This window comes from Podarcis liolepis (assembly GCF_965112155.1).
Source record: "Podarcis liolepis genome assembly, chromosome: 10".
NCBI classification, from domain to species: domain Eukaryota; kingdom Metazoa; phylum Chordata; class Lepidosauria; order Squamata; family Lacertidae; genus Podarcis; species Podarcis liolepis.
The window spans coordinates 61,750,953-62,039,310 of NC_139562.1; the positions used below are offsets into that span (position 1 = coordinate 61,750,953).

Here is a 288,358-nt window from a genome sequence, read left to right on the forward strand (position 1 = left end):
CCAAGTCTTTATATGGTACACCCCAGCACATCCCAGAGCTCTTGTACCAGCAGGGCCAGGGAAACTGAATTCATTGGGGCAGAAGGTAGGGAGAATCTAATATCAAGTCTCTCTCTCCAATATCTCTCCCTCTACCCTCAGAGACAGAGCTCCAATGAGTTGTATTTGCCTAACTTTACTCAGAGAGTCTCCTGAAGGTTATGACTGAATACCCAGTTCCATTTATTTCCATGGGTACCATCTGTGTCAAACTTAGGTGAATACAACCCAATGTCCTCCCAGCGATCATAGGATTGCATCCATCGAGTTCTAGGTACGGTGGTACCTCAGAAGTCAAACGGAATCCGTTCTGGAAGTCCGTTCGACTTCCAAAATGTTCAGAAAACAAAGCACGGCTTCTGATTGGCTGCAGGAAGCTCTTGCAGCCAATCAGAAGCCGCAGAAGCCCCGTCGGATGTTTGGCTTCCAAAAATAGTTCGCAAAATGGAACAGTCACTTCCAGGTTTGTGACATTCGGGAGCCAAAATGTTCAGGAGCTAAGCTATTCAAAAACCAAGGTACAACTGTTTTTTTTAATATACAACATCATCACTAACAGTTGATGAACTGAACCACACAGCAAGCACACAAAAATAAAATTAAAAGACTTCCATTGCTCTTCCCACTAGTCTTTCTTGATATAAAAATAAAATGTACCTCTGTATCATTTGGACGTTTGCCCATTTTAGCTAGATTATACACACACACACACACACACACACACACATATATATATATATATATATATATATATATATATATATATATATAATAGGTAGGGTAAGTTTTATATCAGAGTATTAATCTTTTTGTCCTTTGGAGATTTCATTGTTACACATTTAGAATCTTCATTATATCATCCTAATGAGAGGTATAACTCTAATTCACAAGAACCACTTCTGGCAATAAAATCTCCCTTTCAGCTATGAAAGGCAGCTGGTCGCAACTCAGAAGCAATCTTACACAAATGTTTGCCTACATTCAGCTTCACTAAAAATACAATTTCCTACACAGTATTATTATTTCAATATTCTACATATTGATCGTGCAGTGATAGTCCTTCATTTCATTTTATCACATTATTTTGTGTTTTCTAACCATTTACTCTCCTTTTATTACAACGCTTCTGTTTTCTTCTCTGGTGGTATTAAGACTTTAAAAGAGGGAGAGAGAGAAAGAGAGCGATCTTAAGGTTTTCCCTCTTCATCTTTTCCTCTATAAGCTGACATACTCAAGTTCGCTTCAGTGCATTGTCTGCCTAGCCTAATCTTCTATTCTAAACATGCATTTCAAGTATTTATTTTTGACTTTCCTTTTCAATTGCAGCCAACCACGAGTACGCTCCATTGTTCTGCTTGCTAATTTTTAATCCCAATACACATTAACCTCTCGCTGTTCAGTTGTCAACCATTTCCTTGTGGGTTCTCCCCCACATTTTATTTTTAAAAAGATGTTTCCCATGATTTTTATAGTAATGTCTTTAGCACGGACAAACACTTGTTGTGTGGCTCTGTATCAGCGACGTATTAAATGCGAGCTAGCCTACCTGCATAATGAAGCAAAAATGTGGAGAGTCTGAATGCAAAACAGTCAGGTTGCTGTTCTTTGCTCTTATCTCTCACTGGATTGTTGATTTTATTTTGATTATATATTTTGTGGTTTTATATATTTTTTAAAAAAAATAATTTAAATTTTATTAACATATAAAACACATACATATACATTTACACAATACACATACACAACACACTACCTTATTTTCATAACATAAAACATACCTACATTATATAATACCTACATATACTGTACGTAAAAGGGACGCGGGTGGCGCTGTGGGTTAAACCACAGAGCCTAGGACTTGCCGATCAGAAGGTCGGCGGTTCGAATCCCTGCAATGGGGTGAGCTCCTGTTACTCAGTCCCTGCTCCTGCCAACCTAGCAGCTCGAAAGCAAAGTGCAAGTAGATAAATAGGTACTGCTCTGGCGGGAAGGTAAACTGTGTTTCTGTGCGCTGCTCTGGTTCGCCAGAAGCGGCTTAGTCATGCTGGCCACATGACCCGGAAGCTGTACGCCGGCTCCCTCGGCCAATAAAGCGAGTTGAGCGCCGCAACCCCAGAGTTGGCCACGACTGGACCTAATGGTCAGGGGTCCCTTTACCTTTTTATACTGCACATATCAACATACCTACACACCTACCCCACACGGACACCCACCAAGTGACTTGAGTTCCAGCCCTTCTTGTTACGCTACTTTATTTTTCCAACTAGCTTATACACATTTCATTATTTCTTTAATCTCTTCTTCTATCTTGACTTTACTCTCCTTTCACTCTAATCATTTTCTGGATTCACTCAATATCTGTCAGAAATTCTACTTTTTCCACATTAATTTTGATGTATTCCTTAAAGATAGCCCACTCCTTATTCGCTTTTTGTACCATATCTCCTCTTATCCTCCCTGTTAGTTCGGCAATATGGAAGTATTCCATCATTTTAGATAACCAGTCTGTTTTAGTTGGGACGCTGCTACTTTTCTAATTTTTGGCAATCCGTAACCTTGCCGCCGTAGTTGCATACATAAATATTGGTCTGTCTGTTCTTTTTATTTCCTCTGACATAATACCTAGGAAAAAGGATTCTGGGTTTTTTTCAAATGAAAATCTAAACATCTTTTTCAGTTCGTTATAGATATTTTCCCAGAATCCCACTATCTCTTTGCACTCCCATCACATATGTAGAAAGGTTCCTGCCCCATTGTTGCATCTCCAACAGACATCACTACAGTTTTTATACATTTTTGCCAGTCTGACCAGGGTCAGGTGCCATCTGTATTGCATTTTCATTACATTCTCTCTTTTTTGGTTTGATTCTATGAACTGCCCTGAGACCTCGGGGTTTCTGGACCATACCTTAAGGACCACCATCAGAGTTGTCCAAAGTGCCTGGAGCTGGCACAATATTGTCTGCATGGAAACATGGAGCAACCCGTGGCAGGTAGTGTCAGGAATGAGCCAGCTCCCAGTGAAGATTTACAGCCAACTGCAGAAAGCAGCCAGGAACAGGGAGGCTCAGATGTTAGTCAGGCAGGGGAGAGCCAGCAGCTGCAGACTTCGGCTCTTTCTGACCTTGACAGGCAGGATGATAAGGCAGTAGCTGAGAGCAGGCTAGAACACAGCCCAAGCTCACAGGAAGCACAAATAGACATGAATAGACTCAGCCTCTCAACACAGGAAGAGGTTGGAGCTGATCCACTAAGTCCGAAGAGTCAGTGAATGGGAGGGCTGCTAGATAGGAAGCAAAACAAGAGACATAAGCGTCGTAAGTTCAATATATTCTGTCGACACCGGAAGGAGTCTTCAGTAATGGTGCCGGAGGCTTTTTCAGAGCTGTCTGGAGCGAACTGTTTGTTTTTGCAATAAATGCTCCTTTTAATTACCTACGCTTACTGTGTTATCAAGCTGGAAACCTGGACTCCTGACATGTAGTCATAGCAAGTCATAGAATCATAGAGTTGGAAGGGAGCATGAGGATCACCTAGTCCAACACCCTACAATACAGGAATATTTGGGTCCAATGTGGGGCTCAAACCAATGACCCTGAGATTAAGAGTCTTATGCTCTGACAACTGAGTAGAGCTGATCAGCATCTAAAATACAGCACGGAATAAGGCTGCCCATGAAATGGATATTTTTTTTACACCTATGTTTTTTGCAGGCAAATCTTGGACAAGATGGAGATTTTCCATGAGATGCTGACCGTCGCCTGATGAATTTTGAGATGTCTTTCTGAAATACAGCAGCCTTCAAATGCCTGCGCAGTTTTTAAGCTGTCCTTAATTTAAGAGCTAGACTAAACCAATTATCGCGAACATCAAACAGTGTGCAGGAATCTATTCATTAAGCACTTTTCTTTTCCTTCTTTTGTAAAGTGACTCCTGGCTTTATTAGCATAGAGTCTCACTTTAATTGGGTACTAATGATGGTGCCTTTGCACAGGAATAGTCACTGCTGCTATCTTGGGGGCAAGTAAACATCTAAATAGGGCTAGAATCTCAGGTTAACGGACTCATTATTAAAAGGATAAACAATTACAGTGTCAGGGACTCCCTTAAATCAGCCTTGGGAGCTTAACATTTCCAAATATATCAGAACAAAGCCAGTGCAATTAACATACCCTTACATATTATTATTTTTCAAATGAAATACCACTGCTTTGCTATGACTTTCTCACAATGACCTCTAAAATCCATGTTGCAAATTTCACAGGGATGCATTATTTATTTCCAACGACACTCAGCTTCATTTTTATCTTTTTTACACTGTCCTAAGAAACACCTCAAGTGAATGCAATCCACTTTTAAGTGCTTGACGCTGACAGACCAGCGGCCTTCCATGAAGGTTGCTCAAACAAGCTTCTCAACATATTTAATTAAGACACAAGACACCTCTGGGTGCCAATTTTCGCAGTGACTTCCATAATCACTTAACAATGATTAAGAGTGCCGCTGCATCTTTATTTGAATACGAGAAGATTCTGAGTAGCGGAGAGAAAAAGACTGACATCTTTATTTCTCCATCTTGAGATCATAAACACCTTTATTTCTCAATCTTGAAGTCTATCCCAGGGACTTTCCCTGTTTTACTCAGAAGACTTGTTTCCATGTTTGCAAATTCAAGAATATTCTCCAGTCATTGCTATCCCCTTGATATGATAAAGGAACAATCCCAAGCTCAGTGACAGAGTACTGTTACAAGCTTTGGTTGCTTCCTCCTCTCTCTGCTGAGCAATAACAACAACAACAACAACAACAACAACAACAACAACAACAACAACAACACCGGGCAACAATTTTTTACTTTTTCAATGTTGTCTAGATTTCTACAACTGATTTAGGGTATTTTTGCACTGCTGAATCAGGAAATGGCATCCGTTTCTCTCCATCAGGTCAGGTTTTTCTGTTATGGTGATTTGAAAAAAATCAGATCTTGTGACAAAATCGATTACATTTTTCTGGCATTATCAGCTGATTTTTGTCAACACATATCATCCTAAATATGTTTTTAAGAGAAAAAATGTTTTTCCAAAAACATATATTGATTACCTGATAGAAACATTGATCACTGTAAACTGAATGGTGGGCATTGATAAAGGTAAGTACACGTAAATTGCATGTTGCTTCACCATTTTTCAAACTTCAGGGCTTGAACTTCCGTTTCTTGGACCTCCTGGAATGCTTAGCGGCAGGGAGGTCTCTCTTCAGAGTCCAACAGTAGTCAGACATCATGACTGCATCCCAGCGACCCTGATACCTGGTCTCCATCTCTTTCATGTCCTGATGGAATCTCTCCCCCTGCCCATCACTCATTGAACCCAGGTTCTCAGGAAACCGGTCCATATGTGAAAATAGGTAGTGCATCTTGACGCTCATGTTGCAGCCCAGGTTTCTGAAAGCAGTCAGCATGTTGTTGACAAGTTCCGCGTTTCTGGCCTTATTGTTGCCAAGAAGGTTCTTCACTACCAGAACAAATGCCTTCCACGCTTCCAGTTCCACTTCGTTCATTGAGTTTCCGAACTCTGGATCTCTGATGAGCTGACAGATCTGAGGACCGTCAAAGATGCCAGCTTTCAACTTCTCCATGGTCAATCCTGGAAAAGCCTGGCACAAGTAAGTGAAGCAGTCACCATTCTTGTCCAGAGCCTTGGTGAACTGCTTGATTAAGCCAAGCTTGATGTGCAGCGGTGGGAAGAGTATTCTGTCTCTGTCCACCAGAGGGTCGTTGATGACGTTCTTTTTTCTGCAAGGCACCAATTCCTCCTGCACAGGCCAGTCCTTCTTCATGTAATGCTGAGCACAGTCCCTACTATCCCACATGCACAGAAAACATGGGTACTTGGTGAAGCCAGACTGTTGTCCCAACAAAAAGTTCACCATCTTCAGGTCAACACAAATAAACCACTTATGCTGATCATAACCAATTTTCTCCAGCACATATTTCACCGCTTCATAGTTCTCCTTCAGTGTACTCGAGTGAGCCAGGGGTATAGAGGCAAACTGGTTGCAGTTGTGTAGCAGAACACATTTCAGTGATGGCTTGCTGCTGTCAATGAACAGTCTCCAGTCTTTGGGTTCGTACTGTGGCACTCCAAGCTTGAGCAGAAGCTGCGCAATATCTGCACAGTACACCAAGTCCTCTTCCGAGAAAAAATAGTTACTCTTGATGCCTGTTGCGGAAGAAGCTGATGCGAGCATTGTCAGAGAGGAGGTTTTTCTCCTTCAATCTGGATGCCAACAGTTCGGCAGAGTGCATTGACAAGCTGAGGTCACGAACTAGATCATTCAACTCCTTTTGGGAAAATGGATGTGGAGCATCATCTTCAAGAACCTGTTCTTCTTCTTTGTGTCCTTCAACACTGGAGGCATCTTCGTCACTAATGTCAGGAAGTTCTCCAAAGACAGGCACTGGAATTTTATCACAATGAGCTACAGGATGACGTGCTGATTGAAGATCAGGATACTTGAGGCTGCTCTGGTTCTTTCTGTTGACCCCAGTCACATCAACAGCGCAGAAGTAGCAATCAGTGACATGGTTTGTCAGCTCCCTCCAAACCATGGGAATTCCAAAGTTCAGACTCCTCTTGCCATTGGTCCACCCACGTAGAGTCTTGGTGCATGCCTTGCACACCATATGTGGCGCCCAAGCTTTATCCTGGTCACCAAGTTTAATACCAAAATAACTTTATGCTTTGCCGCACCAATTTATGGAAGATTTTGAGGTTTTATGACTTCAAACTGATCCCTTTTCGACAGAATCACCCAGAACTATCGGACCTGAATACTTCTTGTCATTAAAATAATCATTTCCTATCAAAACAATTATTCGACATGGCATTTTACCCCCACCAACTTCTTCTAAAATGCTCCACACAAGCATACATGTGAACAAAAACGTAAAAAAACGGCATGTGGCCATAGCTCAAAAACCTGACCTGATTGAGCAAAACCAATGTGATTTTTGGATTCAGCGCATCAGATTCGTCCTAAATCATCTGAAAAAACGCAGACAACAAATTTGTTGTTGACCAGTGTAATTTATTATTTATACCCCACCTGTCTGGCTGGGTTTCCCCAGCCACTCTGGGCAGCTTCCAACAGAATATTAAAAACACAATAGAGCATCAAACATTAAAAACTTCCCTAAACAGGGCCACCTTCAGATGTCTTCTAAAAGTGAGATAGTTGCTTATTGCCTTGACATCTGATGGGAGGGCGTTCCACAGGGCGGGCACCACTACCAAGAAGGCCCTCTGCCTGGTTCCCTGTAACCTCACCTCTCGCAGCGAGGGAACCACCAGAAGGCCCTCGACGCTGGACCTCAGTGTCCGGGCAGAACGATGGAGGTGGAGACGCTCCTTCAGGTATACTGGGCCGAGGCCATTTAGGGCTTTCAAGGTCAGCACCAACACTTTGAAACGTACTGGGAGCCAGTGTAGGTCTTTCAAGACCGGTGTTATATGGTCTCGGCGGCTGCTCCCAGTCACTAGTATAGCTGCCGCATTCTGGATTAGTTGTAGTTTCTGGGTCACCTTCAAAGGTAGCCCCATGTAGAGCGCATTGCAATGCAGGAATCTCAAGCATTCCAGTTAATTGCAGTCTCCCAGTCACCTTCAAAGGTAGCCCCATGTAAAGCGTGTTGCAGTAGTCCAAGCGGGAGATAACTAGAGAATGCACCACTCTGGCGAGACAGTCTGCAGGCAGGTAGGGTCTCAGCCTACGTACCAGATGGAGCTGGTAAACAGCTGCCCTGGACACAGAATTAACCTGCGCCTCCATGGACAGTTGTGAGTCCAAAATGACTCCCAGGCTGCGCACCTGGTCCTTCAGGGGCACAGTTACCCCATTCAGGACCAGAGAGTCCTCCACACCAGCCTTCCCCCTGTCTCCCAAGAACAGTACTTCTGTCTTGTCAGTGGCAAAAGCCCGTGGGGTTCCAGATCTGTGGTCCTTTAGAGAACTGAGACACAGCATTAAATGGGTCTTACGCCTGATCCAGCAGGACTCAGATGCTGATATGCTTGTTGGCGCAGAACAACATTTCGCTCAAGAGAAAGGTTGAAAGTCTTCCTCCACTTTGCTTTGCTCTGGAGTTATGGTTGAGACATACATGCTGGTACTAGGAGAAAAGGGGCAACCACAACGAGACCTATGCGGCACAGTTTTCACCCCCAAAAATTCACACTAACTCCTCTGTGTTTCCAGTTATTAGAATTCAGCACTGTCCCCAATGCCTTCATTTGATCTCCACTGCCTTTCTGAAACAGATACAGTGGTACCTTGGGTTAAGTACTTAATTCGTTCCAGAGGTCCGTTCTTAACCTGAAACTGTTCTTAACCTGAAATTGTTCTTAACCTGAAGCACCACTTTAGCTAATGGGGCCTCCTGCTGCTGCTATGCCACCAGAGCACGATTTCTGTTCTCATTCTGAAGCAAAGTTCTTAACGCGAGGTAATATTTCTGGGTTAGCGGAGTCTGTAACCTGAAGCATATGTAACCCGAAGCGTATGTAACCCGAGGTACCACTGTATCTGGTTGTAGGACAGATGTTAGGAATCGCATCATGTTTTCCACTGGGCTGACTTTTTGTGTATAGGAATAGGAAAGGTGTGTCGGGTGAAGCAAATTGGACTGAGATGAGCTTCAGCTCAAATGTCATACGGCATTAGTTTCGACCAACGCTGGTAGAATTAAGCCACTTTCGGAGACCTTTTTGATTACAGTGGTACCTCGGGTTACATACACTTCAGGTTACATACGCTTCACCTTACAGACTCAGAAATAATACCTCAGGTTAAGAACTTTGCTTCAGGATGAGAACAGAAAACATGCTCCGGCGGCGTGGCAGCAGCAGGAGGCCCCATTTGCTAAAGTGGTGCTTCAGGTTAAGAACAGTTTACGGTTAAGAACAGACCTCCGGAACGAATTAAGTTCTTAACCCGAGGTACCACTGTACTGCAAATTTACCGTTTGGCTGTTTTCGCATGCTTAAAAAAATTATCTTTATATATCCTAGCCTGTGATGCCCTGAAGCATCACACTTGAGCAAATGCAATCCCTGTAAGTATATCTGTTAACACAAAATAGATCCTTAATACTTTAGCACAGCAGGGCTTGTCTACCTGCACAAATCACTTAATAAATCCCGCTGAGCAAATTAATGGGGTGCAGCATTCTGTCCTACCGTGAACCCAACCCATGCAATGTAGCAAGAGCCCTGCTGGATTGTTTCAAAAGCCTAGCTATCCCAACACCTCATTTCCATTCGGTGGCCAACCGGATGCCTCTGCGAAGCCCACAAGCAGATAACCCTCTCCTGATGTTGCTGTTCAATTACCGGGGGGGGGGGGGGGGTCTTTAAAGTTATATTACAAATATTATGCCTGAATGTATCCTTTCAACTTGGCAGCTCAGGGAAGTTACCTAGCATTAAAAATAATATGAAATCATCTCCTTTCCCAGTTTCCTCCATTCCAAAGCTATTTTCCCCTTGAAAAGGGACTCCAGGAACTTCCCAGAGGTGACAATTGCTGGGCTCATTGTCAGCCAAAGAAAGCCAAATCTCATCACCTGACTCGCCTCAGGCTCCAGACATGCAAAGGAACTTCTATTGTACTTTTGGGTGGTGGGTACTTAAGACATATTTGTCTATGCTAATCTTATACCTGAGTCTTGCCCTGCCATGTCTGCTTATGCTAATCTTGTATCAAGGACTTGTCTGGACATGTTTGCCAAGGTTAACCCCCTCCCCTTTTTGTGACATGTCAGTGATGTAGCGGTGATGTAGCAATGACGTTGTATGAACTGTATTCTGGGATATGGTGGGAAAGTTTTAAAAATATTTGTCACCTCATCCTGGGGGTTCAAATTTGCTCTTTGAACCTATTGCACAATAAACTTTGGTCTACAGCTATTTGCTCCGGTTGGCTGGAATCCTTCCTCTATTCCGCAGGGACCCGTGGGCTCTGCCCGACGAGCTGGGTGACTGAGCAGCCTCGCACCTAGATTTTTCCGTAACAAGAGGCAGATTCTTGATGCCAGCAAAGCTCAGATGCTGACAGGAGGAGAAGAAGCAGGCATAAGGAGAGGACAGTTAGCAGTGGAAGGCAGAGAAGAGGGGGAGAGCAGCTGTGATCTGAGCTCTGAACAAACAGGAGGAGAAAAACAGGGGCAGAGGGACAGGCAGCTGTGTGAGAGCGACAATATGAGTCAGACGTTGGAATGCAGGAAGCATTCTCTCCCAAATCTCGTAGGATCTCAAAAGTTGCTGAGACGTCACATGTTGGAAATGTAAGGAAAAAGAAGGGACTTTTTATCACATGTGGTGGGATTGTAGTGAAATTTAAAAAATCTGGGAAATGATATACAATGAATTGAAGAAAATGTTCGAACTAACATTTGTAAAAAAAGCCTGAAGCATTTTTATTAGGGATTGTAGGAAAAGACCAGCCAAGGAAATTGAAAAACATATTCATGTATGCGAAAATGGCGGCAAAAGTCTTAATAGCACAAGGATGGAAGAATGAAGAAATCACGAGAAAAGAGCAGTGGCAAGGGAAATTGATGGACTATGTGGAACTGGCAAAACTGACGCATAAATTACGCCACAAGGACAACTGTGATTTTAAAGAAGAATGGGAACCCTTTACAAAGTACTTAAAGAAACAACAAAATGAACTGATCTCCTTGGCACGACAGAACACCATGACAGAAACCAGAGCCCATGGAAACACCGTTTACCTTCCTGCCGGAGCAGTACCTATTTATCTACTTACACTGGTTTGCTTTCGAACTGCTAGGTTGGCAGGAGCTGGGACAGAGCAACGGGAGGTCACCCCATCACATGGATTCGAACCGCCGACCTTTTGATCAGCAAGCCCAAGAGGCTCAGTGGTTTAGACCACAGTGCCACCCATGTCCCTTTTACCTTTACCTTTTGTTTGAGAACCCATACATCAAGCCCCAGCCTCTTCAAAATATGCAATGTGTTACCAAAATGATGTTACTAACTCCTCTCAAGAAACACTGAAGTTGTTTTCAGCGATAGGCTTTACAGTCATGCAAAATGCATAGAATTAATCACTTCCGGAGGAGCTTGTGCATTTGACACTATATTGTGGGAAAGTTGGAATATTCACTGACAAACAGGAAACAAAGAGGTTGTGCAAAGTGTACAACATTTTGCATTTGGCAGCTGTTAAATCCCACCAACTTTGACTAACTACCCACACAACAGTCTGCAAATTTGACCTGCGGGCAATAGTTATATTCTGAGTTTTGAGAAAACAGTTTTGGGCCATTTCTTATGTGAATTTGCAATTCTAAATATATTACATGTGCTTCATAATCCTAAAATTGCATCCCAGTACACACAGGGTTGAATCTATCGCTGCAGTTTTATGAATGGATCAGATTCACATTTATTACGTAAGATTTTCCCTCCCCTCCCCCCACCCGTGCACCCTCAAAATCTGCTCCAGAGTGTTGAGGGAGCTTTCCAGAGAAGATTGGGGGGGGGTCACAGGAGCAGCCCTATAGACAACTTTGTTTGGTTTGGCTGCCACATTTCTAGGTGGGACACACCTCTTCCATACAGACTTTATTATACGCTTGTGAAACATGGAACACTTATAAACGCCATCGCCAACTCCTTGAAAGATTGCATCAACAGTGTCTCTGAAAGTTTTTTGTATATCACCTGGGAAGACAGGTGAACTAATGCCAGTGTACTGGAAGAAGCAAAGATCACCAGTGTCGAAGCAATGATTCTTCAACTTGAACTTCGTTGGACTGGTCAAGTTGTGCGGATGCCTGATTATTGTCTTTCAAAGCAACTACTCTGTTACAAACTTAAAAATGGAAAGCGTAATGCTGGTGGTCAACAAAAAGAGGATAAGATGGAGATAGCAATGCAGTCATACCTCAGGTTATGAACACTGTGGGTTGTGTGTTTTCGGGTTGTGGACCATGCCGAACCTGGAAGTACTGGAAAGGGTTACTTCTGGGATTCGGCGCTCGCACATGTGCGGAAATGCAAAATGACATCACGTGCATGTGTAGACGCGCCGAATCACGTCACGCGCGTGTGCAGACATGGTGCTTCAGGCTGCGAACGCTGTGGGTTGCGAACGTGCCTCCCGCATGGATCAAGTTCACAACCCAAGGTATGACTGTATTTGAAGAAGCAAAGATCACCAGTGTCAAACAATGATTCTTCCACATAAGCTTGGTTGGACTGGTCATGATGTTCGGATGCCTGATTACCTTCTTCCAAAGCAACTACTCTATTCCCAACTTAAAAATGGAAAGCGTAATGCCAGTGGACAACCACAAAGGTTTAAAGGCTCTCTCAAGGCAATTTTTAAAAAATGTCATATAAACACCAAAAATTGGGAAACACTGGCCTGCGAGAGCTCCAATTGGAGAACAACCTTTGCCAAAGGTGTCACGGACTTTGAAGAAGCACGAACTCAGGACGAAAGGGAGAAACATGCTAAGAGGAAGGCACGCTTCACAAACCGTCGCCATGATCAACTCCCACTCGGAAACCCATGTCCCCACTGTGGAAGGACATGTGGATCCAGAATTGACCTCCACGTTTGGAGGGCACACCGTTAAGACCATATTCATGGAAGGCAATCTTACTCAGCTACGAGTGATCGCCAAAGAAGGAGAAATGTGTGCTAACTAACACAATGTGTTATGTACAGGTCAAGTTAGCAGGAATTAATTATGTGGCATATTTGTTGTTGTTTGTTTCATTAGAAAAAACAGGTGTTAATGAAACATTGAACAAGGTGCAAAACAACCTGTTATGTTATGCTATGTTATGACTATGACATTAAAAACTAGTGCGGATCCTGATTTCTCAAAAAAAGAAAAAAAAGAGCATTTATCACAACACCAATACAAAAAAAAAGAAAAAGATTTAGAAACAGGGTAAGAGCATATTACAATGCAACATTTCAATTTACGGAGAATGATGCTGAGAACAAAATGCATAGCTTCTTTGTTGAAGTCAGTGAGATTGTGTCCTTAATGTTGTACAATATTTACTGGATAATAGACTTCCTTTAGTAATGCTTGATAAACAGGCAAGAAAGCATCCTGAAAGGGGGGCTCACAATATAGCTTTTCAGCAAAAAGCACCTAATTCTGCTCTGCTCATCATAACAACTGCAGAATAAACAAACTTAACTCTTAACTGCAGTCAAACGAACAGGCTTCTTTACTGCTGGCTGGGTAGAGAACATAACTGAAACGGAAAAGCAGAGCAAAGGAAAGGATATCCCAAAATTCAGATCACAAATCACAGTTCTGCTGCCCTTGCCTTCCTGCTCAGGGAAATCTGATGGTTCCATGTGCTTTCTGATGTCATAAGTGACTGCCTAAGATGAATGTATTTACAGTGGTACCTCTGGTTAAGAACTTAATTCATTCCAGAGGTCCGTTCTTAACCTGAAACTGTTCTTAACCTGAGGTACCACTTTAGGTAATGGGGCCTCCCATTGCCTCCGCAGCACAATTTCTGTTCTCATCCTGAGGTAAAGTTCTTAACCCGAGATACTACTTCTGGGTGAGAGGAGTCTGCAACATGAAGTGTTTGTAACCCGAAGTGTTTGTAACCCGAGGTACCAATGTATTCAAAAAATAGATGTGAAGCCATCACCAGGACAATGGACCGTGGGTCTTGTTCAGTCTACCCTTCCTTCAGTATCTGATATCTCTGGGGCCCTCTAGAGTAGAGTTACAATACAATGCAAATACCTTTATTGGCATTACAAGTTAAAACATATCAAATCACTGGCATAAATTTAAAAGGGACAGGAGTGAGGCTGTTGAGGGTCACAAGGCACTCAATTGTTCTGTTTCACCTTGTCTATTACCTAGCGGTTCTCAACCTTTGGGTCCCCAGATGTTGTTGGACTACAACTCCCATCATCCCTGAGCTCTGGCCTTACTAGCTAGGGCTGATGGGAGTTGTAGTTCAACAACATCTGGGGACCCACAGGTTGAGAAAGCCTGCCCTAGAGGGATGATTCATTAAGAACCCTTTCGGGTAAAATGGAGATTAAAAAGGAAGCCACTGAGGCAGTAACGTCCGTCTCCCTATCTGCTAGGAGGAACCTCATTTGGCTTTCTCTCGGAGCCATGGATCGCAAGTCCAACAACTTGCTCAGCATCTGTAATTTGCGGAGTCTGCTGTGCAAAGGGCAGTCCAAAAGAATATGATCCAGTGAATCTGGTACCCCCTGGTTATAGGCACACAGGTGGTCCTGATAAGGAATTTGTGAGTATCTACCTGTGGTCACTGCGGAGGGGAAAGCATTTAGTCTTGCGAGCATAAAAGCTCTTCGTTGGGAAGGAAGTAGACTAGAGTTTGTTGGCGGGTGTGTTCTGCAATAAGTAATTGATGCACTTATAGTGTGTTGGTGGTAGATTTATGTTGTTGTCGTTTAGTCATGTCCGACTCTTCGTGACCCCATGGACCAGAGCATGCCAGGCACTTCTGTCTTCCACTGCCTCCCACAGTTTGGTCAAACTCATGCTGGTGGCTTCGAGAACACTATCCAACCATCTCGTCCTCTGTCGTCCCCTTCTCCTTGTGCCCTCCATCTTTCCCAACATCACGGTCTTTTCCAGGGAGTCTTCTCTTCTCATGAGGTGGCCAAAGTATTGGAGTCTCAGCTTCAGGATCTGTCCTTCCAGTGAGCACTCAGGGCTGATTTCCTTCAGAATGGATAGGTTTGATCTTCTTGCAGTCCATGGGACTCTCAAGATTCTCCTCCAACACCATAATTCAAAAGCATCCATTCTTCGGTGATCAGCCTTCTTTATGGTCCAGCTCTCACTTCCATACATCACTACTGGGAAAACCATAGCTTTAACTATATGGACCTTTGTTGGCAAGGTGATGTCTCTGCTTTTTACAGATTTATAAGTAAAAAAAAAAAAGGTAAAGGACCAGAGCATATTTCTGCATTGCAAGGTTTTGGAATAGATGATCCATGGGGTCTCTTACAACTCTATAATTCTAACCCCACTCAATGAAATACAACTCCCATTAAGGTAAAGGTAAAGGTAAAGGACCCCTGGATGGTTAAGTCCAGTCAAAGGCGACTATGGGGTTGCGGCGCTCATCTTGCTTTCAGGCCAAGGGAGCCGGTGTTTGTCCACAGACAGCTTTCCGGGTCATGTGGCCAGTATGACTAAACCACTTCTGGTGCAACTGAACACCGTGAGGGAAACCAGAGCACACAGAAATGCCATTTACCTTCGTGCCACCACAGTACCTATTTATCTGGCATGCTTTCAAACTGCAAGGTTGGCAGGAGCTGGGACAGAGCAACAGGAGCTCACTCCATCGCAGGGATTCAAACCACCGACCTTCTGATCTGCAAGCCCAAGAGGCTCAGTGCTTTAGACCACAGTGCTACCCGTGTCCCTGGTAGATTTAACCATGGACTTTCGACACAGTACCCATGTTACTAGTTGTTCTGCGATGCTTTCCTGAATATTAAAGCATTACTGCCATCTAGAGGTACACTTGTTCACCATAGCAAAGCAACAGTGGAGCAAAGGCAACAAGAAACCCAGGACATTTGCTGCATGAAAAATTGCAGGATCTCTGCAGGGAGCTGTGGAAGGGACATGCGCTGAGTGGAAATGAAACAGAACCTCTGCAGGCATGAACAGTATTGATAGCAGGATTGTGCTCAACCACCCTGATGTCATCGTGAACACAAATAATCATAAATGCGTGATAAAAAGAACATGTGCAATCCAAGTAGATAGCTCTGTTGGTTAGGGAATAGTATTGATAATGCCTTTGATGAAGGCTGTTCTCCAGTTGGAGTGCTTGCAAGCCAGTGTTTCCCAGTTGTTTGGTGTTTATACTACATTTTTTTTAAGATTTGCCTTGAGAGAGTCTTTAAACCTCTTTTGTTGACCACCAGCATTACGCTTTCCATTTTGAAGTTGGGAATAGAGTAGTTGCTTTGGAAGACAATAATCAGGCATCTGCAGAACATGACCAATCCAACAATGTTGACGTTGAAGAATCATTGCTTTGACACTGGTGATCTTTGCTTCTTCCAGTACACTGGCATTAGTTTGCCTGTCTTCCCAAATGATGTGTAAAAATTTCCGGAGACACCGTTGATGGAATATTTTGCTTGAACTCAGGACAAAAGGAAGAAACGTGCTAAGAGGAAGGCATGCTTGGCAAACCCTCACCTTGATCAACTCCCACCTGCAAACCTCTGTCCCCACTGTGGAAGGATGTGTGGATCCAGAATTGGCCTCCACAGTCACTTATGGACTCACTGTTAAGGCTGTGTTCATGGAAGACAATCTTACTCGGCTAAGATTGCCAAACGACCACAGCACCACCCGCGTCGCTTAAGGCTAGAAGTTAAGTAACATATAATTCACCCTTATGAAGATGAAGATTCCCTAGATAATGCTGGGGATCATTTCCAAAAGGATGTCTGTGTTGGTATTTTACAACAAAACCAACACAGACAGTTTTGTTGGCACCTTAACGGATCACAAATAAACGATGACACGAGCTGACAGCAAAAGCTATGTATGAATATGTGTCTGAGTGTGAGCTCCAAGATTTCATTTCTTTTAATGAGGAAGCACTTGAGATTTAAATTGTCTTCATAATATTTGCATACTGGAAGCAGCCACACTCTTTGAATAGGTAGCATCATTGCTAATCCTGCACCAGGCACCAGGAGATTGGTTCAAGGATGCTTCAAGTTCACAGCTCTTCCTACCTCTTTCAAAATTCTTTTTTTTTCTTTTTCCTTTTAGTTTTCATATTAATATTTCTGTTTTGAGGTTTCCATATTGAGTTTTTGGTTATTGAACATTTCAGCATGCAAACAGTGTTCCAAAACGGATTACGTTCGAAAATCGAGGTTCCGCTGTAAAAGATTAAACATTTTTTAAAATAAAATAAATAAACTTCCCTATACAAGATTGCCTTTAGACAGCTCAGGGGTTGGATAGCTCCAATACCCTCTGACATTTCTCCAGTGAAAATAGGGACATCCTAAGAAAAGTAGGAACCCGGGTGGCACTGTGGGTTAAACCACAGAGCCTAGGACTTGCCAATCAGAAGGTCAGCAGTTCGAATCCCCGTGACAGGGTGAGCTCCTGTTGCTCGGTCCCTGCTCCTGCCAACCTAGCAGTTCGAAAGCACGTCAACGTGCAAGTAGATAAATAGGTACCGCTCTGGCGGGAAGGTAAACGGCGTTTCCGTGCGCTGCTCTGGTTCACCAGAAGCGGCTTAGTCATGCTGGCCACATGACCTGGAAGCGGTACGCCAGCTCCCTCGGCCAATAAAGCAAGATGAGCACTGCAACCCCAGAGTCGGTTACGACTGGACCTAATGGTCAGGGATCCCTTTACCTTTACCTTTAAGGAAAAGTGGGACATTCCAGGATCAAATCAGAAACCGGGACAGCTTCTAAAAATCAGGGAGTGTCCCTTGGAAAAAAGGGACACTTAAAGGGTTCACATTATATGTTTCCATTATGCCTGAAACTAGTGATATCCTCATATTTATTCACCATCCTTGCAGGAGGTGATGTTCAGTGTATGGGTTGAAAGCTCAGAAGACCAGCACTTTGCTGAAGTTAAGAAGGTCCAGATCTGGTAGGTGCTTGGATGGGAGACGCCCTCACATATGCCATCTTGAGTTCCATGATGGAAGGAAACTGGGATATAAATGCAAGAAAATTAATAAAATTATTGATAAAATTATTGATAAAATTATTGATAAAATTATTGATAAAATTATTGATAAAATTATTGATAAAATTATTGATAAAATTATTAATAAAATTAATAAAGATGTCCTTAGAGGAACGGAAAGAAGGTCCCAGCTGAGAGAGAATCTTTGTTGTTGTTGTTTAGTCGTTTAGTCGTGTCCAAATCTTCGTGACCCCATGGACCAGAGCACGCCAGGCACTTCTGTCTTCCACTGCCTCCCACAGTTTGGTCAAACTCATGCTGGTAGCTTCGAGAACACTGTCCAACCATCTCGTCCTCTGTCGTCCCCTTCTCCTTGTGCCCTCCATCTTGCCCAACATCAGGGTCTTTTCCAGGGAGTCTTCTCTTCTCATGAGGTGGCCAAAGTATTGGAGCCTCAGCTTCAGGATCTGTCCTTCCAGTGAGCACTCAGGGCTGATTTCCTTCAGAATGGATAGGTTTGATCTTCTTGCAGTCCATGGGACTCTCAAGAGTCTCCTCCAGCACCAGAATTCAAAAGCATCCATTCTTTGGCAATCAGCCTTATTTGTGGTCCAGCACTCACTTCCATACATCACTACTGGGAAAACCATAGGTTTAACTATACGGACCTTTGTAGAGAGATTCTACTTAGATATAAATTCTAGTAAATCTTCTGTTTCACAATTTAAAATATTCATTTTACATCCTTAAGATATCAGTGACTTCCCTTCTTCTCTTTCCATGGTTCATTTTACATATCATAAATCCCTGGCATATTTTACAAAAGCTATACCATTTTGTATTTCGTTATTGCAGCCATCAAAATTTGTTTACACTGTTGAATTTATCTTAATGCTGCCAGCATTTTCAGCTGTATACATTTATTTACCATATATTCAATAAACATTTTCCAATAAACATACAGTGGTGCCCCGCAAGACGAATGCCTCGCAAGACGAAAAACCCGCTAGACGAAAGGGTTTTCCGTTTTTCAATGCGCTTCGCAAGACGAATTTCCCTATGGGCTTGCTTCGCAAGACGAAAACGTCTTGCGAGTCTTGCGATTTTTTCCGCTCCCCCCCTTTTTCTAAGCCGCTAAGCCGCTAATAGCCTTTTAGCCGCTAAGCCGCTAAGCCTTTAATAGCCGCTAAACCGCTAATAGCGCTAATCCGCTAAGCCGCTAATAGGGTTGCTTCGCAAGACGAAAAAATCGCTAGACGAAGAGACTCGCGGAACGGATTATTTTCGTCTTGCGAGGCACCACTGTATGTTCTTCTTGTTCTCTTATTCTATATGTTAAGTGTGCAAGTTGTGCAAATTCTGTCAACTTCAGTTGCCATTCTTCTTTGGTTGGGACCTCACTCGTTTTCCATTTTGGGGCTAACAAAACACGGGCCACTGTAGTGGCATACATAAATAACCTTTTTTTGACATCTGGGAATTTCATTCTGAATTATCCCCAACAGAAAGGACTCTGGTTTGGGGGGGGGGGGAGTACACTGAAAGAGATTCTATCCCAACAACTGAGATTGTGCTTGCTACAATCTAAAGTCAAATATCTGACAAATTTCAGTCTCCACATAAACAGCCATCAGACGTCTCAAATAAATGGACTGCTGTGGTTCTGTCAATCTGATGCTGCCATCTAGTGGACGTTCTTCATGCCATTCGTGAAATGATTTTATTCCTATGGCTTCGTGATAAAGAGACAAATCCTATACTACAATTTGTGTGTTGCGCTTGATTCAATTTAGGAATACGGGAGGCAGACTCACTTCCTTAATGAAGCCTTAAGAAAGGTGTAAGGATGCTAGGAACTCCCCAAACATCAGAGAAATCATAATACTTTACACCTTAACCCCCCACCCCACCCCAAAATTAATAAAGACTCTAATAAATATTTTACAGCTGCGATCATTCCCAGTCACAAGGAGCATTTTTATAGCTTAATTTAATTTAATGGTTTGTAAATTTACACATAAAAATTTAATTAAATCTTTTCAGTACGAACTTGATTGGAGAAAGGGGGTGCTGTCTCAATAGACAACAACCCACTAATTCAGAGCAATAATTCTGGGGTGCTCCCCCCCCCCCCAGAATGTACAGTTATTTGAAAGGCTGTAATGTGTTTTATTTTACGAAGAAGTTTATTTGGAAATCAAGTTAATGGGGATCGCCCGCTAGCAAGTTCTCCTCTGCAAGCCCCCATTGAAACCCATAACTCCTATTTTCCCAGGAAGCGCATCTAGCAGACCTTTTCGGCCAATGATGTTCCCAGTCTTGAAAACTGGAGGTTGATTTCCAAAAAGCAACTGGGACAGTCTCTCCTTGAGATTGAATCCCAAATGCACTGTGGTTCTTCTGCAGCAGTGTGCGGCATTCAGCATGTGCTCAGAAGCAACATTTACATCTTTATTAACTTTTTCCAGCCCAGAATCGGAGGTGTGTGTCTTCTGGGACGCATTCTCGGATGAGTGAAGTGACCCGAGCCTTGCTTTTGCCCCAGAAAAATCACTTTTGATGGGGGGCAACAGCGCTAGAGATCACAGCACCCAAAATGGCCACCAAGGTTCCACATGAAAAAGCGGGGTGTCCCTTTTTACCCCAAGGCAGTTGGAAGGCATGTTACTAGTTGCAAGGGCTTGAGATGGAAAAAGAGGGTCTGAAAGTTAGAGAGGGTCTAGCGCAGGCATCAGCAACCTTTTTCAGCCATGGGCCAGTCCGCTGTCCCTCAGACCAATGTGGGGGCCAGACTATATTTTTCTGGGGGGAAATGAACGAATTCCTATGCCCCACAAATAACCCAGAGATGCATTTTAAATACAATGGTACCTCAGGTTAAGTACTTAATTCGTTCCGGAGGTCCGTTCTTAACCTGAAACTGTTCTTAACCTGAAGCACCACTTTAGCTAATGGGGCCTCCTGCTGCTGCCGTGCCGCTGGAGCACGATTTCTGTTCTCATCCTGAAGCAAAGTTCTTAACCTGAAGCACTATTTCTGGCTTAGCGGAGTCTGTAACCTGAAGCGAATGTAACCTGAAGCGTATGTAACCCAAGGTACCACTGTATCTGAGTTTTTAACACTGCAGGCATCCCTTTGCCGGCCAGATGTTTTGGACGGCATCTCCCATCGGCCGTGCTTGCTGGGGCAAATGGGAGCCATGGCATCTATAGGGTACCAGGCTGGCAAAGGCCTTCATTAGCATGGCACCTACGCAACCTCGCCTTCCTCCCTTTGCCACGGCGTTTCAAAAACTGCTCTGAAAGCTTCTCCTTCCTTTGGTCTGATCTCTGGGGCTTGGCTCCCTTCTCCGGCAATCAGATCTTCGCCAGAGAAGGGCACATCTGGAGGAAGCAGGTTCATTATGCAGACAGCTGCCTGAGCCGTACTCCCCGCTCTGTCATCAACTATCAAGAAGTCTATTTTATCTGCAAGATAAAAAGGCAGGAGTATTGTTTCATGTTTCCTCGGTCTCCACCGCCTGGGCAGCTCCTTCCTTGTACAATTAAGAACACAGCTTTCGAAGGAGGCCTTGAGGATCGCAAAGCACTCGAAGAAAGGGACCCTTAATCGCTATCGACATTATTAGCGCGGGTTACAGGAAAGGGGACACAAACGTCACGGTTTGAAAGCTCTTCCACCCTGAAAGGCGCCAGATCTGTGAGCAAAACAACAGCTGTCCCACAGTACAAAAGAGCATCTACTGCAGCAAACAGGATGTGGTAACCTGGAAGAATAAGGCACCAGAATGCAAAGAGAAGGGAGGTAGGGTTTTATTTCCTCTTTGTGGCCATCAACAGAAATGAATGGAGAATTTTTAGGGTGAACCCTCTTGTCTACACAGACTTAGGCACTGTTGCATCATACATTTTTTATTTTTATTTTTTAAAATATTTTTTTTACCAACAACCAAAACAGTGAAACCTCCCAGGCAACTGATACATTGGATATACATAACCAATACAGTGGTACCCCAGGTTACATACGCTTCAGGTTACATATGCTTCAGGTTACAGACTCTGCTAACCCAGAAATAGTGCTTCAGGTTAATAAGAACTTTGCTTCAGGATGAGAACAGAAATCGGGCTCCGGCAGCGCGGCAGCAGCAGGAGGCCCCATTAGCTAAAGTGGTGCTTCAGGTTAAGAATGGTTTCAGGTTAAGTATGGATCTCCGGAACGAATTAAGTACTTAACCTGAGGTACCACTGTAATAACATATTCAAATCAACCATATGTACAATTCTATATACATTAACACTCCTCCCTCCACAAGGTTTATTTAACTTTTAACATTTTAATTGCCTCAAATTGTTCAAACCTACCCAAATAATTCAATATCTTCTCAAACCAATCCTCCTCTTTCTCACTGACTGTTGCATCATACATTTAAAGCATATTTTGTCCTCCCTCAGGGTGCCATATTGCCCTGAGGCAGCTTGCTGCAGACCCTGCAAGTGTCCCTATTTTCCAGGGACAGTCCCAGATTTACAGAAGCCGCCCCAGTTTCTGATTTGATCCCACAATGTCCTGCTTTTCACTAGAACATTCCTGAGAAATGTTGGAGGGTCTGGAGTTATGCAACCCCCAAGCCAAGGAGATAAGTAACTAGAGAACATTTAGAAGACATCTGAAGGCAGCCCTTTATAGGGAAGTTTTTAAATGTTTAATGTTTTATTATGTTTTTATATATGTTGGAAGCCACCCAGAGTGGCTGGCACAATTCAGTCAGAATATAATCATCATCATCATCCCTATTTTTATTGGAGCAGTGTTGGAGGGTATGGCACTGGTGACTCAATTCACACATCTAGCGTGACAAAAATAATTTGCCTCGTCTTAGTCTTCAAACAATAGCATGGAACATATTGAAATGTAAGTCAGCAGTTTCACGCTACATTTCCTTTCTTCAGGTATGGCCATTTTAAGGTCACTTACAGAGTATCCTGGGTAGTTGAAGAGTTTTCCCACTCGTCTTTAGATATAGCCATTTCCAATGTTAGATTTGTGTCCATTTATTATTTTTCACGGAAACGGGCCGTTTGCTGCCTGCAACATTCCTAAGGCAACATTCATGAGTTCCTATCAATCCTCATTTCTTTCCTAGAATGCTATCTGTTTGTTTGTTTGTTTGCTTGCTTGTTTGCTTGTTTCTCACAGTTGTCATTGCCAATTGACAACTTGCTGCCGCCATCTTTCATTTGCTCATTCAGTCATGCATTCATTATAGAGAGCCATCAGTGTACAGGGAGCTTTAGATAAGAACCTAAGCAAAATAAGAAATTAAAAAAAATGACAGGTTCCTGTCCTCAGGAATGTGCTAGGGAAATGACAGGTAATTTCTCCAGAAAGACTTGGAGATGGTTGAATGAGATGACTCATCCTCATTTGCCCTACTCCAGCCAACAAATATAGAAAATCCAGTTTGGGGCCATAGGTTTCACACCCTTTACCAAGAAAAATCAGAGCGACCTGAATCCATTGCTAAGGTATTGAAATAATTTAGAGAGAGCATCACTAAAAAGACGCAAAGCCCATAAAAAATGCAAGGTGGAAAACTTTATTATTTAGATTTCGCCTTGTTGATATATTACTTGGTATCTTCTGATCCTGTCGTGAAAATTCCTGGAGAAAGTCAATCTTGACTGACTGTGTTAAGTTGTGGGTGAACATATCAGACGACACAGTGATTCTTCAAACAGCTCTTGTTTATTCACAGGCCAGAACAGAACTGAACTGAAGGGCTCAGCCAGCCTGCTTATACAGAGCTCCAGTACAACGTAAGTGTAACAACTTTCTGTAACTATCCAATCACTGAACGTCACTTTCGATCCCTTATTTGCATATGTGGACCTGAGTAAAAACTATCCCCCAGCGGGCCCAGAGTGAGAACTTCAGTACATAACAGACTGGCAGAATGCTCCAAGTAGTTTGTCACCAAAGGTTTGTCATTAGCTTATTTGTCTGTGTCCTGAATTCCAGTCCAAAGTAAGCCGATTAGTTTGAAACCTGCACCTAGGCTGGGCAAAGTGTACGCAGGGGGAGATACCATACCCTCCAACATTTCTCCGATGAAAACAGTGAGGTCCCGTTCCAAAATTGATAATTTTACTATTTATACCCCACACATCTTACTGGGTTGTCCCAGCCACTCTGGGTGGCTTCCAACATGAATTAAAACATAATAAAACATTAAACATTAAAAAAACTTCCCTATGCAGTGGTACCTCTGGTTGTGAACAGGATCCGTTCCGTAGGCCGTTCACAACATGAAAAGAGCGCAACCCACAGCGGCCTGTCTGTGATTCGCGGCTTCTGCGCATGCACATGACGTCATTCTGCATGTCTGCGCATGCGCGAGCGGCAAAACCCGGAAGTAACCCTTTCCAGTACTTCCAGGTCGCCACGGGACGTAACATGAAAGAACGTAACATGAAGCAGACGTAACATGAGGTATGACTGTACAGGGTTGCCTTTAGACGGCTTGGGGGTCACATAACTCCATACCTTCCAACATTTCTCCAATGAAAATAGAGACATCCTATGGAAAAGTGGGACATTCTGGAATCAAATAAGAAACCAGGATGGCTTCTCTAAATCAGGGACATCTCTGGAAAATAGGGGCACTTGGAGGGTCTTCAGTGCTGCCTGTGCCCCGATATTTTGTGAGGGTGCCACATTTCAAACGTCTCCCTGTTGTTGTTTTTTACACCGCTAAACTTCAAAAACACAGATAAAACTCAGCTTGTTCATTCACTCTGTCCTAGCCTCCCCCCTCACCTGCCAGAGGTGCACACACAATAAAATCCACAATACCTGCCAAGTCCATAGTCATTTCTACGGGCAATGCTAAATGGGCAGTTTTTGTTTTGGCACTGCCTGCTGTTTGTTAAAATAAATCTAAAAAGACATGAAGATCACACAGACCTAGTCCCGCAAGTGCGCTTAGACATATGCATAGCCAGGTGGTTAATGTTGCCTCCTGGCCAAAAACAAGACCTCAAGGATTTTCTCTTTAACTCCAGACAGGTGGCCCTGCTCATTGTTGAGATCCATAGTGTCTGTTTACCAAAAATACTGACATGCATTTCAGATGAAATGATGGACTTTTTGGCATGCAAGGTAACCAGTCTCGGACTGAAGGCAGTCTCGTTTGCGTTTTAAAAAATGAAGGAGCGTTTAATAAGAATCTGGATGGAAGGTCCTGAAGACTAAAAAAAACTCATGCGGTTCCATAATTTCTCCCACAAGAAATTCCGGTGGTGGTGGGATCTACACACATATAGAAAACGCTGCGAAAATGCTTTTCTAAAAAACATTTTGAAAAACACATTGGATTTGGCGTGGCTCACTCTCGCTATTTAGTGTCTCCTGTGTACATTGCATTAAAAAAGTTTTATTTGCAGCTGTATAACTTGAGTTCCCTGTATGCTTTTACCACAGTGATGTGTGTATTACCAAAATGCTTGTTTATAAAGCTATTGTACTGCCAACCTTATTGTATGCTTGTGAAACATGGACCACTTATAAACACCATCTCCAACTCCTTGAATGATTCCATCAACGGTGTCTTCAAAAAATTTTACATGTCACTTGGGAAGACAGGTGAACTAATGCCAGGGTACTGGAAGAAGCAAAGATCACCAGTGTCAAAGCAATGATTCTTCAACATCAACTTTGTTGGACTGGTCATGTTGTGCGGATGCCTGATGATCATCTTCCAAAGCTACTACTCTATTCCGAACTTAAAAAAAGGAAAGTGTCATGCTGGTGGTCAACAAGAGGTTTAAAGACTCAAGGCAAATCTTTTAAAAAATGTAGCATAAATACCGACAACTGGGAAACACTGGCCTGCGAGCACTCCAATTGGAGAACAGCCTTTACCAAAGGTGTCATGGGCTTTGAAGACACTCAAACTCAGGGACTTCCGGAGGCGGCGCGCTCAGCAATGGCGGTCCTCTTCAGCTGCTGAAGAGGGGCTCCGCGGAAAAGGGTCGTGCGCTGCGGCACAGCGACGACCCATCCAGATAAACCACGGGTAGAGTGAGCTCGTGGCCGTGGGGTTCGGCGGGCACCAGAAGCGACCTCGGATACGCAGAAGAGACCCCGTAAGGGGTATCGGAACGTGGAGGGGGTAGCGGTGCTGTGAATCCATCGCTCTTTCCGCGGAAGTGAAGCCGCGCGGCTGCTGCTGACTAGCGCTGACCTTTCTTCCTTCAACAATTGGATCAAAACAACTTACTCGTGAGTAAGAAATTTAAAGCTTTAAATCAGAACTAAATTGGTGAAATTCGGCTGAAAGCGGGAGACGTTAAAAAGGAAGTCAGTCTTCCGGCTCTGCCTAAAGTATCAAGCAAAGACTCTTCTAAAACGGAAGCATGAAAGGAGTTTAAAAGAAATTGGAATCTACTTGGCAAACTTGATTTAGACTGCTTTGACTTTAAAAGAAGTTATAACAGCTTCGTATTTGGACTAAAACTGTAGTCTCTCCTCTTCCCTCTCTGTGGATTACAAAGTTTCGAAACCCGGCTCCCGACCTGCCTGGATATAAGTTGTATCGGACTGCGGTAACTGTATACAAATTACAAAACTAGATCGGGCTATTTTGTATCTGGAAAAGAAAAGGGAACTGTTGCATGCACCTTTGCTAAGAACTATTTTTCTCTGCAGTTAAAATTGAATGCAAGATCCCCCTGTTTTGGATGCTATTTGATCCTTATTTTTTCTCTTTCTCCTCCTTTGTGGGAATTTAATGGCGGAATCTTTCTATTCCTCTCCTCCAAGTCTGCTTTTGGGAGCTCCCTCTACTGGATTATAGAACTAACAGTCTCAGAACTGCCGATTTCCCTGGCCCTTTGTTTTTTTTTTTTTTTCTGGATGTTTACTCTCTCAGGACTGTTTCCCATGGGATTTACAGTTTGACCTTGAATCCGGGACAGCTGTGGAATGAGTGGCGCATCAAAAACAAGGGCTGGAAGGAAAGCAAAACATTCCGAACTTGTGCAAACAACTCTGCCTGGACAGTTACGCAGATCGTCTGTCCCAATTGTGACAGGTCTGCAAGAAGGACAATTTACACAACCATCTTTTGGGGAGATGGCTGCTGGAGGGATAGACCCTGTCTCTAAAGAAATATTGGATCAACTGGCAGCATTGAATAAGAAAGCTGACGAACAGGCAGCTAGACTTGATGAACAATCTGTTAAATTTGACCAGGTGACAGCTTCCATTAATAAATTGACAGACCAGGTTACTAAAAACACACAGGCAATAAGTGGCATTGAAAAAGTCACAACAGAAAACCGGAAATTAGTTGAAGAAGTTAATACTAAAGCAGAGGAAAATAAAAAGAGGATAGAGGAATTAAGAGGGGAGGTGAGGCCACTCAGTAGACAGGTAACGGAACAGCAAGCGTACCTGTCCCTGGCAGAATTGAAAAACAGGGAAAATAATCTTAGATTGAGAAATATCCCAGAATCTGAGAAGGAGGACTTGATTGGCTTTTTGACAACAGAAATCTCCAAATTTTGGGGATTGACAGAAGAAAAGGACTTTAAAATAGTCACCGCCTTCAGACTAGGAAGAGTGGTTAAGAAGGATAAATCAAGAGACTGCTTGATCATTTTGAGATCTAAGCAAGAAAAAGACAACATACTCGGCCTACATTTCAAAAACCCATTGGTGATTCAGGGGAAGACGGCAGAAATCTTCAGAGATATACCAAAACAGCTTTTGGATTTAAGAATTACATATAAGGAGTTAGCAAGCCTACTGAGAAACAACAAAATCCCTTATAGGTGGGAATTCCCTCAAGGACTATCTTTTACCCTGAAAGAGAGGAAGATAAGAATCAGAACAGCAGAGGAGCAAGAAAAGTTTCTAAACGACCACGGGGAGGATCTTCGGAAAGGAGTAGCAGGACCCTGGCCACCTCCTTCGTTTGGCTTCAATCCGGTTCCACCTCCAGGTGAAGAAGATAAAAAAGAGCCCCCTGCTGACAAATAAATTGACCCAGGATGTCTCTGCAGCTTCTTAGTTGGAATATTAATGGTGCAAATTCTCCTGAAAGGAGGAAGAAGATTTTTCATATATTAAGAAAAGAACAATTGGATGTTATCTGCCTTCAAGAAACACATGTGACCAGGCTCCACAGGAGAGTACTAATTAATAAGAGATTAGGCCAAGAGTTTATTTCATCAGACAAGGTGAAAAAAAGAGGAGTAGTGATCTATGCAAAGGAGAGCCTGTCACCAAAATTGGTTTTTAAAGATGAACAAGGAAGAATTTTGGCGATCGAAATACAATCACAAGGAGAAAAATTTCTGATAGTTGGAATATATGCACCAAATGATGGGACGTCGGAATTTTTCAAGAGGCTGCATGAGACAATGCTGGACTATATTGACTATACAAATATCATTTTGATGGGAGACATGAACGGGGTAGTCTCTACCCATATGGATAAGTCACAAAACCAAAATCTGAATAAGGATGGCAGACTGCCAAAGACTTTTTTTGAACTCACAGACAACATGGATTTGATAGACATCTGGAGAACAAAGAACCCTCTAGGTATGGAGGGAACTTTCTTTTCTGAGGCCCACCTATCATGGACAAGAATAGACCAAATTTGGATATCAAGAGGACTGGCACCCAAGACAAAAAAGGCTGAGATCTGCCCTAAAACCTGCTCCGACCATAATGCTTTAAAAATGGACTTGAGACTTACACCAGCTGGATCCTTCAGATGGAGAATGAATGACCATCTGCTCAGAGATCAGGAGATTGTGAAGAAGGCCCAAAAAACGTTGAAGGACTATTTTGAAATAAATTTGAACACCTCAGTGGAAAAGAAAACAGTCTGGGACGCGAGCAAAGCCGTCATGAGAGGGTTTCTGATACAACAGAACACTATTAAGAAGAAACTCTGGAATGGTAAAAAGGACAAGATTTTGGATAAAATAAGAGATGGAGAAAAAAGACTGAGACTAAACCCAAAATCAAAAGAAGTCTTAAGAGAAATAAAATTTTACCAAGTACAATATACAAAATTGATAAATCAAGAAATTGAATGGAAAATTAAACAGATGAAGCAAAGATCATTTGAATCGGCAAATAAATGTGGGAAGCTGCTGGCATGGCAGCTGAAGAAGAGGCAAAAATTGAACTTTGTTACCAATCTGGAGGTTGAAGGAGAATGTATTCAGAAACCAGAAGAAATTAGAAAGTGTTTCTAGAGATATTTCAAAAAGCTATATACTCAAGGACCACAAGCAGAGATGGAAATAAATAACTTTTTAAAGAGCTATGGCCTGCAAAAGTTAACACAAGACACACGAACAGCCCTGAACTGTAGAATAACACAACAGGAAATTGAAAGAGCCATTCAGAACATGCAAATAGGCAAATCCCCAGGCCCAGACGGGCTTACCTCCAAATACTATAAGACACTGATGGATTATTTGATACAGCCATTAATGGAGGTCTGCAACCAGATTATGGAAGGGAAGGGGGCACCAGAATCGTGGAAAGAAGCATTCATCACCCTGATACCAAAATTGGAATCTGAAAAGACCCAACTTAAAAATTATCGTCCCATCTCACTCTTAAACGTGGATTATAAAATTTTTGCTGACATTTTAGCAAATAGACTGAAAAAAGTTTTGAATGAAGTAATTCACAAGGACCAAGCAGGCTTTCTCCCTGGTAGGCATTTGTCTGACAACACCAGGAACATTATAGATGTTTTGGAGTTACTACAGACAAATATGAATACGAAAGCAGTTTTGATCTTTATAGATGCGGAGAAGGCCTTTGATAATATATCTTGGAAATTTATGAAGAAAAACCTGGAAGGGATGGGAGTGGGAGGGGCGTTTCAAAACGGTATTGAAGCAATCTATTCAGAACAGAAGGCCAAATTGATAGTAAACAGCGTGGTGACAGAGGAGTTCAAAATTGAAAAAGGGACACGACAGGGGTGTCCCTTATCACCCTTGTTATTTATCTCTGTCCTGGAGGTGTTGCTGAACTTGATTAGGAGGGATCAGCTGGTGGAAGGAATACAGGTCGGAGAAAAGCAATACAAACTTAAGGCTTTTGCAGACGATTTGGTTTTGACATTACAGGAGCCAGAAACCAGTACAAAAAGAGCTCTAGAATTAATTTCTGAGTTTGGTCGGGTGGCGGGATTTAAGTTGAACAAACAAAAAACTAAGGTTTTAGCAAAAAACCTGACATCGTTAGAAATAGATGGGTTTCAGAAGGAAACAGAACTAAATGTGGTTACAAAAGTGAAATACCTGGGGGTTAACCTGACTGGGAGAAATCTGAATTTGTTTAAGGATAATTATGAAAAATGCTGGTCAGAAATTAAAAAGGATTTGGAAGTTTGGTCAAGATTGAAACTTACCTTGTCAGGAAGAATTGCTGCAGTTAAAATGAATGTTTTGCCAAGAATGCTGTTTTTGTTTCAAACCCTTCAGATTGTGGACAGGGTGGAATGTTTTGGAAAGTGGCAGAGAGACATTACGAAGTTTGTCTGGCAGGGCAAAAAGCCCCGAATAAAATTTAAGATTTTAACAGATGCAAAAGAAAGAGGGGGGTTTGCCCTGCCGGATTTAAGACTGTATTATGAAGCTGCGTCTCTCTGCTGGATGAAAGATTGGTTCCTGTTAGAAAACACTGATGTCCTAGATCTGGAAGGGTTTAGTAATGCTTTTGGGTGGCACGCATATCTTTGGTATGACAAGGCAAAGTCTCATAAACTGTTTAAAAACCATATTGTCAGGAAAGCTCTACTTATTGTCTGGACTAAATACAAGGACTTATTTGAAAGTAAGACCCCGAGGTGGTTATCACCGGTTGAGGCTAAGGCTATAAAACTACGTAACATGGAGAGTGGCTGGTTGAAATATTGCGAGATAATTGAAAGAGATGGTGATAACTGGAGGTTGCAGAGTTTTGAAAAATTGAAAGGAAAGGTGCGAGACTGGTTTCACTATGCCCAAATCTTAGAGACTTTTAAAAAAGATAAAAGAATTGGTTTCCAGGTGGAAAAATCAAAATTAGAAACAGAATTACTTGAACCTAAGACGAAAGTGCTTTCAAGAATGTATAATCTGCTGCTTAAGTGGAATACCCAAGATGAGATAGTCAAATCAGCAATGATAAAATGGGCACAGGACATAGGGTACAACATTATGTCTGAAGACTGGGAAAGGTTGTGGACCACCAGTATGAAATTTACGGCATGTAGTGCCTTAAAGGAAAACATTATGAAAATGGTATACAGGTGGTACATGACCCCAGTCAAACTTGCAAAGATATATCATCTGTCTGACAATAAATGTTGGAAATGTAAGGAGGTTGAAGGAACTTTCTTCCACCTCTGGTGGACATGCCCGAGGGTGAAGGCTTTTTGGGAAATGATTTATAACGAATTGAAAAAGGTGTTGAAATACACCTTTCACAAGAAACCAGAGGCCTTCCTCCTGGGCATTGTGGGCCAGAGAGTGCCAAAGAAAGATAGAACTTTCTTTTTATATGCAACCACAGCAGCAAGAATCCTTATAGCTAAATACTGGAAGGCACAGGAGTTACCCACGCTGGAAGAATGGCATTCGCAGCTGATCGACTACATGGAACTGGCTGAAATGACGGGCAGAATTCGAGACCTGGGAGAAGAGGCAGTGGAAGAGGACTGGAAAAAATTTAAGGACTATTTACAAAAACACTATAAGTTATATGAATGTTGATAATTTGCCAAGTACTTTGGAAAAATATGCCTCAGTATTGAAATTGGTAAATGAGAGAATTTAAGTTTAAGATTTAGAAATGTATAAATTATGGATAATATAACTAAATGAAAACACAAAAACAACTGAAATAAGGTTTTAATTTGCTGTTTATTTTATTGTAAAGAAAGCAGGGGATGGGGGATGTGGGGAAGTCTGGTTGATTATGAAAATTGATTTGGAAAAGTGAATCTTTTTTCTTTCTTTTTTTTCTTCTTTCTTTTTTCTTTTTACAATCCCTTTTTTATTCTGTAAAAACTGCTTTTGTAGTGTTAATGATGTTGTATTTTTACCCTGGAAAAAAGCAAATAAAAAAACTATTATAAAAAAAAAAAAAAAAGAAGACACTCAAACTCAGGACGAAAGGGAGAAATGTGCTAAGAGGAAGGCACGCTTGGCAAACCCTCATTGTGATCAACTCCCACCCGGAAACCTATGTCCCCACTGTGGAAGGACGTGTGGATCAGAACTGGCCTCCACATTTGCTTATGGACACGTCGTTAAGACCATATTCATGGAAGACAATCTTACTCGGCAACAAGTTTGCCAATGAAGAATATGCTTTCACCACAATGATATGTGTGCTTTTGTGTGTAGAGACTGGTGGGTGATACCTGACTAAGTCATACACAGAGTACACCCATTGAAAGCAATGGACTTATGTGACTGGAGCCTGAACTCACTCTGTATTCCAGGGATGGCCAACCCTGTAGGGGTTGTTGGACTACAGAATCAATTATGCCTGTCCATGGACCATGCCGCCTGGGGCTGATGGGAGTTGTAGTCCGATGATATCCTGAGGGTGACACATCGACTACCCCTGCAGCATTTGATGTGTGGTCAGTCCATATCTCAGAGAGGAGTGGAGGTTCAAGGGACAGCTCTTACTCAGGTGTGGTTCCCTCAGGAAGGAACAAAACTGGGAACTGCCCTTTGTTATGGGTTCTGAGAATTGCTGGAAGACTCCTATTCCCCTCACAAAGCTACAATTCCCAGCCAGTCCCACTTCCCAGTGACTCCTAACAACTCTCATCTCATCTCTATTTTATGGCCATGGGGGCCAGCATTTGTTCACAGACAGCTTTCCGGGTCATCTGGCCAGCATGACTAAACCACTTCTGGTGCAATGGGACATCGTGATAGAAACCAGAGTGCACGGAAACACTGTTTACCTTCCCGCCACAACGGTACCTATTTATCTACTTGCACTGGTGTGCTTTCTAACTGCTAGGTTGGCAGGAGTTGGGACAGAGCCACGGGAGCTTACCCCGTCCTGGGGGTTAAAACCACCAATCTTCTGATCAGCAAGCCAAAGAGGCTCAGCGGTTTAGACCACAGCGGCACCACTGCACACCCAGCCCTGCCCTGCACAGTGGATGGGGAGGCAGATAACTGTACCAGCGTAGAGTTGGCATGATCAGGCCCGATGTTGTCAAATGACAGCAACTGGGCCAGCTGAAGATCCAATGGATCTTGGGACCAGCTCAATCCCACCCCTGGACAGAACCACTTCCCCTCCTCCCTGCTCCCAATTGAGTGGCCATAAGGAATTGCTTCACACCAGTTGAATGATCTCTCATGCTGCTGGAGAGAGATGTCTGTCCAATTCAACCAGCAGACCATCACAGAAGGTGCTTGAATTGCTCTCTTAAAGTTACAAGTAAACGGACCCCTGACCATTAGGTCCAGTCATGGCTGACTCTGGGGTTGCGGCACTGATCTCGCTTTATTGGTCGAGGGAGCCGGTGTACAGCTTCCGGGTCATGTGGCCAGCATGACTAAGCCGCTTCTGGCGAACCAGAGCAGCACATGGAAACGCCGTTTACCTTCCCACCAGAGTGGTACCTATTTATCTACTTGCACTTTGACGTGCTTTCGAACTGCTAGGTTGGCAGGAGCTGGGACCGAGCAACGGGAGCTCACCCCGCTGTGGGGATTCAAACCGCCAACCTTCTGATCAGCAAGTCCTAGGCTCTGTGGTTTAACCCACAGCACCACCCTCTGGATTGCTCTCTTAACATGCTTTAATTACTACTTTGGCAGCAGGAAGAAGAAAACACTTTTTAAAAAAGCTATTATTCACGGTAGGCAGGCAGAACATATCAGATCTACTCACGGCGGTTAAATGAACTGCCTATTTTGAAGAAAACCAGTCTGAAAAGCTGATGGCAAAATCACATTGCCGGCACAACTGACAGAAACGATGGCTTTTACTATCCTATCCAGGTATTGTCTCATGTTTATGAACCATTTATAAGAAATATTTTCAAAAAAAAGCACATTAATAGAAAAATAACAGAAAAAGCCATCATTGATAAGTGGGGAAATGATCTTAAACTTTCGTGCTCCAGTCCTCAAGAGGCAGCTGAACCCTGGTGCTAAGCACAAAAAGTGGAAAGAGATTAAAATTGATGGGAAAGCTGCCATTGTAAATGGAAATTCTGACTCTCTCCTGTAGGGATTTTTAAATAATAATAATAATAATAATAATAATAATAATAATAATAATAATAATAACAACAACAACAACAACAACAATTTATTCATTCATTCCCCAGCCACTCTGAGCAGCTTCCAAAAAAAATTATTAAAATACTGTAATACATCAAACATTAAAAGCTTCCCTAAACAGGTCTGCCTTCAGATGTCTTCTAAAAGTCTGGTAGTTGTTGTTCTCTTTGACATCTGGTGGGAGGGTGTTCCACTGCAGGTGCCACTACCGAGAAGGCCCTCTGCCTGGCTCCCTGTAACTTGGCTTCTCGCAGCGAGGGAACCGCCAGAAGGCCCTCGGTGCTGGACCTCAGTGTCCGGGTAGAACGATGCGGGTGGAGACGCTTATTATTATCATTATTATTATTGTTATTATTATTATTATTCATTGTCTTAGCATCCAAGTTGGTCTTTTCCTGTGCGCAGAATGTGTATGTTTATTGTGTTAAAAGTTTACTAAGCAGACTGTAAAAATGATCCACTGCCAAACCCCTTGTTTCATCATGTTAAAAAGTAGTAAAGCTCTCTTATTTCCCCCCAACCATTTTTTTCTTTTTCATTTTTGAGCTTCTGCTGTTTTAGACCAAGGGATTAATCAAGCGACAGCATTAAATTAGCATAATGGTCTTTAAGGGGTTTTAGCACTTCACATTGATGGATTACGTGTTCATTTAGTGCAAATACCCAGATGCCTAAGGAGAATTATGACAGGTTTATTTTCTTGCAGGGGGAAAAAAACTCCCCCTTTTTAACAGGAGCTCAACTGTCCAGTGCAAAGTGTGTTGTTGGCTTTTTTTAAAAAAAGGATATCCAATGTTAAGAACTACCTTTTACTGTGGCAGAATGCCATTAAATGGATGTAAAACCTTGAAGTTAAAAGGCTTAGATTTATCTTGAAAGCATTACAGTAGGTGAATATTTTGCTTTAGAAAGCAGAATTCCTGGGAGACCCCAGTTCTGTAGTGCTAGCCTTCCTTTCGGTGGGGAGAAAGGAGGGCGAGTCCCGGCTACAAGATAATAGCTAGGGACCAAGAATCATGTAGAATTGTCTGTATCCCCATTTAACATTCAAATCCATTGTCCAAGCGCATCTCTGATCTTTTGCCTTATGTCGTAAAGCAGATTGTGTGTGTCTGGCTGTGTATGCACATGAACTAAACATACAGGTGTTAAAATTTTCAAGCTGCTAGATCTCAGCAAGTAGGATGTTCCTTACACTTCTAGTCTAGCCCCCTCGCCCTCTGGTTTATCAAGCATGGAATTCTCACCCCTATCAAATTAAATAACAAGCAATGTTTGGATAGCCTGTTTTCTTTTTTAAAAAATAGTTTTTATTAAATTTTCTATTTTACCATTTAGAGTATTCATTTATACAACCTTAAAATATTAATGTCTTCCTTTCTTCTCTTTCCATAGTTCTTTTTACATAGTGTAAATCCCTGCATATTTTATATAAACTAAACCATTCAGTAATCCATTATTGCTTCCATCAAAACTTAAGACATGTTGGATTTATCTTAATGCTGCCCACGTTTTCAAGTGTACACAATTCCCCCCCATATATTCAATAAACATTTTCCAATCTTCTTTACACGTATGTTCTTCTTGTTCTCTTATTCTATACGCTAGATCCGCAAGCTGTGTATATTCCATGTTTAAGCTGCCATTCTTTTTTGGTTGGGACCTCACTCGTTTTCCATTTTTGGGCTAACAAAACACGGGCCTCCATAATGGCATACATAAATAACCTTTTTTGACACCTGGGAATTTCATTCTGAATTATCCCCAACAAAAAGGACTCTGGGTTTTTTTGGGGAAAGGTGCTTTTAAACATTTTTTCCAATTCATTACACATTATTTCCCAATACAGTGGTACCTCGGGTTACATACGCTTCAGGTTACATACACTTCTGGTTACATACTCCGCTAACCCAGAAATATTACCTCAGGTTAAGAACTTTGCTTCAGGATGAGAACAGAAATTGTGCTCCGGCGGCGTGGCAGCAGCGGGAGGCCTGATAAGCTAAAGTGGTGCTTCAGGTTAAGAACAGTTTCAGGTTAATAACGGACCTCCGGAACGAATTAAGTACTTAACCCGAGGTACCACTTTACTCTTTTACCCTTTTTCAGGTCCACCACATATGAAAGAACATATCCTTGACCTCATTGTATCTCCAGCACTTCTCTGATTCAGTCTTAGTAGTATAAGTTTGAATGGGTAGCTTGTTCTCACTGAGGCAATGGAGTCTTGTACTTCTAGTTGTGGACACGATCCATTCCGGGGTGCCGTTCGCACCCTGAAAAGTCTGCAACTAGAGTGGTGCTTCTGAGCAAGAGAGTGCTTCTGCGCATGCACGAAGCATGCAGAATGCTTCTGCACATGCGGCGCAACCCAGAAGTATACACTTCCGGGTTTGCCATGTCCACAACCGGAAAAGCCTCAACGTGAAGCAAATGCAACAAGAGGTATAACTGTATTCTCTCAGCTATGATCCCAAAATTTCCATCTGTATGACCCTTCAGAGCAGGCATCCCCAAACTCAGCCCTCCATATGTTTTGGGACTACAATTCCCATCACCCCTGACCACTGGACCTGTTAGCTAGGGATGATGGGAGTTGTAGTCCCAAAAACATATGGAGGGCTGAGTTTGGGGATGCCTGCTTCAGATGGTTCTTGGACTCCAACTTCCCTCAATCCCAGCCAATCTGCCTAATGGAGTTGAAGTCCTCACCTAGAATTGCAACCCTATTTTCACCCCGACACTGTGGCCACCCTCAGCTGCATGGCCTTTCAACTAATCCCCTCCATATTGATGTGCTCGCAGATGCATAATTATGAGATATCTCAAGGTTTGGTGCCACGTTGGGAGCCTCAAAGAGGTTCCCTCCTTTAGACAAACGCCCTCCAATGAGTGGAGAGCAGAACTACTGTGCTCCTCCCTGCCTGTGAGCCCTCTTCAGGTACATGAGGATCTCCTTAGTTTCTTGAGATTTTTATGAACCAAGACAAGGTGCATCTCATATGAAGCCTTTGCGCTGCATTTATACCAGGGGTCAGCAAACTTTTTCAGCAGGGGGCTGGTCCACTCTCCCTCAGTTCTTGTATGGGGCCAGACTATATTTTGGAAAAAATAATAATAATGAACGAATTTCTATGCCCCACAAATAACCCAGGGATGCATTTTAAATAAAAGCACACATTCTACTCATGTAAAAACATCAGGCAGTCCCCACAAATAACCCAGAGATGCATTTTAAATAAAAGGACACATTCTACTCATGTAAAAACACCCTGATTTCTGGACCATCCATGGGCCGGATTTAGAAGGCGATTGGGCTGGATCTGGCCCCCAGGCCTTAGTTTGCATACCCATGATTTATACCTTGCCTTTCTCCAATGGAGCTTACAGAGCTCATGTCCACAGGACTTCCCAGTAAGCCTTAACCTTACTGCAAGACCACCACATATGATGAAAGGAACCTTCTTTCTCTTTACATTTCCAACACTTATTTGATTTGGATTTATACATTTTTGCCAGTTTACTCAGTGTTCAGAGAAAGCACCCTAACTTTCTAGCAGGTCTTGTAGAAGTTTAAGCTCAAAGCACACATTCACTTGCTCGCTTCCTTTCCGAGAAAACAAGAACCGAGTCACGCAGGCCAGAAGTCACTGCACTGTACAACTTCTCTTTCCTGACAGGTCAAAGGGATCAACTCTTACCTTTGTGACCCATGTTTCTGTTCCTTAAGCCACATTCCATCATCTCCAGCACTTTCAACAAACTCTCAAATGTTCCAGTTTTATTGGAACTCCTGCAAATGGCAACCCAAAAATTATACAAGGTACTTACAGATCTAGAAGATGCACAATGAAGAAACTATTGATGTGATGATACCGTATTTTTTGCTCTATAAGACTCACCTTTTCCCTCCTAAAAAGTAAGGGGAAATGTGTGTGCGTCTTATGGAGCGAATGCAGGCTGCGCAGCTATCACAGAAGCCAGGACAGCAAGAGGGATTGCTGCTTTCACTGCGCAGCGATCCCTCTTGCTCTTCTGGCTTCTGAGATTCAGAAATTTTTTTTTCTTGTTTTCCTCCTCCAAAAACCAGGTGTGCCTTATGGTCTGGTGCGTCCTATAGAGCGAAAAATATGATGAATTTCCAATGCAGACCTCTTTTGGATATGTGACCTGCCCTATGCCTACTGCAGTTTATAGCATGATTAATGAAAAATCAACTGTGCAAAAGCACAGGAGCTATTTTTTCAATCAGCCCCAAATGTACATCCTTTTGTCCAGCGGTGACATCAGAGTTTACGTAGTTTTGGAGTCCTCACATTTAAGCTACCGCAACTTCAATTTTCTTTGGGCTGCTCAGACATTACGTTAAGTGCCCCTGCAGAGTTCTTCTTGTAACACAAACACAGATAAGTTAAACCTTCGAGATCCTAGAAGTGTTCCTTAGCGATCACAAATATTGCTGCATATGAGATCTGTGAGCGGTTAGGTGGCTCAAAATGCAACTCGGTGCAAAACCGGATCCTTTGTATTGCATTTGTAGTGATTTCCGTTATGAGAAAGTGGTTAGGCGATTCTGGCTCTTATGTAGACATTCTAAGGGGCCAAATGCATGACAAAAGTATCACTTGAGAAAGGAAGTTTATTTCAAGCTTCTAAGGGGGTATTACAAACCATAGATAATAAAAAACATTAGAAACTATTCCAAAATTGGTTGTAGCTTTAAAATAAAAATCCAAGCAGGTTTTACAATGAAGAACGCTATTCAATGAATATTTTTAAAAAGACTTTAAAAGTATTGGCTTTGCCATCTTTGCTAACCCATTTTAAAAAAGAAGAAGCTGGGCATAAATATTTCGTGCATTCATATGCATTATTTGGTGTTGCATATTATATATCTCGGTACAGCATTTAAGTTATCACTGAAGAGTCCACCGCAGTGCACTTATAAATAGTGTAGTCATTATAAATCACATTGAAAACATACTTGCCATTTCCATTGTTACAAATTCAGTATTCCAGTGAACATAGAAATAAAGTAGCTACAACAATCAATAGTTTTACTTTATTTTTTAATATAAAAGTTATTACTCGAAACCCACCCTATCATTTTCCTTCCCTAAATGTAATGCTTTAATTCTTCGAAATAAAAATAAAGTACTAATTCTATATACATCACATGTACCATACAAAAATGTATCCAAAGTTTCTATTGCTACCAAAGTGTTCTAAAATTAAAAGTTACATAAATCCCCTTTGAAAGAAAGATTACAAGTTACAAAAAAAGGTCAAATGACACACAACCCATCAAGTTATTTTGTACAACCATTTCCAAGACAGCTTTTTCTCCCAAAGCAAATTGTCTTATGTGCCTATATAAAAATGTATATCAATATACTTTCTCATTTATTTCTCTTTATAAAGCAAAGTAATGCATTTTCTACAATAAATATAACACAGGGAGGCACATAAAATCCAGGGGAGATAGATGAGATATGGTTTGCAAGAAATAATGTACTCACAGGCTTTAAGCCGGTTGTGTGAAAACACAAATAATTTCTAAAGTGATATTTTGGGCAACAATGGAGTGTTTTTGGTGATTTTTCAAGTGATGTACATAGCATAATTTTTTTTTACTTCTGTTGTCTTTCTCACAAAGTACCCTCCAAAATAATGTAATTTCTTCTCTTAAAATACACATTTGCTGTTGTAAATTTACATCTTAACTATGTGGTACTTTGTGCAAAGATTAATTGATTTATGCAAAATCAAACATTCAGAGGTCTTGTTAAAAAGCTACAGATCACATACAAGTTTCATAAGCAGCACCATATCATAATATATGATTTAGCCAAATCTATCTGATGTTATTTACTTCAAGAAACACCTAGCACCTTAAGCTGGAAGGCGGTGCTGAAGTTTTTTTTTAATTAAAAAAAAATGCGGAAAGAAATGGAAATGACAATCTATCCCTTTCCCAGCCAAAATAAAAGAAATAAAAAGGTACATCTAAAATCAGAATAAGTTAAGAGTTGAATATACATATATGTACATTTTATGAACACTATGAACAAGATATTTTAGTGGAAAAATCCTCCAAACAGCAACACAATGATAAAAAAAATCTTTAAATCAATATGGCAATGGTGATTCAGAGGATCTGCTGCAGAACTCTGCCACTGGATCAATGATTACGAAGTTGTATCTTCAATACATTCTTGTAGACGAAGAAGTTAATTTGTAGATCTCTATACAGGGTGGTTTTTTGTGTGCCTTGGCTGCACCTATGTTAGTCAATATCACTGAAGTCACTGACTGGTTCTCCGTGGACTCTACTGAGATGGTTCATAGCACGGTCAAAAGCAACCCTTACGGCTTTGCGAATACTTGAGTTCCGACCTTCCATCATTTTTAACTTGTCTATTGTTTCATCAATCCCAAGCGGAATCATTTTGGATTTGGGAAGCCATTGCCTGGAAGAGGATAAGTCAACATCTCAGATACTTATCACCATTTTGGAAAATTAAAAAATACCCTGGTTCTCGTGCAATTTTTGTTTTGTTTTAAGTCCTCCTTCCCACTCGAAACAATGCTCACAGCAGTTTACAACAGACAATTAAAACCAACTTCTATTAAAAACTGCAAGGATAACTGTTGGAAATAGAAGAAACCTACACTTCCAGATTAATTGGAATAATGAAAAGCTAAAAAGGCATGGTGAAACAAAAATGTTTGAGTCCAATGTTTAAAACCATACATTACCACCAGCCCCAAGTGGTCTTCAAACAGGGAAGTAAATCAAAATTTCATACAAATCTCATGATGGAAAAATTCTCTAAGGAAGTGATTTTAAAACTGTGGTCCATGGAAAAGATGTGCAGCAGTCAAGAACATCGGTATTAGGCCTGCACTTTATTTTTCAGACAACCAAGGCCATTTCAATGAGGACTATATTATCAAGCCGGCTAACAAGATTACTTTTTAAAAACACAGCACTGGTATGAGATGGCACTTTCATCATTTCGCAGCCGAAGGTCTAAATACACAATCAGGATGGATATTGAACAGGATCAGAGGCTAACAATGACAAACATTACACCAGAGTCTGCAGAGGATAAATTCATATGCAACGTTAAGCCAAGGTATGGCTTCATGTGAATGATAGAGGCAGCTTTGCTACTCCTGCCACAGGGTTAATAATAATAATAATAATAATAATAATAATAATAATAATAATTTATACCGGGCCCATCTGGCTGGGTTTCCCCAGCCACTCTGGGCGGCTCCCAACAGGATATTAAAAACACAATAAAACATCAAACATTAAAAACTTCCCTAGATAGGGCCACCTTCAGATGTCATCTAAAAGTCAATTGTTTATTTCCTTGACATCTGGTGGGAGGGTGTTCCACACAGCAGGCGCCACTACCCTGTAACCTCACTTCTTGCAGTGAGGGAACCACCAGAAAGCCCTCAGAACTGGACCTCAGTGTCCAGGCTGAACGATGGGGGTGGAGACGCTCCTTCAGGTATACTGGACCAAGGCTGTTTAGGGCTTTAAAGGTCAGCACCAACACTTTGAATTGTGCTCGGAAACGTACTGGGAGGCAATATAGATTTTTCAAGACCGGTGTTATACGGTCTTGGTGGCCACTCCCAGTCACCAGTCTAGCTGCCGCATTCTGGATTGGTTGCAGTTTCCAGGTCACCTTTAAAGGTAGTCCCACGTAGGCCGCATTGCAGTAGTCTAAGCGGGAGATAACTAGAGCATGCACCACTCTGGCAAGACAGTTTGTGGGCAGGTAGGGTCTCAGCCTGCGTACCAGATGTAGTGTTACATCTGAGCCCGAGCTTGTGGTTTATCTGCCCCAGATATGCAATGACTGGTAAAGCAATGAAATGAACCTTGGCCACAGGACATGCTTAGCTCGGAGGGACAAAAGCCCAGATAACTATGGCTTTAACTCACAGCAGGACCAGAGCAAAACAGTTGCAATTTTCACTCCATGCACTCAGTGCGTACTTGTTCAAACATGGCTTGGCTTTGTGGTATGTGCAAATAAGGCCCTTGATTACAACTGGACGTCACAATAAATCACTAGTTCATCATGGCAGGAACACAATAAATCACTAGTTCATCATGGCAGGAACGTGCCTGCACAAATCTTGTGCTTGCACGCTCCAAATTTTCCACTGGCGCTGCTATTGAGTAGTTCTGAAGCTTTCAATTCAGTTTCTGGTTCACTGTAGCTGATCATTACATCTGAACCTGAAAAAACCATGGTTACTCTTAAGTATGGTTTAAAACAAGCCAACTTCAAACCATGAATCATGTTGGTGGCTCGTTTAAAATAAAGTTCAAGTTAAGCTTCACTTTTGCGCTGGAAGAGGGAAAGGGGAAGCCTTTAAGCCCAAGGCTAGCACAGCCTTATTCCTTTCAAAATAAACTATGGTTTATCATGATGTCTAAACACAGTTACTATAGGAGGGATCAGGTTTTTCAGAAGCTGGAGCTTTTATGCTTCCTAAAATTATTTGGATCACGCAAGTAACGTTTTCTTCTCCTGCAAAATTCCATTTCTGAGCAAATAAGGAGCTGTGGAACCCAATTTATCACAGCTGCCCTTACAGTTAGAATATACAGGACTTTTTCATTTGAGAAAGAAGTTACATACCAGCTCCTTTTATTGTCAAAAAATAAAACCAAGAAAAGCTTCTCATCCGATTTGGTCTGCATTTGTTCTCCAATTTTCAACACATCGAGGGGTGGCACTGGTATTGTAACACCATTGTGATGACCAGCAACACGAGGCATTTTAGGGTCAATTATCTATAAAATGGAGGGGAAAGAATAATTTAGTAACTGTTCTTAAAGATTTTATTGTATATTAGGCAGCCATCTACTAACATAAATCTCAAACCAATGTACACATCATTAAACTCAATTCACAGGAGTCACACTCTTAATAATGTGGTAACTTCCCATTCGGTTCCCACATGATCAAGCCCCAGGCTGCTACAGCAAGGATAACTAACTTGTGGTCCTCCAGAGGTAGCTGAATTCCAACTCCTGTCAATTCCAGCCAGCCTAATCAACAATCAGGGATGATGCAAGTTTGAATCCAGCTATCTCTGAAGGGCCACAGGCGAGCCAGCCCTGTTCTACAGTAACCTCTTTGAAATAACCAACTATTTACCCATTAAGTACACTTTGGTATCCAATGCTTAAGACTTTAGTTTGTTAGACATTATGGTTATTTATTAAATTCATATACCACCCATTGACCGAAGATCACAGGCCGGTTCATAGCATAACACTACAGAATGGAAACACAAAATACATACAACCACCATCACCAATAACTCCCTCTCATAAACACAACTGAAATTGCAGATTGTTTAATTACTCAAAGGCCTGGTTATAGAGGAACATTTTTGCCTGGAGCCTAAAGATATGTAGCGAAGGCACCAGGAGAGCCTCTCTGGAGAGAGCATTCCACAGAGAGCCATGGCAGAAAAGGCCCATTTTCGTGTTGCCACCCTCTAGACCTCTTGTGGAGGAAGCACATGAAGAAGGACCTTGGATGATGATTTGAAGGCCTGGTTCAGACCTTCAGGTAAAAGATAAAAAGGTAAAGGACCCCTGGTCCAGTCAAAGGTGACTATGGGGTGTGGCGCTCCTCTTTCTTTTCAGGCCAAGGGAGCGGGCGTTTGTCCAAAGACAGCTTTCTGGGTCATGCAGTCAGCATGACTAAACTGCTTCTGGCACAACGGAACACCATGACGGAAACCAGAGCGCACAGAAACGCCGTTTACCTTCCCGCCACAGTGGTACCTCTATTTATCTACTTGCACTGGTGTGCTTTTGAACTGCTAGGTTGGCAGAAGCTTGGACAGAGCCACGGGAGCTCACCCCTTTGTGCGGATTCGAACCACCAACCTTCTGATCGGCAAGCCCAAGAGGCTCAGTGGTTTGGACCACAGAGCAGTACTGAGCCATTTAAGGCTTTATAGGTCCAAACCAGCACTTTGAATTGGGCCTGGCAACTAACTGAGCAATGTGGCCGCCATTTTCTACACCAGCTGAAGTTTCCAAACCACCTTCAGAAGCAGCCACATGTACAATGCATTGTAGTAATCTACACTGGAGATTGCCAAAGCACAGGCAGCAAAAGCGAAGCTATCCCTGTCCAGATAGGGGCACAGCTGGGCCACCAGTCAAAGCTGAGGGAAGGAACTCTGCACCACCGAGGCCACCTGAGCCTCAAGTGACAGCATTGGATCCAGGAGTACCCCCAAGCTATGTAACCACTCCTTCAGAGGGAATGTGACCCCGTCAAGAGCAGGCAACTTCCCATTCATTCACTCTAGGGAACCACCCACTAACAGTGGCTTAGTCTTATCTGGATTGAGCTCCAGTTTGTTGGCTCTCATCCAGGCAAGACACTGGTCCAGCACTTCAACTGCCTCACCTGCAGATGCAAAGGAGAAGTAGAGCTGTGTGCCATCAGCATACTGCTGACAACATAATCCCAAAGTGTGGAGAGCCCAACTCGGTGGTTTCATGTTGATACTAAACAGCCTGGGGGATAAAACTGAACCCACACTGACGACTCCACAGAGCTGAAGAGCACTCCCCAAGCATCACTCTCTTGGAAATGGCTAAGGAAGACCAAGCAATATTGCCCACCCCTAACTCGGACAGCCGCTCCAGAAGGATACCGTGATTGATGGTATCAAAAGCTGCTGTGAAGTCAAGGAGAAATAACTGGAACACATTTCCCCACTCTCCTAACAGAGGTCATCATAAAAGGAGACCAAAACAATTTCTGCACCAAAACCAGGCATAAACTCTTATTGAAATGGATCTATTAAGATTTCCAGTATCAATTTATTCCAACTTGGTACAGAAAACCACGTTTGCTGCTTGTTGTTGTTGTTTAAGAACACATTGGAGAGTTGACATCTCCAAACATGGATATGAAGGGACATATATATATATATATATATATATATATATATATATATATGTTGGAATAAATTAATGGGAAACTAATTAATGGGTATTACTTCCAAAATTGGGCTAACATAACACTTACATGGAAACTGACTCTGAAAGCATCAGAATATGGCAACTACCACTTGCCATTTCATGAACTCAGATGCACCCATAATAAATTGTGCAACTGGAATAAAAAAAGGTATGTTACTTCTAGTCACCTCTAATATAAATGACAAATAACTCACCAGTGCTGGATAGGAAGGATACCCACTGCATTTGGCCCACACAACTTTTAGAGGCTCAAGGACAGAATTGGAAGCATCTGTTGAAATCCACATGCTGCTGTGCCCAACTTCTAAAGGGGAAAAGAGAGAGAGAGTAAATCAATAACAGCTACAGTTGATGCAATGGTTGACACACTGAAAAGGTAAACTTTGTGTGTGCCCTTTGAGTACGGCATTAGCATGAAGCAGCTCCTATGTTTGGGCAGTTGTAACCAGCTGTTAATCTTTGCTCTTCTACTTGCTCAAGTCTTTGGTGTGGTGAAAACCAGTCCATACCACATAGGTTTCGGAACAAACCATTCCATGCAGAAAAGCGGCTACGTTGTCAACATCAAGGTTGGAGGTGGCTCAATATATTGTTACACATTGTTCATTGGCTGACTGGGAGAACAGAGTAACATACTGACCAGTTTAACCAGTTAATATTATGCATGTGAAAGCCACAGATACGTTGAGCTAAGAGAATTTGTTGGCTGTGGCCTTTTAAGACTCTCGAGTGATCATTTCCACAAACTGAAACTGGCAGTCCTGTGATTCTGTTCTCCTGTTCTTTAGTGTAGATTTGAAGAAGAAAAAATCAAACAGTAAGTCAACTAACTTTTAGTCACAGTAGACCCACTGAAATTAAGGTTGAGCCATGAACTTCAATGGGTCGACTCTGAGTAAAGGTTAGTTGAATAATGATGATGCTTTTGACTAGGCAACTCCTATAGCTTGTTCACAAGAATCAGCATTCCTGCAAAGGATAGTAATTAGTTTTACATGGCATGGAAACAAGTAGGACTGAAATAATTGATCACATTAGTTATAAGGCCACAGTCATGGTCCCACGTTAAGCCAGTTGACTCACATTCTGGAACTATAATAAGGAATCTGGAAGTGGTGATTCAAGTTCTATGGCTTGATTGGGAACTTGAAAGGGTAGAAGAGTTAGGTCCATACTGAATTTGAGGTAGAAATGCTATAAAATGACTTGTTTTGAACGAGAAAAATGTTTGATGAGCGACTAGCACTTTTGAACCATTTTCTTTCCTTCCCAAAGGCATTGATGGTTTGGTTTTATTTATGTACGGCATTTATTCCCCAACCCTTTTGCCAAAAAGACTCTTAAGAGCAGCTTACAAAAAAAATTATAATTAGATGGTCCTTGCCCTCAGACTTGCAATTAAGAAAAAGGAGAGTGGGAGTGGGTGGACTTTTTGGAAAGATTTTTGTTTTTACTGCATCTTTTGCAAAACTTTTTATTGCAATAGATCAAGGGGAATGTCTAACTCGTGCCATTACCCAGGAGTTGCCTTTAAAAAAAAAAGCAACAACACATTTTCTGGTCCAAAGTTTGCCTAAGCTCCCATGAATGAGGAAATTTATGCACGTGCTCAGTATGAACCAGCATTGCCCAGCAAGTTTGAAAGGCAGCCCATTTTACGAGTCAGAGAAGTTTGCAAGTAAAAAAGGTCCTTCCGCCAGCCTGCCATTCTGTGCACACAGCAAACCCAATGTTCAAGAGAAAATCAATACGAAGCGTGAGTGAAATTTGGTCAAATTATACCCTACCTCAGTTACATTCTGTATGCCAGATTCCAAAAGAATAGTTTATAAAGTGAACCAATGTAGGGTAAGGGTTCGTTTGGTGGATAAGGAATCCTCATCAGCCATGAGGGCTAAGGTACCACAGGGTTTTTTGCGAGGATGAAATGGAAGAGGCAGAACTATGTACACTACCTCAAGCTCCTTGGAGGAAGCATAGAAAATTATTTCAAGTTTATACGAAGGAACCTTGGTTCTCGAACGTCTTGGTATTCGAACATTTCTGCTCCCAAACGCTAAAACCCCAGAAGTGTTCCAGCTTTAAAATGTTTTTCGGAAGCCAAATGTCCGATGCGGCTTTCAGCTATTGTTTCCGGGGTGCCAGTGCCAATCAGAAGCCGTGCCTTGGCTTTTGAACATTTCGGAAGTCGAAAGGACTTCCAGAACAGATTATGTTCAAGAACCAAGGTACCACTGTAATTTTAAATTACCAATACACAGTTCCGCTTTCCACTGCTGTAACTAGAAATGGATGCAGATGTGTGTTGTGTTTTAATCGTATCAAATGACTAGACTTCTCGACAACTCAGTTTCCCACAGGCTCTTCAGGAGCATCTCAGCTAAGTCTAACAGACTTGAGGCACTTACAGACTGAACTCCAGAAAAGCTGAAATATGGTTCAGGTATAATGATGGTATAAGTTTATGCCCAGGATCTCGTTCCACACAGTGTTGTGAATTATACATACAGTTTCTGAGCAGGTAATTTATTAAGAGGCCCCAGCACTCAAATACAGTACCATACTTATAAACAGAAGTTTAAAACCGACAATGGCCATTTTGTGGCGGAAGGCAAACACTGGTTGTGTGTGTCTCTGTGTGTGTGTCAACTCTTCCTCCTCCCCTCTTAAACAGTCCCTTCCAACTCTTATCATTTGTGCCAGTTGTGTAGTTGTAACATGGAAGGGTAACTTCAGTTGCATGTTAGCTTCAGCTGCATAGACCCCACATGTCTATTCCAGTGAACAGACAAATCTGGGAGTTAGGCTGATCCCTCTGCAATGGAAAGCCTTTGAGGGGAGAGGTTATTACCCCTCAAATGCTATCTATACCAGGTCGCTCAACCTTTGCTACTGTGTCCTTTCTTCTAGCAGATCAAGATAATCGGGCGACAGCAAAAACTGCAAAAAATTTAGCAGGGGCAATTAGAATAAGATCTGTTATTTGATCATTGATGTAAACCTCCAGAATGTATTTTGTATAGTTAAGTTTTTACCTCTATCTTCAGTACACTGTATTTTATTTTATTGCTACGGCTAGTGGCTGATGCAAATAAAGGTTCTTCTGATTCTGAACTGCAAGCCATTCTGCTCCAAGGTGGCGGCGAAGCTTGAACTAACCACAGCATGGATCCCGTACCATACTGCCTCAATAATGTGTCTTGTTCTCAGCTGCGATTTCCTGGCATTTTGGAGCAGAGTCAACATGGAAAGCCCTGAACACAACATGCAAACTAAGAGTTCTTTGTTAATTGAATTTATTTGTTTAGTGACACCAGTGTGTTAAGGCAATATATAGAACAGGGAAAATATAGTGCTCAAAGGGATTACAGTTTATATTAGATGGACAAAAGAAGTAACGAGGACGTGAACAAGAGACAACAGCTGAGGGAAAGCAGATGAGGTGAAGCGAGGCTGGTGCAGGAAAGGCAATGCTAACAAGGCCTCGAGGTGAAGATGTGCTAAAGGGAATGGTTAAATAGTCATAAGGGACCAACTGCTATAATCACAAAGAGCAGAACACAAGACAAGACAAGGGAAGAGGAGTTTAAAGGTGTAACGGGTGTTCAAAGCAGATCAATTTTAACGATGAATTTAGAAAAGGGTGCATAGGAGGGAAATATGGGTGGGAGAAGGTTTGTGTTTGTTATGTTCAACCTCAAAATGTCTGAGGCAGAGGAAATAAGAGATCGATTAGAAGGAGGCGCATCGGGGGCAAGTTGGAAAACCTAACGGGTATTGTCAAGAGGTAGATACAATAGGCAAAGTCTCACATTCATCTGGCCACAGAATAGGATGTCCTGGGAAGGCATCACCCTTCATTTCTAGAGAGCAGGCAGGAAGAAACGCCAGATATTTTTTATGAATACATAGCGTAAATATATCAGTTACCAGCCGCAATTCTTGCTGCTTTTGCGTAGTTTCCATTTTCAATGCATGATATCAACTCACTTCGGTCTTCTAACGTGTGTCTTCGTATAAGCGCTGGTTTGCCTTTCCCACATTTTGGCAGGCTAAAACTAGAAACATTTGAAGTGTCAGAAAACGTAACAACAACAACAACAACAACAACAACAACAATAGCTTGCAGAAACATGTGGATCGTTATACTTCTTTACAAGGTTTCATGGACATTTATATGCCAGAAGTCTCTCACCCCAGTAACTAATATTACTGTTGGGCTGCCCACTTCTGAAATCCAGTGAAGATTCTTGCTTGAGGAAGGGAAATGGGGATTTTTACCACTCCCCTCACTTTTCCAGAGGGTCCTGCAACCCTCCAGAGAATATTTTCAAGAGGCACAGGGCAAATGACAAACCGGAGTACCTCTGCTTATGGGAAGTCTAGATCCAAATAATTATATTTTGAACATACTTTAACTTTGGGCTAGTAGCACATTTTTTTACCTTGAATTACACAACAGGCTGTTACTTGAGGATATACTAGACTCTGATGCACAACGGCGACGAGGTTCAACTTTTCTCCCTGGAGTGTCATTTAACTCCGACTCTTTACTGCCATCTCCAAAACCATTCGAAAGACCTGGCAGGTTAACAAAAGAAAAATACACATAATGTGGAAGTGGATTGCATTTTCATACATGTTTCAATATATACTTATGTGCATGTTTTAGTACCCCTGTTAATAGAGCTGTAACATGTGCAAGAGGAATGAGATTAAACGTTAAATAGTTAAGTGAAACATGCAGAATGTGTAGACATCAGTGAAGACAGAGGAGGTAAAATCAAGAGACTGATACTTGTTGCAAGATATATCAAATTGTGCCGCTCCTAAAGCAATGCATGCAGAACGAAGTCTATGCAAACATACAAAAGACAGGTCTACATTTTCATTAAATATCTAAAAATTAAAAGAATGTGAGTTAATACAGTACTTAAAGCACCTGAGTTGCAAGTGACAGCAAACTCATTCTATTCCTCAAATCGTCAGAAGAAAAGGGAACATGGCTTTCTCCAACCTCCCAGCAGCGTAAGGACCAGTCTGGTATCAAATAGGCGACTGCTAACTTTCAATAGAGCCCTAGAAAATGCTAACACTGTCTGCACATATTCAGTTTAGGATTCAGAACCTATGTACAGAAGCCTAATACAGCACTAGTCTAAAAGTCCACAACCCAAACAGCTTATCTGCCAACTTTGAAATTTGATCTTCTCTTATTTTAGAAACAGGAATGGTAGTGTCTCATATCGTAATAATAAATAAAACTGAAAGATGCTTCAATTGACCATGAATGAAAATTGTACGTAAGATTCAACAGACGCATAAAATACGTTGAAGACACGTAGGTGACTCGCAACTTACGTACATTTTTTACACTGCTGAAAACTGATTGGTTGACATCCCATAAATTAAGAGCATGGAGGCAGAGAGCTTTTTGTGCAGGGTTTTCCCGGGGCAAAAAGAGCTTTTAAGCTCTCTGCCTGGCTCTGGGAGCCTCTTGCGAGAATTCAGAAGACGCCTGTGAGCCCAGTAAGCAAGTCTGAGAGCTTAAAAGCTCTCTGCCTTGATGGGGGGGTGGGGGGATGAGATCTGTTTGGCACACCAGCTGCAGAGGGTAAGATGGCTTGTATGGAGGCACAGTTCCGCCAGAACACAGCAATGCTAAAATTAAGTTTCCTTGGAGTGTTTTAAATAACATGCTTCCAATCTTTCATTTTTCAAAAAAAGAAACCTGGTCTAAGAAATAACTTTTCCTAAAACTGGTACCGTGTGATGAACAAGTCAGACACTAGTTGATCCAACAAGATATGAACCTGTGTCAATACAAGCTGAAGACAACCAACTGCAATACAGAATGCAGGCAAATTGTCATTACAATTTCCCTATACCCACATACGCTCCTTCTTGTCGTTCAGTTAGTCACTCTGCATTTTTACACCAGAATATACCGGGTACAGAGAAATCAAAATGAGAAGCAGTCAACAATAGCTTGTGTCGTATCAGCTTTGAAGGTTTCATGAAGCTTCCTTGTTTCATAATTGTTTTATATACTCATTTTACAAAGTGGTGGTGCATAGGCAAAGATTACTCCATTACTGACATTGTGCACAAATCTTACTGAAAAACTACTGTTAGAAAGAGCAGTTATAGGGCTGAAGCCCCACGCAGGTAAGATCTTCACCCTCCTCCAAAACAGGACAACATGAATTGGGGAGAGGAATGCTAAATATAAGCTAGATGTAAATGCAATAATATTTGCAAAGTGAATATTTTCAAGTAGTATGTACACACAGCAGGGCTTGAAAGGGCCAGCATCAATATTTCTAAGAGACCAGAGGATCAAATGCTTAGAATTGAAACTAGTGTAATACTGCGTGCTGATCTGTTTCATGAGCCAAACAGCAAAATATTTCAGGCAAACTGGAAAGACAATTTAAAACTTTTGTACACATACTTCTATATGAGCAGTTCAAGCACAGTTCAAATACCATATCCAACCAAAGTCTATTCCTTATATCCCCACACTATTCAACAACTAAAGTGCTAATAAATTGCAGAAATATGTGTAAAACATACAGGGCTGGTTCAAGAATGACACGAAAATGTAGTCTAGCATTACAAAAATGAGCTGCAGCATGTCTTGCAGCTGTAAGCTAAACTACAGTTAATATTATTTTTTTTAAAAAAAGCTTCCAGACTTCTCTTAGCCACTCTAGTAGAGAAAGGCAAGGAGGAAGCACTCCAAGGTTTGTTTGTGTAATGCTAAACCACAATTCACCATTAAATCCAAACACAGCCATAGAAGTATACAAAAACATAAATGATAATTTAGCAAGAACAGGGTGGAATCTACACATATATAAAAATGCTGTGAAAATGCTTTTTCTTAAAAAAATATATATATTGAATTTGCCATAGCTCACCATTGTCATCTAGTGCCACATTTGTATATTTCACTTTACAACACACACAAAACGTTTTATTTGCAGCAGTACAGCTGAGTCCCAGGTGTTGCCAGAAACAGATAGAGTTGCATAAAACATTTTGGCTTGGCCTAACACAAACAATTTACCAAAAATAGAGCGTAACAAGGAAGAAGCACTTGGTAGCTGGATACTTATCAATATCTCAAGCAATTTTAGAGACTCCGTTGGAGCAATGGTAAAATAGCTGAATCTGTTTTCATTTTCTTCTGCATTTGAGATGCTCTGTCAGATCCACCCTGAGGTTTTCTGGAACCTTTAGTACTCCACAGGAAGTTTACAGACTTTTACAATGATCTTTCTGTGTTTCTAAGTTTTCATTAGTTGTCCAAGCAACGTTTTCCTAAGAACACACCATTCTTTGCTACAGCTATTTTGAGTACATTCAGAAGAAAAGCCATGTTAGTCTGTTTCAACAAGGAAGAGTGTGGCATTCTAGATATTAACAGCCTATGAAATTTCATTGTTTATAGTCCATTTCAGATCCTTCGCACTTCTGAGGAACAGGCTCTTGCCTACACCAGCTCATGCTGCAAGAAGCTATTTAAGGGACAACAGAACACTTTCCAAGTAGTAAAGAACTCTTTGACTACTATTGATAAAGATCTATGTAATAACATGTACTTAAGATTTTCATACTGTGGAAAGAAAACCTTCCTCACAAAAAATATTATTTTTAATAGCTGAAGAGAGAAAGAGCATAGGGCTTGCCGATCAGAAGGTCGGCAGTTCAAATCTCTGCGATGGGGTGAGCTCCCGTTGCTCGGTCCCAGCTCCTGCCCACCTAGCAGTTCGAAAGCACGCAGTGCAAGTAAATAGGTACCTTCCAGCGGGAAGGTACACAATGTTTCCCGTGCGCTGCTCTGGTTCGCCAGAAGCAGCTTAGTCATGCTGGCCGCATGACCCGGAAGTTGTACTCCGGCTCCCTTGGCCAGTAAAGTGAGATGAGCGCCGCAACCCCAGAGTCGTCCGTGGCTGGACCTAATGGTCAGTGGTCCCTTTATCTTTTACTTGAGTGTAAGTTGAAGCAGATATGCAACTGTCACAGTAGAAGCTACAACTACAACTACTCCTTGCTGTAACACTGCTGTAACACAACTAACCATTTCATGGAAACACAGGATACACAAAACAATTTAAAAAATCTATTTCATTATTTTGGAACTGAAGTTATACCCAATCTGTAAATATGGAGTCAAACTTATTGTGTCAAGAGTGTTTAAAATTTATGTAAAAAAGAATCAGACCCGTGTCTACCAGATAAGAATTCTCGACTGGACTCTGAAAAAAGTCAATGCAGTAGAAAGCAATCAGTTATGAAGAAATAGAAGAAAAAGGGAAGGATTTTTTTTTTTAAAAAAATGAGGAATACTGAAAGTTTGGAAAGTAAACATAAGATACTGCATTTAGGAATTCAAAATCCCTTTGGCTTAGGAAGTTACAAAACCCTTGCCTAATTCCCTCTCTGTATAATGCAGGATTGGGTTTTCTGATCTAGGCGGTAATTGAGGGTGTCGGCTGGCAAGTATTTTTAATAATCAATGAATGGCACCACTATATAGACCCTTTTTGCTGCCGAGTGCTAGTGCAAAATCATGTTCAATTCCTATAGAGCCCTGTATTTTCTGCAACAAAATAAAGATGGAGAGAAATGTAGTTATTATATTTGGTGAATGTATTATGGAGTCTATATCCTGGCCAAGGGAAGATTAGATTGGTTTGCAGAGGAATGGCGATGGAAAGGAACATTCTTAACCAATCAACCCACAAGGAGCACGTTTGAGGTAAGACGTCTGGGGATTGGTAAAACTGCGACCAATTTATGTCACATAAGATTGCAACATACAACTTCATAACTTACGGAGATGGGGAAATATACTGAATGAAGAGCATAGGTTCATATATATCAAAGACTTCCTCCAACAGGGTTCAAGATATTGATTTTGTTTTAAGGATGGCTGGTGTCTCCAACATGATCCAAAATAATTACTTGAAATGTAATTGTCTTTCTGCGTTCCAAAATGATCATTACATTGAATTCCAGTCCGTGTTCAGGATAATAGAAAATAATTAGGATCCAAATAGATAAATACTCAGCATATTAGTTAATATGAGAACCTGGAAGACAGTGAAAAAGCCATTTAGTCTCACTGAAAGGGAAAAGAGCTTTAATTAAATAAGCCCTCCTCCCAGCAGTATCCAGAGCAAGATTAGCAAAAACTATGCAAACTATCAATGTCTTCTACTAGTCATATTTCATGTAATATCTGAAAGTGGAAGACTGAAATATTCTCCACTTTGAATCAACTGCTCATTACTGAAAGATGTAGCAGCAGAGAGCTTAGGGGCATTTTTCATAAGAGATGCCATGAACAGGGGCTGCATTTTTGCAGAAATTCATTCCAATGAAAGAAGATGACAGATTAATTTATCCACCTATTTCTATATTTGGAGCATCAGTACCTCTAAAGATGCTTCAACAGTGCAGTAAGACATTAGCAGATGAAGCCCAAGGAAGTATCTGGCACATGTGAATTTAGAAGGTGTGTTGTGAGTTAGCAGAAGCATGTGCTAAGGGTCACAAGATGCTACTGAACTGGTTATCAGCACACAGAATTTTTTAAAAAGGGAATCGTAGGCTTAGGGTGAAGGAACTACTAAATTGTTTATTCCAAATTTTGCTTTTACCATGTACAATAGTTAAGTAGTTCAAAGAAAACAATATACGTTGCAGCTAATTGCTGGATCCTAAGATTTCTATGCAGCATTTTAGAAATGTTTCCAGCTACTGTCAATTGCTCCACAAATAAGAAAACAGACTAGAAGGCATCAAGTTCCACAATTTCAGAAATAAACTGAGTTATTCTTTCCAAAACACTCTCACAGTATTTCCTTAATAATTACATTACACACACAATTAAATAATGGATTTTACTTTTCCACATCAGAGATATAGCTATAGAATTGTCCTGCTTACATTTTCAGTAAAGTACTGGAAACATTATCATTTCAATATTTCTAACAAAAACCAGGTAAGATACTCTAGTATAGTTGATAGTCTATTAGTTTTTTTCTGCCAATTTTATACTTAAGTTAAACTTGAGTTTTGATCAACAGTCATAAGAACACTTAGAAAGAGCTTTTTTTCTGCTAACAGATATCAAAGATTGCATGAACACTAGGGATCTAGAAAGACAGCTTTACGGAAGTTTTCTTAATAAGGCCAGCAGCAAGTCATTTGCATCCACAATATACATTAGAAGAGTCTTGTAAGATGATTATTTGAAATAGTGTTGACACTCTGAAACAGCTTTATTCGACAAAAAAATACTGCACTGTGCCATCCTTCTACTCAAAGCACAACAGTATTTACAAAAGGTCTATTTAAGTGCAAAGAAGAAACATTTGCCAATTAACTAATACTACCTGAATATTTTATGGGTTTACGAAGCTGGTTTAAAAAGTTCTATATAAGAGAGATGGGACAGAAACACACACAAATAATAAAAAAAGCTGTATAGCATTTTCTTATTCTTTCCCTCAGAAGGGAATATTCAGTTGATACCATCAGGGAAAAACTTATTTCTGGGTTAGGATTATAAACTGACCCTGCTTTCTAGATTTTGCAACTATTTAAAATAGGTGATATAAAACATTTGCCAGGAAACATATATTAAACATTTACCTATACAGTGGTACCTCGGGTTACATACGCTTCAGGTTACAGACTCCGCTAAACCAGAAATAGTACCTCGGGTTAAGAACTTTGCTTCAGGATGAGAATAGAAATCGTGCTCTGGCAGCGCAGCAGCAGCAGCAGGAGGCCCCATTAGCTAAAGTGGTCTTCAGGTTAAGAACGGACCTCCGGAACGAATTAAGTACTTAACCAGAGGTACCACTGTACAGTCATACCTCGGGTTACAGATGCTTCGGGTTGCAGACTGCGCTGAACCTGGAAGTACCGGAACGGGTTACTTCCAGGTTATGGCGCTTGCGCATGCACAAAGTGCCAAATCGCAACCCGCATGTGTGCAGACGCGGCATTGCGGGTTGCGAATGTGCTTCCCGCATGGATCACATTCGCAACCCGAGCGATTTTTTTTAATTAAAAAAAATCAACAGTAAAAATTGGAGTTCTGAAAAGCGGGGGACACCAACACTTCTCTCCCCCTGCTGCTTCTCAACTTTAGGGGCACTTTTGCTCTTTCATGGGTAGTAGTGAGGCGGGCGGCGGGGAGGAGAGAAAAGAAACAGCACTATGTGTCCTCACGTGCTCATTGTGAAACTGGAACGGCACAATTGGAACTTCTCAGGAAAGCGTGAGGAGGCTGGGCCGAGAAGAGGAAGGAAGAGAGAAACTCACCGTTCCAATGGTAGGAAGGAAAGGGCATGATTCCTCGGATGGTGTCCTTGCAACCCAAGTTCCAGGCAACTGATCAACAAGGGATCAAAAGAGATCAACAAGGCCACTCACCAGGAAGCGGCAAGAGCCTCTAGAGAACACGACACCGATCGCTACTCTCAAGTCTAATTTCCATTGCAGTTTTTGAGCAGGTAAGAAATAGCAGAAGTTCCTACCAAGTAAATGGTGACACTTCCACTATTTCTTACTGCCGGCCCCCTTACCTCCACACAAATGCCTACCCACCCAGGCATTCTGTGAATGCCAGATGACGCAGGAGAGGGGATTGGTAGCAATTACATATGATAGCTGGCCAGTAAGCCAAGGAATGTTTGTGAACCACTGGTTGACGGTCTTGTGCGCTTCTGGACCTTTGCTATAACTTCAGTAAAAAAAAAAAAAACCTGTTCAGTAGGAAGATTCTGGACAGATATGGAGAAAGTGGAGGGGGGGCCCTCCGCTATGAGTTCATAATGAGCTGCAAGAAACAAACTAGCAAGTGGCATACTCTTGCATTAGAGGTTCCGTAGGCGTGTAGAGGCATAATGAAACACAAAGGCACAGGTAAACTTTGTTCAGATGGCATTCTAGACACGAGGAAAAATGAGTTCCACTTGTAAAAATATTGACTTTAAAGCTAAATCAAGCAGCTACTAGATCAGGCTTCCTCAATGTTGGCCCTCCAGATGTTTTTGGACTACAACTCCCATGATCCCTAGCTAGCAGGACCAGTGGTCAGGGATGCTGGGAATTGTAGTCTCAAAAAAATATCTGGAGGGCCGAGGTTGAGGAAGCCTGTACTAGATGCTACTATTTGCTAAAACAAGTCAGGCTAAGAACATGCTTCTGGTGGATATTCAGGTAAATGGGGTTTGTATCTATGTATATGTGTGTGTGTATAAATGAAAAAATGACTAAATAAACAAACACACATGGAAACATACAGAGGCACTAACTACAAATGACATTTCTCTCTCTCCACCAAATGCTAGTCAACACAGTTTGATTTGACATTTCTAGAAACTGCAATGAGAAATGGTGGGGGTGGAAACTCAAATATAGACTTTGTGGGTAAAAACAGTGCATTCTATAGTGTGTGATAGTTGGGGAAGCCCATTAAACAGTTGTTCCTGTGACACATTCCCCATCGAGATGCAGAACACAACTGTATGCATCCAGAAGTAGTTAGCTGCACATAAGTTGCACTGAGTTCAATGGGATCTAAGTTCCATTTCCTTCAACAGGACCCAAGTAAGACTAACTTGCTCTGGATTTAAACCCATATTTGATACTGCAGTATTCTCCGAACAATTAATACTTGAAAATGTATGCCAACCGCAGCCTCTTCAACTGAACTCCTGGCCACAGAAAAGAAAAACATGGAAGCAGAACAGTAGAAAGGAAAGCAATCTCGTTGGCTAATTTAAAGAGATAATTAGCTGAAGTCAACAAGTTTACTGAATATGCTTCTTGAAGGGTAACATCCCGAAAATCTGGTTTGCTACTGTTACTGGTTTGCTCAACAGAACAACTCTTTGCTGTGAATCAGGTCTGATGGCTTGAACCACTAAAGCGAACACTGTTCACCAAGCTACTTTCTGCTTTTGCCGTTTCACGCAAAGGGAAAAGTGTAAATCACCACTATTTTCTACACTGCAAACAAATAAACCTGCTTAACACAACAAGTACATGAAAGATGAATGTCAGACTATTATGCTTAAAACAAGAAGCTGCTCAAATGCTTGAAAAGTTGACATTAACAGCAGCACGTCATAATCAAGTGTGGTTTGTGTATTTTGTATCACCAAACTGATCCTTTTAAAATGATACACTTTTTCAATGACACAATGCAGATATAACATTCCCTCTTGTCTGACCACGGTTAAGAGACTGGCTGTATGTTACGGACTCAAAATCTCCTTTCCTGCTCCCACACAATCTTCATCACAGGAAGAAAGGAGATGGACAGGAAAACCTTATGGTTTGTCACGCCAGGCTGGCACAGCAAACAGGTCCAGATCCGCAACTTACCACCAGCAAGGCCACCTCTGCCTTCCCAGACACCCCTTTAGGGGGGGCTTTATACTAGATACCACCAGCAACAGCTTCCATATAACCACCATTCAGGCAGGTGAATAAAGGAGAGCTCCACGGGGGCTCCGCTTCCTGCCAGCAAAGCCCAGGCACAGTTGAGTAGGGGGGAAACCACTTCTTCATCCAAGCCCTGGCCGGAGTGGCAGAGTAGGGATTTGCTTTGCTTTGTAGGAACCTATCACTCAAAAATAATAATAATTCATAACACTAATAAAACTTTTTTCCAGATTAATCTCATTCATAACTTTGAGGATTTTCTCTGAAACACACACACACACACACACACACACACACACACACACACACACAGTGTAATATAGGATTGGATCCAAAGGGCACTCCCAGTGCTAGAGCACCAAAGGAAAACCATGACGCTTAATCCCGGCAAGCAACGTACACGGCTGCTTGGATCCAACGCATAAAACTTAGGGGGGAACTACATTTTATACTCAATAGAGGGCTGCTTCTGGGAATGGCACAAAAGAACTGGTCCAACCCTTTTTGGGTTTGAATGTAAATCCTAAAGTTGACCTTTAACAGAATCCATGTATATTCTTCTCATGATTAGACACAAAGGTAGCCATATAAAAGATAGCTAACTAGGCTGCAAGCATTCAGATTCATTAGTGGAGAAGGTTTGAAGAAAGATCTAACATTCAATTTAATTTAAAAGAAGAGCAGATCACAGCAGTAAAGGAAAAGAAAAAAACAACCATCCCTGAATATGAAGTTAGACAACATGGATAAAACAAATTAATCAGATGTCAGAAGGTATCAGGCTTCTACAAATATAAAGTTGTACATTGATATTGTCAATTTAATGTGGGCTTTTAAAAAAAAGGATTCAATAATTATTTATCCATGTTATCTTTAAAAAGAATATGGAAGCAAATGTTTACCTGTATCCAAACGCTTTACAGGGGACTCATCATCCACCTCAGAATCTCCACAAGCACTCCTTGATCTTTTCCTGGGCTGCAGTAGTGTCTCCAACCTTGGAAGGACTACAGACAAAAAGGTTTTGGTCCCTAGCTGTGGAGAAGTTGGCTGGGTTTCAGTGTTCTTTGCAGACTTTGGGGGGCTTACACTTTTCGATTTGCAGAAGAGAACAGAAGTACGTCTGTTTACATCAGTTGATGACTCAGCTACAGCAGAAACGGTCGACTCACTGAGATTACTGTCAAGTAAGTGTTCTGGAGTGTGTCCATTTATTTCTTTCTGAATGGAAGTACTATACAATTCATTGTCAAATTTTACTCTTTTGTAAAGTTTATTCTGCTCTGGATTGAGTTCTACAGGTTTGAGGGTTGGTGGCTCTGAATTAGTCTCCGAGTTTGAAGAAAGAGGTAATGCATCTGATGGTTCAAGTTTAGGGGGAGATTTATCTCCTGAAAAAATTAATAAAGTTGGGTTTTTGAAAACTGATAGTTATAAGAGCTACTACATAAAACTTAGTATCAAATATGTAGCCCGCAATAATTATTGTTGTTTGATACAAAGTATAACACATAAACTTTAAACCAACTGTCCTAGTTAGTGCCTGGATTTAGGGGAATAGGGTAAGTGTGGAAAAGATTGGCTCTAATCTTCAATGTATTTATTTCATAGCGAGTCCCACTGGAGCCAAAGGACTCACTCTTGCATTGTGGATTGAATCTTAAGAATTCCAATTTGTGCCAAAGTTTTAAGCCTCTAAAATACTATTAGCTTTCAAATTGCATAGCGTTTCATGACGTAAGCTGTTTATAAAAGTACTTCAAATACAGTAAGCTGAGTAATATAGCCACCTTACCTGTTTAAACTTTTTCAGTTAGTTTGTTTTTTTAAAAAACACTTTTGGAGCCTGAAACTGTTGAGAATTAACAGGGGGCTTTGAAAGCTTTGCTAAATTAATGTATTATTAAGAATTGCAAAACAGCTTAGAATTACGGTTACCAGTTTCAAATCAGTAAAACTCTTAATGGCAAAACCCATTAATAGCATAGGTTGGCTCCAGCCTTAAGTCATGCTTAGAATGAACCCAACCCTAAGGATGACATTCTGTAGTGTACCTGACTGATCCGTGGACTGCTTACATGACACTGAATTTCACCCACTGACTATTTGGAGGATATATTTTTTTAAAAAACCATTCCTTTTACCAATTCATCTCCCCCCCCCCCCCACTATTTAGTTTAGCATCGTTCTGACATTCTTTACAGGAATTATTTACCTGGGAGAATGCCTGCTCTTTGGGTCAATAAAGTCTATCACCTTTGTTTTCAAGCACAAGAGCTTCTCTCACTTAACAATCCATACACATTATCTACAAACTCCATGCAGAATGAAAGAGGACATAGAGAAAACAGCTATTTCTACCGAAATATTTTGTCAGTATCTTACACCAACAGTACTGAGCGGATGCTTTTGTGACTTTGAGGATACTTAACGCTTCCCACAGGTTTCTCCTCTCGTGCAATTTGCTTCTACACACAATGAAAATACTAAGCAGCTCCCCATTTAAACTTGCTCTGGATTTTAACCTTTTTCCATATTTTTGACTTAAAAAAGGATTCAGCCTACATTCTTTATTCACATCTCAACCTTTTAATTTTTCTGTTTTTCCCCTTTTTTGCAGTTCACCTATAAAACCTGCATGGCCATGACTGTGAAGACAGTAGACATAGCAAACATGTGCACCTGAGCTATAAACAACCGCCTTATCGGGTGTATTGGGAGCAATTTCCAATGCGACAGCAGGGAAAGAAACTAGCCGCTAATGAAAATATGAAGGCCCACTGCAACAAATGCAACTTTCTATGTACCGTATTTTTCGCACCATAGGACGCAGTTTTTCCGTCTTAAAAACTAAGGGTGAAAGTCTGTGCGTCCTATGGAGCGAATGCAGGGGAGGAGGCAAGCAGGAAAAGCCCCCAAGAGCCACACACAAGCTTTGTGCGGCTCTTGCGGGCTTTTCCCCAGGAGGGAGAAGGGACTGACGCGGCCAGTCAGTCCCTTCTCCCTCCTCTAGAAAAGCCTTGCGCAATCTCTCCAGTCGTGGGAGGCTGCGCACGGCTAAAGAGGAAGCCCGGGCAGCGAGCACGATCCATCCTGCTCGCTGCCCGGGCTTCCTCTTTAGCCGTGCGCGCCTCTCCAGCCGCGGGAGGCTGCACAAGGCTAAAGAAGCCAACTTTTTAAAAATCTCTTTATCTCTACCTCTTTTTTCGTCCTTTCTCCACCCCCTTATTTTCCTCTGGATCAGTGTTTTTATCTAGATTAATGTTTTAGTTTGGAGGGGGTGATTATTATAAAAAAGGAAACTTTGCAGCTTTTATTTTAGTATACAATAAAAACAGATTAAACAAAACACAAGAGAAGGAACTAGCATAGAAGAAGAGAAAAGGGAAAGAGGGAGAATACAAAGCCATTTACCAGAGGTAGATCTTAACCCTTGCCTCACCTGGGAGCTTCTCTGGGCAGGAATTCCCTCGGCTTAAGTGGGGTGAGGGAAGAGTGGCAGGTAGGGGGGTACCTACCTAGACAGTGAAGCCACATGTCTCTCCAATGAAAATTGGGAGTGGGCATTGTGTGAAGTGGCTGTGGATCTCCTGCCGCTGAAGTGTAGGACTGTATAGAGTTGGGAGGGCCACCCGAGGGTCATCTAGCCCAGCCCCCTCACAATGTAGGAATCACAGCTAAAGAACGCCAGGCAGATGGTCCCCCAACCGCTGCTTAAAAGCCTCCAGTGGTGGAGACCCCCAACACCTTCCGAGGTCACAGAATTGCAGAGTTGGAAGGGAACCCCAGGAGTCATCTAGTCCAGCCCCGGTGGACAGCGGACACGATCCATCCCGTTGTGCAAGGCTAAAGATGCTGCTCAAGGCTAAAGAGGAAGCGCACAGCCTGTCCATTGCTCTTTGGGGCTGGGGGGGGGATAATATTTTTTTCCTTGATTTCCCCCTCTAAAAACTAGGTGCGTCCTGTGGTCCGGTGCGTCCAATAGAGCGAAAAATACGGTAATGTAAAAACTGGATAATCGCTTGGAAACAGATAGGTGCAACAGTAAGCTTCTTTAGGCACATTAGATTATTCTCACCTCTTCAATCTACTCTTATTTTTTCCATTCCTATATGCTCCCGTTTAAACTGGATTATAGTGATTTCTAGTTTATCTGGAAAACAACTTATTTTACCACTGCAAGAAACTGAGCAAGGATGCACAAATATGGATTTTCTGAAATCTCTTAATCCCTGTGCAATCCTGCCAGCATCACTCTGATATTATACATGTTTACTCAAAAGCAATTATTTGTAATTCATTCATTGTAGGATTAAGGTACTCTTGGAATCTGGGCAGGGAACATAAGAGAAAAAAACCCACCTCTGATTATATACTAACCAAATTAAGTTTCGATTCCTACATTTGTATTTAGAACCTACAAAAGTATACAGAAGTGCAGGGCTTTTGATAACACTAAGTAATTTCTTATCCCCTTTCACTCAAGGATTGTGGCAATTTCTATCAACTTTCTATCAACTTTTTATTAATACTTGCTTAAATTAACAGATCTTACCTTCTTCGCCTTCTTGTTCTAATACTGCATTTTCTTCTTCAAAACTTCCAATACCTGATTCAATCTGAGAGGGCTGATGCTGTTGCTGGCTTATCTTGATGCGAATCAAGTTAATTTCTTTCTTTAAAAGCTTTGCTCGCTTACTCCTAGAACCACTGGATTTCATTGCACAGGTGAGATCAAGTTTTTCTAGTAACTCTTTCAGCTGTTCTTCCAAAGACATGTGCACTCGGTTAGCAGGATTCAGTAACCTATCCACTGAAGTTAAAAACATAGGCATTTGAACAATGTTTTCCACCCTATAGCATTAAGAGCACAGCTAAAACAGTGTAACACGGGTGCAGCAGAAACACTTGATAAATTGTAGGATTCTGTTCTCCCACTGCAGCTGGTATTGTCCCAACAGCAGTTTTCACTAAAATCATTAAAACATCCCTAGGAAATCTCTTGTGCAGTGGACGTTCCACATGCAAAGCAGATGTTCCAAAGTACAGTCGTACCTTGGTTCTAGAACAGATTCTGGAAGTCTGTTCAACTTCGAAAACCAAGGGGCGGCTTCCGATTGGCTGCAGGAGCTTCCTGCACTCAACTGGAAGCCGCAGAAGCAGCAGTTGGATGTTTGGGTTCCAAAGAATGTTCGCAAACCGGAACACTCGCTTCCTGGTTTGCGGCGTTCGGGTGCCAAAACGTACGAGTACCAAGGCGTTCAACAACCAAGGTGCGACTGTACTAACTTTGCATGCCAAAGGACCCAGGTGTAATCACTGGCATCTCCACTTGAAAGGACCCTCAATAGCAGGGCTGGGCAAAACCTATGCCTGAAACCTGAGAGCTACAGCTAATCACAATGAACAATACTGAGAAAAATGAGCCAATGGTATGATTCAAGATGGCAGTGTCAAATATTCAATGCTTAGACTGTCCTGGCAGTTCCATAAGCTCTACTGATGATCTCATTCACTTTCCACATCCAGCCCCTCTGCAACATGAACTGAACATGAATTTTATGTTCTGAAGGGCACAAAAATGCCTTTATGAGTTATTGTATCAAACCTACTAATGTATTTGGCCATCCAATCTGAAACAAATTCTATGTGTAAGCCTGTATGCAGCATTTCCCTCCCTGTGAATTTCTCCACAGATTTAGCAACTCAAATTTACCTTGCACAGGTCATGAAACAGCACTGATACATTTGCTTTCTGCTATTCTTCCACTCTGCATTCCAGGGATTTGTAAAGACTTCTGCACTGGGAGTATGTGTTTTTGAATTGCTATAAAAACTCTCTTTGCCATCCCCGAAATCTCATATGAATGTATGAGAAGTGCTTTTTCTCAAATCTCACGGCATAATAACAAATGGATTACTATTGCACTGCTGCTAGTTTACATACATGCTTTTGAAGGAAGAAAGCCTACCACAGGTTTAATTAACCCTCTCGACATATACATTAAAAATTGCTTCTGTATGTGCAGAAGCTGAAATCAAGATTCCTTTCTTTTCCTAGGAGGCCAGAATGATAATTATGATACAGGCAGGAATATAAATCATATCGAGGTAGGAGTGAGTAGATGGGAAAATTATGCAAATTAATGGTAGAAACAGGAAGCTGTGGCAAAGGCAAATAGTACATGTTCTAGAAATTCACTATAAACTGGAAGACAAACATAAGAGGCACTGTCAGTTAATCTGTGGAAGGAATCCAGAATGAAATGAGGAAAATCCATTCACCCCTAGTTTAACCTCCCATGTTAAAATATTTTGCCTTTTTTCTACTCTAAATTATTTTTTATTTTGCTTTATTATGCTCTTCTAAGTTTTTTTTTTTTACTGTCCAACACTTTTTTCCTATTGCAACACCTACATTCCAGAAGCAGAGTCCACAAAACATGCAAATAAACAATAGGATTTCAGTATTTACTTTCCTAAGAGCAGTCCTCCTGCTTCACATCACAAAATGATCTTTAATCGCGGAGATGCAAATAATTTGTGATAGGGCTGTCTACATTACAGCAGTCCCCACGATGCCACAAGTGCAGGAAACCCTTGCCATATCCCTAAAGCGCCTCACTTTGGTACCAATTGCATATACTGCTAAGCCATGAAGCTTCATTTATCGAACCACACTGCATACGCTGCCTAACTTCACTCCTTTGTTCCTGGGAATGAAGCGGCTAACCAAATCACAAAGGTCCTAGCTTTTGTGTTTCGAACCTGAGATCATGTTGTTGTTGTTTTAATGGCTAAGCCAACAACCATCATTTAAAGCTGGCTATAAATTGTGGCTTGTACTTAACATTACATGCTGGGTTTGGATATAACATCAAACTTTCCACTTCATAGATTCTTTCCACTTGTGAAAGAAGAGGAGTGACATAGGAATGCTTGGGTTGCACACAGCTCATGCACAGTAGATTTTAATAAACCACATTTCGGGGCTTAGTGCTATAGGCAAAGATGAGCTTTGTGTGAGAAACACACCTTGTTTAAAAGGCTTCAAGAATTCTGAACAAGAATTGACCCACTCAATAACCTGAAAATATTATATCAGCGTTCATTCTGATGCGTCCTTACCATCTTCCCAGGTAAAAGGTGGAGGAGATTCAAGTTTAGGCCGTTCAGGTAAGTGCATTCCAGTTTCGTTATTATACCCAATTGCCTCCGCATCTCTTCTAGCTTGTCGCAGAACAATACCTCCTTGATCTCTTAACCGCACAGCAGCTCTATAGAATATTGTATCTTTTGCATTGTATTTCATACAGTTTTCAATGATAAGGTTAAAATCTTCTTCAAACTCGTTGAGATTTTTATAAGCTTGGGCATCCAACCGTTTTCTCATAGTAGAAAAATCCATGGGATGTTTAATATGATCCAAATAATCTGGAACCTGCAAGTATATTTTTTAAGAAAATATATATATATATTCTTTGCTCTTTGATTGAAGCAGAAATATAAATATTAACAGAAAGCAAAAATTACTTAATTTCTTCCTAAAAATATTAACTCAGTGAAATACATAGAAATGTATAAATGTGTACGTTTGTGACCTTGATAATTTGAAGCTTTGTACTTTCCAAACTTCTGTTCCCTTAATCTACTTTTAAAGGCAGCCTTTATTTTAAAGTGACCTGGGCGCAGACAAATTAATTTTAATATTTAAGCTAGAAAATAATCTAAAGTACTCTTCTGAGATTTGTATGATTAAATGCTATCACCTGCTTTAAGAATCAAATATTAGGGCTGGATTGAACTAAACAGTTGCACTAGCAGGAGCAGAAATCCTTGCACCAACAGATACTGGATTCCTCCTTTAATGTTTAATTTTAACAAAATAATTATTTTTATATTTATGCTTTCACAAAGTCTAGAAAATGAAGGTATTAACATTTTATTGTTTGCAAATTAAAGCATTTTATCCTTCATGTGCAAGTCTGGTGATACCAGGTTCCACATCCTGCAGTGTATTTCCATGCTGATGGCAGAGGGGGACTTTTCTCCTCTGGCAACTCCCTCAATCTCTATGCTGAGTGCAGAGGAGAAATGGAGTGATCTGTCCATCCTCAGCCAGGTTACTCACTCACCTGCATGAAATTCCATAGTCAAAATAAAAAATTCCTTCCAGTAGCACCTTAAAGACCAACTAAGTTAGTTCTTGGTATGAGCTTTCGTGTGCATGCACACTTCTTCAGATACACACTTCCATTTCATGCGGCTCAATGTGGTGCCTTCCATGGTTCCAGTAGTAGATAGGTAGCCGTGTTGGTCTGCCATAGTCAAAATAAAAAATTCCTTCCAGTAGCACCTTAAAGACCAACTAAGTTAGTTCTTGGTATGAGCTTTCGTGTGCATGCACACTTCTTCAGATACACATGCACACGAAAGCTCATACCAAGAACTAACTTAGTTGGTCTTTAAGGTGCTACTGGAAGGAATTTTTTATTTTGACTATGGCAGACCAACACGGCTACCTATCTACTAATGAAATTCCATGACACCTATGACTACCAAGCTAGCGCTTCAATACAAAACTGATCAACTGTATCAGAAATATTAAAGTTTCACCTCTTTAAGATTCACTGGTTGAGCAAATATGCGAGCAGAATCCTTTTCCTGTAGTTGGTCTAGAACTGACCGTAGTAGTACAGTAAATGGAGTTAGCTGAAGTTCCATGGCAACCTGTTCCACTTTGATCTATGCAATGGAAGACAAACAGAGCCCATTTCATTCATGGATACGATTGCAGACTGCAAGTGTGAAAAATTGAATTTATCAATCCTAAGCAACTGTATACAGAAATAAATTCCAACATGTTTAATGGTGCTTACTCACAAAGTAAGTGTACACAGGACTGCAGCTTAAATGTGATGTATGTTCAATGTGCAATAACACAGGAAAAAATTTATTTGCCTATATCTGGCAATGTTTACAGCTTAATTACAAAACCCCGTGTGCTTTTGGCAATACAACTAACATAGAGCCATGGGTAACATTAAAGAGTATACCAATGAAAACACGACACATAATCATGGTGCTCTTTCAAAGTCTGGAGCCTTCCCAGTTACCCCACGCTACCAAGGTGCTCTAAGGCTGTTCCACGTTGCCTTGAAACATGCACAAAGAATACCTACAGAGAAAGTAAGGGATCTTGAGACTAAGTCCTATTAGGAAAGGTTGAAGGAGCTGGGTATATTTAGCTTGGAGAAGAGACTTTAAAAAAATGGCACGATAGCCGTAGTCAAATATTTGAAGATGGCCATTACATAAGTAACAGCAAATTTGTCTTTTGTTGCTCTAATAGGCAGGACCCAAAAACAATGGGTTCAAATTACAAAGCGGGGGGGACGGGGGACGGGACAGAATTAATCTAAACATTAGGAAACAACTTTCTGACAATGCAAACTGCTTGACAGTAGAACAAAGAGTCTTGGCAGGTAGACTCTCATTCATTAAAGTGTTTCAACGCTGGATGGCCAGCCATCTGGGATGCAGCGCTAGGTTTGCTAGGCAATCTTTGGGGTACCTTCCAATTCTATGAGCAAGCACAGTACAAATGCATGAGATCTCTGATCCCCAAAGCTCTAAGATTGGGAAGAGGGTAGGATTCATGCACATTCACTTTGTGGGCGTCCAAAGTGTTTCAGAAATGGAGCATGACACGCTTAAAAAAACCCTGGAGATTAGAATTTGAAAAAGGGGTTCTTCCTGACATTTCACTGTGCTTCGGAGATGTCCTCCACATAGTGTGATGTCAGATACAAGGGGATCCCACCCCTCACTCATTATGAGAAGAGCAGGTTTCTGGTAACCATAAATTCTGGCGGCTACCAAGGCCACCCAAGATTTGTGGGTCCCCGAGTATGTATCCTTTGAATCAATCCTGACTCGGCAACGTTTCCCTTCAAAATCCTAATAAAAGAAATTACTCATATACCTGTTCTCTTTTTAACTTTTCTCGTTTTCGTATAAGTTCTATCAGCAGCCGTGCTCTCTCCAGATCATGACGGAGCCTTTGCCAGTACTTCAACTTCTCCTTTAAGGCTTGTGTTTCTTCATCATCTTCCCTCTTACGAAAGAAAAGTAGTAGTTTCTATGTTATTCTGCTCTTAACTCTACAGCTAACAGTGGCTTCTAGCAAGCATTTCAAGAATAATTTTGAGTCCAGCTAGCCTGTGAAGTTACTTACAATTCCAGGTATACTATTTTTCTCTGATAGAACAAAGATAGGAATTAAAATCTCATCTTCATTTTCACTTAATACACAATTATACTGTTCCTAGCTACCTATGCCATATATTATCAACTCAAATCACATGAGCAGTTTAATTATGCTGGAAATTACGGAAGATACATACCTGTTGTGTGTTTCTTTGTGACTGCAAACTAGACTGCAGTCTTCTCAATAAAGGGACACCATTTCTGGACAACCTTTTAAGTAACCAGTAACTATGTACTCTTTCAACAAATTGCTTCTTTCGCTGAATAGCCACCTGATTCATAATTTTATTTAATCTAAAGCATAGGGGGGAAACAAACATATTAATTTTTGTAACTCAGCGCTGCATATTTTGATTAAGAAAGAAAATGGAATACTTCTGAATCGGAAATGTTGTTTTGAAATGATACCAACATTTACATGGGCTGGTGTAAAAAGAACTTCAGGAAAGCCAGGTGTCCCCCCCCCCCTTTATTTTGGATGACACACCTATGTTACATCGCAAACTTGTTTTGGAATTCCCCTAGATTTCAAAAGTTTTACCATGTACTGGGGGTAAGGGACTGCTCTCCAAGAAACACTAACTGAAAATTCTTTTAGGTACTTAGAGATAGTCACACTTTTAGTACCAGGGTATTATAAACAGTTACATAAATCTTACAAACCTGAAATAGCTAGAATGTTATTTTCACCTGTTATTTCCTTGTGGAATGTTTCACAATAAAGACCAAAAAAGAAAAGAAAGAGCCTGAACTACATACATACCCTAAGACATACCTTTGACAAATCAATACATATTCATTGAATTCCTTTCTTTGATTAAATTATTTAACAGTTTTGCTACTGAAGTTATGTAGTGAAGCCTGGGAAGCAAGTTTACAAGACTTATAGTACCACATGTCCAAACACATACCTGTTAAGTCACATTTGACTGTGTAATACTAAAAAAAGAATCAACTCTCTTTCAATTAACCTGGTTGCCTAGAGATAATTCTCAACTGATATAAGATCCAGGCAAGTTGCCATTTACAAGTTTGATGATGTATCAGACTGCTATATTTCTATTACTATGCCAGCTGTGTTTGCTTCATCTAAGTACCAACAGGTGCATCTTATTTCCACTAGTTTTTTCTTCTTCATGGCATGCCAATCTGGATAATAGGGGATTGCATTAGGAATGTTGAGACAGAAATAACCTTCTAGTAATTAGCCAAAATATTTTTTTGGGAAAACAAATTTACAGATGAGTGCTAAAACTGTTATTAGAAACAATTCTCCTTACACTTCTGCATGTAACTTCACTAATTTTATTCAAGGGATATATGAAGGTATTAGAACCGCATATAGCATCCAAAGAACTGCACATGCACATATACAAAGTGGTTTTTTTGGCCACCCATCCTAATGTAACCCTCACTCTCTCTCTCCAAGTGCCTATTCCACTGCTCCTGAAGGTTGGGAACCATCAAGAGTAAATTTAAATTCAGAATTAGGAGCTATAAATCAAAAGCAAGATTGGCAACCCTCCCAACCTCCCTGAATACAATCAGACTTGGATCTGGGCCATAGGTCTGTATATGTAATTATTTCATAGGCAGTAGTACACTATTAAAAGCACAGGGGAAAGGGAAATATTTAACACTTCCTACCATCAGATAAAATACCGAGATTAGATCAAATAGTCTGCCCGGTAGTTTTCTGGGTTGAGGCAAATATGTCCCAAGATATTACACCTGTTAGGGTTGCCTTTAAGAATCAATTTCTCAAAATAAACAAAGTCAATATATGAAATAGTAGAAGTATGCAACACCCAACCTTCCATTTCCAGTGTGGGTATCACATCACACACAGTAAGTACCCTGGGCTCCTCTGGGGACGAAGGCAGGATATACAGTGGTGCCCCGCAAGACGAATGCCTCGCAAGACGAAAAACTCGCTAGACGAAAGAGTTTTCCATTTTTTGAGTCGTTCCGCAAGACGAATTTCCCTATGGGCTTGCTTCGCAAGATGAAACGTCTTGCGAGTTCTTGCGAGTTTGTTTCCTTTTTCTTAAAGCCGCTAAGCCGTTAATAGCCGCTAAGCGCCGCTAATAGCCGTGCTTCGCAAGACGAAAAAACCGCAAGACGAAGAGACTCGCGGAATGGATTAATTTCGTCTTGCGAGGCACAATTGTAATTTTAAAATATAAAGAAGCAATATGTAGACAATAAGGTTACTTTCTAAAATTAATGAGTTCCATGAAATTATTTAAATATATACATGATGTTTTGTGTTTAACCCCTCTGAATGTTTAGAGGTTGACACCATCATACAAACAGGAAGTCACTCTTGAATAGCCCCCCGATTCACAAACCCAACTCCACTAACATAGCATAGCTGGAAAAAAACAGGGAACCCCAGAAAATAAAATAAATTCTAACTGCTAATTGAGGATGTAGGACAGGGGTAGGCAACCCCTTTTTCAGGGCTGCATTTCAGTGGTGGACAGAAACAGAGATGATGATGATGGGTAGAACTAGAAACATTGACTAGATCAATGTGAGAATCAAGACCATTCTGTTCAAGTCTACTCAGAAGAAAGTCTCATGGGACTGTGAAAGGGTTGCTCTCAAATAAGCATACAGGGGATTTTTTGTGTTCTTTTTAGAACAACAGATTAATAGCTGTTGTTTTGGAAAGCAAGTAAAAGTAATTCTTTCGATGGGTCACACAAACAGCAAAAGCCTATCCATTTGTTCTCAGACATCCATTTCCTCAAGCCATACAAGCAGGGGAATTTATTTTCTTTAGAGAAACAAACATAAATTTAAATTAAGCGAAATACTGCCACTTGCAGTTGCTCCGAAGCTACATAAGGAGGGGAAGAACACTTTGAAAAACAAAGAAGAGTAAGTAGGAAATGTATGAGCAGAGAAGAAATGTTGATGGGATGGGGCAGCTTCAAGAAACACTGAAGGCTGAATAAAATGAGGTCAAAGGCTACAGACCGTCCACCTGTGATCTAGGCAAATAATTTAAAGGTTTCCTGTTCAATTTACTGTATTTTTCGCCCTATAGGACGCACTTTTCCCCCTTCAAAAATGAAGGGGGAATGTGTGTGCGTCCTATGGGGCGAATACAGGCTTCACGCAGCTCTCCACAAGCTGTGGGAGCCTGCGCCGGAGAGTTGCCTGCATGCTGAAGCCTGGGCGCGCTGAGCTCAGCACGCCCAGACTTCACGCAGCTCTCCGCAAGGCGTGGGAGCCCGGCGCTGGGCTCCCGCGGCTTGTGGAGAGTTGCCTGCATGCTGAAGCCTGGGCGCGCTGAGCTCAGCACGCCCAGACTTCACGCAGCTCTCCGCAAGGCGTGGGAGCCCGGCGCTGGGCTCCCGCGGCTTGTGGAGTTGCCTGCATGCTGAAGCCTGGGTGCGCTGAGCTCAGCGCGCCCAGGCTTCGCGCAGTTCTGCACAAAGCGCGGGAGCCCGGTGCTGGGCTCCCGCGGCTTGCGGAGAGTTGCCTGTTCTGGGGGCTGGGGTCGGGGGGAAGCTTGGGCTTCCCCCACCCCAGCCCCGCACCTGGGTGAAAAATAATTCCCCCCCTTTATTCCCCCCCCAAAAAAACTAGGTGCGCCTTATGGGGCGGTGCGTCCTATAGAGCGAAAAATACGGTAAGTGAACTCAAACCACAGCAATGATGACTCTGAAAGCTATCCTCACTCTTCTACAAAAACATTAAGTTACTGAGTAAGAAGATTAAAAAAATTCTATTAACTTGTTTGTCAAATAGTGCCATAAAGTATTGCAGGTTTCATTCCCTATCAATAAGCTGACAACTAAAAGAAAATTAAAATAAAGCAAATTTATCTTTAACGTACCATTAAGGTAAATAAAGCATTGACTTTTAATGTTTTTCTTACCTCTGAGGAGGGATACACGGAGCAGATACTGCAGGCATAACTGTACAGGGTTCAGCCGGTGTCTTCTTTGACTTTTTAGCCTTTTTTCTGACCTTTGATGTGGACCTTGTTTTGGCAGAGCCCTCTTTTCTATAGAGGCCATTTTTCATTTCAGCTTCTCCATAAATGTTCAGAGGTCTCCGAATGGAACCTGGTGGTGTATGTACATCACAATATGCAGTCTTTTTTACTGAGAATGTCGTGCCACTACCAGTTAATTCTTTCACTGGTTCCATTTTCATATACAAACCAGCTTTTTGAGCACACGTAACATGGAATGCTGTGTAGCAGTTTGCTTTGTGGCACTGAATACAGGCACCAACACCTTTCTGTTTACAGAGGTAGCATGTTAACTTCCATCGGGCAGGGGGAATGTTCTTAACTCCATCTATTGGCTCAATAAAAACTGTATTGGCAAATCCAACTTCCGGAATCCAAAGAGCACAAACAACATGTCCCCATCGATCATCATCTGTCTTTTTAAAGGCACCTCCTTTGTTTGGACACAGTACACAGTCTACAGGCCGTGAACGGGACTGTAGACACTGTCTGCAGAGCCACTGGCCCTCAGGTATATATGGCACCCCATAACACTCCTGATGCACTGCTAAGTTACACATATCACAAAAAAGAATTACATTGCTGTTCTGACACTCTCCATCCATGCAAATACAACAAACTGCATCTTCATCAATTAAAGACTGATGCTCACCCTGTTTTTGAGTCTCACAATAAGATTCTTTCTCAAAACGGTCCATAAGAAATTCAAACATGTTTTGCGATACAACCGAGAATCCATCACTCTTTCGCTTTTCATTGATTATTTCTAGCCACGCATAATCTTCTTCATCCATATCATACTCCACTTCATTATCAAGTTCTTCCGAAGACTTTTCAATAAATTTATAGTACGATGGAGGCCTCCGGGGTGCAGAAGGTGGACTGTACTCAACAATATGCACTTTGGGTTCTGGAAGAGTACTTGCTGTAGACGGGATGCCATGCGCACTCGGAGACGTTTCATTTTTCTTTTTAACTTTGTTGTTTCTATGCCTCTTTGTTCTCAGAAAGATTGGTGGCCTTTCGCTATTTTCTTTATTGCTGTTGCATTCACTTAATTCTTGGGCTGTAAGATCATCTTCTAATATAATTTCCAGGGGTTCAAAGATACTGATCCTGTGCAATCGCCCTTCAATTTCTATTTCTACCATCCTTTGAGCCTGGGCATAGGTCAAAGTTTCTCTAGTAGGGGAGTGTTTAATACTGCATGGAGAAGAAGAGTGTCTTGCTGAAGATACTCGATGACATCTTCCTTTCCTCCTCATTTGGTACTGATTACCTAAAATTAGAAGCATGATTGTAAGATGAAATTGTATATTTTAATATGAAAACAGGAAAGACAAACGGAGAAACATTTTTTTTACCTACTAGGTGGTTTCTATGATAAAAATTAAATGTAGTATCTTGAAGGCATTTAAAAACTATGAAACAAAATACTTTCATAAGACCACAGTAAGAACTCCACACATTTTTGTAATTTAAGAAAACTCTTAACAATTCATTTTATAAAACATCCCTGCAGTTAAACAGATGTGTGTGCTGTCATTAAGTCAGCCTTCCCCACCCTTAGCTACCCAGATGTTGTTGTACTACAACTCCCATCATCCCTGACTACTGGCCACAATGGCTAGAAGTGATGAAGATTGTAGTTTAACAGTATCTGAAGAAACAGAGGTATAGTGTGATCTAGTAGCATGATATATTTACTGGTTTGCTGGTCACTGGAATTCAAAATGAGTTGGATCCAGAGAACTGTCAGAGAAAATCTGCTTGTACAATAGGGCTTTCCTGACTACTACAACCACCCCGAAGCTGCTCCTGAGGGTTGAGAGCCCTTGTCTAATGACTTGGGATGAGAAACAGGGAGTTGCAGCAGGGCAGGTATATTCAGAATAATTCGGCAAGGTTTCAGAAGCATTTTTCTACTCACACAAGACACAAACAAGCCCATTTCTTAACAATAAATAGTAGTTTTTCCACTTATTATTATTATTCCATTTATGTGTTGCATTTTTTGCCTCGGGCAGGAAGTCATTTCTTAAAAACACATAAAACGTTAAAACCAGAAATGAAAAGAAAAACGTTAAAATATCCCATCCACTCTAAAAGGCTATATACTGTTAAAAGTCAAAGGCCTGGTTGAAGAGGAATGTTTTCACCTGAAACCTGAAGCTATTTAGTGATGGCAACATAAAAGCCTCCCTGGTGACAGCATTGCTTAAATCCTATGCACGCTTACTTGGGAGTAAGGGACATTGAAGTCGATGTAAATATTGCGCTGATAAAAATGCATGCATAACACATTTTGCCTGATATTAAATAAAAGGGGGAAAAGACTAACAGCATGTAATATGCAGTACATTCATTAGTAACTTGAACAGATGATCGGTGAGCCTGTCTACAGTCCAGTTCACATGTCATTTTAAAACATAGTTTAAAATAAACTATGGTATAAAGCAAGCACGTCCAACAGGTAGATCATGATCTACTGGTAGATCACTGAATGTCTGTGGTAGATCACAGGTAGATCACTGTCTCCCCCCAAAGAAACTCAACAAGTTTGACTGCCCTAAAAAAGCTCATCATTTTTGCCCTGCTCCCCCCCAAAAACGGGCCTTCCCCCTTCCTAAAAAAAAAAGCTCATAAACTTTGACCTGAACCCCTCAAAAAGGGGTAGATCACTGCCAGTTTTTAACTCTGTGAGTAGATCGCAGTCTCTTGGGAATTGGCCTGGTATTAAGTGATCAAACAATGTGTTGGAGCATGTTGATTGAAATACTGTGCTTTGTTTTTGCCTTCAGCACTCTGGAGAAGAAATTGGAGGGTGGCTTCAAGTTACTTACAAACCAGTGGTTGTCATTTGCCCGAACTCGCAAACACACCACACAGTGTAAGCCAAAAACAAATATTTGCATACTGCTCATTAAGGCTGCCCTTTCAACACCGTGATATATCACCAGCTAAACAATGCAATGTAGCAATATATCACAATGTCTGAAATAAGTATGGAGCTATGTAGAGGCATTGGATGGCTTCACGGTTTTTCCTACATTGTGATTTTTGCACAGCACACAAACACACACATCACAGTTTGTAAAATATTGCAAGGTAAAAAATTATGAAACTGGTATCACAATATGGACTTCAAACAGGTTTTGGACGATATATATCGCCCAGCCCTAACACACATCATGATTCATGATATATTGCCCGGTTAAAAATTATGAAACCAGTATCATTACATGGACTTCAAAACTGTTTTGGATGATATATCGCCCAGCCATACTGCTCATGGCTTGTGTGGGAGCAGGGAACAAACCATTACTTCTGGTTCATGCATAATGGAAAGCTAGCTTCTGGTTTGCTTTCCTGCAGCTAAGGACTGGCAGAAGCAAAGGGAGAACAAAGCACTTGTGCTTTCAGAAGTGTGCAGAATGTGAACCAGTCCTTCAAGCAATAGCAAGCTTTGAATGCAGATTTGTTTATTGGAGAGATTAATGATTCATTGGGCATGCCACTTCCTACTTTCACTATATATATTTGAAATAGTGAGCCACTCCTTAATTCACGTTCAAACAACTATCCATCAGTCACAGGTGTAACACAGCATAGCATAAACTAAAACAAGTACACTTCACTGACACCAGAGTCCTATGCACAGGCAGAAAAAAACCTTCTGCTTGTACGGATTGGGGCTGCCAATCTTTGCAGCATTTCACAGCATGAAGAATCCTGAAGGGTCCTGTGACTTCCAAAAGCAAGGAGGCAGAATGGAGAAAAGTGTGTGTGTGTGTGTGTGTGTGTGTGTGTGTATGTGTGTGTTTGAATGACAGAGTGAGAGATAGTACACTTGCAATGAAAGGAGCTAGGAAGCTCCAATGCATTTGCAGAATACTGTGCATAGCCTTTTGGATCAAACACTTTAACATTATTTGGAAAGTTTATTTTGCACTTATTTGTTTTATTTAGATGGATTATCCTGAAGACAGATATTGAATTACCGTATTTTTCGCTCTTTAGGACGCACTTTTTCCCCTTCAAAAATGAAGGGGAAATGTGTGTGCGTCCTATGACGCGAATGCAGGCTTTTGCTGAAGCCTGGAGAGCAAGAGGGGTCGGTGCGCACCGACCCCTCTCGCTCTCCAGGCTTCAGGAAGCTATCCGCAAGCCTTCGGAGTGCGGTGGGAGTTCCCGCCGGGCTCTGAAGGCTTATGGATAGCAGCCTGAAGCCCGGGGAGCACAGTGCCAACTCCCACTGCGCTCCCTGGGCTTCAGGCAGCTATCTGCAAACCTTCGGAGCACTTCTTGGCTTCTGCCAAAGCCGCACGCAGCCTCTCCCGGCTGGAGAGGTTGTGCGTGGCTAAGGAGGAATGGATGGATCCATCCAGGATGGATCCCGCTGGCTGTCTTGGCTTCTTTGCTCTTTGGGGCTAGGGGGGAATTTTTTTTTCTTTATTCCCCCCCCCCTAAAAACTAGGTGCACCCTATGGTCCAGTGCACCCTATGGAGCGAAAAATGCGGTATACCAGAGCTTGAAATTTTGGTGCAAGGAACGGAATGGTACCAGTAAAATACAGCCTGTAAATGAAGGCATCTAAGGCTATCATTGGAGAGGTGATAGCTATACAATACAATGTTCCATCAGGTAATCCCTGGGGCCTCCCACCACCACCAGCGCAAAAGAAAGAAAATAAAAATCCACCACCTTGTTTCTAATACAGGATGTCTTGAAATATTTTTTAAATGGACCTCTGCAAAAATGGCTCAAAGAAATGTGAAGTGAGCATCAGATGCTGATTTCTATGAAGGATTTGTTACAGCAACTAACTGACAGATGTCAACAAATACTTAACACTTTTTTATTCTCCTTAGCTCCACAGTATTGAGGATTGCATTCTACTCTTCTATCAAGCAAAATGAGCCTCTAATTATGAAAAAAGGACTTGCACAAGGTCTTTCATGCAGTGGTTCCTCACAGACTCCTTCTGACAGCAACCCACAGAACTCTGCAAAGCCAAGTAACATGGGATTGCACATGGAGGGCTACAGTGAGAAAGGAGTCTCTCCCCACACCAACTGTGATTTTAGGGGTAAGGAAACAACTCTGTTGCACAAGTACCCTAATTTTTCTCATGGTCTGGATCTAAGCCAGCACGTGAAATCCACAGAATTAAATCCATAGTTGAATTTGTAGATATTTTTGTTCAACTACAATATATACATAATTCATGTTTGTGACCTCTATTACTTTCAACAAAGATTGTTTTCATAATGTTCTTATTTTTCTTATGTGGAATAGGAACCATTTTACCTGATGTTATAGGATTTCACTTGTGTTTATGGTTGTGTAGCTTTTAATACATACTGTCTGGAAATTATACAGAGGATGGTATATTTTGTGTACGTATCTCTTTTACTTGCCTCTGAGAAAGGACAGTTTTCATAATGAAATATAGCAACACTTTCAGGTTCTGGGTTAAAGCAGACACTGATACAATTTGTAGTTATGAACCAGCAAATGTTGTGATGCAGTGTAAATGAGCCCATAAAAAAATCATTTGGAGAAAACTTGGAGGAACATAATTATGACTGATATGCTTGGGAAGAAGTGGGACATTGGTTCCTTCCCCTTTAGTGAATTGCTTGACTTGCTCATCAGCAGAAAAATGATATTTGAATGGCTCTGTCTTGTAATAGGGTCAGAAATTTGCTGGGAAATGCTGATGTTTAATACAGTACAGTACACAAATGCAAGTACGAGGCAGCACCTGTGAGGGATCCAATGTGCTTCTAATGGGGAACAGGGCAAGAGAGAAAAAGAAGAGTTATGTTGTAAAAATTCACATGCCAAAATGTGAAAGAAAGGAAATACAGTGAGTTGATTTCAAAAACGAAAGGAACAAAATCACACCTTGGCCATTTCTGTGAACTTTCCTGTTTACAAACAGTGTAGGCAAATTTTATTGTTCTGTATACAGCAATTATTTTTCATTCAATAAATAAACTCTGTCAAACTATCTGTTGAACAAGTATTCAGTTAAGGCAGATTTTCCAGATGTTTTGATTACAACTCCCATCAGACCCAGCCAGCATGGCCAACGGTCCAAACTATCTGGAGGACAAAAGGTTGGAGAAGACTGTCTCACAGCATCAGATTCTCTCCCCAAGGCACCAACCTTCACTGCCACAGGATCAATTTTACTCTTTCTATCAGGAACAAAGCAAGACTATGACTACTAGACAATAAAACAAAGTATTATCTGGATAGCCTCAGTGCTATTTTCCAGACTAAACTACAGCACAGTCAACAATGAATTAGCTGCTTTGAACATGGACCACAGTAAGTGGTCAACTTGTTTTAATCAGTAAAAAACTGTGGCTAGCCTTGATCATTTTGAGCCATACAACCATTCAACGTTACTAAGGAAAGCTTTGCTCCCCGAGGATTAGAATAATTTCATGCAGTTAGTAAAAGCATATTAAATTAAATATAATTTTTTCAACCATTATCTAAGTTCACTCAATTCCTCTGAGAGGTTTGATAAAAAGCTAATTATTTCATTTCAGTAAGTGCACAAGAGGGTGTGCATCAAGTGCGCTGAAGGGCCTATGCCACCTACACAAGATCACATATGCCTACTCCAGACTGTATTTAATTTTAATTGCCCACATCACCGATAGCTCATGTGCATTCACGTATTCACCTTAAAAAGCATGGGAAGTAAAAATCCTTTGTATGTACACGTACACAGAATCCCCCAAATGAACAGGGCAATGGTCCTGTATTTCCATGTCCTCCAGCTCAGTATATGAAAACTCAGTGAACTAGGCTGTTATGGGAAATATTGGTCTGTGTACAACTCTCATATCCACAATATAGTCAAGGAAAATGAGTTTGTGGTTTGGGAAGCACTCATCTGCGAGTGGGGTGTAGCAGGACAGAAATACTATAGGTATCCCTTGCCTTTGCTGATGCTACAACCACAACAGGAAGGTCCACGCACCCAGATGACAAGTATGCAAATGGAGTTAAAGTTGTAAAGGGTTACTAGTATTTGGTAATCTTGAGCAAAGCACCCTATCTCCCTTCCTCCCACTGTTCCCCCATGGACTACAAAGCTAGAACAGACACTTAAAGGAATGAATGCCTAAAAAAAAACTTGCTCAGACATTTTATGGACACAGGCCCCAAGTCCTGCACGCCTTCACATGCAGAATGATTCTTAGGTCACAATCTTTTTTGTGTTATTACCCAATAACTGGTTGTGTTTGTGGTTTATTTGAGCTTAGACTGTCGTAATTTCTAAAGCTTCTTATACAGCCTTATAGAAAGAACTGAAGCACAAAACAAAATAGTATTTATAAAGTTATCACTAAAAAACTTAGCTTTGATATATTACTTTAGAAAACTGTGCAGACTGCAAAACATGTTATCAGAAAGCAATTCAACAGGCAACAGCTGCTTTTTTAAAAAAGTAGTAATAGAAGACTACTGGATAGTAATCATGATTTTCTCTTCCAGTAACCGCAGCTGTTAGTAAGAAAAGAATAGGGTAGCTGTGCAATGATATCTGAAGACATAAAACAAGCAACACTCAACAAATGTCTGCACTGGGGAAACATTTTACACATATTCATGGATGATGCATGGCACCAACTCTATTTGAAACATTTGTGTCAATGCCCTCCCTTCAAATGACAGTTCTCCCACTTCCCCATGTTACAGAGGATGAATATTCCTTATTTTCAAATTGTGTTGACATTTTCCCCACAATAAGCACTTTTGGGAAGTGCAAATATTCCCACTAAATCTTTAATCACAAATACTGAGGGGTAAGAAAGAGGAGCAGAAGCTACATGAACTTTGTGAAATTGCAGTGTTTTAATAGCTAGTTCATCAAGTGAACACCCAAATGCAAGAGGCATCTATACAAACCTTCACCAAAATTGGCACTCTTATGAAACAGCCACTCAGACCTGTTCTGGTAGCTTGCAACTCATCTCCCACCTCCCCCGCTTTTTTTTTACTGATTCCAGACTGAACTGCATCAAATCCAATGTCACATTTCAATTTTTGTAACAGAAAGAGGGCTATGTTTGTGTGTGTACACAATGGGGAGCATTTCTAAGCTTTTTATAGAGAGCTATTGCGACATAATCCTATGGCTTTCCATTTCAATGGGATTTACCCATTACATTGAATCAGAATGAATCCTTGGAGAGCCAACTGACTTAACAACGTTGTGAGGTAGGCCACTACTCTCATTTTATAATTGGTGAACTGATGAGAAAGACAGAAATGGATCTCGCATCCAGACATTTTTAGATCCAAGCAAACTTTTTAAATACCCAAGCTGTGTTTACAGTACTATTTGACAGCCATAATTCATTTCAAAATCTCAAACATCATATAAATGAAAACTGAACTAAAACTGGAAGAAATTATCATGCCAAACTACAACTGTTTCCCCATGGATTTTAAAAAGGAAAACCATGGGAAAAGGAAGAACCATGCAAGTTATTCTGAGAGCGTATTCCTCTATCATAAACTAGATAAAATCTAGTTCAGAGATAATGAATTCCGCGTCTAGAAGAATGACAGAAAGAAATGCTTACCGTATGTGCAAACAACTATCTCAATGCAGCCCTGTTTAGAGAAGTTTTAAATGTTTGATATTTTACTGTGTTTTTAATATTCTGTTGGGAGCTGCCCAGAGTGGCTGGGGAAACCCAGATAGATGGGTGGGGTATAAATCATCATCATCAACAACATTTCTCGAAGTTCAGCAACAGCCAAAGCGTCTTAAAAGTGACATTTTATCACCAGACCACACAGCCAAAATAAAGCCTTCCTCAAGAAGCATACCGTCTGCGAGGCTTGCTTCTACTATAGTACTATAGTCAGGGTTTACCCTATCTGCAGTTCCCTTGGGAACGCAAAATAATAAATCACACGTCCATTTGCGGAGCGTCTTACATCATCTCTTGTTACAGAAAGGAAGACGAAAGCCTCCTCCAACTGCATGCCGACGAGTTAAAAGGCCCTGGTCCCTGGGAGGTAACGCTCCTCTTACAAACTGCGGAACCCGGTGCGCTGAATCCGGCCGGGCCAGCTCCCAGCTGGGAGTTACAACAGAAAGGCGAGGGGGAAGGTGGGGAAAGTCGCGCTTCGCCCCGAAAACGAAAGCGAACTCCCCAGGAAGTAACCCTTTCCTCCCCGACGGGAACGAGGCGAAACAGGAAGACTCGATCGGTTTTGCGGGAGGCGCGAGCCACCCTCCCTCTTCCCAATCCAACCCCCGCTCCTCGGTTTCGCGGAATGGTTGCGCCCTGCACGAGATTCCCGTACAACCCCCCCCGCCGCCGCCCACCCCCTTCCCCGAACGTCGCCTTCCCCCCCCGCCCGGCCGCGACATCAACAACAGCGGGCGCCCCTCCCGCTGGCGCGCCGATGGTTCCTTCCCCTCCCCCACCGCCCCTCCCCTCTCGCCGAGTGGTTCCTCCCACGCCAGGCCCGGCGCCTTATCCTTTGCGAGGCCCTACCTCTCCCCGCCGGGCCCGCCTCGCTTTTCCTGTCCCCACCCGGGACAATGCTCGGGCCGCAAACATGGCGCCCGCCCGCCCGTGAGGTGGGTGGTGGCGCGCGGGGGTGGGGAGTCGCCGTTTGACGGGCCGCGGGCGCTCACCTGAGGGAGCTGGCCGACCCCTCCCTTGGCTGCGAGACTCCGGGGCTAATGGCGGCCTCCCTCAGCTTGCTAACGCCGAGCGGCTGTGAGGAGACTGAGGGAGGGGCCTCGTCGTCCGCGCTGTCCCGGCCGCCTTGGGGCTCCCGGTAGCGGCGGCGGCGGCGGTTGCTGTCTCCGGCTGCCGCGACGCATTCGGGGGCGGAGGGCCGGCTGCGGGTTGGTCGCCGAGGCTCCCGTGGCCGAGAACCTTCCCCTCCTCCTCCTCCTCCCCCCTTCGGCACAAACAATGCGGCGGCTTCACCACAGCGCTCGCGCCGGCGGGGGAGGGGAGGGAGGGAGGCGGGGGAGGAGCAGCAGCAGCAGCGGGACGCGAGGGCGCCAGGCACCTCCCAGCCCCGCGGACGACGACGACGCGCGTTCTGGGGGCGGGGCCACGGAGGCTCCGCCCGCCGCCGTCTTCGTCATCCGCCCGCCGCCAACCAATCCTCGCGAGGTGGGCGGGGCCGCGCGTCGGGTTTGTTAAGAGCGCAGGCTGCTGCCGCGTTCAGGGATGGACGAGGCGGATGGGAAGGGAGCACGCGGCCCTTTCTTGGGCGGTCTTCCGCGGCGTGGCGTTTTCTCCTTGCGGGGCCAGGAGCGAGGAGAAGTTGTCGTAGGATCGGCTGGGTAGTTCTGGGGAGTCCTGACGCGTCAGGTTCTTTGCCGCTCGAGATCGCACTGTATTTGGGAAGATTAAACGGACCCAGCCCCTTTAGATCTTCATCTTCTTTGATGCAGAGGGCTTTAAAGCCAGGATTCGGCCCCCAATTAGGGGCCCGCCTTCACTGACGTCGTTTTGGCACCCCCGTGAAAGCCCACCTTTCCAAGTTTTCATGGATGAAATAATGGAATACTGAATGGTTATAGGGCAGGCATGTCCCACTCCCAAGAGACTGTGATCTACTCCTAGTATTAAAAAACTGGCAGTGATCTACCCATTATCATTGGAGGGAGGAGGAGCGAGCCTGGGATGGATGGCTTGCCCAGAATTTCTTTAGGAGGGAAGTGCCCAGAGTTGTTGACCTTTTTTGGGGGGGGGATTGCACAGAGTTTTTTAGCTTTCCCCCCATAACTTTTTGTACATGATAAGGATCCAGCGATCTACCAGGATCAGCTGGGGATCTACCGGTAGATCGTGATCTACTGCTTGGACATCCCTGGTATAGGTTTTTTTATATATATAAAATATGCAGGGATTTGTGATATGTGAAATGAACCATGGAAAGAGAAGAAGGGAAGTCATTGATATCTTAAGGACATAACTCTCTGACTTTTAGAAGACATCTGAAGGCAGTCCTGTAGCTTGTAGATCATAGTGAAAGTACATAAAACTATTATATTTCATTGGATGGTAAAAAAAAATGCTTTTAATTATATGATTAATAATAATGATATACTATTTATTCTCTACCCATCTGGCTGGGTTTCCCCAGCCACTCTGGGCGGCTTCCAACAGAATATTAAAAAGTTAAGTAAAAAAAATAGTTTACTATATTGAGTCTGTCAATGGAGGGGGGACATTTTTAATGGTATGCATTGCCACATGTTCTGTTAGTAACATAAACATTTGTATTCTTTGTTACTGAGGATATTTTCTGTTTCCACAGGCAACATCTCTATAGTATTAGGATTTAATACTGATACATTGTTATTGGAATGTTGCCCTTTGGCTCCTTAGAAGTTGGACTCCCAATTTCCATCAGTCTCGACCAATATTGTCAAGGATGGTTAGCGCTGTAGTGCAATAATACTCTGCAGGGCTCAAGGTTCCTGTATCCCTATACTGCAAGCTTTATGGCAATAGTATGTGAGCACCCCTGTTTATCTGCCATGTGACAAGTATCTGCATGGAACCAGGTCTCAAACTGAATTAAGTAATGCTCAGGACTGTCACACAATAAAAGAATAAAAGTGGGAGAAGTAAAACTTTGGAACCCACAGTAAGATGCAATTCCAACATGTGATGCAAACACCCATATCAATCAACAATCTTAAATAAGAGTTTGGAAACAAATGGCTTGAAGTTAGTTTGTAGCAAAGATGCCCAACATATTCATATGGCGATAATACAAAAAAAAGAAGAAGAAGCTGCTGAATTCTGTCTATATTATGTTAATTTTAGGGAATGGCCAGCTGTCCTTGTTCTCAAGGGATTCTTGCAAAAATACTAAACTTATTTCATTCCCTTATCTGTAATTACAGCATTCTAGTACTTTTAGTTATACTTTTTAAGAATTATTTCTGTATAAAGGGTAACATTCATTGAAAGATAACCAAGTATTCAAAATACAGCTCACACTACATATTTCAGGCCTACATGACATAATGCATTACAACAGCCTTTAATTACAAGCCTTTTTTTGTAAGTCCTCAGCTAGTGATAAAATTATTTAAGTTAAATAAATGATTCAAATCTGTCATTCCCGTTGTTTTTTTTTAATCTTCCTCTGACCTTCTCAAGTTCCTCCATTTCACTGCATTTTAAGCCAGTTTCCTTCTGCTGGAGAACTAAAAACAAAGTGTTCCTATTATCAGCTTTATTAGCAACTTCAAGCTACATCCACACACTTCTTTACTATGAGCAAAGTATGTTGCTGAATGCTGTACTTAAATCAACTCTCCTTTTAATTTTTCATTGAAAGGGTTAGACATAACTTCATTCAGATACAGCAGGGGGAAATCAAGTGTAGGACCAGTGCTCCCCTCCCCAAGGGGATACTCAAGGGTACTCAGTATGGCACCTTTTTGTTGTTAAAAATGTGCTACCTACTGTAACAACATTGTGAGTACGGGAACCTACTTCTCTAGAAAAAAAGCACTGTGCAAAACTAAAACGTAAAGGTAAAATCTAAAGCAAACAGTAGAGTCTTCAATAAGGCCAGCTACCATTTAACAAAATAGTGAGCACATTTTAAAGTTAAGAACTGTTAATTTAAGACACACACACACACACAGATGAAAAATAAAAAAGATACAGGGCATTACAAAAGCCCCAATGTTTCATATCTCAAACTATGTTTTTTCTTGATTCAGGTAGGTAGCCGTGTTGGTCTGACACAGTCGAAATATATATATAAAAAAAAGAAATTGTCCAGTAGCACCTTAGAGACCAACTACCGTATTTTTTGCACCATAACACTCACTTTTTTCCTCCTAAAAAGTAAGGGGAAATGTCTGTGCGTGTTATGGAGGGAATGCCTACGGGTGGCATGCCTACAGATTTTCCTCCTCTAAAAACTATGTGCGTGTTATGGTCTGGTGCGTGTTATAGAGCAAAAAATACGGTAAGTTTGTTCTTGGTATAATCTTTCGTGTGCATGCACACTTCTTAAGATACCTGAAGAAGTGTGCATGCACATGAAAGCTTATACCACACAAAAGCTTATACCAAGAAAAAACTTAGTTGGTGTCTGGGTTGCTACTGGACAATTTTTTAACCCCCCCCCCCCCGTTTTTTCTTCATACTCCCCATTTTGTGTGTGTTTAATAACTAGCCATTTTTGTGTGTTTAAGTTCTAGTTTTGCCTTATTTATCCTTTGGGAGAGAAAGGGAATTTTTTCCCCTCCCTTGACACAGAAAGGCTTACTATTAACAGTTTGAAAAACTCTGCAATACAAATGATGGAAAATAGAGTAGAGCCTAGCCACATCAGTTAAGACTCATTTCATAATGTGCTTGTTTAATTTGTTAGTTCAGGTGGTGGGCTTTACCTAGTTACAGAAAATCACTGTAAAACCAAATTGAATATATATACAGAAGCTGTTGTATGAGTCATCTTGCCTAGTGTTCCCATCACAGCTTTATCTTCCTAATTTACAAAAGTTTATTACAATTTCTTTCAGAAACAACACCCAATTTCCACAGACTATCTGGACCTAATTAATCAACATCTTTTAAGACTTGAGACAGACAAAACTGCGCCACACATACAACTCTGTATCCTAAAGAGATCTTTCTCACACAAAAGAGCTGTGTGATGTTTTCTCTTGGTGTACGTCCAAAGTCATACAACAGGTCTAGCAACTAAGGTAAATTTCTGTTATGTAAGATTTTAAAAGTACAACAGCAGGGAAAAGTTTGGATTGAGAGTGGTGGTACTGGTAAACCTCTTACGAAATCTTTTGCATGCTAAACAGACAAATGTTGAGTCAACAAAACCCATAATCTGTTAATTGCATGGGTGAATCCAGTCTGATGGTGTGTGTATTTAGCCAGCATAGAAATGTCTCTTCAGGATGCTAAATATAAACAGGTATTGGTTAGTGTCAGAACATGTGGTCTTGCCTGCGAGACAAAGTCTCAGATTTAACTGGTATCTCTAGCTAAAAGTTTTCAGCTATTAAAACTAGAAAAAACCGCTCTGCTGAAAAGCTGCTATCTGTCAATAAGTGCTATGCTAAATGGATCAATCTAATTTGCTTTAAGGGTACACTTTCCCCACCACCACCATTGACAGTTTAATTTTCAAAATTAAACTCTTATCCCCTTACACAAAGAAAACATAATGCTATAAGGGTACTCTTATGCTCATACAATAAATTCTGGAACAATACCGGTCTTTGTGCAAATCTTAGCAAATTCTACTGTACATGTCTCCACACACATTCACAGGCTGAAGTCACACATGCAGACTAATATCCAGGAGTAAGCAAGTACAGGCATACATGTGCATAGGACTGTAGTCTTATATGGAAGATCTGTGTAAGTGAATCACCTTTATGTGATTAATTGTAATATTTAAGATCCAAAGAGTTTCATTTCATTCTGGGTGGAAAGTATAAATTATGTATTAAACTTGTTATACCTCCATGTCAGCTCACAGAACAAGCATTGTCAAGGAAAGGGCACACCTAATATTTATGGTGCTGAGATGCGCCTTTAATAATTGGATAGCAGCAAGAGTTTGGGCAGATGTAGGCTGCAAGGTTATAGCACCACAGGGCTTGAAATATCTGTGTCTGCAAGAACATCTTTCCATGAATTCAAGATGCCCCACCTTCTATTGCATCCAGTCCTCCTTCACCACTTCTGCCTTATACAGCTCTAACAGTGCCATAACACCTCAACTTACAGTGCAATAATATGAATGTCTACTCAAAAGTGAACCCAGCAAACAGCCTTTACAGAGTTTTATTTAGTTCCTTCCAGGAAAGTGTGCACAGGGCTGAAAGCGTTCACAACATGCACCAAGTGACCAAGAAGCACAACCTACACCTTTTCAGCCCCACAACTGCCATTCAGCTGTCATGAGTCACAGACTCTGAATAAAAGCGAGAAAAGAAATCAAGCCGATGGATTCCCTCAGGAAATTTCCCTTTTTTGGAGTTAACAACGTTAGCATAACAAGTTAACCTAAACGGCTGTAGGAAGGGCTCAGCAGACGACTTCGGGGCGGGGGAACGGACTGTTCAAAAGAAGAAATCCTGGCGCTCATGTACCTTCCAAGACTCCGATATGTACGCAGCTGTCAAGGCTGCAATCGTATGCAAAAATTACTCGGGCAGCGAGATCTACGGTGCTGGTCGAAAGTTTCAAGTTATAAAATAAAATAAACCCCACCCTTCCGCCTTCGTACATAAAAGAGCTTAATGCGCTGGGAGTTTCTCGCAGCACAGGAGATCCGAATTACCACTGGGGGAAAGCGAGCGACAGAGGCCAGCAGCAAAGCGTGAGGAAACCTAGCCAGATGTGCAGGGTATAAATAATTACTATTAATATTATTATTATTATATACCCTCTGAGTCGAGCGGCATTAACTCTCGGGTGAAAACATGCCTACCGGGAGCCCTGGCCGCCGGCGAAGCGCTTCTTTTCCGCCCCACCCCGTCTGCCTCTCTCAGGCGGGGGAGCGCAGAACTCGCACTCAGGCTCCTTCGGTTGGCCTCCTCACCCTCACGGCAGAGAGAGAGGAAAACCACCACCACCCCAGGCAACATCTACAACTGGACCAGGATACATTAGTCTATTATTATTATTATTATTATTATTATTATTATTATTATTATTATTATTATTATTATTATTATTATTATTACCCCACTCTGGACGGCTACACGATAAAGCATCAAACATTAAAAACTTCCGATCTCACTGTGCCCCCCCACAACATCCACAGTTGGCGGCCATTTTATCCGCCTTGGCGAGGCGCGCGTCGCTCTCCCGATGACGCGCCACGTCGCGCGCGACGACGACGCTCCCCTCCGGCTTCGCCCGCCTCCCCTTTCCCTCCCCCACCGGCCCCGCGCCGCGCGTGGCACATGCGCAGTGCGCGGCGTGGTCGGCCGAGCCGGGTGTATGTGTGTGTGGAGGGAGGGAAGGAAGGAGGGGAGTCGGCGTCGCGGCGGCAGCGGGCGAGGCGAGACAAAGCGGCCGGGGAGGCGGGCCCGCGTCGAGTCGCTCCGCGCGGGAGAAAGACGAGGTGAGCGAAGGGAAGGGTCCGGCGCTCCGTGTGTATCTAGGTAGACATAGATATATATATGTGTGTGTGTGAGAGAGGGGAAGCGAAGCGCCTGTCTCCTCAGCCTCCCCACCCCCAACCCCTCGCGGACTCCTTTCGGCCGGCGAGAGACGCCTCCTGGCCCGTCGGAATCCTTCCGCTGGGACCAGGCCCACCACCTCAGGAGAGAGACACGGCGCGAGGGGGGGGCGCCTTTCAGAGGCCGACACCCCCCTCCCAAATAAGCGTGCGCCGGCCTTATTGTCTGTGAGGAGAGCCTGAGGGGAAGAGAGAGAGAAACTCCATTCACACACTTAATTCATTCCTGGGCCTTGAGGAACAACCCCCACCTCCCAGCAGCAACGCCTTATGCCCTCCCACTCTCTCCCCCCCCTCCAGTGCCGGATGAGGAAGGGCTTCTCTCTCCCCCCCCCCCCCAGAAGGTGCTGGGCCGCCGCGCGTCCCTTCCTGGAGCGTGGCTTTGTCTGCCCCTCGGTTCGGTTCCTCTCTCAAACCTTCCCCCCCCCCCCAAGCAACCACCACCACCCGCTTTGAGTTCTCCTTCCCCTGGGAAACGCCCGTGGAGTATGTCACCCCCCCCACCCCAAATTTTATCAGTTTGATCCGTAGGGGTCTTCGGCCTCCCCAAGATAAAATATTTCAGACAGACAGATACACACCCACACCCAAGTTGATGAGCATTGCCATTCAAATGGATCCATAGGGGTCTTCGGTTTCCCCACAAAAAAATACTTCAGACACACACCCACATCCAAGTTGATGGGCATTGCCATTCAAATGCCATTCAGATTGATCCATGGAATCAATTCATTTTTTTATGCTTTTCAGGTTTACACATTTCACTAATTTTACTGTCATTTTAACATTTCAAAGCTTGGCTTCCCTCCCCCTCTTTCTGATGTTGCTTAAATTTATTTTTAATGTCTTCTGCATATACAAATGAACTTAATTTGCTCATTTGTTCATCTACTTTAAATATATACTCTTAAAATGCTGCAGGCTATTGCAATTATCCTGCCAGATCCATGGGATCAATTACATGGGCTGGGGCTTACCTGGCTGCCCCCCTCCCCCTATATTTTATTCAAGTTGGCACACACACACTGAACCAATGCAATAGTCCTCTTTGCTGCTATGTTTTTTTTCCTTTTGGGGGGTGTCCCAGACCACACTTCATGGGTGGTCCCAGAGTGCTCTTCCTCCACCCTCCACTTACTAGAAGAGGAGAAGGTGGGCTGACAACACACCTTTTCTGACAGCAAGCTTTGCTCCCCTCCCCCTTGCCCACTTTGCAAGCAGTTTCTCACCCACCCCCCAAGTGACAAATGAGGGACCCTTGTGCAGAGTCTAGCAGCAAAAGGTGCTAAGCTCTATTCGGCTAATCCTCTTAACTTCCCAGGCAGAGGGGGAGGCACTTCCAGGGATTGTTTCTACCATAGGGATGGGAAATTTAAGGCCACTTCCAGCTCTCCAGCAAATATATGTGCATCTGTGCAGTTATCACAGACCTAGAGCATTCAGCCTGTGGGGTTGTGGTTTGAGACTGGTTTCTTAAGGTCTAAGCACTTCTTCACAAGTGTTGGTTGAGGGACCCTGTAATTTATTAAATGCAGAGTAATCAGAGTGTTAATAGCCATTCTGACCTTACAATTCAATCCATGGCATCTCCAGTTACAAGTATCTCAGATATCAGGGTTGGGAGAGACCTCTGCTTTAGATCTTGGAGAGTGGCTGCTTGTCAGCATAGGCAGGATCAATGAACTGAATTAGGGATCAGTGATCTGGCAGCATTACACAACTTTTTAATGCATGCACATGCACACTAAGGGACAATTCAACCCCCACTTCAGCCCTCACATGGAGGTTGTCATAGGCCACTTCCCAATGGCAGCTCCACGGTTTAAACTTTTATTATATGTCATCCCAAATGCGTGAGGTTTCTTCATACAACATCTTGCATCCTATACAACCAACTAACAATTGCCTGGAGTTGTGTATGTTTCAGCCAGATCGTGGACTACGGAACTTTTAAAATATTTGTTTGCTGTTTGGAGAGTCGTAACAGGAAAGTGGTTTTTGCAGCCTTCATCTTTCATTTAAACTTGCCCTAGGAGAAATTGAGTAGGTGAGGGAATCTTATTGATCCAGCTTGTGTTAAAAAACAACAACAGCACTGCTGGAAGAAAAAATTCTTTGCTTACTAATTTCTTTCTTACTAAACTTGTTGGTCTTAGGGATTCAAAACAAAAATCTGTAACAATAGCAGTTGTGTTTGGTTTGATTTTCATCTACTGGCAGAGTTTAGCCTCGTAATAAGCCTCCCAGACTTGAGTCTATGGTCTAGAAGTCAGGTTCAACTTGTTTCCTGATCAAGCTGTGGAACTGCTTAATGATTTGGCTTGATAAATAGAGACTAGTATAAACTGTCCCTCAAACTGAATTATTTACTGTGGTGGGAGGACCTTGGTATTTTGAACTACAAACTATTTTCTATTTTAATCATAAATTAAAATAAATGAGGAATAAACTGATTGTTCTCATTTTCCTTTCTTATATGCTAGATCCTTTGCACTTTTGCACAGGGTGCAAAGTTTGATGTGCTTTGTATAATGTGTGTGAAGCATTAAAGGCTCGTTTCTTTCCATCTCATAAGTGATACTTAAATGCCTGTGTTTCTGATGTCTGTATTATGCAGATATCATGCTTTTGAATGCATATCTAATGTGCAAGTATAACAGCTCTTTTAAGTGATTTAGAAAGATGTCCAGTGCTATTTGTTAAGGAAAAAAGTATAATGGCTCATATACTGGGACCTACAGCTGTTGGATTCCAACTCCCATCAGTCCCAGCCAGCATCAGTGATTGGCCAGGGAGATGGAAGCTGTAGTCCAACAACATCTGGTGGCTCCTTCCTCTAATATCATAAGCAGAACCATAGAAGTCTGAAAAGCTGTCTTATGTAGGCAACCTAAGGCCCGGGGGCCGGATTTGGCCCAATCGCCTTCTAAATCCGGCCCACAGACCATCTGGGAATTGGCGTGTTTTTACATGAGTAGAATGTGTGCTTTTATTTAAAACGCATCTCTGGGTTATTTGTGGGGCATAGGAATGTGTTCATTCCCCCCCCCCAATATAGTCTGCCCCCCCACAAGGTCTGAGGGACAGTCGACCGGCCCCCTGCTGAAAAGGTTTGCTGACCCCTGTAGTAGGAGCTGCAATTGAAATATGGCTTCCTTGCGAGTAGTCTTGGTGAGAAGCTGGAATTCTGTCCTGTGGCTCATCAATGTATATGCATCCTGTGTGAATGCTTTCTTGAATTTTTTAGCTTTTGTAATTCATGAAATATAAAAATACAAGTAGAAAAATAATTATTATATTCTTTACTTTCATTTAAGAGTACATAGAATTGTAGCCTAAATTTGAAACGTGAAACTAGTTAATTGTAACTAAATCAAGTCCCACTTTTAGCATCCCCCCCCCCCAGAAGTAAATCTCATTTTGTTCAGTGGAGCTTCCTTGCAAATAACTGAAAAGAATTGTAATCTTAGCTTGACTGGTAGAGCATAAGAGAACCTTAATTTCAGGGTTGTGGGTTCGAACCCCACATTGTGGGAAAGATTCCTGCTTTGCAGGGGGATAAACTAGATGACCCATTTGCCCCTTCCAGCTCTACAGTTCTATGATTCTGTGACTCCAGCTGGATGGAGTCCATGTTAGCAATTTCAGAATAATTACCACTACTGCCTCTGGTTTTCTATTCGGAATAATCAAAACAGACCTCTTTTCCACCCTGAGTAACAGCATACTAGGGTGCTGAGGAGTAACCATCCAGATTAGAGTTGCATATAGTTAGCAATTTGTTAACATTTTCGAAATAGGAACTCCAGCGGATTATCCATGTACTTAGGTCAGCCTTGTATGTAACAACTTGTCTTGTAGCCCTAGATGACCAGGAATTCAGTGCAAACAAGTTCATGTGGGCTGACAGGAGGAACGGATCCCTTCATCCATCCCCTTTTCACCTTCCTCCTAAACCAACATGGAAATGCAGCTGGCTGGAGAGGACAGCTGGATCATTGTCCTTTTTTTCACCAGTTCCCTTGGCAGAAGGCTTTTTTTGCTAATCGGCTAAGAGGCTAGTGTTTCCATATTGGTTGCTGCTTTGTAGCCAGCATACAAACACAGGTTAGTTATTTAATATTTATTAATTAATTTACAGGGTAGTAGCACAATCCTGTGCATGTCTAGTCAGAAATAAGTCACTTTGAGTTCAATAGGCCTTACTTCTAGGTAAACTTATATAGGATTGCACCCTAACATTTGTGTACTAATTTGCAAGGCTGACACATGTTGATAGAAAAAGTCACAGTTGTATACAACTAAAAGCCCCTTCATCCATTGCCTCATGGACTTATACTAAAACCCTGGGTGATGTTATATCTGTGGTGGGCTTAGACACTCTCCTTTAATTTACAGAGACCACAGGCTGAAAAAAGTGTTGATTAAAAAATAATAATTTTGCATTGTTATATTTTACACCTATTTTAGCACCATCATCTCATCTACTCAAATTTCATTATTTTAATCTTCCAGTAGTTTCTAGATTTTGCCTGTTAAAAGAATAATATTTATTTAGATCCCTGTAATTTTTGCAGAACGGGATAGTGTAGGCCACTACTGCTTCTTTGGTGATTACTCACAGCTGGGTAAGATTGTCTTCCATAAACACGGTTTTACCAATGAGTCCTTAAATGACTGTAGAGGTCAATTCTGGATCCACACGTCCTTCCACAGTGGGGACATAGGTTTCCGGGTGGGAGTTAGTCACGGTGAGGGTTTGCCAAGCGTGCCTTCCTCTTAGCACATTTCTCCCTTGCGTCCTGAGTTTGAGTGTTCTCAAAGTCCACGACACCTTTGGTAAAGGCTGTTCTGCAGTTGGAGCGCTCGCAGGCCAGTGTTTCCCAGTTGTCGGTGTTTGTACTGCATTTTTAAAGATTTGCCTTGAGAGAGTCTTTGAACCACACCCAAAGTAGTTATATGGGTTGCTTTTCAGATAGGCTTTGGATATACTTGTGCTTGAAATTTGGAAGTGCAATATTTGTTGAAAACAAAAATATCCTGACCAGTTTAGAAACTATGAACTATGGGATGACATATAGCCCCCAGGATATATGCTCTTTTCCTGTCCATCTTTACAATCAATCAATCAATCAATCAATCAATCAATCAATGCATGCTGGAACAGTCTCTGGTTTCCAGTTGTGTACCTGTTTCCATTCTGGATCTATGCAGCTTCATGCTTCATTGTGTTAATTTATAAATGGTCTTTTAAATTGAATATTGTCACAAAACAGGACAGTTGTTGTGTGCTGTTCTAGGATCTTGCTCCCATACTATATTTGTTTGATATCCAACATTAGTCATATTTGGAGTAATCTCATTTGAATCAATACATTTCAAGTAACTTGACATGGCAGTGGTGAAGGCTGCGTATTAAAAGTTACAAAAATAAGATGTGAGTAAGGTTTGATGCATTAGAAGTGACTATATGCAGAAAAGTGGGTATCTTTTATACACTTAGGTCAAAAACAAAGGGCATGGATTTAGGTCTCTCTTTTTTTCTTTCTCCCTCTGTCCTTCCCCTCCAGATCTGGAGATTGTCTCTGAAATGAAGCCAGGGGAAGACAATAGGCCAAATAGGTGAGTGCCCTGTCAACCATATTTATTTTCATTGACTTGCTACATTTTCCACGTGAAATTATTATTGTTTTTAAAAAATGTATCCAGCCTTCCCATATGTGCAGCTCTCAAAGCGGATATTGCTGATAAAAACAAGTAGTAATACATCACTAGAAATAAAACTTCTAACAGCATCATTCAAATACAAAAGCAGCAAAACCAGAAACAAATCCCAATAAGAGAACCAATCTGCCTATCAGCACAGAGGACAAAGGCATGTGGAAATAAGTGTCTAGTCTGGTTTCTAAAGACAGAGAGGAAGAACAGTGGCTGGATATTCTGAGGCGAAGAATTTCATAAACCAGGTGTCATCACTGTGGGTGCTTTTCTTATGTATCCACCTGCTTGTTCTTCAAGAAATAGTGGGAAATAGAGCAGGGGCTCTAAATAATGTGAGTGGGTTCATAGGGGATAGATGGTCTTAAAATATCCAGTGCCTAAAGTATTTTTTAAAAATCAACACCAGCATTTTAAAATGGACTTGAGCAGATTAACATCAAGAGAAGAATGATGTAATCAAAGCATTGAGTTGCTAGCAGGCTGCTTTAAATCCTTTTGTCAAATTTTCCATGAAAGTTAATTATCTGAATAAGTTACAATGGAAGTGAAGCTGCTGTGCTACTAATAATTCAGCATGGTTCTTAAAGAATTTTTGGTGTGCCAGTGTTGCAGTGATACTTTGACGTCCAACTATATTAGGTAGTTTCTAAATGCTTCACCATTTCAGTTGGAGCTTCTTTCTTAACTTGAAGGTAAATAAATTGCTCAGTTTTTGAATTCAAATACAGTGGTGCCTTGCAAGACGAAAATAATCCCACGAGTCTCTTCATCTAGCGGTTTTTTCGTCTTGCGAAGCAACCCTATTAGCGGATTAGCGCTATTAGCGGTTTAGCGGCTATTAAAGGCTTAGCGGCTAAGAGGCTATTAGCGGCTTAGAAAAAGGGGGGGAGCGAAAAAAATCACAAGACGTTTTCGTCTTGCGAAGCAAGCCCATAGGGAAATTCGTCTTGCGAAGCGCATCGAAAAACGGAAAACCCTTTCTTCTAGCGGGTTTTTCGTCTGAGTGATGCATAGTTCAGACGCTGCAATCAACCATGGCTTGTTGTGAAGAGAGTGCAGTACAATAGACCTCTGTGTTCCTTTCTTCCTTTACCTGTACCAGGGGGGTGGGGAATTTTAATACTTCAGGTGCAGTTTGCAAAACAAACCACATTTTAATGTTTTGTTCAATGATGGGAAATTAGTTTGTGCTCAGATGAAACTGGAAGTTTCAAAGTTTTGAACCTCATTCAATGCACATGAAGGAAGAGGTTTGTCATTAGGTCTTAATTGGATCATACTATCATTACTAAGAGAATGATGCCTGGATTTAAAAAAAAATCATTAAAAAAACTCAAAAGTAGTTAATGCAGAATAATGAGGAAAATATAAAATGAGTGTTATTTGTCTTTGTACAGGGTTTCAGAGAATGTGGACATCTTTCTTCAATAAATCAAAGAAACTGAAAAATTCAAGTTTGTCTATCCACATGGGCTTAATGAGAAGGATGAAACCTACAAGGTAGGTGAAAAATTACAAAATGCACCAAACATTTTCAGATTACTACAAATTACTACAAATTTGGGAGGTAAATTGAAACTTTTGTTTCAAATAAAAAGGGATGCATTTAGGAAATTGCAATTTAGAGATTTTTATTGGTTTTATCTTAGCCTCTTGCTTGTTGAGGGGAAAGAATTCTGCAGTTTCCTCCTTTAGTAGTGAGTACCTGCCTGCTCTGAGCCACCACTCTTTACCCTCCATGCACGCTAAATTCTATGGGAGTCAGCATTATGAGAAAGTAGATGAAATGAAATATAAGAAGCTAGGGATTTTGGCTTAAATGTAACATGATTTACATTTAAATCATGCCAGACTGCTAGAAAGCAGACTGACTTAGCAAAAAATCTTGAAGGTGGAGACTGCTCAGTTGCAGTGTAAACCATGACATGGGTAGTCTAGCATTTTCATGTGTTCCTGTCTCTAAATTGTCCTCTAGGGTAATTATGGATAGCTCTGCTGATTTCACTTTTCTCAATAAGTAAAATGTAGACTTTACAAATATCATTGTTTGAAGTGGTTGAGAGTGGAATTGAACAACTCCTGGATTTATCACAACAATTAAGTATTGGAACCTTCTTTAAAGAAGATGCATATTTTACCAACTCTGCTATTCAGAACTTAAAACTACGTATGAAGAGAAGGGGAATATTAAGGGGAAACAACCCTCTTAATTAAATATGTTAATTCTTAGCTGATATCTCAATGAAAACAAACTTAAAAGAGGGAAGATTTGATAGGAACATATCTGTCTTGCCAATTTAGCCTCAAAGACAAATGGTGAATGTTTTGTGGCTAATAAAAACCTCATTAAATGTTGTTATTAAGTATTTTTATTATAAGATCTAACACCTACTCATTTCAGTTAATATTGAAATTAACAGTTGAGTCAGCATGAATGTCATTCCTTTTTGATAGTTGCTATGGACTAGTAGCAATGGAATACACTCCCATGAGTGATAGTTTTGGCATGGAAATTAGACTGTTTTCATATTAAATGGATAGAAATTCTGGAATCTTTGAGAGATTCAGTTAAAAAAACCCCACAGAGTAGACCATAGTCCAAAGACATATCCTACAGCTTTAAGGTTAAGCTTGTGGAACTAGACTAAAATACAGTACGTGAAACGCCCCCCCCCCTTTCCTGTGGTGCTTATCCTCTTTTGTTTCCTGTCTGTTTGCCTTATTTTATTAGAATAAACCAAGTTGCTATGTTAGTGCCCATGTCTCTGCTTAGATAGAGAGAATCCTGAGTATTATAGCAGGGAAACTGTAAACTAGATGGCCAATGTAGTCTTAGCACCAAATTAACATGCCGTGTCCATTCGCACACATGCCTCCCTCAAGAACTTACTAAAGGGGAAGCAAGAGTTAGGGCTGTTTCTATCACCTTAAATTATGGAGTGAGAGCAATGGCGGAAGTAATGAAAGTGGGAATGGTAGCATAACTTAGCAGCCAGCTTTCTGTGACTTAGACTGATCAATTTTTAACTGTACAAAGGCCTGTACAAAGACAAATTTACTGAATCTAAAATGATCTGGGCCTGAATGGGAGAATGCTTGGAAATCCTCGTATTCTTCCTTGTGCCCTACTGAAGAAGGGGAAGATATATGTAACAAATAATAAATAAATTTTGGATGGGAGAGAAGAAGGAAATAGATGGATTATCTGTACAGCAACCGCAAAGTGACTCCACCTATTTCTCCATTCCTTCCCACACAGACAAAAAAATAATAAAAAATAAGATAACAGTGTAAGTAACAAAACATACAACAATCGCCTGGTGCAATTCCCTTTGTTCAGCTGACATGTAGATTTTTCAAAGAGTTTATCTGACATCTGTATGTCATAAGCCTATTCACTCATCATGGTTTTGAGTTATGTGTTAAATAAGAGTTCTTGCTTATTTTTTCTACAACATTTAAGCTTAGATAGTTTTAAGTAGAGACTGTTAATTGGGTGACAGACAAATAATGGCTGAGACCAAAAAAAACTTTGACTAAGGTGTTTTTCACCTTTCTTTCTCAAAGTTTCCATATATAATGTATGCCAAAATGCTTTTGAACAGGACTGTAGCTTGTGAAATGTTAAAAGAGTGTTCACCAAAAAGGCAGGGTTGATAACGGTTCATATCTGACATGATTAAGCTCTTGGATTCATCTGAACTAGTTGTTTGGGTTCTGGCTGTTACATATACTTTCATTTATTTTCAGATATACTCTGCATACAGAGATTTTGTGGAATTAAGTTTCTTCTGAAATGTGTGTGTGCTCTTTTCTCTTAATTTATTAGAGCAGTGATGTTTAATGGCAAAACGAGGAGGTAAATAAGTAATCATTCATTTTAAGCATATGAAGTAAGCTCAGTTGAATTGATGCAGTTACGCATTTTCTTTTTTTTCCTAGATGATGTGAGCGGATTGAAATTTGAAAAGAATATATGATTTTTAGAGGAAGAAACTCAACATGATTCTAATGATCCTCTCATTAGGTTTTTTCCCATAACATGAAGCATTTTGCAGCATCGCTCATCAAAAATAATACATGACCTGGAAATCTCATGATCCCGGGGGAGAAATGAGATTATGTGCATTAAACCACATGCTCTTTCATAAGTTTGTGTAATAAACATTTCTTATCAAACTACAAATACAAATTTATGTTCCACATCCTTCCTTTTGTATGACTTAAGAGATACAATTTAAACCCAATTCTAAGAATTCACTAAGTTATGAAGAAGCAGCAGAAATAACTGAGGTCAATCATGGATACAAATAGGTCAGATTCTCCACAAATTGATGATAATTTTATGATGGATAAAATCAACAGTTTAAAAGTGGAACCAGAAGATGATAGTAATTTTGCTTTAGAAACAATAGATATAAAAACTGAGCAAGAGGACTTGAGACAGACAGATAGCAGTGATGAACAAGACGATAGAGAAAAGAATTTCATCCATAACAATTCTGGCAAATATATCTCTGCAGAAAATGAAGATGATTATGGATCTCTCTTTTCCCAGTACAGCAGCACCCTTTATGATGTAGCAATGGAAGCTGTCACACAGAGCCTTCTTTCAAGCAGAAATATAAGTTCCCGAAAAAAGTCTCCTGCTTGGAACCATTTCTTCATATCTCCTAGAGACAGCACTAAAGCAATATGTATGTACTGTATGAAAGAATTTAGCAGGGGCAAAAATGAAAAAGACCTAAGTACAAGTTGTCTCATGAGGCATGTGAGGAGAGCTCATCCCACTGTGCTCATTCAGGAAAATGGAAATATGGCATCTATCTCTTCCTTTTCTTCACCTACATTATTAATCCCGCCACAGCCTGCCGATGTTGGAGATTTAACTAGTGTGCTTGCCCCCATAAAATTAGTTAAGAAAACCGTTTCCAAGATTCCATCCCCAGATCAAATAACTGAGGAGTCTGTTCCCGTAGTTTCTACTGAAGAGATGCCTTCAGACATGTTACATCCTGAAAAGAGCAATAAAGAAGGCAGTGGTGGATTGTGTCAACCCTTTCCCAACAACCAATGTGAAGAAACGGTGGAAAATGTAGCAGAGAAAACGGTCCAGGTTCCTAAGAGTACATCTGGGTCCAGAAGAAGGTCTGCCGTCTGGAAACATTTCTATTTGTCTCCTTTAGATAATTCAAAAGCTGTTTGCATCCACTGTATGAATGAATTCAGTAGAGGAAAGAATGGGAAAGATCTTGGAACAAGTTGCTTAATACGACACATGTGGAGAGCCCATCGTTCTATTGTTCTACAAGAGAATGGAGGTGGTTCAAGCATACCTCCTCTGTACTCTGCTTCTCCAACTTTGTTGCAACCCATACTGCCTTCAGATGGCGATCCAAACTCTGGGTCATCTCCTGCAAAAGTAGCTAAGGAACCAACATCTATATGCTCTTCTCCGGACAGAATGGCAGAAGAAAACAATTCTTCTCTTCCTTTGGGGGATACACTTATGGAGGACTCCTCGTTGTTGTCGTCATCTGAAGATATAGGTGAAGCTTCTTTAGTTTCTTCCCCTGAAAAAAGCCCTTTGATATTTGAACACGGCTCTGTTTTTCATCAGAATAAACGAATGATGCGAAAGCTGAAGTCTGAGGTATGGCATCATTTTTCTTTGTCTCCAGGCGACAGTCTGAAAGTTGTGTGTAGACACTGCAATTGCATTATAAATCGCGGGAAAAAGGGTGATGTAGGCACAAGTTGTTTGACGAGACATTTATACAGACGTCACCCTGAAGTCGTCGGGATCCAGAAGAGCTTTATAGATGTGAGTTTAGCAAATTCTCCTTATGCTACCTTGGCTTCTGCAGAATGCTCATCGTCAAAATTGACTGACTTACCCACAATGGTTTCTAATGAGAGACAAGTCATATTTCCTGTCAGTAGCAAAAAGACCTCAAAACTGTGGAATCATTTTTCAATTTGTTCTGCTGATTCAACTAAAGTAATATGTATGCACTGTGGACGTACAATAAGTCGAGGGAAAAAGCCAACCAATCTAGGTACAAGTTGCCTTTTAAGACATTTACAACGGTTTCATAACAATGTCCTCAAACCAGATGCCTCCGAGCCAGTATTGTCCTCTTCTGCAAATAGTCACGTGCCACTGAGCACAGATCTGTTGGGGTCGTCATCTTTCGATGAAACCAATGACAAGTTTTCTGACACTCACCCTGTTGCCAAAAAAATCACCAGTCTTGTAGCAGAAATGATTGCACTTGACCTTCAGCCATATTCTTTTGTAGACAATATTGGCTTTAATCGATTGCTTGAATTCTTGCAGCCTCAGTATTCATTGCCTTCGCCATCTTATTTTTCTCGTACTGCAATTCCTGATATGTATGATAGCGTAAAAGAAATAATCGTTTCACATCTGAAAGAAGCTGAAAGCGGAGTAGTCCATTTTACATCGGGAATATGGATGAGCAACCAAACTCGAGAATATCTTACCCTTACTGCTCACTGGGTAACGTTTGAGTCTAGGGTTCGACCACAGTGTGAAGATTACCATTGCTCCGCTCTTTTAAATGTATCGCAGATTGATTGTGACTACAACGGCATCAGCATTCAGAAGCAGCTAGAATATTGGTGGGAAGCTTGGATCGCATCGATTGGGCTTCAGGTTGGGATTACTGTTACAGATAATCAGACTATTGGAAAGACTTTAAATGAAGGGGAGCATTCAAGTGTGCAGTGCTTTGGTCACACGGTTAACCTCATAGTAACCGAAGCTATTAAAAGCCAGAGAATGGTTCAGAACCTGCTTAGTATTGCAAGAAAGATCTGTGAACGGGTTCATCGGTCAGCAAAAGCAAGGGAGAAACTGGCAGATCTGCAGAAGGAGTATCACTTGCCGCAGCACCAGCTGATCCAAGACGTTCCATCAAAGTGGAACACGTCCTTCCATATGCTTGAACGCCTAATTGAACAGAAAAGAGCAATTGATGAAATGTCCGTAGAGTGCAGCTTCAGGGAGTTAATAAGCTGTGATCAGTGGAAAGTAATGCAGTCTGTCTGTCACGCACTTAAACCATTTGAAGTGGCAAGCCGAGAGATGAGTACACACATGTCCACTCTAAGTCAAGTAATTCCAATGATTCATATACTCAACCGGAAAATTGAGCTGCTGTTTGAAGAAACGATGGGCATCGATACCATGCTAAAGTCCTTAAAGGAAGCTATGGTGAGTAGACTGTCCTCCACACTTCATGATCCACGGTATATTTTTGCTACACTTTTGGACCCTCGTTATAAAGCTTCCTTATTCACCGAAGAGGAGGCGGAGCAGTATAAACAGGACTTAATCAGGGAGCTGGAAATACTAAACGCTACCTCAGATGATGAGAAATCTGTTTCCAATGGCTGTGGTACAGGTTCATCATCTAAAAACTCTTACGGGGACAATAATCTTTGGTCACTTATGGAAGACATGAAAAAAGCAAAAGCTCCAAAAGAAAAGGCCAAGTTGCCAGAAGAGATGGTGCTTTTGTACTTGGAGGAAGAAGTACTTGAGCATAACTGTGATCCTCTAACTTACTGGAACTTTAAGAAATCATCTTGGCCAGTACTGTCGAAGTTAGCAGTTCGATTCCTCGGTTGTCCTCCAAGCATTGTCCCATCCGAGAGATTGTTCAGTACATCCAATGAAAACGTCAGCTTTAGTCAGTCAAGGCTAGCAATGGAACACTTTGAGAAACTTATATTTTTGAAAGTAAATCTTCCTTTGATATACTTCCAGTATTGAACAAGCTGCCAGTCTAAAAAAAATGTTGCTCACTGGGTAATTACTGTATTTGTAACTTGGATTGTTAAATTGCTCCAGAAGGGGCCATGTATGACATCTTAATCAGTGACTGTAGTTCCAAATTCTAGTTTTATTTTTAAGCTTTCTATATGTCTACATGTGCCTTATTAATAGTCCTTCAGGCCAGATATTGTATATATGTGTTTTTTTAAGTTCACTTTAGAATTTAGACATGTCTTGTCCTGATAATACAAAATTATGTTGGTTTTAATTGAGAATTGTAAATGAAGTTTTAAAACAGTTTGAATAGAATGGCAAAGAAAAAGATGTAAACAGTTCTATTATGTAGTTTTTTATTCAATTATGTAAAAACCATAAACCAGGTACTGTATATTAGTTGAAATTTGCTTTAATTACACAAAACATTTTGTAGCTGTCAGAAGAAAGCTGTACATAAAGGTGGAATTGAAGCCATCTTTCTATTTAGCAGGTTTTAACTGCAGGCCTAATGTACTTAAAGGGTAATGATGATATTCAAGTGTGATGTATGTGTACTAAGGGTGGCTATTGAATTAGTATTTGACTAAATTAAATTTAGAGGTATTACGGAACATCAGTTATACAGTAATCTATAATCTTGCCATTCAGTGGTCCCTATTCAGGTTTTTTTTTACACTGTAACTGAATTAGAGCTTGAGTATTTATAAGGTCTTTGGGATGTTTATTTTCAATTTTTTCCAATTAATGTTTGTTATTTAATACTGTTTATTGAAAGGTAAAATATAAAGAGTAGGTATTATGCTAAAGCCTTTAAAAATTGAGTGCAAGAAGACATCCGATACTTCTTGGTGTAAAAATTAAGTCTTGGTTTCCCATGTAATTGAAATGTGCATGACATCCTCTTGCATTCCTGTTAAAACAATATGATTCTCTATGAATATAACCCTTACAGTTTGGTGCCCTGCCTAGAACATTATATAGTAGATCTGACCCATAATTGACAGTGTCCATCAGGCAAATAAAATATTGTAGAACCCTTTAAACCTCGAACTGAGGTAAGAATAGCCAGCATTTTAATTGTAAACAGTATGGTCTCAACTTTTTTTTTAATATTAAGATTTGTCTCCCCATTTTTTGTGCATTGATGAAATTCTTTAGGGGAAATGAATTGACTATGACCTTTAGAAAAGATGTAGTTTTGTTAAAATACTGTACCTCTGCCTAATTTTTGCATTTACTATGTTTTAGTGTATTTATAAATGGTGAACTCAGTTTCTGAAATTAAACCTCTTATTTGCAATTTTTAGAGTGAGTTGAATTACCCTATTTTCTCTTTAGAGTGCAGTGAGGATTTCTGGAAAAGTACTTTTCTGGAGGATTTCTGGAAAAGTACTTTTAAGAATATGCAGAAGTATAGCAAGTGCACGGGGTTACATTAAATAAGAATTGGGGAGGGCACGTCTGCAATCTTTCAGTCAAAATTTTCTTACTTTCTTGTATTTATTTATTTTTTGTCTCAGTTGGATTCCATTACTTAAACTACCAGTTGCAGAAAATGATGTATGTGACCTAGCAGTTGCATTAAGAACATACAGTGATAAGTACTGGTTAGAGATGTCAGTCTGCAATCACACATTAGAACACAATGCTGAAGTGCTGCTTTACTTAAAAAACAAAGCCAAAACATTTTGCCTTACAATATTCTGTTTATTCCATTCTATTCTAAATGCACAATATTTAGAAACACTATATACACTAGAATAGAATCAATTTATGGGGGGGATTAAGAAAATGCATTGAAAACACTACTAACAGATGCAGGACAACACCTAAGGCAGATGAGGGTTTCATTTTCATACAGGTCTAAATTATGGCTGGTTTTGCCTAACCACAGGTTGTTTAAATGTATGAGCCCAGCCCAGCAACCATGGTTTGTTTTCTCCCAACAAATTTGTTATTATAATATGTTCAAGATCTTACCTGCCCTTCACTTCAAGGTCCCAGGGTGATTTACAACAACATGAAAATACTAGATTGTAAATTGTTTTACTTGATTTTTAATCAAAAGAATACAATGGGTCCTAAAAATAACACTCTCTGTATTCAAAGGCCAGGGCAAAGAGGTGTTTTCTTCAGCATATGATAAGGTACCAGATACATGACTCTTGGAAGAGGGAATTTCACAATGAATATCCTCTTCTGGGCTGCCACAGAAATACCTTCCCCCAGATTGCCATCCCCAAACTTGAGTATGGTGGAACCACAAAGAGGGGCTTATGTTAACACCATAGGGTCTGTAGGGAAGGAGGTACTCTTTTAACGTGAAGCCATGGTTTGTTTTTGGCTTAGCTTATGGACCATGGCTTGTTTTAATGATGGTTTGGCATTATGTCTGAATCCTGTAACCTTCCTTGACTTGTTTGTTTGAGCGTTCCACCCCAGACATCCACCAAGCTCCAAAGACATGAGCAGCTAGAAAACCAACCAAGATTTGGAGAAACAAGCCAACACTTCTTTGATCTGTGGCTTGTTGAATAAACCATGGCTAACCATGGCTTTCAGGGGGTAAAATTATTGCAGCCGTAGGGAAAAAGTCAAACTGCCGGTGACCCAACATCAACTTGAAGTGAGCTCAATGGCTTGCACATTTCTGCTGGTATTTCTGACTCTGAATGCTTAGCATATGGTATTGGGAAGGCTGCTGTTTTAACAACAAAAATTGAGAACACTGCAGTCTTGATCCTGGCCTTCATGCTTGAATAATGTGATTCATAAAACGAGTTGTTTACGCACGTATACAGTATTACCTATTCTATTCTGTCATAATTATTGAGGTATAACCTCTGTATTTAAAGTACCGTTTATTGAAAATTAGAGTGGGGTACAGGAATGCACATTGGGAAGTAATCAGTGGTGGACCCACATTTAACCAGTGACATGTTTTATTTGGATTTGAGCTAACCAAATTGCAAAAAACCTTTCCCCCTAGGCTCTGATGTTGGGCAGATACCTTTCAACTGACTTCTTAAGAAAAGGGTGTTTTGAGTTGCTGGGGCAAATAGGGGTGATAGGGGATGAACTGCTGGACTTTACTGGCAAATGGAAGACATAGCAGATACCTGGGGCCAAATGGGATCCGTCCAAAAGTTAATTAAGATCCAAGGGGGGATCCAGGATATCAGGATAGCTTAACATCTGTTATGGGTGGATTATGGGGTTTTCAGGAGCAGTCGGGAACACTGACTCTCAAAATTGGGACAAAGATGGCAGTATTAGCAGCCAGGGCTTTAACCATATTGATGTTCCTACATGGAGACATGTCGGATAGCATCAGATGCATCCATTGAGAGAAGGCAAGTGATATTTACAGAAGCCTCTACCATTTTCCATTGGGATTCAGCCCTGGGAATCATTTAACATTCCTAACTTTGGAGGGGGGGGGGGAGTACCTGTCCGTACATCTCATCGACTCAACCAATATTTGAAGGCAAGCCAAATCTATGTGGCCATTAAGCTCTTATCCAGGGGTCAAAAAACACATGAGACGTAACCAGCTGTGTTCTTAGATAAATAAGATAAACTATTCATAGTATCAAATTGTAAATTTCAACAGGAGTAACTTACAAGTTCAACAAACGAACAAAGCAGAAGACCCAGTGGATCAGATCATTCTATAGTCAGTTCATGCATAAGGTCCATCAGTGTAATGGTGTCCATTCCACCTGTCTGTTCATAAAGTCCAAACCATCCACATGAAAGGTTGTTACAGTTCCACAAAATCCTTTCACAAAGTCTGAGACAAGGATTTCCGGAATATTGGCCTTGTTTCACCGTCCTGGGCTTCATCAGTAGTTAAAGCTCATATGTGCTATTACGGGACAGTGGATCTTATGGCATAGTAGTAGCTGCATAGTTACGTCTCATGTGTTTACTGAGTATGCGTTATGTGACCATAGGTTTGTTGTTGCTTATCCAGGGGTCAGCAACCTAAGGCCCATGGACCAGAAGCGGCCCATGGAAGTTGTTTGACCGGCCCATGAGTCACCCCTGAACCGCGTTACCCACTCGCTGCGCTTGTACTCGCTTCCGTGGCGCCGGAAATCACATCTGCGCAGCCGCCGGAAATCGTGGGCACGCACATGACTGATCTGACCCAGGCAAAATAAACCTTGCCGACCCCTGCTCTTGCCTGTCGTCACAACTAGTGACTGCACATACTTGGAGCAGCAGGTATTCCCCAAATTGTGTGAAATACCATGGGAACCGGCACTCGTGGAAGAAGTAGGCTCTCCCCCCCGCGGGGGGGGGGGATTTGTTTAAAAGGCGTTATTCCAATTGGTGTTTAAAAGGAGTTAATTCAATAGGTGTGTCTTATTAGCAAGGTCTGGTACAGTCAGCAAGACTACAATACCTGATATTCATGTTACAGTCCTGGCTGAAACAGCATTATGATAGCACATAATGCTGCTTCCATGTGGGTTACTACCTCACCTGCCCTTAGTGAAACCAGCTGCTGCTGAATACCTGAATAAATCACACACCAAGGAAGAACTATTGCACTCTTCTCTTTGACGCAGAATAAAATTGATCACATGTGTGGCAGAGGGAGAAGGGAACTGCAGGACAGTAGGTGAACTGGTTTTGCAGGTTGGCATTTGATGCACTGAGATAAATTTTCACCCTGCTCATGCTGTGCTAAGGCTACGCCCAAAATTATGAACCCGGGTGCTCAACTCTCTTTGAATGAAAATAAAGTCCGTATGCATAATTTTAAGAAGCATCTTAAAGAATGCTTAAAGAATACAGAAATGCCTTTTCCTCAAAGGGGCAGCTCAGTGTCCCTGCCAGCTGGTTTCAGGCTATTGGCACAATTGTTAAGTTGACTCTAAACCCATTTCTTTCCACGAGGTGCTGTATTGTGGTCACACTGAAAATGTGCTGCAATCGCTAATCTGCCTCGGTTGAAAATTCCCACTGTATTTCTCTACCACTTGAAAAGCACCACATTTTTTTAAATTAAAACAAGCAAGGAAATGTTGGCTTTATTTAAAGGTGGCTTCGCCGCGACGACGGATTAATGAGGCTTTGCATTTCACAGCCGGAATTCCCAAAATGAGTTGCAATGATTAAAACATGCACAAAAAAATTATCCCCAGCTTAGTTGGGGGTGTCAATAACGCCAAGATTGCAGGTTCGATCTCTGTATTGGGTCAGACCGGATGATCCTCAGGGTCCCTTCCAATTCTTATGATTTGTTGCTTCTGTGAAATGTGGTATGGTATTTTACTCCTAATTTACGTTTGGATAGCTCTCATTAGCACCTTGAAGGTGTTAGCTTGATTTTTTTCCTTTTTTGAGGGGGTCGTCCATTGTGATATATTAATTAAACTATCGGCTGCTTGCAAAAAGACTAGGGAGCTATTTCAGAAATGTTACCGGTAACAGGATACAGGGAATGTTAAAACTCCTGTATTTGGGCCCAGCACATATGGCTGTTGTGTTTGAATTGTGCCTTTGCACCTTCAGTAGATACAAGCATCAATCAGAGTCACATCACCATAGCTGTCAACTTACAGATTTGAAAATAAGGGACCAGCAGCCTTGAAAATAAGGGACTAGCAGCCAAAATAAGGGATTTTGGTCAACCACTTAAAAGGGACCAGGTAATTTTGGAGAGCAGCGCCGGTTTTTAGCCATTCGTTTCCAGAGGTTGCTGCTCAAGACACCAACCGATGAAACACTGCAATTAAATAACTACAAGCAGCAACCACTTTTCGCGCAAAACGAAGTACAAGCTACGAAGATGCAGCTGCGGTTCTGTATCTTTTCTCTCATGCTCCATCTGCAGCTCTCGGTTCCATCAGGCGGGGCGGGAGGAAGGGGGGGGGGAATAGCGCCTGAAGTAAACCTGCAGATCAGACCATCTATGCTAGTCTACCACTACAAATCTATGGGAGAAGCACTTGCGGTCCTTCCCTTGTAGCTCTTGGAACACCTGCCCGTGCCTCCTCCTCTCTGAACTGCTTTCTCTATGGTTGCCCTCGCTGTCCTCTCAAGGCTCCTCAGCAATTCATAGGCCATGCCAGGCTGCCCATCTCATCCGGGTCCTTCAGCGGCACAGCCGCAGTACGGCCTAGCGGGAGCGGCGGCGATGGGCAGAGGGGAGGCCCCAGGCAGAGACGCTCAGTTCGGCGGCCGCGAGGAGGATGGAGGCGGAGGGGCCCGAGTCTCCCACCAGTCCCGGCGGGGAGGGGCTCCCGGGGGCCGAGGCTGGTGAGAGGAGGCTGGAGGAGGGCGGGCTGGGCAGCCAAGCAACACAGTTGGAGCCTCCCTCCTCCCTGGCCGGCAGGGAGGGAGGGAGGGAGAGGAGCTGCTTCCTTTGAAACCCAGGAAATTTAAGGGACATCCATCAATAAGGGACAGCAGTGGGACATGGCGCTGGGATAAGGGAATGTCCCTCCAAATAAGGGACGCTTGCCAGCTATGCACATCACAGATTTTATTATACAAGCTTTGGCCTCTGCATGTTGGATTTCTTGCATGCAGAGGCTATTCAAATGTGACACCTAGACGTGTCCACCCAGAAAAACAGGCACTATGGGGCAATCCTGCTTTCCCACACCGTGTAGCCAATCCGATTGTCGGAGCAAGCCCAGAACAAATTTAAATTTTAGATGCCATAGTCCCTAACAACAAAGGTGTTTACCTAGCAGTCGGTTGCAGAAGGTGGGGGACGGACACACGCAGTTTTTTACCTTTCACATTTAGGTAAACGCAGGAGAAATAACATAAGAACACAACACATCTGTCAGATGTTTCAAAGTGTGCATTACATCTTTGTGGGACACACAATAAACAACCGTCTGCACGATTTTTTATTTTTTATTTTGGTATCAGGTTTTAGTTGTGTGGAAATACATATAGAATGTGCCATATATGTTGACATATAAATGCACGTCTATGCGATCCTCTCGCAAGAAAGGGGAGCAGGGGGGAAGGTTTCTCTCAATCTTCCACAGCCACTGCCTTCCAGTTTGCAACTGGCGCAACAGCACTTCTCTGACAAACGTACGTGGCGCTTGTTTGCAAAATTACATCCCGGCCGACGTGGGAAACTTTTCCAACAATACCAATTTGGATTTCAAGTTCAAAGAAACAGGAGGCAGCGCAGTAAAATTCAATCTGATCCCAATGGTCCCATGGATGTGCGCCAGCACTCTGTGAGTCTTCTCGTAATGTGACAAGTGAACAGGGTTCATCTCCATAAGTAGATGTGTGTAAGAAAACATGAGTGGGTCACCTGGCATGAGGTCCTCCCGTTTGTCATACCTGTTAAGGAAACAAGCAATAAGAAACTGCTATTAGTTTGTTTTCTTTTCTTTTCAAAAGATCATTGCTCCAGTCTTGAAATAAGCAAGGCATAGTAGTGGGAACATTCTTCTTCTTCTTCTTCTTCTTCTTCTTATTATTATTATTATTATTACAGTGGTACCTCGGGTTACATACGCTTCAGGTTACATACGCTTCAGGTTACAGACTCCGCTAACCCAGAAATAGTACCTCGGGTTAGGAACTTTGCTTCAGGATGAGAACAGAAATCGTGCTCCGGTGCCGCCACAGCAGCAGGAGGCCCCATTAGCTAAAGTGGTACCTCAGGTTAAGAACAGTTTCAGGTTAAGAAGAGACCTTGGGAACAAATTAAGTACTTAACCCGAGGTACCACTGTATTATTTTATATTTATTTACATTTTAAACATTCTTTTTTAATTGTAATTTTATTTTAATGAAGTAATAAAAAGGTAAAGGGACCCCTGACCATTAGGTCCAGTCGTGGCCGACTCTGGGGTTGTGGCGCTCATCTCGCTTTATTGTACAGCTTCCGGGTTATGGGGCCAGCATGACTAAGCCGCTACTGGCGAACCAGAGCAGCGCACGGAAACGCTGTTTACCTTCCCACCGGAGCGGTACCTATTTATCTACTTGCACTTTGATGTGCTTTCGAACTGCTAGGTTGGCAGGAGCCGGGACCGAGCAACGGGAGCTCAACCACCGACCTTCTGATCGTCAAGTCCTAGGCTCTGTGGTTTAACCCACAGTGCCACCAGTGTCCCAACGAAGTAATAATCATAAGTAAATAAGAATTAAGAAAATGCACCCCACCACCGAGACCATTCCATTGTAACTCCCCAACCTCCCAAAATTTCAACAACTTTTGCGATGGTTTTTTCCCCTTTCCATTTTAACAGTACGCATTGTACAAACACCCTCCATATCTCCTCAGAATCATTTCTCCTGCATATTCCCCGTCTTACCTTAATGGCACACATTAATTTATCATAAATTGTTGGTACTAAAGGGTTAAGAGGTAACAAGTCGCTCTAATCACTGAGCAGCTGGAAATCATTAAGCATCCAGGAATGTGAGTTAGTTTGTATAAATAGTCAGTTCACCCGTGTGTTTTCTCTCCCCCCCCCCCCCCGACCTGACTCGCAGACTCAGTTTGTGGCCATGGGCATGTTTGCTAATATGAGTTAAGTTTAGAGTAAAGTTTTCTTTATGCCGGAGATAAAAGCATGTGTGCTTTATGGCCAGGGTTTTTCTTTTGTAAATAAAGTTTTTTTTCTGAGTTCCAGAGTGCTTGCTCCAGGATTCTTCATTGAAAGATACTGACTCTCCTGCCTTCTTCAACCGCTGCACGAAATTCTCTGCTGAGATAAGATTTATGGCGTTGGAAGCACACTGGACGTTTACTTAACATTAAACTAATTAAAGTTTAATGGACATCAGTTGTTATATCCCACACCTTTTTATGCCATTCTTCCATTTTATATTCTGCTTGCCCCTTCCACTTCCTAGCTATCATAATTCGTGCAGCTGTCAATAAATTTGTGAGCAAGTCCTTCATAGGAAGCCAGAAGAAGGACACTCTTTCCCACTTCCTCTTTCAGCTCTATGTGCTTTTCAAAGCTCAGGTTAATTCTACTGGATCCGACCTCCGCGGCCCATGGCGCTCACTCAAAAAGCCTGCAGGCACAAAAAAGGTTGCTGACCCAGGGTAACAACTATTCCTGCACTATTCCTGCACTATACCCAACTTTAGTAAAGGTAAAGGGACCCCTGACCATTAGGTTGGCAGGAGCAGGGACCGAGAAATGGGAACTCACCCCATCAACCTTTTGATTGGCAAGCCCTAGGCTCTGTGGTTTAACCCACAGCGCCACCCGCGTCCCCTATACCCAACTTTAAAACCAACAATAAAAATTGTGCGTGCCACACAGCTTGTGACGCTGGACTCGTGTAATTCACATCAGTCTCTGCTGTCATGGTGAGGAATAATAATGCTAGGCAACAACATCAGGAGGGCAGCGTTCAAAATTTGCCAGGCGCATTTTGCACCTGGATATTGGCCTCTTGCAACCAAGTGAAGATGCCCAGGCACCAGGATGGCACATGACGTCTCCACCATCTGGAGGTTCCTGCCTGGGGGATCCTTGGATCTTGCCTGTTTTCGGCACCGCGTCCCGTAGAATTCTACCCATGATATTTCATCTGCACCATCAGAATGAAGCAGCCCTGGTGGTAGGAGTCCTCAACTTCCACCTCCCTGAGATGCTCCAGAAGGACTCTATGGTCCACAGTACCAACAGCTGCCAAGAGATCCAACTGAATGAGCAGAGTGGTTCTCCCCCCCATCTCCTTCCTGAGAAATATCCTCCACCCAAGGCAGTTTGAGTGCCATGACCAGGCCTGAAGCCAGGCCGGAATGGATCCCAGTAATCGGTTTCCTCCAAGCATGCATGAAGAAAACCAATGGGTGATGCCAAGAGTGGCAGGGAGTGCAGTTAATAGCGCGCATGAGTGTCTTGTGATGTCTGTGCCGGCGGATCTGGGCCGGTTTTGCCAGCCTCTGCTCCTCGGCCTGCAAAGGCTCATGAGTTGCTTCTAGAGCTTTCACAATGCTCTGCGGAATTTAAGCGGGGGAAATGGTTGAGACTGTTCCAGCGTGGAAGGATTTGGGTTGTGGTGGGGCTCCAGAGCCACATTTTCTCTCTTTCACTCTCTCTTGCATATAACTTTTATTAAATTTTCTGTTTTACTCATTTTTACATCCTTAAAATATAAATGACTTCCTTTCTTCTCTTTCCACGGTTCATTTTGCATATCATAAATCCTTGCATATTTTACAGAAAGTATACCATTCAGCATTCCATTATAACATCCATCAAAACTTATTAACACTGTTGAATTTATCTTAATGCCGCCAGCGTTTTCGGCTGTACACAGTTATTCCCCATGTATTCAATAAACGTTTTCCAATCTTCTCTAAACATATGATCTTCCTCTTCTCATATTCTATATGTTAGGTCAACAAGCTGCGCATATTCCATCAGTTTAAGTTGCCACTCTGGTTGGGACCTCGCTCGTTTTCCATTTGGGGGCAAAGAAAACACAGGCTGCAGTAGTGGCATACATAAATAACCTTTTTTGACACCTGGGAAATTCAGTCTGAATTATCCCCAACAGAAAGGACTCTGGATTTTTGGGGGGAAAGTACTTTTAAACATTTTTTTCCAATTCATTATAGATCATTTACCCTTTTACAAGTCCACCAAATATGAAAGAACATTCTCTCCACCTCTTTGCATCTCCAACACCTATCTGATTCAGTCTTTATACATCTTAGCAAGCCTGTTGTTGTTGTTTAGTCATTTAGTCGTGTCCAACTCTTTGTGACCCCATGGACCACAGCACGCCAGGCCCTCCTGTCCTCCACTGCCTCCCGCAGTTTGGTCAAACTCATGCTGGTAGCTTCGAGAACACTATACAACCATCTCGTCCTCTGTCGTCCCCTTCTCCTTGTGCCCTCCATCTTTCCCAACATCAGGGTCTTTTCCAGGGAGTCTTCTCTTCTCATGAGGTGGCCAAAGTATTGGAGTCTCAGCTTCATGATCTGTCCTTCCAGTGAGCACTCAGGTCTGATTTCCTTCAGAATGGAGAGGTTTGATCTTCTTGCAGTCCATGGGACTCTCAAGAGTCTCTTCCAGCACCGTAATTCAAAAGCATCAATTCTTCCTTAGCAAGCCTACTTGGAGTTAAATACCCTCTGTAAATCATTTTCAAGTAGTTCTCCTTAAAAGAATAACAGCATGTTATTCGAGAGCCACATTCTCATAAGGACAACCTTCACACGCACAACTCCCCATCCTTTTCCGGGCAAGAGAGAGGCATCATCGTTCAAGGTCACATTCCAGTCCCTCAAAAATGACTACAGAAGGGGGCAGAGCACAGTCTGAGAGACAGAGTAGCCTAGGCAGTTTGCCCAGGAGAAGATAGGTCTGCGAACCACATTCAACTCCTGGGCCATAAATAGAACAGTGTGGAATGAAACAAGGGAGGTTATCTATGATGTTCTAGGGAGCAAGGAAGATTTTTTTTAAAAAAATGCCAAACTTGGGCAATTTTTAAAAAACTAGGCTGTTTTGCCTATCCCATCGCCCTACTGTTTTGTAATTGAATAGCACAGATACTTCTTTGCACTATCATTTCATTAAAAAAAATAAAGGTGTTGCAGAAAGGAGAGGTGCAACATTAGACCTGCAGACGCTGAAATCTGTCACTATCTACCCTGAAGAGTATCTAGCATAGATGTCATGAATACAGTGGTACCTTGGGTTACAGTCGCTTCAGGTTACATACACTTCAGGTTACAGACTCCGCTAACCCAGAAATAGTACCTCAGGTTAAGAACTTTGCTTCAGGATGAGAACAGAAATCATGCTCCGGCGGCGGCGCAGCAGCAGCAGCAGGAGGCCCCATTAGCTAAAGTGGTGCTTCAGGTTAAGAACAGTTTCAGGTTAAGAACGGACCTCCAGAACAAATTAAGTTCTTAACCCAAGGTACCACCTGTACCCAAATCAATTGTGTAGGACAAAGTGGGCATAGGTTGGAATGGCACACTGAAACACGACTGGAATGGCTGCCAACCAGGAGAAGAAGGTGCTACACCACGGCGAGCCTGTGATAGGGGGCATCAAGCCTTTTCTGTGGGGTTAAAGCAGCAACAGGGCACAGCTGCCCAACTTGTAGCGATGGCAGAATGCCTGTGCGCATCGAATAAATGCAGCCCTGCCCACTATTCCGATTGCAAAAAGCTGCACGTCTTATTCACCTCCCCAAATCCTAAACAACATGTACTTCCCTTTGCTATTAACAATGCCCCCAGAGAGAGGCATTAAAATTGATATAAGTTTCTTTGGGGATGCTTCAGGCGATTTAGCCGCATTTTCCAGACAGAATGGAGAACATGATGTGCACATAAAATACTGGTCCAGTAAACATCTCATTAAGTCTACCTCATTTGCAAACTGTGTCTACGGCCAAGATGTAAAGAGCGTTTGATGTCTTTATTCTTTAAAAAAAATTAAAAACTGGAACCTGCCTTTAATGCTAAATCAGACTTGAGGTTTGTGAATAACAAATAGAACCGCATCCCTTCCATCAGTCTCAGTCTATCCCGAAGCATCTGAGATTAGGACAATGATTTCAAGTTCAGCGGATGCGATTCCTACGCAGTATTGAGCCTGCCTTATTTTAGACACAATGCCTTATGGTCAATGGAGGCCACAACTTTATACACGCCAAACTTGGAGTCTAAACCACTGAGCCTCTTGGGCTTGTCGATCAGAAGGTCGGAGGTTCGAATCCCTGTGGCAGGGTGAGTTCCCGTTGCTCTGTCCCAGCTCCTGCCAACCTAGCAGTTCGAAAGCACGCCAGTGCAAGTAGATAAATAGGTACCGCTCCAGTGGGAAAGTAAACGGCATTTCCATGCACTCTGGTTTCCATCATGGTGTTCCATTACGCCTGAAGCGGTTTAGTCATGCTGGCCACATGACCTAGAAAGCTGGACTTAACCGTCCACCCCCCCCCCCCATTTCATCTTCACAATAACCCAGTGAGGTGATAAAAGGAAAAGGACCCCTGGACGGTTAAGTCAAGTCAAAGGCAACTATAGGGTTGCGGTGCTCAGCTCACTTTCAGGCCAAGGGAGCCGGCGTTTGTTCACAGACAGCTTTCCAGGTCATGTGGCCAGCATGACTAAACCGCTTCTGACACCGTGATGGAAGCCAGAGCACACAGAAACGCCATTTACCTTCCCGCTGCAGTGGTACCTGTTTATCTACTTGCACCAGCATGCTTTTGAACTGATAGGTCGGCAGGAGCTGGGACAGAGCAATGAGAGCTCACCCCGTTGTCCGGATTCGAACCGCCGACCTTCTGATCGGCAAGCCCAAGGGGCTCAGTGGTTTAGACCACAGTGCCACCCGCGTCCCAGGTTAGGCTAAGAGATGGCGACTGGCCTAAGGTCACCCAGAGAGCTTCACTGTCTGATTGGGGATTTGAACCCTGCTCCCCAAGGTCCTAGTCCGACGCTCTAACCGTTACGCCACCCTGGCTCTTCTCACGAACTGCACAGAAGGCGACGCAAACTTCTGTAGCAGACCACGACGACTCTTCCTTGCTAGCAATGACAAATTGTTCTGATTGTTCCCTTACTTTTTCACTCTCATGCATCAGCTCTGCAACACTTGCTTGGCTTCCTCTGGCATTGTGGAAGGGTAGGCTGCACACAGACACCTGGGGAGCTAAGGGAATAGCCAGGCTGGCTGGCTCCAGTTAATCGCACCCATTAAAGTCTTCAGCCCTGTGTTAGCAGCGCAGCCTATCTGAACTACAGGATCTGCAGCCCAAAATATCTAAGAGGCACCAGGTTGGCCAAGGTCCGGCAGAAAAGAACAACAACAGGGCAGTCTGCTCCTCAGAATAATCTCCCTCCATCCCTAAGTATGAAGAACAAGTCTTGTGCAAAACAGTGCAGACTTTTTTGTTTGAGGAACCTGGCCCGTCGCTGGGCAGATGCTCCCGCCCTCATAAATTGGGTTGCAGTTGCCAGCTGCACGTAATCTAAGCTAGCTGCTAATTGAAACAGTAAGTATGGGATGCTTGCAGGAGCAAACCAAACACCTGGCTGGCTCCTCGAGTAATACTTTGCCCCCGGCTACTGAAGAAGCTGTCATTAAGGCGCAAGCTCTGCCAAACACTATTATTCAGCCCCGTCCTTTCATCCTGGTTTTGCCCAGATGATAGAGAGCATGCCTTGCGTTAGCATGTCTGTCAAGCTGATGCGCCGTCAGTCACCGGAGGAAGACAATCAGCTGCCAGCCATTTTTCTTGAGGCAGATTTTTGAGGCACGGCGATGAAAAGGCAGCTCAGGTGTCCTATATGAGTCACTGAGTTTATGTAGGTGCTCAGAGCTGAAACACGGGCTCCTGCCGAAGGGCCGAGGCTTCTCACACACATCTTAATCGTGCTGACATCCGTTTAACTGAATTTAGGCAGTTCTGAAGGCGAAGCGCTCCCCAGTTTGGGAAAAAGATTTGCCTAGATTTCCATTAATGGGAAATGGGAAGATTCCTTTGTGAACTCTGGCGATATAGTAAGCCCACAACTTTACTCAATTTGCAGATTGCGTCAAAAGCCAAAACTGCATCTAGAATAGAATCCTAGTTCTTATTCGTATTAAGAAGAATAAGAAATCAAGAGAACATTTTCATTATTATTTTTTTTACGAAAGAATGGAAACGGTTTATTGAATAGTTACCGATAAATTATAAACAGATAAAAACATTGGCAGGATTATGGTAATAACCTGCAGTTTTATAAGAGTATATATTTAAAGAAGATGAATAAAAGAGTAAATTCAGTTAATTTGGATATGCAGAAGATATGAAAAAAATTTGAAGGAAGTGGAGAAAGAGGCGGAAGGAAGTCAAGTTTTGAAATGTCAAAATGATTGTAAAATTAGTGAAATATATAAAATTAGTGAAATGTATACATTTGAAAAGCATAAATAAATAAGTAACTAGTTTAATATTAATGATAAAATAATAGAATCCTAGAACTGTAGGGTTGGAAGGGATCCCAGGGGTCATCTAGTCCAACCCCCTGAAATGCAGGAATATTAGTTGTTGTGCAACACTTTATCTAAATTATACAATTCGGCATTTGAATGACTGGTATTAATAATTGTATTATAAATTGGTATTGTTGTAATGAGGCTATTACTGGACTGTAATGGAAAACCAATAAAAATGATTATTATAAAATATATATATATATCTTACTTCCAACGTGAATTGACTTCTAAAAACCGAGACACCCCGGTCTGTGCTGCAGCTGCATCGATATGGACAGAAACATCTGAGGAGAGAACAAAACAGTGCTTCTGAATAAACAGGAGCTCAATACAGAAACACTTGAAGGGAAGGAGTAAAACTTAATCAACACTGGGGTAGGGAGAATTTACATGCTTTTTAGTACAACCCCGTGTGTTGTCCGCCAGCTGGAGCCTGGTGTAAAATAATGGACATATACTTGGAATTACACTGGCTCCCAGTACGTTTCTGAGCACAATTCAAAGTGTTGGTGCTGACCTTTAAAGCCCTAAATGGCCTTGGCCCAGTATACCTGAAGGAGTATCTCCTCCCCCATCGTTCAGCCTGGACACGGAGGTCCAGCTCCAAGGGCCTTCTGGCAGTTCCCTCACTGCGAGAAGTGAGGTTACAGGGAACCAGGCAGAGGGCCTTCTCAGTGGTGGCATCCGCCCTGTGGAACGCCCTCCCAGCATATGTCAATGAGAAAAACAACTACCAGACTTTTAGAAGACATCTGAAGGCAGCCCTGTTTAGGGAAGCTTTTAATGTTTAATGGACATCTGTATTTTAATAGTTTGTTGAAAGCCACCCAGAGTGGATGGGCGGGGTATAAATTATTATTATTATTATTATTATTATTATTATTATTATTATTATTATTATTATTTAGAACATGGTACCTCTGATCACAAGCCCAGCAAAATAATTACTTTCCAGTACCAGAATCAAACTCAGAGTCCCTCCCTGCAGAAATCCATTTCCGATTTCCTCTCTCCTCCAAGCTTTCTTTATCTCGTCAACCTATTTTATGTTATTTTGTGTGTGTGGGGGGGGACTTTATTGTCGCTGCTGCTGTTAAGCTGGCGGTGACCACCGTGCTGCCCCCCCCAAATGTTGTTGGACCCTAACTCCCATCATCTCTAACCATTGGCTGTGCTGTCTGGGACAGATGGACCAGCGGTATCTAGAGAGCACCACACTGGATGAGCAACTGAGCGCCAGGATTTTTTGCTGACCTGCTACAAAGATCTGCCCCTCAATCTACCTGCCGTCCAGGGAATTTAAACCAGTGAATTCATAGGTGGCTACTTAACCTTTCCTTAGCCACTGGCCACATTTTAAGCACTATGATGTCATCCTCCTCACTATGATGTCATTCCCCTCCCAGAGCTGCAGTCCTCATGAGTTCCTAGTGAAGAGGGACATTTTAAAACCATTTTTGGGAACCGTAGCTCCAGGAGGGCAACAGTGGTCTCCTAACAGCTCTCGGCACCTTTAACAAATGACAGCTCCCAGAATTCTTTGGGGGAAGCTGTGACCTCAAAGTGGTATCTGGGCCTGGGCAATGCATCGATACAACCAAGGGCCGGTTTGAGGACCAGAGTGCAATGGCGTCTTTGCCCGGCGGTGTATCGCAGGTGAAACTGCTGCCTTTCCCAAGTCAGGAGAGGTGCCGCCGTTCACCCACGATATGCCACCAGACTTAGGCACCATCATGCTCTGCTCTTCAAACTGAGAGAAGGAGAAGAAGAAGAGGAGGAGGAGGAGTTTGGATTTGATATCCCGCTTTATCACTACCCGAAGGAGTCTCAAAGCGGCTAACATTCTCCTTTCCCTTCCTCCCCCATAACAAACACTCTGTGAAGTGAGTGGGGCTGAGAAACTTCAAAGAAGTGTGAGTAGCCCAAGGTCACCCAGCAGCTGAATGTGGAGGAGCGGAGACGCGAACCCGGTTCACCAGATTACGAGACTAACACTCTTAACCACTACACCACACTGGCCGCAAGGTGCCAGAGTCGATGGAGCTCATTTTTCCCTCGGTGTGCCAGGTGTTGGGACGGACTCACTCTGATGTGTGCAGAGGAACAGGCCACCTCAGGCCGGGCCCCATGAGGCACTGGGGTGACTTTGCTGTCACTCCTGCTGAGGGATCAGAGGTTGTCTCACTGCATTGTGTCAGGCTTCGGGGAATCAGCTTCCTCCCCCATGGCCGATCAAATGAAAGGGAATTCTAACTAGTTAGCTTCTTTAATAAACACAAGGAAGAACAAAAGAAAGCATCTAACCAGAATGGCGGTGCTCCCAATTAAGGTCACGCCCCGCTCCGTCCCAATTAATGTACATCACTCCTATCTCTTGTAATCTGAGCTTGGAGCCTTTGTGTTTTCTTTTGTGACGCTTTCTGAGCTCTCCGGGACTTTGGGGAAGGGGAGTGGGTGTTGCCCAGAGACTGTGAATCTGTTAACTCTCTCTCTCCTACTGTTTCTTCTGCTAGCTCTTCCCCATCCAGTATTTCCTAGCTTCTGCCTTCTGAACTATGCCCCTCTGCAAACCACTCTTCCAATTCCAATAAGCCGCCCAGAGTGGTTGGGGAAACCAAGCCAGATGGGCAGAGTATTATTATTATTATTATTATTATTATTATTATTATTATTATTATTATACTGTCCTCCTGCTCCTGAGAAGATTCAGGATCAGGATTAGGAGGAGGGGACCTTCCTCAACACGGTCCCTGACACATTGCCTTGCAGAACCAGACCCGACACAGCTCGTTTCTCCATCAGCTTTTCAACATCACGATGTATCACCGTATCACAACATTTGGCTGGCGATACATTGCAGTGTTGAAAACCTGGCGCCGCCCATCAGTGGCATTGCAGTGTTTTGGACGTATGCGGTGAACATAGGACGGTCGCTTCTCCATTCCGAGCTGCCTCCTCAAAGCAGCTTCCCGAAGCCGAGCGACGCATCTACAAATGCATAAACGATGCCCCCCACGGACTGTCACGGGACCCGAGCCCAAAAGTCTCTTCCTTAAGTTTCATCTCGGCTTCACGCACCTGATGTTGGAGACACTAACTGGTGGAGTTTCTGCATGGCGACTCCTCCAGGATAATTGAAGTGGGAAACATACAGCGATACTCCCGAGTAGACAGCATTAGCTAGAAGGTGTACTGCAACAAAGAGAGATGCCAACTTATACAACCAAGACTTCTTGTAGTTGTTTAGACTGCAAAGGAGAAAAGGAGGCGAGACTTAGCGGCTGATCTTGTCTTTGTGTATTATATCCAACTCAAACACAGTCGTAACTTGGAAGTCGAACGCCTTGGCTCCCAAACAAATGATTGAAATCCAGAAGTGAGTATTCTGGTTTGCGAACGTTCTTTGAAACTCGGACATCCGACGGGGCTTCCGATTGGCTGCAGGACCTTCCTGCAGCCAATCAGAAGCCAGGCATTGGTTTCCGAATGTTTTGGAAGTCAAACGGACTTCCGGAATGGATTCCGTTCGACTTCCAAGGTATGACTGTACAGGGTGAAAAAAACCCACATTAGGGGTGCTGATCTTGTCTTCCCGTAATATATCCAACTCAAATATTGGGGGGACGGGGACGACACATACGTTGGGGTGGCTGATCTTGTCTTCCTGTAATATATCCAACTCAAATACAGGAAAAAACCCCACACGTTGTGGTGGCTCAGTGAGTAAATAGAGAGAGAGAGGATATGAATGGCTTCTAGGCCAACATAAATCCACACATTTTTCTTCCTTCAGGTCAATTTTACCTTGTTAGGTGAGCCTTGATGGAAGGAGGCAACTCAAAGTGATTCTAAAACTGGCAAGTAATGCATTACCAATAAAACAAAGGACGAAAGGATTAAAAAAATTAAAATCTTAACTTACATTCGTGAGCAGCCTTTGGCAGCCACAGTATTGAAGATTGGGAAAGTGTATATAATAAACCGCAGTTCTTTGTGTGGGAGAAAGGAATACAGAAAAATAAAGCCAAGTGTGGGTAGAAGTAATATTCGAGTCCTCCTCTCTCCTGCACCTAGAGGTATGAATAGGATACTGCAACCCAGGGCACGAGGCATGGCTGAATAAAAATACCACAGGAAAGGAGAAGTCTACAAAAAAAGAGTTAAGGATTTTAATTTTCTTTTAAACTGCCTTTTGGAATGTTTCCAGTGAAGAAGCGTGCTACGTACTCAAAGGCCCTGAATAAAGACAAAGGTTCTATTTTAGTGGAATACAGAAACATTACGTACAGTGGTACCTCGGGTTACATACACTTCAGGTTACATACGCTTCAGGTTACAGACTCTGCTAACCCAGAAATAGTGCTTCAGGTTAAGAACTTTGCTTCAGGCTGAGAACAGAAATCGTGTTCCGGCAGCGCGGCAGCAGCAGGAGGCCCCATTAGCTAAAGTGGTGCTTCAGGTTAAGAACAGTTTCAGGTTAAGTACGGACCTCTGGAACGAATTAAATACTTAACTCGAGGTACCACTGTATTTACATGGGCTTTCCAAAGGAGACACGTGTTTGAGAGAGTAGGAGCATGTGGATAAATGCACATACCAACTACAATGGTGACTTGGTTCTGAAACACCAAAAACCTGGAAGTAAGTGTTCCGGTTTTGGAATGTTTTTCGGAAGCTGAACGTCCAATGCAGCTGTTGGCTATTGTTTCCGCGGCGCCTGCACCAATCAGAAGCTGCACCTTGGTTTTCAAACATTTCGGAAGTCAAACGGACTTCCGGAACGGATTAAGTCTGGTGCTTTTGTTTTTGCTATTTATTTTGCGTTTTTGTGGCTTTTTCGGTTCATTTGTTTTTGTGACTGTGTGGAATCCCAGTTCAGCAACTGATTGATTGATTGATTGTGTGGTTGCAGAAATGAATAAAAGCTGACTATCATCAGTGCAGGTAAGAAAAGAAATTAAATTTAATTTTTATCATCTACAATACTGCCTTATTTATTTTATAGCACAGTATAATGATTATTGCTTTCATTTTATGGATCAATGGTCTCGTTGGATAGTAAAAGTCATGTTAAATTGCTGTTTTAGGGGTTGTTATTAAAAGTCTGGAACGGATTAATCCATTTTGTATTACTTTCTATGGGAAAGTGCACCTTGGAACGGACGTCTGGAATGGACTGAGTTTGGGAACCAAAGCACCACTGTGTTCCCATATGGCACAGCTTTGTGAAAGGGCAAAGTTTACATAGAATCGTAAAGGGACCCCAGGGGCCATCTAGTCCAATCCCCTACAACGCAGGGATCTTTTGCCCAACATGGGCCTCGAAACTCACAATTGAAAGTCTCAATCAGTCAAGCCAAATAGATAAAATAAGAGGATATGATGTTACGTAAAGCGTGTTCTCCTTCATGGAGAGCACGTGTTGCGGTGGGGGCCGCCAGGACACTCCAAAGTTGGGGGGCGGGCTAATTGACCATTGGCCACTGATACGATTGGGGCTTCCCTTGTTGTTGGGAAGAAGTTAATGTTGCCATTTGTTGATTGACAGCCAGAAATGCTAAAACTATTTGCAGGAGGCTAGGGTTTCCTCTTTTCACCCGTGCATCAGATTGCCTGTCCCCCCCTCCCTATATTTAGGGTTGTTCGCTTTGACCTTGCTATGCCTGTCATGGGGTCGTCTGCTCTTGGGGCAGGGGCCCGGAAGGAATTTTGTCCATCTGGCTGATTGGCTGGGGCCATTTGGTTTTTGCCTACTGCGTAGCAAATTGTCACAACTTGTAAGGTTGCGGTTAGGCATTGGTTTATGGTTTGGTTGGTTGAGGGGCATGGATTGGCTGTGCCTGCCCCTCTAATGCTGCTGCTGCAAGGGATTCCGTTAAAGGAATCAGGGGCTAACTATTGCTTGTCCACCCTGTCAAGGGGGCTCGGGCCATTGCAAGAGCTCCTGGTCGCATTTGGTGAGGGCTGAGGGCAGGTTCCCTGCGCCGACGCTACCCCAAGTATATTCCCCTTTTCTGACTTTCGCAGGCGTGCGGAATGTCAGACTGTCCCTGTTAAGTCGTGGGTTGACATAGCAGTCGGCACAGCGATTTCTTCAAGTAGCTCTTTATTCTGGTAAGCTGGAATAGAACTGACTGCAACAGCTCAGCCGGCCTGTATTTATAGGCAGCCGGCTGTCAACATTGTAACCACAACAGCCCAGAGTTCCCGCCTAAAATAACTGCCGCGGACCTGAGTGAAAACTATCTACAGACCTGAGTGAAAACTATATACAGTATCCCCCTGTTGGCCCAGGGTGAAACTACACTACATAACACCCCTCCCCACCGAGATAAGGCGTTAGTTACAATCGTAATGGTTTCCTTATATACAGCACTATGCGTAATGGTTCCATTAAGCACAAAAGCATATCGGTTACATTTCCCATACTTAGACCAACAGTGATACCTGTCCAACAACATAGTCCTTTAAATAAGTTGGGCGCTTGGAAACTCTGCCAGACCGCCGGGGACTGGTAGCCAAGTCCGGAGGGCCACACAGTTCTCGCTGAGGCTGTGGTGCGACCCTAGGTGGCGTTGGAACCAACTCCCCTGGATCCGCTGCTGTGGGTGGAGCCTCCGCAAGTGGAGTGGTCTGAGTCTGTTCTGCAACGGCTTGGTTCGGCTCCACGCTGGCAGTTTGCGAGGGAGGTGTAGGTGGGGCCTCGCCATCTGTACGTGCCTCTTCTGGAGCCGCAAGCGCAGTTGGGGGCACCTCGGTAGTGTCCAAGTCCCCAACCCTGCGCCTAAGCTGGTCTATGTGCCGTCGCCACAAGCGTCCGTCTTCGAGTGCCACCTGGTACGAGCGAGGTCCAGTGACTCCCACTACTGTGGCTGGCACCCAAGGGATGTCCCCCACATAGTTCCGGGCAAAGACCTGGTTTCCTGGGACAAATGACCGTGGTGCGTTGGCACAGCCTGGGGGTTCAGCCACGGCAAAGTCTGGGTGTAGCCGGTCGAGCGGTGACCTGAGGCGGCGGCCCATAAGCAGTTCAGCAGGACTCCTCCCTGTGGCCGCATGAGGGGTGATGTGTTGCACGAACAAGTATTCGGCGACCCGCTCATGCCAGTCTCCCCGGTCCAGGCGCGCCAGTGCCTCTTTTGTCGAGCGCACCATTCTTTCTGCTTGCCCGTTGCTGGATGGATGAAAGGGTGCCGTTAGGGCATGGCGGATGCCCAGTCCCAAAAGATACCGCTCAAACGTGCCTGACGTGAACTGCGGTCCGTTGTCAGAGACAAGGACATCAGGACACCCATGCGTCGCAAACAGGCCTCGCAGCACCCGGATGACAGCTTCGGTAGTGGTGGAGGGCATCAGGGCGACCTCCAGCCATTTGGAATAGGCGTCCACCACTACCATAAAGGTCCGGCCGTGAAAGGGGCCAGCCAGATCGATGTGCACCCTCGACCAGGGTGTCTTTGGCGTCTCCCAGGTGTGTCCCTTAGCTGCCGGTGGTGCAGGCCTCGACTCCTGGCACGCTTGACAGGCGGACACCCAGGCAGTGATGGCATCGTCCATATTAGGCCACCAGACGTAACACCGAGCCAACGCCTTCATTTTGACAATTCCCGGGTGGCCAACGTGCAGAGCCTCCAGGACACGCTGACGGAGTCCCTGGGGAATCACGACGCGGTCTCCCCACAGCAGGCAGCCACGATGAGCTGAGAGTTCATGTTGTCTGGTTGCGAAGGGCTGGAACTCCGATGCAAAAGGCCCTTGTGGCCACCCTCTCCACACCCAGTTGAGCACCCGGCTGATGGTGCGATCCTGGGCAGATGCGGAGGCCACAGTGGCAGCCGATACAGGCGCTGCCGGAAGATCCTCAATCAGAAGGAGCGATGAAGCTGGAGCCGGGTCTTCCACAAATGCTGCAAGAGGGCAACGGCTGAGGGCGTCGGCATGGCCCATCGATTTCCCCGGGCGATGGATGAGCCGGTAGTGGTAGGCAGCCAGGAAAACAGTCCATCGCAGCATGCGTGGTGAGAGGACCGGTGGAGTTGGACGATCACCGGCGAGGAGGCCCAGGAGTGGCTTGTGGTCAGTGACGAGGTCAAAAGTCCTGCCATAGAGGTATTCATGGAACCTCTTCACTCCAGCCACAAGTGCCAATGCCTCCTTGTCGAGCTGGCTGTAATTCCGTTCCGTCGGAGATAGTGTCCTGGAAAAGTAGGCGAGCGGTGCTTCTCTTCCATCTGGAAAACGGTGACTAAGGACAGCACCGATGCCAAAAGGTGAGGCGTCGCAGGCAAGGACCAGCGGCCTGGATTCACTGTACTGTACCAGCACACTGTCTGAAGAAAGGAGAGCCTTGACCGCGTTGAAGGCCGCCGTCTCCCGATGACCCCAGGCCCAAGGCGTCTTAGTGCTAAGGAGTCGGTGAAGAGGCTCAGCCACTGTGGCTTTGTGGGGCAGGAACATGTTATAAAAGTTCAGCAGCCCCAGGAATGCCTGCAACTCCGTTTTGTTCTTTGGGGTGGGGGCCTGCTGGATAGCGCGGATCTTGGATGTGGTTGGATGAAGACCGGAGGCATCGATAAGATAGCCCAGGAACTCTACCTGTGGAACGGCGATCTGGCACTTCTCCCTCTTTACCTTGAGCCCGGCCTCCTGGAACCTGGTCAGCACGGCACGGAGGCGCTCGAACAGCTGCTGGTGTGAGTCTGCAGACACCAAGACGTCATCAAAATATGGTACCACGCCCGGAAGCCCTTGCAGGAGACGCTCCATAAGGCTTTGGAAGATGCCAGGAGCCACACTCACCCCGAACTGCAACCGGCGGCAACGGAATGCCCCCCGGTGGGTGACGATCGTCTGGGCTTCAGCAGTGGCATCATCGACTGGCAGTTGTTGATAGGCTTGGGCAAGGTCCAGCTTAGCGAAGACCTTACCCTCACCCAGGGAATGCAGCAGGTGTTGGACAACAGGAACCGGATAAGCGTGCTGCTGAAGTGCCTTGTTGATCGTGCACTTGTAGTCAGCGCAGATTCTCACCGACCCATCTGGCTTGACAGGCGTGACGATGGGGGTTTCCCACTTTGCGTGGTCAACCGGCTCCAAAACTCCTTGGGCGATCAGTTTGTCCAGTTGTTCGTCCACCTTAGCCTTGAGAGCAAAGGGAACCCGGCGTGGCTTTAGCTTGATGGGGGCGACTTGTGGATCAAGGCTAAAGGAGATGGGCGTACCTGTATATTGGCCCAAGGTGCCGTCAAAAACCTCGGCAAAGTCTTTGACCAGACCCTCAGTCTCTGCGTTAGAGATGCAGTTGATGCCGGTGACTTCCAGGCCGAGGGCATCAAACCAGTCTAGCCCTAGGAGGCTTGGCCGCTGACCTTCGACTACCACCAACCGGAGCAGGCCCGAAAAATCCTTGAAAGCGATCTGGAACCGGCCAACGCCTACCACGGGAATGTCGTTTCCCTGGTAGTCTCTCAGGTGTACGCGGTGAGAGTCGAGTTGCCTTTTGGACACTCTGGGTACCAGTCTTTTGATGGTGCTCCATGACACGATGGACAGGGCAGACCCGGTGTCGATCTCCATGTCACATGGAGCTCCTTCAATGAGCACCGTGACGTTCAGCTTGCGTCGCGTAGGCGAGTCGGTTTGGCCAATCGTGGTTCCAGACGGGCAGCGGCAGTTGGTGAGAGCGAAACAACTTTCCTTGGCAGACTGGAGTGAAGACTTGGACTTGCGAGTCGATGAAGGGGGGGTGTCAGACGGAGCCGATCGGCAGACCTTAGCGATGTGGCCCCTTCTGGAACACTTCCTACAGATGGCGTCTCTGAATCGACACTTGGCACGGGAATGGTTGCCTCCGCAGCCAGCACATTCCGGTTGGCCCTTGGACTTCTGTTGGAACTTCCTGCGCTCCCGCTTTGTCTGGTGCACGTCATCGTCTTCACTGGAGGATGCCTCCTCACTGCTGGCCTCTTCATGATGCACCGGAACTGGCTCCCTAGCAAGACGCGGGCTGCTGGACTTGCGGATCTCCTGGGCGGAGCGTTCAGCAGCTTCTGAGGCCACAGCTTCCTCAATGGCTTTCTGTAGCGTGAGGTCTGGCTTGGCTAGGAGGCGCCGTTGCAGATGGATGTCCCGGACCCCGCAGACGATTCGATCCATCAGGGCATCGTCTAAGTCTCGGAACTCACAGTGCATTGCAGCCTGTCGCAGGGCGGTGGTGTAGTTGTTGATTGACTCCCCCTCTGCCTGGTTCCGGTGGTAGAACGCATGGCGGGCAGCAATCTTGGACGGCTTTGGTGCGTAGTGGTTGCGGAGCTTCTCTTGGATCGTGTCCCATGGTGTTGCCTGGACTGCTTCAGGCGCAACCAACGCTCGGGCCGTCTCAAACACCTCAGGCCCACAGAGGCTGAGGAATAGGCCCCGCTTCCGATCCTTTGATACTGCTGTCAGCTCGTTGGCTTGGAGGTAGCAGTCGAACCGAGCGAGGTAGGAGTCCCATGATTCAGAGGCTGGCGCAAACGGCGGTAGAGGCACAAGTGAAGCCATGATTCCGATGCCGGCGTGAAGGGCGATGGATAGAACACAGTGCTCTAGCCAGAACAGTCAGCTCTGAATTGGTTCTGCCCAGTGATTTCGCTCAGTGATTTCGCTCTGTGATTCAGCTCAGTGATTCAGCTCAGTTCAGAGGCTGGCCGCATCTGGCTGTGCTCTGATGTCCATCCATCCCATCCTCGTCGCCAGTGTTAAGTCGTGGGTTGACATAGCAGTCGGCACAGCGATTTCTTCAAGTAGCTCTTTATTCTGGTAAGCTGGAATAGAACTGACTGCAACAGCTCAGCCGGCCTGTATTTATAGGCAGCCGGCTGTCAACATTGTAACCACAACAGCCCAGAGTTCCCGCCTAAAATAACTGCCGCGGACCTGAGTGAAAACTATCTACAGACCTGAGTGAAAACTATATACAGTATCCCCCTGTTGGCCCAGGGTGAAACTACACTACATAACAGTCCCCCCATGGGGGGTGCAGATAGTCGCAACCAATGCCTAAGCAGCCACTCACTTGTTTGTATTTTAATAAAGTTGTGGCCAAAATTATGCCAAAAACCTTAAACAAAAAATTCCATGTGATGTGTGAGTTATTGGGGTGGCCCTGGGGACCTCGACACGCAATGTGATTATATGTAAAACCAATAAAAATCAGAGAGAGAGAGAAAATCACAGGGCATCAGCTGGGACGATCATGCCAGCTCAGAATACCTGACTTCACTGATGCTGTACCACACATTAAAGGATACTCCCCAGTTGGAACTTTTATTTAAAACGGTGTTATACCAAAGCACTTTCCCCTCAGGCCACAGAAGCTGCCTCCACAACATAGAATCCAAGGCTACGGTGAGGCCTAAAAGAAAGCAAAATCCCAAAGTAAAAAGTGAAACGGAAAACACTTTTTCTTTTCTTTTTTTTAGCTTGAAGCAATGAATTTGTTTCCCAGATAAGACATAAAACACAATCTGAATTACAGTTGAATAAAAACCTTCACTCTGGGCTGAAGTCACAAGCAAGATTTGAAATATAAGCAGCAGATTATTGAAAGAATTAATGATATCAGGACTTAGATAATAAGTTTTAAAACAGCTAATAAAAAGTAGTAAAAATAAACATCAGGAAAGGTGGAGTGGGAAGTCTAGAAGACGTTATGTATGTATAAAAAAATTATATGATGGTAAGTGATTTGAAATATCTTTGGAGACTATACTGTATATATAAAAATAAAATAGCTATTTGATGCTAGGTGTTTAAGACTTAGTTTTTACAAAGGGGTTATTTCTTCACAAGTCCAAAGGTGCATTTTAATTGTTAAATATTTCTAGGCCATCGTTGCTTTTTAGCTTCAACCTTTCAATGCAAACAATTCTCCCAAGGCAGTTTCCTTTATCATTATAAAGCAACAACACAATTGCAGTAAAATACTTCAGAACAGTAATTAGAAAGATCTCCGAGTTCAGCCAAGCAATCCGTAAAATTAATGAAGCCATTTCGGAACGCTGTTCAAAACCAGAAATAAAAATAGCTACTAATAACCCACAGCCAACCTCTGGTTCTTCACAGAAACGCATTGACGCTAAAAGCAATCTGAAAGAAAAATGGGTCTTCAAGAAAAGACTTACCTAGCCAGAGAGCCCCTGCAGGAACGCTATAGGAAAGCATTTTCACAAAGGAGAGCCTTTTATTAAATAGGGTTATCAGAAGCATAAGACCCAGGAATATGCAGAGCTCAGATCTGAAGACAATAATGGCCAACGCCGAGAAACAGATGAACGAGCGGTGCTTTTGCTGAATCCAGGACGTGACTGCCAGTAGAACTGGTGGACAAAGAAACAAAAGAATCTGTCAAAGTGTGACCAGATTTGGGGTTCCGTTTTAAAAATAAGAACATAATTTTCATTAAATTTTCTGTTTTACAATTTAAAACATTGATTTAAACAACTTTAAAATATCAATTTCTTCCCTGTCCATGGTTAATTTTGCATAATAATAATAATAATAATAATAATAATAATAATAATAATAATAATAATAATTTATCATTTATACCCCGCCCATATGGCTAGGCTTCCCCAGCCACTCTGGGCGGCTTCCAAAAAAATATTAAAATACTGTAATACATCAAACATTAAAAGCTTCCCTAAACAGGGCTGCCTTCAGATGTCTTCTAAAAGTCTGGTAGGTGTTGTTCTCTTTGACATCTGGTGGGAGGGTGTTCCACAGGGAGGGCGCCACTACCAAAAAGGCCCTCTGCCTGGTTTCCTGTAAAACTTGGTTTTTTGCAGTGAGGGAACCGCCAGAAGGCCCTCGGTGCTGGACCTCAGTGTCCGGGTAGAACGATGGGGGTGGAGATGCTCCTTCAGATATACTGGACCGAGGCCGTTTAGGGCTTTAAAGGTCAGCACCAACACTTTGAATTGTGTTCGGAAACGTACTGGGAGCCAATGTAAGTCTTTCAAGACCGGTGTTATATGGTCTTGGCGGCCGCTCCCAGTCACCAGTCTGGCTGCCGCGTTCTGGATTAGTTGTAGTTTCCGGGTCACCTTCAAAGGCAGCCCCATGTAGAGCGCGTTGCAGTCGTCCAAGCGGAAGATAACCAGAGCATGCACCACTCTGATGAGACAGTCTGTGGGCAGGTAGGGTCTCAGCCTGCGTACCAAATGGAGCTGGTAAACAGCTGCCCTGGACACAGAATTGACCTGCGCCTCCATGGACAGCTGTGAGTCCAAAATGACTCCCAGGCTGTGCACCTGGTCCTTTAGGGGCACAGTTACCCCATTCAGGACCAGGGAGTCCTCTACACCTGCCCGCCTCCTGTACCCCATCAACCCTTCCCTAAAAAAAAGGTCAACAACACCTGGCAATGACAATGGGTAGATCACAGCCGGTCTTTTTATACTGTGAGTAGATCACAGTCTCTTGGAAGTTGGACGTGCCTGAACTAGACCATTCAGTATTCCATTATTCCATTCATCAAAACTTATTTACACCATTGAATTTATCTTAATGCTGCCCACCTTTTCAAGTGTACACCATCCCCCCCCCCATATATTCAATAAACATTTTCCAATCTTCTCTAAACGTACACTCTTCTTGTTCTCTTATTCTATATGTTAGGTCCGCAAGCTGTGCATATTCCATCAGTTTAAGTTGCCATTCTTCTTTGGTTGGGACCTCATTCGTTTTCCATTCTGGATTACCGGTAACTACTGATCAAGCGGCAAGTTATTTCAGCCTAAAGGCAACGGCGGGTAAAACTGCTTACCGACGGGTAGTGCAAACACGTTGGGGAGCGTTCGAGTGCAGTAGAACATCAGGTGGAACTGCGTCGCAGTTATGAGACAGAACATCGTGGAGACGGTCGGACCAAACTGCTTTCTCACTTCTTTGTGCAATCGCCACAAGGCATAAATCACACACAGCCCCACGCTTCCTCGGACTTGCATGGAAATAAAACAGGGTGGGGAGGGAGGGCAAACGTTATCTGTAGTAGAAATGGAAGAATCGACTGCTGCGTCACAAGATTACTCTGGCAATCTAACTGCATTAGAGATTGTAGCAGAGGTGAGGTACCTGTGGCCCTCCACAAGTTTTTTTTTACTATTTTTACTATTATTATTAATAATAATAATTTACTGACAAGTTTCAATTATTTTCAGAGTTTCCAGTTATAAAGAAAAAAAGTGATACAAAGATAAAGAAAAGAGAAAAATAAAAAGCCACAAAAATGTGCAAAAGGGGGAAAAATTATATAAATATATATGAAAAATACTCTAACCTATAAATATAAATTTGATATTATTATCCTAATACTTATGTAAATATTAATAGCCTACTGCATTTTGTATAACTCAAAGTTTCCAGTTATAAAGAAATAAAGTGATACATGGAAACAGAAAATAGAGAAAAATAAAAAGGCACAAAAATGTGTAAAGGTTGGGGAGAAAACATTAAATGAATATATATGAAAAAATACCCTAACTGTCAGGGGTTCAGGGACAGAGGCACAGGGGAGGCAGGAAATGGAGAGCGATGGAGATGAATCCCAGGACAGCGAGGAAGAGGATGACAATGACGCAAGGGATTCTATGAGTCTCTCCAGCGAATCAGAGGATTCCCAGAAGGGGGCGCCGGTGGTCAAGGCAAGGGGAGCCCCAGGGGGAAAGTGTCAGGAGCGGGGGGCCAGCAGGGGCTCCCAAAGTGGCAGCTGGGCGTCAGGACCAGCATCCCCGCCAGAACGCAGCGAAGGGGGTGGAGGTTCCAGTGTATCAGAGGAAGCAGCTCCGGCAGCAGAGAAGGAAGGGAGGTCGGAGCAAGCCACCCTCCCGGAAGGGGAGGGGAGTAGTGGAGGGAGTAGTATAACTGTCAAAAGGAAGGTTAGAGGTTGGGCGTGCGCGCCAAGTTCAAATGTGGAGGCGCGCGGAAGAACAGGGAGCCCGGAGGAGGAGCCAGGTCCCAAAGCCCGCAGGAGGGGGGAAGAGCAGTCTGGGGATTCCGCGTCAGGGGAATCCAGGAGGGGCGAAACCCCAGCGGGCAGAAAGACCCTGCGGAAAAGGAAAGAGAGGAAGAGGTGGAGCAGCGTAAGCCTCTTAAACTGGTGCAGGGGAGGGAATGATTCAGAGGGGACTTCAACGGTCTAAGGCTAACAGACGTGGGGCTGCACGCCTCGGTTGTGGAACCAATAATGAACTGCAATAAACATCCTTGTATATAAGAAGAACTTGGCGTTGGTCTTTTGTGAGCTGAGACCTGAGGCAGCCCTGACACTAACCCATAAATAAAAATTTGATATTAATATCCCAATACTAATACTACTAGTGATTTATTACTTATACCCTGCCCATCTGGCCGGGACTCCCACTCTGGGAGGCTTCCAACAGGATATTTAAAACACAATAAAACATCAAACATTAAAAACTTTCCTAAACAGGGCTGCCTTCAGATGTCTTCTAAAGGTCAGGTGGTTGTTTATTTCCTTGACATCTGATGGGAGGGAATTCCACAAGGTGGGCGCCACTACTGAGAAGACCCTATTTACATATTAATAGCCTACTGCATTTAGTATAACTCATTCCAAGTTTCCAGTTATAAAGAAATAAAGTGATCCAAAGAAAAAGAAAAGAGAGAAAAATAAAAAGGCACAAAAATGTGCAAAGGGGGAAAAAACATTATATGAATGTATACAAAAAATACCCTTACCCATAAATAGAAATTTGATAATATTATCCCAGTACTTGTGTAAATATTAATAGCCTATTGTATTTTGCATAACTCATTCAATGTTTCCAGTTATAAAGAAATAAAGAGATACAAAAAACAGAAAATAGAGAAAAATAAAAAGGCACAAAAATGTGCAAAGGGGGGAAAACATTATATAAATATATACGAAAAATACCCTAACCCTTAAATATGAATTTCATATTATTCTAATACTTGTGTAAATATGAATAGCCTACTGCATTTTGTGTAACACATTCCAAATATTGTCATATTTATCCCAGTCTGCATCTGTAAGCAGCCCGTTCACAAGTTGCAAGTGTTCTCATATTGTCGATTCACTTACTGTTGTTGAACTACAATTCCCAGCAGCTCCAGTAAGTATGGCCAATGCTAAGGGATAATGGGAGTTGTAGTCCAGGATCACGGTTTCCTCATCCACAGTTTACAGAGTATTACAGAGTACCCCCCCCCCAATTCCTGAAAAGGGCCTTTCTTGACTTGAGCAACAGATCTCATACCTATCAGCTGGGAGTAAAACTTGGACATTTGCAGCAGCGACAGCACACCGACGGCTGGGCTGGAAAGGAGCGCGACAAACAATGGGCCAAGGAACGTCCTCGGGACGACGCCAGGAAATTCGTGATGATCATACTGTCGTTGAAAAACAAAGAGGCTATAGAAAGGTAGGCGACAAATGTAGCAAATAACAAATAAGGTGGTATCTCTGGTTGCGTACGGGATCCGTTCTGGAGGCCCGTTCGCAACATGAGCAGAACGCAACCCGCATCTGCTCGTGCTCGGGTTGCGATTCGCCCCTTCTGCGCATGATGTCATTTTGCGCGTCTGCGCATGCGACGAAACCCAGAAGTACCGGTAACCCTTTCCGGTACTTCCAGGTCGCCGCGGGACACAACCTGAAAAGGCGTATCATGAAGCAAACGCAACACAGGGTACGACTGTATATGACCCACAAAATAGAAGGCACAAATATTCTATGGCAATGGCAGCTCTAAATTCGGTGGGTCTGCATAAACAGGGATGCACTCTCCAAAGTATTTGCTCCAGAGTAGCCCTGCTGGTATTTGTGGCGGTAATTAAAAAGACGAGTAGTCTAATCCTGAAGCAGCAATTCGCCTAATACAGTACACTTCCCCACGTGATCCCTCTGGAAGGATTACTATACTTTTCAGTGTATAAGACTACATAACACCGGTATTGAAAGATCTATATTGGCTCCCAGTACGTTTCCGAGCAGAATTCAAAGTGTTGATGCTGACCTTTGAAGCCCTAAATGGCCTCGGTCCTGTATATCTGAAGAAGCATCTCCACCCCCATCGTTCAGCCCGGACACTGAGGTCCAGCTCCGAAGGTCTTCTGGGGGTTCCCTCACTGCAAGAAGTGAGGTTACAGGGAACCAGGCAGAGGGCCTTCTCGGTAGTGGCACCCACCCTGTGGAACGCCCTCGCACCAGATGTCAAAGAGAACAACAACTACCAGACTTTTAGAAGACATCTGAAGGCACCCCTGTTTAGGGAAGCTTTTAATGTTTAACAGACCACTGTATTTTAATATTTTGTTGTAAGCCACCCAGAGTGGCTGGGGAAACCCAACCAGATGGGCGGGGCATAAATAAATTATTATTATTATTATTATTATTATTATTATTATCATCATCATCATCATTGTGGCGGTCTTATACATGGGGAGTGGATAGGGTGGACGTTTGATTGGTTGCTGCCACGGCTATCAGCGGCTATTGTGCGTTTTATGGGTTGCTGCGTCAATGGGTGGCAGTGACTGGCTGATGCTGCAGCAACTGGGTAGGCGATTTGCAGCTTCTGCTGGTGAGGGGACAGATGGGAGTCGGATTTAGCAACGTGTGTGGGTGAGCAATTTTCAGCATTCCCCCCCATAAAAGCTCAACAACTCTGTGCAATCCTCCACAAAAAAGCCCAACAACTTTTGGACAATCCTTCCTTAAAAAAAAGGCTCAACAATTTTGTGCCATCTCCCCCATTTACATAAATTTTAGTCCCCCCAAATAGTCTTATACATGGGAGCATCTTATAGACGGGAAAGTACGGTAAATAAAATATTGGTGAGGCACCCTTGCCCTCCTGCTGTTGCTAGACTCCAATTCCTATCTATACATATGTGGGGCTCAGACTTGTACTGAATTCAATCCAAATATTTTGGCTTAGCAGATGTGGAACGGCCTTTACTTCATCATCTGCGCAGGGAATAATGAACTGATAAAACATTTTCCTCACTTAAGATAAAGGGACCCCTGACCATTAGGTCCAGTCGTGGCCGACTCTGGGGTTGCGGCGCTCATCTCGCTTTATTGGCTGAGGGAGCTGGCGTACAGCTTCCGGGTCATGTGGCCAGCATGACTACGCCGCTTCTGGCGAACCAGAGCAGCACACGGAAACGCCATTTAGCTTCCCGCCAGAGTGGTACCTATTTATCTACTTGCACTTTGACGTGCTTTCGAACTGCTAGGTTGGCAGGAGCTGAGACTGAGCAACAGGAGCTCACCCCGTCACAGGGATTCGAACCGCCGACCTTCTGATCAGCAAGTCCTAGGCTCTGTGGTTTAACCCACAGCTCCACCCGCGTCCTTTCCTTTCTGGAGGGGCATAAATACGGCTTCTTTTTTCATCCATGCCTCTGAACATGGGATGAGAATTAAGTGCTTAATCTCAAATCTCACCCCAAGAGAAAAAACATAATTGTGCTCCTCGTTCGACTCCTTCAAGCAATGGGGTGTTTGTTTCCATTCTACCATGTCCCTCGAAACCCAAAGGCTAAAAACGGAGAGTGTTAAAATCTCTGCTTGGTTGCGTGAAGTCCGCCCTTTCGTCCCATGAACCTAGTAACTCAGCAGGACATCAATCGTAAACGGAGGGAGGTTTCAGAAGAAGGACTCTCCCCGAGGATCATCCCATTCACCTTCTCGAAGTCCAGTTTGTGCCAAAGGATGTCGTGGATGGCCTGAAGATTGAAGCTCTCTTCCACTTTTGCAAACGGGCATACTGCTAGGTGCACGAAGGCCACGGCGATGATCAACAGCAACAGAAGCTGCTGTCCTCCCGAAGATCTCTTCTCAGCCATGCTGGATACAAAACATCCACCTGCGCATGATTATAGTGTGGGATCGAAAGTGAAAAGACATGAAAATGATGTACAGTGGTACCTCGGGCTACATACGCTTCAGGTTACAGACTCCGCTAACCCAGAAATAGTACTTCAGGTTAAGTACTTTGCTTCAGGATGAGAACATAAATTGTGCTCCGGCGGCGTGGCAGTAGCAGGAAGCCCCATTAGCTAAACTGGTGCTTCAGGTTAAGAAAAGTTTCAGGTTAAGTATGGACCTCCGGATCAAATTAAGTACTTAACCTGAGGTACCACTGTACCGGTGGTATTTGGCTCCTAGTAAGTTAGCAAATATTACTGCAGATGGTGACAGCAGTCACAAAATTAAAAGACGCCTGTTTTTCGAAGAAAAGCAATGACAAACCTAGACAGCATCTTAAAAAGCAGAGACATCACCTTGCCGACAAAGGTCTGTATAGTGAAAGCTATGGTTTTCCCAGTAGTGATGCATGGAAGTGAGAGCTGGACCAGTAAGAAGGCTGATTGCCGAAGAATTCATGCTTTTGAATTATGGTGCTGGAGGAGGAGACTCTTGAGAGTCCCATGGACTGCAAGAAGATCAAACCTCTCCATTCTGAAGGAAATCAGACCTGAGTGCTCACTGGAAGGACAGATTGTGAAGCTGAGGCGCCAATACTTTGGCCACCTCGTGAGAAGAGAAGACTCCCTGGAAAAGACCCTGATGTTGGGAAAGGTGGAGGGCACAAGGAGAAGGGGACAACAGAGGATGAGATGGTTGGACAGTGTTCTCAAAGCTACCAGCATGAGTTTGACCAAACTGCGGGAGGCAGTGGAAGACAGGAGTGCCTGGCGTGCTCTGGTCCATGGGGTCACGAAGAGTCGGACATGACTCAATGACTAAACAACAACAACAGGAAGTTAGCAAAAATGTATAAGACAGGTACAAATACCTGAGGGAAATGTAAAGAAAAAGAAGGCACCTTCTACCATATGTGGTGGTCGTATAAGGTAATAAAAGCATTCTGGGAAATGATCTATAATGAATTAAAAAAATGTTTGAAATAAGCTTTATTTTTTAAAAAACCCAGAAGCTTTTTTATTAGGAATTGTAGGTACCGACATCACAAAGGAAGAGAAAAGCCTTCTTATGTATGCAATAACAGCCGCGCGGATGCTACCAGCCCAGAGATGGAAAGAAGATACAGTCCCAACCAGAGAGGAATGGCAAACCAAGCTGTTAGACAACGCTGAAAGGGCAAAACTGACTGGAAAGCTCAGGAACCAAGAAAGAATGAGGAAAAACTGTCATTTATTTAGGAGACCACTGTAAGCAGATGAAAACATTAGCAGGATTCTAATAGCAATTGTAATGTAACAAACACTATGGACAATATGGAGAGGTATAAAATATGGATTATGAAATAATGTGCAGTTGAAAAGGTTGACAATAGGACCCCTGGAGGGGATGGGGGGAAGTCTAGAGATTCAGAGAAATCTCTAAATATGGATATGTATTTGGTATGGTTATAACTCTACGCTGGTAAAATCAAATAAAAATTATTTTAAAAAAGGGAAAGTTCAAAGACAAATCAGCATCTCTCTGCAGAGCCAAACACCGTAGGCACAAAGAATTTGGTTTGGGCACCAAGCTGTTCTAAAGCAGCACAACTTCACATTGCAAGCATGTTGAGCTCAGCCATTTCTGTCCCCTCTCTAGTTATCTGGATAGAAGGTACTGTTATGAGTTTGTGGGTGCTAGACCCCCATAATGCCTGGGTCCAGTAGGTGTTGTAATTCGATTGTGGAAAACGTTACACTATAAGCCAGGTCAGGTGCCTTGTGGTTTGTTCGTGTGTTTTTTGAATAAATTTCATTAAAGAAAAAAGCCAGCACTTACGTCCAATATCCTCTCCTCCCCACAAACTAAAACATTAATCTACATATCTTATCAAAGGAAAAAAGAAAAGAGTATGAAAGAAGAAAAAGAAAGGGTAGAGAGAAGAGAATAGTAATAAGAAATAAGAAAAAGTGGTACTTCTACTTGGAACACAGCACAAAGCCAAAGAATTTCACAGTGCCTTTGCCACACGTGCTATTAGAACAAATATACCCAAAACCCAAACTGACCCCTTGCTCAACACAAATTTTCCATAACAAGCAACACAGAAGATGCTTTGTTCACACGGAGTATTTCACCATGAGTTAATTCCCCCTTTTTTATTTTTATCTTTTGAAGGATCATTAATTCAGCCAAAGTGTTTGTTGTTGTTGTTCTCAAACAGGAGCAGATAAAAGGGGGTTGGAATATGAAATACAAGTGGAGGTTCTTTAAACAGGGCACACGGCCTTGTCAAACAGCCTTCTTAAAAACAAAGCCAGGAAAAATCAATGTGCATCGATTTTTACTGGAGTGTTTTGTTGATTGCCTTGTTTTGCTTTTTTGCCAATACTAAGTCCTAATGGTCCAACGCCAGGGTAAATCAATAAAGGGGAGAACCACTCTGGAGGAAGCGGGGTTGGTGTTTTGCAGCTCAAATCCAATCATTATTGGTTTCTATTGATTTATTGGTTTGTTTGTAGTTCGTATAGGAGTTGTGTTTTTTTAATGTTTGATGCTATGTTTTGTTTTTCTGTATGTTTGTAAACTGCCAAGAGTGTCTGAGGAAGCCCAACAAAATGGGCACGATATAAATTTAAAAGTTATTATTGTTGTTGTTGTTATCTGCACCTTGTACTCAGCACATAACCTGGAAACTGCAATTAATCCAGAATGCGGCAGCTAGACTGTGGCTGGGAGTGGCTACCAGGACCATATAACACCGGTCCTGAGAGATCTGCATTGGCTCCCAGTACGTTTCTGAGCACAATTCAAAGTGTTGGTGTTGACCTTTAAAGCCCCAAATGGCCTCGGTCCAGTATACCTGAAGGAGCGCATCCACCCCCATCGTTCAGCCCGGACACTGATGTCCAGCTCCGAGGGCCTTCTGGCGGTTCCCTCACTGCAAGAAGTGAGGTTACAGGGAACCAGGCAGAGGGTCTTCTTGGTGGTGGTGCCCGCCCTGTGGAACGCCCTCCCATCAGATGTCAAGGAAATCAAGGAAATAAGCAGCTACAGTGGTACCTCGGGTTACGTACGCTTCAGGTTACAGACTCCGCTAACTAAGAAATATTATCTCGGGTTAAGAACTTTGCTTCAGGATGAGAACAGAAATCGTGCTCCAGCGGCGCAGCAGCAGGAGGAGGCCCCATTAGCTAAAGTGGTGCTTCAGGTTAAGAATAGTTTCAGGTTAAGAATGGACCTCCTGAACGAATTAAGTACTTAACCCGAGGTACCACTGTATCCTATTTTTAAAAGACATCTGAAGGCAGCCCTGTTTAGGCAAGTTTTTAATATTTAACGCTATCTTGTTTTTAACACTCGATTGGGAGCCGCCCAGAGTGGCTGGGGAAACTCAGCCAGATGGGCGGGGTATAAATCATAAATTAATATTAATATTAACCTTGAGCAAACTAACTGCATCCATTATCACAAACAGCTGGAAAAGCAGCATTAGAGGCACTCTGCCTCACGTATACAAGATAGAGGGCATTTAACGTGTTTGTACCTTCGTTGTGCATAATACCTGCTCCCTGTCCCCCAACTTGGCTACATCCATATTGCCTTTCTTGCAGGGGCATTTATGGGACAGGAATGCGACTTTCCTGCCTCCCTGGCGACGCACGAATTGTTATGTTGCAAACATGCCACCACACTCTGGATTGAGGCGGGCGATCCTTGAAACCCAGAGGGCATCTTTCGATTGCAACTTGAACCGTTGCGACAAATCAACGACGCCCTCCGCAGAATCCGATTTATTATTATTTATTGCATTTGTAGACCCAGAGGTCGCAGAATAAAATCAAAATACAAAACCACAAAACACATAATCGAAATGGAAGTAATAGCCCAATTTGCCAGGCACCCCCCCCCGTAAAAAAAACAACAAATTTTAAAAGGGCATCGGATATTTGATCCGACTCTTCTCCCGGTTTACTTTCGCTCCTGTTCCACCCCCCAAAAAACACATTTTAAAAGGGTATCGGATCTTTGATCCGACTCTTCTCCCGGTTTATTTCCGCTTCTGCTCTCCATTCCTCCCTCCTTCCCTTCGAGATCAAGCCTGCCAAGCCCATCCGACGGAAGGATGAGGAATCCTGCCCGATCCGGACTAAGGAGGAAACTGGACTTACCCGCAAGGCACCCACGTGGCCACTCTAGGCAAAGCCAGCCCGCGGAGCACGTGATGCGCGATTCATGGGCGGGGCCGGACGCGTCAGCTGACCGAAGCGCCTGCGGAAGTAAGGGCGCCGAGCTAGCATCCCGGCCATCTTAGGGACTGGCAAAAAGCACAGGGCTTAAATGCAGGGCGCATTTAAGCGCTTGAATGGAGCAAGTCGGAAGAGGGAACCTGAGGATCATCTAGTCCAACCCCGTGCAATGCAAGAAGAGGCATCTGTCCCATAGGGGGGTAGAAGATGCAACCTTGGTAGGGTTGCCATATTTCAAAAAAGTAAAAACCCGAAAGTTGTGGAGCTTTTTTTTTTTGGAACAAGCCTAGAGTGAAAATCAGCACAGAGTTGTGGAGCTATTATTATTATTATTATTATTATTATTATTATTATTATTTATTATTATTATTTATTATTATTATTTATTATTATTATTTCTAGGGGAACCAAAGATCTTGAGGTTGTTTTTTTTTTTTAATAAAAGCCAGAAGGATTTTGGGGTTTTGGAACTTTTTCAGGTTATTTTCCGAGGCGATTTCCAGGACGTATGGCATCCTTTGCATTATCAGCAGCACGCTCTAACCCAGGCACCCCCAACCTTCGGCCCTCCAAATGTTTTGGACTACAATTCCCATCATCCCTGACCACTGGTCCTGTTAGCTAGGGATCATGGGAGTTGTAGGCCAAAACATCTGGAGGGCCGCAGGTTGGGGATGCCTGCTCTAACCCATAGCTATCCAGGCTATGGAGACGTTAAGGGTCAACATTTCCCCCCTGTCTCTTTAAACCTCTTTTTAAAAAACATGTTTATGCCTGCCATGATAAATCGTAGGATTCTTAGTGTTGCATGAGAATCTAATAGTATGGCGATAGAGCCAGAAGCTGCGGAGAAGGGCAGTTTAGAGAGCTCGCTCCCTGCACCATGGCAAATCATCGCAAATCAACTGCTAAGTAGAGGTCAGAAGGCTTGGGCGCACCATGTGCTTTTTCCTTAGCGTTTAACTAAAACAAATTAAATTAAAAATAAATATAAATAAATAAAAAGGATAAATAATAATAGTATGCATAAATAAATAAATAACACAAACCCTCTCTTTATACTTATTTTTTTATACTTTGGTGGTTAGACATACCGCTGCCCAACCAAGCTCGAAATTCCGTTTCGTTTCCTAGGGGTGAATCTCTAAAAAAAAATCCCCGGTGGGGCAGGGAAGGGATCTAAAGCAGGCATCCCCCCCACCTGTTTTTTCCGGACTACAACTCCCATCATTCCTAGCTACAGGACCAGTGGTCAGGCATGATGGGAATTGTAGTCCCAAAAAATCTAGAGGCTCGAGTTGGGGGATGCCTGATCTAAAGGAACCCGGAATATACAAATCACGCGCGCGTCTTTCCGTTTTTAGCTCTAGGGCCCTGCCCCGTGCTTTTTTCCTTCCCTCCCGCCTCTTCTCCACGTGGGGCTTTCTCATTCCGTCTCCCGGAGCGTGGCGGGCGCCGATTGGCCCACGTCGCCGGGCGCGAGGGCGCGCCGGGATTGGCCGGGCGGGCCCCAGGCGCGGGATGCCGGCTTCCCCCCGTCAGAGGCGCTAAATGTCCCGCGGGCGAGGGGCAAAGGCTCGCGGGCGGCCATGAGGCGCCTTCCGTCGGGAAAGGCGCGCGGGGCTCCGCCGGGGTGGCTGAGCGGCGCCCTCGGGGCCTTCCTTTGCCTCGCCCTCGCGGCGGCGGCGGAGAAGGAGCAGCGGGTCCGTCAGGCCTGCGACACCTGCCGCGGAATCACGGAGCGCTTCAGCCAGGTGAGGGATGCTGCGACTCCTCCGCCTCCTCCTTTCCTCCCTTTAACATCTGCATTCAGATCATATACTCTACCACTGAGCTATAGTCCTCCATTTCCCAGCATTCAAAGGTAACATTTTTGAGATACCTGTCTGCCTAACGGTAGGACTGGCCCTGAAGATGCCTATAATTTCTTGATACGACTGTCATTGGTGGGAACCGAGGGCTCTGGCCACCAGGGCTGTTATATATTCTGATTTCCAGATGTGCTCGGAAACGTCCTGGGAGCCAGAGTAGGTCTTTCAAGACCGGTGTTATATGGTCTCGGTGGCTGCTCCCAGTCACCAGTCTAGCTGCCACATTCTGGATTAGATGTAGTTTCCGGGTCACCTTCAAAAGTAGCCCCACATAGAGCGCCTTGCAGTAGTCCAAGCGAGAGATAACCAGAGCATGCACCACTGGCGAGACAGTCTGCGGGCAGGTAGGGTCTCAGCCTGTGTACCAGATGAAGCTGATAAACAGCTGCCCTGGACACAGAATAATAAGTTAATTATTAAACTTAAATAATAAGTTTATTATTATTATTAATTACTAGGTTCTAAAACACCAATAAAAAAGCCATAGGATGCTGCCTTATAACATTCCATACCATTGGTTTATCTAGCTTAGTGTTGTCTACACTGTCTGGCAGCAGCACCCTGGGGTTTCAGAAAAGGGTGTCTTACCAGCTGCCCACTGTACTGCCCAGTGTGTGGAGCTTCTTAAGGGCAGCCAGTTTTGAAGGAATCCCCTGGTCTCAGGGAGTTTTAGGTGGTATGTTTAGTGTTTTAAAAACTCCGTTATTAGTATCACTTACTAATCCAAAGTCTGTCTGGTTTTGCAATTGCTCTAGAAAATGAGATTGTCTCAAAATACTCTGTTTTTCAGGGTCTAACTGACACTGCAAAAAAGAACTTTGGTGGTGGCAATACAGCTTGGGAGGAAAAGACCCTGTCAAAGTATGAGTCCAGGTATGGTATGTGTATCTTTCTTTTCAATGAGGTCATATCCTTGTCTGCAGCTTGTAAAATAACTGGACTGGATGAAATAGTCTATGTCAGCAGGGGACATTTTTCTGAGAGGAAAGTTAGCATGCTGATATTGTAAGAATGTCACATTGTGACACATTTGATACTTAAGTCAAGCTCCATAATCTTAGTTTTGAACATATTGGCACCCTGCTGTTACTAGGTCATAATCACACAAATGCCTTTCATGCATTTCTGTAAAAAGTAGAATATTGTTCTGGGTTAGGTGTTGAAAAAGTCTTTGGCCCAATTTCAGCATACATATCTGCTGACGTTCTCCCTCCTTCCTGGTTCTGTGTATTTTCTCCTTTTTGGCTATCTCTAACCATATTTTGCCATAACATCTGAAATGGGCAAAATAACAAGAACAACCACCCTTGAGGAATTGTGTCCAAATGTTGCAGAACATTGTTTTGAAGTGAGCTTTGAGCCCACAGTGTGGGGAACATAATAATAAATAATATTTTTTAAAAATGTATATCCCATCCATCTTGCTGGGTTTCCCCAGCCCCTCTGAGCATCTTAGAACATGTATAAAAACACAACAAAGCATCAAGCGTTAAAAGCAAAATATGCTATACGAGCAATAAAACAAACAAATAAATAGAAACCAATAATAACAATAATAAACAGTTTACAGTTATACCCAAATTTAAATAACCGCCAACCCCAACCAAACATTTAACTAACATCAACCCAAAACAAAACAGAGGAACCAAAATTAGAACTGTTGAAAACATTTTAGCCAGTTGCCCCAACCCAAGAATATCTTGGTTAATGCTAACCATAGTTTTCTTAATTCGGGTATCACAGCACACTAGATAGAGCGAACCAAGAATGGGAGAACTGAAGGGGAGGACCACACAAATGCAGAGAACAGTCTTCCTGCTGGGACTTTCTACACAAATCCACTGAATTCCTGGAAGACAGCTTAAATTGCTTCGGCTGTTGTTCAAGGGCAGTGGTTCAGTGTAGTGGCAGTTCTGTGGACCACCTTTAAGGCAGGGACGAAGGAGAGAAAGGAACCTTTATAGCAAAGGTGGAATGCTTGTGACCCTCCAGACTCCCCCAAGTCCTAGCCAAGATGGTCAACTATCGGGGATGAACAGAGTTACAGCCCAACAACATTCAGTGGACCACAGGTTCTGCATCCCTGCTGTGAGCCCCGAGCACAAGTTTCTCTGCAGGGGAAATACGAGTTGCTTCAAAGAGTCTGATCCAGGCCAGAGGGGATGTAGTTGGGAGCAGCAGTGGGGCAGGAAAAGAAGGGAGAACATGGGCTTACTCTTACATAGCCCCAGGCTTCCTGAAGCCTTATTGCAAGGATTCAGAAGTTCCTTGTTTGAGAGCTCCCAGGTTCTCTTTCAACACATGCTCTGATATGAATGCTTATCTGTCCCTTTGGCATTTGCTAAGTATATTTCACGATTAAATATTCTATAATTAAAGCTGTAAAGCCACAGCTTTCTTTGCTCTTGACCTTGCTGGGTGTATTTTGAGCTTCCTGTTGATTGCATATGCTGCACAAAAAATGCTTCATCATCATCATCATCATCATCATATATTAGTATTTATACCCTGCCCATCTGGGTGGCTCCCAACAGAATATTAATAATAAGAATAAATAAAAAGGAATAAAAGATCAAACATTAAAAACTTCCCTAAACAAGGCTGCCTTCACATGTCTTCTAAAAATCAGATAGTTTGAGTCTGAGTAGTAACAGATTGCTTTGCTGATGTGCACCAGTAACGTATCATCTAAGACAATTTTGCTTAAATGTATCACTTTTACCCTGAGCAAAAGTTGGACTTTAATTTTGGAAAGTTTACAGCCGATGGAATAACAGAAATGAATAGTGATTCTAATATTCTTGACCCTTTTTAATAGAAATGTGTTTTCATTTGTAAAGTCAGTGCCCAATTAGAACTCATCAAAATAAACTGATTTGTCTTGGGTCTTTTCCCCCCATGCAGTGAAATTCGTCTTGTGGAAATAATAGAGAACCTCTGTGACAGTAGTAACTTTGAATGCAACAACATGGTAGAAGAGCATGAAGAACATATAGAAACCTGGTGGTTCAAATGGTAAGAAAGAAACAAGGCAATATTTTTTGTTGTGTTGCATTCAGGATTGGATTCAAGAGAGGTGTAAATTAAAGAGTGAGTATAAACTTCTTGGAAAGCAATGTTAAATGCATCATTCACAAATTTTCAACCTGTGTCTTGATAAAACCAGCTTCTTGTATATTGTTAGCTTGGTAACTACTAATTTTACCAGATTCACTATAGTATGTATGTATGTATTTATTTATTTATTTATTTATTTACATACATACATACATACATACATACCCCGCCCACCTGGCTGGGTTTCCCCAGCCACTCTGGGTGGCTCCCAACAGAATTAAAAGCACAATAAAACATCAAACATTAAAAACTTCCCTAAACAGGGCTGCTTTCAGATGTCTTCTAAAAGTCAGATAGTTGTTTATTCCCTTGACATCTGATGGGAGGGCATTCCACAGGGCGAGAAGGCCTTCTGCCTGGTTCCTTGTAACCTCACTTCTCACAGTGAGGGAACTGCCAGAAGGAGCTGGAACCGTGGGAGTGGAGATGCTCCTTCAGGTATACTGGGCCAAGGCCGCTAGTCATAAGTATATGCAAGGCTTGGTATTGCGTCAGGGTTTGTTCTTTCTCACAGTGATGATTTCAAAATACTTAAAGGCACTTTCGAAATCGTGCATGCTAATTGCGGTCCAAACGGGATTGGCGCTCTTGTTTTTCCACCTCAGCTAAAGCACAAGGAGACCAGGGTTTTATTCTGCAGACATCGATCCAAACAGAGGTGGGTCACAATGGGTGATACCCCATTAGAGAAGTGTAAATTGCAGTAAGTGGGGAAACCATTCTGAGCTACATTTCTTTATTGATTTCTCAATCTGGCAGTTAGGAAAAGCATGTAAATCAGATGGCTTGTTGTGTCGAGTTGCTGCATCCATAACAGGTGAACCAGTCTGAGCTTTTGCATGGCCAACGTTGATGGTTGCCAGTCTCTGTTGAGCTAGCTTAGTAACTTGCAAGAAGAACCAATTTCATGCTTGAGTATCTTGTGAAAGCATGGTATGGGCTTGTCTAGTAACCTTTAGGTTACCATTAATGTTGCCGATTAGTGCTGCTGTAATGCACATGTTAACATTCTAGAGCATTACTTAGTAGGATTCCATAAGGTTCTTATTAATTCCAGATCACTTCTGCTCAATTTGCTACTAAAGAAGATATTTTATCTAACTACCAGCCATGACTGCTCTACCAGGAATCAGAAGGGCAAGTTGTTCTTCCTTAGCTTTATAGACTACAAACCAGCATTCTACCTTCAGTTAAACCTGCACAATTTAACATTTTGTTCACAGAGACTTTTATAAAACACATACCTGCTTAACAATTTTGTGTGGGGTCCTTAGGATGAGAATGGGGATTCAAGTTAGAATTCAACTCGGTTCTTTCGAACTCGACGGGTTGATGAGTCAGTAAGGAATTTTTGAAAATCACACAGATAATCATAAAGTAGTTTTGGTTCATCTTTTATGATAATCCAAGCCCTTTACCTCTTCCATTATGTCCAGATTATCATAAAAGATGAAGGAGGAATTGATTAATAATAGGACCCAGAAAGGGGAGGATGGTGGTCCAAGAGATTCCTTGGAATCTTGTTTTTATAATTTATGTTTGATATATCTTTGTCAAATTTTAAGTTGAAAAACCACATAAATAAATTTAAAAATAAATAAAGTAGTGTTGGTTCAAAATAGGGAGGTAGTCTGACTGTGCTTAATACAGTTTGGGTGGTGCACACACATTCTTTCATATGCTAGAGTGTGTTGTGGATGTTATTTAAGCAATAAATCTAGAAAATTGTGCGCTTATAATGGTAACCAATAGTTGCATCTCTGTATAGGCATTATCACCTCCAAGCATAACGTATGCCAAGGTGCCGAAGTTTGCAGCAGCTGACAAAATATCAGTTTGGTTGTCGAGATTCATATTAATATTTTCCTTCAGAAATTTCCCAAGTTTTCATCCTTAATGCAGAGTTTCTTGTGACATCTGAAAATTTGGGACATAGTTACCTGCGCTTTTGATTGTGTTAATTAGATAATGGAAAGGCTAATAATAATAATAATAATATATTATTATTATTATTTATACGCCGCCCTTCTGGCCATCTTTGATGATGAAGTTGTATCAACTTGCAACTATTGTTCTTTGGTAACATAGCATTCCTACAAATGAGTGATCAGCCCCAAACACAGCATTTGGCAGATATTTTTTTTTTTTTATTTTTTAAAAAAGCCTTGTTACATTTAAGAACAAGCCAGACACATCTCAAAATTTTCAAGGCATCCTAAGAGAGATCCTTACTTCTGTCCATTCATTGCTGCGAAATAACTGAAGCCATATGAATTTAATGACATGAGGGAGGATATTTGTGACTATTTCTTAACCCACAGACATGAAACATAAAATGAGACTTGCATAGAGGGTTGTATCCAACTGAGCCATACTAAGAGTAGACCCACTGAAATCCGTTTGTTTTAGTCAGTGCTTTCTCCGGTATGTTTTAGTCAGATACACCCCAGAATGCTTAATCTTTTTCTTTCCCTTCCCTTTTTGCAAAGGTGTGAATCATTACTGTTCACTTTGATACTAGAACTCACTTAGCTACTATTATTCACTGTAGCTCTTCCCAGGGAATTGGCACTCAGCCCACCAAGCAGGATTTAAGCACCTCTCATCAACTAATGCATGGGGTTCAATACCAACCCCTTCCTGAATCTGGCAACCCCAGCCACCTGTGAATTTTGGCCCAACGATGAGGATTTGGCCCAATGATGAGGTTCTGGCTGTGAAATATGGCCTAATGATGAGGATCTGGCCGTGAAATTTGGCCCAATGATGAGGATTTGGCCCAGTGATGAGGTTCTGGCTGAAATTTGGCTCAATGATGAGGATTTGGTCCAATGATGAGGTTCTGGCTTTGAAATTTGGCCCAGTGATGAGGTTCTGGCTGAAATTTGGCTCAATGATGAGGATTTGGCCCACAAAGCGAAAAAAGCTTCCACACCCTTTATCTACACTGGCCAGCAGCAGATATCCAGGATTTAAGTCAGGGGGTATTCCTAACCCTCTCTTGAGATGCCAGAGCTTGAACCTGGGAATTTCTGCATACAAAGCGGATGCTGTGTCCTGAGCCCTTCTCCCTCAGCCAAACTGCACCCTGTGGGGTAAAGATGACTGTTCGCATTGGCAAAATACCTAGTGCTACATAGGAATGCCACCATAGGAATGTTTGCAATAGTGGTGAGCTTAACATAGCATCTCGGAGCCTCTGATGGCTCAGGCAAAACCAGTAGTGTATTGAAGGTAAGTGAGACAAAGCTGACCAAAGCAGGCTGCCACTTTTAGCTTTCTGCTTCCATCACAGATCTTCTGTTTCAATTTGAAGATGTGTTTGCTTGACACGCTGGACTGTTTGGCGGCTGATATATCAAATTTAAGGTTGCAAATGCTGAAGGTTGAGGTGATAAAGCTGTCCGTGAAACCATTTTCACCACACTCTTCCAAAATCCAATGCCTCCTCTTATCTTGAAAAGTGCCACTTCTCCGGCAGAGAACAGGGCCAAATTTTAGAAGGGCTTTTCTCCCCATAGGAGGGGAATGAGGAGGTCTGCTCTCTGCCTGAGTGTTTTCCTACTTGTGGTGTGTCTTACCTGCCTAGCTACGTGTGGACCATATATGTTTATGTGTGTTGGATGTGCAATTTTGCACTGGCCAACCCAGGGTTAGGTACCTGTCTTAAAAGGTGTCTGTCTGTTTTGTGTGTGTGTGTGTGTTTTCAGACACCCCAAGTTGCCCTCTCCACCCTGGGCACACCAAGAGGGGAAGGGAATACTTTTTGTATTTCTATTGTGACATCAGTTGGTGGTCTCTTTACCTCCACTATAAACCTGGGGGCCAAGTTTCTTATCATGAAAGATTCTAGAAGGTGAAAAAGTACCAGATCAATCATAACGGACAATCTAATATCACTGGCTATGCAAATTTATTGCGCACTGTACCTGCTTCCCCATCTAAACTCTCCATGACAATTTTAATTGACGTTCTCTAGAACTTTGATTTCAGTAAGTTCAGACTAATGATGATAATACAATCAGATATGAACAGAACTCTTACCTTCTGTTCAAGAAATACATTTTTGTTTTGTTTGTTTGTATTTACAGGAAGAAGAAATCTCCTGATTTGTTTAAGTGGCTTTGTATAGAAACAATAGGAGTTTGCTGTCCTGCTGGAACACATGGTCCAGACTGTGTTGGTAATTAAACGACAATAATAAAATACTGGGGTGTCTTTAATCATACACAGAAGCTTTCATTTAGTTCTAGCCTTTTACTATCATTGATTAGGTAAAGGTAAAGGGACCCCTGACCATTAAGTCCAGTCGTTACCGACTCTGGGGTTGCGGCGCTCATCTCACTTTTATTGGCCAAGGGAGCTGGTGTAGAGCTTCCGGGTAATGTGGCCAGCATGACTAAGCTGCTTCTGGTGAACTAGAGCAGTGCACGGAAATGCCGTTTACCTTCCCGCCGGAGTGGTACCTATTTATCTACTTGCACTTTGACGTGCTTCGAACTGCTAGGTTGGCAGGAGCAGGGACCGAGCAATGGGAGCTCATCCTGTCATGGGGATTTGAACCGCCGACCTTCTGATCAGCAAGTCCTAGGCTCTGTGGTTTAACCCACAGCGCCACCCACATTCCCAGATCATTGATTAGTTCGATTCAAAATGCAATAGAAGGTCTCAGTTTCAATAGCCGGCATCTCCAGGTAAGGCTGGGAGACGCTCCCTGCCTGAAACACAGGAGAGCAGCTGCTGGTCAGTGCAGACAGTAATGAGATATATGGACCAGTGGTCTGACTTGGTATAAAGCAGTTTCCTAAGTTCCTATAGCTAAGTCTGGTGATGTGATGGTGGAAGAAGAAAGATACTTCCGTGAGCTGCGGTTCTACCAACAGACATACGGAAGGTGCCTAGTAGGCCATTTTATTTTTTCAGTCTCAGTCATACTGATATAAGAGGGAAAGCGAAAAATGGCTACCGGGGGGGGGGGTGCCGAGGAGGGAGCGGTTACAGCCAGTTTAGAAGTGCGGAAATGGTGTATGACGAACATGTGCTTTGGGTTATTGGCTCACAGAAGTGGATCGGCTCCTTGGGGCCTTTGTTGGGTCAGTAGCAACACTGTTCATAGAGAATGTGGCATCTCAAAAACCAACAAGTTATATTGTGGCATAGGATGTTATTGCTAGGGGAGTCTCTGCATCAGGGCACAGTTCGTTGAAAAAGTTGAGCTAAGCTGAAAGATCCACAGGAAGTTTGGCACCTTTCAAAAGGTTTCAGAGAGGCAAAAAAGCAAGGCATTTTGGGAGGGGATGGGAGAAAAATCACAACATGTTCAGGCCACAGAGGGCTCACTGCAGCAGTGTTAGCTACAGAGGTTTTTCATTCCCCCCCCCCATTCTTCTTCTTCTTCTGGCTGCTGTGGCGGTGTTCCTCCTAAGCAGCTCGCCACCCATTTTGTGGGGGCAACCTGCAAATGGGCCTTCAAAAGTAGGGACAGAAAATTTTCAGCACAGCTTTAGTTAGAAGCAAAGGGAAAAGCTTTTTGTGAAGAGGCTTGTGAATGTTGATCAAGAGGCGGCAGCGAGAGAAGTGGCCATGGGGAGAAAATACTGTTCGGCTTCATTTACGTGAAATTCTTAAACTTGCTGTTTTTGTGTTAATTTAAGCTTGCCGCGGCGGATCAGAAAGACCTTGCCACGGAAATGGCAAGTGTGCTGGAGACGGCACCCGAGGTGGCGATGGATCCTGCCACTGTAAAAGGGAATACCAAGGAGAATTTTGTTTGGACTGCTCTGACGGCTACTACAACTCTCACCGAAACGACACACATTCTGTTTGTACAGGTATGCCTACATGCTTTACATTTAAAGCCTTTATAATGGTCCGGAGAACTGTAATTGCTTCCGCACAACAAAGTGGACTTTGGACTGGAGTTTCTCCAGGAACATTTTGCTTTGTTGTGCGAGAAGCTGTTCGTGAGCTGGCATGGGAAAAGAAAAGTCAGAAGTCCCGTTAAGATATGACACGGAACTGTGGGCATGCCCAATTGCTTGCAAGATTCCGGGCAGTGCTTTTTACGGTTAAATTGTCGCTAAATATTTCTGAACTTTCTATATTTCAATCCAGGAGTGTTCCGTGAGGAGGGTCGGTGCCATGCTGCTGGAGCCACTGCTGCTTACTAGCAGAAGGAGGGGCAAGCTGGCAAGGGAGGTTGTTGCTAGCCAGGCACGACTGTTAGTCTAGCTCTCTCCCACTGATGTGTCTTCACAGCACCATCTCAACCCTCTCCCAGTAAGTGGCACCACCTCTCTCCTCACTGACTGCTCCCGATCCACATCCCAAATTAGCTAGAACAAGCACAGTCCATGGAAAGAAGATAAGGTCCCTAGCAGAGAAGAATGACAGATCAAGTTGATGGACTATGCCAAAGTGACAAGAATCAGAAATCAGGAAGGCCAAAATTTTAATAAGGAATGGGGGAAATTTATAATCTATCTTAAAAACCATTGTAAACAGCTAAAATCATTGGCGGGATTGGAATAACACTTGTAGTTTAGTGGTGAATTTTGGAAATACAGTGGAACCTCTATTCACAACCAAAGTCTGTTCTGGAGGGCCTGTACGTATGGCGAAATGGGTTGCTGGTAGAAGTGCCATTGTGCACAGGCGCATTCGGCGGCAGCCTGCTTCTGCACATGTGCAGACAATGGCAGCCGCTTCTGCGTGTGGGTGAATCGCAGCATACCCGGTGTTTACTTCCGGGTTTGCCGTGGTCGCGACTTGGAATGGGCCTAACTAGAGCAGGACATAAACAGAGGTTCTACTGTAATGGAGATGCAAAAGATTTGGATTATTATAAAAGATGCAGGAGGAAATGATTAAGAATGGGACCCACAAAGGGGAGGAGGGAAGTCCAGGAGATTCATTGGAATCTTGTCTTTATGTTGTATGTTTGCGATTGTAAAATTTTAATTTGAAAAACCGAATAAATAAATTCATAAAAAAGAACAAGCACAGTCCTGTACTCATCTACTCAGAAGTAAGCCTTGTTGAATTCAAGTAAGTGAGAATAGGATTGGAGCCGTAATCTCACTTTATTCTATCAAAGCCAAACTGTTTTGCTAAAGTGGAAGAAGAAACCCGTTCTGCATGTCTCGTTGATCAGAACCCGAAAACAGTGGAGTCATTATTTGGGTGATAACCTGATAGCGTTTTTCAGTTTTCACACTCACTACTTGTTCCCCCCTTTTATAAGGTAGAGCTTTATGTAACTTCGTAACGTTCCTACTTATTTTACCATGTTAATTAAATAACATACCAGGATGTGCAAACATTTCATGAGCCAATTTACATGCAATTATTTGCGTTATCGATGCCTCTGACGTAACCCTAGAATCGGTTTAACTATATAACGTAAACCTAGATTCAGTTTTAAATGTGCTCACCAGGATCTGAAATGAAGTCTTGAGTCTTTCTTTGTCTTCACAGCTTGTCATGATTCATGTAAAACGTGCAGTGGAGCAACAAACACAGACTGTAAGGAATGTAAAGAAGGTTGGACCAGAAATGAAGACGCCTGTGTGGGTTAGTAAGACATCCAATAGAAAATGAAGCGTTCAGTTTAGAGAAGACCTAAGACCTAATATATAATATATAACATGTTTATAATCATACACATGTAGATACTTGTCTTTGTACCATTTCTCTCTCCCCCCCCCCAGGCATCTTAACTGAAAGTTAAAAAGTACATACAGTTGTACCTTGGAAGCCAAACGCCTTGGCACTCAAACGTTTTGGCTCCCGAACGCAGCAAACCCGGAAGTGAGTGTTCTGGTTTACGAATGTTCTTTTGGAACCCGAATGTCCGGCATGGCTTCCAATTGGCTGCAGGAGTTTCCTGCAGCCACTCGGAAGCTGCACCTTGGTTTCAGAACGTTTTGGAAGTCGAACAGACTTCCGGAATGGCTTTCGTTCAGCTTCCAAGGTACGACTGTAATTATACATGCACTAAACATGGTGAGACATAAATAAAAGAGAAAAAGAAAAAGAGAATCAGCACCCACGTAGACGGGAAAGTAAAGGGCCTTTTCTCAAGCAGAGATGCATTTACATGGATTCAGCTACTGAGTTGCAGAACACTGTTTTTTTATCTAAACAAGTTTGGAGCTGGGAGGATTTTTCTGATCCAGGCTTACAGCTGTTGGTTTCAGTTTGCTTTTTAACTAGTTGGCCCACTAAATTATTGGTTGACCCTCCTGATTTTGTTACATATGAAGGAGAAGATGACCTAAGACTGTTGATTCCTGATGTGCCTTTTGCTTTATTGAATCATTTCAAGGCTGTTACCTGCCACCTCTCCGTCGAATGCCAAAATACAGCATTTCCAGTTGAAAGTTGGAAAAAATCTATCGACAAATTCAAATAACGATCAGCCGTTCACCAAGAATGGCATGGTATAAATGCAAGGGTACGGTTAAATAACGCAATCCCCACTTAACTGCATATCAAAAACAGAAAGCAAGTGCAAAGTCAATGAATGAAAAAGCTAAACCACCTCTTGCTACTACTAGTCTCCTTTGCGAAGCTTGGTTTGAATCTGAGTGAGTTGGCTCCACAGAATTTGGCAGATGGAAAGGAAAGGAAAATCATGCCAATCCAATGCCATTTGGAAAATGGGTTTATCATGGAATTGCAGAGTTGGAAGCGCCCCCCCCCCCCAAGGTCATCAAATCCAGCCCCCTGCAGTGCAGGAGTCTTTTGCCCAACATGGGTCTTGCCCCTGAGATTAAGAGCCTAGTGCTTTACGGACTCATGACTTGAAAAGATACATTTTTGGTGAAGTAATGCATATCATTGTAGGGGTCAGAATAGGTCACATGCGAGGGTAAGAAGCTCATGGTTTTCCTCTTATTCATCCTCTCATTTCCTACATTCCTTTCTAGCCTGTGCAAATCACGGTCTCCAAACAATTTGATGAGGCTGAAGTCGGAAAGAAGAATCAACAGCCCTCCCCTTATATGCATAATAAGCGCTTTCTGTTCATGAACAGATCTCTTTGGATGCAGACATTCCCCCCCCCCCTTGCCCCCTTTGAAGCATTCTGTTCATATGACAATGCTAACTTTCCAAATTTATGTTCACCTTTGCAGATGTGGATGAATGTGCCGTAGAAGAGTCTCCCTGCAGTACGGACCAATTCTGCTTAAACACAGAGGGCTCTTTCTCCTGCAAAGGTTTCCTTTCCATATATCTATATATTTAACCTTAAGTTGTAGCTTGCTTATAAGAGCTGAAACAAATGTCAGATTTGTTGCGTGAAAACCATCGATAGATGTTCGTGTTTAAAGAAGAGCTTGTTACGCTTCCTTTGGCATAGATGGATGTACAGTGGTACCTCGGTTGTCAAACGTAATCCATCCCAGAAGACCATTCGACTTCCAAAACGTTTGATAACCAAGGCTCAATGGGCGATCGGAAAATTACATTGAAAAAATAGAGAAATACGCCTCGGGAAGCCATTCGACTTCCAAGGTGCATTTGAAAACAGAGGCAGTTACTTCCAGGTTGTCGGTGTTCAGCTTCTGAAACGTTTGGCAGCCGAGATGTTCAACAACCGAGATTTGACTGTATATACTTTCTGGGTTTGGTTTGGAATGAGGTGTAACTATGGTACATCTCAAGTGGGATGCTTGTTGTGGCTTCCCCACCACCCGAAATTGTGAATCTTAGTGTTTGTCCCCAAGTAGAAAACTACACGGAGAAATATAATACGTGAGCTACATGGATACACTATGTTGTGATTCAGTGGCTCTGGGAAATGTCTCTGCAATTGCAGGAACCCTAGTAATGCAATTGTGTAGCAACACTCCTCACATTTAATTGATGGGGAGGGGGAAGGAATGCAGCTAGAAAGCGATCCTTAGTCAATAATTTTGAGAGAAAGGAAAAGGCACCCAAATAGGGGATAATGATATGTTAGAAGATAGAAGATAATGAGATCTCAAAAGGGAAGCAAGGAGTTAAATATATTAGTTGAATTGTGGCCATTTTCCCATTGACGAAAGTAGTATTGGAAAATTAGCAGAAAGGTTTTTGTAACGTTGTTGCTTCTAACTTCATGTATATTTAGTTGGCTAGCAGTGTTCACAGAAAGCCGAAAGGTTAAATGGCAAATATCTAGATATAAGAGCATTCACACAGGTACCGTTCTTTCTGGGCTTTGTGTAGCTTTGCCTCAAGTCTTGAATGTAGCCGTTATGGTCTTCCAAGTAATGTTACTGCTTGCCTAATTTGTACATAGACATTTGTTGTTTATTGGTTAGATTTCTTACTGTCCTTCACAATCCCTTTGCAACAATATATTCATAGCATTCAATACAAGCTTAAACGGGTTTATAAACTTATAAGAATAAATTAAAGGATTCTGTACGCAAAGTAGCACCATGTAGGTTAAACGCAATAGGTGGGTCTGGCAAAAATTAGCTTCAGTTTGTTCTCTAAGCAAGTTTTCACCTTAGTTTACAGTGATTTAAAGACTTTCCATTTTATGTTTCAGCATGCGATCGGGGCTGCTTGGGATGCACAGGAGAAGGGCCCAGCAAATGTAAAAGCTGCATACCTGGCTATGAAATGAAAGATGAAAAATGCACAGGTTAGATTTCTACTTTTGTATGAAAGTCAGAGTCAAGACACAACTCTAAAAGTCCGGGATAAAAAAAAAAGAAGTATTTAACTGCCACCAAAAAGGCAAGAATGTGTTCCTGATTTCCAGAGAGGAGAATTTCATAAGTCATTTTAAGCAGATTCTGTATGCTTCCTACAATTCAAACTAGGCCTGCAGAACACAAGGACTCCTATTTCTTTGTGTTTGTATGTGTGTTCATTGATACCAATAAACAACAGCTGGCTACAGTTCAATGATTATCGGTGTGGAAATTGCGTCATTCTGTATAATCTTTGTCGCTGCTTGTATATGTGAGCAAATAAAGTAAAAGAAACTGAACGTTTGTATTAGAACATTTTCATCCGCGTGCATTTGCACCGAATTAAACTTTTCGCAATACTCTTTCCCTTTTTGAAATAGATGTAGATGAATGTACCTCGTCCGAAAAGGTGTGCGTAAGAGAAAACGAAGACTGCGTTAATACCGCAGGGGGTTACAAATGTGTCTGTTCCGAGGGTTTTCAAGATGAAGATGGCTCTTGCGTTGCAATGGTAAAAGGAGGTCAGTGGCTGTTTGTTACCGAAGGTTTTGCGGGCTGTTGGTAGGGGAATGTAGCAAATCCAGTGTTAATTGCACAACTGCTGCTGCATAATCATCTCAGCCTCCCTTGCATTTTCAATCACCGTTCCCCAGCCAGATCTATCCTTGCTCATTTTGATTCTTAAGCATATTTTGCATCATTGGTCCAGTGTGATGTCGTGGACTAGGATTGGTAAGGCTAACTTCTAGGTCTTCACCCAGCCATGAATCTCACTGAGTGACCTTGCACCAGTTAATCCAACCACCTTCACGGGTGGAGGAGGTGTTTGAGCATAAAATGTGTTGGGTTGCATCATGCACACTGCCCTGAGCTCCTTGAAGGAATTAGGATAAAAATATAGCAAATAAGTCCTCCCCATACACTTCTTTTTTTGTATAATTTTTTTTTGTTTTGTTTCACATTTTAGAATACTCATTTAAACAACCTTAAAATATCAATGATTTCCATTCTTCTCTTTCCATGGTTCATTTTAGATATCTTAAATCCCTGCGTATTTTGTTTAAACTAAACCATTCAGTATTCCATTGTTACATCCATTATTTACACTGTTGAATTTATCTTAATGCTGCCAACATTTTCCAAAGTAGTAGTAGTAGTAGTAGTAGTAGTAGTAGTAGTAGTAGTAGTAATTTATTATTTATACTCCACCCATCTGGGCTGCTTCCAACAGAATATTAAAAACACGATCAAACATCAAAAGCTTCTCTAAACAGTACACAATTTTCACCCATATATTCAATAAACATTTTCCAATCTACTTTAAACATATGTTCTTCTTGCTCTCTTATTCTATATGTTAAGTCTGCAAGCTGCACATATTCATCAATTTTAGTTGCCACTCTTCTTTGGTTAGGACCTCACTCCTTTTCTATTTTGGGGCTAACAAAACACTCCTGATACACTTCTTTTCCTTACATCTGATTTGAAAATCCATTAATGGTTGGTCTTCATGGTCCAAAAAATTGTCAAATTGAATGGTAAGCCCCTTGTAGATTCTCAGCAGGGTCAAATTCTTGGCGCTGCTTAAAAAAACCAAGGAAATTTGGTTGCCTTCTTTTTTTAAAAAAAAGATAAATGGTCTAGATTTAGGGGGGATGCATGATGTGTTTTTTACCTGTGCAGAGAGCCTTTTCAGCCCGCCCCCCCTTTCAGCAGAAGCCCCCTTCCCCAGTTGGCAGAAACCTGCTGGAGTGGTATCCTGTGAACTTGAAGAGAGCCCCCAGGTGAGGGTTGCCCCAGCCACCCTGGGCAGCTTCCAGCAAATCATAAAATCACAGTAAAACATCACATATTAAAAACCTCCCGATACAGGGCTGCCTTCAGATGTCTTCTGAAAGTCTGATAGTTGTCTATTTCCTTGACATCTGACGGGAGGGTGTTCCGCAGGGCGGGCGTCACTAACGAGAAGGCCCCCTGCCTCGTTCCTGCCTCTTACAAATAATGTTAACTGTGTAGGTGTTTTGTTTTAACAAAGATGCATTACTTTTGACAGAAGAGGAGACGCCCGCAAATGTATCTTCGTCAGATGCCCATGAGGAGTTATGATCTACATTCCAAGACAACAGACATTGGTATCAAACCTTTAAGTTATTGGACCAAACAGCTGCTGCCTGAGATGTAAATGGTATTAAATAACCTCAGGTCGCCAGTAAGATTCTCTCTGGAACTTAATGATGGATTGCCCTTTCAACTGCATTTCTTTGTGAAACATAAACAATTGTCACTTTTTATACCACCATTGAACTACCTTAGTAGACATTGTTGGAGATAAATACGTCTCCCCCCCCCCGCCCCCCGGTGTATTTGGTTAAATTGAACGACTTATTGCCAAGTCCTACAAAACATTGCTCCTTCTGTAAAAGAAAATGAATTGGCTAACTTAAGTACTTTTAGATCAGGATGGGTTTTCTACGCCCCACGCTTGTCTTTTCGATACCAGCAAAAGGAGATGCTGTTTTATGGAAAAGGCTCCTCTTGCAAATGAAAGCTGAATGTCAAGTGCGGCATTCAATAAAGATTTATTTTGACTGCTTTGTATTTTGTGTGCCTTGCGTGTTAGCATCTGTTGCATGGGGTGTGTGGGGGAATTGTTAGTTTATAGGTGAATCGACTTCTGCCTTAAGTCATTCTCCTGTAGAAATCAGCTGGTCTTTAAGAGAGAAGCCATCTTAATTTTTTGTCCCATAACTCTTCACCAAAAGAAGATTGTTTTTCTTTGCCTTGCTGTACAGCAGGGGTTGGGAAACTTTTTCTCATGAGAGCTGAAGTCTGTTTTGGGGACCACATGGCAGAGGTGGGTGATGCTAAAATTGGCAGAGCAACAAATCCAGTTGCCCAGTAGGCCAGCTCCTGCAAACACTCGCATAATCCTCCGTAACCATCTAGACAAAAGGTATTTTCAAGAACGCAGGGACACTTGCTAACCCCACCAAAACACTTGAGGTGCGAAGGAGGATCAGGGAAGGGTGAGGAGATGCTTCAGTTCAATTCATGCAGAGGGCTTTGCAAAATTTGAAGAAAATGGCATACAACTTAGATTCACAGACTTTTAAAAGTGGTGAAGAGAACTCTGTGACTGTTTAACTACGAATGCACTGAACTGAATACTGGAGATCCACCTAGTGGCTGCTGGTTCTTCAACAGCTTTTAAAATGCTGCTGTTAATGCAGATGGATTTAGGAAATAAAATACTGCAAACATGTAAGCTTCAGGGCACTTATGCAACTAGGTGTTTCTCCTTTCTGAATGCTTGTGTTATTCTTTGACTTCACCTGTGTTGATGTCATCATGAGCTCTTAAGATATTTTCCAAAGAAAGGGAGAAGCTGGAAGGGGCACAGTTATAATTTATTGCAAAAATATTAGAATCTTATTTCGGTAAGCGCTGGGGTTTTGTAACTTTACACACACACACACCCCCCCCATGAAAAACAAAACACAGAGCACATCATTATTCCTGGGATTTCTTCCCCTAACACACATTTTTCTCTGATGTTTTAGAAAAGTCTTTTTTCCTCTCACTGGGAAAATGGGGACAATGTCATCTAACACGGCTTAAAAAATGCTGGCTGCTTCAGAAATACTGTTTTTACTCATGAGCAAATTATAGATAGATTAATCGATCAAAATAGTAAAACTCATATGATTAATTGATTCCAATAAGTTTAAACTTTTTTTGTTCTGTCAACTGCCCTGAGACCTCCGGGTATAGGGCAGTATATAAATTCAATAAGTAATAATAATAATATAATATGCTGTATCATATACAAGGGGTAGGTAATTATAAACCTGAGTCCCTGCCTACAGAACTAAGATGCCCTGAATAAGAGATTCTCAAGTCATACTTGCATTAATATCAGACTGCTTATTTAGCATGACCAGGTATGTGACACATGGCCTACGGCAAAGACTCCTGACTCCAGTGGTTCTAATCTCAAACTTTTCTTTTGTGGACCACACTTTCAGAATTAAAATTTGCTAACGCAACACTGGATTTCTAATTGATGAGAAATACATTGGAAAACGGAAAAAAAATTGGCAGTTCCTTGATTTAGAACAGAGAACACAACTGCTTTATAATGTGATCATGGGACATCCAAAATGTTTAAAACAATACAACTACGTAAGATCACGAATCATTCTGAAAATGTAATTATAAATGAGCCTCATATATGTACCGTAAGTACAAACTCAGTGAGAGGTGTGAGCTTGCTTTGGCCAGGTAATCTCATTTATATTGGGTCTAATTTAAGACATGCAAGCTCTCATCTCATCAACAAAGAAGCCTTTCTTTTCCCCCCCTGATCCTTCATAATTTGTTGAAACTCCCTGTTCACAACAATGTCGTGGAGAAGCACAGAAGAAAAGTCAGTGCTCTTGAAGAGAGGCATGAATTCTGTTTCTGGTTGTATATCCACATTGCACTGAAATGTTTAAATGTTTCTCTGATTGACCTTGAATCTCCCCAATACACTTGCTATCCTTTTCCCTGCAACACACTTTGAGGACTGATATAGACTAGCATTCTGTAAAATATATTCAGCTGCAGAGACAGACATAGTTATACGTAGATTTGAGGGGATGCTGGTGGCGCTGTGATCTAAATCACTGAGCCTCTTGGGCTTGCCGATTGGAAGGTCAGTGGTTCGAATCCCCGCGACGTGGTGAGCTCCCATTGCTCGGTCCCAGCTCCTGCCAACCTTGCAGTTCAAAAGCACGTCAAAGTGCAAGTAGATAAATAGGTACCGCTCCAGCGGGAAGGTAAACAGTGTTTCCATGTGCTCTGGTTTCTGTCACAGTGTCCCATTGCGCCACAAGCGGTTTAGTCCTGCTGGCCACATGACCCGGAAAGCTATCTGTGGACAAATGCCGGCTCCCTCGGCCTGAAAACGAGATGAGTGCTGCAACCCCATAGTTGCCTTTGACTGGACTTAACCATCCAGGGGTCCTTTACCTTTACCTATAAGTAGATTTGATGTGGGTGGCTCTGTAGAACTAGAAATTGTTTCCTCTTTTCTATGTAGTGAGCTTAGTCGTATCACACAGCCTTTTTCAACCTCACTCCCCATGTGAATAATGTTAAAACGAAAAAAAAACTGTCCCAAACTGAAAGCACTGTCCCATCTTTCTAAATCGGGTCAGCAAACTTTTTCAGCAGGGAGCTGGTCCACTGTCCCTCAGACCTTGTGGGGAGCTGGACTATATTTTAAAAATAAAAATAAAAATGAATCCCTATGCCCCACAAATAACCCAGAGGTGCATTTTAAATAAAAGGACACCTTCCACTCATGTAAAAAACATGCTTATTCCCTGTGGGCCAGATTTAGAAGGTGATTGGGCCGGATCTGGCCCCCGGGCCTTAGTTTGCCTAGTAAAGGTAAAGGGGACCCCTGACCATTAGGTCCAGTCGTGACCGACTCTGGAGTTGTGGCGCTCATCTCGCTTTATTGGCCGAGGGAACCAGTGTACAGCTTCCGGGTCATGTGGCCAGCATGACTAAGCCACTTCTGGTGAACCAGAGCAGCGCACGGAAACACTGTTTACCTTCCCGCCGGAGCAGTACCTATTTATCTACTTGCACTTTGATGTGCTTCTGAACTGCTAGGATGGCAGGAGCAGGGACCGAGCAACGGGAGCTCACCCCATCACGGGGATTTGAACTGCCGACCTTCTGATTGGCAAGTCCTAGGCTCAGTGGTTTAACCCACAGCACCACCCGTTTGCCTACCCATGTTCTAAATGGTCCGCAGTGCAGCATTTGAGCGCTTTCAGCCATGAGAGGGCACCCTTCATCTCTAGCATAACTCAATGATTGAATAGTCTGTGGGGAAACCAGCAATATAGTTACTACAATGTAATAATGCTAATGATGATGATGTTTAGCCTGAGAAAGAGGAGACAGAGGACAGAGGATAGCCACCTTGAAATCTCTAAAGGACTTTCACATCGAAGACGGAGCAAGTTTGTTTTCTTCTGCTCTGGAGGTTAGTCCCCAGAAGAAGGCATCTGAAACTGGAAACCAAGCCGGGAACGGTTAAGGGAGTTGGGTATGTTTAGCCTGGAAAAGGGGGAACTGAGAAGAGAGATAATATCTATCTTCAAATATCTAAAGGATGGAGAAAGCTTGTTTTCTCCTGCTCTGGATGGTAGGACCCGAACGAATGGATTGTGCCCCGGTATGGACACAACTTGAATGCCTGGAATGGGGTTTGAGACCAATATTCATCAGGGCAGGTGGATGAGAGGAAGGAAGTCAGTTTGCTGGTTTGAATTTCGAAAGAGGTAGGAAGAGCTGTGAACTTTAAGCGTCCTTGAGTCAATCTTCTGGTGCCTGGTGCAGGATTAACGACAGTGCTGCCTAGTCAAAGAGTGTGGCTGCCTCCAGTATGCAAATATTATGATGACAATTTAAACCCGAACCAGTAGATTCAAGTCTCAAGAAAGGAGATTCCGACTCAACATTAGGAGGAACTTTCTGACAGCAAGAGTTGTTTCAATCACAGTAATATAGACACAATACATAGGCTAATCGTTGTTAGAGAATATATAATAGAATAATGATATCATTCAAATAGTGGGAATAAACCAACAAGAGTTCATATACAGTGGTGCCCCGCAAGACGAATGCCTCGCAAGACGGAAAACTCGCTAGACGAAAGAGTTTTCCGTTTTGGAGGTGCTTCGCTAGACAAATTTCCTATGGGCTTGCTTCGCAAGACGACAATGTCTTGCGAGTTCCTGCAGGTTTTTTTCCTCCCCCCCCCTTTTTCTAAACTGCTAAGCCGCTTATCAGCTGATCCGATCAGCTGATAAGCCGCTAAAAGCCGCTAATAGCGCTAATCCGCTAATCTGTCAATGGGCTTCCTTTGCAAGACGAAAAAACCGCTAGACGAAGAGAATCACAGAACGGATTCTTTTCGTCTTGCGAGGCACCACTGTATACAGTGTAACAGAGAAGAACATAAAGCCATAAGTTAAAGATAGGTGTCAAAAGACAGTCTCACAATAGTCTTTAAAACGTTTCAAACAGAAGACCTCAAAAGTATCAAAAGTAACGTTTCTCAATAGTCTTTCAAAAGTTTCAATGGAAGACGTCTCAAAAGGACAGTATCTCTGGAATGATGCTACTGTTTTGTAATAGTCTTAATCAGCTGGAAACGTAAGATTCATGCTAAGGATCCGCGCTCACTGGAAAGTGTAGCTGCTGATATTTGCAACCCAACTGCATAGGACATATGAAGTAAATCTCAGGTGTTTGTAATAACAATATACTTGAATCTTACATATTCCTTTGAAAAATATTGGGTATGTAAAGGTAAAGATACCCCTGACCATTAGGTCCAGTCGCGGACGACTCTGGGGTTGCTGCGCTCGTCTCGCTCTATAGGCCGAGGAAGCTGGCATTTGTCCTCAGACAGCTTCCGGGTTGTGGCCAGCATGACTAAGCCGCTTCTGGCAAAACCAGATCAGCACACGGAAACGCCGTTTACCTTCCCGCCGGAGCAGTACCTATTTATCTGCTTGCACTTTGACGTACTTTCAAACTGCTAGGTGGGCAGGAGCTGGGACCAAGCAATGGGAGCTCACCCCGTCACGGGGATTCGAACCGCCAACCTTCCGATCGGCAAGCCCTAGGCTCTGTGGTTTAGACCGCAGCGCCACCCGCGTCCCTATTGAGTATGTACCTTTCTATATATATTCTGTTTTGTATATTTTGTGTTATTATACAACGTGTATGCAGGTAGCTCAGTTTTGTTATCATTCATTGGTTATATGCCTTGTATTGTATTTCCAGCTGATGAAGACTATTACGAAACAGTAGCATCATTCCGGAGATACTGTCCTTTTGAGGCTTTTGAGACACCTTCTGTTGAAACATTTGAAAGACTACTGTGAGACTGTCTTTGGACACCTATCTTTAACATACGGCTTTATGTTCTTCTCTGTTACACTGTACAGTAGTACCTCTGGTTAAGAACTTAATTCGTCCTGGAGGTCCATTCATAACCTGAAACTGTTCTTAACCTTAGGTACCACTTTAGCTAATGGGGCCTCCCGCTGCTGCTGCGCCGCCGCACGATTTCTGTTCTCATCCTGACGCAAAGTTCTTAACCCGAGGTACTATTTCTGGGTTAGCGGAGTCTGTAACCTGAAGCGTCTGTAACCTGAGGTACCACTGTATATATGAATTTTTATTGGCTTACTCCCACTATTTGAATGATATCATTATTCTATTATATGTTCTCTAATAACTATTAGCCTACGTGTTGTGTCTATATTACTGTGATTGGTTCTCATTGCAATGCAAGAGTTGTTTTACAATGGAATGGTCTCCCTCGGGAGTTTGTGGACCCTTTTTCCTTGGAGGTTTAAGCAGAGGTTGGATGGGCATCTGCCACGGATGCTTTAGATGAGATTCCTGCATTGCAGAAATGACCCTCAGGTTCCCTTCCAGCTATGATTCTACAAAGAATCTCAAAGGCTTGCCCTTTTACAACTGAGGGGACCATTTCTAGGAGGCTGTACGAAGTACCGTATTTTTTTGCTCTATAAGACTCACTTTTCCCCTCCTAAACAGTAAGGGGAAATGTGTGTGCGTCTTATGGAGCGAATGCAGGCTGCGCAGCCAACCCAGAAGCCAGAACAGCAAGAAGGATTGCTGGTTTCACTGCGCAGCGATCCCTCTTGCTGTTCTGGCTTCGGAGATTCAGAATTTTTTTTTCTTGTTTTCCTCCTCCAAAAACTAGGTGCGTCTTGTGGTCTGGTGCATCTTATAGAGCGAAAAATACGGTATGTTCAAGAACAATTTGGACAACAACCCAACAGTATACATGTGGAACTTTACACTTGCAAATAATGGTTGCGGTTGTTTAATATTTTATTGGTATACCTCAACATTTCTAGGACTCTGAAGAAATAATGCATACAAAACTCTGCAGCTAAAGGAGAAAATATACATGGGCAAGCTTTGTGTGTGTCTGCTGAATTTCAACTCTTATAACCTGTTTTGTGGAAGTGATGTGAAGGTTTGGTTTGCAAGACAGCTATTTAAAACATTGGCAACTCCCTGTTACTCACTGTTTAAACAAAGCTGTCTCTTTCCCAACTATTGCTCTAAAAATAATGTGCTGTTTCCTTGGTACAAAATCAATCTTTGCCATTTCGCAACTGCCTTTGGATCTCTCCACCCCTCTCCCCTTGGATGTTTGGAAGTTGTATCGTGTTACGTAACAATACGGTTCACCAATCCGTTGTTGCTGTAGCACTAGAAATGAGCCTTAAGGTTTAGCAGTTAAATTTGTTTGTTTCTTTTGAAATAATTTTACAAGTGTAGAGCTACAACAATACCAGATGCATATCCATATTTAGAGATTTCTCTGAATCTCTAGACTTCCCACCTTCCCCTGCACGGGTCCTATTATAAACCTTTTCAACTGCATATTATTTCATCATAATTTATTTAACTTTTTTTTCCTTTACATAAGTCCATGGTTTGTTGTAGGCCCTTTTTATATTGCTCTGTCACATTTTTCACCAAGACCTTAGTTTCATTTTTATTTAACTTGAAACCTGCTACCTGGCCAAATTCCTGGATCCTCTTTGAGACTCTTGGTATGCTACTCTTCGGATATTCCACAGTAATCGTAAGGTCCTTTGCAAAAGCTTTCAGTTTACAGTGGTACCTCGGGTTACAAACGCTTCAGTTTACAGACGCTTCAGGTTACAGACTCTTCTAACCCAGAAATAGTACCTCGGGTTAAGAACTTTACCTCAGGATGAGAACAGAAATCGTGCTCCGGCGGCGCGGTGGCAACGGGAGACCCCATTACCTAAAGTGGTACTTCAGGTTAAGAACAGTTTCAGGTTAAGTACGGACCTCCGGAACGAATTAAGTACTTAACCCGAGGTACCACTGTATATGCTTTACTTCCTACTGTTATTCCTCTTACTGTCTCGTCTGATCTTATATTCCTTGCCAGTGTTTCTAACACTAAAATAAACAATAACGATGATGGGGACACCCTTGTCTTGTCCCCCTTGTTATTTTGGATTTTTCAGTTATTGTGAATTGTGAATGATGTTTAGCAGTTAAATTTGTGATGGGTCCCCCATCAAATCTCAGCACCTTAACAAACATCTCCCAGAATTAATTGGGGGTAGCCATCACTGTTTGAAGTGTAATGGTCTGGTTTTACGCAGAGGAACGATGGGAGGAACCAGCTTGGAAACCATCAATGGAGGAAGACTCGGGCCTCAAGGAGTGGGGTTCAATGCCTATACAGTAGTACCTTGGTTCTCAAACTTAATCCGTTCCGGAAGTCCATTCCAAAACCAAGGCATGCTTTCCCACAGAAAGAAATGCACAATGGATTCATCTTCTCCAGACTTTTAAAAACAACCCCTAAAACAGCAATTTAACGTGGATTTTACTATTTAACGAGACCATTGAGACATAAAATGAAAGCAATAAACAATGCACTGCAATCACACAATCAATCAGTAGCTGAAGCGGGTTCCACACAGACACAAAAACGAAACATATAAATAGCAAAAACAGACAGACCTCGGCGTAACACTCAAAACGGAAGGGTGGCACTCAAATCGGAAGCGTAATACTCAAAACGGGAGTGTCGTACTCAAACTGGAACACATTCGGCTTCAAAAAAAAGTTCGCAAACCAGAACACATACTTCTGGGTTTGCAGTGTTTGGGTTCCAAGTTGTTTGAGTACCAAGGCGTTTGAGAACCGAGGTACCACTGTATGGGGCAGCTGCATATTCTTGCGTTGCTGGCAGTTAGATCCTAAGAGTCTCTTCCAAATGTACGATTCTGTGATTCTTCCTTCTTTAATGTGCTATTCCCCCCACCCCACCCTGTTGTTTGAATTTATATGTTGCCCTATACCCAATGGTCTCAGGGCAGTTCAGGGAGCCTTTTGGGCTTGATAATTTCTTCCCTCTCATGTCATGTGCCAGTTGACTAGGCCTGAGAAACAGTGCGGAATTCTAGAGTTCAAATGTGCAGCTCTTAAATAATGGACTTGTAAAAGTCCATTTGGAAATAATCCATAATGAATTGAATTTCTTTAAAAAAAATGTTTAAAAGTGCTTTAAAAGGAACCCTTTTTGTTGGGGATAATTCAGACAGAAATTCCCAGGTGTCACAAAAGATTATTTATGTATACCACTACTGCGGCCCGTGTTTCGTTAGCCCAAAAAAGGTAAACGAGCGAGGTCACAACCAAAGAAGAATGACAACTTAAACTGATGGAACGCACACAGTTTGCAAATTTAACTCCCCTTTTTAGGGGTTCAGGTCAAAATTGTTGAGCTTTTTTTAAAGGTGGGAAATACCTCATTTTGTTGGGGTTCTGTTTCTGTTATTTTTTTTTGGGGGGGGGAGAGACTTTTATGGGGGAAAGGGATTAGTAGCTCACCAAAAACTCTGTCTTCCGTTACAGATATCAGGAGAAAATCCGGGCAGGGGCCAGGGGCTGGGGCCAGGTGCTCTTAGGCAAAAGCAAATGAAAATGAGCCCGCGATCGATAGCGATCGACTGCAACCTCCCGGGGATCGACCAGTCGATCCCGATCGACCTGCTGGACATCCCTGACATATAGAATAAGAGAACAAGAAGAAGGCGTGTTTAAAGACTGGAAAATGTTTACTGAATATCTGGGTGAAAATTGCATACATTTAAAAACGCTGGTAACATTAAGATAAATTCAACAGTATACAGTGGTACCTCGGGTTACATACGCTTCAGGTTACATACACTTCAGGTTACAGACTCCGCTAACTCAGAAATAGTGCTCTAGGTTAAGAACTTTGCTTCAGGATGAGAACAGAAATCGTGCTCTGGCAGCGCGGCAGCAGCAGGAGGCCCCATTAGCTAAAGTGGTGCTTCAGGTTAAGAACAGTTTCAGGTTAAGTACGGACCTCCGGAACGAATTAAGTACTTAAGCCGAGGTACCACTGTAAATAAGTTTTGATGGATATTGAAATACTTTATTGTCACTTGTTCAACTTGTATACAGTGAGATCACACGAGCACCCCCCACTCAGCTCTCTTAGTCTTAATTCCCCTCGTTTACTGACGCACACCCATCAAACCCGAAAGTCAGTTGCCCTGTTGTTATCTTTTCATTCAGCAGCCTAACAGCCCACAGATAGAAGCTGTTCTTTACCCTGTTGGTGCAACTAATCATGTTTCTATATCTTCTGCCTGGGGCAGGAGATCAAGAAAGTGCCGCCCAGGGTGTGAATCATCCCTGAGAATTTTCCTCACTCTCCTGAGGCTATTTCATCCAGTGGATTCACGGGACAGCCCATAATATCTTGTGCTGTATTCACCACCCTCTGTAGGCACTTCCTATCAGTTGATGTCAAACCAGCGTACCACACTGTGATGCAGTGTGAAAGGACACTTTCTATTGTTGACAGGTAGAAGGAGATCATCAAATGTTGATTGACATCATTTTTTTACAATACTCTGAGGAGATGGAGTCTCTGTTGGGCTTTCTTAACCACCTGGGTTGTATTTATTTTCCAAGTAAGGTCTTCACTGAGATAAACTCCTAGGAATTTAAAGGAAGAGACTTTCTCCACACAGCCCTCCCTGATGTACAGGATATAACGATGGAATACTAAATGGTTTAGTTCATGTAAAATATGCAGGGATGTGTGGTATGCAAAATGAACCACAGAAAGAAAAAAAGGAAAGTCATTGATTTAAGGTTGTCTAAATGAATATTTTGAAATGTAATTTAGAAAAATTCAATAATTTGAGAGAGTGTGAAGGAATGGGTTTCTGTGCAGTCAGTTTGAAACTGACCCAAAATCCCCATTTTTCCTCCTCCAAGGGAGCATTTCTAAAATGCTCTAACTTGAGCTCTTGAGCCAAAACCCAGCTGTATAAACAAGTGCTCAAAGCTCTCCCTTATCAGTCCGTGACGGCAATGAGTGGCCTTGCCAGTTCCAGTAGAGCAGGGATGACGCATCTGGGTCTTATCTTACATCCTGACCACAAAGACCACAAAGACGCACAGACCTTGTCAAGTCTGACAAGAGACCCGGGAACAGCGCCGGGAGTTGGTCACCTCCTGCCCCAAGGTAAGAGTATAGGAACCTTTTATGGTTAAGAGTACAGGAGCAGGAACATATGTGATGTCAACCTGCGTGTATAAGCTGACGTGGCTGGATTCCTGGGGAAGGGGGGAGAGGGTGCCTGGCGGATATATATATTGCATGAAATTTCTCATTTCTTTGGACTTGCTGTGAACTGACCACGCAAGTGCCTTTCTGCTGCTCCGGAGAGCAGGAATAAAGAACTCTTTCTCTGAACCATCCTCGGTGTCTTTTGACTCTTTCTTCCCTCTCCAGGAGCAATGCTCACTCAACCAATCAGTAAAGTCTGATAAGGCTACAAGAGAGAGAGAGGGGAGCAGAGATGAGTCCTGCTGGTGAAAAGTCGCAGGTGTCTCCCCCTCCTGCTTTGATAAGCTCCCCTTCCCCTAACCAGGAGAGGCAACACACACTAACCCTATACCTTGCCCCAAGAAATCAGGGTTATTCTTCCATGGAGGGTCTCTGCCTCTTCTCATACCTGCCAAACATGCACAAACACACCGCTTTCAGGTCACTTTTGAAAGGGCCCTAAGGTTGCCATTGTCTTTAATCTCCTTATACAGATATGTTTTTATTAGTTTGTGTTTATTCGTATTTTATATTTGGAAAACCAATAAAAATTATTCTAAATAAATAAATAAATAAATAAATAAGTATCACGATATACGAATATATTTCAATGTCTAAAATAAGGATGGAGCTTTGTAGAGGCATTGGCTGGCTTCACAGTTTTTCCTGAATCGTGATTTTTGCACAGCACACAAATTTCGCAATATATCGCCTGGTCGAAAACCGTGAAACCAATATCACGATTTGGGCTTGAAACCAGTTTTGGATGATATATCGCCCAGCCCTAACAGCAAGGTTGACAAGCACTTTGACAAGGAGTCTTAAAGACGTATCACAAATGATCCAGAAAGAAATTGGAATGGAGTTCCATCCATGCCTGTAATAACTGCAAGAGCAGCTTTTATAGATCCCCACACCCAAAACAAAATATTTGTAATTGAGTGGTGCTAAAAAAAATATCAATGTTCAGATGCAAAGAAGCTTTTGTCTCCCATAGGAAGCTATCATTTTTGTGTGATAAAATGCTGGCAGTCCTGGGTGTCATTTTAATGAGCTTTGCTTTGCTTAATTTTGGTTCATTAGCTAGAGCCAGGGGGAGGAGATTCAACCAGCTGAGGATATACCTCGGTTGGTAAAGCGATAGCTCTTTATATCTGAGCAATTTGTATCGGGTCTCAAGCTGCAAGCATCTCTTGTAAAAGACAAAAAGAGCATTGTCATTTGGGGATTCTCAGTGATACGAATCAAGTTTACCACTATTAAATATATGCCCCCAACCACTTCAGGGGAAAGTACAAATTGAGCTGGGTGCAGAACAGCGAAGAATCAGCACACACATTTCTCAAACAGATCTGCATTGCGGTTTCTGCCTCCTCGACATGTTTTACCATACAGCAAAATCAGCCATGGAATATGGTTTGGTTTTGTCTGTACTATAAAACTACCATGTTTTCTTTGCTGTTCCAAAAGACGTCACGGCCTAGGTTTCAGAAACGCATTGTGCTTGGTCATGAAGTTATTTGATCTACATCTCCAAAGCTGGAATCCCTTTCATCTTTCAATAACGCAATTTCCCCGTGTTTTTAGTCTAATAACTCTTCTGCCTCTTGAAGGATCAAACCGGCTCGCCTTCTGAAGATCCATTATGGTTCAGATGTAAATAGTAGTTGCACCAAGTAGTGCTGAACTCTGAATGTAGAACAGCTTGGCAGCACATCATATGGGAATTGACAGTAAATCAGAAGTTATACGTTCAGCCACCTGGATCAGGGCAGGAAAAACAATGAATGAAAAAACTCCATCTTTGAATAGTAATAAATGTGACAAATTTTGCTCTTGTTCGTGAAATTGGGCCCCAGTCCATTTGTTTGTAAATGGCAATATGGCTTGGCATGACACGATGAAACTATCAACGCACTTCAGGCTACATTACAGTGGGGTCATGTATTTGATGTTCTCTCTTTGATCCTGTGTGTAATCGATGCACTTCAAGCTCAGATCTTGAATACACATCTCCGGCAAACAAGACCAGTTCCCAGACCTTTTGATCTGCAAAATGACTCGTTCATGCACAATTCCACACTATGCTGGCGCTCAGAAGAAAGTTGTGCAAATTTAGTGCTCCTCCTCCTCCTCTGGGCATGCGTTGCTCTCAGTGGTACCCTATTTGAGGAGTCTGGGATGTGTGGTATGAGATGGTCCCTTAGGTCAAGGTTGGAAAAAAAAATGTAAAGGACCCCTGGATGGTTAAGTCCAGTCAAAGGCGACTATGGGGTTATGGCACTCATCTTGCTTTCAGGCCGAGGGAGCCGGCGTTTGTCCACAGACAGCTTTCTGGGTCATGTGGCCAGCATGACTAAACCACTTCTGCTGCAACAGAACACTGTGACGGAAACCAGAACGCACAGAAACTCCGTTTACCTTCCCACCAGAGTGGTACCTATTTATCTGCTTGCACTGGCATGCTTTCGAACTGCTAGGTTGGCAGGAGCTGGGACAGAGCAACGGGAGCTCACTCTGTCGCAGGGATTCGAACCGCCGACCTTCCGATCAGCAAGCCCAAGATGCTCACTGGTTTAGACCACAGCGCCACCCACGTCCCTAAGGTAACTTGGTTCCAAAGTGAGCCAACTCTGCTGCTTTCATCTCTGCGGTCCTCATGACAGCTTTTTCTCTTTTTTTGAAAAAAACAGCAACCATTGAATGGTGGTTGTTTTGACCTCCGTCAAGTTCTGGGCTCCGGCGAACCTATGGAAAAACAGTCCATTAATGATTGTAGTGCATCAAGCCATTGGATTCAAATCTATTTCATTTTAAATTATTCACAATTTTTGTCAGCCTCCATTTTTCTTTGGTATATTTTATTTTTCTGCCTTTTTTTTTTTAAGAATTCAAAGGATTCTGTTTCTGCTGATGAGCCAGGAATGGAGCGGGCTGCTTTCGATAAAAGAAACCTGATAGCATGATAAAAAGAAACTTGGATGTTTACTTGGAAAACTCATTAACTAGCTCTAGGATGGCAGAGTTTCTCCCGTGGCAGCCTCTGTCAGCTGTTTGGAGCCCATGTCATGTTTCCCCTTGATCTTTGCTTTTTAGCAGCTGCTTCTGGAATGCTGCCATCTCCTTTTAAGCTTTTAAATGCATTCAGATGATGAGAAGGGCAATTTTCAGTGTAATACAAATGACCTAATAGGAGTAGCATTTGTGGGTGCCTGCACTATAAATAAAATGTCAGCCCGATCCAATGCACACACACAGTGCAAATGAGGAGAGGAATTGGTCACGCTGTCACTGAACGATAAACTTGGAAGGTTCCTCAAGTCCGGCAGGAGGCGGTCCGGGCCTCTGAAGCAGAGCTGTGCCTTCCCCCCTTAAAAAAAAATATTCATGCTTTTCAGATATATACATTTCACTGATTTTACAATCATTTTGACATTTCAGAACTTGACTTCCTTCCCCCTCTTTCTGTGATTTCTTAAATTATTTTTTAATATCTTCTGCATATCCAACTTAAAGCAAGATGAGTGCCGCAACCCCATAGTCACCTTTGACTGGACTTAACCATCCAGCGGTCCTTTACCTTTAAGGTAAAGGGACCCCTGGCCATTAGGTCAAGTCGTGGCCAACTCTGGGGTTGTGGCGCTCATCTCGCTTTATTGGCCGAGGAAGCTGGCGTACAGCTTCTGGGTCATGTGGCCAGCATGATAAGCCGCTTCTGGCGAACCAGAGCAGCGCACGGAAATGCCGTTTTCCTTCCCGCTGGAGCGATACCTATTTATCTACTTGCACTTTGACGTGCTTTCGAACTGCTAGGTTGGCAGGAGTAGGGACCGAACAACAGGAGCTCACCCCATCGCGGGGTTCAAATCGCTGATCTTCTGATCTGGAAGTCGTAGGCTCTGTGGTTTAACCCACAGCGCCACCTGCGCCCCTCTTTTACCTACCAGGTAAAAGATACCTGGCATTTCTCATCCCTGTTTTAGCAAGCTCAGGAACTGAGGAGCAGATTCTCTCCTAGCCACCAGGTGGCTGCATTGCCCTTTCCTCCTTCTCCCTGACATCTTCCAAATGATCTATCACAGCTTGGTGTTAACATATTCCCCTACTGAGCCTGCCAAAAGGGGAAAAAAAAGGAAAACATGGGGTGGGGACGGCGGAGGAGTATTGACTTGCCAAAACTGCTAAATGCAGGTCACTGAGCACCCAGCGGGCTTCAGCAGAGAAGTTAGTGTGACATGCACATTTTCATGGGTCGGAAAGGCAGGGGCCAAATGGATCGCATCACGCCCTGGCTGGCTAAGATTTTGATGTCGTGCTGACCGGCTGCTGTTGAAATAACTGCTGGTGCTGACCTGCTCATGAGAAGGAACAGTGCCCCTGGAGAGGATGTGGGGAGTGCTTGGGAATGGATTAAAAAGAGAAAGGAAGGTAAAGATAACAAGTACAGAAACACACAAGAAGAGAGAGAGAGATGATGCAGTACAGTGGTACCTCAGGTTACATATGCTTCAGGTTACAGACTCCACTAACCCAGAAATAGTACCTCGGGTTAAGAACTTTGCTTTAGGATGAGAACAGAAATCATGCAGTGATAGTGCGGCAGCAGTGGGAGGCCCCATTAGCTAAAGTGGTACCTCAGGTTAAGAACAGTTTCAGGTTAAGAACGGACTTCCGGAACGAATGAAGTACTTAACCCGAGGTACCACTGTATAACAATTACAAGTTAACCAGAACGCATGAGAAACTATTACGTTACTTGAATAAAATACCGTATTGGCCCGAATATAAGCCGCTCCTTTAAAATTGGAGGGGGGGGAAAGAAAAAATACCCAAATATATGCCGCTCCATTCCTCACTGCTCCTGGCTGCATACTGGGGTTGCGGGGGGAGCTGTGCTGCGTTGGCTTTCCCCTTCCTCGCTCTCTCCCTTCCTGGTTTTGGGGGAGAGGACAGGGGACTATGTACAGGATGGGACCACTTTGCCACACTCCTGGCGCTGTTTGCCCTGTGCTCGCGAATATAAGCCACACTAACTTTTCACAGTCGGAATTTGGGGGGAAAGCGAGGCTTGTATTCAGGCTAATACGGTATTGGGGAATCCCTGCCCAGTGCTTTTCTTTTAGGAAAAAAAGGTGTCAGTACTCACCATGAAGTACTGTACTTTTCGCTCTATAAGATGCACCAGACCATAAGATGCACCTAGTTTTGGAGGAGGAAAACAAGAAAAAAATATTCTGGATCCCAGAAGCCAGAACAGCAAGAGGAATCGCTGCACAGCATTTGCTCCATAAGATGCACACAAATTTCTCCTTACTTTTCCCCCCCACTATAATTTTTTATTACTTTTTTTTAACATATCATTTTCAACAGTAATTAAACATACTTTTACATCTTATTCAAATTTTTGACTTCCATCCTGTCTGAAAATTTTCCAATCTAATCTCTCAGTATGCATTTCTTATCTTCCCTATTACATTTCAAACTCATAACCAATATCTCTATCTTTTTATACTTTGTAACACTTTGTATATTTCTCCTTACAAAATTTCTTGTAGTCCTACTAGCGTAATTTGTTGATTACAGTTTCTCTTCAAATAATTCATATACTTCTTCCAATCTTCTGTAAATCTCTGGTCCCGCAGGTTTCGAATCCTTCCTGTCATTTTGTCCAATTCTGCATAGTCCATTAATTTTGTCTACCATTCTTCTTTCGTCGGAATTTCTTCTTGTTTCCATTTCCCCTTACTTTTTAGGAGGGAAAAGTGTGTCTTATAAAGCAAAAAATACGATGATGATGATGATGATGATGATGATGATGATGATAATGATAATGATGATGATAATAATAATAATAATAATAATAATCTTATTTCTACCATGCCCATCTGACTGGGCTGCCCCAGCCACTCTGGGCGGCTCCCAACAGAACATGAAAAACACAACAACAATAAATAATTTTATTACTTGTACATTGCGGTAAGTGCCACATTTTAAACCGGCGCTTTTGTTCTCCTAAAAAAAGACAAGACTGGAACTCTCTGAAGCATCCCTCCAAAGACGAGGAGATGGTTATTTGCTGGTAGTAGCTATTTGAAAGCCACGGGGCTATTTTAATGCTCACTGTGCTCATTTCAGAATGCTCCGAGACGAACATTCCCAGTGCCAAGAGGAATGGTCATGCCTTGGGATGCTGTTCTCTCCGAATTCATGAGCTGTCACGGCTACATCCAAGAACTTATCATCATCATCATCACTCTGGCTCCTCACATCAGCGGTGTAATGCTCTGCGTTCTCGGAGTCACTTCACTAATTCCCGATTGTGCAGTTCATCAAAACTTTACCCCGGCTTTCGAGTCAATGAGATGAGACATCTGTTACACAATGAATGTGCTCAGGGTTGCTTTTTGCTGCATGCCAATAGGCGCGTGGAATGCACATATTTCAAACAACCAAAGGAGCCCAGGGTGGCAAACACACAGGTATTATTATTATTGTTGTTGTTGTTATTTTATTTATACTTCGCCCATCTGCAGCTCCCAACAGAATATTAAAAACGCATCAATTAAAAACTTGCCTAAACAGGGCTACTTTCAGATGTCTTCTAAAAGTAGGATAGTTGTTTATTTCCTTGACATCTGATGGGAGGGCATTCCACAGGGCGGGCACCACTACCGAGAAGGCCCTCTGCCTGGTTCCCTGTAACCTCACTTCTTGCAGTGAGGGAACTGCCAGAAGGTTCTTGGAGCTGGAGGTTTTTAAGCAGAGCTTTCATACTCTCCAACATTCCTCTGATGAAAATAGGAACATTCCATGCCATAATGATAATTTTATTTTTTATACCCCATTCATCTTATGGGGTTGCCCCAGCCACTCTGGGAGGCTTCCAACATACTGTATTGGCCTGATTATAAGCCTCTGCAATTTTTGCCAAATTGCGACCATGAAAAGTTATATTCGGGTGCAGTTTATATTCAGGCCAATATGGTATATAAAAACATAAGAAAACATTTTATTTTTTAAAAAACAACGGTTCCCTATACAGGATTGCCTTCAGACAGCTTGCGAGTTGGATAACTCCAATGAAAATAAGGGCATCCGAAGGAACACTCTGGGATCAAATCAGAAATCGGGATGGCTTCTCTAAATCAGGGACGTCCCTGGAAAATAGGGACATTTGGAGAGTCTGAGTTCTGGATTGCCACCTGTCGAGTATGATTTAGCCGAGATTCCTGCATTGCAGGGGGTTGTACTAAATTTCCCTCCGAGTCCCTTCCAGTTCTGCAATTTAATGAGTACATGAATCCATGCTTTCTTTCTAACTAAATGTGCAAGGAGATAATAGAGCTCAGCTAAATCTCCTGTTTCCCCGAGATAAAAACACTTGAAGGGAAAATGAACAACTCCTTGGGCCAGGAAGAGCAGAAACCAGTTCTTCTTTCAAAATGGTGATTGTGCACAGAATGACAGAGTAGTAATTTAGCCTTTTCCGGAAAGGTGCTGGGATTATATTGGTGGAAAACACCAGTGGAAAGTTACTCTGCTACCCATCACAGCACTATGACAGATTATTCCTCTCTTTGGACAGGGCTGCAGAAGTGATTGATATTTGTAGCGGTTAATTCTTTGGCTTCCTGTCCTCTGAGTTGTCATTCAAAGAACTTCCCTCCTGAGATTCAGATCTATTTTAATAAACAAAGCCGCGGCTTGTGACGGGACAGGGTGCAAATGACAGATCTCTCATGGAACTGCCGGCTCGTTTCTTAACATTTCGAAACTTTGGCATTGGTTGTCACACGGTAAGATCTTTCCAGACAAAACAGAGGGCCGGGTGGGATTTTAATGTTGTGCCGATGCCTGATTATCGTCTTCCAAAGCAACTACTCTATTCCAAATTTCAAAAATGGAAAGTGTAATGCTGGTTGTCAACAAATAAGGTTTAAAGACTCTCTCAAGGCAGAACTAAAAAAATGTAGTATAAACACTGACAGCTGGGAAACACTGGCCTGCGAGCGCTCCAGTTGGAGAACAGCCGTCACCAGCGGCGTCATGGATTTTGAAGACGCTCGAACTCAGGACAAAATGGAGAAATGTGCTAAGAGGAAGGCACGCTTGGCAAACCCTCACCATGATCAACTCCTGCCCGGAAACCTATGTCCCCACTGTGGAAGGACATGTGGATCCAGAATTGGTCTCCACAGCCACTTACAGACTCACTGTTAAAACAGTGATCATGGAAGACAATCTTACTTGGCTACGAATGGTTGCCAAAGAAGAAGTGTCCTTGCCGACGGAGGAATTGTATGGCGAGTCACACAGCAGAGTTCATATCGGTCTAGCAACATCCAGCAGGTCCTCGGAAGATAATTGCATTGTTAAGTTGTGGGTTGACATAGCAGACGACACAGCGATTTCTCCAAAGCAGCTCTTTATTTTGTAAGCTGGAACAGAACTGACTGAGGAGCTCAGTAGCCTGCTTATATAGAGCTACAGAACAATTGTAACTGTTGCAACATTCTAAAACTATCCAATCACTGAACGTCACTTTTCGATCCTTCATTTGCATACAAAACTATCTAATCACTGAAGGTCACTTTTCGATCCTTCATTTGCATAACTATCTACAGTATCCCCCTGCTGGCCCAGGGTGAGAACTTCAGTACATAACATGCATACTCTCTGTTTTGCGGGAGCAGAAAAACCCTATAGAAGCGAAATCCCAATTCAGTGCCAATTGCACTGTCATGAACCAGTTGGAGGCAAAGGAATGGTGGGAGGAATGAGCTGGGGAACCCCCGAGGGAAGAAGGCTCAGAAAATGGGGATTGGTGGCAGGACAACGATAGGCTTGGGTCAGGGAACTGCCATCGGCTCAGGGATGAGAGGGGAAAAACCGGATGGATTACAGAGAGCCCCCAAAGATTGTGGGAAGCAGCACCTCCTCAGTGGAAGAGAGTAACCACACCTCCAGTGGAGCGGAGCTTCAGGGCTCGGAGGAGGCGAGGCGGTGCCAGGACACCTTGCCTGAGCAACGCAGGGAGGAGAGAGGTCCTCCGTTACCCATGCAGTAGGCTTCCGCACAGAGAAGGGAAGCGCAGATTGGGCATCAAGAAACTACTCTGCTGGGGAAGGTTTAAGGACTGCCCACTCACAGATTCTGCCAGTGAATGAGCGAGCCACGGAATAGTGGCGCTCTGCATGGTGAAGGGTTTTTGGCACCAATAACGAGGCTTTACAGCCGACCAGAGAGGCATTTGCCTGATTGCTCTCGAATAACCCCCTGATATCCTTACAGCTTGCCGAAGAAGAAGAAGAAGAAGAAGAAGAAGAAGAAGAAGAAGAAGAAGAAGAATTTATTATTTATACCCCGTCCATCTGTATTTCAAAAAGTAAAAATTTGGAGACAAATAGGCTGTCAAGCTCTCTTTGGGAAAGTTGTTGAGCCTCTTTTTTTGGCAAATTGCCGAAATAAAGTTGTTGATCTTTTAATTGGGGGGGGGGTGTGGTGGTGGTGGTGGTGGTAATACAAAATCGGGACATTTTCCTGATTTTCCAAAATTCCCCCCAGGCGATAATTCCGTCATGGGTTCTCTCCCATTCTACAATCTTCTACAACAAACCTGGGAGGCAGGTTGGGCTGAGAGTTGGTGACTGGCCTGAGCTCACCCAGGAAGTTTCACAGTTGCACCAAAACCCCAACTTGAAAACGGTGCCAAACATCTGCAAATGGCCCCTTGAAAGGTATGGCCATTTCCAGGTAAGCCAAAAAATGTGCCCTCGGTGCCCTGACCAGCGGGTCAAAGTTTTCACTAAAATTCTGACATTGTCCGATTCACGTAAAAATGGCACCAAACACCTGCAAAATGCCCCCTGGAACATGTGGCGGTGCAAACATGGCATTTCCAGCTAGGCCAAAAAATGATCACGTGGGTCACGGTTTTCACCAAAATTCTAATATCCAGTTCACTGGAAAACAGTGCCAAACACTTTCAAAGTGCCCTCTGGAATGTTTGGAGGTGCCAATGCCACATTTCCAGCTAGGCCAAAAAACGAGCCCTCGGCGCCCTGACCGGGTCACGGCTTTTGCCAAAATTCTGACGTTGTCCGATTCACTTGAAAACGGTGGTAAACACCTGCAATTTGCCCCCTGGAATGTCTGGTGATGCAAACGCCGCGTTACCAGGTAGGCAAAAGAAATATGAGCTCTCGAAAACGGCGCCAAACAATGTTAAATGGCCATTTTAGGGGTTCTTTTTAAAAGTCTGGAATGGCTTAATCCATTTTGCATTACTTCTATGGGAAAGCACGCCTTGGTTTTGGAACTCTTTGGTTTTGGAACGGACTTCTGGAACGGATTAAGTTTGAGAACCAAGGTACCACTGTATATCATTTCCCAGTGAGCTTTAACCTTACTATAAGACAACCACATGTGATAAAAAGAACCCGCTATGGCATTTTTTGGCACAGAGAGCAGCAGCATTTAATAGTCGCAGTGTTCAAGGCCAGGACTGTGACTGGAAAGCCAGAGCTGAACAACCATCTTGAGTCCGTCTTTTGTGCCAGTCTGGTGGACCCCGCTGTCATTCGTTCGGGTGCATGCCATTTAAACCTACGCCTTCCTTCACACAGCCTTTCAAGAAGTCATTTCCTTAATAGCTTGTCCGCAAAGGAAATTGATAGCAGTCAATCAAACAAGACCATACAGCATTCTGATCAGTACCATTTATTATCCCTGCAATAGCTTCTGAGGCATATTAAAAAGTGCTCTGTGTGGGCAAGCATATGAGACAGAGTAAACAAAACCTGCCAGCTTGTACAGTATATCCCTGAGCCAAGTCCGGGAATGAATGTTTGTAGATTTGTCCCCCCATGATTTGGATCATGAGACCCGTATTAGAACAATAAGCAAGCATTAAGAAATCACACCTGCAAAGAGCGTTTTGAGAGTGTGCTGGATCTTTCAGCACATCTGAACCGCATGAACCACATAGAACCAACTGTTTATCCTACAGTGATCTCTCACCAGCTTACCTGGGAAATTCTAGCAATTCTTCTTTTCATTCATATTTTATTGAAAAGAAATCAAATCAGTAAAGTGATACGAAAAGAAGGAAAAAGAACAAAACACAGAACTGTGCAAACTGTGCTTTATGTAAATAGATACAAAAGTTACCCTGACAATACATTCTTTTATAAATTTGATTATTATCCTAGTACAAATAGAAATATTAATAGTTTACAACATTTTGTATAAACTCGTTCCAAATATTGTCGTATTTATGCATTCAGAGTCTATATCTGTAAGCAGCCCATTCGTAGGTTGCAAGTGTTATCATATTAAACCAACAACAAACCAACCAAACTTGAGTCGATAAACTCCACCTTTTTGGGAGTTCCTGGTGGCTGTGTTATTTATATACCCGGCAATGTGTTTTGCCTTTTCCACGTGAGAATGTATTGGCCAGCATCGTTCCCTGGGGAACTTTCTTGCTTTCTTATGCCAAATTTCTTTGATCAAGTGATTCTATTTTCCTTTTCCTTTTTCAAAAAAATAATAATAAAAAATATTAAAATCTGGCCAAGAAAACCTTGCATTGTGGAGCTCATAGTGTAGCTTATAACTTACTAAGCTTTCATAATCGCAAGGATCAACCCCAAATTCACTTGTTTCGACCACGTGCGTGACAGCTTTAGAGGCAACTGCAGGTCAGACTCTGAAAAGACTCCAGATATAATTATCTGTTCAATGTATTAGGAAAAGCTGTGAGAGAGAGAGAGTAAAAGAAAATGTGTGTGTATTCCTTCCTAAGGTTATGATTTAACGGTTTAAATGCATGGTGAGAAAAATGTGTCCCTGGTTTACAATTTCCGCAAAAATGGTGTCAAGATATATATGTCTAAAAGCCCTTTGTTTTGCTCATAAACATGCCTGCAAAGGCTTGTATTGCTCTGTAGTGAGAACTGGGCTATAATGTGCGTATATTTATTTTTCTCTAAGGAACAAGAAGGGATCATGCAATGGTCATTATAGCTACTGATGTTCAGCACTTCTTGGGTTTCACTCCTTGTGTTTGAAACAGCCACACCGCAGATTTAATTTTATTTAACGGGGAACACCAGATATCCTTTTATTTGTTTATTATTTATAGATTTCTTTCGGGGCTTTTCGTACAAAATGTGTCCCCAAACAACTTCAAGGTTAATGAGAGACGAATAACACGAGAGGCTTTGAAGCCACGTACAGTTGTACCTTGGGTGACGAACGCCTTGAGAGTCGAACATTTTGGCTCCCGAACACAGCAAACCTAGAAGTGAGTTTTACGGTTTTTGAATGATCTTTGCAACCCAAACTTCCGGTGTGGCTTCCTGCAGCCAATTGGAAGCCGCGCCTTGGTTTCTGAACCTTTTGGAAGTCAAACAGACTTCCGGAACGGATTCCGTTCGACTTCCGAGGTACGACTGTATTAAAAACAATTGCAAAGCAAAATACCGAGCAATGCTCATCCGTCACTAGTCATAAAAAGGGATGAGTCCTGCCCATGCTGCCACAAGATGAGTGCTGCAAACAGGTCAAGAATCATATCTCAGTACTTTTTGATACATCCAAAAGCCTGGGTGATCAGAAATGTTTTGGTCTGGTGCCTAAAAGCAGGCAGTGATGGCTCCAGGCATCTTTTCCTGGGGGAGCCGCAACTGTAAAGACCCATTTTCATGTCACTGCCCTTAGTACTTCCCTTGGAGTCAATTTGGGAAGGACCTCTGAGGAAAACCACAGGATTTGGGTAGGTTAAGATACACTCCAACATTCCTCCAAATGAAAATAGAGATGTCCTATATAATAATAATAATAATAATAATAATAATAATAATAATAATAATACCCGAACCATCTGACTGGATAGTCCGAGCGACTCTGGGTGGCTTCCAACATTTATTAAAACATCATGAAACATGAAACATTAAAGAACTTCCCTATACAGGGCTGTCTTCAGATGTCAAAGGTTGTCTAGTTACTTATATCCTTGGCTCAGGGGCAGCATGACTCCATACCCTCCAATAGGTAAAGTAAAAGGTAAAGGACACCTGGATGGTTAAGTCCAGTCAAAGACAACTATGGGGTTGCAGCGCTCATCTGACTTTCAGGCCGAGGGAGCCGGCGTTTGTCCACAGACAGCTTTCTGGGTCATGTGGCCAGCATGACTAAACTGCTTCTGACACAACGGAACACCATGACGGAAACCAGAATGCACAGAAACGCCGTTTACCTTCCAGCCGCAGTGGTACCTATTTATCTACTTGCACTGGCATGCTTTCGAACTGCTAGGTTGGCAGGAGCTGGGACAGAGCAACGGGAGCTCACCCCATTTTGGGGATTCGAACCACCGACCTTCTGAGAGGAAAGCCCAAGAGGCTTAGCAGTTTAGACCACAGGGCCGATGGATTGCTATTCCTGATTTGTCTTGTGTCTCTCCCTCCTCCTCCTCATCTTACAAAATGCCCCGTCTTCTATGTACCATTAGATTTTATGATGTGAATAATTGATGGCAACTTTGACCGTCGCTTCTCTGTTGCAGCGCTTCCTTTATTGCTGCGCCAAGGAAGCCTTAAGAGGCTACAATATTTTAGCTGAGGACTCCGTTTTGAGAGGTTGCCAGCTGCCCGCCTTCCCCACGGTATTTCATGGCTCTTTGACACTGTTTTATGGGTTGAGGGGGGGGGAACCCCCAAACTGTAATTGAGTCAAGGTGTGATTCTCTTTGCTGGCAACAGGGATGGCAGCAACGCAGATGACCCCTTCCTTTATCAGCTAAATGCACAGGTGGCTGCCTCTAAGCCTTCCACTTCATTCCTTCCCAGGCTTCACAACTCTCCCTCCTCCACCGAACTGGGACTTAAGATTTTCGTCATAGCAAATGGGTGTCAGGATGCTGTCAGCGGCTCCTGGCTGGTTGCCCAGGAAAGTATAAAAATGAGGAAAAGTTTCTTGCAGTCCTTTTTTATTTCAAACTTTACAGAGAGAGGCTATAGGAATCAGCCTCTTGGATAATGGCGTTGTCCCGAGTGAATCTCCACCCCTTGTCTTCCCACTTCCTCATTCATCATTCTTGTCTCCTCTACGAGTGCCCTCTGTCTTTGAGCTCCTTGCTCTCCTACTTTTAAGGCTCGCCGGGTTCTGGGAAATGGAGGATCAGGGGTGCTTTCTAATGATAACGTGTCAACTGGGGGTTGTTCCAGCTCTCCCATGATTTCCCAACTTTCTCCCTCATCTGCCTCTGCGCTGTGACCTCCTGCAAACCCCTGTTGTAAATCTAGGCTGTCTCCCTCTTCCTCCTCCCTGGATGGGTCAGGCTGGGGAGGTGATCTCCACCACTCCTCCTCCTCTGCCCGGCCCCTGACATCAGGGAGGAAGATGAGAATAGGAGCTGGAAAGGTGGGCAACACAACGGCAGCAACTTCTCCCGCTGAACAGTGGTAGCTGGTGCTCATTGGGAATGGTAGGATGGAAAGCTGGGAGGCCAACAGTAGGTGGCGCCAGAGGGAATGGCAAGTAGACCCAATAAAGTTCAACCCCCCCCCCAATGCTCCTTCTTGCTAAATTCTACAAGGGCAACAACACTGAGATTAAGGAGGTTGAAAGCTAGCACCATGGTAAGTATGAAAGCTGGCAAATGTGAGCTGGGTACAGGCAGACTGGGAGTTGTGGGCCCCCAGTAGACCCCACTTGCTCTAACACAGCGGTTCCCAACATTTTTTTGGTCATGTCCCAGCTAAGTACAGTGGTACCTTGGGTTAAGTACTTAATTCGTTCTGGAGGTCCGTACTTAACCTGAAACTGTTCTTAACCTGAAGTACCACTTTAGCTAATGGGGCCTCCTGCTGCCACCGCGCCGCCCAATTTCTGTTCTTATCCTGAAGCAAAGTTCTTAACCTGAAGCACTATTTCTGGCTTAGTGGAGTGTGTAACCTGAAGCGTATGTAACCAGAAGCGTATGTAACCTGAGGTACCACTGTATCTCTAAAATCCTGAACCGCCCCCCCCATTAACATATAATTCTTATTATTCAAAAAGTGAACTCCTATTCACGTGGAGGAAGCCTAAAAGGCCATTCACTGTTAACAACTCATTCTCAAATTGCCCCCCTTAAAAACTAAATTGCCCCCCTGTGGGGCGTGTGCCATTGAGAACCACGGCTCTAACAGATCCACTTTTGCTGCTACTATAAGTTTATTTATTAGTTCATTTGACGGATTTGCTTCCTACTCTCACAAGTTGGGTAAGAAAACTCAAAATAAGGCACACACCAAACAGTCTGCCGTTAACCACCCCCCTAAAAAGAAAAACTGACTTGCCCCCTTAGCGTTCCACACGTGTTATAGGATCACATTCACAATCCTATGGAGAACCCCGTGTATTTGACACTGGCTTAGTTAATGCCGATTATTTTCTCACGCAGATTAAGAATCGTCACTTGACTCTTGGGCAATCCTTTCGCTCTTCCTTCCAACCTGCTTTCTTCTTCTTCTTCTTCTCCTTCTTCTTCTTCTTCTCCTTCTTCTTCTTCTTCTCCTTCTTCTCCTTCTTCTTCTTCTTCTCCTTCTTCTTCTTCTTCTTCTCCTTCTTCTTCTCCTTCTCCTTCTTCTTCTCCTTCTCCTTCTCCTTCTCCTTCTTCTTCTCCTTCTTCTTCTTCTTCTCCTTCTTCTTCTTCTTCTCCTTCTTCTTCTTCTTCTCCTCCTCCTTCTTCTTCTCCTCCTCCTCCTTCTTCTTCTCCTCCTTCTCCTTCTTCTTCTCCTCCTTCTCCTCCTTCTCCTTCTCCTTCTCCTTCTCCTTCTCCTTCTCCTTCTCCTTCTCCTTCTTCTTCTTCTTCGATTCTGTGTACAAGAGGGCGGTTAAAATACGCAAGGAAGAACCAAACTGCATGATGCCGTCCAGGAAGGCTGCAGAAATGACTCAGCCAGATTCCTACTGCGTTTTCATTATGACATTAACCTTTGAGGGAGCGCTGCATTCTTTTGCCAATGCAAACTGGCTTGCTTGGATTTGTGCTTTTAGGGATCGGGAGTAATTTTTATCCTGTAATTAGATGTCACACGGGGTGTGTGCATATAATGGAAAATTGTATCCATAGCTTAGGAAAACTAACCCATCTGCTGCGAAGTTGGCAAACGCATGCATAATACTGCGTTTTGAGGATGGTGATAGATGGTCTAATTCTGCTTACCCACGGCAGACTGGCCTATAAATCTTGGCATAATTTGTTTTGATGGCTTTCTGGAAATTAGTGTTGCCCTAGCAAGAAAAAGCACGTTTACAACAGAAACCTGCTGAGATAAAATGCCTTAAGAACTATAGATCCCGGAAAGAATGTTAAGTCTCATTATACAGATAAGTAATTGAATGAATGTTAATTCTGTGTTTACTAGAAATGAGTATGCAACATAAATATCAAGGCTACAAACTTTCCTCGGGAATTTATAAAACGGATAATCATTTTTTGAGTGGCAAAACAGTCTTGGGTTTTGCTTGCTGCTATATGTAGGGGGGGATGAACAGGGACAATAACCACAGTGGGCATGCAACAGGAAAATGTAATATATTTTGGCCCTTGTCCTCCTCAGCTGAAACAAAGCAAAGCAAAACGAAAACACCATACGGCATTGCATATGATGTTCAAAACCATCACACCTAGTATAACTAGCATGCTCTAGTTATCTCCCACTTGGACTACTGCAATTCACTCTACATGGGGCTACCTTTGAAGGTGACCCAGAAACTACAATTAATCCAGAATGCAGCAGCTAGACTGGGGACTAGGAGTGGCCGCCGGGACCACATAACACCAGTCCTGAGAGATCTGCATTGGCTCCCAGTACGTTTCTGAGCACAATTCAAAATGTTGGTGCTGACCTTTAAAGCCCTAAACGTCTTTGGCCCCGTAAACCTGAAGGAGCGTCTCCACCCCCATTGTTCAGCCTGGACATTGAAGTCCAGCTCCGAGGGCCTTCTGGTGGTTCCCTAACTGTGAGAAGTGAGGTTACAGGGAACCAGGCAGAGAGCCTTCTCGGTGGTGGCGCCCACCTTGTGGAATGCCCTCCCATCAGATGTCAAGGAAATGAATAACTATCTGACTTTTAGAAGACATTTGAAGGCAGCCCTGTTTAGGGAAGTTTTTATTGTTTGACGTTTTATCATGTTTTTCATATTCTGTTGGGAGCCGCCCAGAGTGGCTGGGGAAACCCAGTTCAGATGGGCGGGGTATGTATGTATGTATGCATGCATGTAAAGGTAAAGGGACCACTGACTGTTAGGTCCAGTCGCAGATTACTCTGGGGGTTGCGGCGCTCATCTCGCTTTACTGGCCGATGGAGCCTGTGTACAGCTTCCGGGACATGTGGCCAGCATGACTAAGCCGCTTCTGGTGAACCAGAGCAACACACGCAGATGCCGTTTACCTTCCCGCCGGAGCGGTACCTATTTATCTACTTGCACTTTGATATGCTTTCAAACTGCTAGGTTGGTGGGAGCTGGGACTGAGCAACAGGAGCTCACCCTGTGGCAGGGATTTGAACTGCTGACCTTCTGATCAACAAGCCCTAGGCTCTGTGGTTTAACCCACAGCGCCACCCACGTCCCATCATGTATGTATGTATGTATGTATGTATGTATGCATGTATGTAGGTACCGTATGTACCGTATGTATAATTTAGAAACTAGCCATGCAAACCTCCCCAGCCCTGGTCACACACTCTCTGTGTGGGCTTTACCCCTCAACTTTCAACATTGGGTGGAAGGTTTGAAGGTAGAACCTTGCACAGTTAGCCCCCCCTCATGCATCCCCTTATAATATTGTGGTTACAATGGTACAGAGCAAGTGTGATGTAGTGGTTAAGAGTGGTAGACTCATAATCTGGTGAACAGGGTTCGCTTCCCCGCTCCTTCACATGCAGCTGCTGGGTGACCTTGGGCTAGTCACACTTCTTTGAAGTCTCTCAGCCCCACTCACCTCACAGAGTGTTTGTTGTGGGGGAGGAAGGGAAAGGAGAATGTTAACCACTTTGAGACTCCTTAAGGTAGTGATAAAGCGGGTTATCAAATCCAAACTCTTCTTCTTCTTCTACAGCAGAAGGGGGAAAACAGCAACTCCGTGCAAAAAGGGCTAGGAAGTCGCTCAAGGCTCAGGTGGCTTCAGTGGCCCAGAGTGCAAAACCAGTTGTTTTTTTATCTACCATTATTTTATATGCCTGTTGTCTTTGTCCATGGAGATTTCTTGGCAGGGATACTGGAGTGGCTTGCCAGTTCCTGCTCCAGGTGGATCACGTTTGGTCAAAACTCTCCACTATGACCTGTCTATGACCTTGGGTGGCCCTGCACGGCATAGCTCATAGCTTCTCTGAGTTATTCAAGCCCCTTCACCATGGCAAGGCAGTGATCCATGAAGGAGAGCTGGACCATAAAGAAGGCTGATCGCCGAAGAATTGATGCTTTTGAATTATGGTGCTGGAGGAGACTCTTGAGAGTCCCATGGACTGCAAGAAGATCAAACCTCTCCATTCTTAAGGAAATCAGCTCTGAGTGCTCACTGGAAGGACAGATCCTGAAGCTGAGTCTCCAATAATTTTGCCACCTCTTGAGAAGAGAAGATTCCTTGGAAAAGACCCTGATGTTGGGAAATATTGAGGGCACTAGGAGACAACAGAGGACGAGATAGTTGGACAGTGTTCTCGAAGCTAGCAGCATGAGTTTGACCAAACTGCGAGAGGCAGTGGAAGACAGAGGTGCCTGGCGTGCTCTGGTCCATGGGGTCACGAAGAGTCGGACACGACTAAACGACTAAACAACACTACTCTTTTAACCATATGGTTGAGTATTCCTTATAGTTCATCTAGTCTGTTCTATAGGAGAGCTTGTAAGTTTTTTTTTATTTTAAATGGAAGAGATCATGCCAACAAAACCTTCCTGTTTCCCCTATCCTGATGTCCTTTTCCCTCCAGAAAGATTAAAAAACAAAACAAACCCTATTAATTTGTCCCGTTTTCTCATCGGGAGCAAACCTGTCTGCGTGTCACTTGCTTCTCCTCAGGAGGGCTTGTGCAGAGTCTCAAAATCCATCATTACTATTTTTTTATGGGCAGTTGCAGGAGGGTGGCTCATTTGAATGTACTCTGTCGGTAGGAATTGTCCCCGGTCATGGAGGACACTTCATTTTGCACACCGTGTGGATAATCTTCAGAGCAAGATGACATGACACCTTCCTCCAAATGTCTCATGAGATGTCAGACTGTAAGTAGGGGCATGCATGCTCCCAAGTTATCTGCATTCTGTTATTTCAGAGGAAAGCACATAGCTAGATTTTCCCCAGGTGTCTCTTGAACACTTCAGTGAATAGCTTGTTACCTTTCTACATAAGAAATATGAGGCCTGTTCACACAATCAAAATGAGGGCTACAGACCCCCCACGTGTCCCTATTTTCCAAGGACAGTCCCAGATTCACAGAAGCTGTCCAGGTTCCAATTTGGTCCTGGAATGTCCCGCTTTTCCTTAGGACATCCCTATTGTCATCGGAGAAACACCTGAGGATATGGAATACGATGTCCCTATTTTCATCGGAGAAATGTTGGAGGATATGGAATAGGACATCCCTATTTTCATCAGAGAAATGTTGGAGGATATGGAATATGATGTCCCTATTTTCATCGGAGGACTGTTGGAGGGTATGGGACTAACTAGTGCTTGGAGATCAATTGGCTGACTACCTATTGATCTGACATGTACAAGTTGCAGGTGTGAAGCCTCTTTCCCACACATTGGGGTCTGGAACAGTTAAAGCAGAGCCCTTAGAAGAATAGAAATTGAAAAACGAAATTTTCCCATTTGCATATTTTGGGAAGTGTGTATTAGAAAGGTTTCACGCTAAATTGTGAACTGATTTTCTCCCCCATCACTCCTGCCGAATGCACATGTAAGCAACAGTTAAAATGCTATCGGTGTGCTTCGTTTAAGGGCCAAACCGTGTACTGTGAGTAACATGAAGCTGTCTCAGCATCCTCACGTCAAGTTCTGCCTCCCCGCCCCCTCCCAAAAAACCATGTAGCAAAACTTATTCTGGACACTATCCTGTTGTCCAGCCCTAGCTCTACAGTACTGAAACTGAAATGTACAAAGTGAGGACGCGATTTGAAGCTTTTTCCTGTTTTATTTTGAAAGCTGGCACCACATGGAGCTTTTAACTTAATTAAATCAGCCCTTAATCCCTCTTCCTTATTTACAGGCTTTGGAGAATTTAGAAGAATACATTGGTACCTCGGGTTAAGTACTTAATTCGTTCCGGAGGTCCGTTCTTAACCTGAAACTGTTCTTAGCCTGAAGCACCACTTTAGCTAATGGGGCCTCCCGCTGCTGCCGCACCGCCGGAGCACGATTTCTGTTCTCATCCTGAAGCAAAGTTCTTAACCCGAGGTACTATTTCTGGGTTAGCGGAGTCTGTAACCTGAAGCGTCTGTAACCTGAGGTACCACTGTATTATCCAATGAACAGCTGATGCTGAAAGCAAGGAACTGCTAAAATTCTGCTACGCCTGGTCTGGCCTGGCCTGGCCTGGGCACAGGTCAACTGTGGGCCTTAAAATGACTGTTGATGCTGTCAGAGGGGTTGGCGGTTAAGGGTCAAGGGTCAAGGGTCAGGGGGTCGATGGTCAAGGGTCAGGGGTTAAGGGCTAAAGGCTAAGGGCTAGGTGTCAGGGTCAAGGGTCAAAATTCAGGGGTCAAGGGTCAAAGTTCAGGAGTCAGAGTCAAGGGTCGAGGTTCAGGGGTCGAGGGTCAGGCGTCAGGCGTCAGGGTTAAGGGTTAAGGGCTAGGGGCTAGGGGCTAGGCCTATTCTGACATTTCCATTTCACCTTAAGGAACAGGCATGTGGATATGTTGTTTGTCACATGTCAGTTTACATTCCAGCACGGTATGCTGGGAACTTCTGTTGGTCAGGGATTAGGGGTTAAGGGTTAGGGGTCAGGGGGTCAAAGGTCAAGGGTCAAAGTTCAGGGGTCAATAGTCAAAGTTCAGGGGTCAAGGGCCAAGGATCAAGGATCAAAGTTCAGGGGGTCAAGGGTCAAAGTTCAGGGGTCAGGGGTCAAGGGTCAAAGTTCAGGGGTCAGGGTCGAGGGTCAAAGTTCAGGGGTCGGGGTCAGGGGTCGAGGGTCAAGGGTCAAGGTTCAGAGATCAGGGGTTAAGGGTTAAAAAGGGTCAAAGTTCAGGAGTCAAGGTTCAGGGGTCAGGGGTCGAGGGTCAGTGGTCAGGGGTTAAGGGGCTAGGGTCCGGGGTCGAGGGTCAGGCATCAGGGGTAAAGGGGCTAGGGTCAAGGGTCAGGGGTCAGGGGTTAAGGGCTAGGGGTAGGCCTATCCTGACATTTCCATTCCACCTTAAGGAACAGGCATGTGGAATTGTTGTGTCACATGTCAGTTTACATTCCAGCACAGTATGCTGGGAACTTCTGTTGGTTAAGGGTTAGGGGTTAGGGGTCGGGGGGTCAAAGGTCAAGGGTCAAAGTTCAGCGGTCAGGGGGTCAGGATTAAAGGTCAAGGGTCAAAGTTCAGGGGTCAAGGGTCAAGGGTTGAGGGTCAGGGTTAAGGGTTAAGGGTTAAGGGTTAAGGGTTAAGGGTTAAGGGCTAAGGGCTAGGGGCTAGGGGCTAGGGGCTAGGGGCTAGGGGTTAGGGGTTAGGGGTTAGGGGTTAGGGGCTAGGGGCTAGGGGCTAGGGGCTAGGGGCTAGGGGCTAGGGGCTAGGGGCTAGGGGCTAGGGGCTAGGGGCTAGGGGCTAGGGGCTAGGCCTATTCTGACATTTCCATTGCACCTTAAGGAACAGGCATGTGGAATTGTTGTGTGTCACATGTCAGTTAATATTCCAGCACATAATGCTGGGAACTTCCGTTGGTTAGGGGTTAGGCGTTAGGGGTTATGGGTTAGGGGGCCAGGGGCCAGGGGCTCAAGGGGTCAAGGGTCAGGGTTGGCGGTTAGGGGTCAAGGGTCAGGGGGTCGATGGTCAAGGGTCAGGGGTTAAGGGCTAAAGGCTAAGGGCTAGGGTCAGGGTCAAGGGTCAAAATTCAGGGGTCAAGGGTCAAAGTTCAGGAGTCAGAGTCAAGGGTCGAGGTTCAGGGGTTGAGGGTCGAGGGTCAGGCGCCAGGCGTCAGGGTTAAGGGTTAAGGTCTAGGGGCTAGGGGCTAGGGGCTAGGGGCTAGGCCTATTCTGACATTTCCATTCCACCTTAAGGAACAGGCATGTGGAATTGTTGTGTGTCACATGTCAGTTTACATTCCAGCACAGTATGCTGGGAACTTCCGTTGGTTAGGGGTTAAGAGTTAAGGGTCAGGGGGTCAAAGGTCAGGGGTCAAGGGTCAAAGTTCAGGGATCAGGGGTCAAAGTTCAGGGGGTCAAGGGTCAGAGGTTGGGGTCAAGGGTTGGGGCGTCAGGGCTCAAGGGTCAGGGGTCGGGGTCAGGGGTTAAGGGTTAGGGGCTAGGGGCTAATGGCTAGGGGCTAGGGGCTAGGGGCTAGGGGCTAGGGGCTAGGGGCTTAGGGGCTAGGCCTATTCTGCGCGCGCAGTTCACTCTGCTGATAGCGTGCCCTGGCTTTTGAAGCTCAGGTCGCTGATGTATGTCGGAGCACGGGCCGATGGAAGGAGACGGCACAGCTGGGGTTTATCAGCTGGCCTCCCTGCCCGCTGCATGTCGACAGAGTCATTGGGGAAACGCGACCTTTGTCGTGCCTTTCTGCTTCCTTCCCAAAGTCTACTTAGCATTTGCCCAGCATTGAGAAGGAGGCGGAAGGTCTCTAGGACACTACTGGAGCCCTCGTTCCTCTTTCCTGAAACCAGGTGAATCCCTTACCTGACTTTGGGAAGGCGGTGAGGGGGCTGGTGTGCTGGTCCTGGGGGCTACCAAGAGGCGAGGTCTGAGTCCAGTCCGAGGTCGATGGAGGCTGTCCGTCAAAGCTGAAGCGGGGTCCAAGGCAGGGAGTCGGGTGAGGTCAGGAACTCTGGCAGAAGAGCAGGACAGGGTGCAGGCAGGAACAGACTACCAACAACGTTGCTCCCGCAACCTGGGACTGGGGCTGACTGGCTTTTATCTGCCCCGAGGCATAGGGCGGCCCTGGTCCACAGGTGACTCGCCTCTCCTGGCCTGGAGGCGAGCACTCCTCCTGTAGGAACTTAGTTCCCTCCGCCTCTCTGCTCTGAGCCTCTGTAGCTCAGGAGAGGCTGGAGGGTTACCGGACCCAGAGGCAACCTCAGCTTCCTCTGACGGGGCTGAGAGTGGAGCACCTGCAGACAATGGGTCCTCCATCACCTCAGGAGCCAGAGGAGACTCAGCTGGTGCCTGCACCTGAAGATCCAGCACAGGTGAGAACCCTTCAGGCTCAGGCCCATCCTCCCCTTTCTAGGTCCTATTGTTAATCATTTCCTCCTGCATCCTTTATAATACAGTGGTACCTCTGGTTACAAACTTAATTCGTTCTGGAGGTCTGTTCTTAACCTGAAACCGTTCTTAACCTGAGGTACCACTTTAGCTAATGGGGCCCCCCACTGCCGCCACACAATTTCTGTTCTCATCCTGAGGTAAAGTTCTTAACCTGAGGTTCTACTTCCAGGTTAGCGGAGTCTGTAACCCAAAACATCGACCCAGTCAGCCAAGTGTCTAGTACAACAGACCCAAATCTTATCTCTTGAGCTATGGTGCTAAGTGTGATACAGTTGGGCTTAGCATCTGTGGTGCTACTTGCAAAATCCTGGATGCTATATTCCTCCCTACTTTGAACACAGTGGGGGCAGCCAAAGATTAAAATATATAAACACATCTTATAAATAAACCCATCTTCATTGACTATTGGAATCTGTAGTCCTACACCCATCAGATCGATAGACTGAAAAGCACAATGTCAAAGTTGGAAGATCCAATTTTGCAAAATAAGACGGCTGATAAAAAATAATAAGATTTCAATGGGGTACCTGTCACTCAAAGTTTGGAAAGCAGACAACTTTGACTTATTCTTTCTGATTATGAAACCAGGTCCAAATCTAGTACAGTGGTACCCTGGTTCTCAAACGCCTTGGTACTCAAACAACTTGGAACACAAACAGTGCAAACCTGGAAGTAAGTGTTCCTGTTTGTGAACTTTTTCCGGAAGCCAAACATGCTTCGTTTTGAGTGTTACACTTCTTATTTGAGTTTGAAACTTCCGTTTTGAGTGTTACGCTGTGGTCTGTCTGTTTTTGCTATTTATTTCACGTTTTTGTTTTTGGGGCTCTTTTTGTTTTGTTTTTGTGACTGTGTGGAACCCAGTTCAGCTACTGATTGATTGATTGATTGTATGTATGACTGCAGTACATCGTTTATTGCTTTCATTTTATGGATCAGTGGTCTCGGTAGATAGTAAAATTCAAGTTAAATTGCTGTTTTAGGGGTTGTTTTTAAAAGTCTGGAACAGATTAATCCATTTTGCATTACTTTCTATGGGAAAGCACGCCTTGGTTTTGGAACGTTTTGGTTTTGGAATAGACTTCCGGAACAGATTAAGTTTGAGAACCAAGGTACCACTGTATACTTAATCCTTATGAAGTCCGGTTTCATAAATTTACTGCTGTTTCATCGTAGTCTCTGCATTCGTGTTTCCATCGTGCCAAACAGACTGGAAATTATCTATTTTGGTACCCTTGGAAGAAATAATAACTTGTTCCACTAGATGGCAATGATGGATCCCGAAAGAAATTAAATGGTCCTGCGGAGGTTTTGCCACTTATGTTTAATATTTATTTAGTGCCGACAGCATTCTGTGAATGTGCAGGACAGAAAGGTGACACAGGCTGTGCCCAGAGTGATTGTAATCTATAATAGCCGGGGAAGGCAAGGAAAGAGGTGCAAATTCACGGCAGAGCTTGGGCTAGTTCACGATGCGTCTTTGCAGAGCAATGCGAGCGGAAAGAAAAGCTGCTCTTCTGCATATGAGCAGAATGTGCATGGAAATGCAAATGTGTTTTTCTGACAATATATATATATTGCAAACATTGGTGCAGAAATGGGGTGAACTGAATGATGATAACCTGGGCACTGCAAGTCCATGCACTGGTTACTGGACTGGTGCAATGTGATCAACACTGAGCACGAAGTTCCAGCTGATGCAGAATGCAGTGGCGAGACTCCTGATGGGGGAAGGGTGCCGGCAGCTTGCAACAACTCAGCTAAAAACATCTGCCCTGACGGCCCATATGCTTCCAGGCCAGCTTCATGGCTCTTGTGGTAATACAGTAGAACCTCTACTTACGCCCCGCTCTACTTAGGCCCGTTCCAAGTTGTGACAGCGGCAAACCCGGAAGTAAACACTGAGTTTGCCGCAATTCGTGCACGCACAGAAGCAGCTGCCACCGTCTGCACATGTGCAGAAGTGGGCTGCCACCGAATGCGCCTGCGCACAACGGCGCTTCTACCAGCGACCCGTTTTGCCATAAGGACGGGCCTCCGGAATGGACTGTGGTCTTGAGTAGAGGTTCCAGTGTACAGTGGTACCTTGGGTTAAGAACCTAATTCATTCTGGAGGTCTGTTCTTAACCTGAAACTGTTCTTAACCTGAGGTACCACTTTAGCCAATGGGGCCTCCCACTGTTGCCACACCACTGGCATGTGATTTCTGTTCCCATCCTGAAGCAAAATTCTTAACCCGAGGTCCTATTTCTGGGTTAGTGGAGACTGTAACCTGAAGTGTCTGTAAACTGAGGTACCACTGTACAAGGCCCTGAAAAACTCATATCTGGCATACCTCAAGGGCCACCTGAGAACTTTTATCCCAGTTTCATAGAATCACAAAATTGTAGAGTTGGAAAGGACCCAAGGGTCATCTAGTCCAACCCCCTGCAATGCAGGAATCTTAGCTATAGCATCCGTGACAGATGGCCAGCCAACCTCTGTTTAAAAACCTCCAAGGAAGGAGAGTCCACAAGCTTCTGAGGGAGCCCATTCCAACTGTCAAACAGCTCTTCCTGTCAGAAAGTTCTTCCTGGTGTTTAGTCGGAATCTCCTTCTTGTAACCTGAAGCCATTGGTTCAAGTCCTACTTTCCAGAGCAGGAGAAAACAAGCTTGTTCCCCTCTTCCATGTGTCAGCCCTTGAGATATTTGAAGATGGCTATCATAACCTTGCCAACAAAGGTCCGTATAGTAAAAGCTATGGTTTTCCCAGTAGTGATGTATGGATCGTGAAGCTGAGGCTCCAATACTCCAATACCACCTCATGAGAAGAGAAGACTCCCCGGAAAAGACCCTGATGTTGGGAAAGATGGAGGGCACAAGGAGAAGGGGACGACAGAGGACGAGATGGTTGGACACTGTTCTCGAAGCTACCAGCATGAGTTTGACCAAACTGCGGGAGGCAGTGGAAGACAGGAGTGCCTGGCGTGCTCTGGTCCATGGGGTCATGAAGAGTCGGACACGACTAAACGATTAAACAACAACATCATAACTCCTCTCTGTCTCCTATTTTTCAGGAGACTCAGCTCCTTCAGTCGTTCCTCATACATCCCAGCTTCTTTGATCACTGAGATGATCCAGAGGAGCACTATTAGACATCCCCTGTGTTGCACAGATCCAGCCAGCTTCAAGCAGGAGCCAAACCTGAAATGCCAACACTCCCAAGCAAAGGAATGCGCTCTTTGCAGAGATAAAGCAGGAATCCTCCCTATTGACTTTTGGGATTCTCTGGAAGATCTGTTTACGCTGACAAGCCTTAAACTTTTGTGACGATTATTTTGTATGGTTTTTACCATGTTTTCTTGTATGCATTGTACAGGAGCTGGTGGCATATGAAGGAGTTCTATAAATATTGTTAGATGCCACCCTGATCTCCGTGCAAGATCCCAGGAGTGCTTACCCAGAGTCTGTGTTTCTTTTTGGAAATTGAGGCACAGCAGAGACTGTAGTGTCCTTATGATATATGGTTTATCGGCACACACATACAACCTGAGCCTGCGATGGAGGAACCCCCAGCACAACGGTCCAAGAGAGTCTTGCTTCTCCCATAGCTGCAGTCTGTTATTCAAACTGTCACCAGCCATGGCTCTGACTCTCTGCAGTTTGCTGACTTTTACAGACAGCCATGTTATTTAAATCCGGTGTCACATCGCCATGATTATAATCCTTAATTCTGCTTTTCTTTTTCTCAGCTAGCTATCTCAGAGCTCAGGCGTAGGGTGGGGTGGGGGCCTCCCATATTTGTCTGGAACAGAGTCCCCTCCCTCTGACTTTTCCAATGGCCTTTCCTTTGTCTTTGGTGACTGGCTTGATCTCCCAGGCAATTTCCTGAATGCAGCAATCTGTCCTTCTGCCCGCCTTCTTTCTTTCTTACAACTGGTCTGAGGAGTAGCACAGTTCTCAGCTTAGTCTTAGGTGGGGGGAGACCAGAATTAGTTGGATTTACCAGTCATTCGCTGTGGCTCCATCAGCTCTTGGCCTCCCTGCCTTCAGCACAGGCCACCACTGGAATATAGTTTTCTTGCTTTTAGCCCCCTGAAGATTCTCAATCTATAAAAAAAATGACAAATTATTCCTTTCACCAGGGGTGTAGCATAGGGAGGGCCAGAGAGACCTTATCCACCAATGCATGATTTTGAGAGGGTGCGAGTCGGGTGCTCCCATGCAGGGATCCCCACCCTGCCTGCTGCTGGGGGGGTCTCTGGGCCCCTCACTGCCAGGGACTGGCAGAGGAGGAAGAGTGGTGGAGACCGCCTCCCCAGCCTGACCCTTCCGGGGAGGAGGAAAAGGAAGACAGTCTAGATTTATGACAGGGGTTTGCGGGAGGTCACAGCTCAAGGCAGAGGAGGGGGAAAGTTGGGAAATCATGGGAGAGGAGGAGCAGGCCGAGCTAGAGCAGCAGGTGGCTGACATGGTGTCACTGGAAAGCATTCCAGGCGCATCATCTCCCAGAACCCGGCGAGCCTTAGAAGTAGGAGAGCGAAGAGCTCAAAGACAGAGGGCACTTAGTGGCACCTGTATAAGAAGATGAAGAATGAGGAAGTGGGAGAGACCGTGTGTGTGTGTGTGTGTGTGTGTGTGTGTGTGTGTGTGTGGAGATTCACTCGTGACAACTCCATTATCCAAGAGACAGGGTTCTATTGCCTCTCTCTGTAAAGTCTGAAATAAAAAGGACTGTAAGAAACTTCTCCTTGTCTTTACACTTTCCTGGGCAACCAGCTGGGAGCCGCTGACAGCACCCTGACACTCACTGAATGGTTGCCTAGTCAGTGTTGGGGAGATGCTCCCTCCAAGGGCTGCATCGTTTGACTGGGCTGCACCTTTCTGTTGCTGTTGGAATGTCCCTCTCTTGCTGAGTTTTGGCAGAGAAGAAGAATGCCAAGGCCATTTGAAATGCCCCCCATCATTAAATACAAGCTCTAGAGGGGAGCAGAGATGAGCAAAGCTTTGCATCCTTGTAAGACCTCAAGGACCTCCTCTCCCCATATAAACTGTCCTGGACTCTGCATTCATCATCTGAGGCCCTTTTTCTTGTGCTTCCTCCATAAGAGGTCTGGGGGTGGCAACACAAGAAGGGGCCTTTTCTGTAATGGCTCCCTGTATGTGCAATGCTCTCCCCAGGGACGTTGACCTGGCACCTTCATTATACACCTTTAGGCGCCAGGCAAAAACGTTCCTCTTCAACCAGACCTTTGTTTGACATCCTCTACCTTTTTAAAAGGGACGCAGGTGGCACTGTGGTCTACACCACAGAGCCTAGGGCTTGCCGATCAGAAGGTCGGCGGTTTGAATCCCCATGATGGGGTGAGCTCCCGTTGCTCGGTCCCTGCTCCTGCCAACCTAGCAGTTCAAAAGCACGTCAAAGTGCAAGTAGATAAATAGGTACCGCTCCAGTGCGAAGGTAAACGGCATTTCTGTGAGCTGCTTTGGTTCACCAGAAGCGGCTTTGTCATGCTGACCACATGACCCGGAAGCTGTCTGCGGACAAACACTGGTTCCCTCGGCCTATAGAGTGAGATGAGCGCACAACCCCAGAGTCGTCCGCGACTGGACCAAATGGTATGGGGTACCTTTACCTTTACCCTTTTGAAATGTGGCTCTTTTCTGGGGAGGGGGGTATTATTGGGTTGTTGCTTTCATCCTGATTATATGTTGTGATCTTTTCTGTGAACTGCCTTGAGACCTCCAGGTTTAGGGCGGTATATAAATTCAATAAACAACAACAACCTACAGTGGTACCTCAGGTTAAGTACTTAATTCGTTCCGGAGGTCCATACTTAACCTGAAACTGTTCTTAACCTGAAGCACCACTTTAGCTAATGGGGCCTCCTGCTGCTGCCGCGCCGCCGGAGCACAATTTCTGTTCTCATCCTGAAGCAAAGTTCTTAACCTGAAGCACTATTTCTGGGTTAGCGGAGTCTGTAAACTGAAGCGTCTGTAACCTGAGGTACCACTGTACAGCCTTTTAAATGTGGGAAGGGGGAAAAGTTATTGTTCTGTTAGTTTTGGTTTAGTTATCTCCTTGTGTTTTGTGTTTTATTCTCCTTACCGCCCTGAGATCTTTGGGTGAAGGGTGGTATATCAATTTAATAATAATAATAATAAAAGATCACGCCGATGAAGAGACTAGCAAAGGTCCTGAGGCCTCCATAATCCACCCTGCCAAGAGATGACCTTTCCGACATCAGAAGGACACATGCCCAAGTGTCCCCCCCCCTTTCAGTGCATCTTCTTCTAAAGTGTGAGCCACTCAAGTACTCACTTGTCTCTTTGCATGAAATTGGTAGCAGCTCAGTGATGCGATTAACTGGCTGTTATTTAGTTACAGCCGGTTAGCGACGGCATGGGTTTGCCATTGATCAGCTGGAAGTGACTGTCCACTTTAAATATGGATAAACTAACTGGAGGGCCCGGCAAGACAGGCTGCGTGACGGAGGTGGAACATGATAGAGACTGGCAGGATCTCCCTAGACTCGTCGAAGGCCAAAGAGCTGGCCGCAGTTGTGAATTAAAAATATTGTATCTATCGCTATATATAGCGAGGGCCGCAAAGCCAGCGAGGGGAATTTCCGAGACAGCTTGGAACATTTGAACGAATGTGTCCCAATCAAAGGAGTCTATTTCAAAATGTGATGCTTCCCTTTGCCCTAGTTTTACAGGAGCTGTGGCTGATTTTTTTTTATAATCAAATCAAATGAATGGAATGATTCACTCATGATTTTCGGCGAGTGAGTTTCTTCTCTTTCCTTTCAGAGACCTTTGACTCGTTGCCTCCCTCCAAGTCCCTTTGCTGCCACAGCGACATCATTCCCCAGAAACGGCGCAAGGAGTGAATCGAGAAGCAGCTTAATGAACTCTAATAACCCTGTTTGTTCACAGAAGCCCCATTACCTAGAAACAGCTGACTGAAGCATCACCGGAGGCAGCAAAAACAAGGCTGGCAGAAAAAAGTGCCTCCCCTTTTCCACACACTCGTGGTCTGCCATTTCTGGCAAATAAATCATCCATTGAGGTTAAAGAGAACCCAACCTGGGACGAGGGAGGAGAGGAGCGTATTAGATGTCACACTTCTGAAGGAAAAGATGGGTCTCCTCAACAGGACCTGGACTCCTGCAGGGATCCCAGGAGAGCTAATAGTGGTGGAGGCTGGTGCCCATTGGCACTGGTGGGTCAGAAATCAGGGAGCCCAATGACAGGTGGGGGCAGAGCCAGTGGCAGGCAGAGGCAACTCATTCTGGTTTCATCCCCCATCCGGGATAGCTCTGTCGGCAGAGCAACAGACTATTAATCCCAGACTATCCAACAGACTATTAATCCCGCCGGAGCAGTACCTATTTATCTACTTAGCTACTTGACATGCTTTCGAACTGCTAGGTTGGCAGGAGTTGGGACTGAGCAACAGGAGCTCACCCTGCCACGGGATTCAAACCGCCGACCTTCCAATCGGCAAGCCCAAGAGGTTCAGTGGTTTCGACCACAGTGCCACCCGAGTCTTAAAGGTAAAGGTAAAGGGGCCCCTGACCATTAGGTCCAGTCATGAACAACTCTGGGGTTGCGGCGCTCATCTCACTTTATTGGCTGAGGGAGCCGGTGTACAACTTCCGGGTCATGTGGCCAGCATGACTAAACCGCTTCTGGCGAACCAGAGCAGCACACGGAAATGCTGTTTACCTTCCCGCTAGACGTATTTATCTACTTGCACTTTGATGTGCTTTCGAACTGCTAGGCTGGCAGAAGCAGGGACCGAGCAATGGGAGTTCACCCCGCCGTGGGGATTCAAACCGCTGACCTTCCAATCGGCAAGCCCTAGGCTCAGTGGTTTAGACCACAGTGCCACCCGTGTCTTACCCAATGCCTAACCTCACAAAGTTGTGATGATTGCTACAATGTAGGTGGAAACCAAATGGTTGATGCCCATTTGCCAAGTGGAAAAATTTCCCCAACAATATGACGGCTGATATTTGTCCATAGTGAGGTCATGTCATAGCAAAGGATAAAAAAAAGAAGGCAGGTGGGTTGAGAGATCTGGTGAAGGGTGAGAGAGGAGGGATCCCTGGCCATGCCATACTTTAAATTACCTGGTGATGCAGCTGGGATGGAAATGAGGGGGGGTGTCAGTCTCCAGCCCCCCCCTGGATAACTGCAGGGAACCCAATACCTGGCCGCAATGGTGCCCACCGGAAAAGTTGAGTGGACTTGTTACAATAAGAGAACATGCATGGCTGGTGTGCAGGGTGGCGGGTGCAAAGAATGACGTTCGTTGGCATGACCCCCAGAACCCTTCCTATATGTTTTGAACGCACGAGAGGTTAATCCGAACACCCATTTTCTCCCCATGAGATAATGTATTCATCTAGCCAAATCTCACAATATGCCCTGTTTTTTTCTTACAATGTGCTTAGAACAAAGTACACCGGCCTGATATTGTTATAATAATTTTGTCCTCCCGGCACCATCATTAACATCCTTTTGGCACCAGGTGGAGACTTATCTCTTTGCCCAGGCGTTAGATGGATTATGATGATTTTGCTGTTTGTCGATGGTACATTTTTGCTGCTGGAGTTTTTCGCTGTTTTACTGGCTTTGTTTTAGAGGTTACTGCTTGGCTTTTGTTTGCACTTTTTTCTCTCCCCTTGCTTTCTGTCATGCTTTAGGCTTTCAAAATTTTGCAAGCCTCCTCTTCTTATGTGTCTAGTGGCCAATAAATCAAATGAATGGATGAACGTATATATAAATGGTTTCAGGAAAGCATTGCTCTCAAAGCACGGGCTGGTATGCAGGGCAATGTCTGTAACTGATTTGGTGGGCTCCTCTTGACTCAGAAACTGGCACTTTAAATTGTTGGGAATTCCTTCATGCTCTAGTGCTGTCTGAATTGCTTATTGGGAATTGCTATTTTATTTATTTTTATTCAATTCCACAAATGGATTGTTTCCTATGCAACATCTCAAAGTGATTCAAAATGCATCAGCGATAAAGAGCAGCTCAGTTGGTAGAGCACAAGACTCTTAATCTGAGGGTTCGAGCCACAACAGCGGTGCCAACTTGAATAAAATATTGTGGAGGCCCAGGTAAGCCCTGCCCCACATAACTGATCACATGACGCAGTGCATGCACACCATTTGAATGGGAATGCCCATCAACTATGTGGGGGCCTGGCCCCCTCAAATATTTTATTTTGGGGGCCAAAGCCCCCAAGTCCCCTGGAAGTTGGCTTCTATGTTGGGCAAAAGAGGAGAAGGTAAAGGACCCCTGGATGGTTAAGTCCAGTCAAAGGCGACTATGGGGTTGTGGCGCTCATCTCGCTTTCAGGCCGAGGGAGTCAGCGTTTGTCCACAGACAGCTGTCATGTGGCCAGCAGGACTAAACCGCTTCTGGCGCAATGGAACACCGTGATGGAAACCAGAGCGCACAGAAACGCTGTTTACCTTCCCGCCGCAGCGGTACCTATTTATCTACTTGTCTCTAGATGACCTTTGCAGTCCCTGTTCCACTGCTGAACAGCTCTTACTGTCAGAAAGTTTTCCCATATGTTTAGTCGGAAGCTCCTTTTTTGTAACTTGAAGCCACTGGTTTGAGTCCTACCCTCCAGAGCAGGAGAAAACAAACCTGTTCTCTCTTCCATGTGACAGCCCTTCAGATATTTGAAGATGGCTATAGTATCAGCTCTCAGTCTCCTCATTTGCAGGCTAAACATGACCAGCCTTCAAGCGCTCCTCGTAAGGCTTGGTTTCCAGACCCTTATATTTTTCATATATAAAGACAATTTCCAAATCCAATACGGTTACAATCAGAGATAAGGATATGAGGAAGTTACTGGATTATTTTGGCTTGAATTCCTACAGTTTGACAGGAGCTGCAGACAAGAAAAAGACAGGTCAGCTTGCACCAGTGGATGGAATAATAATAATTATTATTATTATTTATACCCCACCCATCTGGCTGGGTTTCCCCAGCCACTCTGGGCGGCTCCCAGCAGAATATTAAAAACATGATAAGACATCAAACATTAAAAACTTCCCTCAACTTCTAAAAGTCAGATTGTTGTTTATTTCCTTGACATCTGGTGGGAGGGTGTTCCACAAGGTGGGTGCCACTACTGAGAAGGCCCTCTGCCTGGTTCCCTGTAACCTCACTCCTTGCAGTGAGGGAATTGCCAGAAGGCCCTCGGAGCTGGACCTTAGTGTCTGGGCAGAACAATGGACTGGAGATGCTCCTTCAGGTATACTGAGCTGAGGCCATTTAGGGCTTTAAAAGGTCAGCACCAACACTTTGAATTGTGCCCAGAAACATACTGGGAGCCAATGTAGGTCTTTCAGGACCAGTGTTATGTGGTCTTGGTGGCCACTCCCGGTCACCAGTCCAGCTGCCGCATTCTGGATTAGTTGTAGGCAAAGACCTAGGCAAGGTGGTCATCAAATTTCAGGAAATGTGCCACTATACACATATGACAATGGATCTGAATCATCTCAACAACTGCAGCCAGTGGCAAGTTCTAACGCACACTGTTTCCTTTGCGTTGCCATATTTCTAGAACTAATATTCAGTTGCTGAGGGTTTTTTTAGGCAATCGGTCAATGGACCTCAAATTCCTGCAAATTCCGCCAATTTTTCCAGAATTGGAAGAAGCTTCAATCCACAGAAAGCCTGATTATCATTTGCTATGATTCAGCAGTAAACAGTGGGTTTTTAAAAAACCTCCTCTCAGACCTGTGACTTGAAATCACAGGATAGATGAAAGTGTGGGTGCCTGCAGATACTGTATTTTTCGCACCATAGGACGCACCGGACAATAGGACGCACTTTGTTTTAGAGGGGGGAGAACAAGAAAAAAAAAATTCTCCCCCTCTCTGCCCAGTGCCCCTTCAGTGAAGCGGCAGGAGGCGCTGCACAGAGAGCGGGAGAACTTTCCCCCTCTTGTTTTCCCGCTCTAAAACAAGGTGCCGTTTAAGGTGCGTTCAGGCGGCTACCTTGGAAGCCCGGAGATCGAGAGGGGTCGGTGTACACTGACCCCTCTCGCTCTCCAGGCTTCAGGTTCCTTTCGACCTGCTCTTTGGGGCTGGCGGGGGGAAGCCCACCACCAGCCCCAAAGAGCAGGTCAGGGAGCAGCGGAAAGGCACAGCGGAGAGGCTCCTGCCATAGCTGCGGGTCACCTCTCCAGCCGGGAGAGGGTCGCGGGGGGCTGCTTTAGCCCCGCGAGTGCTCTCCCGGCTGGAGAGGTGACGCGCAGCTGTAGAGGTTCCTGCCATAACCGCGCGTCACCTCTCCAGCTGGGAGAGGGTCGCGGGGCTATGGCGTCTTCGCTCCATAGGACGCATTTTTGAAGGGGGAAAAGTGCGTCCTATAGAGCGAAAAATACGGTAATCTTTCTTCCATTGTCTCCCGAAACAGACAGATACCAACAATAAGAGCCACTGGTACCTTTAATCCTCCATAAATTTGCCTCATCCAATTTGAATCCACGATAGACCCGTCCTAGTAAAAATATCCAATCCCCCTTTAAAGTGTTCCTATCTGTGCTTCGAAATGGTATGCAGATCTCAAAATGAAGAATGAGAAGAAGCCCCTCTTCTTTTGGTAATTAAGGAGTAGCAGTAAATTTGGACATTCAATACATTTTGCAGAACTGTTGATGAGTTCGGCGTCATTTCATCATCCACAGCGAGTGTCAAAGTCACTGCAGATAGGGGAAAAAAAGTTATCATTTTCTGTGTACTAGATTTATTTCCAGCCACATTTCTGTAAATAATGCATCTTCGAAAATAGAATCGTAAGTCAAGTGTATTCTCTAATTAGAATCAGTACAGTGGTGCCTCGCAAGACGAAATTACCGTATTTTTCGCTCTATAAGACGCACCAGGCCACAAGACGCACCTAGTTTTTGGAGGAGGGAAACAAGAAAAAAAAAATTCTGAATCTCAGAAGCCAGAACAGCAAGAGGGATTGCTGTGCAGTGAAAGCAACAATCCCTCTTGCTGTTCTGGCTTCTGGGATAGCTGTGCAGCCTGCATTCGCTCCATAAGACGCACACACATTTCACCTTACTTTTTAGGAGGGAAAAAGTGAGTCTTATAGAGCAAAAAGTACGGTAATTCATTCCTCGAGTTTTTTCGTCTTGCGGTTTTTTTTGTCTTGCGAAGCACGGTGCCGGAAAAGTTTTGGAAAAGCTTCAAAAATCACCAAAGTCTTCAAAAACCTCAAAAAAGGCTACCACACCGCGTGCTATGAGTTGCTCCTCAAAGTCAAGTCGCAACTGTATTAACGGTTTTAAGAAAAAGGAAACAAACTTGCAAGACGTTTCCGTCTTGCGAAGCAAGCACATAGGGAAAATCATCTTGCGAAGCAACTCAAAAAAACAAAAACCCTTTCGTTTTGTGAGTTTTCCGTCTTGCGAGGCATTTGTCTTGCGAGGTACCACTGTAACTGAAAGTTCCACAATTTTTGTTCTGAACTTTCACTTTCAGCCTCCTAGTCTCTGACAGGCAGGCGGAAGGCAGGGCCCACCCTGGGCAGGAAGAAAGGGAGACTGGAGCAGAGCACAAGGAATCTTGATATTTTATTAAATGCTTTGTGCATCTCTGTCTAATCTTGCCTCTTCCTAATTTTTTTTTTTATTGGCGTGTGTTTTTCCTTTCGTAAATCTACCAAAGAATCTAATGAAACAAAAATGGGACTGAAGTGATAAGGAAATGTCCGGGAGAGGGAAAAAAATAGTGGGTGGAGGAGGGTCAGTTGGGAGGAAAAATGTCCCTATTTTGCTCTGAAGAATGTTGGAGGGGACGATATTACCTTCAGGATCACAGACACCATGGCTGGATCTACGCTGACCTTTTAAATGTTATTTGAATGATATTAGATATATCATTCTAAAACATCACAGGGCATGTTGTTGTTGTTGTTTAGTCGTTTAGTCGTGTCCGACTCTTCGTGACCCCATGGACCAGAGCACGCCAGGCACTCCTGTCTTCCACTGCCTCCCGCAGCATGGTTAAACTCATGTTGGTAGCTTTGAGAACACCGTCCAACCATCTCGTCCTCTGTCATCCCCTTCTCCTAGTGCCCTCAATCTTTCCCAACATCAGGGTCTTTTCCAGGGAGTCTTCTCTTCTCATGAGGTGGCCAAAGTATTGGAGCCTCAGCTTCAGGATCTTTCCTTCCAGTGAGCACTTAGGTCTGATTTCCTTCAGAATGGATAGGTATGATCTTCTTGCAGTCCATGGGACTCTCAAGAGTCTCCTCCAGCACCATAATTCAAAAGCATCAATTCTTTGGCCTTCTTTATGGTCCAGTTCTCACTCCCATACATCACTACTGGGAAAACCATCGCAGGGCACACTGGTAAATTAAAAACATTCCTTACCTCTTTTTTCCCCCTTCTGTTTTCCTATTGCCACTTCCTGCAGCACCTTCTGGCATTATGAACTGTACCAGCAGAACATCACACATCCATTCTTTAACGCTTCCTTAACGTTATAAACCCTGAGTGCAGATCCGCGCCATGTCTATGAAAATAAGTTATTTAGCTGGGAATCGCAAATAGCAGGCCTGTGTTGGACTTGCATTCTGTTTGCAAGCATCCCATTGGCATCTGATTGGCTTCTGTGAAAACAAAATGCTGTACCTTCATTGAAAATGTTGTCTATAAGAATAAAAGAAAATTATTATAAATTAACTTGGAGATGGTATTTAACTCCAGTCAGATGAAACCAAATAAACAAGGAATATTTGGTGTTATGTTGGAGGGGATGCCAGGGAATTATGTCCACATGTGGTGGAAGTGTAAATATGTACAATCTGGGGGTGGGGGTGGGCAAAGGGTTTTTAAGGAGATAACATAAATCACTGGGTTAAAGCTGACTGAAAGTCCAGAGGTAGCATTATTATCAATTTGCAATGGGGTGGAAGGTTTGCAGGCCATGAATGACTTGCTCGCAAATTTATTGACAGCTGCACAAATTATGATAGCTAGGAAGCAGAAGGGGCAAGCAGAATATAAAATGGGAGAATAGCATAAAGAGGTGTGGGATATAACTATTAAGGATAAATTAACATGTGCCATTAAGGTAAGATGGGGAATACACAGGAGGAATAATTTTGAGGAGATACAGAGGGTGTTTGTAAAATTTGTACTGTTAAAAGGGAAAGTGGTCAAACCATCGGAAGAGGTGTTGAAATTTTGGGAGGTTGGATGGTTACAATGGAATGGTCTCAGTGGTGGGGTGCACATTTTTATTCTTATTTATGTATGGTTATTACCATTCGTAAATAAGAATATTTTTTTGAAAGGAAAAAAAAAGCAGCACCTTTGGCCTGAGATCCAGCTGGGCTATTCTTATGCCAGGAAGGAGATGTTTGCAGATCTTACTGAAAAGCTAACCATCCTCAATTATACCATAACATTGGCTTGACTGCCAATAACCCAATATAGGAACCACAACATTTTGTTTGCTTGTTAGCAGACATCTCACTTTCTTTTGCTATATACTGCAGAAAAAACACTCCTTGTCCAGCCTGTCAGGTTCGCTGCAGAACCATTGGCTTCCCCAATGTCCCACATTTAAGGTTGGCACTTTGCATGTGTGGAGATTGTTTTCAGTCAAATGCCAACTCTGCCCTGGAATCACAAGCCATAGATCACATGGCACATGTCTCTCCCCACCCTGATCCCGGTGGATGATCACTGACTCAGTGGACCAGAGGAAGACAAAAGAAGTGATATGGATGCTGCCAGCATAATATTAATGGGAAAATTCTCCCTTGGCCACGAATTTGGCAGCTCTTGCTTCTGTGCATGCGAATAAGAACTGTCACAGCAAAGAAGAGCTATTTTGAGATACTTTGACGAGTCCCTGTGCTTTTCCATTTTCTTTCCATTTTTGCTGGTATGCTTTTCCTCCACATATGAAACGAGATCTTGCTTTCTCTTGGGAACAGTTCTTGGTCTTATGGTTTCAGTAGGCCAGATATGTAAAGATAAAAGGTAAAGGTAAAGGACCCCTGGACAGTTAAGTCCAGTTAAAGGTGACTATGAGGTTGTGGTGCTCATCTTGCTTTCAGGTCAAGGAAGCCGGCGTTTGTCTACAGACAGCTTTCTGGGTCAGGTGGCCAGCACGATTAAACAGCTTCTGGAACAATGGGACACCGTGACGGAAGCCAGAGCGCATGGAAATGCCGTTTACCGTATTTTTCGCCCTATAGGACGCACTTTTCCCCCTCCAAAAATGAAGGGGAAATCTGGGTGCGTCCTATGGGGCGAATGCAGGCTTTCGCTGAAGCCTGGAGAGCGAGAGGGGTCGGTGCGCACTGAGCCCTCTCGCTCTCCAGGCTTCAGGAAGCTCTGCGCAATCCTCGGGAGACCGGCTCCGAGGGTTGTGCAGAGCTGCCTGCAGTCCCCGGCTCAGCACAGCTCTGCGCGGCCATCGGGAGCGGGGAGCGAAGTCCCACCCCGCTCCGGATGGCGGCGCAGAGCTGCCTGCAGTCCCGGGATCAGCGCACTTCTCCCCATCGCCAGCCCCACAAGCTCGGGGGACAGCGGGGAGGCAGAGCGTGCCTTCCCACTGTTCCCCGACCTGGTTCTTCCAGCCCCGCACCTGGGGGGGAAATAATTATTTTTCTTTATTTCCCCCCCAAAAAACTAGGTGTGTCCTATGGGCCGGAGCATCCTATGGGGCGCAAAATACGGTACCTTCCTGCCATAGTGGTACCTAATTATATACTCGAACTGGCATGCTTTCGAACTGATAGGTTGGCAGGAGCTGGGAGAGAGCAATGGGAGCTCACCCCATTGCAGGGAATCGAACCGCTGACCTTCTTGGCAAGCCCAAGAGGCTCAGTGGTTTAGACCACAGCACCACCCACGTCCCTTATATAAGCCCTTATAGTGTGAAGATTAAACAATTAGAGTCTGAAGCCAAAAGGAGGAAGCTTCTAATTCAAGTTGCAGAGGATCTTTGCTGAATGAGACAGATGCTTGAGTACACATTATGGAAAGATCTCGACCATCGAGGTTGGTTTGGCCAGATAATATCGTATATTAAGTGCTACATGAAATGACAATCCAGCTTCCAGCTGATCACGAAAAGTTGAAGCATCACTAGCATGGAAGAAGAGGTGCCGACTTGCATCGAACAATGGGGGCCCATCATGCACACGAGACGTCATACGCATTGTGCATCGGGAGGAGACTAGTAGTGGGAGGAAGCAGTGGCAGAGCAAGCCGATCGGGCGCCTGGGGTGGTGCATGTGCCCTGCACCCAGGGACGGGGCCAGCCACCCGCATGGTGGGGTGAGCTGGGGCAGGACGCTCCATGGGGCCTCCAAAGAGTCTGCCTGCCTCTTCCCACCCAGCTGCCCTACAGTGGGCGGACTGTTTGGGGCAGCATGGAGCCTGCGGGCGCCCAAGCCACTGTGTCACTCCCGGCATTTTGTCACCCCTCTCAGTGGTGACACCTGGGGTGGACTGCCCCCACCACACACCCTTCTTCCACCCCTGGGAGGAAGTCCGGCAAGGCCTGCTGTTGCCATGAGGCCCTGCAAGGCCTGCCACCACCACCACTGCAAGGCCCATCGAAGCCCACTGCTGCCACTTCTGCAAGGACCAGTGAGGCTTGCTGCTGCCACTGTGAGGTCTGGCAAAGCTTGCCACCACTGCTGCAAGGTCTGACAAGGCTTGCCATTGCTGCTGTGAAGGCCCCTGCTGCACACAGTTGTGGGGGCTCGGCTTCATCTCAACAGAGTTTGGGATGAAGACACCTCAGCCTTATAGAGATGGCACCTATGTGTGGAAGCAACCATGCTTTATGACACTTTCTAGGAAATCCAGCTCCCAGATGCCACTGTCAGCTTCTCGCCAATTGGAGAGAAAGAGCACATTACTACATATGACATTTGGTGTGCGGTGACATTTGTTAGCATATCAGTCTTCACATTTCAGCAGCTATCTCGTTTTTTTAAAAAAATAATGACTAGAACTTGAGAAGCATTAGTCTTAAAAAATATTTTTGTTTAGTTTTTAAACATCTTTATTGAAAGTTCAGAAAGTACATAATTATATGTGCACTAAACATTGTGAGATGTAAATAAAGGAGAGAAAAAGAAAAAAAAAGAAACAGAATCCGTGTACAGTGGTACCTCAGGTTACAAACACCTCGGGTTACAAACCCTTCGGATTATAGACTCCGCTAACCCAGAAGCGGTACCTCGGGTTAAGAACTTTACCTCAGGATGAGAACAGAAATTGTGTCAGTGGTGTGGTGCCAGCGGGAGGCCCCATTAGCTAAAGTGGTACCTCAGCTTAAGAACGGTTTCAGGTTAAGAACGGACCTCTGGAATGAATTAAGTTCGTAACCAGAGGTACAACTGTAGAAGGGAAATTAAAGTGGGGAGGGGGCAAAACCCCCAAACTGTATACTTTACAAGATAGTTATTGTACTTCACCAGATCTTAACCTATTACATTTGGATTCCAAATATCATTGAATTTCTCCATGGCAAATAGTATGCCTAGATATTCAACGTTGTCCTTGCAAATGTGAAATTGGTATTGTTTAAACGGTTGAACCAAAAAGTTATTTCCTATTAATATCAACTCTGATTTGGACCAGTTTGTAGTCTGTCTAGAGATATTGCCCAAAACATCTGAATTTTGCATTAATACTGGAACAGTACTGTGAGGTTTCGTGATAAACAGAAGGAGCATTAGTCGTTCTGACGTGCAGGAGGCCATGGATCACAGGCACTTGCGGGGAGAATCTAGTTCCTGCTAGGGCTATGAACACACTCTCTGCTATTGAGGTAAAACATGCCCAGTTTAATAAAGTAGGAGGATTGACTTCCAGCTAGTGATTTGCAGTTAATTACAGGTGCTGGAGTGGTGCTTAACACAAAGTGAAATACCGCGTTCCATTTCTCCACGCCATGTAACCTTCATTTATATTTTGCGGTTCTTCCTCCCTCTCCCCCCTTCTCCCCTGGGAGGATCATTGTGTTCCCGAGACATTAGATAGCGAAATCTTGTGCCCAGTTAAACGAAGGCAATTAAAAAGCAACACCAACATATAAAAATTCGAACGCTTCTCGGCGATGCTGCTGGCCGTATTTGCAAAATATTTTCGGCCGGTACAGTATGTTTGTGCTAAAGTAAATGGAGCATAGAGGGGCCAGGACATAGTCACATGAAATACATTTCGTTCCAGCTCCTGGGAAAGGAGGGGAGAGGGGAAGGGAAAGGTATTACCTAGAGGATTGTGTTGACCACGGTGTGATACGAAACGTGGCCTCCCAAGACGGCAGCAGTAGCTGGAAGCAGACTGAGAGCAGGAATGTTCAAGTGCACGGCAGTTTGGCGAACGTCACATGAAGATACGCACGGTTTCTGAAAGGTTGGCAGCCCAGGAGGGAGCGGCCTCATGCTGGCTTGCGATAAAGGTGCTTTATTGAGCTCCTAAGTGCTCTCAAGAAACAAATGGCTCAGGAAGCCTCAATGATACTTGGAACCTATCAAGAGAAAACATTATTACTCATGCTGCAGCCAGCATGCCAGCATTCTAGTAACATTTTCCCGTCTTTTGCAACAAGTGACTTAAAGGGAAAATAAAGGCAGAGGCCTGCTGAAATTTCAACAGCATTCCTGTTCTTCAGAAAGGTAGCGTGACCTTGAAATATATATATAGTAGTGCCCGATTCAAGACAATAGCACACATTTGTTTTATGATTTAGCGCAGACTATAATCAGTGTGACATATAGTTAAATGAGAATGGTAGGAGCCCTTTTGACATGTTCCAGGAATGCATGGTCAGACAGCGGGGGTGGGGAATGATCATGTCAAACCTCCACATAAACTGCCTCAGCTCAGTATACCTGAAGGAGCGTCTCAACCCCAATTGTTCTACCTGGACACTGAGGTCCAGCTCCAAGGGCCTTCTGGTGATTTGCTCACTGTGAGAACTAGGCAGAGGGCCTTCTCGGTGGTGGCACCCGCCCTGCAGAACACCCTGCCATCAGATGTCAAGGAAATAAACAGCTAGCTGACTTTTAGAAGACACCTGAAGGCAGCCCTGTTTAATATTTTGCTCGAAGCCGCCCAGAGTGGCTGGGGTATAAATAAATTATTATTATTATTATTATTATTATTATTATTATTATTATTATTATTATAGTTTGGATTTGATATCCCGCTTTATCACTACCCGAAGGAGTCTCAAAGTGGCTAACATTCTCCTTTCCCTTCCTCCCCCACAACAAACACTCTGTGAGGTGAGTGAGGCTGAGAGACTTCAAAGAAGTGTGACTGGCCCAAGGTCACCCAGCAGCTGCATGTGGAGGAGCGGAGACACGAACCCGGTTCACCAGATTACGAGTCCACCACTTAACCACTACACCTATTATTATTATTATTATTATATCATCATCCTCATCATCATCTTCACTGAAGGTGTAAATTTGAACTCCCTGCTGAAGAAGGCACAATTGGGATTCATGATGACCTTAACATATTGGAGAACAGGTCCTAACTAACAAACTGTATTTCAATACAGGCAAATGTAAGTCAGGGAACGAGAGAATGAGGTAATAATAATAAGATGGCATGAGACAGACAGAAGATGGAGAGAGAGGGAGAGGGAGGGAGAGAGAGAGAGAGAGAGAGAGAGAGAGAGAGAGAGAGAGAGATTGCCCTGTGGTCCACTTGGGTAACTTGGTGTGTTGGAATTGAGCAACCACAACATTGACTTTTTGTCTGCTATGAGGCAAACTCTCTAGTAACAAGAGCAGGGGCTACTGTCTCTGCAGAGCTTATGTCATGGAGAGTCAAGGGCATGACAATTCACAACCCTGCTTGGTTGTTTGGTACGTTGCATTTCTGAAGGCCCTATAAACCCTATAAACTCACGTGACTTATTTCCAAAATATCCTTCCCTGTCATTCAGCTAGAAGACATTCCTGTGTGATAAAGATCCCCTTATGAACCGCTTGAACTCTTGCGTGTTACTCCGAAACCTCTCTCTTGCCAAAGAAGCGGGGACTCGTGTTTAGACTCAGTGTTCTTGTTTTAATTGAAAACATCCTTCAGTGCACTTTATCCTTTCCATCTTAGAAGGGGAAAGTTATGAGAGGAAAGGCATGGCTTGGTCAGTACCGACCCCAGGTGCTACTGCCACATTCAGTCTTGCCATCCCGAACACATAAAATACTGTACCTATAGAATTGTTATAATCAGAAGGGGCTGATCTGAGTACACACATTACAAAACTGCACAGCTGTGTCACTAGGGGAGAAAACAGCACATCTTAAAGAAGTTTTGGATAGTCTCTGATCAAAGATTGCCCTGCAGTCATTAGCTGCAGACAAAATTTCATCATAATATCTGGGTTCACCATCACTCAGGCAGAGGTGTAGGTACTCTTCTAGTCTATTCTTCCACGAGATCAGAATTATGCAATGCTAGGGATGGTTTTCCCAGTAGTGATGTATGGAAGTGAGAGCTGGAACATAAAAAAGGCTGATCACCGAAGAATTGATGCTTTTGAATTATGGTGCTGGAGGAGAATCTTGAGAGTCCCATGGACTGCAAGAAGATCAAACCTCTCCATTCTTAAGGAAATCAGCCCTGAGTGCTCACTGGAAGGACAGATCCTGAAGCTGAGGCTCCAATACTTTGGCCACCTCGTGAGAAGAGAAGACTCCCTGGAAAAGACCCTGATGTTGGGAAAGATGGAGGGCACAAGGAGAAGGGGACAACAGAGGACGAGATGGTTGGATAGTGTTCTCGAAGCTACCAGCATGAGTTTGACCAAACTGCGGGAGGCAGTGGAAGACAGGAGTGCCTGGTGTGCTCTGGTCCATGGAATCATGAAGAGTCCGACATGACTAAATGACTAAACAAAAACAACAGGGATGAAATAGCAACAACAACCACAGCAACAACAACAACAGTGAAAGGGCCATCTCTGTGCACATGCTGGTAAACTTTGACATTTATCACCTGGAGGAACACGAGGGTACATAATGGGTAGGTAAAAAAAAAAAGGTAAAGGACCCCATGATGGTTAAGTCCAGTCAAAGGCAACTATGGGGTTATGGTGCTCATCTCACTTTCAGGCCGAGGGAGTAGGCGTTTGTCCACAGACAGCTTTCTGGGTCATGTGGTCAGCATGACTAAACCGCTTCTGGCGCAACAGAACACCGCGATGGGAACCAGAGTGCTCGGAAACGCCATTTACCTTCCCACCACAGCGGTACCTAATTATCTACTTGCACTGGTGTGCTTTTGAACTGCTAGGTTGGCAGAAGCTGGGACAGAGCAATGGGAGCTCACCCTGTTGTGGGGATTTGAACCGCCAACCTTCTGATTGGCAAGCCCAAGAGGCTCAGTGGTTAGGCCACAGCTCCACCCATGTCCCATAATTATCATAATGGGTGCAACTATAGTCACATAACTTTTCTCAGTTCAGGCACAACTTGCTACTAGTATTGAAAGCAAAACCTCACACTCACTAATAATAGTGACATGCGGCCAAAGGTGCAGTCAGCTACAAATTCACTCTGAAAATTGTTGGCTCAGACAGTGACTACACCACTGCAAATGCTTAAAAGAGTAAAAACCAGTGGTAGTCACTTATCCAAAGCTCTCCCTTCTCCATCTTCGCTGTAACCTTCTCCTGTGTACCAGAGTCCCAATTACGGCTAATGACAATTGAATCATTATAGCTGAAAATTGGTTACCTATATGAGTAGTTATGGTAGGAACTGGATTGTCTCATTTGGTTGATTTCAATTAACTTCCCTGAAACACTGTTGACCTCTTGGGCTTTGTACTCTCTTAGGCGAAACGCAGGGTGCCAGTCTAATCCACTCAGCTCCAGAATAGTTTAAGAAACATCCTGAGGGCACACATCCTGTGACTCAGCTTAATCTTATGATCAGGAGAGTATCACTTGATGTGATGGACAAGAAATGCGAAGGAACAGGTTGACCTCTTCCACAGTTAGGGGACTTTCTTCGGTTTACATAGAAACGAGAGGAGGAAATAATATCTTGGTGAAGTTATGCAGAGAGAGTGCTTTTTAAAAAATACATTAAACAACAATAGTTGGTGACTGTGTGGCCTACTCTCTCTCTTTCTCTCCAAAACTTAGAGCTACATTTTGGGTAAAGATTAGAAGTTCCCGAATCCATTTTGAAAGAAACCTGGTGAGAGCTAGGAGACCAGAGTTTTCTACTAGATAAAAGGTAAAGGACCCCTGGACGGTTAAGTCCAGTCAAAGGCTTGCGGCTTCAGGCCAAGGGAGCGGGCGTTTGTCCACAGACAGCTTTCCGGATCATGTGTCCAGCATGACGAAACCGCTTCTGATGCAACAGGACACCGTGACGGAAACCAGTGTGCACGGAAACGCCGTTTACCTTCCCGCCACAGAGGTACCTACTTACCTACTTGCACTGGCATGCTTTCAAACTGCTAGGTTGGCAGGAGCATCAGTAGCTCACCCCATCACAGGGATTTGAACCATCGACCTTCTGATCAGCAAATCCAAGGGGCTCAGTGGTTTAAAATGTCTAGCCGGTAGTCAGCACATGTGACAAAGACCTGGACATTATCGTGGCATTCTGCTCCAAATAACAACACTTTGATCTATTGAAAACCCTGGAAACCAAAACTACTAATTACTCTCCACTCCACCCAAAGTGCTGCTATTATTATTATTATTATTATTATTATTATTATTATTATTATTAATAAAAACCATAATTGAAAACATTTGCTTTTTTCCAGAAAGACCATGCTTTTAATTATGTTTAATTGCTGGATTCCCAAATCCTTAACTTCTATGAGAGAATGAGCCACAATGCATAGTAACTATAGGACCAGCACCTTTCACTAAACATTGCATTGTGTGGAGGGTTACAAGCCAACTTTTGTCTACTATTTTCTCCTGTAATTCTGTTTTAAAATACAAGGTGGAAAAAGAACAGTTTTTACAGCATTGCATTTGAGTTATGGAACAAGTGAGATCTTTCACATTTGCTTAATTTATTATATTTATGTTCTACTTTCCCTGCAAGAATCTCAATGCTGTCCCTAGTTTATCTTTGCAACAATCCTGTTGTTGAGAAACAGGAGCAGAGAGCGACAAGGCCAAAGACTTCTCTGTGTCAGCCTAACATCACATCACATTGGCCCTTCTTTGCACTGTTTGTGGGTTAAAAAAAGAAAAGAACATGTGAGCATAAAGTGTGTAGGTTGCTGGGTATGTACAGACCACCCCCAACTCAATGTGTTCCATGTGTGTCAACTTCAAATACTGAGCAGAAATTTCTGGTGGGGGCTTCTAACTGCATCCCGCTCAATGCACTCAGAAGCCTTCTCGTGGTTAGGAACCCAATATATAATTGGAAGATGATATATAATGAATTTTTAAAAAAAATGTTTAAAAGTACACTTCCAAAAAAAGGTCATTTTTTGTTGGGGAGAATTCAGAGGGAAATTCCCAGCTGTCAAAAAAGACTATTTATGTACTCTATTACTGCGTTCCGTGTTATGTCAGCCCCAAAATGGAAAATGAGCGAAGTCCCAAACAAAGAAGAATGGCAACTTAAACTGATGGAATACGCGCAGCTTGCAGACTTAACATATAGAATAAGAAAACAAGAAAAATGCACATTTAAAGAAGTCTGGAAAATGTTTACTGAATATATGGGTGAAAATTACATTCATTTAAAAATGCTGGTAGCATTAAGATAAATTCAACAGTATAAATAAGTTTTAATTGATGTAACTATGAATTACTGAATGGTTTAGTAAAGGTAAAGGGACCCCTGACCATTAGGTCCAGTCGTGACCGACTCTGGGATTGTGGCGCTCATCTCGCTTTATTGGCCGAGGGAGCCGGCGTACAGCTTCCGGGTCATGTGGCCAGCACGACTAAGCCGCTTCTGGCGAACCAGAGCAGCACACGGAAACACCGTTTACCTTCCCGCCGGAGCAGTACCTATTTATCTACTTGCACTTTGATGTGCTTTCAAACTGCTAGGTTGGCAGGAGCAGGGACCGAGCAACGGGAGCTCACTCCATCGTGGGGATTCGAACCGCTGACCTTCTGATTGGCAAGCCCTAGGCTCTGTGGTTTAACCCACAATGCCACCTGCATCCCACTGAATGGTTTAGTTCATGTAAAATATGCAGGGATGTATGGTATGCAAAATGAACCACGGAAATTTTGAATATTTTGAAATGTAATTTAGAAAATTTGAAATATGGCAACCTTAGTCTGAAGGATGAGCAGCTATCTGAGAAATCCCAACCTGCTTTCAGGGTAGCTTATAGCACTGAGCATTGTGTAGTTTGTTTAATGATTTACTCATTCATTCATGCAGCAATCTATTTGCTCACACACAGGAGCATGTGGGTCTTGGGATCTCTGTGACTTCTTGGCAACATGATCAAGGAAACTTATGCAGCTGCTTTTGGTACCTTTGGGGATAACCACATTTGGATGCTGTCGACATTTAAATAAAACAAACCTTTGATCTTTGCCTCATCAGCAGGTATTTCTACTATGGCTCTTAATTTGCTAATTTCTCACTGGGATTATTTGGTTTAAGGAAGTGGATTTCCTGCTGTGGAAAGCTTTAAACTTTGGACCCAGATGAAGTTGTATCAATACAGTCATACCTCATGTTGCGTTTGCTTCAGGTTGAGTGTTTTCAGGTTGTATCCCACAGCGACCCAGAAGTACCGGAAAGGGTTACTTCTGGGTTTCACCACTTGCGCATGTGCAGATGCTCAAAATGACGTCATGTGCGTGCACAGAAGCGGCGAATTGCGACCTCAGACGCAGGTTGCGTCCTGCTCAGGTTGTGTACGGGGCTCCGGAACGGATCCCGTTCGCAACCAGAGGTACCACTGTATGTACATTCATAGAAGCATCTGTGGTTAGCAAATGATAGCTCACGGGTGGACCATTGTTCAGAACCAGGACTTGAGGACTTCCATGAGCATTCCTTTCCCCCTCTTTCGGACATAAGAACTTTCTGATTGTAAGAGCTTTTCGACAGTAGAATGGCAATGATTCGGAAGGTGGTAAACTCTCCTTCCTTGGAGGTTTTTAAGCAGAGGTTGGATGGCTGCCGGTCAGGGATGATTTAGTTGAGATTCTTGCATAGCAGGAGGTTGGTCTAGATGATTCTCAGGATCCCTTCCAACTCTATGATCAAAGTTCTATCTTTTTTTAAAAAAGCAAATTTCTGGAAAAAGAGTGCCATCATATAGCCACAAAAACTTGTGGGATGTGTGCTAACTTCAAAGAGGACTTAAAGTAGTGATGATGATGATGATGATGATGATGATGATGATGATGATGATGATAATAATAATAATAATAATAATAATAATAATAATAATAATAATGTATTACTTATACCCCGCCCATCTGGCTGAGCCTCCCTAGCCACTCTGGGCTGCTCCCAACAGAATATTAAAAACATGATAAAACATCAAACATTAAAAACTTCCCTAAACAGGGCTGCAGATGTATTTTAAAAGCCAGATAGTTCTTTATTTCCTTGACATCTGGTGGGAGGGTGTTCCACAGAGCGGGTGCCACCACCAAGAAGGCCCTCTGCCTGGTTTCCTGTAACCTCACATCTCGTAGTGAAGGAACCACCAGAAGGCCCTTGGAGCTGGACCTCAGTGTCCTGGCTGAACGATGGGGATGGAGATGCTCTTTCAGGTATACTGGGCCGAGGCCATTTAGGGCTTTAAAGGTCAGCACCAAGACTTTGAATTGTGCTTAGAGCTGTACTGGGAGCCAATGTAGGTCTTTCAGGACCAGTGTTATATGGTCTCAGCAGCCACTCCCAGTCACTACTCTAGCTGCCACATTCTGGATTAGTTGTAGTTTCTGGGTAACCTTCAAAGGTACCCCCACGTGGAGGGCATTGCAGTAGTTCAAGCAGAGTACTTGGAGTCCAATACATGATATCCTCATCTGCCATGCCTTGAATCACATCTTCATATCTGCCATAGATTCATCAGATGAAGAAATACCCCACTCATAGTTTTCTTGTATTAATAGTTTCTTTGGAAAGACTGGAGAGGAGCAAAGTCAATAAATACAGTGGTATCTTGGGTTACAGACGCTTCAGGTTACAAACACTTTGGGTTACAGACTCCGCTAACTCAGAAACAGTACCTCAGGTTAAGAACTTTACCTCAGAATGAGAACAGAAATCATGTGGCGGTGGTGTCACGGCAGCGGGAGGCCCCATTAGCTAAAGTGGTACCTCAGGTTCAGAACAGTTTCAGGTTAAGAACCGACCTCCGGAAAGAATTAAGTTCTTAACCAGAGGTACCACTGTATTAAAAGGAGTGGTTGAGGCAGAAGTCCGAAATAGCTTTATGCTCCATGACTTGGTGATGTCATGGTTGCCACCAAGCTAAGGTCACAAGATGCAGGAACATTTGGTTGGACTGCCCATGAGGTTGCATTGTGTCATGGCATGCCTTGCGCATTTGGTGTCTGCCCTGAAATGTGAGCACTTGGTTCCCATGTGGCTGGAAAATGAAGGGCCTTCACACCTGCCACTGCGACGAGATGACATCTTGACGCGAAACAAGAAGGATCCTGAAGTTGGGGACCTTCTGCATGGGAACTCTTGTGGGCTGTCTGTGTTGACTGGAGAGGGTAGGCGCCACACAGCAGAGAGATGTCGTGAGGCCTGCCCATCACATTGGCTAACAGGCTGTGTGGCTGCAGGGAGGGAACAGAGGAGGGAGGTGTCACACAATCAGGAAGGCTCCAAACCTGCCCCATCTCTCTACGTGCAATGCAGACCCTCTAAGGATCCCTATATTCCCGGGACAGTCCCAGATTTACAGAAGCCATCCCGGTTTCTGCTGGCCAACTGAGGACTAACAGGCAAGCTACACCTTCTATTGTGAGTGTGGGGCAGTCCTAACTCTACCTGACCAACTCCGTTGGAAACAACCCCCCAGCCGGGATTGGTTAATTGTTGAGGCTAGGTGGGAACCTCCAGGTACCAAGCTCAGGCGGTGGGGGAGAGGCGAAGCCAGGCTACCTTGTCGGGAATCTCATAGTCTTGGGGTGGGGGATGCATGTGACCATGCAAAAGCCCCCCAGTTAATGTGGGGAGTTTGCTGACATTTCCATTCCACCTTAAGAAACAGGAATGTGGAATTGTTGTGTGTCACATGTCAGTTTACATTCCAGCACAGTATGCTGGGAACTTCCGTTGGTTAGGGGTCAGGGGGTCAGGGGTCAAGGGTTAGGGGGTCGAGGGTCAGGGGTCGAGGGTCAAGGGGCTAGGGTCAGGGGTCGAGGGTAAGGGGGCAAGGGGCTAGGGGCTAGGGTCAGGGGTCAGGGGTTTAAGGGTTAAGGGCTAGGGGCTAGGGGCTAGGGGCTAGGCCTATTCTGACATTTCCATTCCACCTTAAGGAACAGGCATGTGGAATTGTTGTGTGTCACATGTCAGGGGTTAAGGGTTAGGGGTTAGGGGTTGGGGTTAGGGGTTAGGGGTCAGGGGTTAGGGGTTAGGGGTTAGGGGTTAGGGGTTAGGGTTAGGGGTTAGGGGTCAGGGGTTAGGGGTTAGGGGTCAGGGGTTAGGGGTTAGGGGTTAGGGGTTAAGGGTTAGGGGTTAGGGGCTAGGGGCTAGGGGCTAGGGGCTAGGCCTATTCTGAATGCGCAGTTCACTCTGCTAATAGCGTGCCTTGGCTTTTGAAGCTCAGGTCGCTGATGTATGTCGGAGCACGGGCCGATTTCCTTAGGATATCTCTATTTTCATTGGATAAATGTTGGAGCGTATGGAGTTATACAACCTCCGAGCCAAGGAGGTAAGTAACTATACAACCTTTAGAAGACACCTGAAAGCAGCCATTTATAGGATGGTTTTTCAATGTTTAATGTTTTATTATGCTTTTATATGTGTTGGAAGCCACTCAAAGTGCCTAGGTCAACCCAGACAGATGGGTAGGTTATAAATAGTAAAATTATCATCATCATTATTATTACTATTATGGAATAGGACACCCCAGTTTTCATCAGAGAGTTATGTGCCCCCCCCCCAAGTCAAGGAGATCAGTAACTATGCAACCTTTAGAAGACATCTGAAGGCAGGCCTGTATAGGGAAGTGTGTTTTTTAATGTTTAATGTTTTACTAAGTTTTTATATATGCTGGAAGCCATCCAGAGTGGCTAGGGCCACCCAACAGATGGGCGGGGTATAGTTATTATCACTGTTACTATTATTATTTTATTATTATTTAATAGGACACCCCTATTTTCGAAAGCACGTCAAAGTGCAAGTAGATAAATAGGTACCGCTCTAGCGGGAAGGTAAACGGCGTTTCCATGCGCTGCTCTGATTCGCCGGAAGCGGCTTAGTCATGCTGGCCACATGACCCGGAAGCTGTACGCCGGCTCCCTCGACCAATAAAGCAAGATGAGCGCCGCAACCCCAGAGTCGGCCACGACTGGACCTAATGGTCAGGGGTCCCTTTACGTTTCTTTTCATCAGAGAAATGTTGGATGGCAACGCTCCATCGCCACAACTGAACTTTGTAAAGTGCCCTGTGATCCTCAGATAAAGGTATAGAAATTTGATGATGATGATGATAAGAACAACAACTAGAGGAACAACAACTCTGGGAGAGATCTCAAGAAGGCTTCCTCCTGCACCGGATGCCTTCGTGTCTCTAGACTCTTCACAGTCACAAGCTTGTCAGCCCCCGAAAACAGACTGCAGCAATTTGAACGTGGCCTTTCGCCTTCAGCTGCCTCTCGATCCTTGCAAATTCATATTTTAAAGAAGGGAAAGGCAGGGTTTTATTTGTTTGTGGTTTTTTTTTTTTTGCTTTTTGTTTTACAAGGGAAGGCTCGCTTTGACGCCGTACAGTAGAAACTTGCAAAACTGTCCTGGCCGGCTGCCAGAAGTGGCTGGCTGCAGTGCAAAGTGCAGCTGTCTTGCTGCTTATGAACGGGAAATGACATGAGCCAGAGTGCCAACTGTTTTGAAAGAGCTGTTATATTTGCCGCTCGTCTCGTGCTCTCGGGTCACCCTGCCACTGCAAATTCAAATCACGCCGAGCGCTTGAACATACTTAAGTTCTGGCCTCCACATAGAAAGATCAGTGATCAGGGTCCGTCCCTCTCTCTCTCTCTCTCAAACTCTGGCTACAATATTGCATAATGCACCCCTCATTTTCTCTCTATCACTGCAATTGATGTCCAGTCAGTTGTATCAGGATTTGGCAGCGAGAAAGTAAAACACACACACACAAAAACCGCACTGAAATCTCAACGCCCCACTGTTCACAGCACATACAGCTAGACGGAGACTTTTCATTTCCTACATCACTATTTTTGGAAAGGGGAATTATGAAATATACTTTGGCTGACATCTCGGAGGCTATTCTTAAGCACATGTATTTTTTTTTGACACAGTTGCAGATCTGTGGGTGCTTTATGTAAATGATTCTTATGTCTAGACAAACCACTTAGACAGACCCCTTTGTTTTTGACCTTGGTAATTAAGAATTATCCAGAGCCCCTTTAATAAAGCACCGCTGGAATTGGTTATAAATTAAATTTGGGTATGTATCCAAGATAATTAAAGTCGCAATAAGAACGGCATTGTTGAACCCTCCTGCAAGTAAAACAATATATAATGCTGTAAGTAAAGAGGACAGTAATTATAGGAAGCTGCTCTGGATGAATGACTTTCTTTGGAGATTATGATGCTTGAGGCTTCCCGTCTTTTTGCCAAACAGAAACTTTAAAAAGAGGAATCCAGAGTGAAATAGATTGCTTTATAAACCAGGAGGGAATGGCAAGATGTTTAAGATTAGTTGCTCATTCTCATAGCCCAGTTTAAGCAACTCTCAAGGGATCTGGCGAACCTTTTACCTATATTTAAAACATGAATCTATGGATATGTGATTGTAAAACTTTAATCTGAAAAACCAAATAAATAAACTTATAAAAGTAAATATAAAAACCAATATCTTTTTGCAGATCGGTACCATCACAAGTATGTTCACCTTCACAGCGTAGGTTGCACACCTCTGCTGCAAATTCCCCACAAGCTCTGTGTAGATGTTATGCTAAACGTGTTGGGAAACGGAGTCTGTGGACCCACTCTCACCCATTTGCACCTTATTCTGCACAGAAGTAACATCTACACAGCAAAATGTGTCCCAATGTGCCGTGGGCAAGACACAGATAAATTTAACCAAAGTTGCTCACAGACCAGCAGCGGACTCAGGTAATATGGCACCCTTTGTGGGGCCAAGATTTGACAGTGCAGCTGTGATGGTCTGGGATTCGGACTCAGAGGCTGAACTTGAAGAATCCCAGCCTGCACAGGAGTCCCTGCCTCCAGAACCAGCTGAGCCGGGGCTGGGGCCTGAGCCTGAAGGGTCCTCACCTGTGCTGGATCTTCAGGTGCAGGCACCAGCTGAGTCTCCTCTGGCTCCTGAGGTGATGGAGGACCCATTGCCTCCAGGTGCTCCACTCTCAGCCCCGTCAGGGGAAGCTGAGGTTGCCTCTGGGTCCAGTAACCCTTCAGCCTCTCCTGAGCTGCAGAGGCTCAGAGCAGAGAGGTGGAGGGAACTAAGTTCCCACAGGAGGAGTGCTCGCCTCCAGGCCAGGAGAGGCGAGTCACCTGTGGACCAGGGCCGCCCTATGCCTCAGGGCAGATAAAAGCCAGTCAGCCCCAGTCCCAGGTTGCGGGAGCAACGTTGATGGTAGTCTGTTCCTGCCTGCACCCTGTCCTGCTCTTCTGCCAGAGTTCCTGACCTCACCCGACTCCCTGCCTTGGACAGCTTTGACGGACAGCCTCCATACCGTACCATCGAACTCGGACTGGACTCGGACCTCGCCTCTTGGTAGCCCCCAGGACCAGCACACCAGCCCTCTCACCGCCTTCCCAAAGTCGGGTAAGGGATTCACCAGGTTTGGGGAAAGAGGAACGAGGGCTCCAGTAGTGTCCTGGAGACCTTCCGCCTCCTTCTCAATGCTGGGCAAATGCTAAGTAGACTTTGGGAAGGAAGCAGAAAGGCACGCCCCTGGCCCCTGCACCCTGTGCATGGGAATCAGTCGCGCTTCCCCAATGACTCTGTCGACATGCAGAGGGCAGGGAGGCCAGCTGATAAACCCCAGCTGTGCCGTCTCCTTCCATCGGCCCGTGCTCTGACATACATCAGCGACCTGAGCTTCAAAAGCCAGGGCACGCTATTAGCAGAGTGAACTGCGCACGCAGAATAGGCCTAGCCCCTAGCCCCTAGCCCCCAACCCTTAACCCCTGACCCCTGACCCCGACCTTTGACTCCCTGACCCCTGACCTCTGACCCTTAACCCCTAACCCCTAACCAACGGAAGTTCCCAGCATACTGGAATGTAAACTGACATGTGACACACAACAATTCCACATTGCTGTTCCTTAAGGTGGAATGGAAATGTCAGAATAGGCCTAGCCCCTAGCCCCTAGCCCCTACCTTGTCCCTTGACCCCACCCCCCGACCCTTGACCCCTTGACCCCTGACCCCTGACCCCTAACCCCAACCCCTAACCCCTAACCCCTAACCCCTAACCCTTAACCCTTAACCCTTAACCCCAACCCCTAACCCCTAACCCTTAATCCTTAACCCCTGACCCCCCAACCCTGACCCTTGACCCCGACCCTAAACCCCTGACCCTTAACCCCTGACCCTTAACCCCTGACCCTTGACACTTGACCCCCCGACCCCCAACCCTTAACCCCTGACCCTTAACCCTTAACCCCTGACCCCTTGACCCTTAACCCCGACCTCTGACCCTTAACCCTTAACCCCTGACCCCATGACCCCTGACCTCCGACCCCCCGACCCCTGACCCTTAAGCCTTAAGCCTTAAGCCTTAACCCTAACCCCTAACCAACGGAAGTTCCCAGCATACTGTGCTGGAATGTAAACTGACATGTGACACACAACAATTCCACATGCCTGTTCCTTAAGGTGGAATGGAAATGTCAGAATAGGCCTAGCCCCTAGCCCTTAACCCTTAACCCCTGACCCTTGACCCTTGCCCCCTGACCCCCTGACCCCTAACCAACGGAAGTTCCCAGCATACTGTGCTGGAATGTAAACTGACATGTGACACACAACAATTCCACATGCCTGTTCCTTAAGGTGGAATGGAAATGTCAACAAACTCCCCACATTAACTGGGGGGGGGGGCGGCTTTTGCATGGTCACATGCATTCCCCACCCCAAGTCTATGAGATTCCCAACAAGGTAGCCTGGCTTCGCCTCTCCCCCACCGCCTCAGCTTGGTACCTGGAGGTTCCCACCTAGCCTCAACAATTAACCAATCCCGGCTGGGGGGGGGTGTTTCCAGGGGAGTTGGTCAGGTAGAGTTAGGACTGCCCCACACTCAAAATAGAAGGCGTAGCGTGCCTGTTAGTCCTCAGTTGGCTCCAGATCTTCCGCCACCCTGCCCTTCCTCAGTTTATGCCTTCTTTCGCAGTTTAAACTTCTTCTTTACAGCTATGTGAGCGTTGCTTCACTCTTTGGTGGTTGCTGTTGAGGGACCAGAAAGGAATTTCCCTGCATTGGCAGGTTTCGCCTTCCCCATAGCAAAACTTCACAACTTTGGCAGTTTTTAGGCCTTGGGTGGAATCCTTTAATCTATCTTCCCTTAATTGGGGGGGGCATGAAGCAGTGACCAACGCCCCCCCCTGCAGTGGCAATCCCAGGGTTCCCTATTAAAGGGGTATTTCAAGGGGAGGCATTGGCCATACGCCGATAGGTTGTCAGTGCTCTCCCCTACGACATGGCGAAACGGGAGGCGAGCTCTCTCTACTTGAACATATGTTCTCCAGATCCAGCCCAATCCCCACACATTCTGGATAACTCTGATGTTTCCCAGCACCCCAGCCGGGGACTGGGAGGGATAAGCGCCCAATGCCTAAGCCAAGGTCTTCCTACATCTGAAAGTTTAATAAAGTTATGGCCAATTTTAATCCCGTAACACGTTGTCAAGTGCCATTATTCCACCTGGGGGTCGCCTGGGGTTTGGGGGGTCTCCGCCTGTCCGCGCGAATTTGCTTCCACACAGACCTTCAAATCCATTCCCCACTTCTCTTTCATGTCCAGATACAGAACCTTTTTTATCTATATAATTTTTTATTTAATTGGCTTCTGCAGCCAACAGGAAGCTGTGGAAGCCCTGTCAGATGTTCGGATTCCAAAAATAGTTCGCAAACCGTAACAGTCACTTCCGGGTTTGTGGTGTTCAGGAGCCAAAATGTTCGAGAAAGCGTGTTCTCCTTCATGGGGAGCACGTGTTGCAGTGGGGGCTGCCAGGACACTCCAAAGTTGGGGGGCGGGCTAATTGATCATTGGCCACTGATACAATTGGGGCTTCCCTTGTTGTTGGGAAGAAGTTAATGTTGCCATTTTTTGATTGACAGCCAGAAATAGTAAAACTCCTTGCACGAGGCTAGGGCTTCCTCTTTTCACCCGTGCATCAGATTGCCCATCCCTCCCTCCCTAGAATAGGGTTGTTCGCTTTGACCTTGCTATGCCTGTCATGGGGTCGTCTGCTTTGGAGCGGGGGCCTGGTAGGAATTTTGTCCATCTGGCTGATTGGCTGGGGCCATTTGGTTTTTGCCTACTGCGTAGCAAATCGTCACAACTTGTAAGGTTGGCGGTTAGGCATTGGTTTATGGTTTGGTTGGTTGAGGAGCATGGATTGGCTGTGCCTGCCCCTCTAATGCTGCTGCTGCAAGGGATTCCGTTAAAGGAATTGGGGGCTAACTATTGCTTGTCCACTCTGTCAAAGGTGCTCGGTCCATAGCAATGAGCTCCTGGTTGCATTTGGGCTGAGGGCAGGTTCCCTGCTCCGCGTAACCCCCAAGTGTATTCCCCCATTCTGACTTTCGCATTGTGTGGAATGTCAGTCTGTCCCCCATGGTGGGGGCAGAGAGTCGCAACCAATGCCTACGCAACCACTCACAAATTTGTATTTTAATAAAGTTGTGGCCAAAATTATGCCAAAAATCTTAAACAAAAACTTCTGTGTGATGTGTGAGTTATTGGGGTGGACCTGGGGACCTCGACACGCAACTAAGCTGTTTGAAAACCAAAGTACGACTGTAGTCCTATTCTGGGCAACGGCACCAAGCCTACTTGGTTCTTCACCATCACCTTACTGTGCCGCTTGTCTTTATTTTTATTTATTTGCTGGTGGAGATTTTGGTGAGGCGGCACCCTCTGATAGATGGCCCTTCAGAACAGTTCCACAGCTGCTTTGGTATATAGTCGGCATAACTACTTGCAGCCAGTAACCATTCTGACCTTTTCGTTCTAAGCAAGAAAAGATGTTACGTTCCTCACAATTATGATGATGGTTCTAATATTCAGTAGGAAAACAGGCAGTTGGTGTACTGCCTTGTGACAGCTCTATCTTCAGCTATTCCGTTTTTCTTCTTCTTTTTATTTTAACAAAGTAATAATAATAAATAAATGAAAACAAAAATGTGCCCCACCCCCTATACCATTCCATTGTAACTATCCAGCCTCTCCAAATTCCAGCACCTCTTGCGAAGCTTTCTGTTTTAATGGTACAAATTCTACAAATTCCTCTCTCGTTTCTGGTGGTTATGTACAATAAGCAGTTTCTCTACCAATATATAATCCTCCTTCCACCTGCCTTCATACGGCACTTCGCATAATGCGGTCTTCAACAGAGAGTCTCTTGAAACACCATGTGCACCATTTAAGGCTTAACAACATTAGACCCTGGCAATTATTCCTCACGGAAACTGCTGGTAATATTAATCTTTCCCTCATGCTGTTCTTCCAGACAATGCAATGTTTTCCCTATAAAATGCACAAAATGTTCTTCTTGAACATGGCATTCACTAGACCCTTCACGCCTCTTGAAATTCTATTTACTAAGTTCTCCGTGTACCTATAAAATAAGTATAGGCTGGCTTTAAATTGTCTGTATGCCTGACCTGCATTATTTCCATATAATTACTAGCCTCTTCAATACCGCAAGCTTCCGGGCATGGCAAAGTTTCTCTCTCATTCTTTACTACTAGTATAGAGTTGGCATGGTTCATGTTAATATTAATAGTTATTATTAGTATTTCAAAAGCACACGATGTATATTATCTTAATAGCCTTTCAGCTTTACAGATGGGAGAATGAAGAGCAGGGAACAGGAGGGCAGTTTATGTAGACAAGAGAGGAAATGTAATTGCGGTCTTTGTGTTTCAAACATCTTGCTATCCTAGCTCAGAGAAAGACGACATGCTGTCTTCCAGATGTTGTGGACTCTGAACTCTAGCCAACATGGTCAATAATCACGGATGGTGGGCATTGGAGTCCACAAGATTCATCATGTGCCGATTTTCAGAATTTCAATTTGAATTTCTGAAAAGCCACTTCCGACCTCCAGTCCGCGTGATCTGGGGAATCCTCAGCCGCGTCATCCCCTGGCCAGCCAATTGGCTGGCCCAGGGTGTGTGGCTTGCCTCATTTAATTAAGGCAAGTGCGACCGAGGATCTCCCTCTTTGTCCGCTCACCTGCTTTGGTTTCCCACCCGCCCGCCCTTCAAGGTTCCCCTTCTGACCTTGCTAAGGACCTTGGTTGGTTGCCGCTAAGGGGCCTGGTAGGAATTTTTTCCACTTGGCAAATTGGCACCGGCCATTTGATTTTTCGCCTACCTCGTAGCAAATCGTCAGAACTTTCTTGGTTTTGGAGGTTAGGCATTGGTATGGGTATTGTTATTGGTATGGGTATTGTTATGGGTATTGCTATGGGTATTGCTGAACAGCTTGGTGGGTTTCTGGATGAAACATCGGCCCTGGATCCATTCCAGTCCGGCTTCTGCACTGGTCATGGGACCGAGATGGCTCTGGTCGCCCTAATGGCATTTGTCCAGCAACATTTCCACAGCTGGGTTGTGACAGAAATGAAGGCTAGAACCATGTCCCAGTCCAGGATACTTCTGAGAATGTTCTAATCTGATGAGGTGTCCTCTAGTTGTTTCTGGACTATAGTTCCTATTATCCTGGAACGTTGACCCTGCTGGCTGGGGCTGATGGGAGTTGGAGTCCAACAACGTCTATAGGGCACCATGTTGGCTACCCCTGTTCTAAGCCCTCACCTGTGGACAACAACTTTATTGACCTCTAACCCCTCTTATTTTGAAGTTTAGAGCAGGATTTCCCAAATGTGAGTCTGCAGCTATTTTTTGGACCACAACTCACATCATCCCTAGTGTGCTGGTCCCAGGGGGAGGTTACTGTGAGGCGTGGTAAAAGTCTGGTCCTGGGTCGAGGGTCTGGAGACTGTCCACCAAGGGTGAAGTGGGGTCCAAAGCGAGGAGCTGGGCAAGGTCGGGAACTCTGGAAGAACAGGGCTGGGTGCTGGCCGAAACAGCTCTTCAACGATGTTGCTCCCGCAACCTGGGACCGGGCTGACTGGCCTTTATCTTCTCTGAGGCCAGGGGTGGTCCCAGCCCACAGGTGAACCGCCTCTCCTGGCCTTAAGGTGAGCACTCCTCCTGAGAGAACCCAGTTCCCCCGCCTCTCTGCCCTGAGCCTCTGTAGCTCAGGGGAGGCTGGAGGGTTACTGGACCCAGGGGGAGGCTCACCTTCCCCTGACAGGGCTGGGAGAGGCGCACCTGTAGGCAATGGGTCCTCAATCACCTCCGGAGCCAGAGTGGATTCATCTGGTGTCTGCTCCTGAGGATCCAGCACACGTGCAGGTACTTCAGATTCAAGGCCCTGCCCCGGCTCAGCCGGCCCTGGAGGCAGGGACTCCTGTGCAGGCTGGGATTGCTCCGGTTTAGCCTCTGAATCAGATTCCCAGGCCATCACACCTAGCTAGCAAGAACAGTGGTCAAGGATGATGGGAATTGTAGTCCGAAAACAGCTCGGAGACCCATGTTTGGGAAACACTGGTTTCGAGACTTACCTGTGTACTCAGTTGAGTTGCTCTGCTTGGTTCACCCTCCATTCCCACACACCCTTATTCAATAAAATCTGTGTTGCTTCCTCGTATATCCTTCCCCTATATCCTGTCATGAAATGGGAGGACTTGTGGGCTGGAAGCACACACTAATTGGAGTCACTGTTTTTATCCCCCCCTCATCCATCTCGGTACTATTTTTGGCTGTGGTCCTGCTGAGTTTACAGCCAGAGCAAGGATTTCCGCTTGTGCAACGGGACTCCCCCTTTCCTTTCCCTTCGCCCCCTAAATCTGTCCTAGGGGTTTCCCCCATCCCCTTGAGCAGATTTCGGGAGGGCAATGGGCAAGGAGATGGCAGAAGTCTCATTGTGCATGTCGAAACGTTTGCACTGATGGGATGCATTCGTTAAATACCATTCAGGTTGGCTCATGTGGAAAGTGGGGTTTACCATAACAAAAATGCACCGGCACCCTGAACTTTAGTACAACATTCTGCCACCTCGCAATAACCTTTGCTCCAAGCTGAGCGCAGCTTAGCAGACATATGCTCTTGGCTGACAGTTGCTTAAACAGCATCATTCAGGCAGCGGTAAAAAAACCCCACTGTCTAATGGGCAGCCATATATGGCTAGCAGGCTGTATTCAGCTTGGGGGGTGGTCACACAATTTGCACCCCACAAAACTATGCACTAGGTGGACAGAGTACTTCATTACACACATTTGCCCTTTCCCCCCTTCCTTTTTAAATATATTTTTTATTAAATTTTCTGTTTTACAATTTAGAATACTCATTTAAACATCCTTAAAATATCAATGACTTTCCGTCTTCTCTTTCCATGATTCATTTTGCATACCATAAATCCCTACATATTTGACATAAATTAAACCATTCAGTAGGGACGAGGGTGGCGCTGTGGTCTAAATCACAGAGCCTAGGGCTTGCCGATCAGAAGGTCGGCGGTTCGCGACAGAGTGAGCTCCAGTTGCTTGGTCCCAGCTCCTGCCAACCTAGCAGTTCGAAAGTGCATCAAAGTGCAAGTAGATAAATAGGTACCACTCCGGTGGGGAGGTAAATGGCATTTCCGTGTGCTGCTCTGGTTCGCCAGAAGAGGCTTAGTCATGCTGGCCACATGACTGTCCGCAAACAAATGCCGGTTCCCTCGGCCAGTAAAGCGAGATGAGCAGCAACCCCAGAATCTTTCAAGACTGGACCTAATGGTCAGGGTCCCTTTACCTTTAAACCATTCAGTATTCCATTGTTACATCCATCAAAACTTATTTACATTGTTGAATTTATCTTAATGCTGCCAACATTTTCAAGTGTACAGTGGTACCTCGGGTTAAGTACTTAATTCGTTCTGGAGGTCCATTCTTAACCTGAAACTGTTCTTAACCTGAAGCACCACTTTAGCTAATGGGGCCTCCTGCTGCTGCCACACCGCCGGAGCACGATTTCTGTTCTCATCCTGAAGCAAAGCTCTTAACTTATTTCTGGGTTAGCAGAGTCTGTAACCTGAAGCGTCTGTAACCTGAAGCGTATGTAACCCGAGGTACCACTGTACACCATTTCCCCCCATATATTCAATAAACATTTTCCAATCTTCTCTAAATGTATGCTCTTCTTCTTCTCTTATTTTATATGTTAAGTCTGCAAGCTGCACATATTCTGTCAGCTTAAGTTGCCATTCTTCTTTAGTCGGGACCTCGCTCGTTTTCCAGCCCATTTCCCTCCCCCTTTAAATGGGGGAAAAGGCCATCCTGGAAATATAGGGCAAGGGTAACTCTGAACAGAATGTCAAAACAGCCAGCTCCCCTATCTGATCCCATGAAAAATATGTGGGCAGAAGCCACTGGAGATCAGGTGTCAGATCTCTTTGAAGCATCTGAAGAATCAGCAAAAAGACAAACCAACTGGCCAACAGTTGATAAGTATCATAGTAACAACAGGAGTTAATTTTTAACTCGGGGGGGGGGGGTGTTGGGTTGGGGGGGGGGAGCTGTGGCAAATCATTAGAAAAAGCTTTCTCTGTTTTAAAGCAAAACACTTCAGAAGTTCTTGGCGGCCGACAATAGCAAGCTCATCCCTCAGGGGAAGTCCACATCCCGGTGGGGGGCACAAGTTTGAGTTTTTTGTTTCGCCTCTGACAAATCATACGCAAATTTGTTAATGTGAGCCCAAGGAAATGTTGAATCGTTCATTTCAATCTATTTCACGCAGAGTTCTCCCCTTATGGTTTGGTTTGAATTTTAGTTGGCATATTCCCAGAGGCATTGAAATGGGCGGATAGTATGTGTTTGCGACACTGTTTGCAAAGTACAGATCAAAGCGGCTAAGGGCTTATCTGCACCAGACGTATACAGTGGTACCTCGGGTTACATACGCTTCAGCTTACATACACTTCAGGTTACAGACTCCGCTAACCCAGAAATAGTGCTTCAGGTTAAGAACTTTGCTTCAGGATGAGAACAGAAATCGTGCTCTGGCGGCGCGGTAGCAGCAGGAGGCCCCATTAACTAAAGTGGTGCTTCAGGTTAAGAACAGTTTCAGGTTAAATATGGACCTCCGGAACAAATTAAGTACTTAACCTGAGGTACCACTGTAATGGCCGTGGCAGGTGAAAGGAGGGCCACAAGAATGACACAGGAGACTGGTACAGTCATACCTCGGGTTACAGACGCTTCAGGTTGTGGGTGGCCGAAACCCGGAAGTACTGGAACGGGTTACTTCCGGGTTTCAGCGCTTGTGCATGCACAGAAGTGTGAAATCGCGCTTTGCGCATGCGCAGAAACACCAAATCACAACCCGCGTGTGTGCAGACACAGCACTGCGGGTTGTGGACGCTGCGGGCTGCGAACGTGCTTCCTGCACAGATCACGTTCGCAACCCGAGTGTCCACTGTATTGGGTTGAATTAGGCCACAACTTTATTGATTACAGGAAAGCGGGGGGAAAAGTGGTGGGACAGAGGCAAAACATTTCAGACCCAGGCCTAGAAAGTATAGAACAAGCAGAAAACCTCTCAGACCTGCACTTTCTAGCCAGAAATGTAGATGAGCACTAACAGTCGTAATCTTGCACCCCTTTCGGGGAGAAAGCAGCAGCTAGGGTGCTAGAAAACCACTTTCCCCATGTCTGACATTGGCAAACGGTGTTTGTGAGAAGAGCTGAAGGTCTATTGTTGGTACTTAACTCCAAGCAAAATAGCAAAAATGTATAGGACAAGTTCAAATATTTGAAAGAAGTCACCTTTTGCCATATGTGGTGGAAATGTAGGGTTGTAAAAGAATTCTGGGGAATGATATATAATGAACTGCAAAAATGTTTAAAATAACTTTTGTGGGGGAAAACAGAAGCTTTTTTATTAGGAACTATAGGTGCCGAAATATTGAAGGAGTATAAAAGATTGTTTATGCACACAACGTCAGCTGCACAGATGCTCTTAACCCAGAGATGGAAGGAAGAAAAAGTTCCCACCAGAGAGGAATGGCCGAGCAAACTGATGGACTATGCAGAGATGCTGAAAATGACTGGGAAAATCAGAAACAAGGAAGACCAGAATTTCAACAAAGAATGGGGGAAATTCATAATTTACCTTGGAGACCACTGTAAACAATTGAACCCTTTAGTAGGATTTGAGTAACATTTGTCGTGTAACAAGAACTAGGGATATATGAGATACCGTATTTTTCACTCCATAGGACGCACCGGACCATAGGAGGGGGAGAACAGGGGCGGGGAATTCTCCCCCTCTCCACTCAGCGCCCCTTCAGTGAAGTGGGAGGAAAAATGGAGCCCCTTCTTGCTCTCCCAGCTTCAGCAAAAGGAACCCGAAGCCTTTGGAGTGCAGCGCAAGTTCCCGCTGCACTCCAAAGGCTTCAGGCGGCTATCCCTGAAGCCTGGAGAGCGAGAGGGGTCGGTTCGCACCGACCCCTCTCGCTCTCCAGGCTTCAGCAAAAACAACGCGTAGCCTCCGGAGTGCAGAGGGAGCGCTCCCTCTGTGCTTCGGAGGCTTTGCGTTCCTGTCGCTGAAGCCAAGGAGCCTGCATTCGCTCCATAGGACGCACACACATTTCCCCTTAATTTCTGGAGGGGGGAAAGTGTGTCCTATAGAGCGAAAAATCTGGTACTTAAAAAACTGGAGTGACTTAAAATATGCAGTGGAAAAGGACTAGAGATGGAACCCACAGAGATTTGGGTGAATCTTTGTTTATTTACCTTTAAAAAAAAACAACTTATAAAAACAGAGAAGAGCTGAAGGTGGCAATATGCAGGTGATTTTGGACTGGCAGAGTGGCTAAGCTTTCCTGGTGATGGATCTGTTTTTTCGATATCAAGATGGGAATCTTGCTGAGGTTTTCAGCACTACAGCCCACAAAAAAAAAACCTGATTGACCATGACTTCCTTAGGCTTCATTATATGTTGATCCACTTCCCTTACAGGTTTTTAATCAAGACACGCAGTACATGCCACCCCGGAAAGGTAAATGTCTTTATTTATTTACTTAAATGCAGCTGTCTTAAATTGCTTTGGGAATCAGGATCCGATTCCTTTCTCACTCCCGTTTCAGAGAAGAGATTGAACCAAGCCACTTTTATGAAAGCAAAATAGGCATAGACCTCAAATATCAGTAGCAAATATAAATGTAAGTCAGCCCTGGATTTAGGTAAAAAGAAGTAGCGTTAGATCTTCATTACGTGATCTCCTTGGAGTTGTGGGAACAGATAAATTCCACTTGGTCCCATTGTGTGGCTGTAATCGCTGCTGATGTGCATATCCTATTCACAACATTGCTGGCATTTCACATGGGAACAAGGTAACGTAATATAGGAAGCAATAGAGAATCCAACTATTTGGCTTTACTAAACATGCGCATGCGTCTCTGCAGCATTTTGTAATTTCAGGCCATCCCGTAGTCACCAAAATTATCCAAGAGCTTCTCGTACAGTATCTGCAAATTTAATTTGCGGCAAACACACATTTTTGTTTCTTCAGTTTCATTTCCCATCCCTTTTAGGTTCGTTATTTTACACCTGGTCCGACACATAACACCATTACCAAATAATCAGAGGTTACATGACACTTCTCCTTGTGTATATTATAACACACACAAAAGTATATGTTCAGCAACCATAAATAAACGTTAACCAACACCCTACTTAATACTAACATGCACAGATTAACCTTAAACTTGCAAGTTTAACTTGCAAGGATAACTAATGTAAACCTTTTGGTTAGCATCCACTCAAAGTGTTTTCTTCCTCAAGCGGACAGAAAGGTGATGCAAAGGTCAAACTCATGAAATGGCATTATTTCGCCTCGGTGATTCTACGGTGCTGAAATGTAAGGAAAACTGAGCACTTCAGTGATCATTCAAAACTCGAGTCCATTAGGAACACGGCGAAATTCCTTCTAGGGAGTCAAACAAGTGGTCCATCTAGAAGCAATTCGTTGTGGTTTTTTGCAGGAAACAACCTGTCCTACTTTGAGATGCTGGAGATTGAATCTGGGGTTTTTTCCCTGTTCCACCAAGTTATAACCCTTCCCCATGGCCTCTTTGCCATGCCCTGCTGTGGTCAGTTGTCTCCTCTGGATGGGGACATTATTGTTCAACATCTTTACAAATGACTCGGATGAAAGATTTGAGGGGATGTTCATCAGATTTGCAGATGGCACCAAACTGGGAGGGGTTGCTAATACCGCAGAAGACAGAATCGGGATTCAAAATGACCTTAACAGATTGGAGCACTGGACCCAGGCTAACAGAATGAATTTCAATAGGGACAAACAAACCCACGGTTTACTGTTGAATCGTAACAAATGGGAATCAGGTTTTTTGTGGGTTGAATTTTCCTCCAATTCAGCTGCAAACTAGAGTTGCCATACATCCGAAATTTCACAGACATGTCCAGGACAAATTTTGGAAAATTGAGGTTCATTTCCTAAAAAAATGGTTCAGATCCATTCTCAAATACACATATAGTGGCACATTTCCTGAACTTTGATGACTACCTTGTCTAGGTATTTGCCTATTCCGTCCACTGGTGCAAACTTACCTGCCTTTTTATTCTATGAAGCTCCTGTAGGAATTCAAGCCAATATAATCCAGTAACTTCCTCATATCCTTTTTATTATCTCTGTCTGTAACTGTATTGGATTTGGAAGTTGTTTTTATATACAGTGGTACCTCAGGTTAAGAACTTAATTCATTCTGGAGGTCCATTCTTAACCAGAAACTCTTCTTAACCTGAGGACCACATTAGCTAAGGGGCCTCCCGCTGCTGCTGCCCTGCCGCTGCCTGATTTCTGTTCTCATCCTGAGGTAAAGTTCTTAACCCAAGGTACTATTTCTGGGTTAGCGGAGTCTGTAACCTGAAACGTCTGTAACCTGAGGTACCACAGTATAAAATATATAAGGGTCTGGAAACCATGCCTTACAAGGAGCGCTTGAAGGAGCTTGGCATGTTTAGCCTGGAAAAGAGGAGACTCAGAGGAGATATGATAGCCATCTTCAAATATCTTAAGCACAGACGACACCAAACTGGGAGGGGTCGGTAATTCCACAGAAGTCAGAAGCAGGATTCAAATGACCTTAACAGATTGGAGCACTGGGCGCAAGCTAACAGAATGAATTTCAATAGGGACAAATGTACTTAGGCAGGAAGAATTAGATGCACAAATCTAGGGTCGGGGACAGCTGGACTACTAGCAGTACATGTGAAAAGGATCTAGGGGTCTTGGTGGACCACAAGCTTAACATGAGTCCACAGTGTGATGCAACAGCACAAAAAGCTATCGCTATTCCAGGCTGCATCAACAGAAATATTGTATCCAGATCAAGGGAAGGAATAGTACCAGTCAATCATGCCTTGGCCAAACCACACCTGGAGTGCTATGTCCAATTTTGGGCCGAACAATTTAAAAAGGATGTTGACAAGCTGGAATGTGTGCAGATGAAGGCAACCAAGATGATCAAGGGTCTGGAAACGAACCTCCACGGGGTGAGCTCCCGTTGCTCTGTCTCAGCTCCTGCCAACCTAGCAGTTCGAAGGCATGCCAGTGCAAGTAGATAAATAGGCACCACTGCGGCAGGAAGGTAAACGGCGTTTCCATGCACTCTGGTTTCCATCACGCTGTCCCGTTGCACCAGAAGTGGTTTAGTCCTGCTGGCCACATGACCCGGAAAGCTGTCTGTGGACAAATGCCGGCTCCCTCGGCCTGAAAGCGAGAGGAGCGCCGCAACCCCATGGTCGCCTTTGACTGGACTTAACCATCCAGAGGTCCTTTACCTCAAAATGCTTTAAGCTGCTGAGCTGGCACCGTTCCTCATTTGTAAGAAATCTATATTCTAGTGTAGCAGCACCTGTACTCTGGAAATCCCTGCCGATTAATACCAGGCAGGTGTCTTCACTGTACTATTTTTGGTGTGTGCTAAAAAAATAATAATGTTTAGACAAGCATACTCAGATGTCTAGAATGTTCATGTGTGCTTAAATCTTATTTTAGTTTATTTCTGACTTTAATTTTTTGAATGTTTTAAATAGCTGTTTCTAACAGTTTCGACTGATATTATTATTTTATTTGTTTTGTTTTGTGAACCACTTTGTTTTCTTCTATCAAGTGGTGTATAAATTTTCTGAATTGTGAATTATTATTATTATTATTACACATGGCCATCTTATACTAAAGCTTTTGCATATATATATATATAGAGAGAGGGGGGGGACGCGGGTGGCGCTGTGGGTGATAGACTATATGGGACTGGCAGAAATGACTGGCAGAATCCGGGACCAGGGAAAAGAGACGGCAGAAGAGGATTGGAAGAAATTCAAGAACTATCTTAAGAAACATTGCAAAATTAATGAATATTAGAATGATGTTGGTTTAGAAATTAAGTGGATTACAGCTGTAAAGATTAAGTCAAAAGAAAAGAAAGGTTAACAATTAGATAAAATTAAGGGTGAGGATTTGCTGAACTAATATTTGAAATTGGAATGCAGAAAGGGGAGCTATGAGGAGGTCGGTGAAGTAAGTTTTAAGAAAATAAGGATTTGAAATTATACATGTTTTTTTTTCTTTTTTGTCTGTGTTTGTTTGTATTATCATGTCTGTTTATATAATTTGTGAAACTTCAATAAATATTTTATATATATATATATATATAAATAAACCACAGAGCCTAGGACTTGCCGATCAGAAGGTCGGCGGTTCGAATCCCCGCGATGGGGTGAGCTCCCGTTGCTCAGTCCCTGCTCCTGCCAACCTAGCAATTCCCGCTCCAGCGGGAAGGTAAACGGTGTTTCCATGTGCTGCTCTAGTTCACCAGAAGCAGCTTAGTCATGCTGGCCACATCACCCGGAAGCTGTACGCTGGCTCCCTCGGCCAATAAAGCGAGATAAGCGCCGCAACCCCAGAGTCGGCCACGACTGGACCTAATGGTCAGAGGTCCCTTTACTTTTATTACTTTGTTAAAATAAAAAGAAGAAGAAACGAGAGAGGAAAAACAGAATAGCTGAAGATAGAGCTGTTACAAGGCAATACAGCAACTGCCTGTTTTCCTACTGAATATTAGAACCATCATCATAATTGTGAGGAACGTAACATCTTTTCTTGCTTAGAATGAAAAGGTCAGAATGGTTACCGGCTGCAAGTAGTTATGCCGACTATATACCAAAGCAGCTGTGGAACTGTTCTGAAGGGCCATCTATCAGAGGGTGCCGCCTCACCAAAATCTCCACCAGCAAATAAATAAAAATAAAGACAAGCGGCACAGTAAGGTGATGATGAAGAACCAAGTAGGCTTGGTGCCGTTGCCCAGAATAGGACTACAGTTGTATCTTGGTTTTCGAACAGCTCAGTTCTTGAACATTTTGGCTCCCGAACACCACAAACCTGGAAGTGACGGTTCGGGTTTGCGAACTATTTTTGGAAGCCGAACATCCGACGGGGCTTCCACAGCTTCCTGTTGGCTGCAGAAGCCAATTAAAATATATATATATAGATAAAAAAGTTCCAGTTACAGATAGGTAGCCGTGTTGGTCTGCCATAGTCAAAATAAAAAAATTCCTTCCAGTAGCACCTTAAAGACCAACTAAGTTAGTTCTTGGTATGAGCTTACGTGTGCATGCACACTTGGTATCTGAAGAAGTGTGCATGCACACGTAAGCTCATACCAAGAACTAACTTAGTTGGTCTTTAAGGTGCTACTGGAGGGAATTTTTTTATAGATAAAAAAGGTTCTGTATCTGGACATGAAAGAGAAGTGGGGAATGGATTTGAAGGTTTGTGTGGAGGCAAATTTGCGCGGACAGGCGGAGACCCCCCCAAACCCCAGGCGACCCCCAGGTGGAATAATGGCACTTGACAAAGTGTTACGGGATTAAAATTGGCCATAACCTTCGGGGTTAGTGCCTCCGGCAATGGCGGATTTCCTCTGATCGGGAGGAATCCGCTCCGTGGAAATCAGGGTCTGGACCGCCATGGCGAGGCGGAGACCCATTAAAAACCACAGGCGGGAGAAGCCTGTGGACGTGGGATTCGGCTGGCACCTTTTGCGCCTCCCCTACTCGTGGGGAAACCTGGTTTCGGGGATCTGGAGCGACGTGGGGTGAGCGGCGCCGTGCTTCGAATTGACTGCTTCTTTCACGGAGTGAAGCCGCATTGCTGTTGCCGGAGAGCGCTGACTTTTTCCTGTGGACAATTGGACTCTAAACAACTACCCGTGAGTAGAACGGAAAATTGGATCTCTAAACTTCTTAATTTGGCATCGAAACGGGAAGGTTTCAAACAGGAAGTCCGCCTTCCTCTTTTGTAAATAGATTGAAGCAAAGACGTCGCAAGCTAAAGCCTGGAAAGTCTTTTGTAAAGGATTAAATCTCCATCGGTTAAAATTACTAAACCCCCCTTGGAAGCAGGAGAAGAGGGGGGAAATTCCAGATCGTTTAAGCCTGCAGGAGAGAGAGTGAAGAAAGATAAATCACCACAGTTTCAAACCTGGGAACGGGCTGCCAGTAAGATTGACGTTTTGGGAAAGTTCATTGACTGTGAATAAAACGTATGTTGACAGATAGTTAAATAAGAGAAATATATTGTTTCCATTGTTTCCTTTTGCACTTAAAAAGGAGTGAAAAAAGTAACTGAAAATCGAAACTAATTCTGTCGCTGGATCTGCGTTTGATGGATACAAATAGAAATTGTTTCCCCTAGAGGGAGCTTTTGAAACTGTTGCAGGAGTGGAGCTGGGGAATTTTCCAGCTGCAGAGATTAAAGAGTGTGAGAATCAGAGTCTGACCTTGGACAAGAATGTTGACAGAAGAAGCCTTAGTGATTGCATTTTGCAAGACAAGTGCTTTATTGGAACAGCTTCATGAGAAGACAGATGTGTGGATTAATAAAATTGACAATTTGGGACAAAAAATGACTGAGTTGGGACAAAAAGGGAATATCTATACAGAAATTACTCAGGAATTGACCCAGGAACCTGTTTTGACATGGCAAGCTGTGGAGAAGACGAAGGAGAAAGTTGTTGTTGAATCTCAAGTAATTCAAGTGGAGAGATCCCCGGCCTCACAGAGGCAATTTGATGATCATAAGCTGTTGCCCTTTATGATCGAATCTAGAAAAAGCAAGATTTGGTGGGATGGAGCCCTGCTTGGATTGGAGTAGGAAAGTTGGATAGATCCTCCAATGCAGGGATGCTCTGGCCTTTGGGATCTGGATTTGGGTCAGGGGAGAGTGGCACTCTGAAATATCTATTGGACTTTAGTTCTGACTATGGAGAATGGGCTGACCTGTTGAGAAGGAATAAAGACATTGTTAGGTTGGAGTTTCCCCGAGATCTACTCCTCAGTGACAAAGGAAGGAAATTAAGAACAAGATCAGCAGAAGATAAAGTAAAGTGCATGTATAAATATGAAGAAGATCTGCAGAAGGGACATGGAAGAGAGTTAAGAGCCTCGGACAGAAGGTCACCAGGTTGATGGACCATATGGTATTGATAGAAAGGACTGACAGAATCCGGGACCAGGGTGAAGAGACGGTGGAAGAAGATTGGGGGGGAAAGTTTTTTTTTTAAAAAAAAATTATTTAGAGAAATGTTGCAAAATTAATGAGTGTTAGAAAAATGTTGGAATGAAATTATATGGCTTTAGTAGAAAGGTTATAAGGAGTTAAGTACAAATAAGTTTTAGGGTTTTAATGGTAAGATAAGGTTAAAATAAATTAAGATAATTAAATGACAGAAAACAGTGAAAGATGGAAAGGATTTGCTGAAATAATTAATGACTAGAACACAAAAAGGGAGGTGTGAGGAGGTCGATGAAACAAGTTAATGAAAGATAAAGATATGGAAACATTGGATGTGTTTTTAACTGTTTTTGCTTTTGTTTTTGTTTTGATGTATTGTGTCTTTTGCTTTTTTATATGTATTGTAATGTATTGATTTGTATTGTCTATCTTTTCTCTTTCTTTTTTACTTTTTTCTTTAATTCTTAAACTTTTAATAAATATTATTTTAAAAAAAAAATTAAAAAAATGGCCATAACTTTATTAAACTTTCAGATGTTAGGGGTCAGGGGTTAAGGGTCAGGGGTCAAGGGTCGGGGGTCAAGGCAGGGGCTAGGGGCTAGGCCTATTCTGACATTTCCATTCCACCTTAAGGAACAGGCATGTGGAATTGTTGTGTGTTACATGTCAGTTTACACTCCAATATGCTGGGAACTTCCGTTGGTTAGGGGTTAGGGGTTAAGGGTCAGGGGTGGGGGTCAAAGGTCAGGGGTGGGATCAAGGGTCAGGGGTCAGGGGTCAGGGGGTCAAGGGACAGAGGTCAGGGGGTCGGGTCAAGGGTCAGGGGTCAGGGGTTCAAGGGTCGGAGGTCAGAGGTCGGGGGGTCAGGGGTCAGGGTTCAAGGGTCAAGGGTTGGAGGTCACGGGTCGGGGTCAGAGGTCGGGGGGTCAGGGGTCAAGGGACAGAGGTCGGGGGCGGGGGTTAAGGGTTAGGGGCTCGGGGCTAATGGCTAGGGTCTAGGGTCTAGGGGCTCGGGGCTCGGCCTATTCTGCGTGCGCAGTTCACTCTGCTAATAGCGTGCCCTGGCTTTTGAAGCTCAGGTCGCTGATGTATGTCGGAGCACGGGCCGATGGAAGGAGACGGTACAGCTGGGGTTTATCAGCTGGCCTCCCTGCCCTCTGCATGTTGACAGAGTCATTGGGGAAGCGCGACTGATTCCCCTGCGCAGGGTGCAGGGGCCAGGGGCCAGGGGCGTGCCTTTCTGCTTCCTTCCCAAAGTCTACTTAGCATTTGCCCAGCATTGAGAAGGAGGCGGAAGGTCTCTAGGACACTACTGGAGCCCTCGTTCCTCTTTCCCCAAACCTGGTGAATCCCTTACCCGACTTTGGGAAGGCGGTGAGAGGGCTGGTGTGCTGGTCCTGGGGGCTACCAAGAGGTGAGGTCCGAGTCCAGTCCGAGGTCGATGTTGCGGTATGGAGGCTGTCCGTCAAAGCTGTCCAAGGCAAGGAGTCGGGTGAGGTCAGGAACTCTGGCAGAAGAGCAGGACAGGGTGCAGGCAGGAACAGACTACCAACAACCTGGGACTGGGGCTGACTGGCTTTTATCTGCCCCGAGGCATAGGGCGGCCCTGGTCCACAGGTGACTCGCCTCTCCTGGCCTGGAGGCGACCACTCCTCCTGTGGGAACTTAGTTCCCTCCGCCTCTCTGCTCTGAGCCTCTGCAGTTCAGGAGAGGCTGAAGGGTTACTGGACCCAGAGGCAACCTCAACTTCCTCTGATGGGGCTGAGAATGGAGCACCTGCAGGCAATGGGTCCTCCATCACCTCAGGAGCTAGAGGAGACTCAGCTGGTGCCTGCACCTGAGGATCCAGCACAGGTGAGGACCCTTCAGGCTCAGGCCCCAGCCCCGGCTCAGCTGGTTCTGGAGGCGGGGACTCCTGTGCAGGCTGGAATTTGCAGCAGAGGTGTGCAACCTACGCTGTGAAGGTGAACATACTTGTGACGGTACCTATCTGCAAAAAGATATTGGTTTTTACATTTACTTTTATAACTTTATTTATTTGGTTTTTCAGATTAAAGTTTTACAATCACATATCCAACATACACCATAAAAATAAGATTCCAAGGAATCTCCTGGACTTCCATCCTCCCCTTTGTAGGTCCTATTGTTAATCATTTCCTCCTGCATCCTTTATAATACAGTGGTACCTCTGGTTATGAACTTAATTCGTTCTGGAGGTCCGTTCTTAACCTGAAACCGTTCTTAACCTGAGGTACCACTTTAGCTAATGGGGCCTCCCACTGCCGCCACACAATTTCTTTTCTCATCCTGAGGTAAAGTTCTTAACCCAAGGTACTACTTCCAGGTTAGCGGAGTCTGTAACCCAAAGTGTTTGTAACCCGAGGCATTTGTAACCTGAGGAACCATTGTAATCCAAATCTTTTACATCCCCATTGTGCCCAGAAGTCACCCTTAAACTACAAGTGATATTCCAATCCTACTAACGATTTTTACTGCTTACAATGGTTTTTAAGATCAATTATAAAATTTCCCCATTCCTTATTAAAATTTTGGTCTTCCTGATTTCTGATTCTTCCAGTCATTTTGGCTATTTTGGCATAATCCATCAACTTGATCTGCCATTGTTCTCTGGCAGGGACTTTATCTTCTTTCCATCTCTGGGCCAATAACATCCACGCAGCCGTGGTCGCATACATAAACAATCTTTTCTGCTCTGTTGGGATTTTGGCACCAAAAGTTACCGGTTTTAGCATTTATGTGGTGGCACTTTGGTTTGCTTCCATGAGTAAGCAACTAATCATCGTCTCCCAATAACCTTTTTGGGGGAAAAAAAGATGGGCATCAGGACAGACAGATCTGCCACTGGCATTCTGAGTAGTTGTGCCCCAAATTTCTTGAGCACTTTGAAAATGGGGGAATTTGATCATTTAACCCTAAGGCCTGCTCTGGGCATAATTATGCTAGACTGCACAGCAAATGAGCATTGAAGGAATACTGCCTTAGACAGAAGGGGTTTATGTGAAGGAACATATGCATTTTCCCCTAGTCAGCGCGGCCCATGGCTCCCAGCAACGCACATACAACACATAATTTGAGGAACTGAATTAAGTACATCAGTCACATGCAGGCTGGAATTACATCCCACACTTATGGGAACCAGAAAGCCATGAAGAACCTCAAGATGGCATATATTTGTACGGAAACTGCACAGCGGTTGTAGAAAAGTAAGATTTATTTAGAGGATAACTTGCTTTTGTACCTGGGCCACATGGGTTTCTAACCTAGGTTCAGTTAAAAAAAAAATACTTATTACAGTGGTACCTCGGGTTACATACGCTTCAGGTTACATACGCTTCAGGTTACATACGCTTCAGGTTACATACGCTTCAGGTTACAGACTCCGCTAACCCAGAAATATTACCTCAGGTTAAGAACTTTGCTTCAGGATGAGAACAGAAATCGTGCTCCGGTGGCATGGCAGCAGCAGGAGGCCCCATTAACTAAAGTGGTGCTTCAGGTTAAGAACAGTTTCAGGTTAAGTACGGACTTCCAGAACGAATTAAGTACTTAACCCGAGGTACCATTGTACTTCCTAAAATCTTTTGGAGGCTAGAAAAAAGTGACACAGGACCAGCTTTTACTATCAACACGAGTCCGTTTGTTTTATTTATGTTTTCCTACTCTGGTTCCCAGCAACGGCCATCTTACTGCTACTTTTTACCCAAAACAAATTCAGTTCCTCATGCATTCATATCTGGAGTTGTTGTTTTTTTTTTGCAATCTAATTCTGTCATGTATGTTTTAAGCGAAGCCTCTCCGGGGAAAGCTGCTAAAATTTGAATAAATTGGAAATACTGATTTTGGAATTTTCTTAAAGCTTTAGGAGAAATGTCACTCGCTAGATTGATGCAAGGTCTGTCTTTGCCAGAAGACACACACACACACACACACACACACACACACACACACACACAGAGGAGTCCTCTGTTAAACTGTATGCATAATAGAAAATGGGTTCTGGCTGAGGTTATTCAGTGCCATCATAGACTCATTTAATTAGAAGTCTCGCTGATTTTAACGCCATTGCCTTCCAAGCATGTTTGGTTAGAATTTGCAGTTTTAGGATACAAGCCAGCTCCATTAAAACCCATGGATTTTGGAAAGAGTTTTGTAAACCTTGTTCAGAGACTGAGGTTGCTGCTTCTCTGTTCCTTAACATTGCAGGCCCTCCAAGTGTCCCTCTTTCTCCAGGGATAATGCCAGATATACAGAAGTTGTCCTGGTTTCTGATTTGATCCTGGGCGGTCCTGCTTTTCCTTAAAGGTAAAGGGTAAAGGGACCCCTGACCATTAGGTCCAGTAGTGACCGACTCTGGGGTTGCGGTGCTCATCTCGCTTTATTGGCCGAGGGAGCCGGCGTACAGCTTCTGGGTCATGTGGACAGCATGACTAAGCTGCTTCTGGCGAACCAGAGCAGTGCATGGAAACGCCATTGACCTTTCCACCGGAGTGGTACCTATTTATTTACTTGCACTTTGACATGCTTTTGAACTGCTAGGTTGGCAGGAGCAGGGACCGAGCAAGGGGAGCTCACCCCGTCGCGGGGATTTGAACCGCCGACCTTCTGATCGGCAAGTCCTAGGCTCTGTGGTTTAACCCACAGCACCACCCGCGTCCCTTTTCCTTTTCCCACTTTTCCTTAGGACGTCCCTATTTTCATTGGAGAAATGTTGAAGGGTATGGAGTTGTGCGACCCCTGAGCTGAGGCGATAAGTAACTATACAGTGGTACCTTGGTTCTGAAACTTAATCCGTTCTGGAAGTCTGTTCCAAAACCAAAGCATTCGAAAACCAAGGCGTGCTTTCCCATAAAAAGTAATGCGAAATGGATTAATCTGTTCCAGGCAATGAAAAACAACACCTAAAACAGCAATTTAACATGAGTTTTACTAATGAGACCATCGATCCCATAAAATGAAAACAATAATCAAGGTACTGTACTATAAAAAAGACAGTATTGTAGATGATAAAATAAAAATATTTTTTTTCCTTATCTCCACTGATGATAGTCATTGTCTAGATGGGGGGCTTTTATCCATTCCCGCAGTCACACAGTCAATGAATCCATAGCTGAACTGGGCCTCAAAAACAATGCAAAATAAATAACAAAAACAAAAGCGACAAACTTAATCTGTTCCGAAAGTCCGTTTGACTTTCGAAATGCTTGAAAACCAAGGTGCAGCTTCTGATTGGTGCAGGCGCCCCAGAAACAATAGCCGACAACCGCATCAGATGTTCAGCTTCCGAAAAATGTTTGAAAACCAAAACACTTCCGGGTTTTTGGTGTTTGGGAACCAGGGCGTTTGAGTACTGAGGCGTTTGAGAACCAAGGTACCACTGTACCTTTAGAAGACTTCTGAAAGCAGCCCTGTATAGGGAAGTGGGTTTTTATGCTTAATGTTTAATTATGTTTTTATATATGTTGGAAGCTGCCCAGAGTGGCTTGGGCAACCCAGTGAGATGGGTGGGGAATAATAATAATAATAATAATAATGATGATGATGATGATGATGATGATGTAGGAAGTCTCTATTTTCATCAGAGAAATGTTGGCGGGTATGACATTAAGGAGACTCACAAGAAAAAGAGGCTGGGATCACCTGGTTAAAACATTAGAAAAACCCAATGCTCTTTTTCTTAAAAAGAATGTTTTGGGGTACTCTCATTTTGACTCAAGAAAATCTCCATTTTATAGTTCAAATCAGGGAAAATAAATACAGTAAATGGGAAAAAGTACAAAGATTCACAAAATGTTTAGGGGGTCTGTGTACCCCTGCGTCCCCTCAGAAAAAAAGCATTGCAAAAACCCACGGTCATTATTCAAGGAGCAGAATATCTGAATTAGCTATTTAGGAACAGGGAGTGAAGTCTGCCTTTGTACAATTTCTTGCCCCAGCACTATTCACCCCATAATTAGTTGTGGCAGGTAGGTGACCCGTGGTTTCTGGTGTTGCCTGGGCGGAGAAAGGAAGAGGGTTCATTTACATTTCACCTTCATTTCTAAGCCTGCTCTCCGTCTTATAGGTTATATTCTCCCCCCCCCCCCACTGCCCCAATTAACCTTGCATGCCATGCGGTTCCTTCTCCTGAAAAGTATGAAAGCATTACAAGGTTAATATGGAAATGTAGGTTAAAAATGTTCCGTGTCACCAGGAAGCGGTGGAATTACTTGGCTGCTACCAAGGGAGAAGACAGTGGGTTTCAGGGGCAATGGAACGCTGAATTTCCCATTGTATCACAATTATGGAAACAAATGCACTGTGATAAGCAGAGATTTAGAAATGTGCTCCTAATTATGGCACTTCATCAGAAACAGCAATCCTGAAAAGCTGCAATATTTAAAGGCATATGAAAGCCTTTTAAGCAAAAGCACTCTCATTCAGTTGTGTTGTACGTACTAAACTTTAGAGACATTTAAATTCTTTCCTGGTCTCCTTGCTGTCCCTAGTAGGACCAACTTGGCCAGTTAGCCCTGGTGATCATTTGATGTCTACTGACTGGGTCCCCCTCCCCATGACTTCTGAATTTTTGAATTTTATTGATATTGATGCTGCATTTTATGTTGTATTTTATGCTGTTTTATGCTGTTTTTAAGTCACATTTTAATCAATGTTTTATATTTGCTGTTTGCCCCTCTGAGCCCAGTTTTTAAACCGGGAAGGGTGGCGTTTAAATAAATTATTATTATTATTATTATTATTATTATTATTATTAGAGAGATACAGGGCCAGATTTAGGTTTGATGAGACCGTAAGCTACTGAAGGTAATGGGGCCCTTTCTATGTCCAGCTGTCCTTTGTCAACAACAAATTGTTGCTGTTTTTTGTGTTGAATATATGCTATATGGTCGAATGTCCGATGTGGCTGTTGGCAATTGTTTCCAGAGCGCCTGCACCAATCAGAAGGTACGCCTTGGTTTTTGAACTTTCTGGAAGTCAAACTTCTGGAATGGATTAAGTTTGGCGCTTTTGTTTTTGCTATTTATTTTGCAGGTTTTTGGGGGGGTTGGTTAATTTATTTTTGTGACTTATTTATTTTATAGTATAGTACATTGATCATAGTTTTCATTTTATGGATCAATGGTCTCTGTTTTAGGGGTTGTTTTTAAAAGTCTGGAACGGCTTAATCCATTTTGCATTACTTTTTATGCGAAACCGCACTTTGGTTTTAGAACGCTTTGGCTTTGGAACGGACTTCAGGAAAGGATTAAGTTTGAGAACCAAGGTACCACTGTACACCTTTAGGCACCAGGCAAAAACCATTTCTCTTCAACCAGGTCTTTGGCTGATTGACATCCAATGCCTTTTTTAGATGTGTTGGAGTGGTTTATTGGGTTGCTTTTGTTTTTATTATGTATTTTGTGATTTTATGTTGCAATCGCCCCAAGACATGTGGAAATAGGGCGGTATACAAATTTAAAAGGCAATAGATCCCGTATTTTTTGCTCTATAAGACTCACTTTTTCTCTCCTAAAAAGTAAGGGAAAATGTGTGTGCGTCTTATGGAGCGAATGCAGGCTGCGCAGCTATCCCAGAAGCCAGAAGAGGAAGAGGGATTGCTGCTTTCACTGTGCAGCGATCCCTCTTTCTGTTCTGGCTTCTGGGATTCAGAATATTTTTTTTCTTGTTTTCCTTCTCCAAAAACTAGGTGCGTATTATGGTCTGGTGCGTCTTATAGAGCGAAAAATACGGTAAATGATAAACTAATAATGCAGCGAATAGTTTTGCTTCCTGACTATGACTTTGAGTCAAATATGTGGGCTATCTTCACTGTGGACTTTCAAAAGCACACCAATAATTCCATCTTCTTACATTGACAAGCCTGCAATTCTGAAGGCACAAACTCAAACCATGAAAAAAAGAGCAGAACATGTTGCATACTTCATTGTTGCCCGCCGTGAGGTACTCTGGTTTTGCTAAGCTACCTGTGCAATCGCTCAGCCTTCTTGGTAGAAACAAATCAAACAAACAAACAGGCAAATTCCTACAGCGAGTTGTACTAATGTCTTAGGAGCAGAACCAAGGCAATCTGTCAGCAGGTGTTTACCAAATTAGGTATTAACTTTCAAAAGTGCATGTGAGTTTGACGTATAATAGCAGAGCAGCACGAACATTATGTCTCCATACCAAGCCATTGCGTGGAATCACAGTGTTCCCTTACTACAGCGTGATTCATGTGGGAGCTTGAATATAATTAGCTATTTATTTATCTTTTATTACAGTGTAGCCACATGTGAAAAAGGGGGCCTTCTCTCATTCCTTCCTTCCAGCTCTGAGGGCCTTCTGGTGGTTCCCTTGTTGTGAGAGGTGAGGTTACAGGGAACCAGGCAGAGAGCCTTTTCGGTAGTCTCGCCTGTTCAATGCCCTCCCAACAGATGTGTGATTTTAAAAAGACCCCTGAAGGCAGCCCTGTTCAGGGAGGTTTTTAATGTTTGTGTTTTTGCTAATTTTTTTTGTTGGGAGCTGCCCAGAGTGACTGGGCAACCCAGTCAGATGGGCGGGATATAAAACTGTTGTTGTTGTTGTTATTTTATTGGGTGTTCAGACCCAGAGACCTCCACCTTAAATAAAGACAAATTTGACTCAAATTTTAGTTTTGGTTTTGGGCAGAATTTAGGCCACAACTTTATTGATTACAGAAAAGTGAGTGGTTACACAGGCTCTGGTTTGACTAGCTCCCTACACCCTTGCATGTAGCGCTGACCTAGAGCTCTATCATAGGTCAGCCAAGGTTGAACACCTGAGGTAGGTGGAAAGCCCGGGAGTGGACTATGCCCACTCCCCAGATTCTCCCCTGGACTCAGACACAGGCACAACCCCAACCAAGTTGAGTCCTTGGATTCCTTCAATGGAATACCGTTCACATAGCGAGACCGTTCTCCCATCCCTATCACATGAACCAGTGCCTAGCCGCAACCTTACAAGTTGTGATGATTTGCTACACAGCAGGCGAACCCCAAATGGCCACAGCCAATCAGCCAAGCGGGGGAAATTCCTGCCATGCCCCTGTCCCAACGACAGACGACACACGACGGCATTGTAAGGTCAATTGCAAAATGCCCTAAAAGTAGGGAGAGATGTTTGTGTGTTCCGATGCACGAGCTGAAAGAGGAAGCTCTGGGTCATGTGCATGGGTTTATATAGGTCCCTCGATCCATTTAGACTGCACCCCATTGGCCAGATTACACCCAGCAATGAGAGACCTACCAATCGGGTGTTGTGGCTGTCCAATAGACCCACCCACAGCCAGGAGGCCAGTCTCCAGGTCTCACCGCAACACGTGCCCTCTTTTAGGGAGGACACGATTTATTATTATTACATCAGTTTCTATGTTAACTATTATCATTGCTTCTTTTTAGGAAAAATGGTGCCGGTACTCACCATGAGGTTTTTACAGTAAGTGCCACGCTTTTAACATTTGAAATAAAAAGTTGCTGGTACTTTATACCAGTGCTTTCCCCCCTAAAAATATGTTTAGAGGTACTCTCATTTTCCTACTCATATTGAAATACTGCCCCTCAATGCGGCCAAACTTAGATTCACAAAATGTTTAGGGGTATGGGTATCTCTGTGCACCCCACCCCCCAAAAAGGACTGCATTATACCCTTGAGAACCCCCAGGGGGAAAAGCCCTAGCTGTCATTATTGTTCTTGTTGTTTTTCTCCACAGCTTTCAATGTACTTTCATTAGCCAGACCCTCACCCCCAAGTATTTATTGGTGGCTGGAGCAAATGGAAGGGTCACAGCATCTCTTCATACAAGCCAAGAAGACCAAAGAGGGTGGGGGAAAATCACAAAGATTTATATTGGAACCTAGCAATCCTGAAACTGGGCAGAGATCCCTCTGTAATTTTGGCCTTCTTTGGAACACAATAGATATGTAATGATGCAAGTGATATTCTCTAATGAACATAATGACGTAAGTTGCAGCGAAACCACAGATAAAGAAACACAGGCATGTTTTTTGTTGTGTCTCAAAAAAACAAAAACAAAATAAAGACTTCAATTATGAATATTTAGATGGCCATGGAGAAATGTACGAGACGAACTAATTTGGAAGCAATTATTTGGGCACATTCTGTGCCGTACAGACACATTCAGCTGAGGAAAGTATCGAAAGGCATGTAACCATAGGATAAATAACTGTGCTGGTCCAAGTGTCTCAGACAAAGTGCTGCAGACAATAGATAACAAAAAAAGATAAAGAAGGAATTAGAAGAATTCTGCCTAAGGACAGACTGCACATGAACATCATTAAAAACATCTCAAGGGACTAGTAGTCAACTGGCTTAGACCTTTACCCTCATATAACTTGATTCCAGCTGATCTAGGGCAATCTAGCACCTCCCATAAAAGTTATGTAACTAATTATAGTGTGGGACTCTTTTAATGAACACACATATAATTGAAACGTATAGTGCACTCACCTCTACCCTCTCAAACAAGATTCGTTTATTCCAGTATGAAAGTGCTTCAGCTCAGAAGGTGAGACATGGGAGTAAATTACAAATTTATTGGCAGTGTGGCCAAAAGAGAAGGATTTTGCTGCTAAAGTTACTGCAGGAGTAAACTGATGCTATCATGCTTCTTTCAGGCCTATTCTATCGGCAAGAACAGACCCTCCAAGTGTCCGTATATTCCAGGAAACGTCCCAGATTGACAGAAGCCATCCCAGTTTCTGGTTTGATCCCAGAATGTCCCCCTTCTCCTTAAAGGTAAAGGGTAAAGGGACCCCTGACCATTAGGTCCAGTCGTGACTGACTCTGGGGTTGCGGCGCTCATCTCGCTTTACTGGCCGAGGGAGCCAGCATACAGCTTCCGGGTCATGTGGCCAGCATGACGAAGCCGCTTCTGGCGAACCAGAGCAGCGCACAGAAACACCGTTTACCTTCCCGCCAGAGCGGTATCTATTTATCTACTTGCACTTTGATGTGCTTTCGAACTGCTAGGTGGGCAGGAGCAGGGACTGAGCAACGGGAGCTCACCCCGTCGCAGGGATTCGAACTGCCGACCTTCTGATCGGCAAGTCCTAGGCTCTGTGGTTTAACCCACAGCGCCACCTGTGCCCCCCCTTCTCCTTAGGACATCCCTATTTTCATTGGAGAAATGTTGGAGGGCATGGAGATATCTGACTCCCAATTCAGTGAGATATGTAACCATACAACCTTTCAAAGACATCTGAAGGCAGCTCTGTATAGGGAAGTTTTTAAATGTTTAATGTTTTATTATGTTTTTATATATGTTGGAAGCTGCCCAACCTGGACTGGCGGTGGTGGCGGGCCAATGCCACCAAGAAAATAGTCCGCATGGCAGGGCTTGAGCTGGGATACATGAAACACCAGGTGGATCTTCAGAGAGGGGGGAATCTCCGACTTGTAGGCAACCGGATCGATCTGCTGCGGGATGGGGAAAGGTCCCTGGTACTTGTAGTCCAGCTTAGCCGAGGGACGTCTAGTGTGGTGGTGCTCCAAGGACAGCCAGACCTTGTCCCTGACCTGGAACGCAGACCCCTGCTGATGCCGTTGGTCAGCTTGTGCCTTATAATCGGCCTTGGCTCCCTCTAGGTGCTGTACCAGGTCGGCTTGTGTCTCCTGAATGTGGGAGACCCGATCATTGGCAGAAGGCATGAGAGATGCTGCCAGTGTGCAGGGGTGGTGGCGCGGGTGGTACCTGAGGTTGGCATAGAAGGGGCTCTCTCCCGTGGAGGCGTGCCAGGCGTTGTTGTAGGCAAACTCAGCCAAGGGCAGCAGATTCGACCAGTCGTCCTGATGGTAGCTCAGGAAGCAGTGGAGATATTGTTCCAGAACTTGATTAACCCTTTCTGTCTGGCCATCTGTTTGTTTGCCCTTCCAGGCCAAACTCAGGAAGGCCCCAATCCTGCGAGGCCCTACCAGTCACAGGGCCTGGCTGCTGCACGCACTCCTGACACATACTTCCTTCCATGAGGATCTACGATTGGAAACCACTTTGAGAGAATCTGCGCAGGGCGCTGACCTCTCTGCAAATGCCAGGCATGATGTTTTTGTGTGAGACAGGCTCGATATAAATATTAGAAGTCTGGCAACCTTGCCTAGTCAATGGAGCAATACTTTTGGCCTGGTGCACTTCATAGTCTCTTTAGCTGCAGCTTCCAGCTCCGTTTCGCAGCTCTGCAGAAACTCCGAGCTGAGGAATATGTCCTCTAAATTGAGATTTGGGCAGTCATGGCATGGCTCTCGCAGCTCCTTTATATTATTACCGATCAAGAGTTCTATCAATCTGATAGCTCCTTAAAGAAAGAAGAACAGTTGGGAGGTGAAGTAGCAACATACCTATTTTGTTTTGTATTCTTTGGCCCAAACTCCTGCACTGCAACACACGGCACAGACAGGACACACTTTTACCAGTTTCCCTATGCCTTTGTGCATTGTTGTCATTACAATTCTAGCAGCCAATTGGTTGCATCTGGCCATGAATGTGCTTCCTGGTAATGTTGACTAGATTGGACAAATGAAACTCAAACCTTCAGAAGGATCATGCATGTGATAAGGGTACTGCAAATCCGCATTCACTCGCTGGATCATCACTGGAAGAAGCAAAAATCACCAGTGTCAAAGCAATGATTCTTCAACATCAACTTCGTTGGACTGGTCATGTCGTACGGATGCCTGATTATCATCTTCCAAGCAACTACTCTATTCCAAACTTTAAAATGGAAAGCATAATACTGGTGGTCAACAAAAGAGGTTGAAAGACTCTCTCAAGGCAAATCTAAAAAAATATAGTATAAACACCGACAAATGGGAAACAGTGGCCTGCGAGCGCTCCAATTGGAGAACAGCCTTTACCAAAGGTGTCATGGACTTTGAAGACGCTTGAAATCAGGACGAAAGGAAGAAATGTTCTAAGAGGGAGGCACGCTTGGCAAACCCTGACCGTGGTCAACTCCTGCCCGGAAACCTCTGTCCCCACTGTGGAAGGATGTGTGGATCCAGAATTGGCCTCCACAGTCACTTACGAACTCACTGTTAAGACCGTGTTCATGGAAGACAATCTTACTCAGGTGTGAGTGATCGCCAAAGATGATGAAGAAGAAGCAAGCCCACAAAAAAAAGTGCCGCAGCGACAACATTCACCAGGCAGGCTTACAGCTGTTAACGTGTATGCACAGAACAGGACTCACGAAAATAAAAGCCTGAAGACAAGTTATCATTAGTCACTGACACCCACTTAATGTTCTCGCGCTGTCACAGAGTTAACCATGCAGTCACACGTACCAGACTGTGGAAAGAATGTTCAGTGCTCGGGATGGAAGAAAGGTCACTATGCGAAGGCTCACTCGCATGCAGTGCCTGGTGCTGGCTAAATGACAACGTCTCCCCAGCTGACCTCGCAGGCACATTTCCTGGAGATGATACAGAATTGAATCAATTTATTTGCTGGTTCACAGATGGACCTGTTGACTTTTCAGAAGGCCCGTCTTATAAGCTCCAGTTCTGTGGAATGGATCCACTGCTGATGAAAAGAAGAAACTCATCATTGCCAATGTGAATATATTATTATTATTGTTGTTGTTGTTGTTGTTGTTGTTGTTCTGGCACCTCTCAGGTGGGCACCATTGCCATTCTCAGAGAACGAGTGAGATGTTCATGGTAAGTTCTGGCACCTTATTTTCTAGAAGAATAGCACTTATTCTTATTCTTTCCAGTTATATACTGCCATTTATCCAAAGATCTCAGAGTGGTATACAACATTAAGAGCATAATTTACAGAATATAACAATAAAAACATAAGAATACAGCATAAGAATAGATAGCCTAAGAATACAAGAAGCGTAACAGGTAAAAAGGTAAAGGACCCCTGGATGGTTAAGTCCAGTCAAAGGCGACTACGGGGTTGTGGTGCTCATCTCGCTTTCAGGCAGAGGGAGCCGGCGTTTGGAATTATGGAATTATGCAACCTCCGAGCTAAGGAGAGAAGTAACTATACAATCTTTAGAAGACATCTGAAAGCACTCATGTATCAGGAAGTTTTTCAATGTTTAATGTTTTATTATGTTTTTATACGTGTTGGAAGCCGCCCAGAGTAGCTGGGGCAACCCAGACAGATGGGCAGGATATAAATAATAAAATTATGATGGTGATGGAATAGGACGTCCCAGTTTTCATCAGAGAAATGTTGGAGGGTATGATACGGGGAGCCTGTTGTGAAGTCTCTGGAGGCCAGATTGAACACCTGAGTTGTGTTTCTCCGTAAGCTAACATCCCCCCTTACATTTGCAGCATTCCAATTTGTATTAAAAGGATTAATTTGAAATTAGAGAAACCAAGAAATGTCCATGGGAACACACTCAAATGAATGTTTCATTTTGCTGAAGCAAGGCTGGCTCTACCATTGGGTAGAGTGAAGAAACTGCCTCAGGTGGCGGATTCTCAGGGCCAGCAGAAGCAATTCTGACCGCCCCAGCCATTTCCCTCTGTTGCCACATGACCTTCTAATGTGCTGCCTCAGATGTGGCAGAGGATGCTATACGTAAAGTAAGATGCATCTGCAAGCCCAGTTGGTTTCTGTATGCAGAATTGGGAGGGGCTGTTTGGCAGCATTAAGGTAAATTCAGCGGTGTAAGTAAGTTTTGATGGATGCAATAATGGAATACCGAATGGTTTAGTTTATGTAAAATATGCAGGAATTCATGATATGCAAAATGAACCATGGAAAGAGAAGAAGGGAAGTCATTGATATTTTAAGGATGTTTAAATGAGTATTCTAACTTGTAAAACAGAATATCTATCTGTCTGTCTGTCTGTCTGTCTGTCTGTCTGTCTGTCTATCTATCATCTATCTATCTATCATCTATCATCTATCATCTATCATCTATCATCTATCATCTATCTATCTATATCTATCTATATCTATCTATCTATATATGGGAGGGGATGCCATCAGGCTCAGGCTGTTCCCGTGGTTAAGTGTCCTTCTGAAACAAACAAACAAACAAACAAACAAACAAACATAATGCATATTTTTTTGCTTGCCATTAACGTTAGAAAATGTTAGGTTTTTCCCCCCTACAGGGCATTTGAAGAAGAATCAGAAGATGCCAACTTGTTTCAGAGAAATTAGATGGCATAAGGTCCCACTTCGTTTTCATCTACAGACTGAGGGTTGTCACAGACTATGAGGCACATTGGCAATAATATCTCATAAGTGCAGCCAGATGGCAAGTGTGTGCGAGGAGAGTTAATGAGCTTCAGTGACTTGTAAAGGAAGCCTGTGTATTCTGCCAGGAACTTCCTTGAATAATATATGGATCATGCCGATGAAATGTTACTTTTTTGAGTGCACAGCTTTTAGCAAAAAAACTGGGCTTTCTCTTTTCGACGTTTCCTATTGCCCTACCTTCTTTTTCTGTTCAGGTTTAGTTAACAAAACACACCAGTTTTGCTGGAAATAAATCAAATTTGGCCTATAATAAAGGGAGTGCATCACATCAGGAACTTTCTGGTCATTGGCCTATCTTGTCCAGCATCTTTTTCTCACAGTGGCCAACCAGATGTCTATGGGAAGCTCATGGTGCCTATAGTAACAGGGAGCGGCCACTGGGACCATATAACACCCATCCTGAAAGACCTACATTGGCTCCCGGTACGTTTCTGAGCACAATTCAAAGCGTTGGTGCTGACCTTTAAAGCCCTAAACAGCCTCAGCCCTGTAGACCTGAAGGAGCATCTCCACCCCCATCATTCAGCCTGGACACTGAGGTCCAGCTCTGAGGGCCTTCTGGCAGTTCCCTCACTGCGAGACATGAAGCTACAGGGAACCAGGCAGAGGGCCTTCTTGGTAGTGGCTCCCACCCTGTGGAACACCCTCCCATCAGATGTCAAGGAGATAAATACAATCTTTAGAAGACATCTGAATGTGTAGTCCTGTATATGGAGGTTTTTAATGCTTGATGTTTTACTATGTTTTTGTATATGCTGGAAGCTGCCATCCAGAGTGGCTGGGGCAACCCAGCCAAGTGGGTGGGGTTTAAGATTAGTCTTTACAGAGGGTGGTGAACACAGCCCATGATATCATGGGCTGTCCCCTGAGCCCACTAGATGACATTGCAAGGGATTGATGCCTTAGGAGAGCAAGACAAATTCTCAGGGACGATTCACACCCCGGCCAGCACCTCTTTAATCTTCTACCCTCGGGCTGGAGATATAGAAGTATAAGTCGTACCAACAGGCTAAAAAACAGTTTCTATCCGTGGGCTGTTAGGCTGCTGAATGGAAAATAATATAGTGCAACTCACTTTCGGGGTTGGTGTGTTGTGCGACAATGAGATTGAGTGTTTGTGGGAGGGGGGAGGCTCGGTTAATTTCATTGTACACAGGTTGTACATTGACAAAGGTAAAGGTAAAGGAATCCCTGACCATTAGGTCCAGTCGTGAATGACTCTGGGGTTGCGACGCTCATCTCGCTTTATTGGCTGAGGGAGCTGGCGTACAGCTTCCGGGTCATGTGGCCAGCATGACTAAGCCGCTTCTGGCGAACCAAAGCAGTGCACAGAAATGCTTTTTATCTTCCTGCTGGAGAGGTACCTATTTATCTACTTGCACTTTGTGCTTTCAAACTGCTAGGTTGGCAGGAGCAGGGACGAGCAACGGGCGCTCACCCCGTCGCGGGGATTCAAACCTCTGACCTTCTGATCGGCAAGCCCTAGGCTCTGTGGTTTAGACCATAGTGCCACCCACGTCCCCTGTACATTGAACAATAAAGGTATTATTATTAATATTATTACTACTACTACAGTGGTGCCCCGCAAGACGAACGCCTCGGAAGACGAAAAACTCGCTAGACGAAGGAGTTTTTTGTTTTCTTAGCTGCTTCACAAGACACATTTCCCTATGGGCTTGCTTCACAAAACGAAGCTTGCCCCGCAAGCTCCGGGGATAGCGGGGAAATGCAGCGCGTCTTCCCCGCTGTCCCCGGACCTCTTTTGAAGCAAGGGGTGGCGGGGAGAAGATCGCTTCTCCCCGTTGCCAGCCCTGCAATCTGCGGGGACAGAGGGGAAGGCGCGCGCGGACCGCTTTTGAACCAAGGGACGGCAACGGGGAGAAGCGATCTTCTCCCCTCCGCCCCTTGCTTCAAAAGAGGGGACAGAGGGGAAGGCGCACGCGCCTTCCCCTCTCTCCCCGGACCCCTTTTGAACCAAGGGGCGGCAATGGGGAGAAGCGATTCTCCCCGCTGCCCCTTCCCTTGCTTTAAACAGGTCCGGGGACAGAGGGGAAGGCGCGTGACGCTTCCCCTCTGTCCCCGGACGGTCTCCATAGGAATGCATTGATTGATTTTCAATGCATTCCTATGGGAAACCGTGCTTCGCAAGACGAAAAACTCGCAAGAAGAAAAAACTTGCGGAACGAATTAATTTCGTCTTGCGAGGCACCACTGTACTACTACTACTACTACTATTATTATTATTATTATTATTAAGCAGGACATGAGCACAACAGCACTGCTCCATATCTCTTCCACAATGGCTATGTTCTGCTTTCAGCGCTGGAGTCAGTATCCCTTTGAATACCAGAAATATGAAGGCAAACCTGTTTAGGGAAGTTTTTAATGTTTGATGTTTTATCGTGTTTTTAATATTCTGTTGAGAGCCGCCCAGAGTGGCTGGGGAAACCCAGCCAGATGGGTGGGGTATAAATATATTATTATTATTGTTATTGTTATTATTATTATTATTATTATTATTATTATTATTATTATTATTAATCACAGGTGGGGAGAATGATGTTATATTGTCAATGAAATACTATCTTTCTGGTACTTGGCTTTATCTAATGCATGATTGTTATGTCTCATGCTTAGACAGTATTATGGAAAACACTTGAATGTCAATAAGATCCGCTGCTCATGTGACTTAAGTTTGGTCTCCTGACACTTTCGTGTTTGGAAGACAAAATAGCATGTAATCTAAACCTCTGATAGAGAAGCCATGAAACTTTAAAGAGACTGCACCCATCTAAATGCACAGAAGATATGGCCAAATGTTCATCGGCTGGAAAGTATTTGAGATGCCCTCTCTGCACAGTGTAGTAATGGTCAATGCATCTATTCTGGACCTAACAGGTGAGAGATCAGTTTCAACCACAGAGGGCCTCCTCCAAATAAGAGTATGAGGTCACAACTTTCCCAGAAGGCACTGCTCACACCTGTGTGTGCTGTGCTGGCTGAGCAAAAACTTGCTAACCACGCATATAGCAACTGGCCACAGCATGGGATATTTTGGTATCGCTTCGTCAAAGCCACTAGTATTGTTAGCAAGTGAGTATACAGCCGAAGAGTTGGAACTTGACTTATGTGATTGCAATGTTACTAACGTCGAATATGCCACACCAAAAAACACACAGAAGCAAACGCACAACATGTGCAGCTTGTGGGGCTGCTAATGCAACAAAAACACATGCCATCGAGAAGAAAATAACCGAGTAGTTGGGATGAGAAGAATTCAAGCGTGCCGGCTGTATAACGAAATATCAAAGGTTAATGGTGTTTAATCCATTTGTATCAAATGCTATCAGCTAATTCAGAATATGAGTGTATTGATAAAATCAGCAATGATTCGTTTTAAAAAGTGCAAAGGAATAAGATTGCAGTCCTCAATAAATAACTCAAATCATGGCTATACATATACAGTGGTGCCTCGCAAGACGAAATTAATTCGTTCCGCAATTCTCTTCGTCTTGCGGGTTTTTCGTCTTGCGATGCATGGTTTCCCATAGGAATGCATTGAAAATCAATTAATGTGTTCCTAGGGAAACCACCTTCAGGCCAGGTCCGGGGACAGTCTGTCCCCGGACCTCTTCTGAAGGCTGGGGGGGGGGGACAAGGGCTTTTCTTCCCACCCCCAGCATTTTAAAAAACCCTGGGACAGCGGAGGACTTCTCCGCTGTGCGGGGCGATCTTAAAATGCTGGCGGGCGGCATTTTAAAATCGCCCCGGGACAGCGGAGGACTTCTCCGCTGTCCGGGGCGATTTAAAAGCCCCTGGGAAGGCAGGCAGGGGGGACAAAGACTTTCGCCCCCTGCCCGCCTTCAGAAGGTGTTCCCCCCCCGCCCCACTTCGGAACACCTTTCCGAAGTGGGGCAGCGGGGCCAGGTGTCCCCGCCCCCCCGCCCCACTTCAGAACAGCTTTCTGAAGTGGGGCGGCGGGGCCAGGTGTCCCCGCCCCCGCGCCCCACTTCGGAACAGCTTTCCGAAGTGGGGCGGCGGGGCCAGGTGTCCCCGCCCCCCCGCCCCACTTCGGAACAGCTTTCCGAAGTGGGGCGGCGGGGCCAGGTGTCCCCGCCCCCGCGCCCCACTTCGGAACACCTTTCCGAAGTGGGGCGGCGGGGCCCGGTGTCCCCGCCCCCGCGCCCCACTTCGGAACACCTTTCCGAAGTGGGGCGGCGGGGCCAGGTGTCCCCGCCCCCCCGCCCCACTTCGGAACAGCTTTCTGAAGTGGGGCGGCGGGGCCAGGTGTCCCCGCCCCCCCGCCCCACTGCGGAACAGGTCCTGGACCTCTTCTGAAGGCTGGCGGGGGCGAAAGTCTTTGCTCCCCCCGCCTGCCTTCAAAAGCTGTCCGGCCAAGGCATCCCGGACCGTTCCGCCAGCAGCGGCAGCTCTGCCGCTGCTGGCGGAGACTTGCCGGCATGCCGAAGCCTGGGCGCAGCGCGCCCAGGCTTCGCAGATCTCTCCCCCAGCAGCGGCAGCGTTGCCGCTGCTGGCGGAGACTTGCCGGCATGCAGAAGCCTGCGCGCAGCGCGCCCAGGCTTCGCGGATCTCTCCCCCAGCAGCGGCAGCGTTGCCGCTGCTGGCGGAGACTTGCCGGCATGCAGAAGCCTGCGCGCAGCGCGCCCAGGCTTCGCGGATCTCTCCCCCAGCAGCGGCAGCGTTGCCGCTGCTGGCGGAGACTTGCCGGCATGCCGAAGCCTGCGCGCAGCGCGCCCAGGCTTCGCGGATCTCTCCTGCCTTCAAAAGCCGTCCGGGATAGCAGGAAGCGCTTCCCTGCTATCCCGGACTGCTTTTAAAATGCTGGCGCTGGGGAGCAAAGCCTTTTGGCCCCCGCCAGCCTTCCTGGACCTCTTCTGAAGGCCGGAGGGGGGGGAAAGGCTTTGCTCCCCACCGCTAGCATTTAAAAGAGGTCCCCGGAGATTTCCCTATGGGCTTTCGTCTTGCGAAGCAAGCCCATAGGGGAATTCGTCTTGCGAGGCAAATCGCGGACGAAAAAACCTTTCGTCTAGCGAGTTTTTTGTCTTGCGAGGCATTCGTCTTGCGGGGCACTACTGTACTCACTGACAGCACCAAAGTTCAGTTTTTGTCTTGCTCCTAGATTCATGCTGTTCCAAGGTAAAGGTAAAGGTAAAGGTAAAGGTAAAAGACCCCTAGATGGTTAAGTCCAGTCAAAGGCAATTATGGGGTTGCAGCGCTCATATTGCTTTCAGGCCAAGGGAGCCGGTGTTTGTCCACAGACAGCTTTCTGGGTCATGTGGCCAGCATGACTAAGCTGCTTCTGGTGCAACGGAACACCTGACAGAAACCAGAGTGCACGGAAATGCCATTTACTTTCCTGCCGCAGTGGTACCTATTTATCTACTTGCACTGGTGTGCGTTCGAACTGCTGGGTTGGCAGGAGCTGAGACAGAGCAACAGGAGCTCACCCCATTGCGGGGATTTGAGCAGCTGACCTTCTGATCAGCAAGCCCAAGTGGCTCAGTGGTTTAGACCACAGTGCCACCTGTGTCCCTTTCCCAAGACTTTGAATACATAGTTCTACAAACTCTGTAGCTCAAAAATCCTATAGAGGGACAATCTCCTGACACTCATTTTGGAAAACTTCAATTTCACCATAAGTACATAAGAAGAGGCTGCTGGATCCTTTTATCCAATTCTCTTTTTAAGCCATCCAGGATGGTGGCCATCACTGTCTTCTGGGCGAATGAGTTGGAATAATGCCTAGAATCTTCCAACAGTCAGCTTCATTAACTTTCCTTGAGTTCTCATGTTATGAGAGTGGGAGAAAAAATTTCCTTCATCCACTTTCTCTGTGACATGCATAATTATAATTTTTGAAGATTACCAATGCTTTACAGCTATGTTAAGAAACCCAAACAATGCTAGTCCCACAAACATAAAATCAAATCATTTCCCAACAGAGCTTTAAAAATTGTATATATTTCCAATATACATGAATCACAGAAGCTCCTCCTTGTTACTAGAAAACATAATCTGCTCCTTTGGCTTCCAATGTTATTATTAAATACTTTAATCATTAACCCCCCAGATCTTATTTTTTAAAAAAGTAGCATACATCTTAACTTCATAAAGGGCTTTTCTTATTTTAATGACACTGTAAGACCCATTTCCTTAGCACTTAATTTGAAATGAATGTTAAAACTGAATGAATTGTCTCAGCTCTGTTTACCTCCATGTGCCATTCCCTTTGACCAAGTGGATTGCCTTTTGAATTCACTTTTTGCCATATGATGTGCACTTAACATACTGCAGATATATCTCTTTGAGATAGCAGAGGGTACATAGCTGCAAGTCGCTCGACAGTAGTGCCTACCAAAAAAGGAATTGGAAGAGGAATAACTTATGTCAGCTACAAGACACTTCTAATTCAAGTCCCGCTAGAAGACATTTTAGAACTCAGTGTGTCCCACCCAACGCCCCACATCACAGATGAACTGAGATGTCTTTGGCTTGCCCCTTCAACTTTGTATTTTGCCTGTAAACAGAAACTCTATCGCAGTCGGTCCTGACTCAGCAGCTGTCGTAGAACAAGGCTCGTGTTGATGAGTTAACCACATAACCTGATGTCTTTGGGGATCCCAAGGATAATTATCACATGGATCAAGGATGAGAGCAGCCTCTTAAAGATATACTTGCAAGTTATTCTCTCATATGTAGCTCTGCTGAACCTTGCATTTTCATTTTCTTTTTGTATATAATTTCTTTTTTTGAAAAATTCTGTTTTACAATATTCATTTAAAAGGTAATGGGACCCCTGACCATTAGGTCCAGTGGTGACCGACTCTGGGGTTGCGGCACTCATCTCGCTTTATTGGCCGAGGGAGCCGGCGTACAACTTAGTTTCCAAATTATCTGTATAGAAACACAAAAATGGCAGGCTAAGCTTGCCTAAGCTTGAGGCATTCAGTTTAGACATCCTTACTAGTCAGTTCAAAAAGAAAATGGAAATGAACAAAGGGTTTGATAACCCTTCCTTCGGAGGTGGGTGGATGTGACCTAGCTAAGTCTGGCTGGACAGCTTACTCTGTGGTCTTAACCATAGAGTTGCCATCTTAGCAACTCGAAGATGATTTATCCCACACTTTTAACATAAAATCTGAATCAAGCAGATGGAACTTCTACATATTGCTTAAGTCTTCAGGGTCATTCATGTGGTGCTGCATGCAGACTTTTAAACTTATTTTCTCTGTGTTATAAGGTTGCCAATTTTTTTCTGTGAGAGGCTCTTTAACACCTCTCTGAAGCTGGAATTCAACTGTTCTCCAGCACAAACATGCAGCAGTCTGAAAATCTGGATATTAATTATTTCTTGGACAGAAACTGTGTATGTGTATTCCTGTGGATTTTAATGACTGGTGATTAATTTACCATAAAGCTTGTTGCAAGCATACTTCAGATGATTATATTAACGCATCCCATTAGACATAGTCATATTAACTATGCTGACAACCAACATATTGGTGGATTAATCACCAGTCATTAGACACAACAGAAAGGCACATATGTGCCATTTATTTATTTTTACTGTCCAAATTCTCAAATTGCTGTATGTCCATGCTGACAGTTACTTGTTGTTCCACAGATTTTTGAGAAGGACATGGTATGTCCTGAAGTGGTGTAATAACTCTTTTCCAGTGAGAAAATCGTGTGTTGCCACGTTAAGTACAGTGGTACCTCGGGTTAAGTACTTAATTTGTTCCGGAGGTCCGTACTTAACCTGAAACTCTTCTTAACCTGAAGCACCACTTTAGCTAATGGGGCCTCCTACTGCTGCCGCACTGCCGGAGCACGATTTCTGTTCTCATCCTGAAGCAAAGTTCTTAACCAGAAGAACTATTTCTGGGTTAGCATAGTCTGTAACCTGAAGCGTATGTAACCTGAAGCGTATGTAACCCGAGGTACCACTGTATCTGAATATGGCAACTTAGTGGGCAAAGCCAATCAGAAGGGCCTCCCCCAAATTAGCACCGATCAGTTGGGAAGGGCCTATGCAATTGGTCTTAACAATGACATTTTAGGAAGATAAGATGAGACGTCTGGATCAGGCCGATTTCCCATCTAGTCCAGCATCCTGTTCTCACAGTGGCCAACTGTGGGAAACTCACAAGCAGGATCTGAGCACAAGAGCACTCTCCCCTCCAGTCAAATTTTAAGTCCTGACCATCTAAGTCCAGGATGTCTGCATTATCCAATGTAATTCATTTCTTTTAACCAACAAAAACAGGCTGCCTCATAATACATTTGCAGGTCTGGCAGGTCTAGTCTAACTTTAAAGTAGTGGTTCTCAAACTGTTTTATTCTGCGGGCCACACTTTCAGCATAAAAGTTTGCTTGTGGCACACCAATTTTTTTATTGATAAGAAATACATTGGGGATGAACTCTAGGATCGTTCTCAGTATCACTTGATGCTCTTGCTCTTAATTTGAAAAAGTATGTATCCATATACTCCAAAAAAATTTTTTTAAATGGTACTATACTATGCTACACTGAAATGTTGAAATGTGGCTTGTCTCATCTCTGTCTCTTGACTAGAGATGGGAAGGCCTGGAGGAAAAAATGGGAAAAAATTCCAGACTTTTAAAAACAACCCCTAAAACAGCAATTTAACATGAATTTTTACTATCTAACGAGACCATTGATCCATAAAATGAAAACAATAATCAATGTACTATAATATAAAATAAATAATATGGTATTGTGGATGATAAAAATTAAAATTATTATTTTTTATTACCTGCACTGATGATAGTAATTGTTTGGATGGGGGGCTTTTATCCATTTCCATAGCTGAACTGGGTTCCACACATCACAAAAACAAAGTAACCCAAAAAACCTCAAAAACGCAAAATAAATACCAAAAGCGCCAAACTTAATCTGTTCCAGAAGTCTGTTTGACTTCCAAAATGTTCGAAAACCAAGGCGCAGCTTCTGATTGGTGCAGGCACCCCGGAAACAATAGTCAACAGCTGTATCAGATGTTCAGCTACCGAAACACGTTCGAAAGCCGTAACACATACTTCCGGGTTTTCAGCGTTTGGGAACCAAAGCGTTTGAGAACCAAGGTGTTTGAGAACCAAGGCACCACTATACTGCCTTCCTCTTCTCTGGAAGCTTCAGGAGAGGGGGGGGCATCTCCACCATTCCTCTTCCATTTCGTCCCCTTCAGCCCAGTCCCTGACACCTGCGCTGGTGTGGTTCAGGCCCCACCTGTCGTCCCAGCCACCACCTCCATGACCACCTCATCTTACTCCATTACCGGGTGCCATTGCTACCACCATGACATTACAGGAAGTGGCTGCCTCAACCAGAGTGGAATTTAACCATTTCAATTCCATGTCATGCCCCCTGCTCCCCACTGCTGGAAGCTGCTATTTGCCACTGGGGTAAATTTATGTGTATCCACAAGGTATGCTTGAATCAGAAATCAGCATGGAGGGACAAGCTGAGATTTCCCCATTTCTAGCTTCCATAATCCCAGTCCCAATCATCTCTGCAGGCAGCTGCTTTTCACTATATACTGAGAGATGGGCCATTTAGTCGCCAATGTCAACAAACCCAGTTACTGAATAATCGCTCCCCATAACACGACACTTTGTGGGAAAGAGGTGAGGGGAAAATGGAATTCAGAAAGCGGCCCACATAAAAGAGCATGCAACGTAATCGTCTTAAAATACTTCCCTTGCTTCATATCCCACAGCAATTAAAATTGAGCTAAAATATATTGCTTTCCCTTATTAGCAAAGGACAGGAGGTTTGTTTTTGTCATTTGGACCACGTGTGCATTTCAGGCACATGTTAATGATTTACGCTGCCTTCTGGTGAAGATTGCATCTGGGAGGAAACGCTTCATTCACAAATCCTTCTGATCATTTCCCTAATTTCCTCATTGCATACTCCACTTATGAGTCATTTTCGCATTTTTAAAGGAACCTTGGAATTCTATTGCAAATGTAAGAGGCAGGTTTAGGGCCTGACTCTAGCTATGATCCGCACAAAGGCAATGACATTGCACACTAGGTTTGCTACATTTTGGCATGGCTCAGCTAAAGGAACTGTGCTGCATTAATGCAGCCGACTAGGTGCTTTGCTGGGTCAGCACATAAGCATTCTGCCACTGCACCTCCTCTGGGCTGAGCCACAAAAGGGGAACTTGTGCAAAGAACACGCATGCAATTGCACCTTGCAAGGGTTTAAAGATTGGGAAGATTTGGAGCAGAGCATACAACCCTGTCACCAGTGGCGTAGCGTGGGGGGTGCAGGGGGGGGGGCTGGCCGCACCGGGTGCAACATCTGGGGGTTAAGATTAGGGGGTGCAAATCCACGGGTTAGGGGGCGCAAATCCACAGGTTAGGGGGCACAAATCCACGGGTTAGGGGGCGCAAATTACCTGCCTTGCCCCGGGTGCTGACAACCCACGCTACGCCACTGCCTGTCACACATGTTCGTGCTACTCAGATGAACATCTGCAACCTTCCGAAAGACACAGCCCCACCCATTATAGAAGAATAGTTGATAAAATGATTGATTGATTGATTGATAAAACTATTGGACTTGGCTGAGATGGCAAAGTTCACATGTTTAATTAGAGAAAATATTTTCTGACATTTGTTAAGGATTGAAAATTTCTTAAGCACTTTTTGCGTGAAAGAGGAAATGGTCTTGTAATACCTGGATTTGAAGATTGAAAAAAAATACTGGTTTGTGGAAGATAGAATGGTGGAATCTTAAGGAACGAATATCATGTGTAGCTACTGGACAGAAAAACTGAAGTCTCTTCATTTTCTTAACCCGAGCTACTATTTCTGGGTTAGCGGAGTCTGTAACCTGAAGCGTCTGTAACCTGAAGCGTCTGTAACCCGAGGTACCACTGTATATATATTTGGGTGTCACTGGCCGTACACCGAAAGGCTGTCAGTCAGCTACCCTATGTGCGGGGATATGGGCTCGACTGCCTGCTACACTTACGCCTCACAGAGCACCCCCACATCCCATTTAGCTTGATGAGCCCCAGTTCCCCCTGGCTGGGGGGCTGGGAGGGATACATGTCCAAGACCTAAGCCAAGATCTTCTTACATTTGGAAGTTTAATAAAGTTGTGGCCTAATTTTAATTCTATATGTCAGAGTTTTCCTTATGATCCCTGGGGGCTGGGGCTGTTGCCGCCTGGTCACGCAAATCATTTTCAAGTAGTTCTCCTTCAGGGAATAATATGCTGTAACATGCCACTTGTGATCTTCCACCTGTTCTGCTGTTAAGGACTTCTTGGATCATTCTTTGCCTAGCTCCTCCCCATTGACCTCACTGCCTTGGATGACCCTGCTGGGATTGTGGTGGGGAACAGGGTATGTTATTTGTTTCCTTGCTGCTCTAGGGTTTGCCAAAGGCTCGAAACACCCCTCAAAGCACGTAACAAAGAGGAGGATCTCGGCGCGTGCCAGACACACGCCAAAGCGATTGATTCAAATTCTTCGTTCAATTCTCATCGGCCGAAACGAAAGCTGCGAAACGGGCGAGGGAGCCGTGGCAGGAAGAAACCTGCTTGAGTGAAATCGAGATTGCCCCCAAATCGAGTGAAATAAATGGCATGAAAAGTACAGCCGCAAACTGCGACGCGGTATGAATGAGCCCTGCGGTTGCCAAGCTCAGCTGACACCACATGAGAATGTGAAAGCTTTCCCATCTTAGCATGAGATTCAGAGGTGGATGACTTGGGTTATTGTGAAGGAATGAGGCGGTTATGGTTATTTTTAGGATAGTGATTTGGAAGTGGAATGTGAGTCGCCGAGTCACATTAGCTGCCTTACTCACATAATGTTATTCCGAACAGTTACAGTTAGAGGAAGGTGACGTCTCAAAGATCTGATGTTCCTGCATTGTATAGTACAGAGATTGTTACCAAACCCACCCAACAAAACAAGCTAAGACTTGTATAACAACAACAACAACAACAACAACAACAACAACAACAACAACAACAACAATCTGCCCTCCACCCTAAGGTCTCAGGGCATGTTATGTTTTTTGAATAAGTTTCTTCTTAAGGTTTCTGGTTGAGGTTTTAGTCTTTGCCATTTACTAGTTGGTATATTAGAGCCTGTTTTGTTATGTATACAGCTATGTGCAGTCTGTCCATATTTTACTAGTCTGACCAGTAAAACTGCTTGTAAAACAATATTGAGGTCCAAAAAGTCAGTTTAATGTCAGAGCTCATCCAAATAAGGTTTGTGTTGCTATTGCTCTGACACCTTCCAAGTTCTTCTCACAGTCTGCCAGGTGCCATTCTTGACTGTGGCCATTCTTTTCTGAATAATGATAATAGTAATAATAATAATAATAATAATAATAATAATAATAATGATAATAACTACTCTATTCCAAACTTAAAAATGGAAAGTGTAATGCTGGTGGTCAAAAAAAAGAGGTTTAAAGACTCTCTCAAGGCAAATCTAAAAAAATGCAGTATAAGCACTGATAACTAGGAAACACTGACCTGTGAGTGCTTCAGTTGGAGAACAGCCTTTACCAAAGGTGTCATGGACTTTGAAGATGCTCGAAATCAGGACGAAAGGAAGAAATGTTCTAAGAGGGAGGCACGCTTGGCAAACCCTGACCGTGGTCAACTCCCGCCCGGAAACCTATGTCCCCACTGTGGAAGGACTTGTGGATCCAGAATTGGCCTCCACAGTCACTTACGGACTCACTGTTAAGACCGTGTTCATGGAAGACAATCTTACTTGGCTACGAGTGATCACCAAAGAAGAAAGAAGACACCGCTCCAAGTTAACATGGGCTACTAAAACCAGTGCAAACAAGGATCTGTTTTAATATGTCGATAGGAGTTGGTACAGGCACTCTGTAGGCTGAAAGCAGCCTAGCCCTAGGAAGAGACGTGTCTGTGGGCTGCTGAAAAGAGAGGGAATGTGTTTGCTTCTCCAGATGAAGAATTAAAACAGCTATGCAATGATAGCAGCTGCTAAAAATAATAAATAAAAAAATAAAGAAGGCTGAAGGGGGATCTTCGGAAAATGAACAATGAACCGAGTAGCCGTCCCTTGACCGGTTTGAACCAGGGCCAGGAGTACACATTCGCCGCAGAGGCAGAGAGAAAGAAAACGTCCATCACCGTCTATCTTCCAAAGCCGTACCGTGGCAGAGTTCCAGCAGACAGAGACCACACATGGTGGTGGGACAAGCAATGGCAAGAAGTTCAGTCAGGCTCTGAGAACAGGCAGGCCTTTCAGCTGTAACCGAGGGAGTCCGGAGAAATGAGGCTTGAATTTATGACGGCATTTCGGAGGACTGATTGATGGCATTTTGTTTCCTTATTTTCTTTGTGACATTTAAATCCCACTCTTCCTTCGAGGTGGTACACACAGTTCTCCCCCTCCTCATTTAATTCCCACAGCGACCCTGCAAAGTAGGCTAGGCTGAGAAGCAGGGACTGCCTCACAGCTGGGTGGGGATTCGAACTCTGTTCTCCCGGGTCCTACTGCGACTCTCTAACCATCTGAAGGCAGCCCTGTTTAGGGAAGCTTTTAATGTTTGATGCATTATTGTATTTTAATATTTTGTTGGAAGCTGCCCAGAATGGCTGGGGAAGCCAGATGGGCGGGGTATAAATAATAAGTTATTATTATTGTTATTAACCACTACATCATTCTTCTTCCCAAAGAAGCCCAGGGTGGCAAGCAGCAAAACAGAAAAAAGAGACAATTGCAAGTCAAGTGAAATACTGAAAACATTTAATAGCAATGGCAAATATCTTTAAAAAATTGGTTTAAAGAATTTAAAAACATATGGAACAGTTGCTTACCACCCCGCCAAAGAAGAAGAACACTGGGCTTTTTGTGTGTGTTTTTTGCCTAATACACACACGTTTTTGCAATCCACTTTTCCCTAACAGAATGCATCTTCCTATGGTATTTTCACTGACACGTGACCATTTATGCACCTTCCTTGACTGTGGAATGACATCGCAAAATTCGGAGCGATGCCCTTTTCAAAGGCTGGCTATGTTGGGTAGAGTCAAGCAGATCTGCCTTTAAATATGAACGGAATAACATCCCCCACCCCTCCCCTAGTCCAAGCCAACCCAAAGGCAGTATGTTTGTCAGATACTTAGCAGATAGTTCTATGGAATGGTTTCCTCACAGCGGATTCAATTCATTTTATGACACGTCCATCCGTTCAGTCTCCTCTGGCCAAGCGCTATGATATTCAGTGTCCTTTTTAAAATGAGCAATTATGGCTTTAATTAAATTAACTCGGAGACTTAATGATAAATGGTAGAGATGAAGCCTGAGCCCCTTTTTTTTTTTAAAAAAAACTTCCTTAATGACTTTGTACTTCAGAGGTAGAATTTTGCTGCCGCAGCAATTTTCTGCCACAGCTAGGTTTTAGCAGCAGCGATAACTTCCTTGGATCTGTAAATGCCAGGTGTCTGTAAAATCGCTCTTCTCTAGGGAGAAGAAAGGAATGCAAAGGGAAGCATTAACTGCCTTGGCTGGAAGCCCAACCTGCAATGGCAGTTGGAGACAACTGCATTGTCACAGCCCTGCTTCTCCCAGTCAGTGTCAACAGATCAGCAAAGAAAACCAAAGAGGAGGTGAAGACCAACAGAGCAGAGCGTTTTGCAACTGAGCAGAAATGTGGTAGCACCAAAGGAACGCTGGCCCAAAAGACGAACTTGCAGCCCCCACCCCACAAATGCAATACGATAATCTTTATTGTCATTGTCCCATACAGAACAACAAAATTGAAAAAATATACATCAGACATCCAAAAACCCACAAGCCTGCTACCCCCTAAAAACTCTGATACCCCATCATTGAATACAATATACTCACATAAAGACTACCTTAAAAAGGAGAAATAGAGAAGGGAAAAGAAATAAATAAAAAAAGAATAGAAAAGAGGTTAAAAGAGAAAGATAGAAAAATAAGATTCAGAAATTAAAGAACTTCCGATTCTTCATCCGTCTGCCATATAAAAACAATACAGTCGTACCTTGGATCCTGAACACCTCACGAGTCGAACGTTTTGGTTCCTGAATGCCGCAAACCCAGAAGTGAGTGTTCCGGTTTGCAAACGTTCTTTGGAACCTGAATGTCTGACACGGCTTCCGATTGGCTGCAGGAGCTTCCCGCACCCAATCAAAAGCCGCCTGTTGGTGTCTGAATGTTTCGAAACTTGACCAGACTTCTGGAACAGATTCCGTCCGACTTCCAAGGTACCACTGTATTCATTTTATCCAATCCACTCTAACAAAGTCGCTTTCTATAAACAAGCATTATCTTCAATCCACAAATGCAGATGTCATTATTTCTTTTTCATGCAAGAAGTCTATGAGAGGTTTCTAATCTTTAACAAATGTCAACAATGATTTTTCCTTTGGTTAAACATCTCAGCGAACTCTCGTGAGTTTTAACAGCCTGTCTTCAACTGTTGCTAATGAGGTGTCCTTCCATCTTTGTGCATAAAAAGGTCTCACAGCCATAATCATATATTGTAGCAAAGTTCTGTAGTCCTTTTCTAAGTGTATATCTATAAGTCCTAGCAGGAAGAGTTTTAGTTTGAGTTGAAAATCTTTGAAAATGCAATAAATAATAATTAGAGATGAACTTGCCTAGCACAGAAATCACCACGAGCCTACACTTTTTAAAAATTAAATTTCAGAAATTGTCACACATTAACTTCAACTTTAATACATATTTCCCTTAACCGCACCCTTACCGCCATGATGTTTTTATCCCCTCCCTTTTATCTGTTGCATGATGTGGCATTTTTATATCTCAGTTCTTTCCTCTATTACAATTGTTACCATTTCCATTATTTACATTTTGAATCCTGCTCGCGACTTCGTTTGGCTGTAATATTTCCTCAAATAGTCCAAATGGGGTCTCCGCTCTTCAATAAAAAGTTCGTTTTGATCTCTTACTCTTTCTGTCAATTCCGCCATTTCCGCATAGACCATTAGTTTTAAGATCCATTCTTCCTTGGCTGGAACTTCTCGTTCCTACCGTTTCTGCACATATCGGATTCTGGCTGTGGTTTTTGGGTGCATAAATAGTTTCATCATCTTCTTTGAGACATCCATCCCTATTATCCCAAGAATGAAAGCTTCAGGTTTTGGGGGATTAACCAATTTTAACATTTTCTTCATTGCATTGTGTTTCATTTCCCAAAAACCCTTAGCTTCGAAAGAAGGCTTGTGTAAGGGTTTTGCCTGAGGCAAGTGGCAACTTGCACAGATCAGGTCAGTCTGTATTTGTATTTAGAAAGATCCAATTCCTCAGGTATTCCTAGTGGAACACAAGTCAGTGAAGCTTGAACTGGTGGTTGGTTAACAATGGCTCATGGGGAAAAGGCAGTCTTGATTAGATCAATCAATGTCAAATCTTTCAAACAGTAGAAATATGGCTGGTCTCACCCCACTCGCTGAGCAGTGGAAGATTCCAGTGATATCCAGGGTTCAGTTTCCTTGGAAAGAAGGTCAATGGAGACTGTGGTGTCTTTAGTATATAAGGTTTTGTTTGCACATATATACAACATAAAGATGCAGGGGCTCACAGAATTAGCAGTCCGGCAGATCATGCGAATTATCTTTGAAGGTGTGATGGCCTGGGATTCTGAGTCTGAGAGTGAACCGGAGGAATCCCAGCCGGCACAGGAGTCCCCGCCTCCAGGGCCGGCTGAACTGGGGCAAGGCCTAGATGCTGAGGAGCCTGCACCTGTGCCAGATCCTCAGGGGCAGGCACCAGGTGAAACCATTCTGGCCCCAGAGGTGCTGGAGGACTCAGTGTCTACAGGTGAGCCTCCCCCGGGGCCCAGTAACCCTTCGGCCTCTCCTGAACTGCAGAGGCTTAGGGCAGAGAGGCGAAGGGAACTGGTTTCTCCCAGGAGGAGTGCTCGCCTTAAGGCCAGGAGAGGCGGGGCTCCTGGGGGCCGGGACCGCCCCCGGCCTTAGAAGAAGATAAAGGTCAGGCAGCCCGGTCCCAGGTTGCGGGAGCAACGCTGTTGTGGAGTACCTGCTTTACCCAGACCTAGATCTGCACTCCCAGTGTGCCTGTTCCACGCCCGGCTTCCTGCTTCTACTCTCCGGTGTTCCTGTTCCTCGCCCGGCTGCCCGCTGCTGACCCACCAGTGTTCCTGTTCCCCGCCTGGCTCCCTGCTTCTGCCCCACCAGTGTTCCTGTTCCCCGCCTGGCTTCCTGCTGCTGCCCTACCAGCGTTCCTGTTCCCCCGCCCGGCTCCCTGCGTCTCATCTAGTGATCGTCTACCCTGCTAGTGACTCTGGACTGAACTTCGGCTACGGTATTAGTACCTTTCCCCCCCGGGACCAGCACAGAAGGTGACCCAGAAACTACAACTAATCCAGAATATGGCAGCTAGACTGGTGACTGGGAGTGGCCACCAAGACCATATAACACCGGCCCTGAAAGACCTGCATTACCTCACAGTACGTTTCCGTGCACAATTCAAAGTGTTGGTGCTGATCTTTAAAGCCCTAAACAGCCTCGATCCTGTATACCTGAAGGAGTGTCTCCACTGCCATCGTTCAACCCAGACACTGAGGTCCAGCTCCTTCTGGTGGTTCCCTCACTGCGAGAAGTGAGGTTACAGGGAACCAGGCAGAGGAACCAGGCAGAGGGCCTCCTTGGTAGTGGCGCCTGCTCTGTGGAATGCCCTCCCATCAGATATCAAGGAAATAAACAACCATCTAACTTTTAGAAGACATCTGAAGGCAGCCCTGTCTAGGGAAGTTTTTAATGTTTGATGTTTAATCATGTTTTTAATATTCTGTTGGGAGCTGCTCAGAGTGGCTGGGGAAACCCAGCCAGATGGGTGGGGTATAATTAAATGGTGGTGGTGGTGCTGATGATGTTTCCATGGAAGTTCCAAGACACAGCTTTTGGTCCAGCACAAAGAAAGACAAGAATCTGTTTCTCCAGCTTCTAGCTTCATGTCATTATCTTACCAAAGGAACTGGTTTGGCTGGTTCAGCAGGTTCAGCAGGCTGGCATAATATATATGATCTCCTTAAATTGACCTCAGATGGCTATAGTTTACAGTAAGCCTGGTATAAAATGATCTGTCCTGTCAGGATAAATGCAGTATTGAACAGAGTCAAAGGTTGCATACATTCGGCAGATTGGTTTGGTTTTATTAATTTCTAGCATCTCTAATTATGCTCATTGCTGCCAGGTATTGTTGATTGCCTCTGAAATTATTGGAGCTTCTGTTTTGAGCCATATTAAAGACATATTAAGGGACACGGGTGGTGCTGTGGTCTAAACCACAGAGCCTAGGGCTTGCTGATCAGAAGGTTGGCGGTTTGAATCCCTGTGACAGGGTGAGCTCCCATTGCTCAGTCCCTGCTCCTGCCAACCTAGCAGTTCGAAAGCACGTCAAAGTGCAAGTAGATAGATAGGTACCAATCCGGCAGGAAGGTAAACGGCGTTTCCGTGCACTGCTCTGGTTCGTCAGAAGTGGCTTAGTCATGCTGGCCACATGACCCGGAAGCTGTACGCCAGCTCCCTCGGCCAGTAAAGAGAGATGCGCACCGCAACTCTAGAGTTGTCCTCGACTGGACCTAATGGTCAGGGGTCCCTTTAAGGACAGTTAGCAGGTCCCCATCAGATTGTTTCCCCCCCAAATATTCTTCTAGCTGCTAAGATCATCTTTGCTCAACATGGAAAATCAGCGATTTTGCCTACAATTAAGAAATGATTGATGACAGCACTTGTGATCACCGACATGAGATAAGTTGACAGGAGATGCTGACAGGAGATAAAATCCACTCAAATGGACTTAGAGTAGTGGCATTGATGGTAGAGAAATGGATCTCTCACTTAAACACAAATGAGGACTTTAAATATAGAGACCGATATATTTCTGTAATATTTATTAGAATAATAAAAAGGAGAAACTGTATTGTTCTGGTGGGTTTGAAGATTGTATTGCTGCGTTAACCCCTTAAGGTGCGGCATTCATGCAGGATTTAATTTATTATACTCATCAGGAATACTTTCTGTGAAATTCAAGGGATTATGTCTCAGAAACATCCATATCAGAGCTTTCCAAACTGTGTGTCATGACACGTTAGTGCAGGGGTCAGCAAACTTTTTTAGCAGGGGGCCTGTCCACTGTCCCTCAGACCTTATGGGGGGGGCAGACTATATTTTGGAAAAAATAATGAACGAATTCTTATGCCCACAAATAACCCAGAGATGCATTTTAAATAAAAGGACACATGCTACTCATGTAAAAACATGCTGATTCCCAGATTGCCCGTGGGCCAGATTTAGAAGGCGATTGGGCCAGATCCTGCCCCCAAGCCTTAGGTTGCCTACCTATGTGTTAGTGTGTCAGCTGCAGTGTGTAGTTGTGTTGTTGAATGCTCCCCACGCTCCTCCCAGGGTTGGAAAGGAGTTAGTTTAACCCAGACACCCCCAACCTGTGGCCCTCCAGATGTTTTGGCCTACAACTCCCATGATTCCTAGCTAACAGGACCAGTGGTCGGGGATGATGGGAATTGTAGTCCAAAACATCTGGAAGGCTGAAGGTGTGGGATGCCTGGTTTAACCTCTGGTTTGCTAGTAAAACTGAATTACTGTGTCGAGAAATGATGCGTGTCTAAAAAGTGTGTCAGCAACAAGGCGCATTTCTCAATTTTCACCGTAGACCATAGACTTTGATCCTTGGTTTTTGAACATTTCAGAAGTCGCACAGTCTTCCGGAATGGATTACATTCAAAAATTGAGGTTCCACTATACTGCCATCTCCACAGGAACATCACCATTTTTTCAGTGGAATTGTTTTGGTGTGTGTGTGTGTGTGTGTGTGTGTGTGTGTGTGTGTTATTGGTTTGTTTTTTGTTTCAGTTTTTTGTGTCTTTTGTATTTTCCTTTTGTGAAAATGAAAATAAATGGTACAATTTGGGTCATTTTGGATGCAAAGGGAGAAAAGCAAGCTGCAGAGGAATTCCTGGGTAGCCTACGCAAAATGACCTGACCAGGATAAGACCATTAATTTACAATACGGGCCATTGAAATGCAAGAGAATTGTCCTCCTCCCTTGCCCTGAGGTGTGAACAGAGACTGGGACATTTGGAAGGTTGTCAGGGTAACTGGGTGTGAGGTGACAGGAAAAGAGTGTTTTTAACAGGGTGTTCTGGGAAGGAGAGGGAAGAAGAAAGATTGGGATCCATCTTGGGCAGGCTGGCTGCAGGCTGGCTGGGAGAGATGCCTTGGACTGCATGGCTGCCCTGCTGTGGGGTACAAGCTCCTCTTGAATAACCATGCTGTAAGATCTGGACTCCCTCCACACAGAATGAAGGTGTAAATAGGCGAATAAACCACATTTCTTAAAGCTACGACAGTCTCTGCTGTGTCTCAGTTCTCCAAAGGGACACAGACCTGGGACCCAATGGGCACTTGCCACCACTCAGTACAGAGAAGGAAAGACACACAACTTTTGTAGCAGTATTTTTCTGTTGTGAACTGCCCTGGGATCTTGGGCTACAAATTTCATAAATTAACAACAACAACAGCAGCAACTCCTCTATGGATCTGAGTCCAAGTATAAAAGGGGAATTTACTTAATACATTGTTCATGTGACATTTGTAGCTGTCCTTTGATTACCCTGTGAAAATGCTGCCGTACATCATGTTTTCTTATCTAGCCAGGCAATTATCTAGCGAAGGATGGGGGATTAGTAAATCTACTGGGAAGTGATGAGGCGATCATATGTTGGTTATCACTTCCAGAGAGGGCGAGAGCTCACCCTAACTTGACGGTGGTTACAATTAATGAAATGACCTTCATATTTCCCTCTGCAAAGCTAGCGTGCTCAGAGCTGTTGTCCACTTAACGAAGTTGTCTTCCTTCCCAAGCTATTCAGTGACTTTCAAATGAGAAATATTGCCATCTCAAGCAATTCGTATGCAATAGCATGGCAAGTGATTAACCTTATCTCAATACGGCTCATTAGTTCTGTATTGTATCCAATCTAACTTCATTCAACAAAAGACAAGACACGGTATTTTAACATCAACTGCATCAGTTGAACAACAACAATATGTCTAGCAGGAATGGGAGATGGACACCTCCCCATGTTTTGATCTAGTCTATCATCATCGCTCCCCACTTTCCTTCTGAATGTCAAATTCTTCTAAACGAAATATGTGTGCATAGCCCTTCTAATTTTCTTCTATGGTGATCACTCATAGCCAAGTAAGATTGTCTTCCATGAACATGGTCTTAACAGTAAGTCCATAAGTGATGTGGAGGCCAATTCTGGATCCACAAATCCTTCCACAGTCGGGATATTGGCTTCTGGGCAGGAGTTGATCATTGTGAGGGTTTGCCAAGCGTGCCTTTCTCTTAGTGCGTTTCTCCCTTTCGTCCTGAGTTCCAGCATCTTCAAAGCCCATGACACCTTTGGTAAATAACACATTGAGAATCAGTGGAATGCTGGACTGAGGCATAGATCCAAATGCCAGCTCTGACATTAATTCCGCTGGCTCAGCTTCAGTTGTCCAATCTGTAAAATGGGTGTACTAACACCTTACCTCGCAAAGTGTTGCAATATATGAACTGACCCAGACTCTGAGATCATCATCGGAGGCCCTTCTTTGTGTGCCTCCTCCATGAGAGGTCCAGAGGCTGGCACCACAAGAACGGGCCTTTCCCCCTGTTGTTCGGTTCTGTTAGCTCTCTTGCCATCACCACTGTGTCTCGCCTTGTCCACTTCAATGGGTTTTATTCTTGATTTCCGGCCAGTGAGAGAGCCGGTGTGGTGTAGTGGTTAAGAGCGGTAGTCTCGTAATCTGGGGAACCGGGTTTGCGTCCCTGCTCCTCCACATGCAGCTGCTGGGTGACCTTGGGCCAGTCACGCTTCTCTGAAGTCTCTCAGCCCCACTCACCTCACAGAGTGCTTGTTGTGGGGGAGGAAGGGAAAGGAGAATGTTAGCCGCTTTGAGATTCCTTCGGGTAGTGATAAAGCGGGATATCAAATCCAAATCCAAACTCTTCCAGCGTAGGGTTTTCCTTCCGGCATCCATCTTGGGACCACTCTGAAGTTCCAACTGTTTCCCAAACCCTACAGGCCAAACCCTGCACTAAAGGATAAATGGACATAAATCTGACATCAGGAATCACAAGACAGAGAAACCAGTAGAAGAACGCTTCAGTCTCCCAGGACATTCAATACAAGATCTCAAAGCAGCTGTCTTATTACAAAAGAATTTCAGAAATAGACTGGAAAGAGAAGTTGCTGAATTACAACTTATTACCAAACTGAAAACTATGGAGAGACCTGGTCTTAATAGAGATATTGGATTCTTGTCTCATTACTCATGCTAAAGCTATTTTTGGTCATCCCTTGCTTTTTCCTGTAGGACTAATTGCAGTCGTTAACAGTTGTTAACAGTCGTCAGCAGGCTTACCATACCCATTAAGCCAATCACCCATCTCCTACTACTCTTCTGAGCAATGCCCCCACCCTCCCACTATATATAAGGGTCTGGTGCAGGGGTCCCCAAACTAAGGTCCGCAGGCCTGTTAAGGTCTGAGGGACCCGTTTATCTGGCCCGCAGCGACCCCCGCTGCCCACTGCTGCTGCCCACTCTTACTGGTGCTGTGCTGCACGGCTGCCCACTTCCAGATTGGAGGAGCACCAGAAATAGCTTGTGTGCACGCACAAGCATGATTTCTGGTGCACATCCGAGTCGGAGGAGGCCCGTACACATGCGCACAAGCTATTTCTGGTGCTCCTCCAACCAGGAAGTGTGCCGGAAATAGCGTGTGTGTATGCGTATGGGCACGCGCTCCCCCACCCTCTGGCCCGCCACGCAATCAGCGCTGGAGACAGCGGCCCGAGGAGCGGTAAATTTGCTGACCCCTGGTCTGGTGGCTTCTGTGTCAGTGTATCTGAAGAAGTGTGCATGCACACGGAAGTTTATACCAGAACAAACCTAGTTGGTCTATAAGGTGCTACTGGACAATTTTTTATTTATTTCTATTTCAACTGCATCAGACCAACACGGCTACCTACCTGAATCTGTTTCTCAAGAGAAAGCTTTTACCTCTGGGCCGCTGGGTGGCAACCAAACAAACAGATATTACAAATCCCACGCAGAGGGGATGCCAGCCAGCCAGGCTGATCCTGTGAGCTGCGAGCTCTAACCGTGAATGGAAATGCTAACCAGCCTTCTGTAACAGTTATCTCCTTTCCGTTTGTCTCCCCTTGCTAGGCAATTACGGAGATGATCAAAGAGAGATCCAGGACGACCTTCTGACACTCGGTAGTAATCAAGCCATCGCTCTAACCCTCACGTGAAGAACTCTTGCTGAGTGACAGCCCAAGCAACCTAATTAGAATCCAAGCTTTTAAAGATCATTTCTACAGATACCCATTGCACAGTCAGCCCTATGACAGCGAGAGGCCCAACGGTGCATAAAACAATGTAAATTAGCATATGGAAGGTTTCTTTCCGAAACACTGCATTTAGACATAATTGGCTGTCATATTTCATTATTCTTCTTATTATTGCTGTAAGAAGTGTTTACCCTGGTAGAGATATAGATACATTCCGTAGAATGCTGCAACATGACACACAGACTGGTTACTCTGAAGGAGAAAAGTCTATAATGCAGTCGCAAAGATGGAAAAGGATTGGCAGTAGAGGGAAACGCTTTCAGATTGCTAGGTGATAATGGCTGCGAAGGATGGCAATGGCAGGCAGAAAAGTGGTCAGAAGTGATAGAGGGGCAGAAAAACAGCAGGCCCGAACCTATGAACCTAGAAGGATTAGAGAAACAGAGAGGGTAGATGCCTCAGTTAGGGAAGGGTGTCATATACCGTATTTTTCGCTCTATAGGGCGCACCCGAGCAAAGGACGCACCTAGTTTTTAGAGGAGGAAAACAAGTAAAAAAATATTTTGAATCAAATCAGAGTCAGGGCTGAAGAGGGAAGCCCGGGGTTTCCCCATAAAGCCCCGGCATCCCCAAGCTAGAACAGCGAGACGCTGCACAGTGCTCCGTCTCTCTGTTCTGGCTTCGGGGACAGCCTTCCAAGCCTCTGCAGGGCAGTGGGGTGCCTTCACCCCACTGCCCTGCGGAGGCTTTGCGCAGCTAACCCCAAAGCCTTTGCAGTGCAGTGCGAGGTCCCACTGCACTCCAAAGGCTTCGGGTTCCTTTCGCTGAAGCCAGGAGAGTCTTGCTCTCCCGGCTTCAGCAAAAGGAACCCTAAGCCTTTGGAGCGTAGCGCAAGGTACCGCTGTGCTCCAAAGGCTTCAGGCAGCTATCCCTGAACCCTGGAGAGCGACCCCTCGCTCTCCAGGCTTCAGCGAAAGCAACGCATAGCCTCCGGTGTGCGGAGGGAGCGCTCCCTCTGCACTTTGGAGGCTTCGGGTTGCTTTCGCTGAAGCCAAGGAGCCTGTATTTGCTCCGTAGGACGCACAAACATTTCCCCTTCATTTTTGGAGGGGAAAAAGTGTGTCCTATAGAGCGAAAAATACAGTATGTCGAAAGTCTGAATTGCCCAGAAAATACTTAGCAATTGAAGTGAGGTTACAGGGAACCAGGCAGAGGGCCTTCTCGGTAGTGGCGCCCTCCCTGTGGAACGCCCTCCCATCAGATGTCAAGGAAACAAACAACTATCTGGCTATAAGAATACATCTGAAGGCAACCCTGTATTGGGAAGTTTTTAATGTTTGATTTTTTTAAAAAAATAATTTTTATTGAATTTTCAAATTATAACAACAAATTTTCCACAAATCTTAACTGATCAATTTATATATCCATATTTCTCCCCTCCCCCCTCTTTGGCCTCCCTCCTTATTTCCGTATTGATTTATGAAACAAATTCTATACCCTGCTGGTTTTACCTCTTATATAGTTGTGAAAGTTTAGTCAAAACCTGCCAATGGGTCCAAATCTTTATACTGTCTTTTTATATAGTTCATAAATGGTTCCCACTCCTTTTTGAAATCGATGTTCGTTCTCTCTCTCTCTCTCTCTCTCTCTCTCTCTCTCTCATGTATCCTCTCTGTCAGCTTAGCCAGTTCCGCATAGTTCATAAGCTTAACTTGCCATTTTCCCTTTGTTGGCGTTTTCTCTGTTTTCCATGCTTGTGATAATAAAATTCTTGCTGCTGTTGTCGCATACATAAACAATCTCCTGCAGGTTCCCTCACTGCAAAAAGCGAGGTTGCAGGGAACCAGGCAGAGGGCCTTCTTGATAGTGGCACCTGCCCTGTGGAACACCCTCCCATCAGATGTCAAGGAAATAAACAACTATCCGACTTTCGGAAGACATCTGAAGGCAGCCCTGTTTAGCGAAGCTTTTAATGTTTGGTGTTTTATCGTGTTTTTAATATTCTGTTGGGAGCCACCCAGAGTGACTGGGGAAACACAGCCAGATGGGTGGGGTATAGATAGATAAATTATTATTATTATTATTATTATTATTATTATTATTATTATTATTATTAAATTTCTTACTTATTTCATGTTATAAGGCATCCCCTCCCATCCTCTTTTTATCTCTATAGAGCAATCCTAGTTATGCTTACTCACAGGTAAGTCCAATTAATTTCAATGACACTTACTCCCATGCAGGTACATGAGCGTAGGATTGCAGCCTCCATCTTTTTATGCCAAGTAAAATCCGCCGAGAAGTCAGCTTGCAGGCTTACTGGGGCAGCTACAGAAAAGTGGTACATCAGCAGAGGGGGATATTAGTGAACAACAACGATGTTTCCTAGTACACTGTATTCCATGATTACTCTCGTTAGCCTTGTGAAAGGAAGGGAGAAAAAGAGAAAGAACATTTCTCCTATTCCGCTGGATTTGTGGTTTGATGAAAGCAACCCTGAGCTGGAACAAACAATACGTCAAAAATGATTATGCAACGTGAGATGAAGAAATATTTCTCCGTTCCGTGCCAGGAAAGCTACAGGCAATTTGGGAAGTCATGTGTGTTTGCCCTCTGCCCCTTTTCAAGATGACTTTTAAAACACTGATTTTTTTTATTAAAAAAAAAAATTAGCACAAAGAGGAGCTCTTTTCGGAACTCAAGATGCAAAAGGAGGAAGCATCACATGGAGCAACTTTCCCTGTCTTTATAAATGATGGTTTAACCACAACGACTGCATTCTTCTTCCCCCTTTTGTCCTTGTAGCAAAAGTTAAGCTGAAAGCAAAAAATAAAAGAAAATGGAAAAATACATCTCAATGGCCAGACTCGTATGCCATGCTCACCAACGTCTTTATTTTTTTAAAAAATTAACAATAATATTTATTTTCTAATTTATTTTCTTTTAAATCCCACTAGGACATCAGATGGCCATTATACCAGCATGTTCTATTGGCAACAGGTGTCTGTTTTCGTTTCATACTTGGAGCCTCTGTTCCCTAATGTTTTGCCCACCGTGATGCCGGCGTCTGAACAGGAAAGATTAAACAGCACGTCTTGGGAGGAAAAACAAAAAGATGGCTGAGAATCAAAGGCTACCAGACAGCCCCGAACATGTTCTGAAAACAAAAGTGCATGAAATCAAACAGATACATGAGCAAAACATCAGTTATCTCCAAAGCTGTGAAAAATCCATATGTTTTGTCTATGTGGCCCTTAAACACATTGTTTTGCCTCTTGTCCACATGAATGGAGGCAAGAGGGGCAGACTATACTTTGCCTTACATTGCTGAGTTTAAATGAAGCCTTAAATCTGTGGAAGAAACCCACAGTCGCTGCTTTTACCTCCGAGTGCTGCACAGCAAATCTATGACTGAAAACACTAGGCTGGGAATAAAGTAAAACCCAAATTTCCTATGTCAACCAAACCTTTGTTTCTGAAGCCTTTGCAAAGATGCTGTCCTGGGTTTGGGGCATATGAAAGCATATGAATCGCGTTCTTCTGGTCCCATTATGCCTTCTGAATTTTGTGTCCATTTACTGGGACTCAGCTGTCCACTCTGCTAGAGACAGGGCTGGAAAAAAATTACTTCCAGTTTGTGTTCATTGCTAATTGAGACGGCATAGGCACACTTGTTTTGGGACTTCGACTTCCCTCCTCTGTGAATTTACCCTCTTTTGTCCTCTTCTTCATATCTGGATGGACTCTATTAATTCTTTTCCTCATCTATTTCATATACGTTTTAGAAACTGCAAGTTTTTTTTACAGTAACCCAGCTAATGTTTCAATTTGTTTACAAATTGTTTGTAATAAATATTCAATAAACGCTTTCCATTCCTTGATAAAAAGTCTGTTGTCTTGATTTCTTATTCTTCCAGTAAGTTTCACCATTTCTGCATAGTCCATTAATTTCTGTAACCATTATTCTTTCACGGGGACTTCTTTTTCTTTCCATTTTTGGGTGAATATCATTCTTGCGGCAGTGGTTGCATACATAAATAAATTTCTATATTGTTTAGGTAACTCTGATCCCGTAATTCCCAAGAGAAAAGCTTCTGTTTCTTTTCTTTTACAAAAGTTAACTTAAATACATTTTTCAATTCATTATATATCATTTCCCAATAAGCTTTAACCTTATTACAAGGCCACCACATATGGAGAAAGGTACCTTCTTTCCATTAATTTCCAGCACATATTCAATTTTGATGTATACATTTTTGCCAATCTACTTGGTGTTAGATATCATCTGTACAACATTTGAATATAGTTTTCTCTTAAACCATAACATGCTGCAAATTTTATGTCCATGTTCCACAGTCTTTCCCATACCTCCATTTCTGTTATAACCAATATCTATTGCCCAATTTCACTTGTTCATCTTTTGTCTTCCATTCTTTTAGTTTCTTTGTTGAAATGTTTCTTTGTTATAAATGAAAATTGTAAATAAACTTATTTTACAAAATATATGATGCTTGGGAATAGGGATGGGGCAGAGATTTGATTCAGTTCGCATTGAAAGGCAAACAGATTTTTGCCTGAACTGAATCACATTAGTCTTCGAAATGCGGCACTTTTCCAAATTTTCAAATGCAGTCCTCCAGTCAAGTAATGTTCAGAAAAATGCATGTTCAAGGTTAAAACAATGCATAAGAACCCACATGTTAATGAAAATAACATATGGCAATGCATTGTATTAAGGAAAATTGCTCTGGGAACTTGTATCTGTGAGGCAAAATGGCATGTATTATGAGAATGACTTTTTTTAAAAAAATGAACAAATTGCAAACTGATGCTGAAATGAGGAGAACTGAAAATAGGATTTGAAAAATGAAGATTCGAAAGAAATCGAAAATAACAGATTCACTCATCCGTTTCTGGGAATCAGTTGCATAGGCTGGCTGCAAACAGCACTTCTAGCTAAAGGGTTGTTTGTTTGTTTGTTTGTTTGTTGTTGTATTGGTATCAAATTTTTACCGACTTTTTAAAAATTACATATAAATTCCAAATTTTGTACATTTCTCTTTAAACTTTGATTTTTCTCCTTTTCCTCCACGCTGTTCTCAGGCCCGTGCCATTTACATGCTGCAATCTAATAAACATTTCCCCTAAAACATATTCTTCTATTTCCTATATTATCATGCTCATATTTCAAATCCTGCTCGCGATTTCATCTGATTGTGATCTCCTCCCCCAGATGCTCCCAAAAGGGTTTCTGTTCTTCCATGAATAGTCCTCCATGTTGCTTTCTTATTTTTGCTGTAAGTTTCACTTAGTCCATAGCGATGCAGGTGGCGCTGTGGGTTAAACCACAGAGCCTAGGACTTGCTGATCAGAAGGCCGGTGGTTCGAATCCCCACAATGGGGTGAGCTCCCATTGCTTGGTCCCTGCTTCTGCCAACCTAGCAGTTCGAAAGCACGTCAAAGTGTAAGTAGATAAATAGGTACCGCTCCGGCAGGAAGGTAAACGGCGTTTCCATGCACTGCTCTGGTTCACCAGAAGCAGCTTAGTCATGCTGGCCACATGACCCGGAAGCTGTACGCTGGCTCCCTCGGCCAATAAAGCAGGATGAGCGCCGCAACCCCAGAGTCACTCGCCACTGGACCTAATGGTCAGGAGTCCATTTATCTTTACCTCGCTTAGTCCATAGTGTTGTGAGGTTGAAATCCTTACAGTTACCCCAATATGAATCTTTGCATGACTTGACTGGATTCTTGCAATTATGTTGAGAGCTATCATTCCATTAATCCTTTGAGCCACCAAGCCTACTATTAAATTGTCTCATAAGTCTATTAATATAGGATTGGCTTTAACCGTATTACAGCTTTCAATCCTCTGCCACCACCATCTTTGAGGCTTCTCAAAGAAATAAGAGATCTAACTCCTCTGTTGAGGAAGGAGATCCAGAAGAATCAAGAGAAGTGCGAGGGATCTGTCTGCAAAACGTTTGCTTTCATCTGTGCCGTTTTCTAAACACACCCACATGCACACCAGAACTTTACAGTAGAATGCCAACAGGCTGCCTGTTGCGTGGCGAGTTCCCGCCTCCCCCCAGTAGGAATAAAGACACAGGACACAATTATTTAAGGTTAATGGGATAAAATTGGCTACAACTTTATTGGTTACAGGTAAGAGCGGTATTGGCTTAGGCATTGGTCCTATCAGACTATCCAGCTTCAGCCTGTTTGCTAGAAAACCAGATAGGGTTAACACCAGCAGGGGGAGCCCTGCTGATGCACATCAACTAGGTGCTCCCCCGGGGTCACCGATCGGGGGTGCGCTTTAGGCCCTGGCCTCCATAGGCTTCAGACGAGACAACGCCCCCCAAAATCCTTTACCGGACTACCCTTCAATATTTGGGGGAGGTGATGGCACTCCTCCCCCCCAACACATCTACATAACAATACCCCTACCAATGCCTAACCGCCAAAACCAAGGAGTTGTGACGATTTGCTACGAGGTAGGCGAAAAACCAAATGTCCAGTGCCAATTTGTCAAATGGAAAAAAATTCCTACCAGGCCCCTTAACGGTGACCAACCAAAGTCCATAGCAAGGTCAGAAGGGGAACCTTATTAACTGATGCTAAAGAAAGAGGGGGGTTTGCCCTGCCAGACTTAAGGTTGTATTATGAATCAGCAGCTTTCTGCTGGCTGAAAGACTGGCTGCTCCTTGAAAACACTGATGTTTTAGATCTGGAAGGATTTAACAATGCTTATGGATGGCATGCATATTTGTGGTACGACAAGGTTAAAATCCATAAGGCTTTCAAGAACCATATTGTCAGGAAAGCAGTGTTTAATGTCTGGACAAAATACAAAGACTTATTAGAAAACAAGACCCCAAGGTGGTTGTCACCAATGGAAGCCAAGGCCCGGAAAAGACTCAGTATGGAGGCCAAATGGCCGAAATATTGGGAAATACTAGAAAAAGATGGAGATACTTGGAGATTGCAGAGTTTGGAGAAATTAAAAGATAAAGTGCGAGATTGGTTACACTATGCTCAGATTAAAGAGGTTTTTAATTCGGATAAAAAGATAGGATTCCAGGTGGAAAAATCGAAGTTAGAAACAGAACTGTTAGAACCTAAGACCAAGGTACTTTCAAAAATGTATAACTTGCTGTTAAAATGGAATACACAAGATGAAACGGTAAAATCAGCTATGATAAAATGGGCACAGGACATTGGTTATAACATTATGTTTGCTGACTGGGAAAGGTTATGGACCACCGGTGTGAAGTTCATGGCATGTAACGCCTTAAAAGAAAATATTATGAAAATGATATATAGGTGGTACATGACCCCAGTCAAGCTAGCAAAAATATATCACTTGCCTGATAATAAATGTTGGAAATGTAAAGAAATTGAAGGAACATTCTTTCACCTCTGGTGGACTTGCCCTAGGGTCAAGGCTTTCTGGGAAATGATCTATAATGAGCTGAAGAAGGTATTTAAGTATACCTTTCCTAAGAAACCAGAGGCCTTCCTTCTGGGCATTGTCGGCCAGAGGGCACTAAAGAAGGACCGAACTTTCTTTATGTATGCAACAACAGCAGCAAGAATACTCATTGCAAAACATTGGAAAACCCAAGATTTGCCCACGCTGGAAGAATGGCAGACGCAACTGATAGACTACATGGAACTGGCAGGAATGACTGGCAGAATCCGAGACCTGGGAGAAGAAGCAGTGGAAGAGGACTGGAAGAAGTTTAAGGACTATTTACAAAAACATTGTAAATTGTATGAGTGCTAAGAAGGATGCAGGACTGAAAACAACACGGCACTAGCAATCTAGTTGAAAGAAACATGAGAATAAGTGAGATCTGAGAAAAAGATAAACTTTGGATTAATATTATGTCTAAACTAAATATTTAAGTTTTTGATAAAAATATTTAAAATCAGAGACATAATTTTTTTATTGATTTTTATTGATTTAGCAGGGGCAGCTGCCGCTCCCTGCCCCCCCCCCCGGCTAAACCCATTGTTTCAGTTGCAGCAATATTATCCTCCTCAGCGCTGCATATTCATGGCTAGTAAAAAGAAAGTAAAGAAATAAAGGCGTTTTCTTGCTTTCTGTATTCTGTTTTAGGAAAATACCAGCATGGCTCCAATATCAGATGGATTCCTGTATTTGAAAGGGTACCCCTGAACAGTAGAAAGCAGAGCCTTTTCGCGGAAGAAGAAAATGAATCAGGAATCTGAAATGAAAAAATAGCTGTTAATAAAATGAAAGCAAAAATACCCCTACTTTCCAGATTTTGTTTTCAGATTCTAAGTGAAAATACCAGAATGGATTCAATATCAGATGGGTTCCTGAATCTAAAAGGGTG

General features: G+C 43.9%; 4 protein-coding genes and 1 long non-coding RNA gene across 14 annotated transcripts; 3 read left to right on the forward strand and 2 right to left on the reverse strand.

Annotated features, from left to right (window-relative positions):
- Nucleotides 1-38,761: 38,761 nt before the first annotated feature.
- Nucleotides 38,762-83,055, reverse strand: BRD1 (bromodomain containing 1). 5 transcript variants are annotated; one of them, XR_014516581.1, is made up of 13 exons: nucleotides 82,613-83,055; nucleotides 72,828-74,205; nucleotides 69,073-69,229; nucleotides 68,652-68,783; nucleotides 67,283-67,411; nucleotides 65,795-66,107; nucleotides 63,222-63,479; nucleotides 59,569-60,057; nucleotides 49,636-49,771; nucleotides 48,226-49,248; nucleotides 45,385-45,494; nucleotides 42,813-42,967; nucleotides 38,762-40,610 (listed from the first exon to the last, which is right to left on the reverse strand). XR_014516581.1 is itself a non-coding variant. In XM_083463356.1 (13 exons), exons 2-13 carry the CDS (start codon nucleotides 74,189-74,191, stop codon nucleotides 40,427-40,429), a joined length of 3,111 nt encoding a protein of 1,036 aa, XP_083319482.1. In that variant the 5' UTR covers nucleotides 74,192-74,205; nucleotides 82,613-83,042; the 3' UTR covers nucleotides 38,762-40,426. The 5 variants fall into 5 exon arrangements, 4 of the variants coding, with proteins under 4 accessions (XP_083319482.1, XP_083319481.1, XP_083319480.1 ...); XM_083463356.1 differs by having other exon boundaries at nucleotides 49,181-49,248; nucleotides 59,569-59,673; nucleotides 82,613-83,042; XM_083463355.1 differs by having other exon boundaries at nucleotides 49,121-49,248; nucleotides 59,569-59,673; nucleotides 82,613-83,042.
- Nucleotides 83,056-83,163: 108 nt separating this feature from the next.
- ZBED4 (zinc finger BED-type containing 4) lies at nucleotides 83,164-104,009 on the forward strand. Of its 5 annotated transcripts, XM_083463360.1 has the most exons (6): nucleotides 83,164-83,248; nucleotides 86,495-86,680; nucleotides 87,468-88,347; nucleotides 94,758-94,809; nucleotides 96,306-96,408; nucleotides 98,851-104,009. In XM_083463360.1, the coding sequence occupies exon 6, from the start codon at nucleotides 99,209-99,211 to the stop codon at nucleotides 102,707-102,709; it is 3,501 nt and encodes a 1,166-aa protein (XP_083319486.1). In that variant the 5' UTR covers nucleotides 83,164-83,248; nucleotides 86,495-86,680; nucleotides 87,468-88,347; nucleotides 94,758-94,809; nucleotides 96,306-96,408; nucleotides 98,851-99,208; the 3' UTR covers nucleotides 102,710-104,009. The 5 variants fall into 5 exon arrangements, with proteins under 5 accessions (XP_083319486.1, XP_083319485.1, XP_083319483.1 ...); XM_083463358.1 differs by lacking the exons at nucleotides 83,164-83,248; nucleotides 86,495-86,680; nucleotides 87,468-88,347 and adding exons at nucleotides 88,899-89,070; nucleotides 93,049-93,294; XM_083463359.1 differs by lacking the exon at nucleotides 83,164-83,248 and having other exon boundaries at nucleotides 86,195-88,347.
- Nucleotides 104,010-109,193: 5,184 nt separating this feature from the next.
- Nucleotides 109,194-140,846, reverse strand: ALG12 (ALG12 alpha-1,6-mannosyltransferase). Its single transcript, XM_083463623.1, has 10 exons — nucleotides 140,794-140,846; nucleotides 136,399-136,580; nucleotides 133,965-134,097; nucleotides 131,492-131,665; nucleotides 129,849-130,043; nucleotides 128,976-129,079; nucleotides 121,607-121,830; nucleotides 120,763-120,932; nucleotides 117,893-117,968; nucleotides 109,194-110,038 (listed from the first exon to the last, which is right to left on the reverse strand). Exons 2-10 carry the CDS (start codon nucleotides 136,558-136,560, stop codon nucleotides 109,801-109,803), a joined length of 1,476 nt encoding a protein of 491 aa, XP_083319749.1. The 5' UTR covers nucleotides 136,561-136,580; nucleotides 140,794-140,846; the 3' UTR covers nucleotides 109,194-109,800.
- Nucleotides 140,847-142,283: 1,437 nt separating this feature from the next.
- CRELD2 (cysteine rich with EGF like domains 2) lies at nucleotides 142,284-159,148 on the forward strand. The gene is made up of 10 exons (XM_083463744.1): nucleotides 142,284-142,625; nucleotides 143,533-143,615; nucleotides 145,647-145,757; nucleotides 149,951-150,042; nucleotides 151,514-151,690; nucleotides 153,336-153,431; nucleotides 154,997-155,080; nucleotides 156,403-156,498; nucleotides 156,931-157,071; nucleotides 158,604-159,148. The coding sequence occupies exons 1-10, from the start codon at nucleotides 142,461-142,463 to the stop codon at nucleotides 158,654-158,656; spliced, it is 1,098 nt and encodes a 365-aa protein (XP_083319870.1). The 5' UTR covers nucleotides 142,284-142,460; the 3' UTR covers nucleotides 158,657-159,148.
- Nucleotides 159,149-254,050: 94,902 nt separating this feature from the next.
- LOC310687930 lies at nucleotides 254,051-283,859 on the forward strand. 2 transcript variants are annotated; one of them, XR_014516644.1, is made up of 3 exons: nucleotides 254,051-254,875; nucleotides 279,868-280,080; nucleotides 282,950-283,859. It is a non-coding gene; the product is annotated as an uncharacterized lncRNA (long non-coding RNA). The 2 variants fall into 2 exon arrangements; XR_014516645.1 differs by having other exon boundaries at nucleotides 254,053-254,875; nucleotides 279,868-280,066.
- Nucleotides 283,860-288,358: the final 4,499 nt, after the last annotated feature.

Bases quoted from the DNA above. Each gene is read 5' to 3' on its own strand.
- BRD1 (XM_083463353.1), bottom strand. From the start codon at position 74,191: ATGAGGAGGAAAGGAAGATGTCATCGAGTATCTTCAGCAAGACACTCT. The intron at 69,230-72,827 runs GTAAGAAAAACA...CCTATGCTTTAG, and splicing joins CCGTGTATCCCTCCTCAGAG to ATTAAATAAAATTATGAATC. The intron at 49,772-59,568 runs GTAAACATTTGC...TTAACCTGCCAG, and splicing joins TGTAAAGCGTTTGGATACAG to GTCTTTCGAATGGTTTTGGA.
- ZBED4 (XM_083463360.1), top strand. From the start codon at position 99,209: ATGGATACAAATAGGTCAGATTCTCCACAAATTGATGATAATTTTATG.
- ALG12 (XM_083463623.1), bottom strand. From the start codon at position 136,560: ATGGCTGAGAAGAGATCTTCGGGAGGACAGCAGCTTCTGTTGCTGTTG. The intron at 129,080-129,848 runs GTAAGTCTTTTC...GCTTTCTTTTAG, and splicing joins TGCAGGGGCTCTCTGGCTAG to GCCTCACCGTAGCCTTGGAT. The intron at 117,969-120,762 runs GTGCGTGAAGCC...TTCTCTCCTCAG, and splicing joins GTTAGTGTCTCCAACATCAG to ATGTTTCTGTCCATATCGAT.
- CRELD2 (XM_083463744.1), top strand. From the start codon at position 142,461: ATGAGGCGCCTTCCGTCGGGAAAGGCGCGCGGGGCTCCGCCGGGGTGG. The intron at 150,043-151,513 runs GTAATTAAACGA...TGTTAATTTAAG, and splicing joins ACATGGTCCAGACTGTGTTG to CTTGCCGCGGCGGATCAGAA. The intron at 157,072-158,603 runs GTCAGTGGCTGT...TACTTTTGACAG, and splicing joins CGTTGCAATGGTAAAAGGAG to AAGAGGAGACGCCCGCAAAT.